The 208,499-nt window shown below is 39.3% G+C and overlaps 4 protein-coding genes across 5 annotated transcripts; all 4 read left to right on the top strand.

Annotated features, from left to right (window-relative positions):
* The first annotated feature begins 5,228 nt into the window (after nt 1-5,228).
* On the top strand, nt 5,229-117,161 carry shisa8b (shisa family member 8b). Its single transcript, XM_057826666.1, has 5 exons — nt 5,229-5,583; nt 13,223-13,899; nt 72,061-72,185; nt 102,070-102,183; nt 115,568-117,161. The coding sequence occupies exons 2-5, from the start codon at nt 13,262-13,264 to the stop codon at nt 116,101-116,103; spliced, it is 1,413 nt and encodes a 470-aa protein (XP_057682649.1). The 5' UTR covers nt 5,229-5,583; nt 13,223-13,261; the 3' UTR covers nt 116,104-117,161.
* A 12,003-nt stretch (nt 117,162-129,164) lies between these two features.
* Nucleotides 129,165-162,124, top strand: xrcc6 (X-ray repair complementing defective repair in Chinese hamster cells 6). The gene is made up of 13 exons (XM_057826661.1): nt 129,165-129,264; nt 129,566-129,647; nt 129,730-129,839; nt 140,472-140,613; nt 141,332-141,583; nt 145,631-145,817; nt 145,889-146,075; nt 148,470-148,638; nt 149,595-149,756; nt 152,650-152,779; nt 158,147-158,247; nt 158,318-158,434; nt 161,786-162,124. The coding sequence occupies exons 2-13, from the start codon at nt 129,575-129,577 to the stop codon at nt 161,980-161,982; spliced, it is 1,827 nt and encodes a 608-aa protein (XP_057682644.1). The 5' UTR covers nt 129,165-129,264; nt 129,566-129,574; the 3' UTR covers nt 161,983-162,124.
* A 3,191-nt stretch (nt 162,125-165,315) lies between these two features.
* On the top strand, nt 165,316-178,870 carry LOC130909802 (GTPase IMAP family member 4-like). Of its 2 annotated transcripts, none has more exons than XM_057826662.1 (8): nt 165,316-165,599; nt 165,696-165,767; nt 168,229-168,306; nt 172,118-172,168; nt 172,254-172,304; nt 172,378-172,428; nt 174,895-174,936; nt 177,435-178,870. In XM_057826662.1, the coding sequence occupies exons 2-8, from the start codon at nt 165,728-165,730 to the stop codon at nt 178,175-178,177; spliced, it is 1,056 nt and encodes a 351-aa protein (XP_057682645.1). In that variant the 5' UTR covers nt 165,316-165,599; nt 165,696-165,727; the 3' UTR covers nt 178,178-178,870. The 2 variants fall into 2 exon arrangements, with proteins under 2 accessions (XP_057682645.1, XP_057682646.1); XM_057826663.1 differs by having other exon boundaries at nt 165,689-165,767.
* A 5,135-nt stretch (nt 178,871-184,005) lies between these two features.
* josd1 (Josephin domain containing 1) lies at nt 184,006-195,751 on the top strand. The gene is made up of 5 exons (XM_057826665.1): nt 184,006-184,330; nt 184,740-185,389; nt 185,464-185,592; nt 190,119-190,313; nt 194,389-195,751. The coding sequence occupies exons 2-5, from the start codon at nt 185,073-185,075 to the stop codon at nt 194,486-194,488; spliced, it is 741 nt and encodes a 246-aa protein (XP_057682648.1). The 5' UTR covers nt 184,006-184,330; nt 184,740-185,072; the 3' UTR covers nt 194,489-195,751.
* Nucleotides 195,752-208,499: the final 12,748 nt, after the last annotated feature.

Genomic DNA, 208,499 nt, shown 5'->3' with positions numbered 1-208,499 from the left:
TGCACACAACTGCATGCCGCTCTCTCACTGTTTACGTCTTCGCCGTGTCGTTAAGCATTTATGCCATATTCGTGTTGAACGTGTATGTTTACGATGTTACTTGTTTATTTAGCATCTGTGGATAACATTGAGACTCCAACTGAATGTAAAAGAGGGCTTATTCACCGCCACAAAAGCTTTGGGAGAAAAATATTTTATGGGTGAAAAATTTGGCAGAACACCGGTGGTGGCTCTGTTGTACAATTAGCGTCTTTAGTGGGGCAAATTAACACTCTGCTCACCATTTTGGCGGTGCTCTCTGGAATTTCATGGTCCACATTTTCAATCCTTGGTTCTTGCTCAGTAGTTGTTGTCGCTTTTGAAAGCCTATGTTTTTTAAAAATTATGTATATCCATCTTGCCTCTTCGGTCCTCAGGTTGTTTTGGCTAAGCAAAGCAAATGACTGTCTAAGGTGCTAGTCACATGATCTGTTCGAAAAATAATTTTGACACATTATAAAAATATTTTTTTAATTCATTTTTGTTGTTTGTTTTATTGCTTTACAACTTTAATAGACAATATTTTACTGGAAAACTCTTAATTTTAAAATCATATATAGGAAAGTCATTTACATGCAATGACACTTTTCGGCCACCAGGAGGGGCCATGCCTCTCAGACCCCCCCTTAAACTCCGCGAATGAACAAGAGCGTGTTTTGAGCTGGTACAGGATCATTTCTACTAAGATTAAAGTGCAAACGGAAAGCTCGTTGTGTTGCCGTTACAGATTCGTTTGTGCTGTTAACGTTTCCACAATGAAAGCACGATGCTCACCAGTCCAGTTCACGGCATCAACTGACAACCAAACGAGAAACAATGGCATAAAGAAACAAAGCAAAATGGTACTATATGAGAAAATGGCATTACTGTATATGCCCTTTTCAAAAATAACACTTCTTTATTTCTTTACTTTATTTGCCTTTTATTAAACATACAAATATGTCAGATTTTGCCTGACACTGTATAACCAAACCAAAATATATGTTTCTGTAAAAAAAGTAGCTTTTTTTTTGGTTTGTTTTTTAGCCTTCAGTATTAATTTTTTTTTAAATGGGACATCCCTTGTTGATAGCCAATTCATCTCTGCTCATGCTCATCAACTTCCATCTCTCCTTCACCTCTGTAGAGCCTCTCACTCAAATCGCATTTACATGTCATTGTATTCATAACCAGTAAGCTAAAAGACGGCAGCTAATCTGCTACTTCAATTTGCTAACAGAGTAGTTTACCGCAGTTAACTTCGCGATACGTAAAGCGTAAAGTTAACCATTTAAGTTCAAAATTCATGGGAATTGGTGACCAAACAAACATCAACACAGAGGTTCAACCGGACAACAAGGATGGGCAGTTTATCTGGCACCAACCTGTAAAGCGTCATTTGCACCGTCGACTGTATGATTGGCAGTTTGTCACACGCGCCATAATATTGATCCTGCGTTCAAATGTTGTTGGAGTAATCGAAAAAATGTTTCTCTGGACATGGTGTCTATATAAATCGCCAAAAAGTCACTCAACAACGAGCCAAAACTTGCCTGGGGTTGGCCGATCGGTGAAGGCAATCACCCCCACCGCTGTGTGTGACATGAGTGTGATTTTTTGTGTTTGAAAGGTGAGGATGAGACTTGTAAGAGCCGCTTGGTTCAGGTTAGCATGTAGCGTAGCTCTCACGCCTCCTGTTTCGTTTACGCTCCTTCCTCCGTCTCCGGGTCCAGCAAGGAAATGACAAGAGCCGGTGGCATAAAATACCATTCAAGAGGTTTAGGAAGTTAGCATTGTTGTACTGATTAAATGCATTTTTAATATTTCATATTCCATTTAGCACAAGACTGTTATTTGTCATGACCATTTAATAATTATAGTAATCAGAGAAAAAAAATACTTAGAATATCCTGTAAAAATATTGGAGTAGAGAGATAAAAAAATAATATATTGTGTTGCCTAGGCAGTCTGCTCTAGCCTCGTGTTTGTTGTCTCTATCGCCTTTTTCTCGTTCTGAATCTTGCTCCTCCTCCAAACACGACTCAAACATACTGTATATGGCTTTATGTCATATACTTCCTCTGGATAGACAATATCTTTCAAAAAAATCATCACTCGAACTGGAATCGCTGAAAAACGCTTCCTCGTCCACTGGGCTCAATGCTAAATCCGCTGAAATCGCTCATTCATTACGTCATCACCAAGATGAAAATGAAAGGAGGAGATAAACGGCAGATTTAGGCTCCGTCTACACTAGGACGAATAATGGCCTTAAACGTGTAATTAGTTAGACGACACAGCATGTCGCCATTTTTTTTTTTTGGCGGCATGACGGCATTGTAAACAATGGAGGCGGTTGATCAAGACGAGGGATTCCTGCTCTTTTCATTTCCACACATTTTTCTTCAACCTTCAAACTACGTCGCACGTCGCAATAATATTCTTAAATTCAGTCCCCATTTGTGGTCCTACCATTGCAGATTATGCGGAGATGAGCGTTTTCTTACAGAGCTTATCTCCTGCGTGACGTTACCGATCAGCCAGGTGCGGGGCTTGCCCCTCCCAACTCAATGCCTACTGAACATTAGTATATAAAAATGCGTAGAGGAAAATGAAACCCCGAAAAGTTACCTGCGTGGCACCCAGTCAAAGAGGCCCGTGATCAGTTTTTTTTCATGACATTTCTGCTTGTCAAAACTGTCGCCAATACCAGGATCGCCATTGTTATGCACAAGCACTCCTGGTTGCGGCTTCCAGGCAATATACGCAGCGCCACGCCATATGATCGTATAACCCCTATCAAAAGGTACTCACTCAAACATTTTATTATGTAGAACAGACTCAGATAAAAAGCTTGAAAAAAACAATGAACATAAACACAGGAACATAACAGTCCATATTTGTAATTATATAAGCTGTGCACCATAGGCGGAGTTTGACTTTTAGGGGAGGGGGGGCACAACATGTTGATGACCCAAATACGCAAAGTCAGCAATAAAATTAACTTACAAGAATATTTCAAATAATAAGTTGACAATGAGCGTTTTTTGTTTCCCATCATTCTTGAAGGGAATTCTAAATCAGGCTGCTTAGGCAATACTTTTCGCCAAGATCGTCATCCATTGAATATGGTACGCCCTCCGGTGTCGTGCTTATGTAGTTACCCCAGCCAAAAATTGTATCCCCTGGGTGGAACCATACGAAGGTAGATTTGTGTCTTTATTATTCAGTAAAAAAAAGTTGCTTTAATTCAAGAAAAAATTAAATCATAGAAACAAGTTTTTGAATGCGAAAAAATATTTGAGGTTGAAAAATTTGCATATGAACACTTAATTTTAATTTTTCATTGAAAAAGTTTCCTTTGATTGAAGCGATTTTTTTGTGTTTGGGCCATATTATGATTAGGACATTTGGATGTAAATCTTTCAATCCCCTAAAAAGTTGCTTCAATCAAAAAAAAAAACAAAAAAACTTTTCAATCAAAGGAAAAAAATCATTTTTGAATTTTTTTCCCTCTATTTTCAACAATATATATATATATATATATATATATATATATATATATATATATATATATATATATATATATATATATATAACATTATATGCAAAGCAAATGACTGTCTGAGGTGCTCGAAAATTTTTTGGGACCCATTATAAAAATGTTTTTTTGTTCATTTCATTCATTTTTGTTGCAGTTTTATTGCTTTACAATATATATATATATATATATTAGGGCTGTCAAACGATTAAAAATTTTAATCGAGTTAATTACAGCTTAAAAATTAATTAATCGTAATTAATCGCAATTAATCGCAAGTCATACAATCTATAAAATTTGCCATATTTTTCTTTAATTATATATATATATTCTGTAAAATAAATTGTTGGAATGGAAAGATAAGACACAAGATGGATATATACATTCAACATACGGTACATAAGGACTGTAGTGGGCATTTCACTCTACTGTCATTTAAATCTGTCTATGCTGTCCTCACTCCGAAGCGTCTACTTTTTCCAAAGCTAGTGAACGACGCCTTAATAATCAGACTTCTTCCTTTTTCATCTGATTTACTAATAAAACGGCCTCAAACCATTGTCCTCTTTAGACCGTCGTAAAACTACCAAAAAAAAGTACACAAGCATTGCATTAGCAACAACGTTAGCTTAGCACGCTATACAGGTTCACTAAACATAAACAAAAAGCGTCTCATACAAAAAATATAACATTTCGCTTACTAACATAATATGTACATTCTTTACAACAACCATACTTAAGGACAAATCTTGTCCAAGGATCATATAAGCATAACATTACAACGTAGGCGTCAGCCCGAGACGTCGTGCAGCCATATTGAACTGGCAAGAAAACAATGAACCATGTCGCAAAGCGACCACAAGAGTTCGCTGTTGGACAGCACAAAAAGCCTTGCTGTAAAACTTACCAAAAGGCAGAAGAATACTGTCTGAGCAGGACATGTGCGTTAATTGCGTCAAATATTTTAACGTGATTAATTTAAAAGATTAATTACCGCGCGTTAACGCGATAATTTTGACAGCCCTAATTTTATATATATATATATATATATATATATATATATATATGTATGTATATTTATATAAGAAAGTCAATTACATGCAATGACACTTTTCGATACACCAGGGGGTGGCCTGGCACCCCTGCCCCCCCCTTAAAATCCGCTTAAGCTGCGCACAGACTATTTTTCATTGTGTCAAAGTGTCATTTCGTCAGTGTTCTCCCATGAAAAGAATACTTAAATATATGCAGAAATTCGAGGGGTGTACTCACTTTTGTGATACACTGTACAAAGATATTATCTAAAGAAACTAAACAAATTATGTTTTGTACTACGCAACATCTTCTATAGGACGGGTGGCAAAATAATGTTTTTACGATTGTTTAAATGGCTACACAGCGACAAAATAATCAAGATGGACAAGGATATTGTCAAACGAAAAAAAAGGTATAATATTTTGTAATAATTATTAAATAAGTTAAACTCGGGTGCAAAAATATGTTATGGGGACAGCCCTGCTTTAAACTCAATTTGAAGTATTGTAATATAATATATTTTTTTCACGCATCTCCAAATACACATGCTCTCTTCCTAACTCTCCTCCCTCTCTGGTACTGATGAGAGAGGTAAACAGAGCTGCTTCAGTTCCTGAACTGTTGCGGCGTTCAGCGTCGCACCCCCCTTTCACACACACATTCACGCACTCGTGCATGCACACTCACGCATTGCAGACGGCACCACTTAACTGTGCAGGACAGTTGTGTACTCGCAGCTGCCAGCGCCGACTGAGCGAGAGGAGAAGAAAAAGGCAAATAGTTGATTTTCATCCCGAAAAGAAGACGAGAGGAGTGCGGTTCACCCGTATCTAGCGCGCAGCCGACGATGGAGAAGACATGAAAAGAAGAGAAAGGAAGAGCTCGGGGGGAAGATGCTGCTGAGTAAAGTTTGCACGTGTTTCTAGAGGGAATTTCTGACCTTTGGACTTTTGGAGAGAGGATCGCAGAAAACAACACTGAGAGAAAAGGTGAGAGATTTAGAGTTTCTGCACTTGCGTCTCTGCTTATATGACTATTGGTGTTCGATTTATAGATAGGACAGTAAATTGGATTTGTGGGAAAAGTACTGTATTTTAAAGACTATAAGTCGCCCCAGTCAAGAATGCACAATGAAGAGGGAAAAAACATTTCTAAGTCACTCTGGAGTAAAATCGCATTTTTGGTTGCAATTTATAATTTAAAAAAACCAGGAACAAACATTGTACGATAAAGAAATCATAGTAAAACAGGGATTATCAGTTTTTTGGATGGAAAAAACAACAAACTAAACAAGAGAGTTTTGGCTGAGTGAAAAAAAAAACAAAAAGAGCATAAGCCGCACCTGAGTATAAGTCGCAGCCCTAGCCGAATTACATATATATATATATATATATATATATATATAAATATATACGTACATATATACAGGGTGACCCAAAAAGATGCGTACCCATGAAAATTTCAATTGTGACTTTGATTAAAAAGCTATTTATTTCAAATTACAACCACACATTATTCAGTTTATGGAAGACCATTCACCAGAGTTTCAGCTATTTCTGTCAATTTTTAGTCAATTTATGGCTTTCCCAAGATGTGTTCCAAATGTCCACCATTCCGTTGCAAGCAAACCTGTACTCGTCTGACAAAGTTGTCAATCACTTTTACACACTCCTCTTTCGGGATGGCTCTTATTTTTGCTGTGATGGCAGTTTTCAGTTCCTCAATTGTTTGTGGATTTCCCTGGTATACATTGTCTTTGAGGAAACCCCACAGATAAAAATCTGGGGGGTTAAAATCTGGTGAGTGCGGGGCCCATTCCACATCGCATCTTCTGCTTATGAGTCTCTCTTCGAACCTCTGCCTCAACCAAGCAATGGTTTCGTTGGCTGTATGAGGTGGTGCCCCGTCTTGCTGAAATCATTGTGAAGCTCTCACAACCCTTCCCAACCCGAAAGAGGAGTGTGTAAAAGTGATTGACAACTTTGTCAGACGAGTACAGGTTTGCTTGCAACGGAATGGTGGACATTTGGAACACATCTTGGGAAAGCCATAAATTGACTAAAAATTGACAGAAATAGCTGAAACTCTGGTGAATGGTCTTCCATAAACTGAATAATGTGTGGTTGTAATTTGAAATAAATAGCTTTTTAATCAAAGTCACAATTGAAATTTTCATGGGTACGCATCTTTTTGGGTCACCCTGTATATGTATATATATATATATATATATATAAAGAAATTGCGATTAATGCTGCCTTCACATGGTCAAGGAAAAATTATCTTTATCACTTAACAATTGGTAATTAATTAAGTACATCATGTTCATGAGCTTTTCTTGTCATAGCAAAAACAAAAAACAAAAAAAACATTGCACACAAGGACTTCATTCTGGTTTGTGGCATGTTTTTTTTTTTTTTTTTTTTTTTTAAACCTGTTAATTCCCTTACTACAAGATAATATATCAAAATGCAAACAGGAAAGTTTTGTTTGTAACTGAACATTTTAGCAAACAAAAGTATAAGAGTTTTATAAATGTGTTGACTATGTTATTATGCTGGTGTCAAAAAAACACACAAGTAGGTCCAGCTGCGGCCCACGGTACTCACAGGGGAGGCGTTCGGCAGATAACGAATGTTTGATCTGATTGGTCTGTGAAAGAAGTAGGTGTGGTTTGCGGATGACAATGCTTGTCTTGATTGCAAGTTGAAAGCTAGGTATAAGAGCTCAAGCTGATCAGAAGAGGTCGCTCTTCAGGGAAGACACAAAACCATTCCTCCAGCATCTAATTGTAGAACTAGATATGGTAATCCTTCAAAGCAGTGGTTCTTAACCTTATTAAAGGTATCAAACACCACAAGTTTCACGTGTATAGTCACTGAACCCTTTGGAATTTAACCCAACACTGCCTGTAGATCTGTTCTACTTTTACTATACCAAGTGTCAACCTAGCACTGAGCAAACCAGTTTCTCCTCCCATTAGCTAGCAGTTGAAAGAAATTGAATAAAGCCTTTAAATCGGGGACAAACCTGTCCAAAACCTAGTCTTAAATGACACTTTACCTTTAGTCTGAGCATGAAAATGGGATCCTGTGTATTCTTAACCTCCGCCGAACCCCTTAGACTTATTCACCGAACCCCTGGGGTTCGATCGAACCCAGGTTAAGAACCACTGCCTTAAAGTCATATAGTTAATTTCGATTGGTTTATATATCCATCCATCCATCATAAACATATCTATTCATTCCTATATATAATGGTTGGGATCGTTGAAAGGAGGGGGACAGATGACGACCGCTTGATCTGATTGGTCGTTGAAAGCAGGCGTGGTTGGTGAATGACGAGCGCTTGATCTGTTTGGTTGTTGAAAGCAGGGAGTGCGGTTGGCTTCTACTGTGGGCCGCAGTTGGACCCCTTTCAAAAAACATCAAAGTTCACAGTAAATCTTCCTTAAAAAGCTTTTTGTTTGCACTCCATTTTGAAAAGTAAAAGGTCGTCACATCTTGCAAACTCGGGTATCATAATAAAATCCTAGTTCTCCAGTAGAATCCAGAGGGCGTTCACATTCAATTTTCTACTCGACAAGTGGTATTAACTAGAGATGTGCCGATCGATCGGGTCCAATCATGTCATTTTCAAAGTATCGGAATCGGCAAAAAAATATCGGCCATGCCTTTTTTTAATATATCTTTTTTAATTAAATTGTTTTCTAATTGTATTTAACGTTACAGACATAATATGTTACACTCATCCAGAGTCTTTAGTTTAGGCTTAAGGTAGGGTTATCAAATTTATCCCGATAACGGCGGTAATTAATTAAAAAAAAAAAAGTATCACGTTAAATATTTAACGCAATTAATGCATGCATTGCACGACCCACTCACGCATTGTCGCGCTCAATCTGTAATTGCGCCGTTTTACCCATATAATGAGATAAAAGGCAGCGTAAAATGAGTAGAGTGAATTCTGGCAGCCTTTGGAGCCTTTTTTTAATAGGCTAAAGTCTTACATCCCCTCTCCTTAGGATTTGAAAATATCATGGGAAGCAATGTGGGGAAGCAAGGTTGCAATTAATATTTTTCTTAACACCTTATGTTATTTCCCATGTACGTTTTTTTCAAAAGGGTGTACTCACTTTTGTTGCCAGGGGTTTAGATTAGGGCTGCCAAACGATTAAAATTTTTAATCGAGTTAATTACAGCTTAAAAATTAATTAATCGTAATTAATCCCAATTCAAACCATCTATGAAATATGCCATATTTTTCTGTAAATTATTGTTGGAATGGAAAGATAAGACACAAGACGGATATATGCATTCAACATACGGTACATAAGTACTGTATTTGTTTATTATAACAATAAATCAACAACATGGCATTAACATTATTAACATTCTGTAAAAGCGATCCATGGATAGAAAGACTTGTAGTTCTTAAAAGATAAATGTTAGTACAAGTTATAGAAATTTTATATTAAAACCTCTCATAATGTTTTTGTTTTATTAAAATATGTAAAATCTTCAATCAAAAAATAAACTAGTAGCTCGCCATTGTTGATGTTAATAATTACACCATGCTCACTCATTGTGCTGAACGCATAAAATCATTTGGGCCCAAGCGCCAGCAGAGGGCGCCAAACACCAAAAAACAAGTAACAAGCAGACATTACACTGCTGTCATTTTAATCTGTTTGAGCGGGGCATGTGCGTTGATTGCGTCAAATATTTTAACGTGATTGATTTTAAAAATTAATTACCGCCTTTAACACGATAATTTTGACAGCCCTAGTTTAGATATTAATTAAGATAGAATTAATATTAGTCTAATATATAAGCTGCACACAGACTACTTTTCATTGTGTCAGTGTCATTTGGTCAGTGTTGTCCCATGAAAAGATATACCGTATTGGCCAGAATATAAAACAGTGTTTTTTGCATTGAAATAAGATTGAAAAAGATATTTTATATTCGCGGTGTAGACATAATACCCATTCACGACGCTAGATGACGCCAGATATCATTGAAGCGATATTCTGTCATGAGAGATCTCAGCTACTCTCCCCATTCACGACGCTAGATGGCGCCAGATATCATTGAAGCGACGTTCTGTCATGACAGATCTCAGCTACTAGTTTAACCAGTTTGCATTATTTTATTGCAATGTTTTTCCTTATTCAGATTTGTTTCAAGACTACAGTTACAGTTAGACCTTACTTTGATGGTTAATGCAGTTATTGCAATTTTGTTGTTTTATCACAATACATTGGTTTATTTACATTTCAAAAACCAGAAGCCATTCATTTACGAATGTGATTGCACTTTAGTTTACATATTTAAATGTTCAGATATTAAGATTTGAATGAGGCAAAATAACATGATTTTTTCTCAGATATATTGTTATAATCATTTGTTTCAGATGTACTGTAATTATTTTCTGTATAAAAATGAATTTGGTGTTCAAAAAGTCTTTCTTCAAACTTGAGTCTTGAAAAAGAGGGGCTCGTCTTATAATCAGGGCCGTCTTATATTCGGGCCAATACGGTACTTAAATATCCGCAGAAATGCGAGGAGTGTACTCGCTTTTGTGATACACTGTAATCATGAGTAGACGTCTGTCGATGGCAGCCAAATAGCAAAGTAATGGAGAGTACTTATACATTGCAATTATCTACCGTAATTTTCGGTCTATTAGCCGCTACTTTTTTCCTACATTTTGAATCCTGCAGTTTATAGTCCAGTGCGGTTTATGCGTTGATTTATTTGGGTTAATAGATAACACTTTATTTGACAGCGGCATCATAAGACTGTCATAAGATCGTCATAATTATGACATGACACTATCATGGGTATTCATGAATGCTTATGACGTCATAAAGTGTCATCCGGCAAATTATGTCACTAACTCCATTTAGGTCCAGCTCGAATCTTTTACATCCATTCAAAAGTGAGATAATTTGCCACATAACACTAAATGACATGTGTTATAAGCATTAATTAATGCTCATGACAGTGTCATGTCATATGCCGCCAAAGCGCCACTGTCAAATAAAGTGTTACCAAGTACCATAGCTAGCAGTTAACGAAACAACTGGATCAGTAATTGAAGAAATAATTAGCTCAGAACATAATTTTATTATTATTTATTTTTTTTTAAACTGTCCTGTTCAGCTGTTTCACACGGAGAATGGAAGTCTAAGTGCCCGGATAGTCTGAACAGTTTTAATGTTTCACATTGAGAGTCTGATGTACTCCCATTGTGATCACTCAACATACCTCGTTTATTATGACAAAGCAGCGAACAGGAAGGGGTTATGGGAGAACAGAAGAAAAGAAACACAAGAGAAGAAAGAAAACCACAAACTACAACAAGAAATACATTAAACATCTAGACCAATTACTAATATGTTGGTGCTATCGTCAGCTAGATGTATTCCTGGTTGACACCATGTGGGGGCCTGTAGACCAGGGAAAAAGGGGGACTGGGGTGGGGAGTCTATAAGCTAAATGATTGAAAGGGGTAGAGTGTACACAAATCAGCTCTGTGAACTAGAACCCAGTAATCGTGTGAATCCCTTGTGTGTGTAAGTGCGTCGGCAACCGACCCTACCCAGCCCATGAACAGAGCATACATTTTGATTGTTATTTACTTCTGTAGCACTGCAATGCATGCTGAAAGCATGTTGGGCAACAGCAGTGTTGACAGCAGGTGGCAGCAGAGGTTGACTAGCTCCCCTCAGGGAGCAGTGTTGGTCAAATTAAGCTTCTTGAAGCAATGACGCTTTCTTATGCCAGGCGTATGATGCCGCTGTCAAATGAAGTGTTATCAGTCAAGCCCGTCGATAGGGGGGGCAACCAGGTATGTTGTCCCACGCCTCAGGACCATAGGGGCCCCTGAATGACTCCTAATTTATTTTACTTTACATTCACATATTTCTTTTTCATTTCAATCATTGTCTGATTAAATATTATGTTCTACTCGATATATATATTTAAAAACTTTAACAGATTACAGTATTTCAAATATATTTTTTTCCCCTTTTTTTGCACAACGCTCCCCACCCCCGCCCCGTCTTAGCAGAGAATGGTTTGACCCCGCTCTGGCGCACTCAAGTGCTACGCATTTTCTTGTCTTTGCCAGTGACTGTAGCTGGAGGAGAGAGAGCCTTCAGTAAAATGAAAATAATAAATAAAAACTACCTACACTCCACCATATCACAGGGCAGGATTAACAACCTAGTCATTGTTACCAAACTGCACTTTATGGTAAGTTTTGGTGCTCTCAACTCCGCACCGTAGTGTGGAGTGGACGGATGGACGGCTCATTTGTCGTCATTTCGTCCGGGTCTTCCTTCAGGAAGGTGCCAATGTGCATAAAAATGCAGAGACACGTCGGATGGCTTTTTGCTGGAACTTTTATCAACAATGGTGGACTCACAGCCACTCAACTCAGCGCTACCGCGCAAAAACTCTCAACGACTCCTATCTCACCCCCTTACGCTCGCCCCCCTCTTCGTCTACACCAAATTGGTAAAGCCTGTTATATTGTAGGGGACAGTGGCCCCTTGGGGATCCCGGTAACACCATGCTCTCCACTGAGCGTGAGCTTGCTCAAAAACTGGATTTCACTGATGTTATAAGTGACTTTGCTGTCAAAAAAATCTAGGCTCATCACTGTTTGAGGGCTTGATAACCCCAGGGATTTGGAGGGGGCAGGCACAGGATGTTTAGTTATACTGTTTTGTTGCTAAGCAGGCAGGCATAGCACTCTCAGTTGTATTGCATTGTAGCCTACATAGGACAATAGATGGAAAGTGTTTAATTGTGTCACATCACATTACAGTCTGTTAAATTTAACTATCCATCTCAAATAATTTGAAAAGTTATACTGTCATTGCTTGCAAAGCGTTAAAGTACTGCGTATGTTGTCGTGACAAGCCAGTGGTAGGGGTGGGGTGTCCCTATAATGGATGGTCTCTTGTCCCCGGGCCCCTGCAAGTCTGTTGACAACCCTGTTACCAGTTAATATCTTTTGTTGTGAATATCCCATCATACAGTGAGGACAGCTGCAGTTTATAGTCCAGTGCGGCTTATCTATGAACAAATTTCGTTTTCGTGTGAAATTTGGCAGGTGGCGGCTTATAGTCTGGAAACTATGGTACATGTTTTACATGCCCAAAATGCTTTACATTAGCACAAATATACCCTCTCATGCACACATTCAGACACCATTGGTGCTGCTGACATGCAAGGCGCTGCCAACCCATTGGGGGCAAATTAGGGTTCAGTGCCTTGCCCTCGCGTATTTCGACAGTGGGCAGTTGTAGCCGGGAACTGAACCGCTGACCTATCCGTCCCAGGAAGACTCGAGCTACCAACTGCGCCATGCCAGTAATGTCTTATCTAGCCATGAGAGCAATTACTTTACATTGGGGTATGCAGAGGTTTAGTTGTAAAAGGATAAAAATGTATATTTTTCCCAAAACGTATCAGCCAATACCACAGAGTCAGTATCGGGAGCCAAAAATCGGCGCAGGACTAATAGCGACGATTGGTTGAAATATCATTTTACACACAAGAGTGCACAATTCTTTTAATCAGACTGTAATTGAACTTCATGCTCTGCTCTGTCTAGTTAAAGGCCGGACATTGAAGCGAGGGCCCCGTCATCAGCATGGCACCGGTCCATCCCGCTTCCTGCCAGCTTTTCTTCTTCGTTTACCTCTTTTCCCTCATCACTCAGCCAGCCTTCACTCAAGATCCATCTGTCACCACGGTCGCCGTGACCGAAGACAGTCCCTTCATTGTCCCCTCCACACTAGTCAATGAGACAACTCTGGCCAATGTGGAGACCACCCAAAACCCGCTTCAAGACACAGGTCTGTCCACTCCGTCCAGCGGCGGCGACGCAGACGACGAGGACGGCCCTCCGGTCGGCGGGACGCGTTGCCAGGGTTACTACGACGTGATGGGCCAGTGGGATCCGCCCTTCAACTGCAACGCCGGTGTCTTTCTGTACTGCTGCGGTACCTGCTTCTATCGCTTCTGCTGCCAGTTCCGCCAGCAACGTCTGGACCAGCGCATCTGCTCTAACTACGACACACCCATCTGGGCCAACACCGGCAAGCCCGTGGCCACCATCACCGAAGGCCAGGAGGACCAGGAGCGGGACCGCACGCATCTCATTGTCTACATCATCTGTGGCGTGGTGGCCATCATGGTCCTGGTGGGCATTTTTACCAAGCTGGGCCTGGAGAAAAGTCGCGGAGGAGGCGGGGCCACCGTGGCCGCGCACACCGACCTCAACTCCAGGTAGGAGGCATGACAGGTGGGGCGGATTGATATCAGTCAAGTGTACAAAAGAGTAGACAATTAAAAATTAAATAAAAAAAGACACTTTAGCTCCACCTATTAGACCTGAAAGCTTTGTCTACTCATTTATACAGTTGATAATGTGACACTGTGCCAGCATGCATGCTGAGTCTATTGAATGTCCGTGCACATGCATGTGTTTTCACATATGGTTGGAAAGTTGGAAATGTGTCTTTATTCCAAAAAAAAAAAAAAAAAAAAAAAGAACGTGTTGGGCAATTTGCAAATTTCAAACACTGGGCAAAAGCAAAAAAACAATAGCCGCAACAGAAAATGCCACCAACACTATGGTAGATATGGCTTTGTGACTGCCTCAGTAGTCATCCAGAAGATATCCACGTATGACGTTAGCTGCTAACATTATCATTTCGTACATAGGCGGCGTTTGACTTTTGGGGCAGGGGGGGTACAACATGTTGATGACCCCGAAACGCAGTGTCAGCAATGAAATTAACTTACAAGAATATTTATAATAATAAGTTGACAATGAGCGTTCCCCCCCATCATTCTTGAGGAGAATTCTGAATCAGGCTGCTTAGGCAATACTTTCGCCAAGATCCTCAACCATTGAATATGATACGCTCCCCGGTGTTGTGCAAATATAGTTACTCCAGTCAAAAATTGTATCCCCTGAGCGGAGCCATATGGACGTAGATGTGTGTCTTTATTATTCAATTAAAAAAAAAATTGCTTCAATGAAAAAAAAGGTTTTTTGAACAGTTGCTTAAATCAAAATATATATTTTCAATTTTTAAAAAAGTCACTTCAATCAAAAAAAATGTGTTTGAATGCAAAAATAAATCTGAAACTCAAACAAATGCATGTGAAAGCCGATTTTTTAATTTTTTTTTTTTTTTTTTTTGGAGTCAAGTTTTTTTGATTGAAGCAACTTTTTTGATTGAAGCAAAGTTGATTTGTGTTTGTGTTAGGACGTTTTTGTCTTTATTATTCAATCAAAAAAAATAAGTTGCTTAAAGAATAGATATATTTTTTCAAAAATAATCAAAAAAAAGAAAAAATTCAATCATAGAAAATGTTTTTGAATGCGAAAAAAAATATTTGAGATTGAAAAACTTGCATTTTAACACTTAATTTTTCATTGAAAAAGTTTTATTTGATTGAAGCAATCCTTTTGTGTTTGGGCCATTTATGGATAGAACATTTGTGTCTAAATCATCCAATCCCCTGTGTCTAAATCATTCAATCCCCCAAAAAGTTTGCTTCAACCCCAAAAAAAAATATTTTCAATCAAAGAAAAAAAATCATTTGAAAAATAAAATTGCCTTCCCCTATTTTTTTTTGGGGGGGGGGGGGGGGGGGGGGGGGGGGATTACAGTATATGCAAAGCAAATGACAGCATAAGGTGCTAGTGACATGATCTGTTCGAAAAATAATTATGACCCATTATATAAAAAAAAATTTTTTGTTCATTTTATTCAGTTTTGTGGCAGTTTTATTGCTTTAGACTATATATACTGTATATATATATATGTATATATATATATATATATATATATATATATATATATATATATATATATATATATATATATATATATATATATATATATATATATGTATATATATATATATATATATATATATATAGGAAAGTCAATCTCATGCAATGACACTTTTCAGACACCCCGTTAAAATCCGCTTATGATTCCGTACCTATAATTGAATGGCGTTAGCCACTAACGTATTTGGCCACACATTAGTGCAACGGTTCTTAACCTTGCTGAAGGTACTGAGCCTAACGAGTTTCACATGTGCATTTACGAAAGCCTTCGGAATTTAATACAAAAACAATTTTTTTCAAATGCAAAATCGATTTAGCTAAGCTAAATCGGAGCGAGTCGTTTGAAAATGACATTTCACACTGTCCCTTTTTTGTTTTCAGTCTACAATCTTATTTTATTTTCTAAGGAAGCGTAGAGCTGCCAGTGCAAAACATTTTTACCAGGGCTTTCTCATTTTAAAGTACTGCCAGCTCGTTTTAATATACAGTATTACCAACTTGTTTCAAGCTATTGACAACTCGTTTCAAGCTATCGATAAGTATTAGCAAACTCGTTTCAACGAATAGTCAGTGGCAAAGGCTAAATGCTAAAAATATTATCTTTTCCCATAGGACCTCAGGGTTTGGGCATATGCACTTGTACTCAGTAGGTGCAGGAAAAATGCTGCATTTGTGGAACGTACGAAGTTGGACTTATCCCACTCGGATGTTACCAGTTGCGACCTCAAAGAGTTCTGGGCGGATGTAGACAACAAAGATTGTTGATAGTGACAAGTTGTTTTTTATTTTGGCAATTAAAAGACATTTTGACCTCCAGCAAACCTACCTTCTCGTAAGCGATCAAACAGTGGAGGAAAAATGATGGCTGAGATGAACAACAAACACTCCTTGCTGAAAGTCTGGGACCCATCTCCTTATTGGCCTCTCGAGCCCGAACGAAATCATCCGTGCAATCAGATCCATTTACAGTGGGGCAAATAAGTATTTAGTCAACCACCAACAGTTCTCCTACTTGAAAAGATTAGAGAGGCCTGTAATTGTCAACATGGGTAAACCTCAACCATGAGAGACAGAAATGTGATGTGGAAAAAACCCCCAGAAAATCACAGTTTGATTTTTAAAGAATTTCTTTCCAAATTAGAGTGGAAAGTATTTGGTCACCTACAAACAAGCAAGGTTTCTGGCTGTCAAAGAGGTCTAACTTCTTCTAACGAGCTCTAACGAGGTCTAACGAGGCTCCACCCGTTACCTGTATTAATGGCACCTGTTTTAACTCATTATCGGTATATAAGACACCTGTCCACAACCTCAGTCAGTCCAAACTCCACTATGGCCGAGACCAAAGAGCTGTCGAAGGACAACAGAGACAAAATTGTAGACCTGCACCAGGCTGGGAAGACTGAATCTGCAATAGGTAAAACGCTTGGTGTAAAGAAATCAACTGTGGGAGCAATTATTAGAAAATGGAAGACATACAAGACCACTGATAATCTCCCTCGATCTGGGGCTCAATGCAAGATCTCACCCCGTGGCGTCAAAATGATAACAAGAATGGTGGGCAAAAGTCCCAGAACCACACGGGGGGACCTAGTGAATGACCTACTGAGAGCTTACACCACAGTAACAAAGGCTACTATCAGTAGCACAATGCGTCGCCAGGGACTCAAATCTTGCACTGCCAGACGTGTCCCCCTGCTGAAGCCAGTACATGTCCAGGCCAGTCTACGGTTCGTTAGAGAGCATTTGGATGATCCAGAAGAGGACTGGGAGAATATGTTATGGTCAGATGAAACCAAAACAGAACTTTTTGGTAGAAACACAGGTTCTCGTGTTTGGAGGAGAAAGAATACTGACTTGCATCCTAATAACACCATACCCACTGTGAAGCATGGGGCTGGAAACATCATGCTTTGGGGATGTTTTTCTGCAAAGGGACCATGACGACTGATCTGTGTAAAGGAAAGAATGAATGGGGCCATGTATCGAGAGATTTTGAGTGAAAATCTCCTTCCGTTAGCAAGGGCATTGAAGATGAGACGTGGCTGGGTCTTTCAGCATGACAATGATCCCAAACACACAGCCAGGGCAACAAAGGAGTGGCTTCGTAAGAAGCATTTCAAGGTCCTGGAGTGGCCTAGCCAGTCTCCAGGTCTCAACCCCATAGAAAATCTGCGGAGGGAGTTGAAAGTACGTGTTGCTCAACGACAGCCCCAAAACATCACTGCTCTAGAGGAGATCTGCATGGAGGAATGTGCCAAAATACCAGCAACAGTGTGTAAAAAGCTTGTGAAGAGTTACAGAAAACGTTTGGCCTCCGTTATTGCCAACAAAGGGTACATAACAAAGTATTGAGATGAACTTTTGGTATTGACCAAATACTTATTTCCACCATGATTTGCAAATAAATTCTTTAAAAATCAAACAATGTGATTTTCTGTTTTTTTTTTCCACATTCTGTCTCTCATGGTTGAAGTTTACCCATGTTGACAATTAAGTGGGAGAACTTGCACAGTTAGTGGTTGACTAAATACTTATTTAACCCACTGTATTTGCGTGACGTCTTCTTAACGAGCAACGTCACTCTCGCGCGTTGGAAGTTGTCTCCAAAACAACACAGATGGCGAACCGGCGAGCCGAGAATATGTTCTATTCTGCGGTAAATTCAGTTTTAAATGGCCAAAAACACATCGAGTCCCTAAAACCAACAGTCTGTCTCGCTCTAGCCATGTTTCATAAACTTCTCCGTTCTCCTTCTATGTTTATTCCCTCGCGCTAGTTTCATGTCACTTTATTAACGGCACGTCCGTCCGTCGCTGATTGGTCCACTCCGCTGTCTGTTTGCTGTGGCTTGCTCCGCCCTGGGAATTTGATCTGCCGAACAGTCACCAGACTCTATAGCTGGACCAGCAGTGAGTCTCGTGTACCAGGCAAAATTTACTGCAGCGAAAAAAATTCATGGCGTCTCAAAGAAACCTAATTGAACTTCATTTTCGTTTCATAAATACATTGTCTTGACCGCCATTTTGTCGAGTGACGTCAGATTGAAACAACTCTTAAAGTTGGGATACTTTTTTTCCCCACTTGGAAACTAGGATCTCCCAGTTCGAGTAGCGTTCCAATTATATTTTTCCTGGTCGGAGGTTGGAAAACTCCGACTTCCCACCTTCCTTGAACGCAGCATGCTTATGACAATGTGACGGAGAGGCGCTTCGTAGCTGAGTACAACTGCTCATGCCCAAACCCTGAAAAACTGGGAAAAGTAATGTTTTTAGCATTTAGCCTTCACCGCAAAGAAAAACGAGTTAGCCAATATGTTGAAACGAGGTTGGCACTACATTAGAATCAGGTTAGCAATACCTTAATACGAGGTTAGCCATATGTTAAAACTAGGTTAGCAATAGGTTCAAACTAGTTGGCAATACGTTGAAACCAGACGAGTTTCATTTTGCATCACATATATTTTCGCAAATGTTTTTTTTTTGTTATTTTCACAGTCCATGCTGCCTTTAGGTCTGTTTTACTTCCTCATGCCAAGTGTCAAGTCAAGTCAAGTGCCAAGTTAACCTTCCACTGAGCAGACCAGTTTCTCTTCCCATTATATAAAGAGCTATGTAGCAGTTGAAAGAAATGGAATAAAGCCTATAAATTGAGGACAAACCAGTCCAAAACCTAGTCTTAAAACGACGCTTTACACTTGTCAGCATATGAAAATAGGGCCCTGAGTGTCCTCACCTTCGCCAAACCCCTGGGGTTCGATCGAGCTGAGGTTAAGAACCATTGCATTAGTGTGTGGGGGTACTTGCTTTGTAAGCTGTAAGTCAGTATACTGGATGATAGTGATGCACTGATACCTTTTTTTAGCTCCCCATACCGTGGCTTAACTGTGTGGTGTCAGCCAATGTCAGTACTGTACCGATACCACATTTAAGAAATCCATCCATCCATCCATCTGTCCGTCCGTCATCTACCACTTAGTCCGGGGTCGGGTCACGGAGGCAGCAGCTTTAGCAGGGAAGCCCGGACTTCCCTTTCCCCAGCCACTTTAATCAGCTCCTCTGGCGGGACCCCAAGGCCTTCCCAGGCCGGCCAAGAGACATAAGCTCCTTTCACAGACTCCGAAACACCGGGATATCGCGGGATTTAACCATGCAGCAGTTGTTTGTGAAAACAATTTCCTGGGTTAACTGACACGGCGATTACGCGGACATTTCACGGGCTGCATCTCATTATAATCTCCGGGACTTTCCCGGGAAGGGGTGTGCGTGAAAGCAGGTGTTAAATTCCTGAGTCACAGCACGATGGCTGATGGCGTAAATACCACAGCGGGCCGATCGTCACCTTCTCCCTCTTCGCAGTAAGATGAAAAGCGGTAAACAAACATCGCAATTGTCAACATAGCTAGCTGGAAATAGCTAAATTAAACTGAAAACATAACGAAATTAAATTGTTACACGATCGTAGAGCCAAGGAAGAAAGTCCATCGTCCATCTTTGGAAATGTGTGGTTTATTTTGTTGCCGATGTTAGGGTCTGCTACTGGGGAAATAAGGTTGTACTTCAAATCACAAAACAAAAGAGGGATGTATTCAATGGTTTATTAAATACAAAAATACACACGATCGCTGAAAAGGGGGATTTACACAATGTGTCCGTGACATTAGAACTGAGGAAGAGAGTCCATCGTCCATCTTTGGAAATGTGTGGTTTATTTTGTTGCCGACGTTAGGGTCCGCTACTGCGGAAACAAGGTTGTACTTCAAAGCATAAAACAACGGAGGGAGGCGCTCAAGGGTATATTAAATACAAAAATACAATGGGTCCGTGACAGTAGGTCGACGTGGATCAATAAAATACAGTGATACCTCGCCTCACAAACGCTTAAGCTCACGAACTTTTCGCCTCAAGAACTTTAAATTCGCAAATTTATAGTCTCTGCTGACGAACTACTTTTCGGCGGACGAACACACCACGCGGTCGAGCAGCGCCTCGCTTCGTTCCCCTCCCTTTCTTTGAGTGCGGACGTGGTTAGACATTTTGGACCATATTGAATGTACGTACAGTATTTTTGCTATTATGGGACCGAAAAAGACCCCACCACAGGCAACTGTTAAGCCTAAGAAGACGCTAAAGAGAATTACAATTGAGCAGAAGAAGGGGATAATTGGTAAACACGAACGAGGTGTACGTATGTGTGACTTAGCATCCCAGTACCAGTATGCTAAGTCAACCATTGCTACCATCCTTAAGAACAAGGAAGCTATTAAGGGTGCGTGTGTGGCACACCGGAGGTTGAGTTACCTACAGTCCTTATGGAAGGTGGCTCTCCTTCCAAACAGTAACTCCCTCCCTCCCTCCTCCTCCCACTCCATTCCATCAACTACCATCACAAAGGTAAATAAAACTTTATTATACAGTACAGTTTATTTTTTTAATTTCAATACAATAGCACATTTATTATACATAAAATAAGGTATATTTTTGTGTAGTTTTAAGGCTTATTTAGTAGAAAATTATGTTTTATGGGGACCTGGGAACGAATTATTTTCATTTTAATGGTTTCTTATGGGAAATAAATGTTCGGAAGAAGAACTTTTCGCCTCACAAACTCTTTCTGGGAACCAATTAAGTTCGTGAGGCGAGGTATCACTGTACTAACCTAAGCGGTAGGCAAAGAGCTGATGAGACAACAACAAAAAAGCCAATGGGATTCTTCCATCCCAAGCCAGCGGGATTCCTTCTTCCACACTTCTCTTGGATCACTTGGGCTTAAATACAGCCTTGATGAGCTTGAATTAGCTGCAGTTACGATGTCGGGAACACTCTCTCCGGAACAAAACCAACATTTTGACAGCTGATGCCGACCAAAAATGACGTAATGTCCGAGTTATAAAATCGCGCTAGCAGCCCTCCTCGCACAGAGAGTGCCAGTGGGCAACGCGCATCATTCTCGGGACATCTCTACATGAGTGAAAGCAATGACGCGAGTAAATCCTGCACCACCTTACACGGGAATTTCCCTGGATATGTGTGTGAAAAGGGCTATAGTCTCTCCAGCCCGTCCTTGGTCATCCCCAGGGCCTCCCGCCGGTGGGGCATGCCCAGAACACTTCTCCAGGCATACTGACCGAATCAGTTTTCTTTATTAAACAGTTGCTCATAAATACAATCCAAATCCAATTTCAAAGCACACTCTCTTGTATGACAATTTACTAGGGCTGTCAAACGATTAAAATTTTTAATCGAGATAATTACAGCTTAAACATTAATTAAACGTAATTAATCGCAATTAATCGCAATTCAAACCATCTATAAAATATGCTATATTTTTCTGTAAATTATTGTTGGAATGGAAAGATAAGACACAAGATGGATATATACATTCAACATACGGTACATAGGGACTGTATTTGTTTATTATAACAATAAATCAACAAGATGGCATTAACATGATTAACATTCTGTTAAAGCGATTCATGGATAGAAAGACTTGTAGTTCTTAAAAGATAAATGTTAGTACAAGTTATAGAAATGTTATATTAAAACCCCTCTTAATGTTTTCGTTTTAATAAAATTTGTAAAAATTTCAATCAAAAAATAAACTAGTAGCGCGCCATTGTTGATGTCGATAATTACTTACACAATGCTCATGGGTGCTGAAGCCTATAAAATCAGTCGCACCTAAGCACCAGCAGAGTGCGGCAAAACTCCATAAAACACAATTAACATGTGGGCATTTCACTGTACTGTCATTTAAATCTGTCTGAGCGGGGCATGTGCGTTAATTGCGTCAAATATTTTACCGTGATTAATTTAAAAAATTTAATTACCGCCCGTTAACGCGATAATTTTGACAGCCCTACAATTTACAGTTTGAATGGGAGTTTGTGTTGAAAGGAGACTCTAAGCTGTTGTAAGAATGGGTTTATGTGTGTGGTTTCTTTATATAAAGAAATGAGTCAACTTTACTATCTAAGAGTAACTCAAGTGCTAATATGCTTCTCCAAAACACAATACGAACAGACACTTAAGACACTGATTAGCATCATCTCTAACTAGCTCAGCGCTCTGTGCTAAGTTGTAACGTGTCATCAACAAAGAATACAAACAATACAATTGGCTTCACTTGCCTATGGCGGCGGCACACTTGATCTAACAACACAAAAGACAATATAACTCTACACTTTGTAATATTATTGATTCAGCAACTAAACGAGTGTAGCAGTGAACTCTCTCTCTCTCTCTTACTCTAATCACTGGCATGCCCGTGCAGCCTCACTTTACACACAAACAAGCTCATAGCTGCCGGCAAAAATAGATTATCAAATTTGTTGGCAACTTAATTTTTTTAATTGATTGTAATCGATTTAATTGATTCGTTGTTGCAGCCTTACTCAATACACACTTGACCGTATAGTAACCGCTATCAAGGCTTGAGCTGACACTGCTTAACTCATTGACGGTCATTGACGGCACTAGACGCCCAATCCATTTGGAGTGGGAGGATGGCAGTGAATAATTTGCTGCCATTCTCCCACTTCAAATGGATTGGGAGTCTACTAGAGATAATCTATTTTTTACTTTACGACACTCATGATAACGTTAGCGGCTAACGTCAAGGCAGCGATGATGTCAAAACGCTAGCTAGCAAAGATTCTCGACTGTTATAAGCCTATTTTTGCTGATTTTTTTCTCTTACAAAGTATTTGGAATATGCAAACTGCCTGACACTCAATTGGAACATGAAATTGTACAAATGGGGGACAATGAAATCAATTTACAACTTTACAACCAAGTTGAAAGCATGCAAATTTGAAGGTCTCCCAACACGTGTGCATGTTTGCTCTCCTACCATAGATGTGAAACTGATAAACAGCACTATTCAGGTCACAAGCTGCTCAACTCATCCCATAGTAAGTTCGATAATAGTTTACCATGAGAAGACGAGGACTTCCAAAGTCAGCTGTGATAGGCTCCAGCTCCTAAAAATAAAATAAAAAATCGAATTAGGACGACATCAGAACCCGATATAGCCAGAAATCTCAGCTGACTTTTAATTTTTTCGTGCTTTACGAGTCGCCGATTTTGAAGTTCACTCTGCAGCGGGCGCGTTTTTTTTTTCCATTTCTGTTTCTAATTTTTCAATTTTCTTTCTTTTTATTTCTGTGTGTGTCTTATTTCCCCCCTTTTTGCTTTCTTTTCCACGTGACTTTGTATTTCACTTCCTTGTGAACATTTGCTTTGTTTGTAAGGGTGACCTATATATGAAATAAACTAAACATTTTTGAAGAACACTAATTGATCAAGCTGCAGTAGATGTTTTAAGCTCATTTGAAGTATTTGTGCTGCCTACCCACTGACTTTGTGTGTCCAGTACATGTCTCCCCACGGATGGTCGTCTTAGATTTGTAATGCGTTGAAGTCGGGGTAAATACGTGCTCCGCAGGACATGATGAGTACAACCCATTGCTTTCATCGCGGCCTTCCCTCTCATTCTTTTCAAACATTTACATACTGTGCCATCTCCACTCACTTGGTCTCAAATCATGCTGTTTGTATTCAAGTCCTCTTGGCATTTTCCGCATCTCCTCCTGATCAACTATTCTTTTTCTTCTTCTTGCCTCCCTTCCCCTTTGTTCCGAACAAAGTCCTCAAGGCAACATGTAGGTTAACAAGGCCCAGCTACTTGGCGTCACCCTCTATCTTCTTCACTTAACCTTTCAAGCATCCTTTCCCCGAGCATCACCTCCTTCATCCTGTAGCCTAAATATCAAAATGAGATACAGTGGTACCTCTACTTATGAATGGCTCTACATACAGAAATTTCCGTTTACGACACGCTTCAACTGGGAAATATTACCTCTTGTCATGAAAGATTTTTTTTTGTTTGTTTTTTTCAACCAGTCCTGTTCAGCTGTTTGACACGGTGAATGGAAGTCTAAGTGTCTGGTTGATCTGAACAGTTATAATGTTTCACATTTATAGTATGACATACTGCAATCGTGGTCATTTAGCATACCTCGTTTATTATGACAAAGCAGCGAACAGGAAGGGGGGAACAGAAGAAAAGAAAAGAAACACAAGAAAAGAAACAAAAGAAACACAAACAACAACAAGATATACATTGAACGCCTACACTAACTGTGAATATGTTGGTGCTATCGTCAGCTAGATATATTTCCGGTTGACGACTTGAGGGGGGCCTGTTGACCAGGGAAAGAAGGGGAGGGGGGTATGGGCGTCTATAGGATAAGTGATTGGGAGGGCTGGCGTGTACACAAATCAGCTCTGTGATCTAGAAACCAGTAATCGTGTGAATCCCTTGTGAGTGTAAGCGCGTCGGCAGCCGAACCTACGCTGCCCGATCGCCAATCCCGGCACCGGATCCCCCCACCCGAGCGCGCCCAATCACATCCAGCTGCGCGCGAGCCCCACCAAACACATGACAGCCACGCAGACGGGCAGAGACGCCGCGCAGGCGCCTCCCCAGGGCCACGGCCCCCACCTAACCAGCCCAGGGAGGGGGAGTGGTCAGTGGGGGGAGGGCGTTGCAGCCCATCCCTCCTCCTGCAGCCCAGCAAAGGAGCCATCATCACCCCACCGGGATCTAGGGTGGTCCCCCTGGCCACCCGCGCCCCCATCAACCAGCCTTCAGGGATGGGAAGAGGGGATGCACCACTAACCTCACGCCCAGCTCCACCCCCGTCCGCCCACCAGGCCCACGAGCCACAGCCTCAGCCCCCCAACCTGCACGACATGCCACGAGACCCCCAACGGTCCACAAAGCCCAGGGCAGGGTCCCCCGGTGTCCAGCCAGCAACTCGCGACGGAGCGCAGGGCAGATACCCAGGCAGAGTAGAGAGGGTTTAGCAGAAGCAGGAAAACGCGAAGGAGCCGCCGCTGGGCGACGCAAGATCGGACCCCCGACCTCCCCCCACTCCCGCGGCCGGCAGCCCAGGCAGAGGGGAGGCCACACCCTGGGAGAAAAGTGTGGGACCCACCTACCACCCTATTACTGTGGCTGCCAGGTCCCCCGGAAATTTCAAGATACGAAAGGCTAAAATACAGTATGGGCTGCTACTTGCAGAGTTGCAGAGTTTATTGAATGTAACATAATTATAGCTGCTCTGTCATTGGCTATTGCCTAGCATCCAGGGGCGCTGTAGGTCACTCACATCAAGGGGGTGCTGAGGATTTTTTTTAGTTTTTCCCATCCAAAAACAGTTTCCCAATTAAGATAAATAAATAAATAAATGCAGGTAGCTGCCCCGAGCCAATCCCGTAGTCCCACTCTCCCTCCCTCCCGCTCCCTGCTCTTTGTTGGTCAAGCAGTGCACTGGAGTTGCTTATTAAAGTTAACGATGATTGACAGACGTTAATGTTTGATCCTGCCACAGATGCCTGGAAGCCAAAGCTTCAAAGTGCCGCATGCGTAAATCATCGTTTGAAGGACGATGGTCCCCAACAAAATGTTTACTGCATATGAAATGTGAATGGCTTCACCTTACTGGCGGTAAACTGGTCTTTTGACGTCCGCACAAGTTGATCCATTCCTCACATTTTCTCCTCCGAATTTTTGGCTTGGCTTGAAATATATGAAGACGTCTAGAGTCGTTTCTACAAGTTCCATAGCAGCCGTGTTTACTCGGCATGTTCATTTTTGAAAGTTTACCGGCAGAAAACAAGCAGTAATAACATTAATTGTATGCGAGGGCGTGTCTAGGTTGACCCACTTCCGGGTTAAGATGGCGAAGTACGGTCTAAAAATAGCATTCGTGCGGTTTACTATTGTCTAAGAGGCACGTCTAATGTATGTGTGTATCTCAGCGTCCTCTTCATTCGCCCCTCGTGTTCCCTATAACTTAACATAACTGTATAAAATTTTATTCTTTACTCTTCTCTTTGTTTTTTCCACTCATATTTCATGTTTACTGTGCAAGAATCTAATTGTAACATGTATTTGTTACATGTTTTGATGATTTTCTATGCTTTATAAAAGATTTATGTCTGAATTTTCGAGGCTTGGAACGGATTAGGGCATCTCCACGGAAAACACGTCTCTATTCACGGAATTTTCAGTTCATGAAACTACTTCCAGAACCAATCAATTTCGTTAGTAGAAGTACCACTGTATAATATTTGTGACACTCTGTAAAAATCAGTGACCTCTCCTCATTTCAACAGATTACCCCCTCTCTATGAGTTTCTCCTAGATTACAGCTTTATGTCTCTGGGCTGCATGTTCATGTGGTTATAAAGCACGCTGACAGAAATCCCTGCTTCATGCATCGCGCACGTCGCATACTATATAAGCACCACAAGAGTTAAAAAGCATAAATACAGTATGTACTCACGTATAACTGCCGCCCTCTTCCACAAATACACAAACTGTTTTCCTTTAAAGGCTTGTTCAAATGCTTTACGCTGCATCTCCATGTGCCGCACGCAGATGATTAGCACTCTCGAATCCCGGTGTTTTTTGTCTCAATTAACTTTGAAACCAAAAATCCTGCGCTCAGATTAAACATCAACACACGCACATATTCACACACATAACACCTTCTAAAATGTTCCTTCTCAAAATGGGGTTCAGTTTGTTCCTGTTCTGCACTAATCAGTAAACAATGTCAGATTTGAGGTTTGTGTGTGTGTGTGCATGTACATATACGTACAGCCATAGATGAAATTATTGGCACCCCTAGAATTTTCCAGAAAATACAGCGTGCAATTGCAAATGTTTTTTAGTATGAATGTGTTTATACTGTGGATGTGCATTGGAGAAGCACAAAAAAACTAAGGAAAAAAGCCAAAATTGACACAATTTTAGACAAAACTCAAAAATAGGCTGGACAAATATTGTTGGCACCCTCAATTCAATATTTGGTTGCGTATCCTTTAGAAGAAATAACAGAAAGCAATCGCCTTCTATAACCATCAACAAGTTTCGTGCACCTCTCAGATGGAATTTTGGACCACTCTTCTTTTGCGAATTGTTCCAGGTCTCTCCGATTTGAAGGGTGCTTTCTTGCAACAGCAATTTTGAGGTCTCTCCATAGGTGTTCAATTGGATTTAGACGCCGACACATCGATGACCACCTCAGAATTCTCCAGCGCTTTGTCTCCCACCATTTTTTGGTGCTATTTGAGGTATGTTTTGGGTCGTTGTCTTGTTGGATCACCCATGACCTATGACGCAGACCCAGTTTTCTAACACTACGTCCTACATTGCGGCCCAAAACATTTCATGACTTCTTGGACACTGTCAAGGCACCCAGTGCCAGAGGCAGCAAAACTACCCCAAAACATCATTGGATATCCACCATGTTTGGCTATAGGCACTGTGTTCTTTTCTTTGTAGGCCTCATTCTTTTTTTCTGTCACTGGGTGCCTTGACAGTGTGCAAGGAGTCATGAAATGTGGAGACTATCAAAATGTTTTGGGCCGGAATGTAAGGTGTAGTGTCAGAAAGCTGGGTCTGCGTCAGAAGTCATTTATTTGTTTATTTCCTTTTCAGGCATGACAGGTTCAAACGTACAATAAGTCAAATATGGTAAAATTAGTGCACTATAAATTATTTGAAGGGCCCTCTGATCTAGTACATTTTGAGCTCTGAAAAGGATATCATGGGTCATGAGTGTTCTAACAGGACAATGACGCAAAACATACCTCAAATTGCACCAAGAAATGGTTAGAGACAAAGCGCTGGAGAATTCTGAGGTGGCCATCGATGAGTTCGGATCTAAATCATATTAAACACTATGGAGAGATCTCAAAATTGCTGTAGCAAGAAGGCACCCTGCAAATCTGAGAGACCTGGAAAAGTTCGCAAAAGAAGAGTAGTCAAAATTTCCATCTGAGAGGTGCATGAAACTTGTTGATGGTTATAGAAGGCGATTGCTTTCTGTTATTTCTTCCAAATAATGTGCAACCAAATATTGAGTTCAATTTTGTCCACCCTATTTTTTTTTTTTTTTTTAGTTTTGTCTAAAATTGTGTCAATTTTGACTTTTTTCCTGAGCTGTTTCTTTGTTTTTCCAATGTACATCCAAGAAATAAACACATACCTGTCAAGTTGTACGGTTTCGGCGTAATTTGCACAAGTGAGCACTGATTTTTAAATGTGTATGCCGTACGTTCAAAATCTGAACGTTTCTTGTGCGTTACGTTTTTTTTTCCTCCGTTCGGATTTTGTCACCGTTTCGGCAATGATACAATGTGCGTTACTATGCGTTACTACGTTGGTTGAATGACGCGAGAAAAGTCAGAGACAGGGAGAGAGAAGAGTGGGAGTGGGAAGGAGGGAAGAGTGTTGTGACGCTGTTGCAATCGCAATGCTAGGCTAGGTGGCTCTAATATTTCCTGACTGTAGCCGACAGCCTACAATCTACACACACTTGATGGTACACTAGATATCACATGCATACACAGTAGAACTACATGCGAAATGACACTCGGTGGCGTTAGTAAACAGCCGCCATTTCAAAGCAGTTGACTTCTCAGAAAGGCTCTTGTAGTGAACCTTCCTAGCAAACCTAAGTACTTTTTATCTAAAATACTCCTAAATTGGCAAAATCTTGACTTGAATCTATCTTTAAATGATGAAACAGTTTTAAAACTTCCACATGTCGAAAGTAGACAGAAGGGTATTAATGCAAAAACGGGAGCAATTTTAACCACTTAAACAGTTGATTCACAATATTAAATGACTTCAGAACATAGCAAAGGTTGTTATGTTGTTGTTGTTGTTGTTGTTTTGAAAAATGAAAAATAAAAAAGAAGAAGAAAGGTAACACCAGTTACTTTGCCAAGTAATTAATTATTCTTACATTCAGGTAACTGAGTTACTAACTCAATCACTTTTTGGGAGAAGTAATTTGTAACTGCAAATAATTACTGTTTTAAAGTAAGATTAACAACACTGGTCATAAAGATGAAGTCTGCAGAATGAAAAGAGACGAAAGTGGAGATTTTATTCTGTTAATTTGTTGCCGAACACAATTTGCCCACAACAATTGCTGATCACTTCTCAGAATTAGCAAAAGAAATGTTCCCTCAGTCAACGATTGCATCGGTAAGTTAATTTTATCAATTGACCTTTTTAATTTATAATTGGACATACTAACGAACTACCTTCAAGTCAAACTGAATTGGGAGCTGAAGTGCAGCCATCAAGACATGATAGAAATTGCCAAAAGTGCTACATACAATTGTAACAAAAGTGACTGTTAAATTTTAGTAATCATGATGTAGCTGAAGATATTGATTGTTCTTTGATTGCACCAGGTTATAATATCTAGTTATAATTTAGTAGTATAGTATAATAGTATAGTAGTCTAGTATAATTTATAACCAATGAATTCATATTATTTGAAAAGTTTTATTCTTGTTTCATATTGCACACTATAAAAAACGTAAGATTAGTCACCAATTTATAAGGGCATACGTCACTATTTGTAAGATTGCCAAGGGCCTGGGGTTGACAGGTATGTAAACACATTCATACTGAAAACATTTGTAATTGCATTAATCTATGTGAGAAATGTTGTAGTTCTGGAAAAACTCCAGGGGTGCCAATAATTTTGTCCATGACTGTATACATGTTTGTGTTTCACTGATACCATTTTTTTGCGATTCTGTGTGGTAATTGGCCAATGTCGACATTGGCCACATTAAAAAAAAAAAAAAAAAATACAATCAATCAGGTCAGTTATTGCCAAAAACTGAAATACACCATACACAGTTGACTGTAAAGTAATCGCTATCATTACCTGCATCCAATCCACTTGAAGTGGGAGGGATGGCAGCGAATGAACGAATGCCACAAGGATGTGCGATATGTATACATTTTTTCACACACAAACTTGTTTTTCTGCTTCATGCCCGAACAGCGCCACGGCCTCTCACCCTCCCTCATGCTAAGCAGTGCGACCAAACTGTTTTTCTTTGTCTGCAGTGCATCAGGCATTTGGTATTTAAAGTTAACGATGATTAACATGTTTGTAACTTTGATCTGGCCAGAGACGACTCAGTAACTCTATGATCAAAGGCACAAATGTGTCAATCATCGTTAAACTTGTTGCACACTCGGCTAGCCCAGTCTGAAGTGTTCTGTGTCAACTCATTCATTGTGTCAGTGAGAGGCTGTTCTCAGCAGCGTGAGCGTCAAAGTGTGAATTTGAGTGGACTCACTCAAATAAACATTTAATAAAGACAAGCATTTTTCTACGTTATTCTTGTTTCATAATAATTTACATTATGAATGAAGCGTGTGTGGGTTTTCTCCGGGTTCCTACTACCAGTGTTGATTTCGTCAACGACGACATAAGGAAAATATTTCGTGAACAGTTTTTTCATCACGGTGACGAGACGAATGCCAGTTTTCGTCTGACGAGACGAGAACGAGATGAAAATGCGCCATAGTTTCCATCACATGTTTGTGTTGTGTGACATTTAATGTATAGTTAGTCTGCATCAAAGCAGTGTCAGGTTGTGTCACTCGTGACGTGCTGCACCCCCCCCCCCCCCTTCCCGAGTCACTAGTGTGTCGTCTCCAGTCTCCATGCAGGCTTGCACACACGGTAAGATTTGTTTTCTTGACCAGAGAGAATACGCAATGTTGACTTAGCCTTTATCAGTCTGTTCTGAGTGATCATCACACAGTCAATGCAACTTGTAGCGTTAGCATCGCATTTGCGTTAGTATTAGGCTAATGCTAACGGAGAGCGTCCTCTTAAACTCTCTGACAACTTTTTTTTTTTTTTTTTTTACTTATAGTTAGTGGCATCCAGGTGGGTATAATCAGGGGTGAAAGTGGGCCAGAACGGTCAGGAACGCAGTTCCGGTATAAGATTCAGGGCAGGAACGCAGTTCCGGTATAAGGTTCAGGGCCGAAATGCTGTTCACGGTGCTTCGATTCCAAAAATATGACGGCAGCTGTCAAAACGTTATGTAAAAAAAAAATGTTTTAATGCTGAGCTGCCACACATGAATTTCATCTCTAAGAAGAAAACAATCTACCAACATCAGATTTACATGCACAAGTGTTAATAACAAGCATGATAAAATGCTTGTGTAGCGTAAGCCGTTTCCACCTATAGTTATTATTTATTTTATTTCGCGAACGGCATGGAGGTTTCCCTAGCTGCTGCAGTTATCCGAGTCTGACGATGACGAGTCACGTAAATGTGCGAATGCACACAGCAAAGCAAAACACCTGGACTCATTTATCCGTTCAATTGGCTGACATACTGACATGTGATCAGCAGAGATATTTAGCTAGCTAGTGCATGTTTTCTGGAACAGCAACAACAACAACAAAAGTTTTTTGAATTGATGTGACAATGCAACAGAAAATGGATGAAATCTTTAAGAGCAAGGAAAGTTGAGGAGGCTTATTTATAATATTTAGTTTTATTTGCACTGATAGGGAGGTTCAGAACATCTTAGCTGTCAATGTGCACTTTGGACTTATTTGTTCATTTATTTTAGGCTACTTATTCATTTCATTATGATTTAAAAAAGTCAATGCGCGATCTTCAAAATGTATTCTATTTCACTCTGCATAATATAAGTCAGTTGTATTTTTCTGAATGTATGTTACTTATATCTTTATTATTAAAAAAAAAGAAAGCAAAAGTAAATGTCGACATTAACTTCAATTTTAATATATATTATGTGTTCTTAAGTAGTTAAAATTTAGATTTAGCATTTAGTATGTGAGTAAATGAGGGGAAATAAAAATTAGGAGATGTAGTTTGGGGTTATTGCACACCAACCCAAAAAAATAAATAAATAAAATAAAAAATAAAGAAACAAAATTCTGGCTCCGTGGCAACCTTCACGTCGAGGAGTTCCTGCAAGAAATTCTAGCCACTTTCACCCTGGGTATAATTAATGTAAAATGATGTATTGTTTTCCTGCTGAGGATTTGCCGATTTACTCATGTTTTTCCAGCTCGAGTGAGGCATTAACTTGGTGGTATGAATGGGACAGGTCGCATAAAAGTGGACCATTTATAATCCAATCTAGGTCACTTGCGTAAGTGGTTAAAATCCGATCTGTGCCACATTTTTCCAGAATGTGGCTGCGGTCTGAACTGTCATGACTCCCAAATCGCAATTCATTCAGGAATTACGTCAGCAAAAAGCGAAAGAGGCAGGGAGCTACGGCAGTGATGAAGCGTTCGCGCCTAGCTTGACCTCAGCTTTTAGGGAAGAGGGTAAGCCTGAGAATGCTCAGTTTTCTTTCTGTGCGCCAAATGAGTAATATTTCATTATTGCTTACTTGGCCGAGAGTCAGGGCAAACTGCCCGTACAGTATGTGTGTGCGTCACGCACAGTGCTGTCAATCCATATGAATTTTGAATATAAAACTAAACTGGGATTATTAATGTCTGTTATTTGTGTCCTCTTTGTGGAAATCAAAATACGATCGCCCTAAAATGACGGAGCGCCTGCATTTGTTTTGATGCTTCTGTGCATTTTGGTCAGTTTGCGCAGCGCGTGTCGGACTGCAATTAGTGCGCACACGTACTACATTCACGGGCTCAATGGAAAAAAGCAGTCTGAACGGGCATGCATGAAAGAGACCATAGACTTCATAAATGTATTGACGGGTCAGATCGGTCATGCACGGTGTCTCACATTCAAGTAGGGGGCCGCCCACATCAAGACGAGCTATTCACAAACACGAACGCAGCGCTCTACCACCGGATTTCTGTTGAAAAAGTACAAAAGCTGTTTCGCATATAAACAGGAAGGATTGTCTTAGGGGTGATTTGTTCGAGGATTCAAGGTAATTGTTATATTTTTTGTACAATGCATGCATTTTGAAACGTGAAAAAAATCAATGGGAGAAATTAGCCGCTACTGGATTGGCATCATAGTTCGCAATGTTTACGTAAAATAAATGCTAACTGCCCGTTTTTTTGTGCTTTTAACCAAGAATCGAGACTTTTCTTATGTCCATATTAATAAAGAATTCGGGGATTTAAGCATTTATTAACAAGAATTTTCACCGGAAAAGCTCTGTTTACATAAGGCGGCCGTTAGCTACATTCACTAACAGACTAGCATTGTACTTTGACATATTTACGTAAAATAAATGCTAACTGCACGTTTTTTGTTGCTTTTAACCAAGAATCGAGACTGTTTTATGTCCATATCTATAAAGAATTCAGGGATTTAAGCATTTATTCACAATAATTATCACCGGAAAAGCTCTGTTTACATAAGGCGGCCGTTAGCTACATTCACTAACAGACTAGCATTGTACTTTGACATATTTACGTAAAATAAATGCTAACTGCACATTTTTTGCTTTTAACCAAGAATCAAGACTTTTTTAATGTCCATATTTATTTTTAAAATCAGGGATTTAAGAATTTATTAACAAGAACTTTCACTGGAAAAGCTCTGTTTACATAAGGCGGCCACTAGCTACATTTACTAACAGACTAGCATTGTACTTTGACATCTTGACGTAAAATAAATGCTAACTACACAGGTTTTTTTTTTTTTTTGCTTTTAACCAAGAATCGAGACTGTATAATGGCCATATCTATAAATAAATTGGGGATTTAAGCATTTATTCAGAAGAATTTTCACTGGAAAAGCTCTGTTTACATCAGGCGGCCGCTAGCTACATTCACTAAAAGACTAGCATTGTACTTCAACATATTTACGTAAAATAAATGCTAACTGCACGCTTTTTTTACTTTTAACCAAGAATCGTCTGTATCTATAAAGAATTCGGAGATTTAAGCATTCATTCACAAGAATTTTCACCGAAAAAAGCTCTTTGTCTGTGATTCCACTCGGTCAGCTTTGACTTCCTTGCCAACAATGCAGGCCCCCTATTTATTGGCCCCGCATCCCGTCAATACATTATTAAGTCTATGAACAGATATGAAGAAAAATTAGATTTGTGCATTAAGACCTGCAGTATGAACCTAGCCTAAGAGTAAGACAAAAATTAAAAGGGCTTCCAAAACAAACAATGATTAAAATGCAATTGAATGCATTGTTAAGGATATTCATACAGTGTGTCGAGTATTTGATCCAGCCATGCAACAAAATCCTTTCAAATGAAAAACTACTTTTGTTTTAATGGAGTTCCATCCCTAATTGATATCTGGACACATGCAAAGAACACACACTGACACTGTGATTTATAGTTCAATTAAAAACACGAAAGATAGTGATGACATTTAGGTTGCATGAGCACGGCTCACGTCACCGGGCAATCAACTTGGCCAGATGCACTGCTATTTAATGACCGAAGTGTGTGGATTCAGGAGAGGTCACATGGGTGTGCGTGTCGCCACACGCAAACGTGAGTCATGTGTGCGTATACGCCTGCCGAGCAAGTCCCAATGACGAGATCAATCTTCAGTATTTTACTTGGCTTGTGTGACACTCTTGGATCTGCTGTATATGTTTGACTGGCTTTGCGTGTGTAGCAGGCTTATTACCAACCATGTTACGTAATAAAGGGCAGAGTCACTCCAAGGGTTTGACTGCTGACCTGATTGCAGTCGGACAGATAAATTACTGTATATTCAATGAGTACATACGACATGTGAAAATAGGATCACTTTTACAGGGTTTCTACAGGTATCAGCAAATCTCATTGAATGCTTTTTAATGCCACTTTAAAGTAATTGAATGCCAATGCCCAGCTGCAGGTAGTTTCACACAAACAAATTGTTAGGTAAAGTTGTCCGCTAATGACGTTTTAACCGATAACTGATATCCCGATATTGTCCAACTCCAAAAATCCAATACCGATATCAAACCGATACCGATATATGTGGTCGTGGACTTACCATATTATAGCTATTTGTATTGTGATGCCCCACTAGAGGATTTAATAATGATAAATGTAAGAACTTCAAGGTTTTCAAATGAACATTCTGTGAAAAATAGGGGAACAACTTCAACTGAAGTTATGGAAAAAACGCCTACATTGGTATGAAAAAGTATCTGAACCTTTTGGAATTTCTACATTTCTGCATAAAATCAGCATCAAATTTGATCTGATCTTTGTCAAAATCACACAAATGTATAAAAACAGTGTCTGCTTTAACTAAAACCACCCAAACATTTATAGGTTTTCATATTTTAATGAGGATAGCACCCAAACATTGACAGAAGGGGGGGTGGGGGGGGGGGGATAAATAAGCGAACCCTCTACCTAAGGAGACTTAAAGTGCAATAGAATCCAACCAACCAACCATTACAAATCAGGTGTTTGCCCTATCACTGATGAGTGGTTTAAAGCTGCCCTGCCCACTATAAAACTCACACCTGGTAAGAAATGTCTTGATGAAAAGCATTGTCTCATGCGCATCATGGCTTGGTCATAAGAGTTGTCTGAAGATCTGCGATCAAGGATTGTTGATTTGTATAAAGCTGGGAAAGGATACAAAACCATCAATTGACAGTCAAAGAAGTCTACAAATGGGGAGAGTTTGCCATCGTTGCTCCTCTCCCAAGGAGTGGCCGTCCATGAAATATGACGCCAAGAGTTCAGCGCAGAATACTCAGAGAGGTAGGAAAAAAAAAAAAAACTAGAGTATCTGTATAAGACACTCTAGGAAATCCCTGGCCCAGTCCATCTCTGTGCACACATCAACTATATGTAAAACTATGGCCAAGAATGTTATTCATGGGAGGACTCCACAGAGAAAGCCTCTACTGTCTAAAAAAAAACAAAAAAACTTGTTGCTCAGTAATGTTCGCAAAAAGGCACTCCACAGAAGTTTTGGCAAAATATTTTGTGGACTGATGAAACCAAAGTTGAATTGTTTGGGAGTAACACACAACGTCCTGTGTGGCGGAAAAATTGAACAGCTCACCAACATCAACACCTCATCCCCACCGTGATGTATGGTGGAGGGAGCATCATTTGGGGCTGTTTTGCTTCCTCGGGGCCTGAACAACTTGCGATCATTAATGGAAGAATGAATTCAAAAAGTTTATCAGAATGTTTTGCAGGACAACCTGAGGCCGTCTGGCAGACAGTTGAAGCTAAAAAGAGAATGGATCCTGCAACAAGACACAAACAACAAGGCACAAAATATTAAATGTGATAGTTCACTCACTTATTTTTCCCTCTTCTGTCATTGTTTCCATACTATCCTCATCAAAATATGAAAACCTATAAATGTTTGGGTGGTTTTAGTTAACGCAGACACTTTTTTTTCATCTGTGTGATTTTGACAGAGATCAGTTAACATTTGATAGGGATTTTATACAGAAATGTGAGAAATTCCAAAAGGTTCAGATACTTTTTCATACCACTGTATGTTCTCTTTTCCCGGCTAACCGATAATATTAGACAACTCTAATAAATAATGTAAAAAATGTTGTTTTTTATTAACTGTCAAGTTTGAGACGGCGTTCTAGCCGAAAGTAAATTGAGAAGTTATCATCCTTATTTTGTGGTAGCGTTGCAACAATACCAATTTTTGCCTCCCAATGTGTGGTTTGGCTGATACTTTACTAAGAGTATTGAAAAAAAAAAAAAATACCAAGGGCGTAGGTTTGGCCTCAACATTGGTAGGTATTAACAGCATAAACTGCATGTACACTTTTTCATGGGGATGGGACATTTATAAGACCAAACAGATTATTGAATGAGGGTCAGGGCCCGAATATGAACCTAATTAATTGATAGGCTGAATGATCAATGCAGAATAAATCTGTACTGATTTATTCTGTACTGACTTTTGTTTGTATTGGTTCAGTTGATACAACGGTCGATTCAAACCTTTGTTTTCAAAAACTATAAAAGAAAAAGTTTGAAGTGCAAGTCCCTCGTGGTGGTTGGTTGTGGCGTTTCCCCCACCTCCTCAACATTGATGTCTATTTGCATTACTTACATTGGCTGCTGCTGGCCGAAAAAAAACTAATATACTAATATCCCTCCTCTTCGAAGAGGACGGAGGAGGCGGCATGTTGTCGACATGAATCTGTCAGGGCTGTGTGAGTGTGCGTTTGTGTCTGTGTGGCAGGGTAGGGGAGTGGGGGTGAGGGGTTATCAAGTCATCAGCCAATCAAACGTATGTTTGAGGGAGAGAAAATGGAATGGCACATTCAGCAAGTGAAAAGGGATAAAGTATGTAAGTCTGAACATAATGAAAATAATTCACTAAATAATGGTAAGGTCTATTCTATCCTCACTGCAAATGGGAACACAATGTAAATTACCTATGGCTCTGGTGACTTGAAGTTCCGCTCTGAGACCCCCTATTTGACCAAATTTCAAAATTGTCCTATATGCATGGGTGATACATCATTGGAAAGCTTAAAATCTCAATTTTCGGAGGGGAGAAAAGATGCCGTGATTTTAACGAGATATTATTGCGTACTTACCTGTTTTTGATCCAAAAAAACGTAGCATGTATCATCGAGTGTCAAGACACAGCTGTGAATAGCCACAACTGGATTTTGGGGAATTTTATTGGTATAACATGGTAATTTAAGAAGGGTCGTGATGCAGAAATCGCAGACCAAGGAGTGGTCGAGATTTTTATTTTCATATATTTACCCTTTTAAAAGTTTTTTTTTTTTTTTTTCAATTTTTCTTTGTTTGAATTGATTATGTATCATCTAAAATTTCGGGGAAAATGCGACAGTACCGAAAAAATATAATTAATTACCTTCTTTTTATGGCTAGGTTGAAACAAAAGCGGTTGCGCAACGTCTGTAAACGGGGGTTTCCAGGGTAAAACGGACAAATTAAAAATAGCTCGGGGGCTTCATGCACCATGAATCTGCTTTGGCAGCATATAGACATATTGTTCTATCAGACACAACAGCTTTGAATTAAAATACAGCAGTTTCTTTTAAAGACGAGTGCAAGAGCAGAAACTACTTTTTCAGTCTTGTCTGTGTTTTCCGCCACACACACACACACACACACACACACACACACACACACACACACACACACACACACACACACATATATATATATATACATATATATATATATATATATATATATATATTAAATGTGCATACAGAGGTCTGAGTCAATATTCAAAGAAAGAACTAGAAAATTAATTCACTGCTCAGTTTTATTTAAAACTCTACAGATCGGAAAAAAAACAAGCAATAAAATTCACTGCGTTGTACACAGAAACTAACCAAGCTCAAAAGCTCCAAAACGTAGTTAAAAGCAGAAGTTCAGAATTTTTGACATTAGGCTTTATCTTCGAGTTAGCATGGTTTTAATTAGTCGGTGAAGTTGATTTTGACAAATTCCGTGCAGTTTGTTATTTATTAATTTCAGGGCTCCAGCGTGGCTAAGCTAGTGCGAGTCAATGGTGTCTTCCTAGTATGCCAATAAAAAACGATATTAACAGATCTAACATTGTCAAATAAATTCAAAATGCAGATCATTGCTAAAAAAAAAACGCGGCCAAAAGAATGTCACAATAAACTGCCGTGATTCATTTATTTCTGCGAGACGATTTTTTTAGATGCGTAATGTGACCACAATAGAGAGGAGTGCTATGGCCACTCTTGCTCATGCTGCATTCGAGGAAGGTGGAAGTCGGACTTATCCCACTCAGATGATACCAATTGCGACCTCAAAGTGTTCCAAGTGAATGTAAGCAGTAAGTTGTTTTTTTATTTTGGCCATCAAAAGACATTTTGACCTCCACCAAACCTGCCTTTTCGTAAGCGATCAAACAGTGGAGGAAAAACGACGGCTCAGGTAAATAGCACACACTATAAACTGCCTTCTATAGTTTTACTATTGACCGTCTGCTTTTCAACGGGCAGCGCCATTTTGTTGATATCAGATTCAGGCTATGTCTACACTAGTACGGATAATGGCCTTGAATGTGTAATTAGTTGGACTATACAGCATGTCGGCTACACTAGTAGGCCTGTAATCCGGATTAGTTGTTAAATGGATAATATCAGCGGGTAATATTACCCGCCGCTTAGTATGGACTGCTGTCTCCGTATAACAATCGGATACTATCGTCGTGCCGTCGCCATTTTTTGTGCGGCATGACGGCATCGTAAACAATAGAGGCTGACGATCATGACGTGGCATTCCTACTCCTCTTTTCTTTTCCACACATTTTTCTTGAACCTTCAAACGACGTCGCAATGTATTCTTCAATTCACTGTCCATTTGTGGTCCTCACGTCGCTGATGACGCAGTGATGAGCGTTTTTATACAGAGCTCGTCTCCCGTTGTCTCCAATCAGCCAGCTGCGGGGCTGGCCCCTCCCAACTCAAAGCCAACTGAACATGAGTATATAAAAATGCGTAGAGGAAAATTAAACCACGAAAAGTGACCTGGGTGGTGCCCCCACTCAAAGAGGCGTGCGATCATTTCTTTTCCATGACATTTCTGCCCGTCAAAACTAGAGATGTCCCGATCAATTGGGATGCCTTTGCATTTTCAAAGTATCGGAATTGGCAAAAAAATATCGGCCATGCCTTTTTTTAATATATATATATATATATATATATATATATATATATTAGGGCTGTCAAACGATTAAAATTTTAAATCGAGTTAATTACAGCTTAAAAATTAATTAATCGTAATTAATCGCAATTAATCGCAATTCAAACCATCTATAAAATATGCCATATTTTTCTGTAAATTATTGTTGGAATGGAAAGATAAGACAAGATGGATATATACATTCAACATACGGTACATAAGGACTGTATTTGTTTATTATAACAATAAATCAACAAGATGGCATTAACATTATTAACATTCTGTTAAAGTGATCCATGGATAAAATGTTATATTAAAACGCCTCTTAATGTTTTTGTTTTAATGAAATTTGTAAAATTTTCAATCAAAAAATAAACTAGTAGCCCTATTCTGTCCTCAATGTGTGTGAGTACACAAATTGACAGATAGCGAACATAAGTTCCAAAAAGAAATCAGACGGTGTGGCAAAGTTGCATGGGCTTTACTGAAGTCATCTCTTTTTGACAGGAGCACGTTTCTTGTATTTTTGTAAAACTGAAAATAACAAGGCAATGTGTCAATAACTTGCATAAATCACAAAATAACATAAAATGTACACACACGTGTCCATTTGAGCAGTAGCACTAGCCAATTAGCTCACAAGCATCTAACAATGTAACTGCATTTCACCATATATGTGAACAAATTCAAATACACATCATCAATAACTATCTAATGCTCATGAATATAAACAAAGGAGGAATATAACTCACAAGTGATGCATGTATTAGACACAAACAGTGTGATGGGGCTATGAGAACTGCCACTGAATACTGGATGCGGACGTTAGCTGGTCTGAATAGCACTGTCTATTAGTGTGAGTTCGCGTCGACATATAATCACGTCAGAAAAGCGCGCCGAAACCCAAATAATCCGCTGCACTGAATCGCCAGCAGAGGGCAACATTACGCCACATAACATATGCAAGTCACACCCAAGCGCCAGCAGAGGGCGGAAAAACTCCATAAAACACAATTAACAAGTTGGCCTTTCACTGTACTGACATTTAAATCTGTCTGAGCGGGCATAGTGCGTTAATTGCGTCAAATATTTTAACGGGATTAATTTTAAAAATTAATTAACGCCCGTTAACGCGATAATTTTGACAGCCCTAATATATATATATATATATATATATATATATATATATATATATACACACATATATATATACACACACATATATATATATATATATATATATATATATATATATATATATAGAGAGAGAGAGAGAGAGAGAGAGATTTCTTTTTGGAACTTATATATATATATATATATATATATATATATATATATATATATATATATATATATATATATACACATATATTTATAAAATCGTTTTCTAACTGTATTTAACGTTGCAGACATAATATGTTACATGTATCCCGAGTCTTTAGTTTAGGCTTAAGGTAGGGTTATCAAATTTATCCTGGTAACGGCGGCAATTAATTTATCAAAAAATGTGTCACGTTAAAATATTTAACGCAATTAATGTATGCGCTGCACGACCTCCTCACTCATTGTCGTGCTCAATCTGTAATGATGCCGTTTTACCTATATAGAGAGATAAAAGGCAGCGCAAAATGAGTAGAGTGAATTTTGGCAGCCTTTGGAGCTTTTTCTAATTGACTAAAGCCTTGCAATCCCTCTCTCTACGATTAGAAATATCATGGGAAGCAATGTGGGGAAGCAAGGTGGCAATTGATCTTTGTCTTAACACCTCAAGTTATTTCCCAATGCAGAGAAGATATATCAATTGGTAGCACGACACACAGTCATGGTTCCACTTCCCATCATCCATTTGGGATGGCCACAGTATCATTTACTGAAAGCTCAACAAATACACTAGATGGCAATATTTAGTCACACTATACAAAGTCACAAGTCTTTCTATCCGTGGATCCCTCTCACAGAAAGAATTTTAATAATGTAAATGCCATCTTGAGGACTTATTAACATAATAAACAAATACAGTACTTATGTACTGTATGTTGAATGTATATATTCGTCCGAGTTTTATTCATTTTTTTCTTAATGCACTGCCAAAATGTATATGATCGGGAAAAATTATCGGAAATGATTGGAATTGAATCGGGAGCAAAAAAAAAAGCAATCGGATTGGGAAATATCGAGATCGGCAGATACTCAAACTAAAACGATCGGGATCAGATCGGGAGCAAAAAAACATGATCGGAACAACCCTAGTCAAAACTGTCGCCACTCCCAGGATCGCCACTGTTATGCACAAGCACTCCTGGTTGCGTCTTCCAGGAAATATACGCAGCGCCACACCATATGCTTCTATTTGTTATTTTCCAAGTGGTGAGAGCACAACTGAGCATCGACTGTAACATCCCAAGTAACGATGTCAGGCTTATTTCAATTACAACTCAGGGACTGCTAGTAAAAGGCGAGCGAGCTCTCCCTTCACTATCGCTCCTGCGTGATGCGTTCAAATGGGTACAAGAAAAAAACAGTGATCACAAACTAATGACAGTCTAGAAGGTGTAGTAATTCGAGTATTCAATTTCGGGTTCAGAGTTAATCCGCGCTGGCGATGACGTAACATATGAAGCTGCTCCTTTCTACGCATGCATAGTTTGCGCAAATACAGGCGTACCTTGCAGAAGCAGGGGGCCTTAAACGCACCTGAAATGTAAGTGTGGACAGGTATAAAAATAGTCGGCAAAATCCTTGGAGAAAATTATCTGTCTTAGTGTCGACGTAGCTTGAAGCAACTCATGAAGTCAAGGTACTTTTTTTGACTGACTTCGGGACTGGGGCCTCCGAGTTTGAGTGGCGTTCCAATTATATTTTTGCTGGTCGGAGGTTGGAAAACTTCCCATCTTCCTCGAATGCAGCATCACTCTACTGAGTCTTGACTTAAGAACGGCAACATGGGGAAGTGTGCATTTAGAGGCTGTGGAAACAGATAGAAGAAATGGGCAAATGAATTTTCCACAAATTCCCCATGAAGAACAAGGAACACGATAAACTGTGGTTACTTGCTGCTGGCTACAACATAAATACACAGGTGGAAAAAATATCAGTCCGCTCTGCAGCCTGTTCCCTGCAGAACTACTGTTCATACTAAAGTTATTGCCATGCAATGGTAAGTTTTAATAACTTTATCCTGAAAACAAAGCCAACACTATTGATTGTATGGTTAATCAGCAGTGTTTTTAATACGGCGTTAGAATATAATGGCGTTACTAACGGCGTTATTTTTTTCAGTAGTGAGTAATCAAATTAGTTACTTTTCTCATCTTGGCAACGCCGTTACCGTTACTGAGGCGGGAAACGCGTGCGTTACTATGCGTTACTATGTTGGTTGAATGACGCGAGAAAAGTCGATTAAAAGACTAATTAAAACCCCGCTAACTGGAAGATTAAGCCTAATGTCAAAAATTCTGAACTTCCCTTTTGATAATAATAATATATAAAAAAACATTGCATGAATACTATTTTGTAATTATTACTTGGCCCTTTTTGTAGTGTCTACATACGATTTCTTAACAAAATGATTCAATATGTGTACACATCTGCCACTGACACTGGGGTGTAACAATTAATCGATATGGATCATTATATCGATTTGAATGTAATTTGTTCAAAATGAAAAATGATTAGAATTTTCATATGCTGTTTTGTTAAAAAAAAAAAAAAAATCAGTAAAAAACCTTTCCTCAACAAAATTGTCATACATATTAAAAACGATTCATAATTTTATATGTTTAGGTAAATTGGAACTGATTGTGTTTAGAGTCTTCATAATTTTGTACCAAATCGAACGCCCTTGAATCAAATCGTTGTAGAATATCATATCATTGTCCAAAGAATCGATAATGTGTTATACCATAATGAAATATTTGCCACCCTTCTCTCACAACACCATCAATATTTTTCTCTATCCACCCCTGGGTATTGGCGCAATATGATTTAGTAAGGATGGAAATGACCTTTTCGGATGATTTCAAGATGATTAAATTTATTGCGAGCCAAGAACATATTAAGTAATAAAAATTGTAACATTAATAGACACACAAAAATACAAGTAAATACATCATCAGTGTTTTATTTTAAGTTTCAACTTGAATACATCACTCGGGTTTGTATGTTTGACAAACTTCATGACATCAGTAAGTGGAGCAACCATACTCATATGTTAGTCACATCATTCAGTTGGCTCTAGTACTGTTGATCGTGATGAATATACCATCTACAGTATACTTTAATTAAAAAAAAAAATAAATAAAAAAAAGATAAAAAAATCACAAAGCTTGGCATATGTGTCCCTTGTGTTCCAGGAAATAGCAGCGTTAACTTTAAGTGCCTATGACAGCAAAAAAGCATGTTTATTTCATATTTCACATGGTATTTTATGCTCATGAATGAAATGGACCGCTTGGATGTGTGTGGAAGCGATCGAATTATTTATTAAATTTTTTTAATCCCGCGGCATGACTTCCTGCATTGAGGAAGAATGCTGATGTGACGTCAACCTAATCACCATTTCACAATACAGCTATTGCTATATAGCATGCAGATGGACTGCAGATTCAGCTGACTTTGCGGATTAATTCGTTTATTTTTCGCATCACGCCAGCCCAATGTGCTGCAGGCTTTTGTTGCTGCACCAGGGAGAGGTGTGAGCCTTTTTGGGTTTCAAAAAGTTCCCGTTCACCGTGGAGAATGGCCAAAAGTGGCCAACTGTGGGACCATTTGACCGATGAGGAAGTGAGTAAACAACGTGTTTTGTATTATGACAAATACTTGGATCATGGCACACTACTTTGGGTGACAATGCTCCTTGCTCACCGAGAAGGCCACTCAGCCGACGACCGGTGGCTTGTCGCACACCACCCACTCGGTCCTCTTCGTGTGGCCACCAATAAACCACTATCCTCGGCTTAGCCGCGAGTAGCCCCCTGCTCCGAAGTCGGCCAGTTCGTCCACCGAGAATGGGCTATTTTCAGCGTTCATTCCCAGCGACGAGCACTGCCAGCCCGCCGTGGCCACAGCAGAACGAGGAGCCGTAACTTGCTCGCCGCCGGGGGCTGGCCAATCTTGGCAGATTTTGAGCCACAACGTCCTTCCCTCAGTCAGAGACTTGAAGATGAGTCGTGGCTGGATCTTCCAACATGACAATGACCCGAAGCACACAGCCAAGCTGATCAAGGAGTGGGTGTGTAAAAAGCATATCAAGGTTCTGGAGTGGCCTAGCTCGTCTCCAGACCTCAATCTAATAGAAAAAAATTGGATGAAGCTGAAACCTTGTGTTTCTCAACGACAGCCTCGAAACCTGACAGATCTAAAGAAGATTTGTATGGAGGAATAGGTCGAAATCCCTGTTTCCAACTGTAAAAACCTGGTGAGGAACTACAGAAAGCGTCTGACCTCTGTAATTTCAAACAAAGGCTTCTGCACTAAATATTAGCACTGATTTTCTCAGGGGTACAAATACTTATGAACCCCAGGAAATTACAACTAAATTATCAAAAAATCATGCCAACTGAGTTCCGCATTTTTTAGATTATGTCACTATAAGGGGAAATGCATCTATGATTGAAATTTCAGACCTCTACCTACAATGTATCACAAAAGTGAGTACACCTCTCGCATTTCTGCAGATATTTAAGTATATCTTTTCTTGGGACAACACTGACAGAATGACACTTTGACACAATGAAAAGTAGTCTGTGTGCAGCTTATATAATAATAATAGTTTTTTCCCTTCAAAATAACTCAAAATATAGCCATTGATATTTAAACCCCTGCCAACAAAAGTGAGTATACCCCTTTGAAAAAACGTACATCCCTAAATGTCCAAAGAAAGCCCGCAAACAGTTTGCTGAAAACGTCAACAAAGCACATGGATTACTTGAACCATGTCCAATGGTCTGATGAGACGGGCGGGCTTTCATGTGTACCGTCTTCAGAAGAGGCTTCCTCCTGGGGTGACAGCCATGCACACCAATTTGGTGTAGAGTGCGGTATATGTTCTAAGCACTAACAGGCTAACCCCCCACCTATTCAATCTCTGCAGCAATGCTGACAGCAGTCCTGTAACGAGTCACCTGATATTTTTGGGGGAAAATGACAAGCAGTACTCAATTTGGACATTTAGGGATGTACGTAGTTCCCATGCGGTGTACTCACTTTTGTTGCCTGGGATTTAGATATTAACTAATTTGCTCCCAAAAACGTATAAATATGTTGTATTTTTAATTGTTTCAGTGTCCCAAAAACGTATTTATACGTCTTTTACGTTTTTTTTTTTTTTTACAAGAGGCATCTCTAGGTTCTGATGCACCTAAACTGCAATGCACAATGCTCAAAACTCATTTTAAAGCAATAAAACTGGCCACTGGAAGGCAGTAGCACATTTTGTAAGAACTCATCTCGGGCCAAGAAAGGAGGTGAATAAAAATAGTCAGGAAATGGAAGTTGGAGGGATCTTGTGATGGCGCGTGAGAAAAATGTGAATGATCAGATTTGAAAAGAAAACGAAACAATCGTCAAAGAAGGATTTTTAAAAATCTATCATGATGAGACAGACGGTGATGGCCACAACAGCGTCAGGTTTCACACGCGTTCTGCGGAGCTCACGTTGCATTACTCCTGAGCCTGAGGTTGAAGATGATGAAGATGATGAAAAAAGTGAGACCGATCTTGATCCGGACTCATCAGATTACTGGGAGCCACCTCAACTGGGAGCAGCCGACAGCCTTCCCCGTTGTTATGTGCGTAAATAGTTCAACAGTTCAATAGTTTAGTTATGTGTAAATAAATTGTTACTTTGCGATCAAAACCTCTCCATTTGTCCTGTTGTTTATGTTATTTTGTAGAACGAAAACATTATTCAGATGTTTGGGATGTCACAAAAGCAAAATATAGCTGTGTTAAAGTTTGAAATGTATGCTTTTACAAAAAGCTCAATTTCAATTTTTTTCATCATAAATTGGAAAGTTGCTCAAACTAAGCTATTTTCTAATGCTGATTTCTAAAGAATGGAAAAAGATATGAACTAACTTTTTTTCTGCTGAAAGAAGAGTCTAATCTTTCTTTTAGCGGGTTCATGTTTATATAGCAATAGAACAGAATTTTCTGTGGGCCTTGCAAAATCAGTCAAAATCCAGTAAAACGGCTGGGAGCGAAGGGCCTTGCTCCGGTGAAAATGACTGGGAGTGAATGATTTAATGGCTATATTTTGAGTTATTTTGAGGGGAAAATAAATTAACTCTATTACAGTGCCTTGCAAAAGTATTCGGCCCCCTTGAACCTTGCAACCTTTCGCCACATTTCAGGCTTCAAACTTAAGATATAAAATTTAAATTTTTTGTCAAGAATCAACAACAAGTGGGACACAATCGTGAAGTGGAACAAAATTTATTGGATAATTTAAACTTTTTTAACAAATAAAAAACTGAAAAGTGGGGCATGCAATATTATTCGGCCCCCTTGCGTTAATACTTTGTAGCGCCACCTTTTGCTCCAATTACAGCTGCAAGTCGCTTGGGGTATGTTTCTATCAGTTTTGCACATCGAGAGACTGACATTCTTGCCCATTCTTCCTTGCAAAACAGCTCGAGCTCAGTGAGGTTGGATGGAGAGTGTTTGTGAACAGCAGTCTTCAGCTCTTTCCACAGATTCTCGATGGGATTCAGGTCTGGACTTTGACTTGGCCATTCTAACACCTGGATACGTTTATTTTTGAACCATTCCATTGTAGATTTGGCTTTATGTTTTGGATCATTGTCCTGTTGGAAGATAAATCTCCGTCCCAGTCTCAGGTCTTGTGCAGATACCAACAGGTTTTCTTCCAGAATGTTCCTGTATTTGGCTGCATCCATCTTCCCGTCAATTTTAACCATCTTCCCTGTCCCTGCTGAAGAAAAGCAGGCCCAAACCATGATGCTGCCACCACCATGTTTGACAGTGGGGATGGTGTGTTCAGGGTGATGAGCTGTGTTGCTTTTACGCCAAACATATCGTTTTGCATTGTGGCCAAAAAGTTCAATTATGGTTTCATCTGACCAGAGCACCTTCTTCCACATGTTTGGTGTGTCTCCCAGGTGGCTTGTGGTAAACTTTAAATGAGACCTTTTATGGATATCTTTGAGAAATGGCTTTCTTCTTGCCACTCTTCCATAAAGGCCAGATTTGTGCAGTGTACGACTGATTGTTGTCCTATGGACAGACTCTCCCACCTCAGCTGTAGATCTCTGCAGTTCATCCAGAGTGATCATGGGCCTCTTGGCTGCATCTCTGATCAGTTTTCTCCTTGTTTGAGAAGAAAGTTTGGAAGGACGGCCGGGTCTTGGTAGATTTGCAGTGGTCTGATGCTCCTTCCATTTGATGGCTTGCACAGTGCTCCTTGAGATGTTTAAAGCTTGGGAAATCTTTTTGTATCCAAATCCGGCTTTAAACTTCTCCACAACAGTATCTCGGACCTGCCTGGTGTGTTCCTTGGTTTTCATAATGCTCTCTGCACTTTAAACAGAACCCTGAGACTATCACAGAGCAGGTGCATTTATACGGAGACTTGATTACACATAGGTGGATTCTATTTATCATCATCGGTCATTTAGGACAACATTGGATCATTCAGAGATCCTCACTGAACTTCTGGAGTGAGTTTGCTGCACTGAAAGTAAAGGGGCCGAATAATATTGCACGCCCCACTTTTCAGTTTTTTATTTGTTAAAAAAGTTTAAATTATCCAATAAATGTTGTTCCACTTCACGATTGTGTCCCACTTGTTGTTGATTCCTGACAAAAAAAATTAAATTTCATATCTTTATGTTTGAAGCCTGAAATGTGGCGAAAGGTTGCAAGATTCAAGGGGGCCGAATACTTTTGCAAGGCACTGTATATAAGCTGCACAGAGACCACTTTTCATTGTGTCAAAGTGTCATTTTGTCAGTGTTGTCCCATGAAAAGATTTACTTAAATATCTGCAGAAATGCAAGGAGTGTACTCACTTTTGTGATACACTGTATTTTCTAAGTGGGTGAATGTGCAAAATCACAAGGAGTGCAAATACTTCTGCTCCTCACTGTATGCCTCTATTGATTTACTCTATAGGATTATTGCACACTCTTTGTCATTATTGTATTTTATTTTCTAATAGTGTGTTCATAGTTTGACGGTTACAAATTAATAAATGTCAGTTGTAAGAAGAACTACGGTCTGATCAGTGTTACCAGAGGGAAGTAATATCTATCCATCTATTTCTTTTTACTTTATTTTATTAATATGACGTATAAATCATGTTTAATGTATTTAGGGGTACTTAAACGGTTAATTCCGACTTACGTGGAAATTCGGGTTACGTTACCAGCGTAGGCACGGTGCTCGTTTGTAACCTACCTGTTTTTTTACTTCCCGTCTCAGTAAGATTTGATTTTCAATTGAATTATGTCACAAAGTCCTGGCATCGGACCAGGAGTGCGTAAGCTTTTTTATCCACTGCAATCCTAAAGCGAATATTTGCTATCATGACAAACACTCACATTGAGAGCAACCACGTGGCTGCTCACCGCGATGAACCCAGACAGCGATTCTGTCAATACATGTGCTCACTGCATGTCTGTCAATGCACTCATTGGCAACAGCGTTCGATAACACAGCACATGAATTAGGTCTGAAATGGCACACGAGCACGAGAAACTGTTCGACAACTTCAAAATGCCTGTGACAGCATAGAAATATCTTAAATAGCATTATTATGTGAATTAGAATCATATTTTGAGACGATTCGACTATATACAACAATTTGGCAAAGCGCAGATGACGAGAAATTAGTCTTTTAATCTTATGTTTAGCCCCGCCTGTCATTGTAGCGCTCCAGCGTGCCCAGGTGGATGATGACGTCGGCAGGGTTACGATTTCATCTGATTTAGAATTCAGTCCATTGAGGGGGAAGATTCAGAACAAGGAAAATACGACAGAGATCAGCAAAATGTCATGAATGTATCATTCTTTCTAATCCAATATTTTTACAGGAAATTCTTGTTATCTAAGTATTTTACCCAATTGCTATATAAATAGTATAGTATGGTTATGACAAATAACAGTCTTGTGGTAAATGGTATATGAAATATTAAATATGCATTTATTCAGTACGACAGGGCAAAATTGCTGCGTAATGGTCGAAAGTGGGCGGCACGTTGGCTGAGTTGTTAGCACATCCCCCTCACAGTTCTGAGATCAAGGGTTCAATCCCGGGCTTCGGCCTTCCTGTGTGGAGTTTGCATGTTCTCCGGGAACTCTGGTTTCCTCCCACATCCCAAAAACATGCATGGTAGGCTGATTGAACACTCTCAATTGTCCGTAGGTATGAGTGTGTGCGTGAATGGTTGTATGTCTCCTTGTGCCCTGCAATTGACTGGCAACCAGTTCAGGGTGTACCCTGCCTACTGCCCGTAGTTAGCTGGGATAGGCTCCAGCACCTCCTCCTTGTGAGGAAAAGCGGCATAGAAAATGAATAAATGACGACTTCGTCCTCTCCAGAACAATATTTTATGCCACCGGAGTTAGTCCGGCTAACGGAAGAAAGCGTAAACAAAACAGGAGGCGTGACAGCTAGATGACATGCTAACCTGAACCGAGCAGCTTTTCCCAGTCTTATTCTTGCCTTTCAAAACGAAAAATCAGACAAAACTACCCCGGATCACGGCGGGGGGGGGTTGACGATTGTCTTCACCCCCCGGTGGAGAGCAAGTCACAGCTCGTCGTTCCCCTGCTGCGGGCAGAAGAGCTTGTTTGCCGGGGAAGCAGATGGAGAATGACCGCCAGCCTACGGCGGAGGACCGCGTAGCTGCCGGAGTCCAACCCAGTGGCGCCCCCAGGGGGTGGCCAGGGGTGGCCGAGGCCACCCCTATAAATTTGTTGGCCACCCCACTGGCCACCCCGCTTGCCAGTATATCGTTAGATTGTTGTAGCATCAATTATGCATTTCATCCCAAATGCAAATCTGCCAGCATCTGCTTATCCCCAGTAATTATTTTGTTTTGTTAAATGTACACCTTATGCCTAATTTATACATTTATGGACTATGCACATTAAATCATTAGTAACATCAAATATTACACAATACACCAAAGTATATCAGTAGCCGTGTCCTTAAGTCTTTCTGATAGTTTTCCCCTGACCTTTTTACTGCAATAATATAATGAAAACCTGAAATTATGGCTTTTAGGGGCAGTTTACATGGCGACTCTGTGACACAAAGACGCAATGACTGAGTAGCGGACTCGCCTCGCCTGCATATGGTGTCGGCAAAGACGAAAAATTCTGAATCCTGCCTCCAAAGTGGAAGAATCCGGTTGTGGGGGGCTTCCTTGGCATGCATATCAAAGGCTCTTGCGGCGCGACACCGCGCCGTAACGTCAGCACTCGTACACGTCACATTGGGCGTGCGCAGTGCTGCTACTAAACATTAAACAGCAAATATGGCGGAATTTTGGCTTTAATTTACTGTTTTAATAATATTTTTAAATTAAATATGTTGAATATGTTTCAATTTTTTTGCCTTTTTGAACAAAAGAAAAATGACATTGCTTCGAGTGGGCGGGCATATTTTTTTCCGGGCTGAGGGAGCTTGGTGGGGTCAAGGTGCATCATTCTCTGTCGCCCTATAAATCTGCACTGCCCCCTAGGGTCTGGCATGAATACTACATCGTTTTCATGCGGGATTGCAACATTGTTCAAATGGAGACGCAAATGCAAATGCAAATTTGAAATTTTTCGTATTCTCGGAGAGTCACCATGTAAACGGCACCTTAGTTTTGGTGTGCCACCCCAAGATTTTAAGTGGCCCCATCTGGCCACCCCTATGAAAAATTTCTGGAGGCGCCACTGGCCCAACCCAAGGATAATGGTCTATTGCTGGGCACACGAAAAGGGGCTGTAAGTCTGGACGATATGGAGAACCACACGCGCATAAGCCGAGTATAGCGCGCTCCCGATAGGCACGCGAAGAAGACCGAAGGGGGGGTGTGACGAGGCGCCGGTCGTCGGCCGAGTGACATTGTCGGTGGACAAGGAGCATTATCTTATTAAAATGTGAACCATGATCCCAGTATTTGACATAATACAAAACATGATGTTTACTCACTTCCTCATAAGTCCAATGGTTCCACAGTAGTCTGACTTGTTTTGGCCAATCTCAGGGTGAACGGGAACTTTTTAAAACCCAAGAAAGCTCACTTGCCTCTTCCTGGTGCAGCAACAAAACCCTGCAGCACATTTGGCTGGCGTGATGCGAAAAATAAACGAATTCATCCGCAAAATCAACTCAATCCACAGTTCATCTGCATGCTATAAAGCAATGTTGTCTTGTGAGATGCTGACCCGGGTGACGTCACATTCACATTCCTCCTCAATACAGAAACTTATACATTTTCATGGCGCGGGATTCATAAAATGGAATATACAGTGGGGCAAATAAGTATTTAGTCAACCACTAATTGTGCAAGTTCTCCCACTTGAAAATATTAGAGAGGCCTGTAATTGTCAACATGGGTAAGCCTCAACCATGAGGAACAGAATGTGGAAAACCCCCCAGAAAATCACATTGTTGGATTTTTAAAGAATTTATTTGCAAATCATGGTGGAAAATAAGTGTGGCCCCATTCATTCTTTACTTTACACAGATCCGTCGTCCTGGTCCCTTTGCAGAAAAACAGCACCAAAGCATAATGTTTCCACCCCCATGCTTCACAGTGGGTATGGTGTTCTTCGGATGCCATTCAGTATTCTTTCTCCTCCAAACACGAGAACCTGTGTTTCTACCAAAAAGTTCTATTTTGGTTTCATCTGACCATAACACATTCTCCCAGTCCTCTTCTGGATCATCCAAATGCTCTCCAGCGAACCGCAGACGGATAATTATTATTATTATTATTTTTTTTTTTTATTCATAATTTCAACAATCTCGTCTTTGTGGCGTTCTCTTTCAACACTCGGGCTCTTGCGAAATACTGCTGCTGTGAAATTAAACTAGCTTCAAGTTGCTATGCTATAATTTCTCACTGCGTATCTTCCCTGTAATGTTGTCGTACATGTCAGCGTGTCTTGTTTGGTAATATCGTTGTTTCATTAATTGGTAGTTATTGTATTTGGTAACATTTTTTTGGATAGTGGTGCCATAATACTGTCATAATTATTACATGACACTGTCATATAAGCATGATTGAATGCTTATAATAGATGTCGGTTAGTGTCATCCAGCAAATTATCTCACTTTTGAATGGACGTAAAAGATCTGAGCTGGACATAAATGGAGTTAGTGACATAATATGCCACATGTCACATATTGACATCTGTCATAAGCATTCAGTAATGCCCATGATAGTGTCATATCATAATTATGAAGTTCTTATGACAGTCTTATGATGCCGCTGTCAAAGTTTTACCTATTGACCCAAATAAATCACCAAATAAGCCGCACTGGACTATAAGCCGCAGGATTCAAAATGAGGGAAAAAAGTAGCGGCTTATAGTCCGAAAATTAGGGTATATAACTGAAGCCATTATATAATCCAATAAGGTTGCTTAAAAAGTTGGTGGGGGCAGTTTCAGCATCCTGAAAAATTGGTAGTGTTATGTCCCTACCGTCCATATGCAAACCTACGCCCTTGATGTAAACTGATCACTTCCACACACATCCAAGCGGTCCATTTCATTCAAGAGCATAAAATACCGCGTGACATATGAAATAAACATGCTTTTTGATGTCATAGGTTCTTTAATACCAGGCAATAAGACATTTAAAAAAAAACACTGACTTCATAAGTAATAGGGCTCTTATTGGTCCTGAAACTAATATCAGACAAATGTTCCTGAACTGTAATCAAAAATTGCTTCGCAACACTGGAGTATGGTTTGTCACTCTGCTGCCTCCTTTTCCCATGACTTCCTCTAGATTGAACAGAGATGAAAGTGAGACTCCAGGCAGTTCACTGTGAGCTTTAAACGGCTGCCGTGTGAAGAAAAGTTGAGAGGGACAAGAAAATCGGAGCTAAAATGAAGTTTTCAGCTAGTTTCTATCTGAATCTTCCGGGTGGAGCTGTCATGATCCGTCACCTCTCACCTGTCACCGCAGTGCTGCTTCGAGTGCACTTCACATGCATTTATGCTTGTCAGCAAACTGTGCTAAAGCTTGTCGCACGTATGTGCCTACCCAACAACTGAATACTAAATGCTTTCCAATTTGATCACATCTGAGTTGACAACTTCACATCAAAAGTGTCAATTTTAACCCTCGATCAGTATTGTGGTTCTCTTTCCAACATCTCGCAGGGCTCTGCCGGAGCTCCAAAACACTTCAATGTGGGTCATCACTTTTTCTACGTTCAACTCTCTGGTTTGGTGCATTTCAAGGCGGCGCAATGTCTCAATGACTACGTATACATGGACACCTTTATTCAGATAAAAAGCCTGATCAGAATAAAAACGCTTCATGTCAACACCCAATTCAGAATATTGTGCTTCTACTAGCTTCTGGAATAACAGAAATGCATATGCTGATGTCACAGACACGCACGGATGTTCAGACATTTTAGAATAAGTGTTTTCATGTGCGGCTATCGGATTATAAATCGACATAAAAAGGAATAAAATCTTGATCAGAATCAGCTTAATCGGGTTGGAACAACCCGAATGGGATGTGTACATGAACTTATAAATTAATTAATGTGTTTCAATGAGGGGAAGCTCAAGGTGTGTCCGCCTGTGAGTGCTTTGTGACGGTGGATGGGCTCATAGGCACCCGCTGTTGAGTAACGAAAGAAACTAGAGTGCCAGAAGTCAAGTCTCCAAACAAAAGCAGCTACAAAAAAAACACCAGAAATAGAAGCTCAATTTTTCTCTAGTCATTTTAAACAAAGAAAGTGGCGCTAGGACGGTTATGAAAGGCTCCAGTTCAACTTAGAACAGCGGAATGAAAATTGAGAAATACTACCTGTGAATGTTAATAAGACACGATTCAAGATAAGACAAGACTACAGTAATTCACTCATTTCGCTAAAGTGGTATGAAAAAGTATCTGAAACTTTTGGAATTTGTCATATTTCTGCATAAAATTCCCAACAAATGTGATCTGATTTTTGTCAAAATCACACAGATGTAAAAAGAGTGTCTGCTTTAACTAAAACCACCCTAACATTTATAGGTTTTCATATTTTAATGAGGATAGCATGCAAACAGTTGCCACGTTTACATGGAGCCAAATATTCCAATTACAATCGGTTTAGATGTTCAAACCGAATAAATGTGTTCCATATAAACACCTCATTCGGAATGAACAGGCCCAAACCGAATGGAATTTCATTCCGATTCACAGGGGTGGAATATTCCTTTTCCCAAACCGATTAGAAGTAAAATTATATCATGTAAACAGGGAAGCGGAATGGTGTCTGGTTGCGTTCTTTCTGCACATGCTCCATACTGACGTGGTGACGTCACTTGGTGACGTAAGTAACGTCACTTGCAACATGGCTTCCAAGCACACGCACAGCACATCTAATTGGAGTCCGGCGGAAAGTTTATATCCATTAATCCCTCCACCAGCCCACACAACTTTTTAAATGAACGGCGTGTTATTCTGAAGTTTTGTTTCCACTCGAAAAGTTAAAACAGCAGCTGATCTGACGATCGATCTCCATGTTTTGCAACGTGACGCTTTGTTTTGATTAATCTGCGCATGTCAGACGGCAGTTGTCAAACGTCCTTTCGGAATAAAGGCAGACACATGTAAACGCTGGATCGGAATAGATGAAGTGACATGTAAACAGCTGATCTGAAATTTCCATTCGGAATTATTTGAATCGGTATGAATAAAAGTCAGCATGGAAACGTGGCTACTGATGAGTGGTTTAAAGTAAAAAAAAAATTTAAAAAGCTAAAAGTAAAAATTGTCTTGATGAGAAGCATTGTCTGATGTGCATCATGGCTCAGTCAAAACAGCTTTCTGAAGACATGTGATCAAGGATTGTTGATTTGTATAAAGCTGGGAAAGGATACAAAACCATCTCTAAAAGTCTGGATGTTCACCAGTCGACAGTCAGAGAAGTTTTCTACAAATGGAGAGAGTTTGGCACTGTTTCTTCTCTCCTAAGGAGTGGTCGTCCACCAAAGATGACGCCAAGAGTTCAGCCCAGAATACTAGAGAGGTAAAAAATAATCCTGGAGTGTCTGCTAAAGACTTCCAAAATCACTGGCACAGTCCAATAACTCTGTGCACACATCAACTGTATGTAAAACTATGGCCAAGAATGCTGTTCATGGGAGGACTCCACAGAGGAAGCCTCTGCTGTCTAAAAAAAAACATTGTTGCTCGGTAATGTTCGCAAAAAGACACTTGGACACTCCACAGAAGTTTTGGCAAAATATTTTGTGGACTGATGAAACCAAAGTTGAATTGTTTGGGTGTAACACACAACGTGATGTGTGGAGGAAAAATGGAACAGCTCATCCACATCAACACCTCATCCCCACCATGAAGCATGGTGGAGGAAGCATCGTGATTTGGGGCTGTTTTGCTTCCTCAGGGCATGGACAACTTGCCATTATTAATAGAAGAATGAATATAAAAGTTTATCAGGACATTTTGCAGGAAAGTCTGAGGCCGTCTGTCAGACAGTTGAAGCTAAAAAGAGGATGGATGCTGCTACAAGCCAATGATCCAAAACACAGAAATAAATCAAATTCCGAATGGTTTCAGGAGAACAAAATACACGTTCTGGAGTGGCCAAGTCAAAGTCCAGACTTGAACCCCATTGAGATGCTGTGGCATGACCTAAAGACAGCGATTCATGCCAGATATCCCAGGAATCTGATTGAACTAAAGCAGTTTTGTAGAGAAGAATGGGCCAAGATTAGTCCTGATCGATGTGCCAGACTGATCTGCAGCAACAGGAAGCATCTAGTTGAAGTTATTGCTGCCAAAGGGGGGGATACAAAATACCGAATTTGATGGTTCAGTTACTTATTTTTCCCCCTCTGTCATTGTTTGCACACTATCCTCATTAAAAATGAAAACCTATAAATATTTGGGTGGTTTTACTTAAAGCGGACACTGTTTTTTCATCTGTGTGATTTTGACAAAGATCAGATCATATTTAACAGAGATTTTTTGCAGAAATGTGAGAATTTCTAAATGGTTCAGATACTTTTTCATAAAACTGTATGCATTCATAGTGCACAAATAAAATGAACAATAAATAAACTCATAAAAATAAACTCAATAAATAAACCTATAAACTCATCACATATAACTACTATTAACTACTGCCTCACCACAAAGAAATAGTCACTAAGAAAAGAAACATAATTGTAATTAATAAATCTGTACAAAAGCCCAGCATTTTGGGAACTATAGCATCCCATACATCTGGCATGAGTGTAAAACTGCAGTAATATTTTTGTTTACATGCATGCACCTGTTTTATGTATGTGGCAAATAAGAATAAGAAAAGGGAGGGGGCAAGCTGTCCGAGTAAGTTGTATGTTTTTTTTCCCTCAAATAATTAAAAAAACACATCATATTGTGGCATATTGCTATAGTGATATAAAGTAGCCCTGTCACACACTACTATTGGCCATCATGGTTATTTATAAATCACACAACAATACTTAAGCTTTCATAGCGCTTGGTTAAGAAGTCATGTTTAGACCCATCACCTCAAAGAACTTTTTCACCCCCTTCTGTCATTGTTTTCATGCTATCCTCATTAAAATATGAAAACCTATAAATGTTTGAGTGGTTTTACTTAAAGCAGACAGTTTTTTTTCATCTGTGTGATTTTGACAAAGAATAGATCACATTTGATGGTGATTTTATGCAGAAATGTGAGAAATTCCAAAAGGTTCAGATACTTTTTCATTCCACTGTACATGAACGCAGCATATCTCCTGAATGCGTTTCGCAGGCGTGTCACTCATATGCCTATCACAGCCAAAGTTAGTTGCATAAGTTACCATATTAAGGAGCCATGTTCAAATTATGTATACGAAGCAAATAGAGTAATATGACCGTATTAAATAGGCACATTCTGTAGATTATATCATGTACACTTAAAAATCCATATTATTGTAAAAAAAATATTTACCAGTGAAATTTATACTGGGGCCGTGCTGATCAATACTGGGGCACGTGCCCGAGTGAAATATGTCTGGGAACGCCCATGGTGGATATATGGAACAATCAATCTGGCGTGCCAGGTTAGCTCTATGCACTAAAAGTAGCATTTGCATGTCACAACTGGCATTTGAACAAGAATGTGTGGACTTTTTCTATTCACTTTTTGGCGGTTAAAACTCAAAGCTAATGAATTCATGGCTAAAATGTGTCTTATTTTACTCTTTTACTTTATCAGTCCATGAGATAAATCTCCTTAACGTTTGATGAAGAGAAGGAGTGACTACAGAAGGGAACTAACGTGACTGTGAAACGGAGATACTTGTCAGGGTCCCTTTGTGTTTTCACTGAAGGATTATCTCAAAGAGTTGTGTTTCCTGATAAACCTCACACTGTCAAATAAAATTTGGCCAAGATGGGTGGTCTAAGTGGATTATTGCACTGACGGGGCCAACAGAGCACCATCACTAATCTGTCACTCTGACTTTAAAGTCATAGAGATGAAATATCCTGGCCAAACAAGGACACATGACATTTGAAGTGCGTCAGTGATTCATTTTTTTTACCTGCTCAAAATGGTTTACTGGTTTCATTAAAGCAATTCATAACACTGCATGTTGTCTTGGTATGACACTTTGGCTAATACGTTTGTTGGGAATGTATATACACATGCCATAGTGATCAATGAGGTTCAGAGAGAGACCACGTATCGACTACTAATCTGTGCGTCTGTGTTGGGATGTGTCCGACATTATTGTTATTGATTGTCACAGGGCATTAATGAAGTCTGGCCTCATTGTGGGCTGCAATGTGATCAGAGGGCGCGGAAGCGCTTGATCCCACAAAGCTGTCGGACGGGTAGCTGCGCAACATTTGAAGCCTGCAAATGGAGCATCGTATGTGAATGTTTTGTTTGATACCATTGCTGTAAAACAGGGGAGCAGTGTTGTTTTATGCAACCGTTTTCATTTTCATTTACGACTCTCCGCCGTAGCCTTTCGTGTTCCTTCACAATTTTCTGACTTCGCGCCGCAGCAACGCGTGTGACGTGGTGAAAATGGACTGTGACTGGTCCGCTCAAAGTGTTGTTTCCGGTTCAGCGCGAAATCACCGCCATTGTCAAACATTAATTTGCTACACACAAAAATGGACCAAGCCGATGAGAGTAGAAATGTCCCGATGCGATATTTGGATCGGATCGAACGCCGATATGGGCAAAAAAATGCGCATCAGTATCGGATCGGCCGACACGGAAAAATTCCGATCCAGACTTCTGAGCCAGTTTTTTTTTAAACTCCGGTCCGGGTTTTCCAGCGCACCGATTTACATAATCCATTCCAGTTTTTGCTTCGGTTTCCCCAAAATCCGGTCCGCATTTTACGGCACACCTTCAACAAACTACATTACTGCATTACTGTACCTTACTACATTACTGAGTGCAACATATGCCACAATAAAGTCAAGCGTGGTGGTTAATACAACCAACCTAATCAAGCATTTAGCGAAGTACCACCACAAACAGTATGAGGAGTATGTTAAGAAAACCGAAGACAAAAAGAAAGGTCCTACGCAACTAACACTGGCAGAAACTTTTGCTATGCGTGACAAACTGGCACTCGATAGTCCCAAAGCCCAGGGAATAACAAGAGTCATTGCCGAAGAATTCATTCTGGATGATGAGCCATTATCTCTCGTGAGTAAAGACGCACCATCCAACACTTAGAACCACGGTACAACATGCCCAGCTGTCATTACATCCTTGAGCGATTCGGCCGTGGAAGATTCGAGAACGATTCACAAACATCCAAATTCCGATAATTGAAATATGTCAAGTAAAGCGGAACTAATACAAGGCGCGGTCTTCGGGACGCAATGAGAAACGGACCACATTGCGTCCCGAGAGTAAACATCATGCTTGTCATAGACCAGGGTAATGCCAATGCTCAACTCACGGCTTTAGCTCAACTCATGCCGCTGGATAAAAAACACAAGAATACCTGACTGCTGTTGACAGCCGCTACAAACTACGTCAACGTCGTTTTACTGGAGATAATAGATACAACAAGTATAGAACAAGTATTTGATATACTGCCAATGGTTTTTCCCATTGGCAGTGTATCAAATACTTGTTCTCCCCACTGTATCATATGTACATATATAGAACTAGTTGCAATACGATAGACTCAGACGCGTTAGCAACATTGAAGTATTGAAAACTAGATGCGTCAACAAACAGCCGCCATCTTAAAGCAGAAGACTTCCCTACTAATAATTGAAATCAGCAATGGAGAGGAATAGAAAGAAAGTAGATTGAAATATATAGACAGTTATGGATATGCAGTGCTAAAAAAAAGCGTTTTTAGCCCTGTTTTAAAAGAGCTAACAGTTTGAGCATACTTCAGACATTCAGGTAACTTGTTCCTGAGGTGAGGAGCATAATAACTAAATGCTGCCTCACCCTGCTTGGTTCTTGTTCTTGGAACATGCAGGAGACCGGTTCCAGACGACCTTAGGGGTCTAGACGTCTCATAGGAATCTAACAAATCAAGCATGTATTTTGGTCCAAGGCCATTAAGTGTTTTGTAGACGAGCAGTAGTATTTTATTGTCTATCCTTTGACTCACTGGAAGCCAGTGTAACGATTTCAAAACCGGTGTAATGTGGTTCAGCTTCCTTGTATTTGTGAGGACTCTGGCTGCAGCATTCTGTACTAGCTGCAGCTTCCTGACTGATTTTTTATCAAGACCCGTAAATACCCGTAAATTGCAATAGTCCAATCTGCTGAAAATGAAGTTTTTCCATGTCTTGTTGAGTCAGAAGCACCTTAATTGTGGTTATATTTTTTTGGTGGTAATAATCAGATTTATCCCAGCTAACTTCGGGCAGTAGGCAGGGGACACCCTGAATTGGTTGCCAGCCAATCGCAGGGCACAAGGAGACACACAACCATTCACGCACACACTCACACCTATGGACAATTTAGAGTGTTCAATCAGCCTACCATGCATGTTTTTGGGATGTGGGAGGAAACCGGAGTTCCCGGAGGAAACCCACGCAGGCACGGGGAGAACATGCAAACTCCACACAGGAAGGCCGAAGCCCGGGATTGAACCCTTGATCTCAGAACTGTGAGGCAGACGTGCTAACCACTCAGCCACCGTTAGCTGGGATAGGCTCCAGCACCTCCGCGACCCTCGTGAGGAATAAGCGGCATGGAAAATGAATGAATGAATGAATAATCAGATTTAGTGACGGGCTTTAGATGGCTATCAAATTTTAGGTCTGAGTCAATAATTACGCCAAGGTTTCTGACTTGATTTGTAGCTGTAAGTGACATTGTGCTAAGTTGCCTGCTTATCTTTGACCTTTCCTTTTTTGGCCCAAAAATGATGTAGCAGCAGTGAAACCGGACGAAAATTAGAAGTCAAGAGTCCCCCAAAACCCTACAAACACAACGCCACACCCCTCTAGTGGCATGACGGTGAATTACAGAACAACGCCCCAGAACTATCGAATGCTCATTGACGCTGTTGTCGCTTCGCCGTCACCACAACGCAGTCGAATAACTCAGGCTCTAGCCACTCCGGAGCCCTGATACTAACAAATAACTAACAAACTGCACGGAATTTGTTGAAACCAACTCCACCTACTAATTAAACCCCTGCCAACTCAAAGATTAAGCCTAATGTCAAAAATTCAGAACTTCCCCGTTAAAGTTTACGTACATTCGAAAATCAATGCAGTCTTTATATAAATACAAGCAGTTGCTCTCTTGGATCTTTGCTTTTAAAAATGCTAAAGGCCTTATTTTAAATTTCAGTTGATAGGATTATACACCATAAGAAAACTGAATACATTTCTACATAATTTTCTGGTGTTAAGAAAAAGTACATGAAAATATAGCATTGTTAAATTACCATAAAACGGATCATTTTAAGGTGACTGAGTCACTGTTGCAATGCTGAATGGAATTTTCTATGACTTTATAGGTGGTTGCATTGCTGTAGAACGACAAAGTCAACACAAAATGATGAATATCTTTATTGATTCATATTAAATTTGCAATCACTGTAAGCTAGCTATTTGTGTCGCCGCCCAGCGAGTCCTAATCTTCTAACCGGCCCCTAGCACTGCCATTTTCTCTCTTTCAAAGGCATCCCCGCAAAGTAGCGTAACGCCGAGCCAATGCTCCATAAACACTACATCGCTTGGGGACAGGTGCGCTTTTTTTGTTGAAGATTAAAAGTCCAAATCAGCAAGTTGTTTGAGCGCGGCGGCCCGAGGCTCTGCACAGCAATGAGTCAGAGAGACTGGAGGAGACCAAGACGATCGGGATGCTTAAAAGAGGATGAAGCAGGGGAAATAGACAGATTTGAGAGCAATTTTAGTTTGGGGAGGAGGAGAAAGGATTGCGCGGGATAAGTGCTTTTGTCGCGCCGAGGCAAATATTTAAAATGGGGCGACCGCGCGTCAAAATTGAATCAAGTCTTCAACACAGACAAAAGGATTCACAGTCAGATGATTAAGTTCAGAACTGATTCGAATTGATGAATATAATTTTCTGAAAAGAGACTCATCAATCAAACATGCTAACCATGTGCACGTGTGGTGTCTAGGAATATACTAGCAGACCTATACTTTAGTGATTCAATGCATTTTGTCATTTGTAGAGTTGTACGATATATTATCAGGTAGCCGTCAATCCATCCATCCATCATCTATCGTTTAGTTCGGGGTCGGGTCGCGGAGGCAGAAGCTTTAGCAGGGAAGCCCAGACTTCCCTCTCCCCAGCCACTTCAACCAGCTCCTCCGGCGGGATCCCAATGTGTTCCCAGGCCAGTCGAGAGACATAGTCTCTCCACCGTGCCCTGGATTGTCCCTGGGGCCTCCCGCCGGTGGGACATGCCTGGAACACCTCCCTAGGGAGGGGTTCAGGAGGCATCCGAATCAGATGCCCAAGCCACCTCAACTGACTCCTCTCAGGAGTAGCGACTCGACACCGAGTTACTCCCGGATGACGAAGCTTCTCTCCCTATCTTTAAGGTAGAGCCTGGACACACTGCGGAGGAAACTCATTTCGCTTGTATCCGGGATCTTGTTCTTTCGGTCACGGCCCCAACTTGTGACCATAGGTGAGGGTAGGAACATAGATCGATCTTTCGGCTCAGCTCCTTCTTCACCACTACAGACTGGTGCAGATTACGCATCACTGCAGACACTGCACCGATCCGCCTGTTGAACTCTCGTTCCCTCCCACCTTCAATCGTGAACAAGACCCCAAGATACTTGAACTCCTCCACTTGGGGCAGGCTCTCAGGGCACTCCACCCTTTTCCGACTGAGGACCATTGTCTAGGATTTGGAGGTGCTGATCTTCATCTCAACCGCTTCACACTCGACTGCGAACCGCTCTAATGAGTGTTGGAGGTCACGGCTTGATGAAGCTAACAGCCCCACATCATCTGCAAAAAGCAGAGATGCCATGCTGAGGTCACCATACCGGACGGCTGTGCCTAGAAATTCTGTCCATAAAAATGCGTCCAACCCTCACTGGGAATGAATTCGACTTACTGCCGGCAATGCGGACCAAACTCTGACACCGGTCGTACAGGGACCGAACAAGGGGCTCGGTAACCCGTACTCCCGGAGCACTCCCCACAGGACTTCCCAAGGCACACGGTCGAACGCCTTCTCCAGTTCCACAAAACACACGTAGACTAGTTGTGCGAACTCCCATGCACCCTTGAGGACCCTGCGGAGGGTGTAGAGCTTGTCCACTGTTCCACGGTTGGGACGAAAACCACACTTTTCAACCTTTATAAAATATTTTCATGAATTTGTGATGATATGTCAACTGACAACAAGTTGAATGACACCACTTTTATATCTTGAAAGGGTCTGTATCGCTTTCACCGCACTAATTAACTTTGAGGATGGTGGCAGGAACCCTGTCACACAAGAAAAAACTACAAATGTGCTGATTACTTTACGGCATATGTCACTAGCCACACTAAGCCACACGGTTGCTAACCATCATATGCTACACAACTGCATTCATTACCTCTGAATTCATGATCTCATCTCCAACCCGGAGAGGGCACGTCACCCTTCCCTGACTGAGGACCATGGTCTCAGATTTGGAGGTGCTGATTTTTATCCCAACCGCTTCACTTTCAGCTGCGAACCGCTCCAGTGAGAGTTGGAGGCCACGGCTTGATAAAGCCAACAGTACCACATCATCTGCAAAAAGCAGAGATGCAATGCTGAGGACACCAAACCTGACCCCCTCAACGCTTCAGATGCACCTAGAAATTCTGTCCATAAAAATCGGTGACGAAGGGCAGCCTTGGCGGAGTCCAACTCTCACTGGGCCCATGCGGCCCAAACTCTGACACCGGTCGTACAGGGACCAAACAGCCCTTACCAAGGGGCTCGGTATCCCAACTCCTGGAGCACCCCCCAAAGGACTCCCCAAGGCACACGGTCGAAGGCCTTCTCCAAATCTACAAAATACATGTAGACTGGTTGGGCGAACTCCCATGGACACTCAACGACTCTGCCAAGGGTGTAGAGCAGGTCCACTGTTCCACAGCTGGGACGAAAACCACACTGCTCCTCCTGAATTCGATATTCGACTTTCTGACGGGGCATTTTAAAATGATATCGGACAATATCGACATTGGTTTTTCAATATTGGTTTCGGGCCCATTTGCATGTTGCCTTCAAAGTGAATTCATGAAGTTGGCTCCCCATCAGACACAAATTTATATAAAAATGATGTCATTAGTTTTTGTACTAGGTTTGTGCTGAAAAAAATTCATTTGAGCTGCAATTTTTTGGGAGGTATGAACACTTCTTTTATAGGTCAATCTGAGGTCAAGCAGCCATCCCAATTTGATTAAAAATGGCTAAAAATGTCAATCGTTTGTGCTACGTTTGTGCTGGTTTGTCCTGTAAAAATTTTCATTTTTGCTGCTATAATTTTTGAGATACTAAGATATTAACTTTTGAGTGATGTCACGCAGCCCTGCCATTTGTTGCAAAATGGACCCGAAATGGTGCCATTCGTTTATGCTACGTTTGAGCTCGTTTGTGCTGTAAAAATTTTAGTTTGTGCTGCTATCGTCATTTGCTCCCGGTTCAAAAGGATTTGGCATCTACTCGTGATAAACTAATTAGTGGGAGGGTACATCTTGGCCAGAGGAGGATTTTTTTTTTCTTAACTCATTGTCTGCCATTGATGGTGCGACACATCCAATTGATTTGAAGTGGATGGGCGGCCATCTTGGGTCAGGTGACCACGGTTTGCAAACTAAATCTCGAAAAGTACATTGCACGGCATTGACACTAGGGCTGCAGCAATCGAATATTTCAGTAATCGAGTAGTCTAGTGAAAATTCCAATGATTAATCGAGTAATCGGATAGAACATATTTTTTTTAGCTAAAGAGCAATTATAAATATACATGAGAAAACAAGACATTTCACCTAATAATGAACCATTTTTAGAAAATCAACAATTTTAGATGTACGATGTTGAAAACAGCCAACAACTGCATCTCAGATGTGACTAGAAAAAAAAAACCAAATTCACTGCTTTCAACTCAAAAAACTTAAGATATTATAAAAAATAATAATAATTTTATTTCTTACCTAAAAATGTCATAATGCTTGATAACACACATTAGTTAAAATTTAGGTGCTTTTTCCACGTGGTTCAGTTGAATTTCCATTTTTGTCAAGTTATTTTTAAGTTTTAGTTCAGTTTTAAGTTTGAGTCCTGATAGGATTTTGACTTTTTGCAGTATTAGAAATAAATGTGTGATACCTGCTGTATTGGTGCACATTAGGCACCAGTGCTACTTGGGTGTTTTATCCATCAATGACTACTGGGCTAAAATTGAAAGTTAGCTTTATTATACAGTATTTTTATTTTACACCCTCACCACTCTACAGTGCAGTGTTTTTACAGTTTGAATAAAGCCTGTATGAAAGACACGTTAGCCACGCATCGACAGTAGTCATAATTAATAGAAACCTACCCCTCTGCAGGGCTAGCGTTATGTTAGTAAGGTACAGTAACCACGGACTCCACCATCAGTTGACAAGACAGCTCCCAGAGACATTGCGCCGACCCATGCAGAATGTTGAGTTGGCGTTCACTGTGATGAAGTCAAACGCACACTGCGTTCTAACGCCGGATTTAGGTGGAAATAGGACGAAGGTTTTACTACATGCAAGCAGGCAAGAGTGTCTCGAGTGATTTGGTCAAGGATTCAAGGTAATTATTATAATAAATAGCACCATGCATGCACTTTTAAACCTTGTGAAAAAAATTAATGCATAAAATTATTGTAACTTTGGCTTGAAATATTTACGTAAAATGAATGATGACTGCCTGTTTATTTATTTTAATATAGAATCTAGACTGTTTGACATTCATATCTTTACAAATTCTGAGATTTAAGCATTTATTTACAAGAATTTTCAACTTAAAAAGCTCTTTGTTTCGTGACGGCCGCCATGTTGGATTACACTATACCTTAACTTTTGCTTGAAATATTTACGTAAAACGAACGATAACTGTACGTTAAAACTAAATTTTAAAAAAATTTAAGTTGCTATTTCTGGCGAAAACTTGATATGATACGTTAAATATTGCCATTGTTCCTGAAAATATTGGTGATTATCTCTGCATTTGGTGATTTTTGTGCATCTAGCGTGAAATTTTAGAATTGTATCACCATTTTAAGTTTTGTTATACTTACATTATGAGTTCTAAAAAATAATCAGAGTTTTATTAACACTAGAAGTCCCAGAGAATTCTGGTACTCCTAACAGTGCCATTTATTTATTTACATTTATTCATGGAGTTTTGCTCACTATTCCTACACTACACACAAAAACAGAAACAAATGGCCCAAATGTGTACATTGTTTTGAAATATAGCGTTTTAGAACTGCAATTTGACTGTAAAGCAGGAATTGTGTCTATAGTTTAGAAGGACTAAATCATGGGCATGGAGCATGAATTGTGGTCATTGTGTCTGAAGTTAGTACAAGAAAATGAGTGAAAACTTTGAGAAAAACAAAGAGGCTGAGTTTGTGGAGGAGAATATTAGGGGTATTTGTCTTGGAAAAGGCCGAGTCGGCCTCTGCTGGGTTTTCTAGTGTTAAGGAACGACTTTGAACTTTTTTATTTCGCTGCTCATCGAGACTCATATATGCCTAAGAGAGGTGCCTGTTTTGTTTTTAGGTTTCTAGCGGCTTTGGTTTTGAAAATATTTGAATTTTAAGTTTTTCAAAATAGGCCCCCTACGGATCGGCCCTGAGCCCAGTGTCCCGTCAACTGTGCAATAACGTTAATCTTATTTATTGGCGCTACATTAGCTTAATTTTACCTTGTGCTACATTAAAAGCAGTCCAGGCAAAACGTCATGCTTACAGCAGGCAAAATTAAACGATTCCGCAAGGCGGAGAAAATTCCTCGATCAATTTTTAAGATTGAGTTACTTGAATTATTCACGTAATCGTTTCAGCTCTAATCGACACGTTTTTTCTTAGCCCCCCCCCCCCCAATTCCACAGACGTCATTTCAGTGCCGTATCGGCACAGATATCACTGCATTACAATTATTTATTTTGGGCCAATCTAGCTACTTTATCATAACAAACACAGGAAGACCTCCATGCCATAAAAGAAATCCCTGCAGCAATCCAATTTGGGTAACTATGACACCATTTTTCAATGACATCATCCCTACCGCAGATAATCTGCAGAAGATCACAGCCATGGCCGATGGGCCGCACTTTTTTACTTTAGTGCTAACAAGTTGCCCCTGGCTCTCACTGTCAGTTTAAGCGTTTTTTTTTTTTTTTTTGCATTTGTGTGTGTGCTAGCGCATCTGTACGTCATTAGCAGAACAGAGGCGCTAGTGTTTGAATTATTGATCAAGGGAGCGGATCACACATCAGTGCTAAAATCTGAAAACAGTGCGTTCATGTGTTCATTACGGCACGTGTGCATGTGTGCGTGCACCCAAAACTCTTGATCCAAAAGGACCAGATTGCAGGAAACCTTGTCCATATGTTGTACAGCAAAACAAGCCGCCAGTCAAGTCCAACTGGATTTTCAGCCTTGAGCGAGGCAAAAGATGAATGTTGCAAATGTGCCACTTGAGACTGTATTTTTTTTTTTTTTTTTTTAATCTGTGTATTTTTAATTTGCATTTCAATGCTGCAGCTCTGCAATTTATCCCCCCATTATGGTAGTGAAATTACCTCAATTTCTTTTTGGGATTCTTCATCTAACCTTAACATGCTTTACAAAAGTAATGCAGGAAAGGAAATATGTAAGAAAAAAAAATTGTACAGCCATCTTCACCATTAGTGTATGATGATATAACAATATTAGCGGTGTAATGATACTTGGAATGTGACAAAATATCTATATGGTGACATATAGTGATACTTTGAATTCCAAAAGGTAATCGATATGCTCATGCCCAGAATTGAGATATCATTTTAAAAAGGTGTCAATGTTTAAAAACAAAATTAACGAACCAACAAGTGGCTACCAAAATCTTCCACCATGATAATGCCTCCGTTAACTCTATGGCTGCTATTGATGGCGCTGGATGCCCAATCAATCAAGACCGGCAAGGGTGAATGAATGTTCATTCATTCAAAACGAAACATTTGGTTTTAAATTGCCATTTTTTATAGAACCAAATTGGATCGAATCATTTACTATTTTTTTAATCAATTGTCCCTGACCATGAATTAGGATATGAACTGAATTGTTTTTGAGTAAAAAAAAAACTTAACCTTTTGGAATTTTTCACATTTCTGCATAAAATCACCATCAAATGTGACCCCAAATGTTTGTTTGTCAAATCACACAGATGAAAATACAGTGTCTGTTTTAAATAAAACTACCCAAACATTTATAGGTTTTCATATTTTAATGAGAATAGTATTAAACAATGACCAAAGGGGGAAAAATAAGTAAGTGAACCCTCTGCCTAAGGAGACTTAAAGAGCAATTGAAACTAGAGATGTCCTGATCGATCGGGATGGGTCCGATCACGTCATTTTCAAAGTATCAGAATCGGCAAAAAAATATCGGACATGCCTTTTTTTAATTTTTTTTTTTTTTTTTAATTAAATCGTTTTCTAATTGTATTTAATGTTACAGACATAATATGTTACACTCATCCAGAGTCTTTAGTTTAGGCTTAAGGTAGGGTTATCAAATTTATCCCGTTAACGGTGATAATCAATTTTTTAAAAAATGTATCACGTTAAAATATTTAACGCAATTAACGCATGCGCTGCACGACCCACTCACGCATTGTCGCGTTCAATTTGTAATGGCGCCGTAATACCTATATATAGAGCTAAAAGGTGGCGTAAAATGAGTAGAGTGAATTTTGGCAGCTTTTGGAGCCTTTTTTTAATTGGCTAAAGCCTTACAATCCCTCTCCCTATGAATAGAAATATCGTGGGAAGCAATGTGAGGAAGGAAGGTAGTAATTGATCTTTTTCTTAACACCCTATGTTATTTCCCAACGCAGAGAAGATATATCAATTGGTACTACTACGCACAGTCATGGTTGCACTTCCCATCATGTATTTGGGCAGAACAGTTAAATGGCCGCATTATCATTTACTGAAAGCTCAACAAATACACTAGATGGCAATATTTAGTAACAATATACAAAGTCACATTTATCCTTTAAGAATTACAAGTGTTTCAATCCGTGGATCCCTCACAGAAAGAATGTTAAGAATGTAAATGCCATCTTGAGGATTTATTGTCATAATAAACAAATACAGTACTTATGTACTATATGTTGAATGTATATATTCGTCCGAGTTTTATATTTTTTTTTTCTTAATGCATTGTATATGATCGGGAAAAATTATCGGGAATGATTGGAATTGAATCGAGAGCAAAAAAAAAAAGCAATCGGATCGGGAAATATCGGGATCGGCAGATACTCAAACTAAAACGATCGGATCGGGAGCAAAAAAACATGATCGGAACAACCCTAATTGAAACCAATTTTTACCAAACAATTTCAGTCAGGTGTGCGCCCAATCACTGATGAGTGTTTAAAGCTGCCCTGCCCACTATAAAACACATACCTGGTAAGAATTGTCTTCATAAGAAGCATTGTCTGATGTGCATTATGGCTCAGTCAAAAGAGCTGTCTGAAGACCTGCGATCAAGGATTGTTAATTTATATAAAGCTAGGAAAGGATACAAACCCATCTCTAAAAGTCTGGATGTTCATCAATTGGCAGTTGTCTACAAATTGAGAGAGTTTGGCACTGTTGCTTTTCTCCCAAGGAGTTGTTGTCCACCAAAGATGACGCCAAGAGTTTAGCGCAAAATACTCAGAGGGGTAAAAAAAAAAAAGAACCCCTAGAGTGTCTGCTAAAGGCTAACAGCAATCACTGGCACAGTCCAATATCTCTGTGCACACATTAACTATGTGTAACACCAAGAATGGTGTTCATGGGAGGACTCCAAGGAGGAAGCCACTTCTGTCTAAAAAAAAACATTGTTGCTGGTTCAGTGTTCGCAAAAAGGCACTTGGACACTCCACAGAAGTTTTGGCAAACTATTTTGTAGACTGATGAAACCAAAGTTAAATTGTTCGGGAGCAACACACGACGTCATGTGTGTAGGAAGAATGGAACAGCTCACCAATATCAACACCTCATCCCCACCGTGAAGTATGGTGGAGGGAGCATCATGATTTGGGGCAGTTTTGCTACCTCAGGGCCTGAACAACTTGCAATCATTAATGGAAGAATGAATTCAATAGTTTATCAGGATGTTTTGAGGCCGTTTGTCAGACAGTTGAAGCAAAAAAGAGGATGGATGCTGCAACAAGACAATGATCCAAAACACAGAAGTAAACCAACTTCAGAAATGTTTCAGAAGAACAAAATACATGTTCTGGAGTGGCCAAGGCAAAGTCCAGACTTGAACCCCATTGAGATGGTGTGGCATGACCTAAAGACAGCGATTCATGCCGACATCTCAGGAATCTGACTGAACTACAGCAGTTTTGTAGAGAACATTGGGCCAAGATAAATCCTGATTGATGTGCCAGACTGGTTGAAGTTATTGCTGCCAAAGAGGGGGGGCAACACAATTTTAAATGTGATGGTTCACTTACTTATTTTTCCCCCTTCTGTCATTGTTTCCATACTACCCTCATTAAAATGTGAAAACCTATAAATGTTTAGGTGGTTTTAGTTGAAGCAGACACTGTTTTTACATCTCTGTGATTTTGACAAAGATCAGCTCACATTTCACAGTGATTTTATGCAGAAACGTGAGAAATTCCAAAAGGGTCAGATAGTTTTTCATATCACTGTGCCATTTTTGGCTCACAAAATCAGCTGTGTGGTGTCAGTTGATAATGATTCTGTGCCCGTACCACATTTTTCCGGCCTCTTTGAACTCATTGTCTGGCATGGGAGGGTGCATCTTGGCTGGATGAAGAACAAATTTAATTATTTTACTTCATCGTCTGCCTTTGGAAGTGCTACACATCCAATCAATTTGAAGTAGGAGAGCCGGCAGCGAATTCCTGCCATCCTCTCGCTTCAAATCAATTGGAGGTCTGCTAGTCGTAAACGCATTGAAATTCACAGCAAAATTGATGATTGGACGCCACCATTAATGTAATTTTAGCGCCTTAACGCTAATGATACCGTTTTGGTGCAACACTATTTCTGTGTAATGACATTTTATTTTCACAGATGGCACACATAGCCGACACAAGTTAATAAAATCTAAGCATTAATCGAAACAACTACAAAATAAAATTGTAAATTTTGCTATCGTGAACCTACAGTATACATTATATTAAATAAAAACATGACTTTTCTACTACACAGGACACTGACTGACCTGCTGAAGCAACAGGGAGGCGAGGTGAGCCCAGTCGAGAACGTCGAGAGCAGTTCACCCGGCAGAGGACGAGCTAACGGTGTCTCGTCCAGGATGCAGCGCAGCAGGAGCGGTGAGTCGAGAGGGGAGCGTGGACACACACAGGTTGACTGACGCGCACTACAATTTAGTTGATAGCAATAATGTTAAAAATGGCTTCTGCTGGTATTGTAATGTCAACTAAAATGTCTCCAAAATATTTCTTGCACCTTCTTAGAATCAACAAGACAAAAGTGTACCTAGTAAAGTGACACTTAAATTTCTTGGAACAGCAAATATGTGAATCAGGCGTTTCTTTTCCAGTGTCAAAATGCAACGTACGTATTTTATTCCAAGATGATTTTTGTTTATATTCTTGAAATGTACTGCAAATAAACTCTCACCTCAAAAAACTTCACTTCAAGCTTTACATCCTAAAGTACACGGTACACAAGGAAGCCCGCAAACAGTTTGCTGAAGACATGTCGACAAAGCACATGGATTACTGGAACCATGTCCTATGGTCTGATGAGACGGGCGGGCTTTCTTGTGTACCATCTTCAGAAAAGGCTTCCCCCTGGGGTGACAGCCATGCACACCGATTTGATGTAGAGTGCAGTGTATGGTCTGAGCACCAACAGGCTGACCCCCTACCTCTTCAATCTCTGCAGCAATGCAGACAGCACTCCTGTAACGGGTCACATCACATTTTGGAGGGAAAATGACAAGCAGTACTCAATTTGGACATTTAGGGATGTACGTAGTTTCTAAGGGGTATACTCACTTTTGTTGCCTGGGGTTTAGATATTAATGGCTATATTTTGAGTTATTTTGAGGGGAAAATAAATACAATTATACATATATAAATATATAATGTATATAATAATATATATAATATATAAATACAACTAAGCGATCGTTATGAGGTAGATATCCGTTAACGTTTTTACAGACACAGCATTTTTCCATTGTGACATAATTAGTTTAAAAGTTTAAAATATGCGAGTGAATAACTTTTTGAAGTTGTTTTTTTAACGAAATATTAGACATCAATTAATAATTCTAAGCTAAAAATGACAGACATTTTGAATAATAAATATAATTACCTTCGTTTGATGGCAGGGTTGAAACAAAACGTGACGTCTGTAAACGGGGGTTTCCAGGGTAAAACGGACATATTAAAAATAGTTCCGGGGCTTAATGCGCCATTAATCTGCTATAGCAGCATATAGACATACTGTTCGATCATACACGACAGTTGTTTTGGCTTAAAATACAGCAGTTTTTTTTTAAAGAGGAGTGCAAGAGCAGAAACTGCTCTTTCAGTCTTGTCTGTGTTTTCTGCCATAAACTTAAATATTTGCAGAAATGCGAGGGGTGTACTTACTTTTGTGATACACTGTATACTATATATCTAACTATATATATATTCAGACCAAAATACTAGTTTCTGTTAAAAAGTGCTTTTTTGTTGTTGTTTTTCAGGCATCAGTATACAAAATCAAAATTGTAACATCCTTTGTTGATAGTCAATTCACCTCTGCTCATGCTCATCAACTTCCATCTCTCCTTCACCTCTTTCTACACTCTGCAGCTCTACATTGTCTCCAAATTTTGATTTCCAAAAAAGAGGACACTCGGCCAAGCCTTCAAATACTTAAATTTTACATGAAGTTCACTCAAAGATGACTATCACTTTAATATATTTAAAATGTGCCTCCTTCGTCTGGATAGAAAATTTCAGTTTTATTAAAAAAAAAACAACAACAAAAAAAGCTATACATAACCAAAGACACAAATTCAAATTTGCAGAGTTTACCTCAGGATCACTTTTAACATGTGGCGTTAATTGCAGCGAACACAACACGTCCGGCTGCCTCGAACGTCGCCACACACACACACACATTCATTCCAACGCGCGCCTCGTTATCCCCCCGTCTGCGCATGCACTCACAACACTTCATTGAGTGAGTCTATTCAAATCCTCTTACACACAATGAGTTGCCACAGCAACTGTTTATAAGTTAAACGATGATTGATGCATGTGGCGATTTGGAAGCTCGTGACTCTGGCAAGACCAAACACAAACATCAGTCAACATCGTAGGGCTGGGCGATATGGCCTTAAGTACGTATCACGGTAAATTGAGCAGTTTTACCTCGATAACGATAAATGACGATAAATTTGCCCAAGTGGACTATTATATAATTTGAAAATCTGAATCAATGCAGGAAATACAAATTAACCGTTTCTCGTTGATTTGTTTACCAGCTTTCAATTTAACAATTGGATATGCAGTCTAAACATAAACTAAGCTTATCCACTCCAGAGCCCTGAAACTAACAAATTACGGACGAACTGAATTTGTTGAAATCAACTCCATCAACTAACTAAACCCCTGCTAACTCGAAGATTAACCCTAATGTCAAATATCCTGAACTTCCGCTTTAAAGCTATATTGCTCTTATGCCAGTGAAACATTTAAGATTTTATGATGGCAGTAATGACAAATAATAAAGCAAGCACATACAGAAAAATAGCTGTGACCATTAAACGGTCATATTATAGGCTTCACTGTTGGATTATACTTTATGCAGAATGCTTTACACTAATAGCTTTTATGATGGTATCGGAGAAATCACACACACACACACACACAAATACAAAATAACGCGACATACTGATTGCTAGGTGCAGTCTGTGCCCAATTCACTCATTAAGTTCAGCCATTTCGACAAGGTTAGAGCCACTATCTGACTCATCACGTTCATTTGTAGCGTTAGCCGCTAGCGTTAGCCTGTGGCCTGGCTACCAGTAGAAAGCGCTGAAAGCACCCTCTCCTGAAATCGTGAGAACCAGGGAGGACAGCGGGTGAAAGCCAGTCTGGAGGCCACCAAGACTCTTAATGTTGCGTGAAAGTTTGGCAAAGCATTATCCGTTAGCGTTAGCCTACCAGGCTGTTGTTTGAGTTCTTGTTAACCACGTGACTTCATACTTAAGCACACTGACTGCTTTCTTAAAGGGGAATGAACATAGCCGCACAACACAGAGTCAAAGCGGGATGAAAAGATAATATTTTCTTGTTTTATTAAATTACCGAATTTACCGATATGGTCAAAATTACATCAGATATCATGAAGAATTTTGGTAATGGTAAATTTTCAGTATACCGCCCGGCTCTACAACATCATTATCTTTAATAAGGAACTCCAGTGCAGTGCCTGACGAACAAAGAGCAGGGAGAGGGAGGGAACAAGAGTGAGACTACGCGATCGGCTCGGGACAGCTCATCTGTATTTTTTTTTTTTTTTTTTTTTTTTTGAGAAAATATCCGCTATGGACTGAGGACGCGAAGTTTGAAGCACTAAGTAGCGAGGGATCATTGTATTCTTATGGGAAAATCCCGCTCGACATATAACCATTTTGACTTACAAGCCAGGTCTTGGAGCGAATTAGATTCGTATGTAGAGGTACCACTGTATTTCTTATGGAGAAAATACATTCATCTCACGTTATAAAATTGGTCGTGGAACAGATTGTGCTGGTATCATGAGGGTCCACTGTATTGTCACACCTTTAGTTTACAATCAAGGTGAAAATCCAAAACTGCGTTTTTGCCACTACATCATCCCATGACCTTGATTTATATATAAAGTGTAAAGACTGATGACATGTGTGACTAGAAGGTAACGAGAGTAAAAAGCCTGCGGGACTAACAAGAGTGACAGACTTTGACTCCCTCACTTGTGTGTGTGACTTTATGGTCGTGTGTGTCAATATATGCAGCACATGTGTTATGTAGCTGAGAGGAATAAAAATATCATTGGCTTCTTTCATGCGCTGAATAATAAATTGATTGACACGTTCTATGATGTAAACAAATCAAGGGTAGCAAACTTCCTTGAATTGAGTTTAAGGATTTCTGACACTAAAACTAAAACATATGACTAAAAAGAAAAAAAAAATCCTTCATTATTCTTGAAAAAAAATCCTTGATTATTCTATTTACATGAGTGTATATACTGTAATGGCGCATGCAAATATGTGTATATATATCCATTCCACTGAAACCGGACATAGTCAGAAATTAAAATTTGGATTGTTCTTATTAGGGCTGCAGCTATAATAAATTTTAGGAGATGTAAAACAAAGGATTGCTTAAATTGCACTTTCAAAAAAGCATTAAATGCGACTACAAAATAAAATTCCCGAGTGTTTTTTCAAACTATGCAGGATTGCACTTTCATTTCAGAAGCGCAATAAAGGCATTTAAAAATAAATCAAAATACCTGAGGTTAGCCTAAAACGGTATGAAAAAAAAAATTTGTAAATGAGGATCGAAGTACAACAGAAGAACAATTGGCTAACTTGCAAAGCAAAAGCCCGCAAGCTTAAATACTATCAAATGCTAACGTGTCTTTTTGCAATGCTCTTAACAAATTTTTTAAACACATATTCGCCCCCAAAAAACTGCTAAATATACCTCCAAACTAAATTACAAATGCATAAACAATTGTATTAGTGCAAACAAAAACTTGCAGCCTTATGTTGGTCTTAACAGGGAGCAGCCGGAACCAGCCATGTTTGATGAGTTACTTTACACTGTATTTGCTGTTGCCATAGAGGGAAATCCACCCAAACGAATAAAACCAAATGCGAACACTTTTTAAAACAAACCATTACAACGCCACTCTAATTAAACCAGTGGTTCTTAACCGGGGTTCAATCGAACCCCAGGGGTTCGGTGAGTAAGTCCAAGTGGTTCAGCGAAGGTAAAGAAATGCAAGGCCCTATTTTTGTACGCTGATTAAATCAAGGCAAAGTGGCTTTTTAGACTAGGTTGTAGTCTGATTTTCCCCACAATTTACAGGCTTAATCGAATTATTTTAACTGCAAGTCCTCGATCTGATGGGAGGAGGAACTGGTTTGCTCAGTGGAAGGTTGACTCGCACTTGGTATGAGGGAATATAACAGACCAATCAATGTGCAGCGTGGCGTCAAATTTTGACCTGTTCATAGACTCTATAATATATTGACGGGACACGGGGCCAATTAATAGGGGGCCTATCTCCGTCAAAGCAGACCGAGTGGAAACACAAAGAGCTTTTTACGTTGAAAATTCTTTTGAATAAATGCTTAAATCCCTGGATTCTTTATAGATATGGACATAAAACAGTCTCGATTCTTGGTAACTTAATAGCAAAAAAAAAAAAAACAGGCAGTTAGCGTTTATTTTGCGTAAATATGTCAAATGTGCTGCTAGTCTTTAAGTGACTGTAGCGCCGCCTTATCACCACAAAGAGCTTTTTACGTTGAAAATTCTTGTGAATAAATGCTTAAATCCCTGAATTCTTTATAGATATGAAGGTAAAGCAGTCTCCATTCCGGGCAGTTGCATTTATTTTACGTAAATATTGCAAATTATGACACCAATGCCGTAGCCGTTAATTTCTCACATTGATTATTTTCACGTTTCAAAATGAATGCATGGTACAAAAAATATAATGATTGCCTTGATTCCTCGAACAAATCACTCCTGAGACAATCTTTCCTGTTTGTATACGGTACAGCTTTCATACTTTTTCAACCTAAATCCGGCGTTCAGTCACTGCATGTGTTGGAGAGTATTTGTGACCGACTTCGACCGACTGAAGCAGAGTGTGAGACAACCCCTACTAGAAGGCGTAGCACAGTGTCTGGGAATTGTGTCCCGTCATATCATTATGAAGTCTATGTCCTGTTTATAAAACATGCTGCCAAAATTAGAAGAATTTTGAACGGGAACTTGTTAAATTAATAGCTTGCTAGCTGAAATACTGTATATCAGTTTTGAATTTGAAAAAAATTGCTTTTATTATATAATTCCGAAGGGTTCAGTGAATCCACATGTGAAACTAGGGGTTCAATACCTTTAACAAGGTTAAGAACCACTGAATTAAATGAATCTTCGAAGGAGCAAAATTTTATTGGAAGCTTTTTTCTAATCGAATTACTCGTGTTAATCGATTAATCATTGCAGCACTAGGTCTTATTGTGCTTACGACGACACGACCTTTCAAAAATGATTCAAAATTTGAGATCTAATTTAATGTTTCCTGCTTCAAATTTTAAGAAATTAAGGATTCTAAAAGTGAGTAAATGGATTAAATACAGTACATTTATGGATGATTATACAATAATGAATGTTTCAGTGCAATGCATAGCACATTTTATGACGTGAAAGATGAAATGTCACTTGAATAAATTTTCTGTACATGGCATGAATTAAGAAACCGTCATTATTTCCTTTACAATGACGCCTGAAAAAACAGAATGACATTGCTAGCTTGCTACTAGTGCTCAGCGCATGGTTTCAGGTATGTATGTTGCGTACTCGTCGAGCATGCTACGATATGTCATATTTCCACTCCATACAATGGATAATAAATTGTAGGCTGAATAGATCCAAATTGCGTGGTGACATCCTTATAAAATAGGCAAAATAACGTAATCATTGATGTCATGGGCGCCGCCAGACAGATTTCACTGGCGCACGTGCCCTATTACTGATATGCAGTGCCCCAGTATAAATTTCACCTGTTAAAAAATACTTTAGAGTTTTAAATCTACATAGCATAATCTCCAGAATATGCCTATTTAATATGGTCATATTACTCGATTCAGCCCATATTGTGATATGAAAAAGTATCGGAACCTTTTGGAATTTCTCACATTTTTCATAAAATCACCATCAAATGTGATCTGATCTTTATCAAAATCACAAAGAAAGTGCAGTGTCTGCTTTAACTAAAACCACCCAAACTTTTATAGGTTTTCATATTTTAATGAGGGTAGCATGCAAACAATGACAGAAGGGGGGGAAATAAGTAAGTGAACTCTCTGCCTAAGGAGACTTAATTAAAGAGCAATTGAAAACAATTTTTACCAAACAATTTAAGTCAGGTGTGTGCCTGCGAAAGGATACGAAACCATCTCTAAAAGTCTGAATGTTCATCAATCGACAGTCAAAGAAGTTGTCTACAAATGGAGAGAGTTGGCACGGTTGCTTCTCTCCCAAGGATTGGCCGTCCACCAAAGAATAACACCAAGAGTTCCGCGCAGAATACTCAGAGAGATTTTTTTTAAAAAAGAACCCTAGAGTGTCTGCTTAAAGTCTTACAGAAATCACTGGCACTGTCCAATATCTTTGTGCACACATCAACTATATGTAAAACTAGAATGGTGTTCATTAGAGTACACCACGGAGCAAGCCACTGCTGTCTAAAAAAAAAAACATTGTTGCTTGTTTAATGTTGGCAAAAAGGCACTTGGACACTCCACAGAAGTTTTGGAAAAATATTTTGAGGACTGATGAAACCAAAGTTACATTGTTTGAGAGTTTGTACATCAATCGACAGTCAGAGAAACAAACAAATGGAGCAAGTTTGGCACTGTAGCTTCTCTCCCAAGGAGTGGCCGCCCACCAAAGATGACGCCAAGAGTTCAGTGCAGAATTCTTAGAGAGGTAAAAAAGAACCCTAAAGTGTCTGCTAAAGACTTACAGAAATTACTGGCACAGTCCAACAAATCTGTGCACACATCAACTATATATAAAACTATGGTCAAGAATGGTGTTCATGTGAGAATTCCACGGAGGATGCCACTGCTGTCTAAAAGACAAACATTGTTGCTTGTTTAATGTTCGCAAAAAGGCACTTGGACACTCCACAGAAGTTTTGGCAAAATATTTTGTGGACTGATGAAACCAAAGTCGATTTGTTTGGGAGTAACACACAACGTCATGTGTGGAGGAAAAATGGAACAGCTCACCGACATCAAACACCTCATCCCCACCGTGAAGCATGGTTGAGGGAGCATCATCATTTGGGGCTGTTTCGCTGCCTCAAGGCCTGGACAACTTGAAATCATTAATGGAAGAATGAATTCAAAAGTTTATCAGGATGTTTTGCAGGACAACCTGAGGCCGTCTGTCAGACAGTTGAAGCTAAGAAGAGGATGGATGCTACAAAAAGACAATGATCCAAAACACAGAAGTAAATCAACTTCAAAATGGTTTCAGAAGAACAAAATACACGTTCTGGAGTGGCCAAGTCAAAGTTCTTACTTGAACTCCATTGAGATGCTGTGGCATGACCTAAAGACAGTGATTCATACCAGACATCCCAGAAATTTGACTGAACTACAGCAGTTTTGTAGCGAGAAATAGGCCAAGATTAGTCCTGATCGATGTGCCAGACTGATCTGCAGCTATAGGAAGCATCTGGTTATTATCTGGTTATCTTCGGGGTCACAAAATATTAAATGTGATGGTTCACAAACTTATTTTTACGCCTTCTGTCATTGTTTGCATACTATTCTCATTAAAATATGAAAACCTTTATATTTTTTAGTTAAAGCAGACACTGTTTTTTCATTTGTGTGATTTTGACATATATCAGATCACATCTGATGGTGATTTTTCTGCAGAAATGTGAGGAATTCCAAAAGGTTCAGATACTTTTTCATACAGTTTTTTTCTTGTTCTCACCATTTCCCCAGGGGACATGGTTAATGTCCACTTGTACGCACAAATGATTCGGACGCACTTCAATACAAAATTAGACAACAAGAATGAGGCAAGAGGTGGACAGATTGATGGATTCTGTTGATGCGATAATTTTGAATGCCCCCAAGCGGGATGCCAAAACTCCTGAGGAGACAAACTGAAGGAGAGCTCGCATGCCACCTAGGAAGGCGCTCGGCCACGCCAAGCTAGAGAGAGGCTTTTCTGCCGCTTGTATAGAGGAAATTTGCTCGCATAATGAGACTTTTATCTCGTGACAATGCTCGTGTCGTGAAAAATTAAAGTGAGGATGTGCATAAAGTGAGGTCCTTGTATCATTAGGGTCCACAGTGTAACGATATGGTGCATCCCAACAGGTTATTGATGTGCTCATGCAAAGAATTGATATATCATTTTAAAATTATGCAACCTAACCGGTTGCTACCAAAATGTTCCTCTAAAATACTGTCAATGTTAACTCACTGGCTGTAATTTAGGGCGCTAGACGTCAAATTCATCTTCACCGGAAGGGCGTATGATATCATTCACCCCTCCCAGTCAAGATGAATTGGACGTCTAGCTCCGTCAATGACATTCAAACATGAGCATTCAAATCCAGCCTTAATGTTAAACACAAAATGAATAAGTGAATACTGATCATTTTGGATCAGAAGGAATTAAGACATTGAGAGTGGAGTCAAGTAGAGAGCATCTGTAATTGTAATTAGAACACATGCTTGTTGCACGTGCAAAATTGCAGGACAACAACACACTTTCTAATTACTATGTTAATGTAAGCAGGCTAGACCCCTTTAGGCAGCATGTCCTATTTTGTGCACCAACTTGCACAACCCATATGGACGAGGTACAGTAAATGCCGCTTGCTATAGTAGTATGCATTATAAAGTACATCATAAAGCACATGCATGTGTGGTCTTGTGTTTATTGTACTAAAGTTTATTTTGCTTTTTTCCGCTATTTACTGTCACGCAAGCATGCATAAGTGTGTGTGTGTGGATGGGAGGAGGAGGAGTATTTGAAGACACCACATCCCCACACCTCTGGCTTCAAATACTTAGTAAGGAATATTTTGCTAATGGGATGAATGGGACACTTTAATCCCAATATACAGTGTATACAGCATTTTAATTGCTTACCATATTTTCACCAAGTTGCTTTTATTTAAATGCCTCTTAATCTAGGGTTTGCCATATCCTTAAGATCATAAGCAACCACTGAAGCGCAAGTACTTGTATTTACATTAGTGACATGCTTAATGGGGAACAAAAACAGTTCTTTGGCTGTATTGGCAAATTTTCCCCCAAAATTGCAAGCATTTTGTAATTACCATCATTTTTGGACTATGGGTCGTAGTTTGGCTGGGGGTGCGACTTACACAGTGACTTATACAGTGGGGCAAATAAGTATTTACTCAACCACTAATTGTGCAAGTTCTCCCACTTGAAAATATTAGAGAGGCATGTAATTGTCAACATGGGTAAACCTCAACCATGAGAGACAGAATGAGTGTGTGTGTGTGTGTGTGTGGGGGGGGGGGGTACAGAAAATCCCATTGTTTGATTTTTAAAGAATTTATTTGCAAATCATGGTGGTTCATCAAAAGTTCATCTCAATACTTTGTTATGTACCCTTTGTTGGCAATAACGGAGGCCAAACCTTTTCTGTAACTCTTCACAAGCTTTTCGCACACTGTTGCTGGTATTTTGGCCCATTCCTCCATGCAGATCTCCTCTAGAGCAGTGATGTTTTGGGGCTGTCGTTGGGCAACACGGACTTTCAACTCCCTCCACAGATTTTCTATTGGGTTGAGATCTGGAGACTGGGTAGGCCACTCCAGGACCTTGAAATGCTTCTTACGAAGCCACTCCTTTGTTGCCCTGGCTGTGTGTTTGGGATCATTGTCATACTGAAAGACCCAGCCACATCTCATTTTCAATGCCCTTGCTGATGTAAGGAGATTTTCAAACAAAATCTCTCGATGCACGACCCCATTCATTCTTTCCTTTACACCAGTGCTTCTCAATTATTTTCTGTTACGCCCCCCCCAAGCAAGACGTAAATGTTTCGCGCCCCCCCAAACTCGCCACTGTAAATAGTATTATTCGTCTATAAAATTACTATTATAAATACGCATCTGCCTAACATTGTGCCCTTTTTTTCTAATAAAGAAAAAAAGTAACAGATCAACTTATAATAAAGTATAACTTTATTAACATTGTTTTGTTTGTAACAGAGAAGACTTGACGTGCATCAATTTGCCTGAATTAAAAAAAAAAAAAGTCACATTCAAACTGTAAAAATACACTCAAGGTATTTTTGACCATTTGATACAGAAAAATAAAATGTAATACAATCCGTAAATAATAACAAATTCAAATTGATTAGAAACATTTACTCATGAGGACAATATGCCAAAAAATTTGACCGAAAAAACAAAAAATGAATAAAGGGAAAAAAAGAGTGTCCTTGGACAGAAGGACAGTTTTTATTTTTGCTGCTCACACTCAGTATTACCTCCTTTGCAATGGTGTGGAGTCATTTTGCAATGAGCATGCTAACAATGCTCACTGGTTTACTGATATAACACTGACAAAGCAGGACTATTGTTGGCAATATTCGGCACGTTTTCGCTGAAAAACAATCATGCGGCTTATCAATGAGATTGGGGTCGAATGTCTTTAAGTGGCGTCTTAATTGATTTGGCTTCTGGCAGTCCGCTATAATTATTTTCAGACACAGTAAACAGTAGTCTTTCCTCATCACCCGACTGTATTAAAAGTCAAAGCTAAAAGGCAAACGGCACGAAAAAAGCGCATTCTCGGCGGCCGAGGTAGAACCGTAGGTGAGGGTGGTCGTCGTGACGATCCCAAGCCGAAAATGGCACTTCTCGGGCGGCGACGTGAGAACCGGACAAGACAGTGGGTCGCTGCGTGAGTGAGTCCGGTCGGAAAACAGCTTTCAAAAACGGCGGCGGCACACTGCTCTTCATATCTGTTTTCTGTGTGCTGAGTGCTCTTCCTTAGTTCAAAAATACTGCACGCACTCTGAAAATGAGAGCGCCACTGCCACCCACTGAGTGGATGTGCAAGTACACTTTATTCCAGCCCGGCAAAAAAAAAAAAAAAAAAGACAAAAGCATGTTCCCCGAGGACACATGCGCCCCCCCTGGCATCGCTCTGCGCCCCCCCAGGGGGGCGCGCCCCACTATTTGAGAAGTACTGCTTTACACACATCAGTCGTCCTGGTCCCTTACCGTTGTCTTGTTGCAGCATCAATTCTCTTTAGCTTCAACTGTCTGACAGACGGCCTCAGGTTTTCCTGCGAAACATCCTAATAAATTTTGAATTCATTCTTCCATTAATGATTGCAAGTTGTCCAGGCCCTGAGGCAACAAAACAGCCCCAAATCGTGATGTTCCCTCCACCATGCTTCACGGTGGGGATGAGGTATTTGATGTTGGTGAGCTGTTCCATTTTTCTTCCACACATGACGTTGTGTGTTACTCCCAAACAATTCGACTTTGGTTTCATCAGTCCACAAAATATTTTGCCAAAACATCTGTGAAGTGTCCAAGTGCCTTTTGAAAATTAAACAAGCAACAATATTTGTCTTTTAGACAGCAGTGGCATCCTCCGTGGAATTCTCCCATGAACACCATTCTTGGCCATAGTTTTATATATAGTTGAAGTGTGCACAGATTTGTTGGACTGTGCCAGTAATTTCTGTAAGTCTTTAGCAGACACTTTAGGGTTCTTTTTTACCTCTCTAAGAATTCTGCACTGAACTCTTGGCATCATCTTTGGTGGACGGCCAATCCTTGGGAGAGATACAACAGTGCCAAACTCTCTCCATTTGTAGACAACTTATCTGACTGTCGATTGATGTACATCCAGACTTTTAGAGATGGTTTGTATCCTTTCCCAGCTTTATGCAAATCAACAATCCTTGATCGCAGGTCTTCAGACAGCTCTTTTGACCGAGCCATGATGCACATCAGACAATGCTTTCATCAAGACAATTTTTACCAGGTGTGTGTTATATAGTGGGCAGGGCAGCTTTAAACCACTCATCAGTGATTGGGCACACATCTGACTTAAATTGTTTGGTATAAATTGGTTTCATTTGCTCTTTAAGGCTCCTTAGGAAGAGGGTTCACTTACTTTTTTCCCCCTTTCTGTCATTGTTTGCATGCTATCCTCGTTAAAATATGAAAACCTGTAAATGTTTGAGTGGTTTTGGTTAAAGCAGACACTGTTTTTACAACAGTGTGATTCTGACAAAGATAGGATCACATTTGATGGTGATTTTATGCAGAAATGTGAGAAATTCCAAAAGGTTCAGATTAGGGCTCTCAAAATTATCGCGTTAACGGGCGGTAATTAATTGTTTTAATTCATCACGTCAATTGTTTTAATTCATCACGTTAAAACGTTTGACGCATTCAACGCACATGCCCCGCTCAAACAGATTAAAAATGACAGCACAGTGTCATGTCCATTTGTTTCTTGGATTTTGGTGTTTTGTCGCCCTCTGCTGGCGCTTGGGTGCAACTGATTTTATGGGTTTCAGCACCATGAGCATTGTGTAATTATTGACATCAACAATGGTAAGCTACTAGTTTATTTTTTGTTTGAAAATTTTACAACTTTTATTAAAACGAAAACATTAAGAGGGGTTTTAATATAAAATTTCTATAACTCGTACTAACATTTATCTTTTCAGAACTACAAGTCTTTCTATCCATGGATCGCTTCAACAGAATGTTAATAATGTTAATGCCATCTTGTTGATTTATTGTTATAATAAACAAATACAGTACTTATGTACAGTATGTTGAATGTATATGTCCGTCTTGTGTCTTATCTTTCCATTCCAACAATAATTTACAGAAAAATATGGCATATTTCATAGATGGTTTCAATTGCGATTAATTACAATTAATTAATTTTTAAGCTGTGATTAACTCGATTAAAAATTTTAATCATTTGACAGCCCTAGTTCAGATACTTTCTCATACCACCGTATGCTGTATATACTGTATATATATTTATATAACTCTCACTCTCACTTGTTTACATCTCGTTGTGGCGTCTTGATGGGTTTAATTATTTAAAAATAAAGTGCTATTCTTGCTGAGTGTGTATAATCATAAAAAGAAATGCTGCGTTTGTTGGTTCGGTAGCACTAGACTAATTCTTTAAGTCTCAGGTAGTTGTGAATTTTAAGCGGTTGAAGCATTTTTTTTTTCAAGAAATTCCCTCTCATAATCAATGCGCCTTAACAAAAAATATATCAGCCTCAAATATTGGCTTACAAAATTTGCTTTTGATATCAGCAATCGTCAACCTGTAGTTATAATACTTAATAGTATCTTAAGTTAATTAGAGTTGTGGTTTGCAGTTCACATGTAAATGTAGATTGAGCCATGAGACAAAATGGAACATTGGATAGATTGAAAACAGCTGAACACTATTGATTTTTCCAGAGTAGGATAGAGAACAGAGGTCCGTTGGGAGTTAAAAAAAAAAGTCACGATGATTAGACACACATATGTAGGGTAATTAAGCAAGTTTAAAATGATGAGCGACAGCCTTAAGTGGTAAAAGGTCTGCTGTGAGTCTGTCTGTGGATGACTCAAAAAAAAATGTCAGAAACCTTTCAAGCCAAATAAAGTTATGGAAGCTCCCCTGAGCTATTAGCAGCTTAGCAACGTTCAGTGCGGATAGGAAGCCAAAATGTGGTCCCAAATTCTCCAGCAAACATGACTCATTGCAGAAAGAAAGCTTGAAGCGGGAAAAAAAAAGCTGACCTATTTAACGAGCACGACTGCAGAAGCAACGTGACAGAAGAACACATCATCGATACGCGCCTGTCACCTGTCGTTGAACTTTTACCCTGAGCGGTTGAGAGCAGTTGCTCTTTGGCCACTCGTCTAAAGATCTGCGCGCTTGACTCGACTTTTAGAAGAGCTTTGAAAAGAGAAAAGAAATTCTTGTAAATTAATGATGTCAATGTGAATCTGCGCCCTCGTTCCGCTATCAAATGTTTGTGACTAACTTAGCACATCAGACGGCGTCAGAAAATACAAACTTTCAAATCAAACGACGATAGAGGCGACATGAACTGCATGTTCATACAATATTGAAATTTAACGCTGCTCATTTGTATCGTTGCAGCGTCTGAAATACACACAGAGACATGTATATTTCATCCAGACAAAGACCTCTTTGCTTTTTACTATCCCTGTGGCACTTCAAACTCTTTTATGTCTCATTACACGCGCGCACGCACACGCATTATTAAGTAACATGTGCTGGCCTTCACTACTTTTTCACGGTCATAAGCACCCACAATGGTACACGAGTGCAAAAGTGGAAACTGCAGGCTGGTAGTACGCCTGTGTAAAGATTTCAACATCCTTTTGCAGCTTCTCCAATATTGTTTCGGGCGTGTTCCTCAAGAGCTTTTTTTTTTTTTTTTTTTTTTTTGAAATGACATAAAATTGGTGGCACAGTGGGATACAGCGGTATGAATAGGCCTGTCGCGATAGCAGATTTTGGTAGGGGGTACACTGCTGGACAAAAGTATTGGCACCCCTTCTGTCAGATAATGCTAAATTTCTCCCAGAAAATGTTTGCAATTCAAACACTTTTGTAGTAATATATAATATAATACATATATTAGGGCTGTTAAAATTATCGCGTTAACGGGCGTTCATTAATTTTTTAAATTAATCGCGTTAAAATATTTGACGCAATTAACGCATGCACTAAATGACTCGCTCACGCATTGCCTCAAACAGATTACAATGACGCCGCTTATGGACATTAAGCGTGAAGAGAATGCCACCGGCCGCTTGGGGGCAGCGCCGTTCCATACTAATGTTATTCCTTCTACTAGTGGGAGAATTAGTTGTTGTGAGACGTTCATGCTGTTACATTGTGCTATTTGTGCTCCACGCATATTTCTGTAAGTTTTCTTTCTTTTAGTGGCAATTATGTGTCTCTTGTTGTATTTTGAGTAAGATATGTACAGAGATATATATATGTTATAAAGGCGAGTGGACACAGGCGTTCTTTGGACCGCGCCGTTTATTGGCATAAGCTTCGGCAACTCCTTCAGAACAAACATAATTATCATTTAGTGAAAGCACAACAAAAATAATATTCCTATCTCTCCCAAAAAAATAATGTTCACAAAAAGAAAAGCACTTCAGTCTGTAGTAATGAGGCCCTATTCTCACACAGTTAAACAACAATGCAAAGTGAACTGGCATGAACTGGCAACTTACTCAGACTTTGGTCACTCTGTTCTTATTATTGTTATTTTTATTCTTATTAGTATTATATTAACTCTACTTTTGATTGAAAATTTTACAAATTTTATTAAAACGAAAACAGGAAGAGGAGTTTTAATATAAAATTACTATAAATTGCAACTATAGCATTTATCTTTTAAGAACTACAAGTCGTTCTATCCGTGGATCGCTTTAACAGAAAGAATGTTAATAATGCCATTTGTGGATTTATTGTTATAATAAACAAATACAGTACTTATGTACAGTATGTTGTATGTATATATCCGTCTTGTGTCTTATCTTTCAATTCCAACAATAATTTACAAAAAAATATAGCATATTTTAAAGATGGTTTGAATTGCGATTAAACACAATTAAATACGATTAATGAATTTTTAAGCTGTGATTAACTCGATTAAAAATTTTAATCGTTTGACAGCCCAAATATATATATAAAATGGGCCGGACAATAGTATTGGCACCCTTTGAAAAATCTCTAAAATTCTATAATTTGAGTAATTAACAACACCTGTTACTTACCCGTGGCACATAACAGCTGGTGGCAATAACTAAATCACACTTGCAGCCACACAAGAAAGCCCGCCCGTCTCATCAGACCATAGGACATGATTCCAGTAATCCATGTGCTTTGTTGACCTGTCTTCAGCAAACTGTTTGCGGGCTTTCTTGTGTACCATCTTCAGAAGAGGATTCCTCATGGGGTGACAGCCATGCACACCACTTTGATGTAGAGTGTGGCGTACGGTCTGAGCACTTACAGGCTGACCCCCCACCTCTTCAATCTCTGCAGCAATGCTGACAACACTCCTGTAACGAGTCACATGACATTTTGGAGGGAAAATGACAAGCAGTACTCAATTTGGACATTTAGGGATGTACGTTTTTTCAAAGGGGTCACTTTTGTTGCCAGGGGTGTAGATATTAATGGCTATCTTTTAAGTTATTTTGAGGGGAAAATAAATGAACTCTATTATAATATATATGGCGGAAAACACTCAGGTGACTTGAAGTTCCTCTCTGAGACGCCCAATTTAGCCAACTTTCAAAATTGTCCGATATGCATGTGTGATACATCATTGGAAAGCTTCAAATCTCAATTTTCTGGGGGAAGAAAAATTTTGAACAGGAGGGCATTTTAAAAAATTTTATTTTTTTTTTTTAAACAGCAAAAGCCTATCTGGAGGTGAGAGCACGCGAGAGCAGAATTACAGACGCCATGACTTTAACGAGATATTATCGCGTACTTAACTTGTTTTGATCTAAAAAACTCCATGTAGCATGTATCACTGAGTGTCAAGACACAGCTGTGAGTGGCCACAGCTGGATTTTTGGGGGATTTTATGGGTGAAACATATAACAAGGGTCGCGATGCAGAAATCGCAGACATCAAGGAGTGGTTGAGAATTTCTTTTTCATATATTTACCCTTTTAAAAGTTTTTTTTCAAATTTTCTTTGTTTGGATTGATTATTTATCATCTAACATATCGGAGAAAATGCAACAGTAACAAAAAAAAATACAATTAAGCGATAGTTATGGGGTAGATATCCGTGACTTTTTTACAGACGCCATTTTTTTTCATTGTGACATAATTTGTTTAAAGCTTTAAAATATTTGAGTAAATAATTTTTTTGTCTTTTTTTTTTTTTTAAACAAAATATGAGACATCAATTAATGATTCTAAGCTAAAAACGACAGACATTTTGAAGAATAAATATCATTAATTACCTTTGTTTTATGGCTGGGTTGAAACAAAAGCGGTTGCGCGATGTCTGTAAACGGGCGTTTTCAGGGTAAAACGGACAAATTAAAAATAGTTTGGGCGCTTCATCCGCCGTGAATCTGCTATGGCAGCATATAGACATATTGTTCTACCAAACACAACAGTTGTTTTGGCTTAAAATACAGCAGTTTATTTTAAAGAGGGTTGCAAGAGCAGAAACTGCGTTTTATATACAGTACATATATATATACATATATATAGAGACAAGGCTGAAAAGGCAGTTTCTGCTCTTGCAACCCTCTTTAAAATAAACTGCTGTATTTTAAGCCAAACGAACTGTTGTGCTTGATAGAACAATATGTCTATATGCTGCCATAGCAGATTCATGGCGCACTAAGCCTCCGAACTATTTTTAATTTGTCCGTTTTACCCTGAAAACCCCCAATTACAGACGTCGCGCAACCGCTTTTGTTTCAACCTAGCCATAAAAAGAAAGTAATCGTATTTATTATTCCAAATGTCTGTCATTTTAGTTTAGAATCATTAAATGATGTCTAATATTTAGCTAAAAAAAAAAGACTTTAAAAAGTATTCACTTTCATATTTTAAACTTTTAAACAAATGACGTCACAATGAAAAAAATGGTGTCTGTAAAAAAGTCACGGATATCTACCTCATAACTATCGCTTAATTGTATTTTTTTGTTACTGTCGCATTTTCCCCGATATGTTAAATGATAAATAATCGATCCAAACAAAGAAATTAGAAAGAAAAAAAACGTTTAAAAGGGTAAATATATGCAAAACAACATCTCGATCACTCTTTGGCCCTTATTATATCACCATGTTTCACCCATAAAATCCCCCCAAAATCCGGCTGTGGCCATTCACAGCTGTGTCTTGACACCCAGTGATACATGCTACACAGAGTTTTTGGATCGAAAACAAGGTAAGTACACGATAATATCTCATTAAAACGATGCCGTCTGTAATTCTGCTCTTGCGTGTTCTTGCCTCCAATTAGGGTTTTTCCGTTTGAAAATTTTTTTTTTTTTAAATGCCTTTCCGTTAAAAATTGTTCTTCCCCCAGAAAATTGTGATTTTAACCTTTCCAATGATGTATCACACGTGCATATCGGACAAGTTTGAAATTTGGCCAAATTGGGGGTCTCAGAGCGGAACTTCAAGTCACCTGAGTGTTTTCCGCCATATATTTTGTTTTTAAGCTGCACACAGACTACTTTTCATTGTGTCAAAGTGTCGTTTTGTCAGTGTTGTCCCATGAAAAGATATACATAAATATCTGCAGAAATGTGAGGGGTCTACTCACTTTTGTGATACACTGTATTTACTCAAGTCCAAGTAAAAAATAGTCGGAGAAAATAATACTAAGTAATGAGTAACTGCTTAGAATTTCAATTTTTTTTTTTTTTTAAAAATGGTATACTGTATTTGTTTCTGAGCACAATGTCCATTTGAGGCCAAAAGAATACACAAAAATCATAGAATTTCGATTACCAAAATCCACAGAAATGAAACATCATTCATCTAGAAAGCATGCGTGCCCTCTAGTGGGTATCTACGAATTTCTGTGGTTTATCTGTGCCAAATAAAAACTAGGAGAGATGGTGAAATCCAAACTTTTGAATAAGGGTGTGACAATATATCAAAATAGTAGGATATCACGATACTTTATATACAGGGCTGCAGCTATCGATTATGTAAGTAATCGATTAATCTATCTATTAGTTAGTTCAAATAATCGAGTAATCAGATTAGGAACGTTTAATGTGTTATAGAATCTATTTTAGGAGATGTAAATCAAAGGCTTGCTAAGATTGCCTTTTCAAAAGATCATTAAACTTAAACACAAAACAAAATTCCCGAGTGTTATTTCAAACTGTGCAGAATTGCAATTTCATTTCACAAGAGCAATAAATGCATTGAACAATAAATTAAAATACCTGAGCTTAAAAAAATAAATAAATAAATAGGGATCGAAGTACAACAAAAGAACAACTGGCTAACTTGCATAGCAAAAGTCCGTTAGCTTAAATGCTATAAAAGGCTATTGTGTTTTTTTTTGTTTTGTTGTTTTTACAATGCTCTTAATAAATTGTCCAAACATATATGATATATTCCCACATAAAAACTGCTAAATATACCTCTAAACTAAATAACGAATGCATAAATAAACATATTAGCTCCAACAAAAACTTATAACCTTATGTTGGTCTTAACATGGAGCAGCTGGATCCAGCCATGTTAGATGTTATGTCATATTCACAGTTGCCACTATTTTAAAAAGGTGTCACAGTTTACAAAAAAAGGAAAATGGTGAAATTTTTCGCTATATTGCGTTCGTTCTTTTGCCCCTTCAAGTCAAAATGAATTGGACATCCAGCGCCATCAATGGCACTAAAACTAGAGCATTCACAGCCAGTCTTCCCGACTGTGGAGGCATTTAAAGGTCACTTCCTGTTAATTTTAGGGAATTTATAGGTCACTTCCTGTTGATTTTGAGTCACTACATATTCTTTCTGGCTGGCATGATCGTAGAATGGCAAGCTTGCGTCTGATTGGTATGATGGAGTCATGTGATTATTGTTTTGACCTCTCATTGGTGAAATTGGTAGAGCTACACTTGGCATCGCTGGCAAAAAAAAATCTAATATAGTAGTATGTAGAATAAAGAGGAAAAATGTATCAACTCTTGTGTAGCCCAAAGTAGCGGAGTAAGAGTAGCATTTTTCTTCACAAATCTACTCAAGTAAAAGTAGAAAGTACTGCCTCGTAAAACTACTTTTAGGAGTACATTTTTCACCAAAAGTTAATCAAGTAAATGTCACGGAGTACATGTAATTCACTACTACCCACCTCTTGGTACAATAAGGGACTGTTTACGCAAAAAAAAAAAAAAGAAAAACCCTGACAAAAACGAGACAAAATGGCAAACCATATCGACTCGTAAAGTCAAATTCAAGTAAGTCGGATATGTCGTCACCCGGAGACTACCTGGGCTTGAATTTTTACGGTGCTTTAAAGACCACGTGATTTAACAGGCTGGAGTGATTATAGCACTTCCGACTGCAAGCTTATGTGTGGTCATGTGACAATATTGTTATGTCTGATTGGTAAAATGGAGTCATCCAATTACAGTGGTATGAAAAAGTAGCCGAACTAATTTAATTAATTTCTCACATTTTTGCATAAAATCACCATCAAATGTCATCTGATCTTTGTCAAAAACACACAGATGAAAAAACAGTGCCTGTTTTAACTAAAACCACCCGAACATTTAAAAGATTTTCATATTTGAGGATAGCATGCAAACAATGACGGAAGGGGGATAATATGTAAGTGAACCCTCTGCCTAAGGCGAATAAGGAGCAATTGAAACCAATTTTCACCAAACAATTTAAGTCAGGTGTGTCCCCAATCACTGACTAGTGGTTTAAAGCTACCCTGGCCACTATAAAGCACACACTTGGTAGGAGATGTCTTGTTGAGAAGCATTGTCTGATGTGCATCATGGCTTCGTCAAAAGAGCTGTCTGAAGACCTGCGATTAAGGATTGTTGATTTGTATAAAGCTGGGAAAGGATACAAAACCATCTGTAAAAGTCTGGATTTTCATCAATCGACAGTCAGAGAAGCAGTTTACAAATGGAGAGAGTTTGGCACTGTTGGTTCTCTCCCAAGGAGTGGCCGTCCACCAAAGATTAAGCCAAGAGTTCAGTGCAGAATACTCAGAGAGGCAAAAAAAAGAACTCTAGAGTGTGTGCTAAAGACTTACAGAAATCACTGCCAATATCTCTGTGTACACATCAACTACTGTATATGTAAAACTAAGGCCAAGAATGGTGTTCATGGGAGGACTCCACAGAGGAAGCTACTGCTGTCTAAAAAAACATTGTTGCTCGGTTAATGTTTGCATAAAGGCCCTTGGACACTCCACAGGTGTTTTGGCAAAATATTTTGTGGCCACACTGATCTAAAGCTACAGGAAGCGTCCGGTTGAAGTTATTGCTGTCAAAGGGGGGAGGGGCACAAAATATTAAATGTGATGGGTCACTTACTGATGTTTCCCCCTTCTGTCATTGTTTGCATACTATCCTCATTGAAATATGAAAACCTATAAATGTTTGGGTGGTTTTAGTTTAAGCAGACACTGCTTTTTCATCTGTGTGATTTTAACAAAGATCAGATCACATTTGATGGTGATTTTATGCAGAAATGTTAGAAATTCCAAAAGGTTCAGGTACTTTTTCGTACCACTGTATTATTGTGACGTCTCATTGGTGAAACTGGTAGAGTCACTGCGCTGGCAAATAATGAAGTCAAATCTGATATGTAAAATAAAGAGAAACTGTAACACTTCCAGCGTAGCCCAAAGTAGTGGCGTAAGAGTGGGGTTTCTTCTTCACAAAGTAGAAGTAAGAGCATGGCGCGGTAAAACTACTTTTATAAGTACATTTTCCTCAAAAAGTTACTCAAGTAAACAGAGTTAATGTAACATGTTATTACACACTTCTGCTTTTCTGTCACTTGCAAAATCAATACACTGAGCCAATCAAGAGGACAAGCAAACAATGACAATGAGGGATTTTTCCTCATAATCCACATGCTGAGAGGTCACTGGATTATATAGTGGATGATTTTTTTTCTCTTTGTTGACTCACATACACCCAGCACATGAAACATCTTGCGCAATCATCTTAAAGGGAACCACAGATAAAAAGACATGTAGTTCTTAAGAGATAAATGTTAGTACAAGTAATAATTGTTTGATATTAAAACCCCTCTTAATGTGTTCGTTTTAATAAATTTTGTAAAATTTATATCAAAAAATGAACTAGTAGCTTGCCATTGTTGTTGACGTCATAGGGCGGTGACATCACAGGGCCACCCTGCCGTACTTCACAGTCAATCTTAACTATGTAAGGTAGTGATTTAAATATACCACAAGGTGTCAATGGCGACTTTTACATTCATAAGACATCAAGCCAATGAGTGCGTTTTGTCCCTCGACTGACGCCGTAGCTCCCTGTTTTGTTTTGTTTTTAGACTGGGTCTATTGTGATTCACGTTCATTTGAGTGTTGTCTGAAAATGGCTCCCAGCATCATTGTGTATTTTGACTAAATATTGCCTTCCATTGTATTTGTTGAGCTAAAGGAGTTGCCAAAATGTTTAAATAAACTTTGACCAGGGGTGAAAGCGGGCCAGAACGGTCAGGAACGCAGTCCCGGTATAAGATTCAGGGCCAGAACGCAGTTCCGGTATAAGATTCAGGGCCGGAATGTTGTTCCGGTACACGGTGCTTTGATTCCGAAAATATGAGGGCAATTGTCAAAACGCTATGTAAAAAAAATACTTTTTTTTAAAAAAAATACAGTGATACCTCAGCTCACGAACATAATTGGTTCCCAGAAAGTGTGTGTGAGGCGAAAAGTTCGTCTTCCGAACATTTATTTCCCATAAGAAACCATTAAAATGAGAATAATCCGTTCCCAGGTCCCCATAAAACATAATTTTCTACTAAATAAGCCTTAAAACTATACAAAAATATACGTTATTTTATGTATAATAAATGTGCTATTGTATTATAATTAAAGAAATAAACTGCACTGTATAATAAAGTCGTTTTATTTACCTTTGTGATGGTAGTTGATGGCTTGATGGAATGGAGTGGGAGGAGGAGGGAGGGAGGGAGTTACTGTTTGGAAGGAGAGTGTTACCGGCAAAGTGCGCAGTTAGCGTAGACTCCACTGCTGTGCCCCCCGCATGCTTTTGGTTGTTAATAAAAGTGCCCACAAAAAGCCATCCGACGCCTCTGGGTGTTTGTATGCACGCCGCCAACTTTCTGGAGAGGAAATCGGGCGAACCGAAGACAACCGACGACAGCGAGCCAACGTGACTCGCCAAACACCGGTCCACTTCTCACGACGGTGGGAAGCTGAAAGCACCGCCAATTACCAGTCGAGGGCGAATTGGTAACACGAGTCACCTTCCATAAGGACTGTTGGTAACTCTTTTTCGGTCCCATAATAGCAAAAGTCCACTCAATATGGTCCAAAATGTCTATCAAACACAAACCACATCCGCACTCAACGAAAGGGAGGGGACGAACTGGGACGCCGTGGGCGTGCGTCAGCTTCTCGTGGCGCTGTTCGACCGCGTGGTTTCGTTCGTCCGCCGAAAACTAGTTCGTCAGCAGAGAGTATATGCTCGCGAATTTAATGTTCTTGAGGCGAAAAGTTCGTGAGCTTAAGCGTTCGTGAGCTGAGGTATCACTGTAAATGAATAAATGCTAAGCTGCCACACATGCATTTCATCTCCAAGAATAAAACAATCTACCAACATCAGATTTACATACACAAGTGCTAACAACAAGCATAATAAAGTGCTTGTTCAGAGTAATCCGTTTCCACCAATATTTATTATTTATTTTATTCCACGGAGGGCATGGAGGTTTTCCCAGCTGCTGCAGTTATCGGAGTCTGACGATGATGAGTCACGTCAATGTGCGAATGAATGCAGCAAAGCAAAATTACTGGACTCATTTATCCTTTCAGTTGGCTGACATACTGACATGTGATCAGCGGGGATAGTTAGCTCTGATTGGTTCAAATGTGCATGTTTGGAACAGCAAAAAAAAAAAAAAAAAAAGGTTGTTGAATTGATGCGACAAAAAAGGGCAATGCAACATAAAATGGATCAAATCTTTAAGAGCAACGAAAGAGTTGAGGAGGCTTATTTATCATATCTAGTTTTATTTGCTCTGATGGGGAGGTTCAGAACATCTTAGCTGTCACTGTGCACTTTGGACTTATATTTGTTCATTTATTTTAGGCTACTTATTCATTTCCTTATGATTCAAAAAAGTAAATGTTTGCGCAAAAATCAAAATATATTCCATTTCTTACATTAACTACAATTTTAATATACATCCTATGTTCTTAAGTAGTTAAAATTGAGATATGGCATTTAGTATGTGAGGAATTGAGGGAAAATAAAAATTAGGAGATGGAGGTTGGGGTTATTGCTGTTTTTGTTACTTTTTATTTTGCAAATCATTGGAGAAAAAAAACAATTTTGAATGAAAATCAGTTTTTGTATGTGTTATAGAAATAACTGTGCTAAAACAGCTTTCTTTGCATTTCAGGAGTTTAAGAGGTTTGACCCCCTCCCCACCCAAAAAAAAAAATTTGAAAAAAAGAAAAGAAAAAAAATAATAAATAAATAAAATTTCTGGCTCCGTGGCAACCTTCACGTTGGGGAGTTCCGAAAAGAAATTCTAGCCACTTTCGCCCCTGAGTTTGACCAAAGACTGAGAAAATTTTATGTGTATTTTGCGCATCTATTTTGATTGTGAATGCCAGTTCTCTTTGCAGTGTAGTGTTGACTGTGTGAGAATAGGGCTTCAGTAGTAAAAATTGAAGCACTTTTCTTCTTGGTGACATTTTTTGAGAGATATGAGTATTAGTTTTGTAGTATTTTCACTATATGATACTTATGTGTGTTGTGAAAGACTTGCCGAAGCTTATGCCAATAAACGGCGCAGTCCGAGCCACGAATCTGAATGCCAGTGTCACTCTCCTTTCTCTCTTCCACAATGGATTGAAGAAACTACAGCGTCAGTCAAGGGAAAAATACACACTCATTGGCTTGATCCCTAATTAATGTAAAACTTGCCATTGACACCTTGTGGCGTATTTAAATCACTACTTTACATAATTAAAGAGTGACACGTTTTTTGTTTTTTTAAGAGTGACAGGTGGTATTCTGGCAGCGTGGCCCTGTGATGTCACCGCCCTGTGACGTGAACAACAATGGCGACGTACTAGTTACAATAATTTTACAAATTGTATGAAAACGAAAACATCAAGAGGGGTTTCAATATCAAATTATAATAACTTGCACTAACATTTATCTTTTAGGAGCTATAAGTCTTTCTATCCGTGGATCCCTTTGAACCAGTACTTCTCAAATAGTGGGGCGGGCCCCCCCAGGGGGGCGCAGAGCAATGCTGGGGCTGGTGCATGTGACCTTGGGGAACATACTTTTTTGCCGTACTAGATTAAAGTGTAATTGCACATCCACTCAGTGGGTGGCAGTGCCACTCTCATTTTCATCGTGTGCGCAGTATTTTTGAATCAAGAGCACACAACAAAGAGCGCCGGACATATGAAAAGCTAAGACAAGGAAATATGACTAAGCATATGTAGCATTTGGCTTTTACTTTTAGTACAGTGGGGGATGAGGAAAGACCAGTCTGTTTACTTTGTCTAAAAATGTTCGCAGTGGACAGCGGGAATTATTTTTTTTCAGCGAAAATTCAATTCCATTCAATTCAATTTTATTTGTATAGCCCTAAATCACAACAAGGTTGTCTCAAAGGGCTTTGAAGAGGCAATATGATACACAGTCAGAAACAGCAGATGAAATAAATAGAGATGAAATAAATAAAGGTCAAGTCCTGGGCATCCCCCATCCTTCGACCCTCCATTGTCGGCAAGGAAAATGCGCCGAATATTGCCAACAATCCTCCCGCTTAGTCAGTGTTACATAAGTAAACCAGCAAGCACTGTCAGCATCATATAAGGTGGCATACCTAGTTGCTCAGTGCAAAATAACCCCACACCATAGCAAAGGAGCTAATACTGCCTGCAGCAAAACTAAAAATTGTCCCTCCAACCAATGACACTGTCGTTTTTGTTCTATTAATTTTTGTTTTTTTTTTCGGTCTAATCGTTTTGCATTTTATCCTAATGAGTTAATGTTATTGATCAATTTGAATTTATTACTATTTATTGATTTTATTCAATTTTAATTTTCAGTATCAAACGGTCAAAAAATGTATCGAGTGTATTTTTACGGTATGGATGTGTTTTTTTGTGTGTTTGTTTTTTTTACACTTTATTGGAAGTTGATCTATATTACTTTTTTTCTTTTAATATTAAAAAGAACACAATGTTATGCAGAGGTCAGCCTATACGCAGACTATGCAGCTGTTTAGGGCCCCTGACCACTAGGGGGCCCCCAATCTGGCAATTGTTTAATTTATATTCTATTTTGTTTGCTACAGTTTGCTTAATTTGACTTTTGTGAGTTTTGATACTTGATTACAAGCTTAAAAAAATAAAAGTTCTTCCTTAACTTCTTTCTTTCCTCTTTTAGAAAAAGGTTTGGTGCTATCTACTGTAAGTACTGACAATCATTTGGGGTGAGAAGTTTGAAGTATGCAGTGCAACAAAATCTGATTAATATACAAAATATGGACGTATGGGTTGGATTGCATGTATGGGTTTCACAGTACACTGTGACGAAATGGTGGGTCAAAAATATGGGCCCTTTTGCATTATTTTGCTTAGGGCCCCCAAATGGCCTGGGCCGGCCCTGGCAGAGGTGTAGTTATAATAATAAGAATTTTATATACAAATGATACTACAGTATCTAGCGGCGGAAGAGAGTTGGGGGGGCGCGGAACGTTTACGTCTTCCTGTGGGGGGCATAACAGAAAATAATTGAGAAGCACTGCTTTAAACTCTTGTGTATGTGTGTGTGTGCGCATGTGCTGATTAAGCTAAAGATGTCAAGGTTAAAGTGTTAAAGTGTTGTTGCAGTATAGATAACTCCTGACATCTCCCCACCTCTCCGCCTTCCACATATCTCTAATTTATTTCAGCAGAACATCCTGCCTTCTTCCCCCCCTCCTTTTCTCTCGCTCCCTTTTCATCATCCTAACCACAAGTGACGCTCACTCTCTCGTTCCAGTGTGTGACAAGCGATTAGCATTCCGAACTTTGGCCACGTATCGCATTTTACCGACAGTCATTGAAGTGATGAGCTGATTTGTCTTTGATGCGGCGCCCAAGTACGAATAGACTCGACTCGTGCGTGGGAAAGCCAGCCAGACGAGCACACCAATACATAGTCCTTCTTCAATTAAATGAAACAAACGTCCGTGAGTCAAATAGGCAGTGACACACATATTTTATGGGTTAAAGACATGGGCGTCATTTTAAATGCCACTGATTTGGTTGCGCTTCCCCCAAAATGAAGTTAAAAGCCTGCCGTGCGTTGCGTGTGTGTGCTGCATGCTTCCCCGAGGCTGACGTCGAGTACGTTGGCTGCATCACTGGACTTCATTAATGCTAATAACCACGGCTTTACTCTCCCAGTTTGTTCCATTGTTCATTAACCTCAGTTCATTTGGCACGGGAATGACAGGATGTCAGGGTTGGGACTGTTGCCCTGCAATGTCCTAAACTGGAATTCATTTGTTCCACGGTGTTTGTTCCTAGTGGAATGAATCTGCAACGCTAGAGTGTTTTGAGTTGTAACTTTTCTAAGCTATGATTTCGTGGCAATGTTGGCATATTACCTCTTCCAATGGCAGACCTGCAAAATGCAGCTTCAGAGCTGAATTTGGCTCTTTTCATTACCTGATTGTACATTATTTTTTGCTACTTTTTCCCAGGGGTGAAAGTGGGCCAGAACAGTCCGGAACACAGTTCCGGTAAGAGATTTGGGGCCGGAACGGGGCGGAACGGTGCTTTGTTCCGGAAATATGAGCCTGGGATTGAACCATTGATCTCAGAACTGTGAGGGGAACGTGCTAACCATTGTGTGTGTGTAAAACCTGTTGTGTTGAATTAGATGGGGCTTTGCAAGGCAAACGCCTATATTGTAAAATTGGTTTAATTTTTTTTTTTTAATGGCGTTTTATGACGCACCACACAGCCCAAACCGTTTGACTGACCATCACAAAAATGACCGGAATTTTCGCGCGACGCAAGGAATTTTTTTAACAAACCACAAAAATTTGCCGTTCGCCCGTAAATGTGATTTTTTTTTAAACTCATTTGCTCCTAAAAACGTATAAATACGTTCTATTTTTAATTGTTTCATTGTCCCAAAAACGTATTTATACGTCTTTCACGGTTTTTTTTTTTCACAAGAGACATCTTTAGGTTAGGCAGGGCAGTAACGCATTTGGTAAAAACTCATATCAGACCATGAAAGGAAATGAAGAGAAATAGTCAGGAAACGGAAGTTGGAAGAAGTAAGAAGAGTGAGAAAATGTGGAGAACGATGTAAAAGACACATGCCCCACACAAGTTCCCGAGGTGAATTGTGTTATGAGGTCGTGGTCACTAAAAAAGAAAGAGTCAAAAAAATCTATCTTGATGAGACAGGAAGTGATGAGGGAAAAGTTTACCACGGCTGTCGCTGCCACAACAGTGTCATCTCTCAGTTCAATAGTTTATTTATGTGTAAATAAATTGTTACTTTGCTATCAAAAGCTCTATTTGTCTTGTTGTTTATGTTATTTTGTAGACGGAAAACATTCAGATGTTTGGGATGTCACAAAAGCAAAAAAATAGCTGTGTTAAAGTCAAAGTTATGTTTGAAATGTATGCTTTTACAAAAAGCTCAATTTCTCTGTTTTTTCATCAGAAATTTGAAAATTGCTCAAACTAAGCCATTTTCTAATGCTGATTTCTAAAGGATGGAACAAGATATGAACTAACTTTTTTTCCTGCTGAAAGAAGAGAGTCTAATCTTTTGATGGGATCCATGTTTATATAGCAATAGAATAGAAATTTCTGTGGACCTTACAAAATCAGTCAAAATCCAGTAAAACGGCTTGGAGCGAAAGGGGTTTTCTCCGGTGAAAATGGCTGGGAGTGAATGACTTAAAAACAAAAAAAAATCAAAATGCTACTTGTCCTACAATTTTTGATCGTATTACATAATTTACACATCAAAAATTCTGGGATGGTAAGGGGCATAAATGTTTTACAGAATTTGGCAAAAATGTATAGTTCCCCCAAAATTCACCAAAAACTCTCCCATTCATTTCTAATGGGATGCCATTGACAGCCATGTACGTCCAAATTTCCCATTCATTTTCAATGGCAAGAAAACATAGGTTCTTGTTATTTCTTACCATTTACCATTACAGCTCCTTGACATTGTGTGACCTAATATCAACAGTACATGTCCCCAAAATGTCCCCAGATTAACAGGAAGTTACCTCATATCAACAGGACCTATCCCTCAAATAGATATCAACAGGACATGTCCCCCAAATGTCCCCAAATCAACAGAAAATGACCTGATAGATCCGATCGTAATTTCTCTTGGAATTGCAATTTCTAGTTGGGCATTACATTTATAACTGTGCCAAAAGCAGTTTTTGCATTTCGGTGGTTTTAGGAGGTTCAAGCTCCCCTTCAACCAAAAAAAAAAAAAAAAAACTTTGTCAGGGAGTTCTGGCAAGAAAGTCTAGCCACTTTCACCCCTGCTTTTGCCCAATTGCAATCACCATTGACTGACAATGTTTTCCCCATTTCTGTGTCCTACTAGAACAGTACCATCTGAATAACTCAGCTCATAGCCAGTTCGGACCAAGCCTGCCTCACTCCCACAGCAACCATGGCACGGTGGGACTCAACAAGTACACTTCCTTGAAAGCCGTGGGTAAGTGGTAGTACACACTCTTCCACCATATGACACTGAATACAACTGGCGTGATAACCTTTTGAGTTGAGCAGGTTGGCAGCTAACAGGGGTGTCATTGCCCAGTGGCAACCTGAGGGTTGATCACAAAAAAAGAGCCAACGCTTGATGAAAACAATGTTATTGAGTTACACAACCTGTTGAACACAAAGCTACTTTAAAAGTGCGTATGACACCGAAAAGCACGTTTAGCTCATATTTCACACTAGGGGTGTGACAAAATATCGAAATGGTGATGTATCGTGATACTTTGTATCCCAATAGGTTATCGATATGCTTCTGTCAAGAATCGAAATATCGTTTTAAAAAGGTGTCAATGTTTAAAAAAAAAAAAAAAGGGAACCATCAAGTTGCTACCAAAATCTTTCTCTATAATAATGTTTCAGTTAACTCTAAAGGCCGAGTTATACTTCCGCGTCAGACCTGCGCCGTCAAGGAAGACCCGAGTTACGACCCTGCTCCGTAGCCTGACGCGTGCCTCTCGAATTTTCCAACCTTCGCGTCGCGTAGACGCATATGACGTGGCAGAAACGGACTGTGATTGGTCCGCTCAGACTGTTGTTTCCGGTTTAGCGCGAAATCACCGCCATTGTAGAATAGAATCAAACATTATTTTCTACACGCAAAAATGGACCAAGCCGACGGAATTATCATCGAAGAGCAAGTCTCGTCAAGACATTATTGTGATTGCCAAATGGCAAGGTCGGCGATTGAAAAAAAAAATGGAAGAACCACCGAGACGTGTGTGTTCGGAATCGAGTGGCCACACGAAGTGGTGACCCAGTCGGCCAAAAACTGCCAGCTTTTTATCACTTTATGTCGTATTTTTGGTTGGTGCACTTCATCATTTATTGTGTACATGTGTTTGTTTGCTGTGAGTCTGTGACTTATTTACGTGTCACACTTCAAGTATATGAAGAATAAAGCACAGATTTGGTGTCAAAAAAGTTGTTTTGATCTTTAATTTTCAATAACAGACATTTCACACACGATACATCATCACTGATAGAGAGTGCCTCGGTGCTTTTTATGATAACGTTAAAATCAAGGATCCCACCGCAGTTTGGGAAGTTCCATAGACGCCAGAAATCTGCTATGGCTTCCCACTGGCTGGTTGTAGGACACGGCAAACAAATCATGCTGGAGGGCTTTGGAGACTGAACGCAGTGCTCGACGCCAGTTTGAAGCTAGCCGCCACAGCTAGCTCTCTCCACCCGAGTCTAAAACTCTCTGTGCGGCATCAAAAGTCGGCCAGACCAACTCGAAACCGTCTTCTGCCTCGCCTGGCCCTCAACATTTGTATGTTCAATATTTATTCAGTGTTGATGAGCAGAATATTTACTTTCAAGAGTTCCATCTTGCATTGTTTATTTTTTTCTCCAACTTGCAGAAGTCAACAAGCATGCCCCAAAACCGTACAAACATAATGCCACACCCCTCTAGTGGATTGGCTTTGAATTACAGAGCAACGCGTTCCCTCACCGCAGAACTATCGGATGTCGAATGACGCCGTAGTCGCTGCGCTGTCACCGCAACGCGGGAGTATAACTCAGGCTTAAGGCTGCCATTGACAGTTCTCGACGCCCAATCCATTTAGACTGAACATTCGTTCATTCAAAACCAGAGCATTCACAGGTCATTTCCTGTTGAGTTTGAGTCACTGCCTATTCATTTGGGTGATTCTCAGGTCACTTCCTGTTATGTAACTCACAATAAACAGGAAGTGACCCATAAAATACCCTCAAAATCAACAGGAAGTAACTGAAAAATCAACAGGTAAATGACCTTAAATGGCCCAAAATTACCTCATTGCCGCATTGGTTGCCACTGACGGTCATAGACGTTCAATCCGTTTGAAGTGGGAGGGATGACAGCTAATGAACGAATGTTCATTCGCTGCCACCCTCCCAGTTCAAATGGATTGGACGTCTAATAGTGATAAACTCATTCCAATTCACAGCAGAAGCTTGTTTTTCTGTTTATTAGTTGTTTGTAGAAAATCCTAGACTAATGTACCAATGTATCGATAATCGTATCGCCAAATCGTCAGATCATCGTTATTGTGAGCTTTGTATCGCAAAACTTATTGAATCGTGAGGTAACAAGAGGTTCCCACTCCTATTTCACACGGTGTTTTATGCTGCTGATTGAAACCATTTGGATGTGTGTGGAAGCGATCGTGTCATATATTCGATTTTTGAATCCCGCGCCATGAAAATGAGTTACTTCCGGCTCCAGTCTCGGGTTTAGGACTAATGCAAATGTGACGTCACCCGGGTCAGCATCTCACAATACAGCATTGCTTTATAGCATGCAGATGGACTGCTGATTCGGCTAATTTTACGGATTAGTTCGTTTATTTTTCGCATCACGCCAGCCAAACGGCTGCAGGCTTTTGTAGCTGCACCAGGGAGAGGCGTGGGAGCCTTTTTGGGTTTCAGAAAGTTCCTGTTCACCCCGAGATTGGCAAAAACAAGTGTGCTACCACTGTGGGACCATTGGACTTACGAGGAAGTGAGTAAACATCGTGTTTTCTATGATGTCAAATACTGGGATCATGGCACACATTTTAATACGAAGGTGGCTTGCATTTTGTGGCTGACATGCTCCTTGTCTGCCAAGAATGACACTCGGCCGATGACCGGCGCCTTGTCACACCCCCCCACACCCACCACCGGGAGAGCATTATACTCGGCTTATTGCCTCTTCGTGTGCCCGGTGTTATGTCAAATTTTCCACCCCATCAGAAATTGCAACTTTGTGTTAAAAATGGCCGTGATTACAGTGATTACAAAGTAAACACTACAAACTTTCTTTAAATAAAGGAATATTTACTTACGTTTGATCATGGACGGACACGTAGAAAAGTTCTCCTCAGACACATCCTGCCATGTGAGCTGCACAACAACTGCACGCCGCTCTCATACTGTTAACGTCCTTCACCGTGTAGTAAAGCATTATTTTACGCCATATTCAGGTTGACATTGTGGCAGCTACGCGCTCCTCCGACATCAGCAGGTTTGTCCGGCGGTCATTCTGCAGCTGCTTCCCCGGCAAACAAGCTCTCTTGCCTGCAGCAGGGGAATGAGTCCGACAAGCTGCAACTTCCTCGGGTTGCTGATCGGCGAAGACAATCGACAACCCCGCCGCCGTGTGAAATGATCCGGGCTAGTTTTGTGTGATTTTTCGCTTCGCAGACTTTGAAACATCACTCAGTTTGGGTTAGCATGTCGGCTAGCTGTCACGCCTCCTGGTTTGTTTACATTCGCCGAAAGTTGAAGGTCAAGTCGAGAGTTTTGACCATTATGGAGTAATTTTGCCAAGTCGCACTGAATAAATGCATTTTTATTATTTCATATTCCATTTAGCACAATACTGTTATTTGTCATGAACATACCATTTCTTTAGCAATTGGGGACAAATACTTCGATAAAAAAAAAAATCCTGTAAAAATATTGGAGTAGAGAGACTGAAACAATGACATTTTGCGGCTCTCTTCGTCGTATTTTGCACGTTCTGAATAATTCCCCCTCAACGGGCTGAATTGTAAATAAGATGAAACCATGAACCTGCCGACGTCATCCTCCTGTTGGGGACGCTAGAGCCCTATAATGGTAGGCGTGGCTAAACTGCAAATTAAAAGACTAATTTCTCGTCATCTGCGCTTTGCCAAATTGTTGTATATAGTCGAATAATCTCAAAATATGATTCTAATTCACATAATAATGTTATTTAGGACTTTTTTTTTATCCTGTTTTTTGCACTTTACGGAGGACTATTAGCACAAGTGTGTTTGCTCTTTCCTCTTAAAGGGGAACCATGGATAGAAAGACATGTAATTCTTAAAAGATAAACGTTAGTATGGGTTATTGTAATTTGGTATTAAAACAGCTCTTAATGTTATCGTTATAATATCATTTGTAAAATTAGTTTAACTAGTAGGTCGCCATTGTTGTTGACGACGCAATACGCACCCTGGGCGGTGACGTCACCGGGCTCCCACAGTGTCACTCTATAGCTACAGTGCTGGCCAAAAGTATTGGCACCCCTGCAATTCTGTCAGATAATGCTTAGTTTCTCTCAAAAAATGATTGCAATTACAAATACTTTAGTAGTAATCTCTTAATTTATTTTGCCTGCAATGAAAAACCACAAAAGTGAATGAAAAAAAATTAATCATTATCATTTTACACAAAACTCCGAAAATTGGCCAGACAAAAGTATTGGCACCCTCAGCTTAATACATGGCAGCACAACCTTTAGACAAAATAACTGCGAACAAAAGCGTCCAGTATCCATCAATGAGATTCTTACAATGCTCGGCTGGAATTTTAGACCATTCCTCTTTAGCCAATTGATCCAGGTCTCTGAGATTTAAAGGGTTCTTCAAACTGCCATTTTCAGATTTCTCCACAGGTGTTCTATGGGATTCAGGTCTGGACTCATTGCTGGCCACTTTAGAAGTCTCCAGTGTTTTCTCTCAAACCATTTTCTAGTGCTTTTTGAAGTATTTTGGGTCATTGTCCTGCTGGAAGACTCTTGACCTCTGAGGGAGACCCAATTTTCGCACACTGGGCCCTACATTATGCTGCAAAATTTGTTGGTAGTTTTCAGACTTTATAATGCCACACACACGGTCAAGCAGTCCAGTGCCAGAGGCAGCAAAGCAACCGCAAAACATCAGGGAACCTCCGTCATGTTTGACTGTGGGGACCGTGTTCTTTTCTTTGAACGCCTCATTTTTTATCCTGTAAACTCTATGTTGAGCCTTTCCCAAAAGTGACACCAGAAGTGGGGTCTTCCTTGGTATCCTACCATAGAGTCCCTTTTTATTCAGACGCCGACAGATAGTACGGGTTGGCGCTGTTGTACCCTCGGACTGCAGGACAGCTTGAACTTATTTGGATGTTAATTTAGGTTCTTTATCCACCATCTGCACAATCTTTCGTTGAAATCTCTCGTCAATTTTTCTTTTCCGTCCACATCTAGGGAGGTTAGCCACAGTGCCATGGGCTTTACACCTATTGATGACACTACGCACGGTAGACACGGGAACATTCAGGTCTTTGGAGATGGACTTGCAGCCTTGAGATTGCCCATGCTTTCTCACAATTTTGCTTCTCAAGTCCTCAAACAGTTATTTGGTCTTCTTTCTTTTCTCCATGTTCAATGGAACACTCGCTGCTCAATGTGTAGTTACGCCACTGCCTCCAGTTATGATAGCAAAGTAACAACAATATGACTGGACCTTCAAAACCAAGCTTGAGGCTTTTTACCTGGTGTTTCATGTTGGTTAAAGGTCAAATATGCAAAAACCTGTTGTCCTCGAGCCATTGTAACATTACGAAGGATTCCGCCCAGCCTCAGGCATGTCATTAGAACTAAACTAGCCTTGGACAAAAGCAAATCGCTGCTTGACAAGATGGATTATATTAACCTTTATCATCCACAATACTGCACAAATGCCCTTTTTCAGCTGCCTTCTGCCCATCTCTTTAATTTCAGTTGATACACACCTTTCAATAAGTGCAATTTTCACCGATTCTTATACCCGACTGTGTGGTATTGGTCGATGCAATACTGCACTGATAACACATTTAATATATACAGTGGTATGAAAAAGTATTTGAACCTTTTGGAATTTCTCACATTTCTGAAAAAAAAAAACCACCATCAAATGTGATCAGATCGTTGTCAAAATCACACAGGTGAAAAAACAGTGTCTGCTTTAACTAAACCACCCAAACATTAATAGCTTTTCATATTTTGATAAGGATAGCATGCAAACAATGACAGAAGGGGGGGAAATAAGTGAACCCTCTGCCAAAGGAGACTTAAAGAGCAATTGAAACCAAGTTTTACCAAACAATTTAAGTCAGGTGTGTGCCCAATCACTGATGAGACATTATCTTCAATTTTAACGTACCGTAATTTTCGGTCTATAAGCCGCTAATTTTTTTCTTCATTTTGATACCTGTGGCTTATAGTCCAGTGCAGATTTTTATTTTTTGGGGGGGGTTAATAGGTAACACTTTATTTGACAGCAGCGTCATAAGACTGTCATAAGACCGTCATAATTATGACATGACACCACCATGGATATGACTGAATGGTTATGTCATTAAGTGTCATCCGGCAAACTATGTCACTAACTCCATTTATTTCCAGCTTGGAAATGTTACATCCATTCAAAAGTGAGATTATTTGCCAGATAACACTAAATGACATCTGTTACAGTGGTATGAAAAAGTATATGACCCTTTTGGAATTTGTCACATTTCTGCATAAAATCCCCTTCAAATGTTATCTGATCTTTGTCAAAATCACACAGATGTAAAAACAGTGTCTTCTGTAACTAAAACCACCCAAACAATTATAGGTTTTCATATTTTATTGAGGATAGCATGCAAACAATGACATAAGGGGGAAAATAAGTAAAAGAACCCTCTGCTTAAAGACACTTAAAGAGCAATTTAAACCAATTTTTACCAAACAATTTAAGTTAGGTGTGTGCCCAGTCACTGATGAGTGGTTTCAATCTGCCCTGCCCACTATAACACACACCTGGAAAGAATTGTCTTGTTGAGAAGCATTGTCTGATGTGCATCATGGCTCGCTCAAAAGAACTGTCTGAAGACCTGCAATCAAGGATTGCTGATTTGTACAAAGCTGGGAAAGGATACAAAACCATCTCTAAAAGTTTGGATGTTCCTCAATCAACAGTCTGAGAACTTGTCTAATAATGGAGTTTGGCAATGTTGCTTCTCTCCCAAGGAGTGGCCGTCCACCAAAGATGACGCCAAGAGTTCAGCGCAAAATACTCAGAGAGGTATAAAAAGAAACCTAGAGTGTCTACTAAAGACGTACAGAAATCACTGGCACAGACAATATCTCTGTGCAAACATCAACTATATGTAAAACTGTGGCCAAGAATGGTGTTCATGGGAGGACTCCACAGAGGAAGCCACTGCTGTCTAAACAAAAAAATTGCTGCTGGTTTAATGTTCGCAAAAAGGCACTTGGACACTGCACAGAGGTTTTGGGAAAATATTTTGTGGACTTATGAAACCAAAGTTGAATTGTTTGGGAGTAACACACGTCATGTGTGGAGGAAAAATAGAACAGCTCACCAACATCAACACCTCATCCCCACCATGAAGCATTGTGCAGGGAGCATCATGATTTGGGGCTGTTTTGCTACCTCAGGGCCTGGACAACTTGCAATCATTAATGAAAGAATGACTTCAAAGGTTTATCAGGATGTTTTGCAGGAAAACCTGAAGCCAGAAATGTGAGAAATTCCAAATATGTTCAGATACTTTTTTTATACCACTGTATACATTATACTGACTGACTGACAGGTTTTTTTCACTTTTACTAAATAACTACATACTCATTTGATTGTATAGTCATTGCTATGGCTTGGCCACCCTCCCACTTCAAATAGATTGGACATCTACTAATGAAATATCAATTTAAATTCATAGCATAAGCTATCATTTCCCAGACCAAAATGGCCTTAGGGCGGCAAACCAGCCAATCATAGTCAATGCATTGACGGTAAAATGAAGTAATAACTAGCTAATTTCGCTACCGATCTTTAAATGCCCTTGAGTCCAACCCTGGCACTCTGGCTCCCTTTTTTAAAACACATGTTAAAAATCTCGGCGTGATATTCGATTGCAGGCTCAACTTTGAAAAACAGATTAGTTCTGTTGTAAGAGCAAGTTTTTTCCAGCTCCGTCTCTTGGCCAAAATGAAGCCTTTTCTTACTCGCCACGACCTGGAAAAAGCAATTCACGCTTTTATAAACTCAAGGCTGGATTACTGCAACGCACTTTATGTTGGTCTTCCCAAATCCTCAGTTTCTCGTCTCCAACTTGTTCAAAATGCTGCTGCTTGATTTTTAACAGATACACCTAGATGTGAACATATTACCCCCGTGCTATCATTGCTTCACTGTTTTAGAATTGATTTTAAACTTTTACTGTTTGTTTTTAATTCTATTAATGGCCAGGCTCCTTCTTACTTATCAGAAATTTTAACCGTCCGTAACTCTGGCAGGAGTCTTCGCTCTACCGGCCAACTTCATTTGCAAGTCCCGAGGTCCAAACTCAAACAGTGGGGAGACCGATCTTTTGCGGTTGCTGCACCCAGGTTATGGAATAGTCTTCTCCCTGAAATCCGCACCACTACAAATTTGGGCCTTTTTAAATCTCGTTTAAAGACACACCTTTTTAGACTCGCCTTTCCCCAAGATTAGTTTAGCCTGGTTTTATTTCTTTAGGGTTTTTAATGTTTTCGGATTTTATGTTTTATTGTTTTGTTTGCTGTCTGACTTTAATCGTGATGCATTGTTTCGTTTCTTTTTTTTTCTTCCTAAAGTCATTGTATAATACTTTCCTGCCTTTTATTTACTATGTGCCATGTTTGTCTTTGTTGTAAAGCACTTTGGGGACCTTTCGGGTTTTGTAAAGGGCTATATAAATAAATTTGATTGATTGATTGATTGATTGATTGATTGATTTAAAGGATTACAGTGATCCTTCGTCTTTTGCGATTAATAGGAACCAGAACCCGTCGCGATAAGTGAAAAACCCCGAAGTAGCACATAAGCATTTTTTAAAAATGTTTTTGTGTTTAATGTATTTATTCAGATTTAGCATTGGAAAGAGATACATATTAGATGTTTTTTCACTTTTTTTCCCCAAAGTTTAATTAAAGAAAAAAATTATATATTTTAATAAATGGTTTTTAAGCACTTCAATTTAATAATTATGATAAGTTTTTAATATTTTACTGTTGCACCAAATTATTTTTAAACAAGAGTAAAGTAGTAGAAAAATGCTTGGCTTTACTAAATGATTCATTGAGTGAGTCCACAAAAATCTGCTCAAGCTGCTCGCTTACAGACAATGAGTTGCCACAGCAACTGTTTAACAAGTTAAACAATGATTGACGCATGCGGCGCTTTGAAGTTCGTGTCTCTGGCAGATTAAACCCCAACATCTGTCAATCATCGTTAACTTTAATCAGCAACTCCAGTGCAATGCCTGAGGAATGAAGAGCATGGAGAGAAAGTGTGGGAGGGAGGGGGGGAGATTACATGATCGGCTCAGAACCGCCCATCTTTTTCTTTTTTTTTAATTGAAAAAAAATCTGCGATGGACTGAGGGCACAAAGTTTGACGCGCGAAGTAACGAAGAATCACTGTATTCTATCAATATCAAATCATCTGCTATTTACTCAGTGGCTGCCATTGATGGCGCTTGATGTCCAATCAATTTGAGGTGGGGAGGTTGGCAGCGAATCATTCAAATGGATTGGACGTCTACTAGTGATAAACTCATTGACATTCACAGCAGAAGATGATTGGACACCACACGATTGGACGTCTATCATCATCTTTTTTTCTTTTTTACAGTGCCGTGCATAGCTGGTGGCCATTTTGGATCGGTCGACCAGTGGTTGGAAACTAAATCTCAGAGAGTACATATTTTGCAGCATCAGCATGTTTATTCCTAGTACTCCCTGATACTGACGTCATTTTAGTACCTTATTGGTAATGACATTGATCCTATTATCGGTGTAATACTATTTCCAAATAGCCCTATTCAATCAACTCTATTAATTAAAACAAATTTCTTTTTTTATCTAACAATGACAACTTTGACAAAATAACAATAAATGAAAACATTTCAGATGTGAGAAAGCTCTCAGCACCTAACCTTATGGTGTTTGTTTGTATAATTCTCTTTGACATTCATGCCATCCCATGGCACATACATAAACATGCGCGTACACAAAGGACCCTGGGCGAGAGTATTTATAAACCACCATTGTCACATTACCACACCCTGGCACACGTACCTTTATATGTCCGTCATGTCCCGTCATCACATTATCCAGCTTCTGTCCTTGGGGATCAGAGTGAAGAGGAATTAAGATAATACGCATCACCATCAGTTACTTCTTTTAGATTTTGTTGAAAAAATTTCTGCAATGTACTTGGAGGTCAAGCTGGTGTCAATGACGAGATGCGGTATGTCCAACGAGAAACACATCATGAGTTGAATATGATTTATTATAAGCAGCACCACAATAAACTCTTTGTTTACACATTGATGGTTCATTTTAGGTTACATCTGCATGTGAGTATGACCAGCATCAGACTGTGATGAATTGGAAATGAGTGAAGTACAAAAAAGATCAGAAAGTGGCACAAATGTTACATGAGGTTATGCGATCATTCCTGAGGCTATATTCGAAGTTGTTGTTTTTTTTTTTTTTTTTTAGATTTGGTCACAATAAACTCATCATACAAGAATTCTCTGGAATCAATCTGTCCAGCCGGCTTGATTCAGAGACTAGGAATCACACAGTTGTTAAACTTGCTTGCAGGCCCGGATCTAGGTTTACCCACCAGAGTGGGCACTAAGAAATCTTGAGGGGGCACCCCCAATGCAGGCTTTTTTTTACCCTCTGCATTTCTCCGGGCTTGGGACCGGCGCAAGTAGGACACGGGCTTGTGTCCCGTTGAGGTTGCATTAATTTTGGGGGGGTTTATTTGTATTTTGTTTTGGTTATTTTTTTCATTCATCTATCTACTTATTCTCACAGTCGGCGTGATGTCGCGATGACGTCATCTCGCATAGCAACGTGTCGCCATTTTGAGATGGGGGCACGCGCAGGTAAACATCCGTAGACAAACGTTATCTGAAATTCATATATTTCAGCTGTGTTTTGAGTCTTTTTTTTCCATAAAAACGTCTTAAATAAACATGACTTATTATTGTCACGAGTCACTGCCGACAGACGCGAGGAGGCGATACAACTTAAAATTAGCGTGTATTGGCCTGCAAATCTGCCCATACAAAGTCGCAGCTGATAGCTGGATAAAAAATACAAAGGAATTGCCTGCAGTGGAGTTCGGAAACACATGACTACAATGACCTCATAAAGTCACCCAGTAAGTTGACCTTTATCAATTACGTGGAATATATACTGTGTGGAACCAAGAAAACTGGTAGTATATACGGACTGATTATTTCTGCCGTAACCGGTAATTTGCCTCCAAGCGTTATTTAGCCGTGAACACGTCACGGCAAAATAACCAATTCCCAGACCAATAATATACCGATTGACCGTTCAGAGCAGTTCACGGCAAAAGAAAAATAACGCTTTGCGAGTTGTCGGTTACGGTAATAATAACCACTGCCTAGTCTATTGAATCCTAGCAGCTAATTGGGCCCAAAAAAATCGATAAAGTACTAAATGTCGGCTGCAAACGTAAATGTGCCTGGATTTAGGTTCCCACTGGCGAGAATGGTCCACGGAACCGTCTTGTTTTTCTGTTTCTCGATTGATTGCTTTTAGCCATTTGCCTGTCCTTTTCTTCTCACGAGGAAGAACGAAGAACTTCAAATGTGGCTCCGAACTCTTCCTTGTGTCACAACCTGCAACACGGCAACTTTTAGTCATTCCGACGGGGAAAAAAACTGCAAATAAGACAAAAAATCAACGCGTTTGTACTACAATGCAAGACAGAGCAACTGCTTGTGACTCATGTTTTGCCCCCATTTCAATATGGCGACGCTTTGTTGTGGCTGGTGAGGTCATTAATGCCCGGATGTCCGACTGCGAGAATGTGTCTGTAGGAGAGAGAGGAAGTGCGCGGATAACAAATGAGGTTGGAAAAACAGTGGTTGCGGCAAACAGTATCCGTTAATCCTGCAATAAAAAGTAGGTGAGACCAACTCTCCGTGCGTTCTCGATATCCCTCTCTATATATATGTAAGGAAGAGCTGACCCCATTCGAGAATTAATGATTACATCTGTAACCACTTTTCGATTAAAAATGGATGATCAGATTGATGAGTGCCATGATGACCCAACTGAAAATTTTGATCCGGACCATAACTTTTACAATAACATGTTGAATAACTGCAAGTACTACACAGCGGACCAGTACAACAACTCCATGTATGTGGACTGTAAACTGAAACTAATCCATTTCAACGGCAGGAGTCTCTACAGAAAATATTGAAAACATTGAGGATTATCTACAGAGCTTCAATAACAAGTTTGATGTCATTGCCGTCTCGGAAACCTGGCTAAATGAGAACAAAGGAACTGACTTTAATTTGCACGGATATAACATTGCTCAAATGAATCGGACATCTAAGGGGGGAGGGGGGGTTGCCTTGTTTGTTAATGAAAAGTTTAAGTTTGATCATGTCCGGCCAACACCTTCACGTCTGGATTTGCGGAAGATGCCTGGGGAAAATGGAGGCCCATATGCTTAACGTCTCTCCAGATTGAGGACGTCGAAGATCTCTTTATCTTCGGCTCACTGATGGCGCTCGCCCTCCCGCTGCTTATTGGTGCCCTCTGGATACACCGATTCTCGGTGAGAGTGATGCGGCAATGGAGATTGCTCGTAACATCGGCGACGAATTGTCCCAGGTGAAGAAGGAACAAGCAGCGTTAAGTGATGCCGCCGCTCAAATGGTCACGAAAATCATTACGGAGATCCGGGATCAAGAAAGGCTTGCTCGCATGAACCGGGCTAGGGCGGATGACGACTAATCTTCCTGAGCGGATTGCAGCGGACGTGGGCCTCCATGACACCCTCGGCCATCCCTCCCTACACTAACTTGAAAATCAACCTATCCAATGAACCTACTCCTATCGACAATATTGCAAGTGCCATGGCAATCAATAACTTTTGGGAAGATAATATATGTGAAAAAGGACAAAAACAAAAAAAACAAAAAAGAAAAGCTCATGTAATGTGATGTATGCAACTCTACCATGTTAGACTTTGCGTCCCTGGCTGTAGGGGGACAAGTATTAATCAGCATATGCTTTTCCCGTCTGCCTTTGTCTGTCCTCGGTTTCCTTTCTTTCTTCGGGCAAATTATTCCACATTTTGTGACTGTCAAAGATTTCATTCTTTCTTCGGGCAAATTATTCCACATTTTGTAACTGCCAATGATACCGATGATGATGACAATAAACATTTCATTTCATCCTGTGCGACGCTACAATAGATATTCCCGACATTTTGATTGGGTGGGCACGACTCACGTCTGGGTGGGCCGTGCCCACCCCAGCCCCCCCATACTTCCGGCCCCGCTTGCTGGGATGGTGCATGTTGGTCAAAGGAAGACCTAATTAATATTTGCTAAGCGAGTGGTCAAAAAATGGTCTCAAAATCACTACGAATATATCATTGCAACAGTGCAGTCCAAATTCAGACAATATTAATCAACATATCCAAACTAAAATGAGTACTAAAGCCACAACAAAATAATGTGAGGTAATTCTTATTTCTCATTTGCAGCGGACAGTGCATCTCACAGCTACTACAAGAGCTTCCCCGTCATGGACTTCGCCCACTACCGGACACCCGCCTTTCCGCCAGTGCCAGTGCAGCCCAAAGAGAAGTCCTACATCCACCAACACCTTCCATCGCAATCCAACCTGCACTCTCCCCTCTCCATCTCCATCCCCTCCAGCCATCTAGAACACGCCCACCTACCAAAGACCAGCACACACCCTCTACTGTCCAGTTCGGCCTTCAAAGCCTGGGAGCCGGTGGGTCGCCACGTCCAAAGGCAGAGCTCAGCCCCGGGGTCCGGGCCCACGCACGCCTCCCACTGGAGACACTGCTACTCCACCCGTCGGCAGCAGAGCATCGAGAACATGCCGGATCTTTTTAGCCAACCTGGTGGCGGGATGTACGCGGGAGGTGGATCGGGAGGTGCGGTAGGGCACGGGATGCATTTCCACATGCAACATCCTTCTCAAGCAAGCTACTATCATCACACAAGGTCAAAGAACTACTCTACACACAGTTCGACGGAAGTGACAGTCTAAAAGTGGCTTGTTTAATATTCTGAAAGCTGGTGTGAAGGAAAACACCAGAGTTTTGGATCAGTATCCCACGTGTCACCCTCAAAACGAGGAAGTTGAAATGGGTATGAAAATAATTTAGGAGGAAAAATAATGGCATATTTGTAGAACTTGTGTCGACAAGCTGGACAGAAATGGAGAAAAGCTAGTTGAGAAACGCTCTGTCTCCCTTAAAACAAATCCAACTTCTGCTTCGGCATCATAATACTGAAAGCTTTTAAGATTATTTAACATAGAGAGAGAAAGCAGCGATCAAGCTTTTTATTTGTAACTAGAAAAATCATTCATAGGAAGGCTTTCATGCTGGCGGGTACACCGTAAGCGCGTAGAAAGATGCGGAAGGATGTTTTGCGGCAATTCCAGATCACTTACGGTTCACATGTTGATTTTGAGTCACTCCCAGTTGAGTTTGAGGCAATTCCGGGCCGCTTCTTGTTGATTTTTGGTCACTTCCAGCTGATTTTTGAGGTAAAATTTTTGTGGGTCTTAATCAGTGAAAAGTGAATGGCGTACCGCAAGCAACACGTCACTTCCGCTCATTAATATTCATGACATTAGCTACTGTTGCTATGTAAGGAGAAGCCACCGTTTGTCCCTAATAGAAAATGAATGGAAATTGTGTAAGGAGATGTTTACAGAGCTAAACCTACCAATTCTCTCCGAAAATGATGTGCCAGGTGCCAAATTCACTGGCAAAGATGTGGAAGAACATAAAAATGTTCAGTTAAAGAGATGGCTTGAGTGTCGAAGGCTGAAAAGAAAAAAAAAAACGAGCCGACTTAACCATAGCTTTAGCTTTTTTATCGACGGGACGGACAATGACATTCTGTTTCAACAAGCTATCCTTTACCATCAGCCCTGTCTTTCTTATATATCCTCTGGTTGTCCTACGTCTCTTACCGTTCTTGGGGGTAGTTTAGTTAGCTTTGTGTAACGATCGCAAATGCCACTCAGTGAGAGCCAACGAACACTTTTAATTTTTTCATTGATAACACATCTTAATTCTATAATTTATTTACACTTCCCCCTTACTAAAGTTGTTATATATATATATATATATATATATATATATATATATATATATATATATATATATATATATATATATATATATATATATATATATATATCTTCCGTCTGACAATGAATTACCTGAAAAGAATTACAATGGTATCTGACTGCCACTGTTACCGTTTCTGTTATATATAACTATATATGTTTGTTGTCCTATATATATAACTAAAGTTGTTTTATATATATATATATATATATGTTTGTTGTCCTATATATATATATGACTAAAGTTGTTTTATATATATATATATATGTATATATATATACACAGTGATACCTCAGCTCACGAACGCTTAAGCTCACGAACTTTTCGCCTCAAGAACATTAAATTCGCGAGCATATAGTCTCTGCTGACGAACTAGTTTTCGGCGGACGAACCAATTCACGCGGTCGAAAAGCGCCACGAGAAGCTGACGCACGCTCACGGCGTCCCAGTTCGTCCCCTCACTTTCGTTGAGTGCGGACGTGGTTTGTGTTTGATAGACATTTTGGACCATATTGAGTGTACTTTTGCTATTATGGGACCGAAAAAGAGTTACCTACAGTCCTTATGGAAGGTGACTCGTGTTACCAATTCGCCCTCGACTGGTAATTGGCGGTGCTTTCAGCTTCCCACCGTAGTGAGAAGTGGACCGGCGAGTCACGTTGGCTCGTTGTCGTCGGTTGTCTTCGGTTCGCCCGATTTCCTCTCCAGAAAGGAGGCGGTGTGCATACAAACACCCAGAGGCGTCGGATGGCTTTTTGTGGGCACTTTTATTAACAACCAAAAGCATGTGGGGGGCACAGCAGTGGAGTCTACGCTAACTGCGCACTTTGCCGGTAACACTCTCCTTCCAAACAGTAACTCCCTCCCTCCCTCCTCCTCCCACTCCATTCCATCAAGCCATCAACTACCATCACAAAGGTAAATAAAACGACTTTATTATACAGTACAGTTTATTTCTTTAATTATAATACAATAGCACATTTATTATACATAAAATAAGGTATATTTTTGTGTAGTTTTAAGGCTCATTTAGTAGAAAATTATGTTTTATGGGGACCTGGGAACGGATTATTCTCATTTTAATGGTTTCTTATGGGAAATAAATGTTCGGATGATGAACTTTTCGCCTTACACACACTTTCTGGGAACCAATTATGTTCGTGAGCTGAGGTATCACTGTATATATAAAACAACTTTAGTATATATATATGTTTGTTGTCCTATATATATAACTAAAGTTGTTTTATATATATGTATATATATATATATATATATATATAAAACAACTTTAGTATATATATATATGTATATATATATATAAAACAACTTTAGTTATATATAGGACAACAAACATATACAGTGGTACCTCTACATACGATCGCTTCGACACACGAATTTTTCGACATCCGACGTAAAATTTGACTCGCCATTTGTTTCTACATCCGACGACATGCTCGAAATACGACGACAATGGCAGCACCGCAGACGAATGCACGGCGGATTTTCTTGTGTGACAAATCAACACTGGTTTCAGAAAAAGTTGGTACAGGTGGTGAAACAAGGAAAAAGTTGACGCTTACCTTCTAAATGAAGATGCAAATGACAGAAAAATATGAGCGTAGGGTGGGCATCCGTGAAATGGCTCAACAATACATCTCCACGGTCCTCCTCCGACCATCGTTCGCCAGTCTTTATAAGTTAAGCTGACAATTCTTATTGTGGTAACATCTCCAGAGAAATCGCCAACTTCGCCACGTTTTTATAATTTATTTCACAACTTATTCAAAACAAAAACACCTTCTGTCTGCCGCAATTGACGGTGTTAAGAAAACATTCAAAGTGAAAGTGAAACTCAAGCTCACCGGTCTGCCTCTGGCACGTCAGCACCGCGGTGCGTTCAGGGTCAGCAAAAAACGTCCGCCACATTAGAACCCGATTCGTTACATTAATACAGGAATTATTATTATTATCATAATTATTATTATTATTATTATTCCGATTTTGATTTATAATCTATTTGTTTTGCTATGTGTAATTGCCATTTGTAATAGTACCAGCAGTATTTTTTAAGGATTTAGTGAAGGTTTTTGGGCTGTGGAACGAATTAATGGAATTATAATGTATTCCTATGGGAAAATCCTGCTCGACATACGACCATTTCGACTTACAAACAAGGTCCTGGAACGGATTAACTTCGTATGTAGAGGTACCACTGTATAGTTATATATAACAGAAACGGTAACAGTGGCAGTCAGATACCATTGTAATTCTTTTCAGGTAATTCATTGTCAGACGGAAGCAGTACGGCACAACATTACGCTAAAAAAATAAGTTAAAAATATAAAAATGGCTCTTTGTCCTCTGAAAGACCATGCCAACCCAACATAATGTTTACTGCATATGAAATGTGAATGGATTCACATAGCTGGTGTTAAAGTCTGCGCAAGTTGATTCGGTCTTCACATTTTTTCCTCCCAAGGTTTTGGTTTCCGGAAACGTATGAAGAAAACATCCTTCATGTGTCGTAATGTCTAGAGTCGTTTCTACAAGTTCCAAAAAAGCAATGCGTGATTGGCATGTTCGTTTTTGAAAGATTACCGGAGAAAAGTAGCTCAAAGTACGTTGCATCTATGCGAGGGCGGGTCTATAAGGTCCCACTTCGGCTTTACTTCCGCTCTACGATGCGACGTCACGGTCTAAAAATAGCCTGCGTGCGGTACGCCATTGAATGAGCATGTCTATGTCTTTTGAAATGGTTGAATGTGCCGTTGTGAATGAATGAGAGGGGGGTTTTGGTGCCACCATGAACTTTTGGACTAATGAAAATACAACCCTGGGTCACAAGAATTTTTGGAACATTTTGGAGTTGGAACATAGTGAATCGGGTGTAAAATTTGAGATAAGTACAAAAGTACTGGCTAGTGTTGCACCGATACCATTTTTTGGATACTAATTCCAATACCTGACTGTGTGCTATCGGCCGATGTCGATACTGTGAAGATACCGCGTTTTTTTGGGGGGTTGTAGGGGGCTCCCGCAAGGGCGTAGGGTTGGTCTTAATGTTGGTAGGGACGATATAAAAGCATAACCTGCATGTACACATTTTGCTGGAGACGGGACATTAATAAGACTAAACAGATTGGGTGAAAGGCGGTCAGAGCAACATTTCTCTCCAATAAGAACCTGAAACCTAAAATTGATAGGCTTCATGATTGATGCAAAATAAATCTGAATTGACCTATACTAACTTTCACACTGCAAATTTACAGTATAACTTCTTAATCTGATAATTTTTCTTAAATCTAGTCGAATAATTTTCATCTTGTTGTGATGTTTTAAAGGCTGGTTATGCGTCAGATTCTTACACTTACTTTTAATAAATATTACCATTTGTTCTTATTAAGCCTATACATCTAAAAGTCGGTCATTTTTCACCTAAATTAAAAAAAAATGCTTTCAAATAATGTTTTAAACCATATGTATTCTTAAGAACATTTATTTTTCTTTTTTCTTTAACCTGTCCTGTTCAACTGCTTGACACAGAGAATGGAGATCTGAGTTTCCGATTGGTCAAAACATGTTTTAATACATCACATGGGAGTATGACACACTCCACTCCCATTGTGATCATTCAACGTACCTCTTTTATTAGGAGGAAGCAGCGAACAGGAGGGGAACAGAAGAAAAGAAGGAGAGAGAGGCAGAAGAAGCACAAAAAACAACAACAAATACACTGAACACCTACACTGACTATGAACATGTTGGTGCTATCGTTAGCTAGTTGTATTATTGAATTAAGAACATTTCTGACAAACATTTTTTTTTTTATACAAACTTTTTGCTTAAAATAAGTCTGTTAAGCTTATTTTCAGCTATTTTTCTTATTTCAAGAAATCTGAGTAAAATTGACTTGAAGCATTGGCAGATAATTTCACTTTTTTCTAGTAGATTTACACTGAAAACAAGGGAATTTTTTTAAGGACGTGGGTTTTTGCAGTGCATATGTATATATGTATATATATATATATATATACATATAAACATTTGTCTTAATACCACTCAAAATTGTCTGTCTAAATAAATTAAATACAACAAAAAAATATTCTTAGTCGGGGAATAACAAAAAAAAAAAAAAATGGAGCCTTCTGTCTGGAAAAACACTACTGCTTTTGTCCACAAGCACAGCCACATGAGCAAAATAAAAATTAAAACTAGGAGAAGGGGGTAAACCTTGGTACACTAAATTTCTTACAGCCGAGCAGAGTTCACTATATTTCTCAGTTTAGTTAACGTTAACATAGTAAAAAACACAGACATAAGGACACTTCTCCTAAACAACTTCCTACTCCGTTAGCATCTTCACACAATGTAATGTAACGATAATGAAGTCATCAGCCAATCAAACGTGCGTTTGAGGAAAAAAAAACAAAACATGGAATGGGACATTCAGTAAGTGAAAAAGGGGTAAATATAAGTCTGAAAATAATGAAAATAATTCACTTAATAATGGTAGGGTCAATTCTATCGTTACAACATATGGGAAGACAATCTAAATTACCTATATAACTGAACACATTTTCTAATGCAAATAAAGTTGCTTAAAAGTTGGTCGGGATAATTTGAGCCTCCTGAAAAGCTGGTAGTGTTTCGTCCCTACCGTCCCTATGCAAACCTACGCCCTTGGGCTCCCGATACAGATTCCGATATTAATGTAAAAGGAAGCCCTGAGCATCCGACACTTAAAGCATCCGTGTGGAAACTCCCACGGTTGATTCTGCATGTAGCGCATAGCTAATAATAATTTTTATGGGAAAAAAATGCATAAAACCGAAACGGTACGTAAGTGAACCAAACCAAACATGCAAAACTGAAACGGTTCAATACATCCCTGTGAACCGATACACCCATAATATATATACAGAGGTGGGTAGTAAAGCTTTAAATTTACTCCAATATATTTACTCTGTTGCATTTACCTGAGTAACTTTTTTAAGAAAAATGTACTTCTAAGAGTATTTATACAAAGCCATACTTTTTACTGTACTGATACATTTTTTTTAAACCCAATTCTCAATACTAACTTTCTGCATACTCACTTAAATGTAAAAGTAATCGGCATCATGTCTTGGTAGGACACTGCTTAACTAATTGGATGCCATTGACGGCACTAGATGTCTAATCCATTTCCATTTGCTGCCACCCTCCCGGTTCAAATGGATTGGACGTCGACTAGTGATAAACTCATTTTAAATCATTTACTTCTAGTTAGTATAGATTTTAATATCGACTTCATCAATGGCAGTGAATGAGTTAATTTTTCGCAGTTGATAATATTGTCTTAAATGACAAATTACAAAAACATTCGACATTTTTCCCCAAGGCCCAAACCTAAAAACACTCTGGAAGTAGGCCACTATCAACTTGTTAAAATACAATAGACAATATGTAACCAGTTTGTGGATGCCTCACTGAGTCTATTGTCCTTGACAAGAAAAAAAATACTTTTCATCTCATTGTCTACCTCTATGCGCAGCTGGCTTAACCCGTGTACCTTTTGCTTCGCTCTGGAACTCTCCCATCCTCGCTCCACTATGTAATGTTTTGCTTTTGGTGCCATCAGGCCAAGCATACAGGGACAGCAGCCCCGGGGTGACATTAACTCAATGGTGAGGACAATGCTACCATCACGTCAACTCCCATCAAGCTCCGTCGAAAACCACGCAGGGGAAGAGGAGGAAAGGCAGCTCGTAAGAGCCAGAGGCTCGGACCCTTTAGAAAAGAGGAAAAAGAAGAGAAGAGAAGAGAAAATAGAAAACAAACTATGTTTTCCTTCCTCAGGGGAAAGAAAGGCAACGAGTCACTGTGAATCTCAGTTTCTCACTACTGAACAGACTAGGTCATACGTTGGTGTGTGTGGACCTGCGAGGACACTCCCGTGTCATTTTTTCAGCCTTCGGGCAGCATTGTAGAGAAATATGTGTAGGCATTTCCAAGCCTGGAGCTTTAAACACTACTGAAGCCTGGATAGCAAAAGACACCATGAGAACCACAAGCTGTGGAAGACGAGCAACAGTTGATCTGATTTGTTGGCGAAGCTCAGGAACTGCACAGAAAGGTGTTCAGAATTGTGCTTTTAACAAAGAAATGTGCTACAAAAAGTAAGGGTTTTGTGACATTTAAGCAATTTAGCTCAGAGGAAGAAGAACTCTGAAATTATATGAGATAGCGGCAGACAGGAGGTGGGACGTGGTACGTAGGGTGGTGTAGAGGCTCTCAGGAAGGATAGGTGGGTAGTAATGCATTACATTTACTCCGTTACATTTACATGAGTAACTTTTTGGTGAGAAAATGTCACACTTTGGCAGGGGCGCTGGTAGTCACTCACAGCAGGGGGTGCTGAGGATCTTATTTTGTTTTTACCATCCAAAAACAGTTTCGGTCCAAATTTGTGATGCATGCTGGATAGTTTACGTACTACTACTAAGCTACTACAAAGACTGTCTGTTAAGACCTCCTCTGCCAACAGTTAACTTTTCTGTTCCAATAGCGCCTTATCCAACCTGTCTTGGTAGCAAGCCAGGTGTCAAGTGGTCACCATGTTATTAACACAACAACAACAAAAAATCAACATATAACGGAAAACAGACATGACTGAAAAAGCAGTTTCTGCTCTTTCAAACCTCTATAAAATAAACTGCTGTATTTTAAGCCAAAAGAACAGTTGTGTTTGATAGAACAATATGCCTATATGCTGCCATAGCACATTCATGGCGCATTAAGCCCCCGAACTATTTTTAATTTGTCCCTTTCACCCTGGAAACCCCCGTTTACAGATGTCGTGCAACCGCTTATGTTTCAAGCCAGTCATAAAAAGAAGATAAGTAATTATATTTATTATCCAAAATGTGTCATTTAGAGCTTAGAATCATTAATTGATGTCTAATATTTCGTTTTAAAAAAAAAAAACTACTTAAAAAAATTATTCACTCGCATATTTTAAACTTTTAAACAAATAACGTCACAATGAAAAAATGGTGTCTGTAAAAAAGTCACGGATATCTACCTCATAACTATCGCTTAATTCTACTTTTTTTGTTACTGCCGCATTTTCCCCGATATGTTAGATGATAAATAATCGATCCAAACAAAGAAATATTGAAAAAAAAAATGTTTAAAAGGGTAAATATATAAAAAAGAAAATCTCGACCACTCCTTGACGTCTGCGATTTCTGCATCGCGACCCTTGTTATATTACCATGTTTCACCCATGAAATCCCCAAAAAATGGGGCTCTGGCCATGCCAATTCGGCCATTTACACTGTGTCTTGACACTCGTTGATACATGTTACAATGAGTTCTTGGATCGAAAAGAGGTAAGTTCGCGATAATATCTCGCTAAAATCGTGGCGTCTTTAATTCTGCTCTCGTGTGCTCTCACCTCCAGTCAGGGTTTTGCTGTTTAAAAAAAAAATGTTTTTTCAAAATGCCCTCCTGTTCAAAATTGTTCTTCCCCCAGAAAATTGAGATTTTAAGCTTTCCAATAATGTATCACACATGCATATACAGTAGGACAATTTTAAAATTTGGCCAAATTGGGGGTCTCAGAGCGGAACTTCAAGTCACCTGAGTGTTTTCCGCCATATATATTTAATCCCCAAAGTTAAATATGGTATTGCTTCAATATGTTTTTTTTTATTTTTATTTTTTTAAAAACACAGAAATCAACCAAAACACTTTTTTCTCCCCAACACCAGGGGGTGCTGCACCCCCAACAACCCACCTCCTGCACCACTGCACATTGTGAACTTACGACGGAAACTATGGCGAATTTTCATCTTGTTCTTGTCTCTTCTCGTCAGACAAAAACTGGCATTTGTCTCGTTTTAGTCTTCCATGACACGTTTTTAGCTCCTCGTCGCCACGTCATCATCATGATGTAAAATTTGACTCGCCCTTTGTTTCTACATCCGACGACATGCTCGAAATATGACGATTTATGACAGCGCCGCAGTATCTTTGTGTTCCCGCAAGATGGACGCACAGCGGGTTTTCTTGAGAGAAATCAACATGGGTTCCAAGAATGTTAGTGCAGGTGGTGACAAATGGAAAAAGATGAGGCTTACCATTGAAATGAAGATGGAAATGATAGGAAAATATGAGCGTGTTGCGTGCGTTCGTAAACCGACTCGAAAATACGGCCGTAGAATGTCTACGATCCCGATGGTCCTCCTTCGACCTCTGTTCACCAGTCTTAATAAGTTGACAACTATTATAGTGGTAACATCGCCAAAAAATCGCCAGCTTCGTGAGGGTTTTTAATCATTTATTTGAGTACCGGTACTTGTGCAACACAACATACCTACTGTCCACCGCAGCTGAACAAAGTGAAAGTAAAAAGTCCCTCTCTCTGGCAAGTCACCCACACGGTGCGTTCAGGTACACCATGCAAAACTCATCCGCCGTATTAGAACACGACTGGTTACACTATTACAGGTATTATTATTATTATCATTACTATTATTATATTATTATTACACTGTTTATTCATGATTTATTTGTTTTGCTTCGTGTAATTGCTATTTGCAATGGTACCAGCAGCATTTATTAGGGATTTAGTGTTGGTTTTCGGCCTGTGAAATGAATTAATGGAATTATAATGTATTCTTATGGGAAAATTCTGCTCGACATACAACCATTTCTATTTACAAATAAGGTCCTGGAACAAATTAACTTCGTATGTAGAGGTACCACTGTATTTGATATAGAGCGCTGCCGTCAACATGACTCAAAAGCACAGATTTCAACTTCTCTCCTAGTTCTTATTTGTCACCAATAGCTAGACCACGGAAAACCGGAGATATGGTCGTTTAAATTTCAGGGTAAAAAATATGTTTTTTCTACTAGAGGGCACTCATGCTCTTTGAACGGGTTATGTTTCATTTCTGTAGATTTGGGTAGATGGAATTTAAGGATTCTGTGTATTCTTTTGGCATAACATGGTCATGTAATAGGTTATAGTACAGTATAATAACAACAGTTCATATAAATGACGTTACGCTGGGGAAAAAAGATCAGAAATTGTAAGCAGTTACTCATTACTTGAGTACCGTAATTTCTGCCACCCACTAAATTTGACAGGAAAACGGCATTTGCTCATAGATAAGCCGCATTGGACTGTTAAGGGATATTTTCACCAAAATATATTAACTTGTAACACTTCATTTGACAGTGGCAAATGAACCACCATTAGGCTTTGAACAAATTGCCTGCATAGCTTCATTGCTTCAAAAAGCTTCATTTGGCCATCACTGCTCCCTTGAGGGGAGACAGTCAACCTCTGCTGCCACCTGTTGTCAACACTGTTGTTGTCCAACTCTGCTGCCACCTGTTGTCAACACGGTTGTTGTCCAACATGCCTCCTAGCATGCATTGCAGCGCTACAGATGTAAATAACAATGTAAAATTCATGTTCCAGTTGTTACGTTAATTGCTAATTATGGTATTTGGTAACACTTTATTTGACAGTGGCGCTATAAGACTGTCATTAGGTAATCATAATTATGACATGACACTGTCATGAGCATTAATGAATGCTTATAACACATGTCATTTAATGTTATCTGGCAAATTATCTCACTTTTAAATGGACGTAAAAGATTTGAGCCGGACATAAATAGAGTTAGTGACATAATTTGCCAGATGACACTTAATGACATCCGTCATAATCATTCAGTAATAGCCAAGGTAGTGTCATGTGATAATTATGACGGTCTTATGACAGTCTTATGATGCCGATGTCAAATAAAGTGTTACCTGTTAACCCAAATGAATCAACAAATAAACCGCACAGGAATATAAACAGCAGGACTGAAAATGAAGGGAAAATGTAGCAGTTTATAGTCTGAAAATTAAGGTACTTATTCCACCGAATACGTTTTTTACTTGAAGTTGAGTCAATTTTTTTGGATGACTACTTTTACTTGAGTAATATTATTTTGAAGTAACGCTACTCTTATTTGAGTAAACTTTTTGGCTACTCTACCCACCTCTGTCAATGACTGACTGTTGCTCCCAGGAGGTTTCACAGCATTTCTGTTCTAGAAAAATTATGGTTCCAATTGGACATGGAAGTAAGATGCATACAAGTAGTTTGACAGTTCTGCGAGTACGTGTTCTATTATGTAAACGTGCCAAATTCACCCAAAAACTAAATACATAACACTGGTTTACTTCATGCATTTTCATTTGGGTAGTTAAGGAACCACTGGTATTGACAGAACTTGTTTTACATGCCATAACTGTTTATCAAATCAGACTTATGGTGTTAAGCATCTTCAATGATACATTTTGTTCACGCAATAACTGCTCTAAGTACAATTTTTTTGTATTTTTTGTGTAATGTTTTGTGAAGACCTCTTTTCTCTGTAAATCCAATGTGAAGCTTTGTAAATTTTGTACACAATTAGTTGTAAAAGGGCTTTCTGTAGTATTTTGTTTCTAAGAATTGATGATAGTTGATGTCAAGGTCAAACTAAATTTACTATTTTGTACAGTTAAATGAAACATGACACATGGAGCGCGCCAGCATAAATGTGCGCTTTATTACTGCGCAATGGAGGTGGTTTAGTAATAGGCCATCTGTATTGTATGTCACATTATACGAGTGGTTTCTACATTTTATGACATAAATGGCGTGGCAGAATTTAAAATGGGCACACACAAAAAAATAACCGCAGAGTGGACTGTTTGTCCAAACAGTTGAGGGTTTTTTTAGCGTTAAGATCTGCAGTAGTGACAGTGAAGGCGTGCATTATGGAAATTGGAAAACAAATAGTTTTTTAAAAGCACAGAGGGAATTTGTGCCCCAGTTTTTGCAACATCTAAAACTATAACTTCAAGAGCCACGGCAATTATGGAAATGTGATACAATTATAACAGTATAACTACAACAGTGATAGCAAAGTAAACGCAATATGTACAGGTGAGAGCTAATGTAGCAAAGACAAGTAGTAATTGTCCAAGAAAAATGAAGCAGCAGTAAAAGAAACTGTACATTAACCTATATGGCTTTTTAAAGATGAGAACCATTAAAGATTGAAAAACTACTGTGAGGTTTGTTTGTCTGTATGCGTCACAGATTTTCTGGGTCTTTCCGAAGAGAACAACATATCCTATTTTGTGGAAATTTATATAGTGTTACAGTTCCAAATGAGAACTCATTGTAAGACAGCTTAATAAAAGTTACAATATAAGATTTGTTCATACTTTCAGTGTATTTGCATATATTTCGACAGCTCCAGTACCTTGACAGACGACGCAAGCTTCCCAAGAAAAAGCTCTTGCCAAGAATTAACCTTTGACCTATGAGGGAACAATGATTAAGATTACAGTGGCATCTTGTGGCTGAATCTAATATTGCAGGAACCTCATTTTAGTATATAATACAATGCAGTATTCGTATTCAATAAACAAACATTTTATAATTAAAATATATATGTAATTGAAATTAAATATATGTACGATTTTATCATGCTGATGGTTAGGATTAAGAGGGGCAAGGGTTTGAATGTAATTTTAAGGAAAAGTAGTTTTTCATATTTGGCTTTTTCATGAAGCGAGTTTTTCACTGTGACCAAAAGCGTCAATTAAAACAGTTTGACCAAAAGCGTCAATTAAAACAGTTTATTAGGATACTCGTAAACCTGTTGTAAATTTGTAACTAGTGTCACATGGTTCCATACCTACGTAACAGATGTAATGTTAATTAGTGATTATAGCATCAAAATGATTAAAACTAATTGATTTCAAAACACGCTTCTGAATTAATAAGAGTTTGAAATAAATTCTACCTCGTCAAATGATGTACCAATGTACGTAGCATAATTTTAACACAACCCAAAAATTTCTTCCGGGACATAACCCCGCCTACTAATATTTGATTCGTCAATTTCTAGGATGGACAATATTTTTTACCAATAGACGCTGAGGCGGGAGCATCGGCCCGGAGTCAGCCTAATCTATGATAGTTGAACGACTCAGTTCTCCAAAACTCTACTAGGATTTCGGTAAGTATCTTGTACTTTGACTGTCTTGTACTTTTGTTTGCGCAAAGATATTTCCAATGCGAATCAGATTATTAAATCCGTCCACAGCCTTGCCTAATAGCGAATAAATAATTGTTGTCTCACCAGAAGCTAAACTAGCACACTTTGTGAATTACAAACTTCATTCATCCATCGACTCAACATCACTTCATTGATTTTGGATTGAATTGTGCGATTAACTATAGTCAAGACTTTAGGGCAAAGCCGAAATCAGTAACGTTATGACTAAGTGATTCTGGGGTTGACTTTTAACATGTGTCAGACATCAACAATGGCAGAGTGGAACGCTTACTTCCGGAATGAGGATGACGATGAAGCACAGGAGGAGGGAGAACAACCACAAGGTGTCCTGAATGCAACTTTCGCAGGTTTTTTTTTTTACATGCGTGTTAGCTTTAAATTTTTGACTATTTTCTTTATCGGCAGATTTTAAAGTCACAGGGCGAGACTGTATTGTTTTCTTGGTGGATGCCTCAAAGGAAATGTTCATCAAGGGAGAAGATGGGGCGCCGTCTAATTTTGATATGACCATGCAGGTAAGTAATACATCTTACACAATGTTTTCATCATGCAGATACAGAATATCAACCTCAACTAGGGGTGGGAACCTTGCCTCACGAGAAGATACTATATTTGATACAAGGCTCGGGAGAATTATCTGACAATATGGCTAGGCCTGAGGCTATCGTTTATTTAAAGCAACACTAGGTAACTTTTCAACCTTTATAACAGATATGTCCAAAGTCCAGTCCGGGGGCCAAATGCGACCCGTGGTCAAATTTCATCCGGCCCCCAGCTTCTGTCATAAAATCAATAACGTCTGGCCCGCACACAGACTTAATAAATTGGTCAGTAGTACTGCTACCAGCATATGAAGTAGCTTACACACTAAATGCTGCTCCTCATTTACCCACTAAAAGGCAGCAGCACTCTAAGCAACATTACCCCGTGTGACCCTTCCAATTTTCTAAAATGGCGACAATTAACAAAAAAAAAGAAAGTTGACTGCGACGGCCGACACTTCAAGGATAGATGGAAATTGGACTATTTCTTCACTAAAATACGCAACAACTGTGTCTGCCTTATTTGCAAAGAGACAGTCGCTATTGAGTTCAATGTGAGGCGATATTACCAAACAAGACACGCTGACATGTACGACAAGATTATAGGGAAGATAGACAGCGAGAAATTGAATTAACTTTAAGCTAGTTTAACTTCACAGCAGCAGTATTTCGCAAGAGCCCGAGAGTCGAAAGAGAACGCCACAAAGGCGAGTTGCGAGATTGTTGAAATTATAAAATAATAATAAAGCGAATGTGACACACAGAATGGCTTGCTAAAATTTGCTTAAATATATTGTTCTACGTAAAGGACGTCAGCCAAGGTTGGCCCCCCACATTTTTGCCACACCCAATCTGGCCCCCTTTGCAAAAAGTTTGGATACCCCTGCTTTATAAGATATTGTCATTATCATTAACATTTGTGATAATATGTCGACTGACAACTAGTTGAATGACACCTCTTTTATATCTTGAGGGGGTCTGTATCGCTTTCACCGGCACTAATTAACTTTGAGGAGGGTGACAGGAACCCTACCACACAAAAAAAAAAAAAAACTACAAATGTGCTGACTGATTTACGTCATACGGCCCCCTTTCACCATTCATTATAAAGACTGAAGTCGATGCGAACGCTTTCGCGCCAATTCTGCAAAGATAGCAGATCACAAAGAGACAAAAAGTTTTGTCTGAGTAGGAAAAAAAGCCGGCTTTCACTCGCCCCTGTCACTGAACTCGTCAGCGCTGATGAGTTTGGGTGTTGTGGAGAGGGGAGCCACGCTAAGCGATACGGTTGCTAACCGTCATATGCTATTGTTTAGCCAAAACTGGATTCATTACCTTATTACTATTCATCCTTCATACAGCCACTGGAAACAAATGTTGGTTAATCCATCTGCAGGTAACCGGGAGATTGATTTTTGATTGATTGATCATTTTACGATACTTTGCGAGTGTACGCTGGTCCTCATGGGAAACGCAGTCTTCCTTAAGGCAAAACACTACCGCTTTTGTCCAGTGGCGTCGCTGAAATCGACCAAAACTGAAAAATGACCAAGTGTTTCTTTACGTAATCAATTAATCAATCAATTAGTTAGTTCGAGTAATCGGATTAGGAACATTTAATGCGTTGCAGACTAAGTTTTAGGGGATGTAAAGCCAAGGCTTGCTAAGATTGCACTTTCAAAAGAGCATTAAATGCGAATACAAAAAAAATTCTGAACGTTTTGCTATGCAGAATTGCACTTTCATGTCACAATAGCAATAAATGCATTTAACAATGAAATAAAATACCTGAGCTTAGCCTCAAATGGCATAAAAAAATAAATAATAATGATAATAAATGAGAATCGAAGTACAACAAAAGAACAACTGGCTAACCTGCAAATCAAAAGTCCGCTTGCTTAAATGCTATAAACCCTTTTTTTTTAAATGCTCTTAACAAATCGTTCACACACACATTCCCACTAAAAATGCTAAATATACTGTACTTCTAAACTAAATAATGAATGTATAAACCAACATATCAGCTCAAACAAAAAAATTGCTTGTGTTGGTCTTAACTGGGTCCAGCTGGATTCAGCCATGTTCGAAGAGTTATGTCATATTTACTGTTGCCACTAGAGGGCAGTGTATCCTCCCAAATGAAAAAACTAAATGCGAACACTTTTAAAACATACCATTACTCGCCACTCTAATTAAATAAATCCTCGATGCAGCAGAATTTGATTCAGGGTGTTTTTCTAATCAAATTACTCTAGTTAATCGATTAATCGTTGCAGCACTAGATATGGCGATACAACAATTATCGATACTAGGGCTGCAGCTATCAATTATATAGGTAATCAATTAATCTGTCGATTTCATAAGTTCGGTTGATCGAGTAATCAGATAGCAAACATTTAATGCTTTGCAGAATAATTTTAGGAGACGTTAAAACAAGTGTTTATGCTTACAATTAGAGCTGTCCCGACTAGTCGACGTTGTCGACGGGCAAAACATACCGTCGACGGGTAATGACGGGTTTTAAAAAAAAAATACATGCGGATAAAGTTTAGAATGGCGGGCGCTCGCGATGCAAGCGGTTGTTACTAGCACCCCCAAGGGGGCCGCTGTTATTTCAATGTTACCGGCGTTGTCAGATTGAGCAAAGAGGAAGAAAGTGGACGAGCAAGAGAGAGGGCGCGAGATTGGTGAGTTGGGAAAGCGTGCGGGTAGCGCGGAGTTCAGTGGCTGCATTCCTCTCGTTTTTGTTTTGGTCAATAAAAGTATCCATAATGAGCCATCCGACGCCTCTGGGTGTTTTTATGCATGCCGCCGCCTTCCTGAGGAGGAAATCGGACGAACCGACGACAACGAGCCATGTGAATTGCCGGTTCACTATTCACTACGGCGAAGAGTTGAAAACCCCGCCAATTACCAAAAAGGGCAGAATTGGTGACACGTGAAAGTGGCATAAAGCCAAAAAAGCGGACCAGAATAGCCAGAGCCTGGAATTATTTCAAGCAAAATATGGAGGGTGCCACTCTGTGTTCTCTTTGCTAAACTGAGCTCACATACCACGGTAGCATGTCGGCTATGAACGAACACTTGAAGCGCCGTCACCCAAGTATGATTTTCGAAGACAACGGGAAACAACAAGCTAGCGGATTGTAAGTCCATACAACTTTCTAAAGATTTTTTTTTTTTAATGGAAGTTACCTTTATGTGCATCGTATCAACGTGCATTTTTATTTAATAAAATAATTAATATATATATTATATAATTTTTAAAAAATTATAATTAAATTTATTTGGACCATGGAAGTATGGAAGCTCCCTCTTGGGGAAAATACAGTGGGGAGAGCAAGTATTTGATACATTGCCAATTAGAGCTGGGAATCTTTGGGCACCTAACGATTCGATTACGATTCAGAGGCTCCGATTCGATTATAAAACGATTATTGATGCACCCCCCTCCTTTTTTTTTTTTTTTTTTTTTTTTAATAAAATAAAGTTTTGTACATTAGTTCCAAAATTGTTCAAAAATACTCTCAGGCTAAACCAAACTACTATTTCAGTATCAAGTTAACATATAGCAGTAAACAAATATACAAAAATAACATTAAATAAAAAAACTCCAGTCCCCATTCTGTATCAGCAGCTTTAAACTACATTCAATTAATTTAATGTTGTGAATCAACCGTTAAAGTTGTTAAAATGGCTCCCGTTATTCCATAATTTCCCTTTTGTCTACTTTTGACATGTGAAAGTTTTAAAACTATTTTAAAGATAGATTCAAGTCAATATTTTACCGATTTAGGAGTATTTTAGATAAAAAGTTAATTAGGTTTGCTTGGAAGGTTCGCTACAACAGCATTGCAGGGAAGTTTACTGCTTTAAGATGGCGGCCGTTTACCAACGCCCGCATCTCGCTTTTTGCAGATGTGCTGCTACCGCTACCGAGTCTATAATCCATCCAGTCCTATATAAATGATATCTACCGTAACATTATGTAGCTTAGCTGTACTTGTAGCAGCTTTTCGGCAGCAGTCAGGTATGTTGTTGTGTTTTTTTATCTCTTGGCATGAGTTGAGCTAGAGCCGTGAGTTGAGCGTTGGCATTACCCGAGGGGCCGGTTAATGAGAAGCATAATGTTTAGCTACTCCCGCTCCGTTCCGTCCCGAAGTCCGCGCGGCGCGCTGAGTGTGTTGTACTTCCGCTTTACTTGGCATATTTCAATAATCGGAATTTGGATGTTTGTGAATCGTTCTCGAATATTCCACGGCCAAATCGCGAATAATCTAAGAATCGGAAATTTTGCACACCTCTACTGCCAATGGGTTTTGTGTATCAAATACAGTGCCTTGCAAAAGTATTCGACCCCCTTGAATCTTGCAACCTTTCGCCACGTTTCAGGCTTCAAACATAAAGATATGAAATTTAATTTTTTTGTCAAGAGTCAACAACAAGTGGGACACAATCGTGAAGTGGAACAACATTTATTAGATAATTTAAACTTTTTTAACAAATAAAAAACTGAAAAGTGGGGCGTACAATATTATTCGGCCCCTTTACTTTCAGTGCAGCAAACTCACTCCAGAAGTTCAGTGAGGATCTCTGAATGATCCAATGTTGTCCTAAATGACCGATGATGATAAATAGAATCCACCTGTGTGTAATCAAGTCTCCGTATAAATGCACCTGCTCTGTGATAGTCTCAGGGTTCTGTTTAAAGTGCAGAGAGCATTATGAAAACCAAGGAACACACCAGGTGCTCTGGTCAGATGAAACCAAAATTGAACTTTTTGGCCACAATGCAAAACGATATGTTTGGCGTAAAAGCAACACAGCTCATCACCCTGAACACACCATCCCCACTGTCAAACATGGTGGTGGCAGCATCATGGTTTGGGCCTGCTTTTCTTCAGCAGGGACAGAGAAGATGGTTAAAATTGACGGGGAGATGGATGCAGCCAAATACAGGAACATTCTGGAAGAAAACCTGTTGGTATCTGCACAAGACCTGAGACTGGGACAGAGATTTATCTTCCAACAGGACAAGGATCCAAAACATAAAGCCAAATCTACAATGGAATGGTTCAAAAATAAACGTATCCAGGTGTTAGAATGGCCAAGTCAAAGTCCAGACCTGAATCCAATCGAGAATCTGTGGAAAGTGCTGAAGACTGCTGTTCACAAACTCTCCATCCAACCTCACTGAGCTCGAGCTGTTTTGCAAGGAAGAATGGGCAAGAATGTCAGTCTCTCGATGTGCAAAACTGATAGAAACATACCCCAAGCGACTTGCAGCTGTAATTGGAGCAAAAGGTGGCGCTACAAAGTATTAACGCAAGGGGGCCGAATAATATTGCACGCCCCACTTTTCAGTTTTTTATTTGTTAAAAAAGTTTAAATTATCCAATAAATTTTGTTCCACTTCACGATTGTGTCCCACTTGTTGTTGATTCTTGACAAAAAATTAAAATTTTATATCTTTATGTTTGAAGCCTGAAATGTGGCGAAAGGTTGCAAGGTTCAAGGGAGCCGAATACTTTTGCAAGGCACTGTACTTGTTCTCCCCACTGTATATACATATATCCTGTATATACATAATAAAAATATATATGGAAACAGCACTGGCCTGCTTACTGTAATCCATGACTACTAATTTTAGTTGCTTTATATTATAAAGTATCATTGTGTATATACATATAGTAGTATACTATATTTAAATAAATAAATTAATACTATATAATTTTTGTTACTGTGAGTATGTGTGCCTCTCATTCAAAATAATTGTGGTAATATTTCCAGTGTATCCTCTACTTTATCTATTTTCAGGTTAAAACAAACAAAAGTTGAACAGTTTTTGCCCTCCTCCCAAAATGCGGAATGCACACCAGAAAAAGCATCTGAACTCACACAAAGTATTCTGAAAATGGTTGTCTGGGACATTGTAATTCATTTTAACATTTCGAACAATATAGACAATGACATACCACAAAAAGAGTAAGAATTGTTTTGACTCCTGTTAAAGAGGTGAAGTCTCAGTGTTTCCGTTTACATTTGTTTCGCACTAGTTAATGCCAGCAGCATTTGACCTTATTGTTTGTGATTTATTATTGATATTTGTTATTTATTTGTATGTTAATAAAGAATTTAGGTGTTCCAAAATGTTTTTGGTGAATTAATAAGCTTCAACAAAAATTTAATTATTAGAGAAGTTAAAAAAAAAAAAGGAAAAAAAAAATTAGTAGATTAGTCGACTAATCGTAAAAATAGTCGGCTGACTAATCGGGAGGAAATTAGTCGTTTGTGACAGCCCTACTTACAATAACATTTATTTTGGCCTGCAATTTATTGGCGCCAAGATTGCATTCTGAAAAAACATTAAATGCAAACAAGAAAATAAAATACCTGAGTGTTTTTGCAGACTCTACGGAATTGCATTCATTTCAGGAGAGCAACAAATGCATTTAAAAATAAGTCCAAATTCCTTAACGTAAAACAGAATTAAAAAATAAATGAGGATGTAAGTACAATGAAAGAATATTTTCTGAAAACCATGGCAATGTACTAAAGAACAAGTATTTATTGATTTGCTACGTTTTATGTGTGCTGTCTTTTGCCAAATGATTTAAGTTTAAGTCATTTTAATACACTTGTTCTGTCCTCACTACGAATGTGAAGTTTTTGAACTAGACAGACAGCAAACAGGATAATTTGTGGTTCTTTGAAGTTCTTTACTTCTTTTACTTTTTCCATATTCCATTGTTTTTTTTTATTATTATTATTATTAAACTAACACAAACATGTACAGCTACGAATAAAATAACACCTATTTCAACAACAAAAAAACACTTAACATAAAACAATTGGCATTTAGATGTCTAATTAGTCTCTTAGCAAATGGTTCAAATACATATTTCCACAAAAGAAATTTTAATTATTAGGGCTGTCAAAATTATCACGTTAGCGGGCGGTAATTAATTTTTTACATTAATCACATTAAAATATTTGACGCATTTAACGAACATGCCCCGGTCAAACAGATTAAAATGAAAGCACAGTGTCATGTCCATTTGTTACTTGTGTTTTTTGGTGTTTTGTCGCCCTCTGCTGGCGCTTGGGTGCGACTGATTTTATGGGTTTCAGCACCATGAGCGTTGTGTAATTATTGACATCATCAATGGCGAGCTACTAGTTTATTTTTTGTTTGAAAATTTTACAAATTTTATTAAAATGAAAACATTAAGAGGGGTTTTAATATAAAATTTCTATAACTTCTACTAACATTTATCTTTTAAGAACTACAAGTCTTTCTATCCATGGATCGCTTTAACAGAATGTTAATAATGTTAATGCCATCTTGTTGATTTATTGTTATAGTAAACAAATACAGTACTTATGTACAGTATGTTGAATGTATATATCCGTCTTTTGTCTTATCTTTCCATTCCAACAATAATTTACATAAAAATATGGCATGTTTTATAGATGGTTTGAATTGCGATTAATTACGATTAATTGATTTTTAAGATGTAATTAACTCGATAACATTTTTAATCGTTTGACAGCCCTATTAATTATACCTCTAAACTATATTAAGAATTCATATCAAACATATTAGCTTAAACTAAATTGTACAGCTTTATTGTCCGCAGCAGCTGGATTTAGCCACGTTAGACGAGTTGTCATATTCAGGCATGAAAATCTCTCACCTTTCGGCGAAATTCGCCGTTTTGAAGTAAAAAAGGCTGACCTACGTGAATTGCGTAGATCCGAGGAGAAATTCTTTTTGGGGGGTGGGGGGGTAGGGAGATTTTATTTAATTAATTATTATTATCATCATGTGATTAACTTAGTACGTAAACTGAGCAATTCAGAAATCGGTCCTTTTAAAAAGTGACATTTGGACAGTCAGCAAATCCTTCTAGATGCTTCGCTGACGAGAACCAATCATCGGCACAAACTGCGTTTCATTATTCCAATCGCGCACTCTTTACGTGTACATGGACTGCTTGGAGAGCCTTTGGTTGCATTGCAAAGCTGCGAAAACAAAAAGCAGGCCTTATCCACACCGGGGCAGACCATAGCGCAGCATACACACTTGCCTGTATTTGGCAGCAGATTGAATTTGGTGAATAATGGTTTCAATCGTTTTCATATTTTGCAATATAATAAAGTTACTGCCGTTCGTTGCGGCTTGCGTTGAACACTGCCAGAGCTAGCCAAATCTCCCGTGAAAAAGTAGCTCCCGTTAAATTGGCGTCAAACTTGTGTATTTAGCGGTAATATAAACGAAGAAACTCACTGTTGAGTCAAATTAAGCGGCATGCTCTCGGATTGAGGGGTCGCCTCGCATCGCATCGCATCGCTCCCGTCGTCCGCCTTAGACGCATTATTTTCGGCTGGGACTTGAGCTGACGGCCGGTGTCGGCACAGCACCGGCCCGACGAGTGGTGGGAATGATTCTTTTCAGAAATACAGTGATCCCTCGTTTTTCACGGTTAATGGGGACCAGAACCCGCCGCAATAAGTAAAAACCGCGAAGTAGCGCGCCCCCCCCCCCCCTCAATTTTTTTGTGCGTGTTCAAAGTATTTATTCAGATTTTACAATGTGAAAAAAGATACATATATAAGGCATGTTTTTTCACTTTTCCCCCAAAGTTTCGTTTATAAATGTTTTTTAAGCACTTCAAAATGTTAGAATTGTGATAAGTTTTAAACATGTTACTTTTTTAAACAAGAATAGTAAGAAAATGCTTGGCTTTATTAAATGCTTCATAGTGAGTCTACTCAAACCCTCTGAGGCTGCTCACTTTGTTAAACGATGATAGACACGTGTGCAAACTTTTTCTATGATTTAATTTTTTTTTTTTTTTTAAGCAACTTAACAAATGTCCTAGCCAAAATGTAGCCCAAATGCAAAACAACATTACATCAATGGAAAAAGTTGTTTCAATCAAGAAAAATAGTTTTCAAATGCTTTTTTTGTCTCAAATTTATTTTTGCAATGAAAAACATGTTTTTTTGTTTTTTTTTAATTGAAGTGACTTTTTTGGGATTAAAAATATATATTTTGATTGAAGCAACTTTGTTTTTGATTGCAGCAACTTTGTTTTTTGATTGAATAATAAAGACACAAATTCACCTCCATAGTTATTGAGAGAGAAAGAAATTCAAAAAGCTTTAAAAATAAAAGCACTGGGGAGTCTGGTTTTATTTATTTATTTTTTTAAGATTTATATTTCATTATATAGATATGCCTTGTAAGAAAAAGGAGATTGAGCGATTAAAAAAAGAGTTGGATGAAGCTAAAGGCAGTGGATACCTCTTCAACTGGGTGAATAGCACACTTGGTAAGAATAAGTTTGCAAGGATAGTCGGGTATAAAATACAATTATAAACACAATTACAATGTTATTTTTCTATAAGATTTTATGCCATTGCTTTATTAATTATTAGGTGCTAGAGTTGTTAAGTATGGATAATATTGAAATGATAGTTTTGAGAAAACTGTGCTATTGGTGGCTCAGTGACCATCAGATGTGGTTTGTTCTCAGATGAACAAGTTGAGGAAGGAAGTTTTGATGCAGAGGTTGAAGGAAGAAAAGAGGCAGACTGACTGAGTCACAGCCAGAAAGTGTTGATGACAGTGTTGATTTCTATTCACTGTTGCCCCCTCCCGATTAAAGTATGTCACAGTTGCAGCCAATTATTATCTAAAGCTGGTTAAAATTGAAATTATGTTGTTTTAAGGTGTATTAAGTACTTGTTCATGTGCGCATTTTGATCTACGAGCACCCGCCCCTCCACCGGTCTCTACATGGCCCTGCTGAAACACCGTGTGGGTCGACAGAGCTCAATATTTTGTTGGGTTTCACAGTGTACCGGAACATATTTCCTCCACACCCTTCTCACCTTTTTAACCCCTGACCCATTTTCATGCCTGCATATTCACTGTTGCCATCAGAGGGCAGTTTATCCTCTCAAATCAATAAAACTATACAACACTTTAAAAATTAAACCAAATTTAGTTCAAAGCTTTTTTCGAATTGATTTACTTGATTTAATCAATCATTGCAGTAATCGATACACTGGCCAGGAAATTAATCTATGAAATTTATGTGTTTCTAAATGGAAAAATAAATATGTTCTTTTTTTTTTTTTTTTTTTTTTTTTTTTTTTTAATTTGATAAACAGGTACGGCATGTAAAACTAATTCACTTTTCGGTGACAATTGAACAAAAACATTTCTGTAGATAAATGAGTGATTTTATTAAATTGTTGCCTGGCATTGACAACAATCGACATCAAATTCAGCCAAACTGGGAGGACTCCCTGTGAATGCTTACATTTTATTGTTATTGACGGCGCTAAACGTCCAAGCCATTTTGACTGTCGTCCCTCCCTGTCTAAATGGATTGGACGTCCAGTGCCGCCAATGGCAGCCAATAAGTTCCGTTGACACTTTTGTAGTGGAATATTTCTGGTTCCTTTATTAAACAATGACACCTTTTTTAAATGAAATACCGATTCTTGCCGGAAGCATGTCGATAACCCATTGAGTTATCCCTTACCACAACTTTAAAAATGTTATTCCTTTTATTCATTCATTTCTTTCAGGTGGTGCGCAGCGTGTACACCACAAAGATCATTAACAGTCCGGGAGACCTTGTAGCGTTGGTTTTTTACGGCACCAAGCAGAGTCAAGACCCTACCAACTCTTTCAAGCATGTGTACGTCTACCACAACCTGAGTGAACTTGGTGAGACATGACTTCATCTTATAAATAGGGCTGTCAAACTTATCGCGTTACGTGCGGTAATTAATTTTTTTAAATTAATCACGTTAAAATATTTGACGCATTTAACGCACATGCCCCGCTCAAACAGATTAAAATGACAGTACAGTGTCATGTCCACTTGTTACTTGTGTTTTTTTTGGTGTTTTGTCGCCCTCTGCTGGCGCTTGGGTGCGACTGATTTTATGGGTTTCAGCACCATGAGCATTGTGTAATTATTGACATAAAAAATGGCGAGCTACTAGTTTATTTTTTGATTGAAAATTTTACAAATTTTATTAAATTGAAAACATTAATAAGGATTTTAATATAAAATTTCTATAACTTCTACTAACATTTATCTTTTAAGAACTACAAGTCTTTCTATCCATGGATCGCTTTAACAGAATGTTAATAATGTTAATGCCATCTTGTTGATTTATTGTTATAGTAAACAAATACAGTACTTATGTACAGTATGTTGAATGTATATATCCGTCTTGTGTCTTATCTTTCAATTCCAACAATAATTTACAGAAAAATATGGCATATTTTATCGATGGTTTGAATTGCGATTAATTACGGTTAATTAATTTTTAAGCTGTGATTAACTCGATTAAAAATTTGAATCGTTTGACAGCCCTACTTATAAACATTGAAACCAGTCAGCAAATATGCTTCTATTTATGGATCATTTCTACAGGTGCAAAGCGAGTGCAGCAGGTGGACGCATTACGGGGAGACAAGGGTGCCTTGTTGGCGGCAGAGACAATGGGCAGTGACGAGACATCACTGTGCGACGCCCTGTGGTGCTGCGCTAACCTGTACCGAGACTGCAAACAACGTCTGGGGAGCAAGCGCCTCTTAATCTTCACCTGCAGGGACCAACCGCACGGTGGTGACGCTGCCAAAGATCGACAGGCTCGCACTCAAGCCAGCGACCTCAGAGAGACTGGTGGGTCCCAAATTAGAAATGCTTGCTAGGAATTAGGGCTGAACGATATTGGAAAAAACTTACATTGCGACTTTTGGGGGGTTTGCCATATATTGCAATAGATATTGCAATATTAAAACTAAAGTACAACCCCTAGCAAAAAGTATGGTATCACCATTCTCGGACGAGCACTCACTCAGACATTTTATTATGTAGAACCAACTCAGATAAAAAGCTTGAAGAAATCTCTTTAGCATTCAGAAATACTAAAAGAAATGAATAAAAAATCATTGTGGTGGTCTGTAAATGTTGCTTTTATAGAGCAAGTGGAGGGAAATAAATATAGAATCACTCCATTCTGAAGACAAAAATATGGAATCACTCCATTTTGAGTAGAAAATATAGACACACCCAGTCAATTTCCTTTCATTAATTGGGCCCCTGCCTTAGATTAGATCTGCTCGTTAGTCAGCAGTTAAAAACAGTGCAGTTATCACACCTTGGAGGGCTGCTGGACCAAGTGGATTCACAAGAATCATGGCTCCAACAAGAGAGAAATCTCTTGAGACCAAGAAGATTATCATCAAACTTCTTGAACAAGGTAACGCTACATGTACGGTTGCCAAAGATGTGGGCTGTTCAGTCAGCTGTATCAAAAATCTGGACCAAGTACACACAGCATGGCAAGGTTGTTAAAGTTAAGCGTACTGGTAGACCGAGGAAGACATCCAAACGTCATGACAACTAAAGGCCATATTTCTTGAAAACAGAAGATGTACAACAAGACAAATAAAGAAGAAATGTGAGGAAGCTGGTGACAAGGTATGTGACAGAACTTTGCAAAATCGCCTAAAGGAAATGGGATTTTCATACAGGAAAGCTAAAAGGAAACCATCATTGACACTTAAACACAAAAGAACAAGACTGCAATGTGCTAAGGGGAGGCAATCGTGGACTGTGAATGACTGGATGAAGGTTATTTTCAGTGATGAGTCAAGAATCTGCATTGGACAAGGTGATGATGCTGGAACTTTAGTTTGGTGCCGTTCCAGTGAGATTTACAAAGATGACTGCCCGAAGAAAACATCAAAATTCCCTCAGTCCTTGATGATATGGGGCTGCATGTCAGGCAAATTCATTGGTGAGGTGGCTGTGGTTAAATCTTCATTAAACGCACAAGTTTACATTGAAATTTTTGACAGCTTTCTTATCCCTTCAATTTAAAATATGTTTGGGGATAATGAAATCATTTTCTAAGATGACAATGCATCATGCCACAGAGCTAAAACCTTGGAGAAAGACGCATCCAGTCAATTACATGGCCTTCAAATAGCCCTGATCTCAACTCTATTGAAAACCTGTGGTGGAAATTGAAAAAAATGGTCCACAGCAAGGCTCCGACCTGCAAGGATGATCTGGCAACTGTAATCAAAGAGAGTTGGCACCAAATTGACGAAGACTGTCACTCATCAAGTCCATGCCTCAGAGACTGCAAGCTGTCATAAAAGCCAGAGGTGGTGCAACTAAAAACTAGAGATGTGTTTTGATTGTTATTTGTTTCTCATTATTCCATATATTTTTCCTTAGAATGGAGTGATTCTATATTTATTTCCCTGCACTCGCTCTATGTTAGTAGCATTTACTGACCACCACAATGTTTTTTATTCATTTCTCTTAGTGTTTCTGAATGCTAAAAAGTTGCACTTTTGAACTAATTCCTTATTTTTTTAAGCTTTTTATCTGAGTTTGTTCTACGTAATAAAATGTCTGAGTGAGTGCTCGTCCGAGACTGGTGATTTCATACTTTTTTCTAGGGGTTGTAGTATTTAACTTGTTGCCCATTAACGGTGATAGTTCAATTCATTTAAACTGGGAGGACTGGCCGTGAATTAATTAAATGAGTGCCCATTAAGTGTAAGGGTTAAAAAATACAGGTCGCCCCCGGGTTACGAACGAGTTTTGTTGTTGGCGACGTAATCCAAATTTCTGCGCAAGTTGGAAATAACCCTTTAAATACCCCTAAATACCCCCCTTAATCTCAGAATAACTATCTAAAATCATGTATTATACGTCACTGTACTGTCCTCACCAAGACGTTGAAGCTTAGTCCTAGCTAGACAGCGAGCGTAGCTTCGAAATGACGATGTCAGACATCCATGTTGTTTGCTGACTTTATTCAGCTGCTAATGACATCAACACTTGCAGAATGAAACTCAAATAAAAATTAAATTTGATCAGTTTTATCTTCAATAACAGCAATTCAAATTTGTGTTGATAACTAGCTGCTGATGCAGCAATAACAATCCACTCAAACGATTAGCATGTATCAGTTAGCATCCGCACTAGTGATAATACATTTTTCAACCGATAATGTCCTCCCCGTTCCAACTGATAATATCAAGACGATAATTCTATTAAAAGATTTATGTAAAATTTTAAAGTATACACAAGAGAAATATTACTGTGCAAAAATATAATTTATTGCTCATTTTTTTCAACATCAAATGTGAACAAGTAGTAAATTCCAACATCTAAATACAGATTGTCTGTGTAATGGTAAACTTTTGGCAACAATTACTTAGAGTAAATAGCTAAATTGCACAAAAATGCCTTTAAAAGTAAGCCATTCCTAACATATAACATTACTGCACTGCAAAAACACACCTCCTTAAAACTAGTTGAATTCCCTTGTTTTCAGTGTAAATCTATTGGAAATAAGTGAAATTATCTGCCAGCACTTCAAGTATATTTCACTCAGATTTCATGGATAAAATAGCTAGCTGACAATAAGCTTAACCGCCTTATTTTAAGCGATATATTATTATACCTAATCCAAAAAGAATTGTCAGAAATGTTCTTAGTTCAAGAATAAGTATGGTTCAAAACATTATTTGAAAGCCAATTTTTCTTGATTTAGGTGAAAAATGACCATTTTTTTAGATGTATGGGCTTATTAAGAACAAATGGCAATATTTACTTCAAGTTAGTGCAATAATCTGGCGCATTCATTTGTTAACTTGTCTTTAACACTCAAAACAAGATGGGGGAAATTATTTGATTTAAGAAGAATGATCTCATTAAGACGTCATAAATTTACAGTGTACTGGATGCATTACTGACTGGCTAACTTCTTGTGAGTGTGGTTTGGTGCATGTTGAAATTGTCATCTAACCACTGTGCCGTCATGATAAGCATGCATACTTGACATCACTTGTCCAAATGTCCACTGTGAAACTGATGTGTTCATGAAGAATGGTGGTCGTATAAACTGCATTATATATTTTTTATCTGAGGCATAGGCTCTCGGTAATCCGGGGCTTTGGCTCTTGGGTCACTTCGGTAAAAAAAAAAAATCTCCCGCCTGTGCCCTTCAGTCCGTCCGGCTGCCAAATTAGCACCCGCGCCAGGCCTCTGTCTGGCCGTAGTGCTATGAGTTGAGGCTGCAGTGGAGAAGTGGACAAAGCTGCTTCGGCTACGCACATTTGGAGGCTAAATCAAGCATATAAATATCGGATTGCATCATCGGTTGAATTTTTTTTTATCTAGATTATCTGTGTGACATCATAATTGCCATTATCGTCCGATAATTATTGGTAATGGATATTATCGTGCATCTTTAGTCTGCACATCATCAAAAACAATCACATAAAGTCGCCCCAAGTATTCGACCACAATTGAAAACACACAAAAAAACAGTACAAAAGGTGTTATATACAAGTGTTGCCTCTGTGGATGGTTCACAACAAGCAACAAATGTTCTCTCACACAGCTGCACGACTTCTTTGTGTGTACACATACGCTCTTCTTCGTGTGTGCAAATACGTTCTTAATCATGTGTACTACCCGCTCTATGCTTCCTGCACCAAAATAATAGCATGCATCATAAAACAAACTCAACATTAGTTTAAAAAAAAAAAAAAAAACGACTGGAGAAAAAAATGGCGGACGACACGCTGGCATCATAAAGTCAAATTCCCGTAAATCGAGTACGTCGTAACCCGGGGACTACCCGTAATCTGAATTGGTGCATGAAAGAGTTCAAACCTGTGTCTTTTTTCTATGTTTCAGGGGTCATCATAGAACTAATGCACTTGATGAAAGGAGGCGGCTTTGATGTTTCCCTCTTCTTTCGCGATATCGTAAGTCCACCAGACGATGAAAGTGAACTGGGCCTGCAGACAGAGCCTTGTGAAAAACTGGAAGACCTCCAGAAGAGGGTGCGAGCCAGGGTGCAGAAGAAGAGAGCAATGGCCAGGTCAGTTTTTACTTTACCTTTTCTCTTTGATGTTTGATTTTTTTTCCCCAACACTTTCACTTTTAATTTAGGCTCAATCTGTGTCTCGGAGAGGGCGTAAACGTGGCGGTGGGAATGTACACTGTTGCAGTGACTGCTCGCAAACCAGCCCCCATCAGGCTGTACAGGGAAAGCAATGAGTCGGTCCGTAGCAAAACTCGCACCTTCCATACACAAACAGGAAGCCTGCTGCTGCCCAGTGAGATAAAGAAAGCTCAGGTAAGGAGGAACACATTTTATTAACTTTTTCCACTCACAAGTTTTTGTAAATAGGAATTGGGGCTGAATGGTATTGCGAAAAAAACTGACATTGTGACTTCCTGCTAATATATGTATTGCGATATACGTATATTACGGTATTAAAACTAGAAGAATTTTCACCAGATAACTTGAACAGTTGTTTGGGAAGACTGTTTGACTCCCCATGACCACATTCCATTCATATAATACCATAAAATCCAGGCTAAGAGGGTTCATCTGTGAATGGTGAAGATTGCTGTATATAAAAGAGATCCAGGAGTAAAGCTGTCGCGATATGCAATAATCCAAATTATCGCGCGGTAAATAAAAATGAGGGTGGTAATTGTCCGGGCTGCAATTTATCGCCGTGTGCGTGCTTGCCTACATTTGTGCGTGCGTGTGCTGCTTTTCACAGATGTTTATTGGCCATCAACACGCCGTGAAATTCAAGTTCAGACATACAAAATAAGGAAACACTTCTATATTAAACATTGTAAAACGTTAGCATTGCTACAGTGAGGCTAATGAAAAAAAAGACAATGTACTAACCACTTTAGTCTGCTATAAAACATTGACAGTCTTCTCCACAACGCAAAATTGCGGTTAAAAGGTGACACATCAAACATGAAAACTCGCTGGATTAAAGAATTTGCAAGCGATGCGAACAAAAGGGGAAAAAAATGTATTACTGATACAACATGCACATGCAATCGCATATATCTCAGATTCTACACTAAGAATACATTTTAAATGACACCCATTATGAAAAATCTGATTGGCAATGATAATATGTAATAAATGATAATAATTTGGCAGAACAAGATGACAGTCTTTTTTGATCAAATGAACACTTTTAATGGGTTCTAATTGGCAGGCAAGAGAACATGTGTTTTGAATCTTTTGTTAAGAGTATTGCATTAAAAAACGTTGGCATTTCATAGCATTTAAGCTAGCTGAATTTTGCAAGTTAGCCAATTGTTCTTTTGTTGTACAGTGATCCCTCGCTATATTGCACTTCAAACTCAGCGCCCTCAGTCTATCGCAGATTTTTTTCAATGAAAATTAAATACAGTATTTTATTTAAAAATGTTCGGATATATGCATGTACAAATCGTTGTTTTATTTTATTTTTGAATCATACTTTGGGTGGGGATAACATGCATATTTCATGTATCTCTTTCCAATGTGGTTAAATCTGAATAAATACATTGAACACACACAGTGGGGAGTGGCATTAAAACGACGGATCACTGTATTTTGATCCTCATTTATTTTTTTATACCATTTGAGGCTCAGCTCAGGTATTTTAATTTATTTTTAAATGCATTTAATGCTCTTGAGAAATGAATATTGTAATCCTGCATAGTTTGAAAAAGCACTCAGCAATTTTATTTTGTATTCGCATTTAATGCTCTTTTGAAAGTGCAATCTTAGCAAGTCTTTGTTCGACATCTCAAATTTATTCTGCAATGCATTAAATGTTCCTAATCCGATTATTTGATTATTTGAACTAACTAGGTGTTAATCAATTCCTTACGAAATCAATAGCTGCAGCCGTTCAAAAAAAGCAAGGAAAAAATACATACAATGCCTTTTTTTTTTTTTTTTTTTTTTTTATTATTACAACACCGCCAGTTGCTGCAGACAGGCCGGCCTATCAGTATATAAGTAAAAGGAAGCCCTGAGCATCCGACACTTAAGGCGTCTGTGCGGGAACTATCACAAATGCTTCAAAACGTAGTGCTTAATAATAAATTTTACGAGGAAAAAAATGCAGAACACCGAAATGGTGCGTAAGTGAAACAGTTCAATAAATCCACGTGAAACGTTAAACCCTTAAAAAGTAGTTGCTCCACAATGTTTATTACACACTAAGGCTAGGTTCAGACCACAGTCTTAATGCACGATGCGATATTGCTCATTTGGTGCACAGAAAGAAAATCGAGCATAATCAAGCTTATCCTGCGTAAACGCTCAAGATAGGCTCTAACGCTTAAGCACAGCTACATCACTGTCGTCCTGCCCTGCCTGCCGCTCTCACTCATTGCTGACATAATTGCTGCATGAATTCAAATTTGGGAGACTTGACAGTTCAGAACGCCACCGCATTCTGGAAAAATGTGGCCCAGATTAGATTTTAACCACATACAAAAGTGACCCAGATCGGATTTGAAATGGTCCACTTCTATGCGACTTGTCACCTTCAGACCGTCAAGTTAATTCCTCATTCGAGTTGGAAAAACACGAAAAAATCGGATTCGTGCACTAAGACCTACAGTCTAAACCTAGCCTAAGATACACTTTGACCGTTTTCACATACCTTAATCGCACAGATGCATGTTCAAAAATAGGAATACCCCAATTCTGTTGCAGGTTTATGGTAACAAGCAGATAGTGATGGAAAAAGATGAAGTGGACGCCATCAAAAAGTTTGACGATCCGGGTTTGTTTTTGATCGGATTCAAACCCATGGAAAAGCTCAAACTGCACCACCATATTCGTCCCGCTGTCTTCCTCTATCCCGAGGAGGGCGAGGTGAAAGGTAATACCCGCTATTTGAACTCGATCATATTTGTTCTAATAAGTAGTGATGAGCCAATTGATACTGGGCTTCAATGCTTGTGCCGAGCCAAAGTGGGAGTGTAAAATGAAGTGTGTGTGGAGGCGTGTGTTGGCATGGAAGATATCACGTGACCGGTAACAAATGAAGCTTCATTTTGGGCAGCGTGTGTCAAAGAAGAGACGAGTAATAAGGTTCATTTTTAACCAACATGTCTATGACATGCATAAGGATTTGAATATATCTGACGCGCAAATTGTTACGGCATTTACAAGGTTTGAGTTCATTCCATTATCTATTAATTAAGTTCGGCAGTCAGTTTGTTCAACATAATAGTAGAAACCAAATATAATAATAGAAAAACTCACTGTACGATTTGCGATACAAGGCACATGATAACAATGATCTCACGATATCTCCCTCTCATCGTCTCATTAGAAACGGTAACATTTGCTTGAAACCTGCCTCCTTTTTTTGTGTGGAACCTGTTTTGTGTTGTGGGCATGGCTGACAGAGATGTTTTTGTACACCCTGAGATGAGACACACCTAGGTAAAAAAAAAAACTCTGTTGACGAGGGTCCTACAAAAAAGGAGGTGCAACTGCGCTGTGCAGCCACGTCCTTTTTCAAAACCAAAATGAATCTAATTGAATCCAATTTGACGAAGTGTGCCAAATTTTGTGGCATTTCTTGTTCCCAGCAGGGGGCACCAAGCCTAATGGGTGATATTTCAAAGCAGTCGTGTTCAAGCTGGGATACCTCTCATACATCCCAGATATAAAAAAGACCGAACCTTGTACCGGCGAGTTATTAGTCATTTACTGAATTTGGCGTGTTGCCAAAAAAAAAAAAAAAAAAAAAAAAAAAAAGGCCGTCTTGGAATCCCGCCCAGGTCAGGCCCGTGAATGAAAACTCACCAGTATTTTTTTCCTTAACAGGAAGCTCCTGTCTGTTCTCGGCACTGTTGACCAAGTGCATGGAGAAGAACGTCTTTGCTCTCTGCCGCTGTATTTCCCACAGAAATTTCCCACCTAGATTTGTTGCCTTGGTGCCTCAGAAAGAGGAACTGGATGAACGGAAGGTGCAGACCACGCCACCAGGTATCAGTTTAATAGAATACAATAGAAAGCCTTCATTGTACAGAGCACCTTTGCCATAACGTGCACCTCATAAAACAAAAGCAAAGGCTAATATTAAAAAAAAAATAGTAATAATAATAAAATACATAGGTTATAGTGTACACAGATTGGGAATTACCGTAATTTTCGGACTATAAGCCGCTACTTTTTTTCCTCATTTTGAATCCTGTGGCTTATAGTCCAGTGCGGCTTATTTGTTGATTTATTTGGGTAAATAGGTAACACTTTATTTGGCAGCGGCATCATAAGACTGCCATAAGACCGTAATAATTATGACATGACATTTTATTGGCCATTAATGAATGCTTATGACAGATGTCATTCAGTGTCATCCGGCAAATTATGTCCCTAAGTCCATTTATGTCCAGCTCGGATCTTTTACATCCTTTCAAAAGGGAGATAATTTGCGGGATGACACAAAATGACATCTGTCATGAGCATTCATTAGTGCTAATGGCAGTGTCATGTCATAATTATTATGGTCTAATGACAGTCTTATGGCGCCACCGTCAAATAAATTGTTACCAAATTCCATATCTAGCAATTAATGAAACAACTAGACCAGTCACTGAAGAAATAATTAACATAGAACATGATTTTTGATATATTTACACCTGTAGTGCTGTAATGCATGCTAGGAGGCATGTTGGATGACAACAGTGTTGACAGCAGGTGGCAGCAGAGGTTGACTGTTTCCCCCAAGAGAACAGTGATGGCCAAATTGAAGCTTCTTGAACCAATGTAGCAATGGTGGTTCATTTGGTCTTATGACAGTCTTATGATGCCGTTCTCAACTAAAGTGTCACCAGTTGATACGTATCTTTTGGTGTAAATATCTCATAATACAGTGAGGACAGCTGCATCTTATAGTCCAGTGCAGTTTATCTACGAACAAATGCCGTTTTCGTTTCAGATTTGGTGGGTGGCGGCTTATAGTCAGGTGCGGTTTATAGTGCGAAAATTAGGGTAAGTGACTAGTTTCAAGTTGTGATGTAGTGGTAATATAACTGTGACAATTCACAGTATTCAGACTTGGAGGCAGATGGCTGACTTAATATGATACTGCAAATGACAGATGCTTAGATATTGATGTAACAGTGCAAAAATGTTATAATGTAACTGTGAAAATACTGCATATTCAGTACCAAGATTATTTAAATTAGGAAACACAGGCAAATTAAAGTGCGCATGACAGGAGAAAAATATTCTAAATAGCATTATTATGTGAATTAGAATCATATTTTGAGACGATTCGACTATATACAACAATTTGGCAAAGCGCAGATGACGAGAAATTAGTCTAATTATAGGGCTCTAGCGGCCCCAACAGGTGGATGACGTCGGCAGGAGAATGGTTTCATCTGTTGTATTATTCAGCCCATTGAGGGGGAATTATTCAGAACGAGGAAAATGCGACGAAGAGAGCCGCAAAATGTCATTGTTTCAGTCTCTCCACTCCAATATTTTGACACGATATTCTTTTTATCCTAGTATTTTTTTCCCCCAGTAGCTAAATAAATGGTATGGTCATAACAAATAACAATCGTGTGCTAAATGGAATATGAAATAATACAAATGCATTTATTCAGTATGACAGGGAAAAATTACTCCATAATGGTCAAAACTGTCGCACCTCCCAAGCTATATTTTATGCCACCGTAGTTTGTCGGGCTTTTGTCATTTCCTTGCCGGCTTCGGAAAATGTAAACAAACCAACAGCTAGCCAATATGCTAAACTGAACCGAGTGATGTTTCAAAGTCTTCGAAGCAAAAAAATCACACATAACCAGCCCGGATCATTTCACACGGGAGCGGGGTTGCCAATTGTCTTCGCTGATCGGCAACCCGCCCGGCGGCGAGCAAATTAGAGCTCGTCGCTCCCATGCTGAGGGCAGAGGGCTCGTTTGCGGGGAAGCAGCTGGACAATGACCGCCGGACAAACCGGCCGAGGTCGGAGGAGAGTGTAGCTGCGAAAAGGTCAACACGAATATGGCAAAATAATGCTTTACTACACGGCGAAGACGTAAACACCGAGAGAGTCATGAAAGCGGCATCAGTTGTTGTGCAGCTAACTTGACAGAATGTGTCTGAGGAGAGCTACATGCCCATTCATGATCAAACGTAAGTAAATAGTCCTTTATTTAAAGAAAGTTTGTAATGTTTACTTCATAATCGCTGTATTCGCTGCCATTTTTAACTAAAAGTTGCTATTTCTGATCCGGTGGAAAATTTGACAGAACACCGGGCACGAAGAGGGCAATAAGCTGAATGTAGTGCTCTTCCGGCGAGGAGGATAAGCGACAAGCCGCCGGTCGACGGCCGAGTGGACAAGGAGCATGTCGGCCACATAATGCCAGCCAGCTACGTATTAAAATGATCCCAGTATTTGACATAATACAAAACACGATGTTTACTCACTTACTCGTTACTCAAATGGTTCCGCAGTAGTAGGGCTTTTTTGGCCAATATGAATGGGGAACCTTTTAAAACCCCAAAAAGCCTCTCCCTGGTGCAGCAACATTTTTCTGCTGCCGTTTGGCTAGCAAGATGCGAAAAATAAACGAATTAATCCGCAAAACCAGCTGAATCCGCAGTCCTTCTGCATACTGTAGTATTGGCTGTATACTGAAGATGACTATCCCGCTGACATCACATTAGAAATCCTCGTCAAAACAGGAAGTCGCTCATTTTCATGGTGGGGGATTCAAAAAACTAAATATCGTTCGCTTTTACACTCATCCATGCGGTCCATTTCATTCAGGAGCATAAAATATGAAATAAACATGCTTTTTGCTGTCATAGGCACTTTAAGGCCCACATTCTAAAGATGATCATCACTCATTTCTTCAAACAGGTTTTAATGTCATCTACCTGCCGTATGCTGATGATTTTCGTAATCTGGATCCACCACAGACCCCCTGCGCTTCAGCTGAACAGGTGAACAAGATGAGGGAAATTGTGCAGAAGGTGCGCTTCAAATACAGGTAGGAATGCAGACCACTTCACTCTTGTAGGGACAGTGGTGTGATAATATTAGGAAAAGGTGATATATCACGATTAGAGATGTCGTCGGATCACGTCATTTTCAAAGTATCGGAATCGGTAAAAAAATATCGGCCATGCCTTTTTTGAATATATATATATATATATATATATATATATTAATTAAATCGTTTTCTAATTGTATTTAACGTTACAGACATAATATGCTACGCTCATCCAGAGTCTTTAGTTTAGGCTTAAGGTAGGGTTATCAAATTTATCCCGACAACGGCGGCAATTAATATTTTAAAAAATGTGTCACGTAAAAATATTTAACGCAATTAATGCATGCGCTGCATGACCCTCTCACTCATTGTCACGCTCAATCTGTAATGACGCTGTTTTACCTATATAGAGATAAAAGGCAGCGCAAAATGAGTAGAGGGAATTTTGGCAGCCTTTGGAGCCTTTTTTTAATTGGCTAAAGCCTTGCAATCCCTTTCCCTATGATTAGAAATATCACAGGAAGCAATGTGGGGAAGCAAGGTGGCAAATGATCTTTGTCTTTACACCTTATGTTATTTCCTAACGCAGAGAACATATATCAATTGGTAGCACTATGCAGAGTCATGGTTCCACTTCCCATCATGCATTTGGGATGGCCACAGTATCATTTACTGAAAGCTCAACAAATACACCAGATGACAATATTTAGTCACAATATACAAAGTCACAAGTCTTTCTATCCGTGGATCCCTCTCACAGAAAGAATGTTAATAATGTAAATGCCATATTGAGGATTTATTGTCATAATAAACAAATACAGTACTGATGTACTGTATGTTGAATGTATATATTCGTCCGAGTTTTATTCATTTTTTTCTTAATGCATTGCCAAAACGTATATGATCGGGAAAAATTATCTGGAATGATTGGAATTGAATCATCGGATCGGGAAATATCGGGATCGGCAGATACTCAAACTAAAACGATCGGATCGGAAGCAAAAAAAACATGATCGGAACAACCCTAGTCGCAATACTTTGTAGCCCAAAAGATTGTTCCCGCCAAGAATCGATATATCGTTTTAAAAAAGTGTCACTGTTAAGGAACAAATCCTTTGCTACCAAATTCTTCCATACGTTTGGGTCTGCCAGGCCTGACCAGCGTTTTCCCCCGCCATCGGAGCCAACACACCACCAGGTTTTGATCAGTTGACAGCTCCGCCCCTCTCTTCACCCGAGCGTCCAAAGCATGCGGCCACCAAATCCGATGACATGGCTACAAAGTCGATCATCGGACTGCGGCCTAGGGTGTCCTGGTGCCAAGTGCACATATGGACACCCCTATGTTTGAACAAGGTGTTCGTTATGAACAAACTGTGAGGAGCACTTAAGTCCAATAACAGAACACCGCTCGGGTTGTGATCGGGGGGGCCGTTCCTTTCAATCACTCCTCTCTAGGTCTCGCTCTCATTGCCCACGTGAGCATTGAAGTTCCCCAGCAGAACGAGGGTGTCCCCAGAAGGAAATATAGTATGTATGTATAGTATGTATATACGTCCATAATATGCAGGGGTGCACATAATTTTTTTGCCCAGGTTCTCAGAGGAGGACCTGAAGATGTGACTTCCTCATTGAGCTTGAGAGCCGACCCGCCTGATGCGATAAATTTATGACAAGCTTTACTTAGAGCCAATTAACTTTAATTAATTATATTAACAATTAATGCTTGATTTACATCAACTGGCACAACAAAATTGGCATTACTTTGAAGTGAAATGTAAAGAAATAAACACAAAAGCACCAATTCAAAATAAAGGGCATTATGCGGCTCCCACATTAACGCCAAGCCTTTTTAAAAGTGGAATGTCCTCCTCATAAACCTCATTGAACGTGCATGTTTAGCTTTGTAAAATGCGAGCAAAAACACGTTTGTCAGTGCATGTCGCTGTTCATTACCTTTATTCCGCGACTTGTCCATAGGGCGAGTGGGGTCATGTCTGACATCGATAGTTTGCTTAATTGCCACATGCTCTCTGTTTTTTTCGTGCTTTTCAAAGTTTAGATGGCTGAAATTCTTTGACCCTACATAAAATGCGCTGCTCTTATCGGCGACATTGGGATTCTCACGGCACATTTTGTACCGCATTTCCGTGCGAGCATCATTTGCTTCTAGCCATGGTACCTCCTGTAGCCACTTTTCAGCAAAAGTCCTTTTTTTCGGTAGCTCCGGTGACGTCTCTGTCGTCTGTCTGTCTTTTGACGGGGGTGGGGGAACACGGAAGTAATTACTCAGTGTGGCCTGCCTCTTCGACATTTTGAGAAGTTATTTTCTCGTGTCCGCCGCAAATACAGTGGTCGGCCCTCGGTACGCAAAAGCGTATGGAAGCCGTTGAGGGCCAGCGCGTTTGTCTACGTCCAGTACGCATGCGCGCATGCGGACCACTTATGTGCACCCCTGATAATATGTTATAATATAAAGTAAGTAAGATTAGTGCATGGATTCAAGTAAGCAGGCCAGTGTTTCCATTTTTTTTTTTTTTTTTTTTTATCACACGAGGTGGATACGTCATTCAAGAAAAGTTTAGGCCAAGTGACTGTTTTTGGTAATAAAAACAAAAATTATTATGTAGCATCATTCTAGAAGGATAACGCCCACTTGGTGATCATAAGACAAAAATAAGGCCGTTATACTGTAACGCCGTCCTCAACAACACTGATTATATTAACTTACGATCCAACAGCTTGTTGTCTCCTGTTGTCTTCCAAAATTACAACCAGGTGACGGCAATTCAGGTGTTCATTCACAGCCGACAAGCTGGGCATTGCAGACTGCACACAACAGTGTACCTTCCTTTGTTTCGATGAAATAAGTCCATGCTTTGGCCACTATTGTGCGCTTTTTTGGCTTTGTGTCGCTTTCACTGCTTGCGCTCCGCCATTCTCAACTTTCCACACATATTTTTTTTTAACCCTTTATTAACCATCGATGGAATGGTGTGTGTCAGGGAAGTTCACTTTTGAACCCCAAGACAAGTATCAATCAATAACTCAAATGAGAGAAAAGAATCAGACTCAGCCATGGATTGACTGCTTCGAAGACTTTATGAACAAGATATATATCAAGGGTACAAAATGATGTGGTCCAGACAAGTGCTGTGACCACGCAGAAGTACAACGAAAATAAACAAGTTTCAAAGGTCTATATGCTTGTTGAAAGGGCATTGCTTACTTAAATGATACCTTCTACGAAAACATAAGTGAAAGTTATTACTGCCCAATTCTGGTGATTTTCCACAGAAAAACATCCTGAGTTACGACCTTGGAAACTAGCTCTGGCTGGTACAAGAGAGAGTCAAATCAGATAAGGCAGTCAACAGAAACCCATTGTATTACAGTGCCTTGCAAAAGTATTCGGCCCCCTTGAATCTTGCAACCTTTTGCCACATTTCAGGCTTCAAATATAAAGATATGAAATTTAATTTTTTTGTCAAGAATCAACAACAAGTGGGACACAATCGTGAAGTGGAACAACATTTATTGGATAATTTAAACTTTTTTAACAAATAAAAAACTGAAAAGTGGGGCGTGCAATATTATTCGGCCCCTTTACTTTCAGTGCAGCAAACTCACTCCAGAAGTTCAGTGAGGATCTCTGAATGATCAATGTTGTCCTAAATGACCGATGATGATAAATAGAATCCACCCGTGTGTAATCAAGTCTCCGTATGAATACACCTGCTCTGTGATAGTCTCAGGGTTCTGTTTAAAGTGCAGCGAGCATTATGAAAACCAAGGAACACACCAGGCAGGTCCGTGATACTGTTGTGGAGAAGTTTAAAGCCGGATTTGGATACAAAAAGACTTCCCAAGCTTTAAACATCTCAAGGAGCACTGTGCAAGCCATTGTATTGAAATGGAAGGAGCATCAGACCACTGCAAATCTACCAAGACCCGGCCGTCCTTCCAAACTTTCTTCTCAAACAAGGAGAAAACTGATCAGAGATGCAGCCAAGAGGCCCATGATCACTTTGGATGAACTGCAGAGATCTACAGCTGAGGTGGGAGAGTCTGTCCATAGGACAACAATCAGTCGTACACTGCACAAATCTGGCCTTTATGGAAGAGTGGCAAGAAGAAAGCCATTTCTCAAAGATATCCATAAAAAGTCTCGTTTAAAGTTTGCCACAAGCCCCCTGGGAGACACACCAAACATGTGTAAGAAGGTGCTCTGGTCAGATGAAACCAAAATTGAACTTTTTGGCCACAATGCAAAACGATATGTTTGGCATAAAAGCAACACAGCTCATCACCCTGAACACACCATCCCCACTGTCAAACATGGTGGTGGCAGCATCATGGTTTGGGCCTGCTTTTCTTCAGCAGGGACAGGGAAGATGGTTAAAATTGACGGGGAGATGGATGCAGCCAAATACAGGAACATTCTGGAAGAAAACCTGTTGGTATCTGCACAAGACCTGAGACTGGGACGGAGATTTATCTTCCAACAGGACAATGATCCAAAACATAAAGCCAAATCTACAATGGAATGGTTCAAAAATAAACGTATCCAGGTGTTAGAATGGCCAAGTCAAAGTCCAGACCTGAATCCAATTGAGAATCTGTGGAAGGAGCTGAAGACTGCTGTTCACAAACACTCTCCATCCAACCTCACTGAGCTCGAGCTGTTTTGCAAGGAAGAATGGGCAAGAATGTCAGTCTCTCGATGTGCAAAACTGATAGAAACATACCCCAAGCGACTTGCAGCTGTAATTGGAGCAAAAGGTGGCGCTACAAAGTATTAACGCAAGGGGGCCGAATAATATTGCACGCCCCACTTTTCAGTTTTTTATTTGTTAAAAAAGTTTAAATTATCCAATAAATTTTGTTCCACTTCACGATTGTGTCCCACTTGTTGTTGATTCTTGACAAAAAATTAAAAATTTATATCTTTATGTTTGAAGCCTGAAATGTGGCGAAAGGTTGCAAGGTTCAAGAGGGCCGAATACTTTTGCAAGGCACTGTATGTTCAAAGAAATACATGTGCAGCGCAAGAACATGGATGGATACAGTCTCACAAGTGAATATAGTTTCACAGCAGTTAATAATTGTGTTTTATAAGCATGAATAAAATATTCTTCCACTGTGTGCTCGTCGACGCATTTATGTCGTGGATGACGTCGACTACGTCAACTAGTCAGGACAGCTCTAGATTGAAAGAATGTTCACCCGACCCTCGCATTCAAAATGAATTGGAGTCTAGCACTGTCAATGACAGCCAATGAGTGCTCTATAAGGGTTAAAAAAAAAAAATCCATGTATGAAAGGGTTAAGTTAACTTTGTAAATTGATTTCTTTATCATGCAGGAGTGAGGCATTTGAGAATCCAGTCATCCAACAACACTACAGGAACTTGGAGGCCTTGGCTCTGGACATGATGGCTCCAGACGACATAGAGGACCTCATAAGTAAGACGCAGCCAGACCAAATTCAATGTCTATGGAGCCGTCATCTCATTTTGGCAGTGGTCTGTTTCAGTGCCAAAGGTGGACCAGATTGACGGCCGGCTGGGTCCTCTGGTTCAGGACTTCAAGGATCTTGTCTACCCTGCAGATTACAACCCGGACATCAAACCTTCTGCCAAACGCAAAGCAGGTGGGTGATATAGTCATCCCGAAATGATTTGTATTGGTGATTAATGTGCTGATGCGTGGAGTAGTTCTGTGCGAGGTCGGTAGTCATGCGTTACACATACTCCGTCACATTTACTTGACTAACGTTTTGAGAAAAATAATTCTAAGAGTATTTTTAACAATCCATACATTTGCTTTTATGAAACATTACTCTTACTCCACTACTTTGGGCGAAACTAGAGTCCTCTTTATTCTACATATTTTCATTTTACCTTATTTTTGCCAACACAGTGACCCTACCAGTTTCACAAATGCAACAGTAATCACAGGACACCATAACACCAATACCAACAGAAACTTTCAGTCAGAAGTCCTATGATCACACCAGCCTGTTCAGTCACGTGGCATCTTTAAAGCGCCATAAAAAAATCCACTATTTGACGTAGAGCGCTGCCGTCAACATGTCTCGCAAGGTTTATGCGGATCATTAAAAAGCATTAAAAGTCATTAAATGGATTTTGTCCAAATTCAGGCTTTAGCAAGCAGTAAAGTAATGTTTGAGGCATTATAAATTCATTTAAATCTAATTTTGATTATGCGTGTGAGTGTGGGTGCAGAGGTGATGTAAGTATCTTGAGGGCGTGTGTGGAAACAACGTGTGACAGTATTTATTATTATAATTATTGTCTCATGTTATAGAACTTGTTGTTCTAATGCGTTGTTTCTAGTGCCGCAACGATTAATCGATTAACTCGAGTGATTCGATTACAAAAAAGCTTTGAGTCAAATTTCGCTGCTTCGAGGATTTGTTTAGTGTGGCATTGTAATGATTTGTTTTTAAAGTGTTTGCATTTAGTTATATGGATTTGGATGGTTACACTGCCCTCTAATGGCAACAGTGAATTATTTAACATGGCTGAATCCAGCTGCTGCCTGTTATGACCAACATAATGTTGTAAGTTTTTGTTTGAGCCAATATGATTATTTATGCATTTGTAATTTAGTTTAGAGGTATATTTAGCTTTTTTTGTGTGTGTGTGTGTGTGTGGGAATATGTGTTTGGACGATTTGTTAAGACTATTGAAAAAAAAATGTGCATTTTATAGCATTTAAGCTAGCGGACCTTTGGGAGACTTGAGAGTTCAGACCACAGCCACATTCCGGAAAAATATGGCCCAGATCGGATTTTAACCACATACGGAAGAGACCTAGATTGGATTTGAAATGGTCCACTTCTATGAGACTTGTACCTTTCAGACTGTCAAGTTAATGCCTCACTCGAGTTGGAAAAACACGAAAAAATCGAATTTTTGCATTAACACCTGCCATCTGAACCTAGCCTGTCTCCCTTTGGGTGATGTTTAGGTTTTTTTTCGTGATTTTATTCTAATTTTTCTGAATGAGTTTGTGTGGGAGTATGATGATTTATGCTTCTCAGATTTGCTTGCTATGAGTTACTTATCTTAAGCCCAGGAATCGATTAACTTTCATCGGGCAAATTATGTCAATAACTCGATTTATGTCCAGCTCGAATCTTTTACATCTATTCAAAAGTGAGTTAATATGCCAGATAACACTAAATGACATCTGTTATAAGCATTCATTAATGCTCATGACCAGGGGTCGCGTTAACCGAATATTTTCCGTTGTTGACCGATTTTTTAAATTGGTGACGGAAAAAACTGAAGTCCATCCGTCATTTTGACCGGTTGCAATTCACACCCCAGACCACTGGGTGGCGAGTGAGCATATTAATTAGCTATTGTCTCTCTTGATGCATGACGTCGTTGGCCTTACTCTGAAAAATGTCAAGACAACTGAGTGTCTTAAGTTTCTTCAAAAAGCCCCAAAACGACAATGGTTTGATAAAAGAGGTGAAAAAACGGACTGCACAAGCGGGCACGCAATTCAAGTCCATGCGCACCAGGAGGAAAGTGTGAGAGTACGTTCAGGCCACAGCAGGTGAACTGTTAATTTCATTGTTCCATATGCTACATATGGTTGGCTACCTACCTACTAGGGCCACAGTCAGCTGTTTTTGTCACTGCGGAGAAAAAGTTACATATTCATCTGCTTGATGTGTGATGGCACGGTGTGGCTTCTCTGTTAAGCTTGTTCGGACAGAATATTAATTTAAAATGAATGAAAACTAAATACTATTGAATATGTTGAACCGGTATGCAATGTTAAGAGTCTTGTTAGCTGTAGGCGCACTATCCTATTCCCCTCACTATCCACTCGCGGGGGCCTGCGCTTGTCAGTGACGTTCCTTATTCTCGCTATATGATTATACAACTTTAACATTTGTTAATAATACGCTCTGTGTGTAGTATCATCTATCGCTTTTCCTTTTTAAATGGGCACTTATAAGCGAACGCAAGAAGTAACAACGGGAACATTTTTAAACAGGCATTTCACGGGAGAGCATTTCGACGCTTCGGCCAATCATATAGCGAGAGCGAGTGGATAGTGAGGGGACCGCGCGCGGCTCTTAAGTGTCTCTGTCACGTGACTGTCGTAGCCGGTAATGCGCTCGGCCAAATGGACACACAAGTACGGAAGGTGAATTATGCCAAACAAAGGGTCACCACAATGTCATGATCATCATTTTAAAAATTTAAGTGACGGGTAAAAATAGATTATGACCGGATTTTTATGACCCTTTCAGTCAAAATGACAGACAAAGAAAAAGTCTAGAGCAACCTCTGCTCATGACAGTGTCATTTCAAAGTCATGATGGTCTAATGACAGTCTTATGGCACCACTGTCAAATAAAGTGTTACCAAATACCAGAACTAGCAACTAATCAAACAACAGTAACAGTAACTGAAGAAATAATTAGCACGGAACATGAATTTTGATTGTTATTTACATCTGTAGTGCTGCAATGCATGCTAGGAGGCATGTTAGAAAACAAAAGTGTTGACAGCAGGTGGCAGCAGAGGTTGACTGTCTCCCTCAAGGGGGCAGTGATGGCCAAATGAAGCTTCTTCAAGCAATGAAGCTTTGCAGCCAAATGGTTCAAAGCTTCATGGCGGTTCATTTTGTCTTATGACAGTCGGATGATGCTGCGTCAAATAAAGTGTTACAGGTCAATATGTTTTGGTGTAAATATCCCATAATACAGTGAGGACAGCTGCGGCTTATCTATAAACAAATGCCGTTTTCGTGGCAAATTTGGTGGGTGGCGGCTTATAGTCAGGTGTGCCTTATAGTCTAAAACTTAACGGTAGTTTTACGCAGAAACACACTTTATAAAATGTGGCATATCAGTATTGTGATCTCTTGTCATATAAAATAACCCAAACCAATATTGGAAGATTTTTTTTTCTTACCCTGCACTGGTGTGGCACTGTTGTCTCTCAAAAAACAGATTCTGGCGGTACAGCAGAGAAAAAGCCCAAAGTGGAGCTGTCAGAAGATGACCTGCGAATCCACATCCAGAATGGCACTCTGGGAAAGATGACTGTCCCATTGCTCAAAGAGGCCTGCAAGCAGTTTAAAATTCGAACCACTGGCACCAAGAAGCAGGAGCTGATAGATGCCCTGATTAACCAAATGTCCACATGAGACTAGATAGCGACTGACTATGCTCGTTTTCATGGAGTTTTGAGCTGTAAATGTACCATCAGATGTAATTTCATGTTTTAAAAAATCTGTATTAGTACCTGATCTGAATTTGCTTCTTAACAGCTTTTTGCAAGAATAAAACTTTGTATCTACTAGCGTTGCACCGATATCTTTTTTTTTTTTTTTTTTTGGGGGGGGGGCAACCAATACTCTACCATTTCCTTGTTTTTTTTTCAATACTAAATTTCTGCACTTGAATGGAAAGTAATTCTATCATTACTTAGCTAGACACTGTTGAACATATTGGCTGCCATTAACAGCGCTAGACATCCCAAAAAATATAAGTTCATTTGCTGCCGCCCCTCCCACTTCATAAAGATTGGGCGTCTCCTACTGATTAATTGGTGGGAGGGTGCCTCTTGGCCAGAGGAAGAACTTTTTTTTTTTTTTTTTTTTAACTAATTAGCAGCCATTGATAGCTCTAGACGTCCAATCAATTAGAAGTTGGAGGGTTGGCAGAAAATCTACTAGTGATGAACTCATTTACATTCACCGAAGAATGAATGGACGCCACACGGCGGCGTGACTAGCTGACAGCCATCTTGGGTAGGACAACAATACTAATAGCCAGTGCTTAATTTGTAAATCATAAGATGCCAGAACGCAAACTACATTTGACAGCGCAGAGATGACGAGACGGGCACAGGTCCCGGATCATACGCAGAAAATGGTGCTGAAAACAACATGCAAATTCCCACTTGTCATGTTGTGGGACTTCACAAACCTCATTTTCAGTTAATATCCATGGTATAAATGTTATGACTACAATTATTTAGGCTCTCACACACGAGCAATTGCCCACATAACCACAGGTGGGACTTAGAGTAAACATTGGGCAATTAGTTTCCCAACAGGTCTAACTTGTAAGACATACAAAAAAAATCTGAGATTACAATCAATAACACAAACCCATTCTTTTGCGAGTTTAACCCCCATCACACCCCCACCCACGTCTTCTCTGGCCTCTGGCCCCAAAGTTCCCACCGTCTTACAAATTGTGCAGCCCAAAACCAAATTTCCCATATAGGTACTGGCCTGTGGTAGTCCACCTTGCTGACTGCTGGCGCTGTAGCTGGCCCCCACTCCGGGTGGCGCTGAACCTGACCAGCTGCTGCCACGGTAGCAGCCTCCTGCCCCGGCTTAGCTGGCAGTCCGTGAACCTGGCTAGCTGCTGCGGCGCTAGCCTCCTGCTGCACCTGGTCCTGCCCGTAAGCATGATTGCTGCAGCTGCCCTCATCGCCAGTTGTTGCTTTTCTGACTCGTTTTGAACCATCTTCCTTCTTTTTGAAAAAAGACAGTAAATGCAACTGTCTTGTTGGCATGTTGAAATACTGTTTGATCCTGGATGCTTGCTTGCTTGCTGCCCAGAGGCCACAAATTTCTACTTTTTTTTTTTTTTTTTTTTTTTTAATGTCAGTGGTGATTTGTTGGTCCAGCTTTTCAGTGCATCAACAAATCTCTGACTCTTTCAAATGACGTTAATTTTTTATAAACAACATGCAATTCTTGGGATTTTTTTCTGTAAATTAATTTATGCATTTTATTATTTTATTTTATTTAAAAAAATTTATGCACAAGAGGTCCCGGATCTGCCCAAATACAGTGCCTTGCAAAAGTATTCGGCCCCCTTGAATCTTGCAACCTTTCACCACATTTCAGGCTTCAAACATAAATATATGAAATTTAATTTTTTTGTCAAGAATCAACAGCAAGTGGGACACAATCGTGAAGTGGAACAACATTTATTGGATAATTTAAACTTTTTTAACAAATAAAAAACTGAAAAGTGGGGCGTGCAATATTATTCGGCCCCTTTACTTTCAGTGCAGCAAACTCACTCCAGAAGTTCAGTGAGGATCTCTGAATGATCCAATGTTGTCCTAAATGACCGATGATGATAAATAGAATCCACCTGTGTGTAATCAAGTCTCCGTATAAATGCACCTGCTCTGTGATAGTCTCAGGGTTCTGTTTAAAGTGCAGAGAGCATTATGAAAACCAAGGAACACACCAGGCAGGTCTGAGATACTTTTGTGGAGAAGTTTAAAGCTGTTGGATACAAAAAGATTTCCCAAGCTTTAAACATCTCAAGGAGCACTGTGCAAGCCATCATATTGAAATGGAAGGAGCATCAGACCACTGCAAATCTACCAAGACCCGGCCGTCCTTCCAAACTTTCTTCTCAAACAAGGAGAAAACTGATCAGAGATGCAGCCAAGAGGCCCATGATCACTCTGGATGAACTGCAGAGATCTACAGCTGAGGTGGGAGAGTCTGTCCATAGGACAACAATCAGTCGTACACTGCACAAATCTGGCCTTTATGGAAGAGTGGCAAGAAGAAAGCCATTTCTCAAAGATATCCATAAAAAGTCTCGTTTAAAGTTTGCCACAAGCCACCTGGGAGACACACCAAACATGCGGAAGAAGGTGCTCTGGTCAGATGAAACCAAAATTGAACTTTTTGGCCACAATGCAAAACGATATGTTTGGCGTAAAAGCAACACAGCTCATCACCCTGAACACACCATCCTCACTGTCAAACATGGTGGTGGCAGCATCATGGTTTGGGCCTGCTTTTCTTCAGCAGGGACAGGGAAGATGGTTAAAATTGATGGGAAGATGGATGCAGCCAAATACAGGAACATTCTGGAAGAAAACCTGTTGGTATCTGCACAAGACCTGAGACTGGGACGGAGATTTATCTTCCAACAGGACAATGCTCCAAAACATAAAGCCAAATCTACAATGGAATGGTTCAAAAATAAACTTATCCAGGTGTTAGAATGGCCAAGTCAAAGTCCAGACCTGAATCCAATGGAGAATCTGTGGAAAGAGCTGAAGACTGCTGTTCACAAACACTCTCCATCCAACCTCACTGAGCTCGAGCTGTTTTGCAAGGAAGAATGGGCAAGAATGTCAGTCTCTCGATGTGCAAAACTGATCGAAACATACCCCAAGCGACTTGCAGCTGTAATTGGAGCAAAAGGTGGCGCTACAAAGTATTAACGCAAGGGGGCCGAATAATATTGCACGCCCCACTTTTCAGTTTTTTATTTGTTAAAAAAGTTTAAATTATCCAATAAATTTTGTTCCACTTCACGATTGTGTCCCACTTGTCGTTGATTCTTGACAAAAAATTAAAATTTTATATCTTTATGTTTGAAGCCTGAAATGTGGCCAAAGGTTGCAAGGTTCAAGGGGGCCGAATACTTTTGCAAGGCACTGTAAGTCCCGGAACACAGGGAGGCCAAAATCAAGAGGGGCCGGATCTTGTTCCGGCAGGATCTGGCACAAATTAACCCCTGCTAATAGCTACAAAACTTGTTCTATTTGAACACCGACACAATAAATGTAGTAATATTTCCAGTTCTACTTGTCGCACGATGAAGGCGTGTCGAATGCAAGCCTGCAGTGTGAGCAGCGTACCACCACAAGGTTTGGCTCGACGGCGGCGTGTTCTTGTCCAGGGCAGGCCTACGCACGCAAAGTAGAAACTAGTCAGTCTGGGATCAAAGTTCCACTTCTTAAAGGAGGAGGAGGTCAATCTGCCTTTAGGTAAACAGACTTTTTAACCACTGCAAGATGAGTCATTTGTTAATCTTTTCATATGAATGTTTAACTTAAAATCGGGCCTGCTTTCATAGCCTCAAGTTGCCTACGAGGGTCATCAACTTGCTTGAGAAATGGAGTGTAAATGCGAAACTGGCAACATTCAAGATGGAGGTAAGACAATAATGTCTTTATTGTTCATAATTCATGCTTTGTGTTTACCCTACATGGACAAAGGTGAGACCTGTTCAGCAGGAAGTGAAAGTAAAATATTAATTTGCTTACCTAATTTTACACATCTAAAGATTTTGTTCTTCTAGAACAGGGGTCGGCAACCTGTAGCACACAAAGAACCGTTTTTACTTGATTACCACGGGAAAGTCAACAGTGGCAGCTTCAAATACAAACACGTACTTAATACATACTATGTAAATGCATACAAGATTTGATTTATTAGCTTTATTAGCATAACAAGATGGACTGACCTCTTGTAGATCTTTATTAACAACACTCACCCTGGTTACAAATTCACCTATGTATAGTCGAGGTGCCACTGGGAAGGGGTACCAGCGCAAAGACACATACAGTGGGGCATATACATTTTTAGTCAACCACTAATTGTGGAAGTTCTCCCACTTGAAAATATTAGAGAGGCCTGTAATTGTCAACATGGGTAAACCTCAACCATGAGACAATGTGGAAAAAAAAACAGGAAATCATATTGTTTGATTTTTAAAGAAAGTATTTGCAAATCATGGTGGAAAATAAGTACTGTATTTGGTCAATACCAAAATCTTGAATACTTTGTTATGTACCTATGTTGGCAATAACGGAGGCCAAACGTTTTCTGTAACCCTTCACAAGCTTTTCACACACTGTTGCTGGTATTTTCGCCCATTCCTCCATGCAGATCTCCTCTAGAGCAGTGATGTTGTGGGGCTGTCGTTGGGCAACACGGACTTTCAACTACCTCCACAGATTTTCAATGAGGTTGAGATCTGGAGACTGGCTAGGCCACTCCACGTTTGTTGTTAGTATGGTGCAGAGTAAGGATGTCCCGATCGCATATTTTTGCACCCAAGTCTGAGTCATCTGATTTGAGAATCTACCGATACAGCCCCAATCCAATACCAAAAAAAGCCCCCTCCCCCCCACAAAAGTTCCAAACATGTTACAGTACTGTACTGTTTACAGTACTTCCTTCCGCTTTTTCCAGGAGTGTGCAAAGTATAAAAAGTATATATTTTTGTTTCTTTTGGCAATGCCATTGTATTTCTCAATTATTTTCTTACTTTTTCGCCCTTAAAAAATATATATATGGCGGAAAAAACAGACAAGACTGAAAAAGCAGTTTCTGCTCTTGCACTCGTCTTAAAGAGAAACTGCTGTATTTTAAGCCAAAAAAACTGTTGTGTTTGTTAGAGCAACATGTCTATATGCTGCCGTAGCAGATTCATGGTGCATTAAGCCCCCGAACTATTTTTAATATGTCCGTTTTACCCTGGAAACTCCCGTTTACGGACATCGCGCAACCGCTTTTGTTTCAACCCAGCCATAAAACGAAGGTAATTTAATATTTTATTATTCAAAATGTCATTTTTAGCTTAGAATCATTAATTGATATCTAATATTTCGTTTAAAAAAAAAAACTTTAAAAAATTATTCACTTGCATATTTTAAACTTTTAAACAGATTGTGTTACAATGAAAAAAATGGTCACGGATATCTACCTCATAACTATCGCTTAATTGTATGGTTTTTTTTTTTTTTGATACTGTCGCATTTTCTCCAATATGTCAGATGATAAATAATCGATCCAAACAAATAAAAATTAAAAAATAAAACATATAAAAGGGTAAATATATGAAAAAGAAAATCTCGACCACTCCTTGATGTCTGCGATTTCTGCATCTCGACCCTTGTTACATGACCATGTTTCACCTGTAAAATCCCCTAAAAATCCAGCTGTGACCATTCAGAGCTGTGTCTTGACACTCGGTGATACATGCTACAGTTTTTGGATCGAAACAAGGTAAGTTCACAATAATATCGCGTTAAAATCATGCATCTTTAATTCTGCTCTCACGTGCTCGCACCTCCAGTTAGGGTTTTGCTTTTCAAATTTTTTCTTCCCCCAGAAAATTTTCAATTATGTATCACACAAGCATATTGGATAATTTTGAAATTTGGCCAATTTGGGGGTCTTCAAGTCACCTGAGTGTTTTCCACCATATCTATATAGATTTTTTTTTTTACATATTAAAAACCCAATCCTTTTCACCTGATTCTGATCTGTTGAAAAATGGCACCGGGGTGCCCAAGTCCGGTCCTCGAGAGCCCGTATCCAGCTTGTTTTCCATGTCTCCTTCCTCCAACACACAGCGCGTGGGTGTTGTAATCGTTTACGAGACTTGTAAAATAGTGCGTCCACCGACCTTAGAGGATTAAACCTTGTAAACTCCACTCGAATTTAATGCAAATACTCACCTTTTAATACTGTATCTGAGCCAGATCAAGAGCCGTATGCGGCTCCGGAGCCGCGTGTTGCCGACCCCTGGAGCCGCGTGTTGCCGACCCCTGTTGTTGTTGTTGAATGTTATTGTTGTGCTGTACATTAATTTTCTTTTCTCTTTAGAAGGGTGGCTGAGTGGCAAAAATGCCCAGATGGGAGCTTTTGCCATAGTGGGGTATCTTCTCTACAGATTCTCACAGAGTCAGTCAATTCCGTTGTTTGAAATGGTCAGCTCAGTTCTTTATTGCTCGAAGTTTGAAATCAGTTTCAAAACTGATATTAGGTTTTTAAAGCGACTTATGCTGAAAATTATTGCAACATTTTGTCCCAATCAGATTCAAACAATGTTTAATAAGCTGGTGTGCATCGACAACAATATTTGTGAATTTCGTACAATAAAATCCAAATATAAAATCTTAAATAAATAAATCTATTTACTGGAATTTAATTCGCATATCAGCTCAATATTTATTTTCCAAATATTATTACCAAAACATACATTCAACCAGAGGTGGGTAGAGTAGAAAAAAAAAATACTCAAGAAAGAGTAGCATTACTTCAAAACAATATTACTCAAGTAAGTGTAAACGTAGCCATCCAAAAATGTACTCAAGTACAAGTAAAGTATTTGGTGAAATGAACAAGTGATGAGTAACATTGTGAGTAACTGCTTCCAAAAAAAATTGTATTTTTTTTTTCCTCAGCACAAAGTTTTATAAATGAACTGTTATCATTATACTGTACTATAATCTATTACATAACCGCATTAAGCCAAAGAAATACAAAAAAGATTGAATTACAGTGAGAGGAAAAAAATCTGCAGAAATGAAGCATCAATCGTTCAAAGGTCATGAGTGCCCTCTAGTGGAGAAAATAGTTCCTAGTTTGAATAGTTCCTTCATAGTTTTTTTTATTAAATTAAAAGGATCATATTTCCGGTTTTCTGTGGTCAGTTGGTGCCTAATAAAAACTGAGAAGAAGGTTAAAATCCTCGTTTTCGAGTTATGTTGAGGGCAGTGCTCCATATCAAATACTTATGTTTTTTTTACTCTGCTTTAAAAACGTCACATGATTGAACAAGCTGGCGTGATCATACAACGCCAAGCTTGATCTTAATTGGTATAATGGAGTCATGTGATTATTGTTGCGACGTCTCATTGGTGAAACTGGTAGAGCTACTTTTGGCATCGCTGGCCAAAAAAAATAAAATAAAATCTAATTTGTAGAATAAAGAGGAAAAAATGTAACAACTAGTGTAGCCCAAAGTAGCAGTGTAAGAGTAGCGTTTGTTCATCACAAATCTACTCAAGTAAAAGTAAAAAGTATGGCTTTGTAAAACTACTCTTACAAGTACATTTTTCTGAAAAAGTTACTCAAGTAATTGTAACAGACTACATTTAATGCATTGCTACCCACCTTTGCATTCAGCATTTACTGTTGATTTAACATTTAAGTGTAACATTTAATACAGGTACAGTAGTCCCCGGGTTACGAAATTCCCTTCTTGCATGATTTTGACTTTACGATGCAGGAGTGTCATCCTTATTTTTTTATTTTATTTTTATTTATTTATTTTATTTCATTTTATTTTATGACTCTTCTGCCTTTGGCGAAATGTGTATTTGATTATAATCTTGACTTTTGTTTTGTGATGCATGCTTTTATTTTGGCGCAGGAAGCGTAGAGCAGGGTTTTATATATATATATATATATACTGGACTGTCTCAGGAAATTAGAATACACAATATTCTAATTTTTTGAGACAGTCCTGTGTATATATACAGGACTGTCTCAGGAAATTAGAATACACAATATTCTAATTTCCTGTGTCTCAGGAAAAATTGAATACAATTGCTTGCTTAGACGGGCATAAAACGAGGAACAGTGAACTATTTAAAAAAGTTCACGAGAGGTTACACGAAGCCAGAATAGACCGGAGCGTTGACCAGATTAGAAACCGGTGGAAAACGCTGAAAACCGGCTACTACAAGGCAAAAGAGCAAAACAGCAGCACTCTGACGATCGATCTCCATGTTTTGCAACGTGACGCTTTGTTTTGATTAATCTGCGCATGTCAGACGGCAGTTGTCAAACGTCCTTTCGGAATAAAGGCAGACACATGTAAACGCTGGATCGGAATAGATGAAGTGACATGTAAACAGCTGATCTGAAATTTCCATTCGGAATGATTTGAATCGGTATGAATAAAAGTCAGCATGTAAACGTGGCTACTGAGCGTTACAATGCGTTACTACGTTGGATGACGCGAGAAAAATCAGAGACACTGAGAGTGAAAAGTGTTGTGACGCTGTAGCAAATGCGATGCTATCCTGACTGTAGCCGACAGCCTACAATCTACGCCTAGATATCAAATGCTTATAGAACTACATGCGAAATGACACATTGATAAATAGCCGCCATTTTGAAGCAGTAGACTTCTCAGAAAGGTTCTATTGTAGTTAACCTTCCTAGCGAACAAGTAACTTTTTATCTAAAATACTCCTAAATCCGCAAAATCTTGACTTGAATCTATCTGTAAACGATGAAACAGTTTTAAAACGTTAACATGTCGAAAGTAGACAGAAGGGAACTAATGCATAAACTGTTGCAATTTTAACAACTTTAACAGTTGATTCACAAAATTAAACAATTTCCAAATATAGCAAAGGTTACTATGTTTTATTTATTTTTATTTTTATGAAAAAAAAAACTAACAAACATGAACGGTAACATCAGTTACTTTGCCAAGTAACTAATTACTCTTACCTTCAGGTAACTGAGTTACTAACTCAATTACTTTTTGGGAGAAGTAATTTGTAACTAATTAATTACTTTTTAAAAGATTAACAACACTGGTCAGAAAGATGAAGTCTGCAGAATGAAAAGTGACAAAGGCGGAGATTTCCTTCTTCCAATTTGTTGCCGAACACAATTTGCCCGCAACTATTGCTGATCACTTCTCAGAATTAGCAAAAGAAATGTTCCCTGACTCAAAGATTGCATCGGTAAGTTAATTTTATCAATTGACCTTTTTAATTTATAATTGGACACCCTTAACAAACTACCTTCAAGTCAAACTGAATTGCGAGCTGAAGTGCAGCTATCAAGACATGATAGAAATTGCCAAAAGTGCTACGTACAATTATAACAAAAGTGACTGTTAAATTGTAGTAATCATGGTGTAGCTGAAGATATTCATTGTTCTTTGATTGCACCAGGTTATGTTACAATATTACCAATAAATTCATATTATTTAAAAAATTGAGTTTTATTTTTGTTTCATATTGCACGCTATATACAACGTTGTAAGATTAGTCACCAATTTGTAAGGGCATACGTCACTATTTGTAAGATTGCCAACGGCCTCGGGTTGACAGGTATGCAAATGCACTCATCCTCGTATATGTGTGCTCTTCTTCGTGTGTACAAATACATTCTTGTTCTTGTGCAGATGCGCTCTTACTCAGTTGCAGGAGTACTACATGCTCTACGCTTCCCCTGCCAAAATAAAAGCATGCATCACAATTCAAAAGTCAACGTTATAATCAAATACACATTTCGCCAAAAGGCAGAACAGTCAAATTAATAAAATGAAGTAATAAATAAGATACTGTAGATACAATAAGGTACTGTTTACGAGACTTAAAAAAAAAAAAACAATAGAAAATGGCGGACGAGACTGGCGTTGTAAAGTCGAAATCACGTAGGTCGGGTACGTCATAACCCAGGGACTACCTGTTTGTTTTTAAAACTAAATTTTTCCATACTCACTTGAATGTCAGCCAATTGGTCAGACACTGCTTAACTCATTGTCTACCATTGACAGCGCGTTCATTCGCTGCCACCCTCCCACTTCAAATGGATTGGACGTCTACTAGTAATAAACTCATTGATTAAAGGGTGCGTCTTGGACAGAGGAAGAATAAATGTTATTTTCTAACTCATCCTCTGCCATTAGTGGCGAGGGGCATCCAATCCATTTTAACTGAACTTGATGAATTTGTCCTTGCAGCTCTTCCCGCAATAATCCGATGGCCGATTCGTCTCTTCTGCTCCATAACCGGTGCGTTAAAATCCCTTTTTGACCTTTTTATTTTTTTCTGAACTTTTGATAAGATACTGCAGTTCTTTCACTTTGTGTTACACAGGTCTTTCTGCTCTATGGGGCTGGGTTAGCCGCATTGTAGGGACCCTCCGAGGTACAACCCGTAACAATAATCCAAAGTAATGAGCTCATATTGTGCTCTCAACATGATAGGTTTTGTCTTATAGGAATCCAGAGTTTGTGTAAATGGCTGTCTCGCGTTTGGAAGTTTATCAAAGGTAAGCACATAGCTCACGTTCTCTTGTTTTTTCATTTCTTTATAGTCTCTAATGTTTTGAAATAGTTGTGTAACAGCCAAACTTTTCAAACAATTGTTAAGTCATTTTTTAAAATCGGGTGCCATTTGTGTCCCCAGCATAAATGAAGCTGTATTTTCAGTAAACTTGGACAAATACTCATTCGACTTATTAATTTTTGTGTGTGTGTATGTATTCTCAATTGCCACTTATTATAAATTAACTGGTAGAGGTGCCTAAATTCAATTTTTTTTTATTTTAATTGACTTCTGGTAAAGGCTTGTCATGGAATTTTGCTACGTCCACAGTGTGTTTCATTCAAAATAAAGTCTATAAAGTCAGTAGGAAAAAAAAAAATCCAAATGATTGTTATGATTTTATTGTCCCGGATGAACTATCTTTTCAAATTAAAATATATTATTTAATTAAAAATAAAAAGGTTTTCTGTTCATCCCTAGTGTTACTGTCCACTCTGTTTAGTTGTGTTAGGGTCTTCAGGGGAAAAAAAACATCATATATTCTCATTAGTTTATTGCTTTTTTTATTGCTAATTAGTCTTATTGATTTCAGTGTGTAATCTACAGAGATATGAAAAAGTATCTGAACCGTTTGGAGTTTTTGTCATATCTGCATAAAATGACCATCAGATGTGATCTGATATTTGTCAAAATCACACATATGAAAAACAGTGTCAGCTTTAACTAAAACCACCCAAACATTTTTAGGTTTACATATTTTAATGAGGATAGTATGCAAACAATGACAGACTGGGGAAAAACTAGTACGTGAACCATCACATTTAATAGCAGCAATTTTTTTTTTTTTTTTTTTTTTTTTTTTTTTTTTTTTTTTAGATAGCAGTGGCTTCCTCCGTGGAGTCCTCCCATGGACACCATTCTTGGCTATAGTTTTACATGTAGTTGATAGTTGTAGTGAGATATTGGATTGTGCCAGTGATTTCTGTAAGTCTTGAGCAGACACTCTAGGGTTCTTTTTTACCTCTCTGAGTATCCTGCGCTGAACTCTTGGCCACTTCTTGGGAGAGAAGCAACAGTGCCAAACTTTCCATTTGTAGACAACTTCTTTGACTGTCGATTGATTAACATCCAGACTTTTAGAGATGGTTTTGTATCCTTTCACAGCTTTATACAAATCAACAATCCTTCATCGCAGGTCTTCAGACAGCTCTTTTGACCGAGCCATGATGCACATGCTTCTCATCAAGACAATTCTTACCAGATGTGTGTTTTATAGTGGGCAGGGCAGCTTTAAACCACTCATCAGTGATTGGGCACACACCTGACTTAAAATGTTCGGTAAAGAATTGGTTTCAATTGCTCTTTAAGTCTCTTTAGGCAGAAGGATCACTTACTTATTTTCCCCTCTTCTGTCGTTGTTTGCATGCAATCCTCATTAAAATATGAAAACCTATAAATGTTTGGAGTGGTTTTAGTTTAAGCAGTCACTGGATTTTCATCTGTGTGATTTTGACAAAGATCCGATCACATTTAATGGTGATTTTATGCAGAAATGTGAGAAATTCCTTAAGGTTGAGAACTTCAGATACTTTTTCATACGACTGTATTTCTGACTGGAAAAATGCAAATATAGTAGGCTTCTTTGTGAACTTTTGTTCATGAATAAAAACCCAGCATAAAGAATTATAAAATGTATTAAATATTACAAATAATGACTTTTAAATTCAAAATTATAGGAGAATAATGAAAACAAGTAGGTTTCATTCAAAAAATAAATGCATTACATCTATAATATCAAGAAATTTAGCAAGAGAAAGATGGATTTATTTTATATAAAATATTTAGATTTAACACCTTTTCTTTATTGAAAAAATACAATATTTGTATGGTAACAGCCAAGCTTTACTCCAGTTTATACATTCAATTTGAGAGTTCCAAAAAAAACGTTCATCTTGGAACAATTTTGTCATTTCTGTTTAATATCTAACGTATATGTTTGTTGTTGCACGTTATATCCATTATTTCAATTTCATCGAAGACTCCAATTCCCCTTTTATTAATGACATCACTCTTCTGCAATAACATCACACCAGTGGCGGGAAATTCAACTGTGGTAACAATTTTATTTTTTACTTCCTTTAAAAATCAGATTTTGCAGTTTTTATGAAGTGTGGTTGTCCATAACGTGTCCACTTTAAGCTATATATCAAAGAAATTGTATCATTCATTTCAAAAGGTTTACTTGCAAAATGATAGATTTCTCATCAACTATCATGTTAGCTATCATGCTCACAAAGATAGGCTGAGGGCTAACTTTAGCACAAAATGTCCCCTCTGTTAGTGCCCGCTCGGCTGAGTTACGTCCAAATGGCACCCTATTAAAAAATGATCCTAATATTTTGTTTTTGTGTGCTTGTGCCACCGAAAAAACATTATAATCAAAATAATGTACCTATGAATCCCCCATCAGCAACTTCATCCAAATACCACTGGATTCTGGCTCTCATCACAGGTCAGTGCTTGTTCTTTCTGAATGTTTTTTTTTTATATATATATATATATAATTAATCCACTTGATGTTACTAAATACAACAGTATAAAATAACAACAGTCGTTGATGCACTCTCAGCCATTTTAAACGGGGGCATCTATTCAGAAGTTAGCATTAGCTTAAGTCCTTCACTGCTAGCCTTGGTCATAGTGTATGCATTCTGGTAGTTTATAAAAGAGGGAAATTTATATTGATAACACCACTTAACGGCAATAGGCGTCCAATCCATTTCAACTGGGAGGGTATCATGATGTGACGGCAAAAAACAAAAACAAAGAATAAAATTTCTACATATTTGAACTTTTTTATTTTATTTTTTTTTACAATTCATTGCTTTTTTTGATATAATTATTTATATATATATATATATATTATTACACAGGCTTTTTTTTTTTTTAAAGAATATATACTATTTATTTTTTTATCTTTTTTTTTTTTCAAAAATGGATCCTTCAGTTAATGAATACAATTTATTTTAATATATCTATTGATTAAATTATTATTATTATATGCAGGTAGTCCCCGGTTTACGACGTACACGACTTACGTGATTTCGACTTTACGACGCCGGAGTCTCATCGGCAGCCAATACTAAAAGTCATAGTTGCCCAACTTCCCATCATGCATTTGCGCAGAGCAAGAGACGATCATTTTCTTAACACGCTTAATTGAACACAATGCAAAATATATCGTATACCATTTGCAGCCACCACTGACAGTCATGGTTGCCCAACTTCCCATCATGCATTTGGGCAGAGCAGGAGACGTTCTTTTTCTTAATATAAAATTACTATAACTTGTACTCAAATTCATATTTTAAGAACTACAAGTCTTTCTATTCGTGGATCCCTTTAACAGAAAGAATCTTAATAATGTTAATGCCATCTTGTGGATTTATTGTTATAATCAGGGGTGCACATAAGTGGTCCGCATGCATGCATGCGCACTCGACGCAGACAAACGCGCTGGCCCTCAACGGGTTCCATACGCTTTTGCGTACCGATGGCTGACCACTGTATTCGCGGCGGACACGAGAAAATCACTTCTCAAAATGTCAAAGAGGCAGGCCCCACTGAGTAATTATTTCCGTGTTCCCCTGCTCCCGTCAAAAGACAGACAGACGACAGAGATGTCACTGGAGCTACCGGGAAAAAAAGGACTTTTGCTGAAAAGTGGCTGCAGGAGGTACCATGGCTAGAAGCAAATGTTGCTCGCACGGAAATGTGGTGCAACATTTGCCGGGAGAATCCCAATGTCGTTAATAAGAGCAGCACATTTTATGTAGGGTCAAAGAATTTTAGCCATCCAAACTTTGAATAGCACGAAAAAAAACAGCAAGTGGCAATTAAGCAAACTATCGATGTCACACAGGACCCCACTCGCCCTATGGACAAGTGGCGGAAAAAAGTTATTGAAGAACAGCGCCATGCACTGACAAACGTGTTTTTGCTCGCATTTCACAAAGCTAAACATGCACAGTCAATGAGCTCTTATGAGGAGGACATCCCACTTTTACAAAGGCTTGGAGTTAATGTGGGAGCCGCATATGAATGCCCTTTATTTTGAATTAGTGCTTTTATGTTTACTTCTTTACATTTCACTTCAAAGTAATGGCACTTTTATTGTGCCAGTTGATGTTAATCAAGCGTTAATTGTTTATATAATTAATTAAAGGTAATTGGCTCTAAGTAAAGCTTGTCATAATTTTATCGCATCAGGCGGGTCGGCTCTCAAGCTCAATGAGGACCAAGTCACATCTCCAGGTCCTCCTCTGAGAACCTGGGCAAAAAAAATATTTGCACCCCTGGTTATAATAAACAAATACAGTACTTGTGTACAGTATGTTGAATGTTTATGTCAGTCTTGTGTCTTATCTTTCCATTCCAACAATAATTTACAGAAAAATATGGCATATTTTAGAGATGGTTTGAATTGCGATTAATTACGATACATTTTTAAGCTGTGATTAACTCGATTAAAAATTTTAATCGTTTGACAGCCCTAATATATATATATATGATCTCTATTCAGGAATCTCTCAATGGGCACTGATAGCCAGTGCACAACAAACAAGCTTTTGCGCCAATGGCGCTACAGGCTCGAACTATATCTAAAGCTCTTCTTAGGGTCTGTTAAATTCATTAGAACATTATTTTCAGACTCATTTAGCCGACACATGAAGCTGTACATCAATTTTCTTAAAAGAGCCTTAAAGTGGGTAACCTATAGCTAATAAATAATTGGCTGGCGCTGTACCATCTAGGCACACGCAGTAACAGCCTCAAGGCATCATTGTAGGCTACTTTTAGCATCTGCATGGATTTAGCCATGTGCCTTGACCAGTGTAAAAACGGTGTGCAGTACGCCCTAAACAGTGACATTTTAATGTGGAGGGAAGCACATAACACAACTCAACCAGTGTATGAAATGTGAGAAAATGTTTGTCGTCCACTCCCCAGGATCCAGTGAAGTATCTTGGGACAACGAGAAGATGAGACTGGACCTCTCTAGTCCCTTAAATGCGAGTCTCAGACTGATCCTTCTGGGCCCTGCCGGTGGAGGACGAACATCAGTGGCAAACATATTGCTTGGCAGGAGTGCAGAACAATCAGAAGAACCTCTCCTGGAGAGCGTCCTAAAAAGGGCAATAGTAGATGGTAGAGAACTTAGCATCATAGACACCCCAGATCTACTGAGCGGCTCATTAGGAAGAACTGAGACGGCCAAAGAAGCTCTGAGGAGCATTCAGCTAGCGGCCCCAGGTCCCCACGCCATCCTGCTGGTGATGCGGGCATCCCGCTCCAGCAAGGAGACACAAGAAGAGGCCACGCAAGTCACGCAAGCTGTACTGGAACTGTTGGGCGACGACATCCGAGGGCATGTCATCCCGGTGCTCACCCACGCTGACCGCCTGAGTCGACGCCGCACTTTTGACCGGCTGCTGGATACGGATGTGGGCGGTGTGAAAAGACTGACGGCCATATGCGGTCAGAGGCCTGAGCTGCTAGAGGCCGGAACAGATCAGTCCCCGGAGGAGCAGAGCGTGACACGCAGGTTGCTAGTGGGGCGTGTACTGGAGCTGAAGGGGCTCAAGGGACATTTTGTCCACGAGCTGTATAAGAGGGATGAACTTGTGAGAATGGAGCTGCTGTATGACATGACTTCCGCACTGAGCAAAAAATTGAAACATAATGTCCTGTAGAGGATACGATGCGCTGTGTGGCTCTGAAATCATTAATAAAAAATATTTTTTAAACAACAGGAGCTGATGTTAAAGGATGTTGGGACAGATTGGTGAAGTTTATTTGTACTTTTATTTTCACAGTTGGTGTTTGTAGATAAGTAAAAAATATATACAACCCCTAGCAAAAAGTATGGAATCACCAGTCTCGGACGAGCACTCACTCAGACATTTTATTATGCAGAAAAAACTCAGATAAAAAGCTTGAAAAAATAATGAATTAGTTCAAAAGTGCAACTCTTAAGCATTCATAGACACTAAAAGAAATAAATAAAAAACATTGTGGTGGTCAGTAAATGTTACTTTTATAGAGCAAGTGCAGGGAAATAAATACAGAATCACTCCATTCTGAGAAAAAACATGGAATCATGAGAAACAAACAAAGAAATAACAATCAAAACACATTTCTAGTATTTAGTTGCACCATCTGTGGCTTTTATGACAGTTTGCATTCTCTGAGGCATGGACTTGATGAGTATTCTTCATCAATTTGGTGCTAACTCTCTTTGATTGCAGTTGCCAGATCATCCTTGCAGGTCGGAGCCTTGCTGTGGACTATTTTTTTTCAATTTCGACCACAGGTTTTCAATTGAAGTCTTCAAATGCTATTACCTTATTTTGTTGGAAACAAACAGTTTAAAAGGAACAAGCTACGCCTCTCTCCATTTAATATGATCAAACTGCGCATTCCAGAAGAATTTCCCACAAGGTACGATTTTTCTATTTCAATAAAAAGATTCCCTTATATGTTTGTTCGTACATTTTTTGCTTAAAAGATCTACAGTGGGGAGAACAAGTATTTGATACACTGCCAATGGCAGTGTATCAAATACTTGTTCTCCCCACTGTATATCATTTAAGTAAAGGATATTCGCATTAACAGATTGCTCATTCTGTTCTTTATAATCTTTCATTAATTCTATCAAGGGCGTAGATTTGGTTTCAACATTGGTAGGGACGATATGACAGCATAACCTGCATGTACACTTTTTGCTGGTGACGGGGCATTCATAATGATCAATGCAAAATAAATCTATTGATTTTATGTGTATTGGTTCAGCCTACACTGTTCAATTCAAACCTTTGTTTTCTAAAACTACTAAAGAAACATTGTGAAAACTTACAAAAAAAAAATGTCTGAATTGTAAGGGCAAATTTAAATTGCATTATTTGAACATAATTTGGCATAACTAAGCTTGTTAATCATCTCTTCACGGTCCAGGAATAAAAAAAATAAACATTTGTCTTAAGACCACTCAACATTGTCTGAATAAAATAAATTAAATATAACAGAAAAAACATCTTTGTCAGGAAATAACAAGAAATAAAAATGGACCTGTCTTTCAGGTAAAACATTACTGCTTTTGTCCATAAGCACAGCCAAACTCAACAAAAAAATGAAAGCTCCTGTAGGCTGCTGTAAGACCACATAAATAAAATAAAAAGAAAAATTGGGGTGAAGGGGGTGGACCTCGGTTCACTACATTTCTCACAGTAAACTTAACGTTAACAGTAGAAAACACATACAGGAGGAGCCGTCTCTCTAAGCAGCTTCCTACTCGAGTTTTGCACATTAGCTAGTTCAAACAGTTTAATGTTATGCTAACTCTGATGCAGGTCAGACTTTCAGCAGCAAAATTAGTGGTGTGTTCCCTACTTCCACAACATTGATGTCTTTTTACATTTCTTACAGTGGCTGCTACTGGCTAAAACAAAAAACTTATCAAATCCCAGGTATCTAATGTGAGTGTGTGTGCGTGTGTGTGTGTTTTCGGGGGGGCGGTTGTTCAAGTCATCAGCCAATCAAATAAGCGTTTCGGAGGGGAAAAAAATGAACCGGCACATTCAGCAAGTGAAAAGAGGTACATGTCCCAGATAGCAGACCGACGTTGAAAAAATGTTGGATTAACATTCCGCTGTCGATCTTATATAATTGAATCAACATTATTTTTGCACCTTCAATTAATGTTGTTTCAACGTTGAAATCCTTACAGACCCTAAACGTCATTTCGATTATTAATAATATTGGAACAACGCTGAATCAATGTTATGTTTTTTTTTTTTTACCAAAACACCCGCTCATCCATAATTCAATGACTTTTCAATCATATTTCCCAGTTAATCATAAATCAACTATTTGTCAACATTAGTTGATCAACCATAAAACAATGTAAACCCCACCATCGCCTGACCATAGAACAACGTTCCAACATCACTTGACGTTGACAATTTCGATGTCAACCATACTGATGATTTTGATGGAAAATCAACTCTTATTCAATGCTGCTATCTTGGGTAAGTCTGAACATTATGAAAATAATTCACTTAATAATGGTGGGGTCAATTACAACAAATAAAACATATGGGATGACAATCTAAATGGCATATAACCAGTGTTGGGCACGTTACTTTAAAAAGTACTTAGTTACTCACTACTTCCCCCAAAAAGTAACTGACTTAGTAACTGAATTACTCCATAGTAAAAGTAACTAGTTACCAGGTAAAGTAACTATTTCCGTTACTTTAAAAAGAAGTTGTATGTCAAAGAATTTGACATTTTCTGAGCAGTATTTGAGTCAGTTGAATAGAGAAGAACAGACAGGTAGTTGTGTTATAGAACCTTGTAATATTTATTGCACCTCACCAGCAACAGATTTATCCTACACTTGAAGTGCAACAAAAATAAACAGATTTTTCGCCACTAGCTTTGTGGTAGCGTGTGTGGTTGTTAGGTGCTTCAGCAGATTTGAATTGCTTACCACAGATGTCGACAAAAGCTTTGCCCCGGGACATAAATTACACTTAACATGCACGTTCTTTCCTTTAATTTCGACCAACTTGAAATAGTGTTTATATCTCCACCTCGTGAAGGACAAATTTTCCTCTGAATACTCTGTCGTCATATTCCTCTGCATCTGTTTTGCGTGTGTGTGTTTGCCGCATGCGCTGTTCCGGATTGTGTGTGAAAACACCGGCTCTGATTGACTTACCATGACACATGACTCTAACCCTCAGCCAATCACAATCACTTCCATCGCATCTATGCAGGGGGTGCATTCAGGTAGCCTCGTCCCCCTACTCCTCCCGTCACCCTCAAAGCGTCTGCCGTCCTCAAGATGGAAGCAGCATTCTTGCTGGCTGACAGCAGTGGGGGTCGGAAACAAGGCTAGAATTCAGGTGTAGCAAACACAGAAACGTTAGCAAGCTTTGGAAAGCATTGTCTAATGGCGTACCGCATGCAGGCTATTTTTAGACCGTGACGTCGCATCGTAAAGCGGAAGTAAAGCCGAAGTGGGACAATATACTGTAGACCCGCCCTCGCATAGACACAACGTAATTTGTGCTACTTTTCACCGGTAATCTTTCAAAAACGAACATGCCGATCTTGCATTGCTTTTTTGGAACTTGTAGAAACGACTCTAGACATTACGACACATGAAGGATGTTTTCTTCATACGTTTCCAGAAACCAAAAACTCGGGAGGAAAAAATGTGAAGACCGAATCAACTTGCGTGGACTTTAACACCAGCTCGGTGAATCCATTCACATTTCATATGCAGTAAACATTATGTTGGGTTGGCATGGTCTTTCAGAGGACAAAGAGGTAAGCCATTTTTATATTTTCAACTTATTTTTTTTGCGTAACGTTGTGCCGTACTGCTTCTGTCTGACAATGAATGACCTGAAAAGAATTACAAAGGTATCTGACTGCTACTGTTACCGTTTCTGTTATATATACAGTATATAAAAAAAAACATTAGTAAGGGGGAAGTGTAAATAAATTATAGGATTAAGATGTGTTATCATGAAAAAATTAAGTGTTCGTTGGCTGTCACTGAGTAGCATTTGCGATCGCTACACAAAGCTAACTAAATTACCCCCAAGAACGGTAAGAGACGTAGGACAACCAGAGGATATACAAGAAAGACAGGGCTGATGGCTTGTTGAAACAGGAGAATGTCATTGTCAGTCGCGTCGATAAAAAAGCTAAAGCTATGCTTGGGTCGGCTCGTTTTTTCGTCTTTTTCAGCCTTCGACACTAAAGCTATCTCTTTAACTGAACATTTTTATGTTCTTCCACATCTTTGCCAGTCAATTTGGCACCAGGCACATCATTTTCGGAGAGAATTGGTAGGTTTAGCTCTGTAAACATCTCCTTTGTACACCATTTCCATTTATTTCCTATTAGGGACAAACGGTGGCTTGTCCCTACTTCGCAACAGTAGCTAATGTCATGAATATTAATGAGCGGAAGTGACGTGTGGCTTGCGGTACGCCATTGAATGAGCAGGGACAAACAGCCTGGAGTCATAAGAAATATCTGTGCTATTCTCGAACCTGAACTGAAGTCATTATATAACGCAAAATAAGTGCATAAAAGTTGGTGGTGACAATTTGAGCATCCCGAAAAGTTTGCAGTGTTTTGTCCCTACCGTCCCTATGCAAACCTACGCCATTGATTCTAATATTCCACTGGGGATGGAGTTAATCACAGAATGAAATTCTTTAAATTTAATGGGCAATCCTTTTTGTATTAGAAATTCTTCATAAGAAGCCGTCCATTACCTTTAAATAAATCTTTCAAGTATATAATGTTTTTATCAATCCAATTTTGTATGAAGAGTGATTTGTTCCTTCTTGTTACATACTTGTTATTCCAAATAATACATTTGTGTGGGGAAAAGTTATGGGAGTGACATAACTTCCAAGACAACTATGGAGGTAGATTTGTGTCTTTATTATTCAATCAAATAAAAAGTTGCTGATGTCACACCCCCGTACTGGTACCCTATATTCGGCTTGGACTCTAGGAGACACAGATGGCTGGATGGAGCCCTGGTGGCCATTATTCTTGCTTCATACTTTTATGCCATTGGCGTAATCACTTGCCACTCAAACACACCGGAACTAGCGTTGAAGTTGAATCTTTGTGTCAAAATGATTCCATCGAAAATAAGTGCCTTCAAAACTTTTTCCACTTCAAAAAAAAAAAAAGTTTTAAACTTTTTGCTTTTCAAAAAAGTGACACTTCAATAAAAAATATATATATTTCAAATAAAAAAATATATTTTCAAAAAATATATATTTTTGCAAATGATTTTTTTCTTTGAGTAAAAATAGTTTTTGATTAAAGCAACTTTTATTGCGGTTGAATGATTTAGACACAAATGTCCTACCCCTAATATGGCTCAAACACTAAAAGGATTGCTTCAATCAAAGAAAACAGTTTGAATGAAAAATAAAGTGTTCAAATGCGAATTTCTGAGTCTCAAACATTTTTTCACATTCAAACCTTTTTTTCTACGATTGTTTTTTTTTTTTTTTTTTTTTTTTTTTTTTTGATTGACGTGATTTTTCTTTTGAAAATATATATTTTTTTGTTTGAAGCAACTTATTTTTTGATTGAATAATAAAGACACAAATGTCCTAGCCAAAATGTGGTCCAAACGCAAAATTACATGACTTCAATCAAAAATGGTGTTTCATTAAAAAAAAAAAAAACTTGACTTAAATCCAAAAAAAATTTCAATCAAAGAAAAATAGTTTTCAAATATATGTTTTTGAGTTTCAAATTTATTTTTTCATTCAAACACATTTTTTTTTTATTGAAGTGACTTTTTCTTTGATTGAAAATATATATTTTGATTGAAGCAACTTTTTATTTGATTGAATAATAAAGACACAAATACCTCCATAGGAATGTTGGTTAAAAACCTGACATTTTAACTGGAAGTTTCGAAACTTTGTAATTGCATGATAACAGAAATTGTAGACCTCCAGCATTGTTAAATATATTATTTGGAATAAAATACCAAATTGAATTTGGTGCTTATTGACATTCTTTTAACCATTTGATTTATGCTTTCTCCCTCACTTTCTTTCCTCCTTCGGCTGAATGACGTACGCACTTCACAGCAACATGGAGCCAGAGTGAGACCAGTGCGCATGCGCGCCCACAGACCGACGCAGCCGCCACAGAGAAGAGATTACAAGCCACTTGGTCAAAAGTGACAAAAGACAAAGGAGCCAACTACCTTGTGGAAAACAACCGAGTCCGCTTTTACTCTTCTAACCTGCGTCCCGCAGTCTCCTGCGGAGACACGGGGTGCTTTGGTAAGTTGTCGACGCCCGAGAAAGAAGTTATTAAACGGGAAAAAAGGAGGCGCCAGCCAGGGGTTGTTTGCTCAAGACAACATTGTCACGTCGCGCATGCACAAAACAAGCCGTTCTGTCATTGCTGCGGGTCCTCTCCAATCTGGACACATATGTTTTGAGCGTATGTTAAGCCTTTTTCCCCCACGTGAAAAGAAGCCTAATGTGTGTTTGGGGGTTCTTTGCCAGGGCTGTGTGTTGTCGCTAGCTAACTGAGAAGCCAGCTTCCTCCAAAACTGCTGAGGATGTTTATCAGGTTCTCATGCTCGGGTCGCTTAACAATAAGGAGATTTTAGCGCTTTATCAAGGTCTGTCGTTAAACTCGTCCACACGTCTTAACTTTCCACTCTTAATTCTTTTTGTGTAACAGTTTGGCAGCTTGGCAATGGAACAAAAGGCAGGAAAACTACAAGCTGGAAGAAGCAATCAACACAAAATAACTTGGAGGATGAAGGCGGTCGTCAACACAGTGGTGAAAGTGTGATTCCTTTCTTCCTCTATTTCCCATGCGACCGCTTGTTTTGTCTACACGTTCATTACCCAAGACAGACTGTGTCTCCAAATTAAGACGTGAACCTTTAACGCCCATCGATCAAGCAGGAAAACAAAAGCTGCTCTCGTCCAAGAGGCTGAGTGGTTACTACGGCGATGGTTGTCATGATGCGGATGTAGCTACCAGAAGGTGTGCGGCAAACCACGTGGGATGGGCAGCACTCCGTATCCAGGTGGCGAGTGGAAAGGGAAGAGCAAGGGGGGTCTTCAGGAGCTGGGTTGCATGCCCTGGAAGGTCAGCAAGCAAAAATGTGGAAGTGGGCCGGTGAGAGCGGAAGAACCGCAGCAGGATATTCCCACCTTCTCGTGCATGCTCATGACGCCGCAGCTTCCGCGAGCCTCGGCGGGCGGTGCGACGATCTACCATGAAAAGCAGCGTCGGGAGTTGTGCGCGCTTCACGCGCTCAATAACGTCTTCCAAGATGGGGCAGCCTTCAGCAGGGACACTTTGCAGGAGATCTACCAGAGGTGGCATTTGCCAGTTTTGATTGGATGCATTTTTCACGTATTTCTAACGTGTTTCCTTCTCGTGCGCTACTCAGGCTTTCCCCCAGCACTCTGGTGACGCCTCACAAGAAGAGTATGCTGGGAAACGGGAACTACGACGTCAATGTCATCATGGCCGCCTTGCAGACGCGAGGATTTGAGGCAGTTTGGTGGGATAAAAGGAGGTGTGTGAAGGGGAGAACGGGGTTGCTCTAGGCATGTGCCGGTATGAGATTTTGACGGTATGATAACTAGAGCTGGGAATCTTTGGGCACCTAACGATTCGATTACGATTCAGAGGCTCCGATTCGATTATAAAACGATTATTGATGCACCCCACTCTTTTTTTTTTTTTTTTTTTAATTTGTTTTGTACATTAGTTCCAAAATTGTTCAAAAATCCTCTCAGGCTAAACCAAACTACTATTTCAGTATCAAGTTAACATATAGCAGTAAACAAATATACAAAAATAACAGTAAATAAAAAACTCCAGTCCCCATTCTATATCAGCAGCTTTAAACTACTTTCAATTAATTTAATGTTGTGAATCAACCGTTAAAGTTGTTAAAATTGCTTCTGTTATTCCATAATTTCTCTTTTGTCTACTTTCAACATGTAAAAGTTTTAAAACTATTTTAAAGATAGATTCAAGTCAATATTTTACCGATTTAGGAGTATTTTAGATAAAAAGTTAATTAGGTTCGCTTGGAAGGTTCGCAACAACAGCCTTGCAGGGAAGTGTACTGCTTTAAGATGGCGGCCGTTACTAACGCCCGCATCTAGTTTTGTCTAGATGTGCTGGTAACGATACCGAAGCTATAATGCATCTAGTCCTATATAAATTATATCTACCGTAACATAATGTGGCTTGTAGCAGCTTTTCGGCAGCAGTCAGGTATGTTGTTGTTTTTTTTTTTAAATCTCGTGGCATGAGTTGAGCTAGAGCCGTGAGTTGAGCATTGGCGTTACCCGAGGGGCCGGGTAATGAGAAGCATGATGTTTAGCTACTCTCGCTCCGTCCCTAATTGCGTACCGAAGACCGCGCGGCGCGCTGAGTGTGTCGTACTTCTGCTTTACTTGGCATATTTCAGTAATCGGAATTTGGATGTTTGTGAATCGTTCTCGAATCTTCCACGGCCGAATCGCGAATAATCTAAGAATCGGAAATTTTGCACACCTCTAATGATAACTAGGAGTGGGAACCTCAAGGTACCTCACGATACGATCCGCGATACAAAGCTCACGATAACGATTATCTCACGATATCACGATACAGTGATTATCGATATATTGGTCAGAAATTTGATACATGATATTCTACGATACAACTGTTGAAAAAAAAAAAAGATATTTCAAAACTGAAAAAATATTGTTTAAGTCATTTATTAAACTGTGACATATTTTCAGTGCAACATTCCTGTAAAATATAAATCTACTGCAAATTGTGTACCTGCGCATATAGAGGAAACAAACCACAACCTCTAAAATCTCTTGGAGAGATCATGATGAATGGCACCCTTTTTTAAATCTTTTAGAAAAAAAATTAACAGTGTTGTAGGTGTCAGTCAGCAGTTGAGCTTGGATTGGGGCAATGATAAAATTAGTGGGTATTTTCTACGTATAAGACCTTTGTTGCCAAAAGCATTTGTTTGAGCACTTCAACCATCTGCTTCAGCATTTAAGATGTCAGGCTCAGTCAGTCACATTCTTCCTCACCTTAAAAACAACAAAATGAAACAAAAAATATTAGCTACTTAATAGCTTTTGAGTTGAAATCCCTCCTGTTGGCGGGGTCGTCGGCAGGGCCTCTTGGGGCTCATGGGGCCTTGGGTGGGGCTTGCTGTCCCTCGCCGGTGGGCTGGACATCCCCTGGTCTCCGGCGCTTGGTGTAGCGCCAGTTCAGGGTGCGGGGTGGGTGCTCGGGGGGAGGGGTGGGCGGATGCGGGTGCGCCAGGGGTGGTCCAGGGCAGGGGTTGATCAGGGCCCTGGTGGTTCTCCTGCCCTGCGGCCGGTGGTTCTGACGGACGGGGCTTTGCCTGCAGGAGTCTGCTTCTTAATTCACGCACTCCTCATTTTGCACTGTAAATACAGTGGGGCAAATAAGTATTTAGTCAACCACCAATTGTGCAAGTTCTCCTACTTGAAAAGATTAGAGAGGCCTGTAATTGTCAACATGGGTAAACCTCAACCATGAGAGACAGAATGTGGAAAAAAAAAACAGAAAATCACATTGTTTGATTTTTAAAGAATTTATTTCCAAATTAGAGTGGAAAATAAGTATTTAATTACCGACAAACAAGCAAGATTTCTGGCTGTCAAAGAGATCTAACGTCTTCTAACGAGGTCTAACGAGGCTCCACTCGTTACCTGTATTAATGGCACCTGTTTTAACTCATTATTGGTATAAAAGACACATGTCCACAACCTTAGTCAGTCACACTCCAAACTCCACTATGGCCAAGACCAAAGAGCTATCGAAGGACACCAGAGACAAAATTGTAGACCTGCACCAGGCTGGGAAGACTGAATCTGCAATAGGTAAAACGCTTGGTGTAAAGAAATCAACTGTGGGAGCAATTATTAGAAAATGGAATACATATTCACTGACCGCTGATAATCTCCCTCGATCTGGGGCTCCATGCAAGATTTCACCCCGTGGCGTCAAAATGATAACGAATGGTGAGCAAAAATCCCAAAACCACACGGGTTGACCTAGTGAATGACCTACAGAGAGCTGGGACCACAATAACAAAGGGTACTATCAGTAACACAATGCGCTGCCAGGGACTCAAAACCTGCACTGCCAGACGTGTCCTCCTGCTGAAGAAAGTACACGTCCAAGCCCGTCTCCGGTTTGCTAGAGAGCATTTGGATGATCCAGAAGAGGACTGGGAGAATGTTATGGTCAGATGAAACCAAAATAGAATTTTTGGGTAGAAACACAGGTTATTGTGTTTGGAAGAAAAATAATTCTGAAATGCATCCGAAGAACACCATACCCACTGTGAAGCATGGGGGTGGACACATCATGCTTTGGGGCTGGTTTTCTGCAACGGGACCAGGATGAGTGATCTGTGTAAAGGAAAGAATGAATGGGGCCATGTATCAAGAGATTATGAGTGAAAAATCTCCTTCCATCAGCAAGGGCATTGAAGATGAGACGTGGCTGCATCTTTCAGCATGACAATGATTCCAAACACACAGCCAGGGCAACAAAGGAGTGGCTTCGCAAGAAGGATTTCAAAGTCCTGGAGTGGCCTAGCCAGTCTCAGATCTCCATCCTATAGAAAATCTGTGGAGGGAGTTGAAAAGTCCGTGTTGCCCAACGACAGCCCAAAAACATCACTGCTGTAGAGATCTGCATGGAGGAATGGGCCAAAATACCAACACAGGGTACATAACAAAGTATTAAGATGAACTTTTGGTATTAACCAAATACTTATTTTCCACCATGATTTGAAAATAAATTCTTTAAAAATCAAACAATGTGATTTTCTTTTTTTTTTTTTTCCTCATTCTGTCTCTCATGGTTGAGGTTTACTCATGTTGACAATTCCAGGCCTCCCTAATATTTTCAAGTGGGAGAACTTACACAATTAGTGGTTGACTAAATACTTATTTGCCCCACTGTATCTTTCACCCTGGGACCTACATACTCATTCATTCTTCTGGGGAGAGTTGGGATGGGGACATACAGTCACCACCCTGATTTTAATGCATCAGAAACCAAGGTTGTAGGATGGATGGGACCTGTTGTGGAGGGGTGCTCACGGTTACTTCCTCACGGCAGGCCCTGCACTTCTTTTTTTAACGCACCACACACATCAAACTCCAGCAAAGGGCGGTGGGACGGGGGCTGGGTAGAAATTCCCACTTCATTCAATTCATTTTAATCAATTTCAATTCAAAATTAATTCAATTCATCGGTCCCACTGCCCCAAGCCAATCTCTCCTATTTTAATCCATACATTGCACTACCCTCCCCACACAATCCCATCACGGTGCTTGCTGAGTAATGGCTGCCAGCCGGGGACCTGGCGGCCACAGTAATAGGGTAGTAGGTGGGTCCCACACTTTTTCTCTATGACGTGGCTCCTCGGGCGTGGCCTCCTCTCTGCCTGAGCTGCCGGCCGCGGGAGTGGGGGAAGGTCGGGGCTCCAAACTCGTGTCGCCCCGTGGCGTTCTCCTGCTTCCGCCTTCCCCTCTCCTCTCTGCCTGGGTATCCGCCCTGCACTCCGTCGTGGGTCGCTGGCTGGACGCTGGTGTAACGGCTGGGTGTCGCCTGCCCCGGCGGGGGACCCTGCCCTGCCCTGGGCGTGGTGGGCCGTTGGGGGTCCCGTGGCGTGCTGTGCTGGTTGGGAGGCTGCAGTTGTGGTTAGTGGTTGGACACGGGTGAGGGTGGACTGAAGGCCGTTTGATGGGGGTGCGGGTGGCCCAGGGGATCACCCTGGATTCCGGGGAGGGGACGATGTTTCCTTTGCTGGGCTGTGGGAGGAGGGATGGGTTTTCTTTTCAAATTTGGTGGGTGTGGCTTATAGTCAAACGCATCTTATATTTTAAAAAAAATGCAGTAATTACTTTTTAAATGTACAGTTTTAGGAGACTTTGTTTGCTTCTTGTAATTTTAGAACCCATTAGTTACAAAACTGAATCCCAAAAAGAAACACCAAGACCTAAAAACCAAAACAAACCATGCCTTTATTCCATCCAGGGACGTCGGCAGCATAGAGCTGTCCAACGTGACCGGCTTCATTCTCAACGTTCCGTCCAATTTGCGCTGGGGACCTCTGCAGCTGCCGCTCAAACGCCAACACTGGATCGGGGTGCGAGAGGTGGCGGGGGTCTACTACAACCTGGACTCCAAGCTACGTGGCCCTCAAACCATCGGCAGTCCAGATCAGCTCAGGTAAATTTGGATTAGGGTCATTCCAGAATAGGAGGACATTTCACATCGAACCAAAATAATTCACATCCAAAATCATGCTTTTTAAATTTTTTTTTTTTTTTTTTGAGAGAGTATTTACTACTCCTTAGACCAAATTTTAAAAACTAAGTGGGATAAAAATATAGAAAATATTTGGTTAAATACCAATTAAAGGGTACCACGGATAGAAAGATGTTCATGTCCAATAACACGCACTTTGCAGTTTTATACCTTTATTAATTTCTCTCAACAGCCATAAGTACTTTTTCGGCAACAACCGCCAAAAACACAACGGGCGCATTTACTTACAATTATGCGGTGCAAAACCAAATGCCAACACCGAATACAAACAATAACCATAAACCACTAATGAATTAAACTTAACAAAAGACGTAGTTCTTAAAAGATAAATGTTAGTACGAGTTATAATAATTTGATATTAAAACCCCTCTTAATTTTTTTGTTTTAATAAAAATTTTTAAATTATTTTACTTGGTACCTTGCCATTCTTGATGACGTCACAGGGTGGTGACGTCACATGGGTACGCTTCCGGACTTCCACAGTGTCACTCTTTAACTACATTAACATGTCATTGGTTCTGCCTTTCCAATTTGAACCAGAGTGGAACATTAACGAGAAGGACAGCAAAAGCAAAATGAACAGGAAAGACTGGATGAGACCAGTAGGGTTTTCTGCACGGTAAACTATTGTGTGAGCCAACTTATTCCAATATTATTATGGAGATAGCTTCCACAGCTGTTGTGTGCTTTACATATGATTAGGGTATACAGTGAAATACAGCAGTTTGATTATTTTTGCTGATAGCTCGGGGCCGTGCATCACAACACACGAAAACGTTTGCCTCTACGGAGACGTCTAATGACGTCTTACCTTACTTTAGTCACGTAAAAACAGATGTCCAGATTGGTGATCAGTCTGCCGGTTGCTTCCCGATGAATAAGTGACACGGAGAACAAATAAATGTATTAAACTTTGTTTGATTGCTTGCTATTCGTATCATTTATTTGCCCAACAGATTATAATGATGCATTATTTTGCACATTGAGATCTAAGAGGCAGAGGAATTTAATCTAAAAAAAAAAAAAAGGTTTAAATCTTTTTCAGGCACATATTTTAAATGATAATTATTATTTTTTAATTATAATTGTATTAGATGTGTGCTACAACTACCTTTTTATCATGGTAGGAAAAGCTAATACACTAGACTTGACATAATCAGACTGTTTTGCCCCCAAAGAAACATCAAGCTAATTTATGTACTTCCTTCTATTTTTCATGACTATAAACGTTATTCTTAAAAGAATAATTTTTATTTACTTATTGATATTAGTTTGTCCTCTTCCAACAGCTAGCTAAACATATATGTTCTTCCTGAGAAAAACTAACATTAGTATGAAGTCAACAATGTTACTGCAATGTTACTGTAATTATGGCAAGTAGGATAAAACGTGAAAATTCCAGTCGTTTTGGTGTTTGAACGGTGTCAAATGGTCAAAAGGTGTGGGATGGGTGGCCACTGAAGAAATGCCCTAAATACAAGAAAGGGCAATTTCTGGAGAAATTGCGATGGTAGCTTTGCTGTGGTGGTTGGTGTATCGAGTCATTTGCTGTTGATATGGGGGAATTTCCAGGTCACTTCCTGTTGATTTGAGGGCATTTCGGGGTCACTTCCTGTTGATATAGGGCATGGACATACATGACCATCGATGACATGGACACACATGGCCGTCAATGGCACTAATAAGCGTCCCAGTCCAATATCAATGGGCTTGAATGTCAAGTTTTTGGTAAGAAAAAAAATTACAACCACCAATAGAGATATATTTTTGGGTATGCCAATGTACAGTATTGAAGGTCTGGCTTTGGAATAAAAAGAGTCAATAGGAGTCAGTTTTTGTGCCGTTGAAATGAATGGCGAATAGGGCCTTTGGAAATGAATGGGAGGTTTTGGCCATTGGAAATCAATGGGTATTTTTTGGCAAATTTTGGCCAAACTGTTTTTTCCTAAAAACCTACAGTATGGAATCGAAATGAATGGCAAATAGGGCCATTGAAAATGAATGGGACATTTTGGCCATTACAAATCAATGGGTATGTTTTTGACAAATTTTGGCAAAACCATTTTCGCTAAAAATATATGGTTCGGCCAGTATTTGCCAAAACGTTCCTATTAATTTCATTGGCCAAAATTTCCCATTCATTTCCAATGTCCCGATTAACAATTCTTTTCAATGGCACAAAAAATCTCCATTCACTCCTATTGATTTCCAACCCAAGTGACACAATATCAACAGGAAGTTACCCAATAATAACAGGAAGTGACCCTGAAACTGTACGTCGTACGTTTTTAGAGAAAACAGTTTGAATAAAATTTGCCAAAAAATATCCACATTCATTTCTCATGGGCAAAATTTCCCATTCATTTCCAATAGGCCTATTTGCCATTCATTTCAATGGCACAAAAACTTCTTCATTCCTATTAATTCCTAACCCAGACCTTGAATACTATACACCAGGGGTCCCCAACGACATGGGCCGCGGACCGGTACCGGTCGTGCGTTCTAGCCGATTGACTTTGGCCTGTGCCGCTTAACACACCAATATCCCTGTCTACTCTAGATATACAACTACAGAATGGGAGGTCATCATAGAAATGCATTGATTGGACTGTTAGCAGTACATCTTGTTTGTATATCTATGTGCGCTTGGCCTCGATAATGGCGTATGACGTAGGTCGTCGCCCATCACATTTGTTCCCGGAAATACACACTAGAATGACTGAAAAATGGACGTCTTTGGACAGATTTTTTTACGGGGAAAAGGGAACCTCCCGAGCCAGAAGATGAGCCTACAACCTCGAAGAAAACAAAATCTATGCTACTTTCCAATCACTAAAGATCCACGAACTGCAAAGGAGTGGATTCGTGACCCATACGTGAATAAACCGAGTGATTCGAGCATGTCTGTGCAACAGGAATATCAGCTTGTAGAGATCGCAAATGACGGCGACCTTAAACGTACATTTGAGACAACGACTCTACCGAGGTTCTGCATTAAAGTCATTTTGGAATATCCTGACGTCGCTAGGAAAGCACTGAAACAAACGAAACAAGCTCAGGCCTCCCACTGATTCAGTGGGTGAGTTGTATTTTCCCTGCACTTAACACGACTGGGCTAAAAACAATTGCTATTTTATATTTGCTGTATTTTTCTGCCGCACATTGCCGGGCCTCTGACAAATTTGGCATGCGCGTAACGTTAAAAATGACCTTGAATGCTGCGATTCCAAAGTACACACTACAAACTTTCTTTAAAGAAAGGAATGTTAACTTACGTTTGCCATGTTAGCTGCACACAACAACTGCACGCAGCTCTCTCACTTAACGACTTTGGCGTGTCGTTAAGCATTAATTTACGCCACTTTCGTGTTACACATGTATGTGTATGATGTAAATAGTTTTTTAGCACCGTTGGATAACATTGAGAGTTCAACTGAATATAAAAGAGGGCTTTTTTCCCCGTCCCAAAAGCTTTGGGAGCAAAATTTTATAAGGCTGCAAAATTTGGCAGAACACCGGTCCGTGAAAAAAAAAGACCCACATCACACCGGTCCGTGGTGCAAAAAAAGTTGGGGACCCTTGCTATACACCCAAAAACATCTCTATTGGTGGTTGTGATTTTTTTTTTTTTTTTTTTTTTTATTTAAACCAAAAAGTTGCCATTAAAGCCCATTGATATTCGGCTGGGATGCTTATTAGTGCCAATGACGGCCATGTAGGTCCATGCCATTGATGGTCGTTTACCTCTATGCCCTCAAATCACCCGATATACCAACCATCACAGCAAAGCTACCAGAAATTGCATTTTCCAGTTACCTATTATTGATGAATATGTAGCAGAACACCAGAAAAGTGAAGCGCTAACATCCTTCAATTTTAGAACAACACATTTTAGGTTTGGTGTTTCATTTCTCCTCAAGATGCTTTGCTTAACTGAGGCTGTTTTGTTTTCTTGTCAATCCTGACCGCAAACCAGGAACTTCCTCCGCCAGCAGCTGCGAGGGAAGAACTGTGAACTTCTGTTGGTGGTGTCGGAGGAAGTGGCGGCGCAACATACGTGGCGCTCCGACAGCTGAGGAATCCTGCCGCCAATCACCACCGCGCTCAGCCCGGCGCTCCTCTGAGATTTATTCACTGGTGGAGTTGTCTGTGTTTTTGTTGTTGTTTTTTTTAAATGTTCCCTTTTCAGGGTGGTGGGAGGGGGGTTGTTTACACACTCAATTGCTGGACTGTCTTGAACAGATGCGAAGCAATGAAGACGGCAAACATTTTCCAGGGAGGATTAGTTCAGGAGTTGTTTACTAGTGTTGCACCGATACTTTCTGATGGGAATTGAAATGAGTTTGTCACTGGTGGATGTGCAATTCATTTAATGTCACTGCATCGGCAGGGATGTCACCCCCACTAACATGGCCGCCGACAGGTCTTTTCATGCTTCCGAGTTGTTTATCACTAGTAGACGTCCAATGCATTTGAAATGGGTGGGTGGCAGCGAGTGAACATTTGTTCATTCGCTGCCACCCTCCCAGTTCAGACGCATTGGACGTCTATGGTGGTCAATGGCAAACGATGAGTTTAATTTGGGGGATTTTTTTTTTTTCATTTGCTGTTGAATTTCAGTCACTTCCTGTTGATTTTGGGTTACAGAACATGAGGTGATCTGGGAATCTCCCCAAATGAATGGGCAGTGACCTGAAAATACCCTAAAAACTTCAGTGGATTGACTGCCATCGACGGTGCTAGAAGTCCAATCAGTTAAAAAGTAGTTCTTCCTCTGGTCAAGATGCACTCTCCAACTGAATTAGTTAATAACTATTAGACGTCCAATCCAAGTGGGAGGGATGGCGCCATCGATGGCAGCCACTGAGTAAATAGGGTTAGGGTGGCTTTGACATTGACCTTTTAAAAATCAGTCATGAAATAAGCTAGTTATACCTCTGTGAAGTTGGCCTCCTATCAGACGCAAATTTATATAAACATGTCAATCGTTTGTGCTGAAAAAAGTTTCGTTTTTGCTATCGTTTTTAAAATATTTACTATTCTTTTAGAGGTCGATCTTAGGTCAACCAGCCCCCCATTTTAAATAAAAATGGCATCAATTGTTTATGCTGGTTTGTGCTGTAAAACGTTTCATTTGAGCTGCTATTGTTTTTGAGATATTAATTTCGAATGTTGCCATTCGTTTATGCTACGTTTGTGCTGCTTTTCGTTTTATAGATATGGCGATATTACTTTCGAGTGATGACATCACCCACGTCTTTTCTGTATTCAACTCCCGCGGCTGACAGAGCATACCAATTCTCTCAATAACAGAGGGGTGTCCCAAAACTAGCGCAAATGTAGCACAAACAAATTGCACCTCTTCGGGTCCGACAGCACCCGATTTACTGAAAGACTGACCCGAAGGGGTGCCATTAGTCTGTGCTACGTTTGGGCTAGTTGTTGGGACACCCCTTTGTTATTGAGAGAGTTGGTACGCACCGTCAGCCGTGACAGAGGGGCTGCGATTATGTCATCACTCAAATTAGTATCTTAATATCTATAAAACAATAGGAGCACAAACGAAAAATTCTTTCAGAACAAACAGCAGAAACGAAAATCACAGAAAATCAGGTCCCTTTTGCAATATATGGGTGGCGGCGTGACATCATTACTCGAAGTTTATATCTGTATCTCAAAAACGATAGCAGCACAAACGAAACTTCGCAGCATAAACGATTGACACCATTTTTTGCCATTTTTAATTAAAATGAGTGGTTGGTTGACTTATAATAGAATTGTAAATATCTTAGAAACGATAGTAGCACAAATGAAACTTTACAGCACAAACGTAGCATAAACCATTGACATTTTTATATAAATTTGCGTCTGATGGGGACCGACTTCACATCTGTGCTAGTTTTGATTTTAATGACGATGAATCGTCTTGGATGGAAATGTCGCCCCTACCAACATGGAAGGGGTGATGAAAGGTCTTCACGCTTCTGCCATCAGTTGAAATGAGTATCACGAGTAGACGTTCAATCTACTCATGATAAACTCATTTCTGCTCAACATTTCAATTCAATTTTAATTGACGGCTATCGCCGTCGATGGCAGACAATCCGTAAGCAGTGTCTGACGGAGACATAATCACAATTACAAGTGAGAAATTTAGTGTAACAAGAATTTTGGGAAAAAAAGTTTTTTTTTGCCCCTGAAAAAATCGAATCTGTATTGGGAGCCCCCCAATAATGGTATCGGTGCAACACTAATGTTTACTTTCAAGAAGATATTCTTCAGTTTCTGCTCCTGCATTTTTTATACAACGTCTTGACTATTTTTCAGTCAGTTGTGATCTGCTGGTTGATTTTTCCACCCCCATCCCCCCCCCCTTTTATTTTTACAGTTCACAATCCTCTCGAAGTGTTTTGTCGTCGCTACATTTTCCCACCGTTCACTTTCACCAAAGCGTGCCCTTCTTCAACGTTTCACTAATTTGCTGTTGAAAGGTTCAGCAAAACACCAAATCGTCTCTCTTGGATATTTGGGGGTCGCTGCATCTGTTCAATCTGCCGTCAAGAAATAATGCTACACTATTCATGACCACAGTTCAATTACACTATAATATTACTACAGAAAACGGTTTGAGCTTTTGAAAGATATCAAACAAATGCGCAAACGCTTTTCATATATCACATTTCACTAAGTATACAACGGCAGAAGCATGTTTGCACACTTCAGTTTCATGCACAAAACAATCCAGTGTAGGGCGTATAAGCTTTTTTTTTGTGTTGGCGTCGTGCGGAATTATGGGAAGCTACAATTGTCAATCGCAACTTTACTAGTAGTTCAGTTGTTCGAGTTGAATTGAGGATTTCGAGTCAAAGCCAACTTGTATTCACCTTGTTAGCATTAGATGCTACGCTAAGAGGACATGCACTTGCATTTCTTGTTGTGGAGCTTTTTTTTTTTTGATCGCGCTAGGGATGGGAACATTTGAGTACCTCACGATTTCGCGATTATCACCCAAAAATCGACAATATTCTACAGTACTACTATGAACAGAAATAGTTGTGTGAAGTTGGCCCCTCATCAGACGCAAATTTATATAAAAATTATGTCAATCGTTTGTGCTACGTTTGTGTTTGTGCTGTAAAAGGTTTTGTTTGTGCTGCTATCATTTTTAAGATATTTACATTTCTTTCATAGGTCAATCTGAGGTCAACCGGCCCCCCGTTTTGATTAAAAATGTCAATTGTTTGTGCTGTAAAAGTTTTGTTTGGGCTGCTTTTATTTTTAAGATATTGAGATATTCGAGTGATGACGTAACACAGCCCCCCCCCCCCCCCCCAATTTATTGCAAAATGGACCTGAAACGGTGTCAATCGTTTATGCTTCGTTTGTGCAGTAAAAAATAAAAAAATTGCTTCCGTTCTATAGATATTGAGATATTAATTTTTAGTGAACTCACTCGCAGCTTTTCTGTATCCAACTCCCGCGGCTGACGGAGCGTACCAACACTCTCAATAACAGAGGGGAGCTGCGAGTCACGTCATCACTCGATATTAATATCTCAAGCCCCATTTACTGTAAAATTGACCGGAAGGGGTGCCATTCGTTTGTGCTACGTTTGCGCTAGTTGTTGGGACACCCCTCTATTTTTGAAAGAGTTGGTATGGTCAGTCAGCCGCGACGGATTGGCTGCCATTGACGCCATCACTCATAATTTATATCTCAATATCTATAAAACAATAGCAGCACAAACGAAATTTTGTACAGCACAAACCTAGCACAAACAAATGGCTCCATTTCGGGTCCATTTTGCAATAAATGGGGGGCTGTATCACTCAAAATTAATATCTCAATGCCTTAAAAATGATACCAGCTCAAACACCAACAAAGCATAAACAATTGACACCATTTTTAATCAAAATGGAAGGCTGGTTGACCTCAGATGGACCTGTAAAAGATTTGTAAATATCTTAGATAGCAGCACAAAGAATTTCTTCCCAGCATAAACAATTGACATTTTTGTATAAATCAGCGTCTGATGGGGGGTCAACTTCACAGAGGTAACAAAAAGTTGTTTCTAAATGGAAAAAAATGTTTTTATTGCACTGTTGCGTGACAATCCAACAAAAAATGTCTTCCCCAAAGACTATGAGAACATTTCAGTGCAACTTTTGCTTTGAATGTTCATGGGTCATGTTTGAGTGCCATTGACGGCACTTGACGTCCAATTTGTTTTGACTATGGGGGGCGAATGAAGGACTGTTGCATTGAATGTAAATGTACATGTTCTGTTCTCTTTCTTCAGTTACTGCTCCAGTTGTTTCATCACTTGCTCATTTGCTAATTGGTTGACTCTTAAGTGATCATTTCAGTTTTATTACGACACAGTGACTGCATGACATCTGAGTTAATAGGGAAGGGCAAATGAACGAATGTTGCATTGCAACACTCGGGATGTAAAAAAATGTTCTTTGCTAACTATTTCTTCGGTTGCTGCTCCAGTTGTTTCGTCACTTGCTAGTTACACTATTTCATTTGTTGTCAAGTAATCATTTCAGTTTTGTTTTGACGCCGTTCATGTGCATGATATTTGAGTTAATGTTGAGGGGCAAATGAACTAATTGTAATGGTCGGGATGTAAATAATGTTTGTTCTTTGCCATTTCTTCAGTTACTGCGCCAGTTGTTTCGATACTTGTGAGTTATGCTATTGAATTTGTTGCCAAGTGATCATTTCAGTGGAATGTGCATGATAGTTAATGTTGAGTGGGACATGAACGAATGTTGCATTGTAATGCTTGGGACGTAAGTAATGTTTATGTTCTGTGCTATTTCTTCAGTTACGGCTTCAGTTGTTTCATTACTTGAGAGTAATGCTGTTGAGTTTGTTGTTAAGTGATCATTTCAGTTTTGTTTTGGCACCTTGACTGTGCATGACATTTGAGTTAATGGGGAGGGGTGGATGAACCACTGTCCCCAGTCAAAATGAATTGGACGTCGAGCGCCTTCAATGGCAGACTGAGTTAACATAGAGACTATTCAACTGGAAAATACTGAGTTGTATCAAACTTGGTTAATCTATTAATGGCTAATAAAATTGTGATACAATGTCATTGTCCATACAGCACTTGGACATACAAGGTTTAAATCTGCCGTTTTCCCTTTAACCAATTGACTTCCTTTAGAGTCAAAAGCTTCACAACAAGAAAGTATAAGACTGATCTTGATGCTGAAATTCATTTCACAGCTTCCTTTTTCCATACTTGACGTAATTACAGGCCAAATGGTGATGTGTCACCAATTCACTAACGTGACACTCAGAGAATGTTGCTTTTCATTTGCTCCGGTAATGTGGAGAGGGTGGTTGTTTATTTCAGAAAATCTGAAGTACTACCATGTGCTTGTTTAAAAAAAAAAAAAAAAAAGAAAAAAGCCTTACGAGAGATTTGCTATTCTAGCTTTGAGGTGATTCGACTTAATGTATTGGCCTTAACTTGTTTACATGTAATGTGGATGAGCAGATAATTCACGTGTGGATTCCAAAGCACTCATTTTGACATGTTTTCATTGTTGCTGCCAAGGATTTTTCTGATTTACTAAAGTTTTCATTGGTCATCATCAGTCGATGCGTTATGATCTTATCTCACAAAACATGATTCTGTTTTATTAGTGTTGTACCAATACTACTAATGGTACCGGTACTAGTGTTTGTATTGGTTCCGATACTAGTATTGATAATGGTACTGGTACTAGTGTTGGCACTACTCGCAAAACATGGCTCTGTTTTATTAGGGTTGCACCAATGCTAGCATTGGTACTGGTACCGGTACGAGTGTTGGTACTACTCGCAAAAAATGGCTGCTTTATTAGTGTTGTGCTGATACTAGTACTAGTACCAGTACCAATACAATGCTACCTGTATTGGTACTAGTAACTGTACCAATACTAGTATAGATACTGGTAGCAATACTAGCAAAAAATGGTTGTTTTATTTGTGTTGTGCTGATATTAGTACCAGTACCATTAGGATGCTACCAGTACCAATACGATGCTACCTGTACTGGTACTAGTACCTGGACCAATACTAGTATAGATACTGGTAGCTATACTAGTACCGCAACTCTAGTACCGGCACCAATGCTAGTATCTCTACTAGTGTTGGTACTACTCACAAAACATGGTTCTGTTTTATCAGTTACTAGTCCCGCAACTCTAGTACCGGTACTAATGCTAGTATCTCTACTAGTGTTGGTACTACTCGCAAAACATGGTTCTGTTTTATCAGTGTTGTACCAATACTACTGTCAGTACCGGTACTAGTGTTTATATTGTCTTCAATACTAGTATTGATAATGGTACCTGTAGTAGTGATGGTACTACTTGCAAAACATGGCTCTGTTTTATTAGTGTTGTGCTGATACTAGTACTACCACCACCAATACGATGCTACCAGTACCAATACGATGCTACCCGTATTGGTACTAGAACCAGGACCAATACTAGTATAGATATTGATAACAATACTAGCAAACAAATTGCTGTTGTATACTTGTATTAGTGTTATGCTGATACTAGTACAAGTACCAGTACCAATACGATACTACCTGTATTGGTACTAGTTCCCGTACCAATACTAGTATAGATACTGGTAACTATACTAGTACCGCACCACTAGTACCGGTACCAATATTAGCATATCTACTAGTGTTGGTACCAGTGTTGTTAATAACGGAGTTACAATATAACGGCGTTACTAACGGCGTTATTTTTTTCAGTAGTGGGTAATCTAATTAATTACTTTTCTCATCTTGGCAACGCCGTTACCGTTACTGAGGACGGAAAGGCATGCGTTACTATGCGTTACTATATTGGTCGAAAAGTCTGAGGGAGACGGACTCACCGAGACGACAGAGCAGAGCAGGAGCAGGGAGGAGGCAAGAAAGTTGTGACGCCGAGCAAACGCGATGCTAGGTAGCTCCAATAATACATGTTGCAGCCGATAGCCGGACAAACTACGCCCGCATGTTATGGTAGATATCGTAGACATGGTAGATATCCCATATACTGTATATAGATATAACTAGATGCAAAATGACAGCCGCCATCTTAAAGCAGTAGGCTTTTTAGGACGGCTCTGTTGTAGAGAACCTTCCTCGCGAACCTAAGTAACTTTTTATCTAAAATACTTCTAAATCGGCAAAATCTTGGCTTGAATCTATCTTTAAATGATGAAACAGTTTTAAAACTTTCATATGTCGAAAGTAGAGAGAAGGGAACTGATGCAATAATGGGAGCAATTTTAACAACTTTTAACAGTTGATTCAGGGTAAAGGGCAAATTAGGGTAAAGAATTGGGCTCGGGCCAATTGTACCAAAAACCTCCACAAAAAACTTCACATAGTGTGGCCAAGGTTTTTTTTTTTTTTTTTTTTTTTTTTTTTTTTTTGAGGAAAAAAAAAGTAATTATCACCAATTACTTTGCCAAGTAACTGATTACTCTTACATTCAGGTAATTGAGTTAGTAACGCAATTACTTTTTGGGAGAAGTAATTTGTAACTATAATTAATTACTTTTTTTCAGTAAGATTAACAACACTGGTTGGTACTACTCGCAAAACATGGTTCTGTTTTATTAGTGTTGTACCGATGCTAGTATTGGTACTGGTACTAGTATCAGTACCGATACTACAACAAAAGTACTGGTACCATTGGTTGTAACCGTTGTAACTGTGGTAACTTGTTACCAATACAGCGCTAAAATGATTTGAAGAAATCTCAAGATCTAGTTTCCAACTGCCGGTCGCCTTACCCAAGATGGCCGCCACCCTTCCTAAGATTATGATTGTCCAGTCATCCATCAGCTGTGACGTCCAATCCATTTGAAGTGAGAGGGTGGCAGCCAACCCTCCCACTTCAAATGGATTAGACGTCTAGGGCTGTTAGTCACAGACAATGAGTTGAGCAGCCATGATGGGAATTACTATACTGTTGAGTATGTAGTATTAACATTTTTAAAATTGTGTTTGTTTTTTTTTTTTCTTTTCTTTTCTTTTTTTTTTTTTTTAATTGGTCGTGTATCGGTGTTGGCTCATACAAAACAGCCAGGTATCTGTATTGGGAGCCCAAAAATGGTATCTGTGCAACACTACTTTTTTAATGCCATACCAATCCATATCATAGTGTCCAGTTTGAAAAGAAAATCTTTAAATATCACTATGTTGTTTATGTGCAAAAATTCCAAATGCTTCAAATTGCACTTTTTTGTCAAAGCTGCAGTGCAAGTGTATTAAATGGGCCATTGCTCCAAAAGATCACTTGTGTTTACTCACACTGAGTTTTCTTCTAATGTTTGTGTACAAAAATGTTGATTTTAATGCAAATGGTGATTTTTTTTTTAAACCTCTTAACCCAAACTCGAGGTGAGAGCATAATTAAAGACACCATGATTTTAACGAGATATTATCGCGTATTTACCTTGTTTTGATCCAAAAACTCCTTGTAGCAGTTCTCACCGAGAGTCAAGACACAGCTGTGAATGCCCACAGCTGGACTTTGGGGGGATTTTATGGGTGAAACACGGTACTATAACAAGGGTCGCAATGCAGAAATCGCAGACATCGAGGATTGGTTGAGATTTTCAAATATCTACCCTTTCAGACGTTTTTTTTTTTTTTTTCTCAATTTTTCTTTGTTTGGGTTGATTATTCATCATCTAAAATATCGGGGAAACTGCGACAGTGACAAAATACAATTAAGTGATAATTATGAGGTAGATATCCGTAACCTATTTACAGACACTATTTTTTTCATTGTGACGTGATTTGTTTAAAAGTTTAAAACACGCGAGTGAATAATTTTTCGAAGTGTTTTTTTTTTTTTTTTACTAAATATTAGACATCAATGATTCTAAGCTAAAAATGACAGACATTTCGAATAATAAATATAATTCTTTTTATGGCTGGGTTGAAACAAAAGCGGTTGCGCAGTGTCTGTAAATGGGGGTCTCCATGGTAAAACGGTCAAATTAAAAATAGTTCAGGGGCTTAATACGCCATGAAACTGCTATGGCAACATATACACGTTTTGTTCTATCAAACAAAAGAGTTCTTTTGGCTTGAAATACAGCAATTTATTTTAAAGAGTGGTGCAAGAAAAAAAAAGTCTTTTTCAGCCTTGTCTGCGTTTTCCGCCTGATATCCGGTGCCAATTGAACGTAACAGTGGAAACTAACAGAGGGGACATTTTGTTCTAAAGTTAGACCCTATAATTATTTTGGATTTTTTTTTCTACTTATTAGTGATTTTACAGACTGAATCTGAATGAAACTCATTGGAGACAGCAAAATTCCATAACCTTTTACCAGAAGTCAATTCTACTTCCGTGCTGATTTGCTGAAACCACATTCTGCTGCCAATTTGTGCAAGCGTGAAAGTATTAATCGATATCTAAGTTTAGAACTAATATAATCTAATTAATTAGACGGATAATAATGTTTCTGTACCATTTTGCTTCTTTGGTTTAGGCTTACATGGTCTTTTAATTAAAGATGGAATGGCTGTTGGAGTATGTGGATTTTTTCTGTACAGCTGCTTAGACACGGAGAATAGGAATCTTTAGTGTCCTTATTGTCTGAACAGTTTTAATGTAGAAGTTTTGTATACTGTACTCCCATTGTGGTTGTTCATTATGTTTAATTTATTAACTCATCCATGCTACAACTGGACCTTACCCAGGCCAAAGCAGGACTCTTCCTAAGGTCTCACAAATAACATAGAGCACTTATCAGGAACAACAGGATTTTTGTCTTTTTCATTTTAAGTGGGCCAAATCAATTATATTAAAGGTAAACTAATTAAAATTGCTGCTGCAATTTCATTCTTTTAATAAGCCATGTAACTTCCTATGATCCAAGGTTTTGAACAGGCGTGATACTGATGTGTGGCCACAGTGTACACATCTGATGTTGCTCACAGTGGTCCCCAGTGTGCTCAGGGACCTTGTGTGTCTATCTGCTCAGACACATGAAAAATCAGAGGGAACAGTGGTTAAGTCCACGACTCCATATATCGGTATCGACTTTTTTTGAATTGGATAATATCGATTAAAAAGTCATTATCGGACAACTCTCCTAACAATTTGTGTGCGAGAAACTACCTGCAGTTGAGTACGGGCATTAAATTTGTTTAAAGTGACATTAAAAAGCATTACATGAGATTTGCTGATACCTCTAGAAACCCTGGTAAGGTCATTTTTGAGGGTCTTAATTGGTGGGGAAAAAATGTGATTTGAATGTGTTATGTCAATCAATCAATCAATCAAATGTATTTATATAGCCCTTTACAAACCCCGAAAGGCCCTCAAAGTGCTTTACAACAAAACATGGCTCAAGATAAATAAAAGGCAGGAAAATATTATACAATGACATTTAAAAAATAAAATAAAACAAAGACAGCGCATCGCAAAAAAAAGTCCAGCAAATAAAACAATAAAACCGATAAAATCCAAAAACATTAAAAAAGCCCTTAAGCTAATCAAAGCAGGCTATCCTAATCTTTGTAAAAGGCGAGTCTAAAAAGGTGTGTTTTTAGCCGAGACTTAAAAAAACCTACATCCGTGGTGGTGCGGATTTCGGGGGGAAGGCTATTCCACAGCCTGGGGGCAGCAACCGCAAAGGATCGGTCTCCCCACTGTTTAAGTTTTGACCTCGGAACATCTAAAAGAAGCTGGCCGGTCGAGCGAAGAGTCCTGCCAGAGTTACGAAAAGTTAAAATTTCCGAGAAGTAAGATGGAGCCTGGCCATTAATGGAATTAAAAACAAACAGTAAAAGTTTGAAATCAATTCTAAAATGGACTGGAAGCCAGTGGAGTGATGATAGTACGGGGGTAATATGCTCACATCTAGGTGTACCTGTTAAATATCGAGCAGCACCATTTTGACAAAGTTGCAGCCGAGAAATCGGGGACTTGGGGAGGCCAACATAAAGTGCATTGCAGTAGTCCAGCCTTGAACTTATAAAAGCGTAAATTGCTTTTTCAAGGTCGTGGTGACTAAGAAAAGGCTTCACTTTGACTAAGAGACGGAGCTGGAAAAAACTTGCTCTTACAACAGAACTAATCTGTTTTTCAAAGTTAAGCCTGCTATCGAATATCACTCCGAGATTTTTAACGTGTGTCTTAAAAATGTCAGCCGGAGCGCCAGAGTTGGGCTCAAGGGCTTTCATCATGGAAGGTGTGCCAAAAGTAATAAATTCAGTTTTGCTCTCGTTAAGTTGTAAAAAGTTTTGTGCAAGCCACTGCTTCACATCAGATATGCACTCCATCAATTTAGCAAGAGCAGTTTTTGTGTTAGGTCTCAGGGGCAGATAAAGCTGCAGGTCATCAGCATAAAAATGAAAAGCGATATTATGTTTTTTTAATAATTGATCCTAAAGCGCAAAAAGAACAGGCCCTAAAATAGAGCCTTGCGGTACCCCGCAAGACAGAGAAGTTTGTGAGGAGGAAAATTCCCCAATCATTACCGAGAATGTTCTTTGTTGTAGGTACGATTTAAACCATTTTAGAGCGTTACCACGGATACCGATGACATGTTCTAAACGAGATACAAGGACTGTATGGTCAACTGTATCGAATGCTGCTGTGAGGTCCAGTAAAACAAGGATAGCCGGGTTTCCATTATCCACAGAAAGGGCAATGTCGTTATGTCGCTGTTTTTGGCAAATTTTTCCCAAACTTTTTTGGCAAAACTAAATGCAGCTGAGTAGGCCTTAATTTTGTGACTTTTTCTGATATATGAATGATGTGAATTCGATTAAAAATATATATGGCGGAAAACAGACAAGACTGAAAAAGCAGTTTCTGCTCTTGCACTCCTCTTTAAAAGAAACTGCTGTATTTTAAGTCAACATAACTGTTGTGTTTGACAGAACAATATGTCTATATGCTGCCATAGCAGATTCATGGCGCATTAAGCCCCCAAACTATTTTTAATTTGTCCGTTTTACCCTGAAAATCCCTGTTTCCAGACGTCGCGCAACCGCTTTTGTTTCAACCCAGCCATAAAAAGAAGGTAATTATATTTCTTATTCAAAATGTCTGTCGTTTTTATCTTAGAACCATTAATTGATGTCTCATATTTCGTTTGAAAAAAAAAAAAACGACTTAAAAAAATTATTTACTCACATATTTTAAACTTTTAAACAAATTACGAATTAATGAAAAATATGGCGTCTGTAAAAAAGTCACGGATATCTACAGTGGGGCAAATAAGTATTTAGTCAACCACCAATTGTGCAAGTTCTCCTACTTGAAAAGGTTAGAGAGGCCTGATATTGTCAACATGGGTAAACCTCAACCATGAGAGACAGAATGTGGGGAAAAAAAACAGAAAAACACATTGTTTGATTTTTAAAGAATTTAATGTTTTTAGGGCGAAATTTTGAGGTTTTAATCAAATGGTTACCACCCGATTCGATTAGGACAGACATGTCCAAAGTCTGGCCTGGTGGCCAAATGCGGCCCGTGGTCAAATTTCATCCGGCCCCCAGCCTCTGTCATAAAATCAATAAGGTCTGGCCTGCACACAGACTTAATAAATTGGTCAGCAGTACTGCTACCAGAATATGAAGTATCTTACACACTAAATGCTGCTCCTCATTTACCCACTAAAAGGCAGCAGCACTCCAAGCAACATTACCCTGTGTGACCCTTCCAATTTTCTAAAATGGCGACAATCAACCCAAAAAAAAGTTGACTGCGACGGCCGACATTCCGAGGATAGGTGGAATTTGGACTATTTCTTCACTAAAATATGCAACAACTGTGTCTGCCTCATTTGCAAAGAGACAGTCGCTGTTTTTAAAGAGTTCTATGTGAGGCGACATTTACCAAACAAGACAAGCTGACATGTACGACAGTATTATAGGGAAGAAACTTGAAGCTAGTTTAATATCACAGCAGCAGTATTTCGCAAGAGCCCGAGAGTCCAAAGAAAATGCCACAAAGGCTAGTTGCGAGATTGTTGAAATTATTAATTTTAAAAAATGATAAATCAAATGTAAAACACAGAATGGCTCGCTAAAATTTGCTTAAGGCGGAAAACACAGACAAGACTGAAAAAGCAGTTTCTGCTCTTGCACTCCTCTTTAAAAGAAAGTGCTGTATTTTAAGCCAAAACAACTGTTGGGTTTGATAGAACAAAATGTCTATATGCTGCCATAGCAGATTCATGGCGCACTAAGCCCCCAAACTATTTTTAATTGTCCGGTTTACCCTGGAAACCCCCGTTTAAAGACGTCGTGCAACCGCTTTTGTTTCAACCTAGCCATAAAAAGAAGGTAATTAATTATATTTATTATTCAAAATGTCTGTCATTTTTAGCTTAGAATCATTAATTGATGTATAATATTGACTTTTTTTTTTTAATACGTCTTTAAAAAAATTTTCACTCACATATTTTAAACTTTTAAACAAATTTCGTCACAATGAAAAAATTAGCATCTGTAAAAAAAAAAGTTGTGGAGATCTACCTCATAACTATCGCTTAATTGTATCTTTTTTCGTTACCGTCGCATTTCCCCCAATATTTAAGATGATAAATAATCGATCCAAACAAAGAAAATCGGGGGGGGGGGGGGGGAAGTTTAAAAGGGTAAATATATGAAAACGAAAATCTCGACCAGTCCTTGATGTCTGCGATTTCTGCATCGCGACCCTTGTTATATTACCATGTTTCACCCATAAAATCCAGCCGTGGCCATTCATAGCTGTGTCTTGACACTCAGTGATACATGCTACATGGAGTTTTTGGATCGAAAAAAAGGTAAGTACGCGATATTTCGTTAAAGTCATGGCGTCTGTAATTCTGCTCTCGCGTGCTTTCACCTCCAGACAGGGTTTTGCTGTTTAAGAAACTTTAAAAAAAAAAAAATTTTTTTTAATGTCCCCCTGTTCAAAATTGTTTTTTTTTCCCAGAAAATTGAGATTTTAAGCTTTCCAATGATGTATCACACATGCATATCGGACAATTTTGAAATTTGGCCAAATTGGGGTCTCAGAGCGGAACTTCAAGTCACCTGAGAGTTTTCCGCCTTAAATA

Source organism: Corythoichthys intestinalis, chromosome 21, assembly GCF_030265065.1.
Source record: "Corythoichthys intestinalis isolate RoL2023-P3 chromosome 21, ASM3026506v1, whole genome shotgun sequence".
Taxonomy (NCBI): Eukaryota; Metazoa; Chordata; class Actinopteri; order Syngnathiformes; family Syngnathidae; genus Corythoichthys; species Corythoichthys intestinalis.
This window is presented reverse-complemented; position numbering and strand designations above follow the sequence as displayed.

What these genes read in the sequence shown, in the direction of transcription:
- LOC130909802 (XM_057826662.1), top strand. Translation starts at nt 165,728, where the DNA reads ATGGAGTGTAAATGCGAAACTGGCAACATTCAAGATGGAG. An exon ending in TCTCTACAGATTCTCACAGA is followed by an intron (nt 168,307 to 172,117) that starts GTCAGTCAATTC and finishes TTGTCCTTGCAG; the next exon opens with CTCTTCCCGCAATAATCCGA. An exon ending in CGTTTGGAAGTTTATCAAAG is followed by an intron (nt 172,429 to 174,894) that starts GTAAGCACATAG and finishes ATCCCCCATCAG; the next exon opens with CAACTTCATCCAAATACCAC.
- xrcc6 (XM_057826661.1), top strand. Translation starts at nt 129,575, where the DNA reads ATGGCAGAGTGGAACGCTTACTTCCGGAATGAGGATGACGATGAAGCA. An exon ending in CCACAACCTGAGTGAACTTG is followed by an intron (nt 140,614 to 141,331) that starts GTGAGACATGAC and finishes TCATTTCTACAG; the next exon opens with GTGCAAAGCGAGTGCAGCAG. An exon ending in GGTGCAGACCACGCCACCAG is followed by an intron (nt 149,757 to 152,649) that starts GTATCAGTTTAA and finishes TTCTTCAAACAG; the next exon opens with GTTTTAATGTCATCTACCTG.
- josd1 (XM_057826665.1), top strand. Translation starts at nt 185,073, where the DNA reads ATGGGCAGCACTCCGTATCCAGGTGGCGAGTGGAAAGGGAAGAGCAAG. An exon ending in TTGCAGGAGATCTACCAGAG is followed by an intron (nt 185,390 to 185,463) that starts GTGGCATTTGCC and finishes TGCGCTACTCAG; the next exon opens with GCTTTCCCCCAGCACTCTGG. An exon ending in GTTTGGTGGGATAAAAGGAG is followed by an intron (nt 185,593 to 190,118) that starts GTGTGTGAAGGG and finishes TATTCCATCCAG; the next exon opens with GGACGTCGGCAGCATAGAGC.
- shisa8b (XM_057826666.1), top strand. Translation starts at nt 13,262, where the DNA reads ATGGCACCGGTCCATCCCGCTTCCTGCCAGCTTTTCTTCTTCGTTTAC. An exon ending in CACACCGACCTCAACTCCAG is followed by an intron (nt 13,900 to 72,060) that starts GTAGGAGGCATG and finishes TCTACTACACAG; the next exon opens with GACACTGACTGACCTGCTGA. An exon ending in GATGCAGCGCAGCAGGAGCG is followed by an intron (nt 72,186 to 102,069) that starts GTGAGTCGAGAG and finishes GTGTCCTACTAG; the next exon opens with AACAGTACCATCTGAATAAC.